We start from the raw sequence: 249,057 nt of genomic DNA on the forward strand, positions 1-249,057 counted from the left end.
TCATTAGCTATGGTCTAAACTTGCCAGGCTACCTCTCACCCTAACTAAAGCAAGCAGTACTGGGGAAGCTATGAGCACCCTTATATTTCAATACATATGCTCCTCAAATTCCCACTTTTTATGGTCTATAATACGGGTCACCTCTCACCTTTCCTGCTGCTCCAGTTAAAACAATCTAAGATTGCCAAGATAGTCACTTATACTCTCCTATTCAGGCAATATCCTGATGAACCCATTCTACAATCTCTCCAAGCCTCCACATCCTTTCTATAGTGTGGAAATCAGAACTATAACCAATAACTTAATGGTGACTGAACTAAAGTTTTATGTAACTGCAACGTGACTTCTCAACTTTTATATTCAACTCTGTGGGCAAGCCTGAAGTTTGTCTTCCTTATTGCATTGCCACTCTCAGGAAGCTGTGGATTTTCACATGAAGCAAAATTCTACTCTGAAGAGAGTTTGGAATCCTCAGCTGCAGGGGCTTGAGAAAGCTCAATCATTTGTTCACATGAAGTATATTTCTGGAGCAATAGGTGGTGCTCTGGAAGGTCAACCATGATCTCAATGAATGAAGAAGGCTAGGATGGTAGGATTGTCTCCTCCACCTAATTCATGTTCTTGTAACAGCAACACCTCTTTCTCTCTGCAAGAAATCTTCCTCTAGTCATATTCTCAACCTTCCATTTGTTTTGATGCATTCCATTTGTTGGCGTGTGGCCGTGGTTAAGGCATCGGTCTAGTGATCTGAAGGTCGTTAGTTCGAGCCTCAGCTGAGGCAGCATGTTGTGTCTTTGAGCAAGGCACTAAACCACACATTGCTCTGCGACGACATCGGTGCTAAGCTGTATTGGCCCTAGTGTTCTTCCCTTGGACAACATCGGTAGCGTGGAGAGGGGAGACTTGCAGCGTGGGCAACTGCCGGACTTCCATACAACCTTCCAAGGCGCAAATCCATGGTCTCACGAGACTAACGGATGCCTATATATTTGACACCACTTTGATCAACAACTCTGTAGTATGTGGACTGTAAGGATTTAAGTGTAAGAAATGAGAGGATAGATAGGGTAAATGGGAACCAGCTTTTTCCACTGAGGTTGGATGAAACTAGAACTAGTGGTCAATTGTTAAAGGTGAAAGTTGAAATGTTTAAGGTGAACACGGGGGTTAACTTCACTCGGAAGTTGGTGAGAGTGTGGAAAGAGCAGCCAGTGGAACGGTGGATGTGGGTTTGATTTCAAAGTTTGGAGAAGTTCATGGATGGGATGGTTGCTGTCACTGAAATCTGCAAAATGTAATTACCTTTTAAGCAATGTACTTTGGAACCGACCTAATGAACTGCAGATTTCATGATCTTATGAATGACAACACTAAATGGCAACTCCTTTGTTTGCATCTTTGGAAACAACTCTATTTCTATCTTGGATATCTCTTGTTTTCCTTTTACAAGGTTCTTTTGAAGACCCTGACCTGGAGTTACACTCTGACTTCAGTTCTTTGTGGGAATGGGACCCGCTCTCGGCCTCACGACCGGCTGCTTTTTTGATATCCCGAGGACGTAGCCTGGAAGACGAGTGCACCTTCACGGTTCCGGAATTTTGTGGGTCCGGAGACACGCTGATTCTAGGCTGGTGCCCCTGACTGAAGCATTGCGGGAGAACACGGATCATCGAGAGCAGCAGGTTAAATGCTGGGGGTTGTGTGTCCAGAGAGCTGTGCCTTCCTGGTGTCAATTCTCTGGGTGCAGAGCTCAGAAAAAGTGACGCAGTGGACTTTTAACATTGTAAATCAGCGAGTTGTTTGTTATGTCTCCCATCTCGCTGTGAAACAGGGATGCCTCTTTTTCCCATCTTAGGGAGCAAGAGAGAGAGCCTGTTGTATGTCAAGTTACAGGGTGAACGAGTAGTTTTAGGGGTACTGCAAGTTTTTGTCTTTATTGTTGCTTGCTGCATGCTTGAGTGCTTGGTGGATGGTACTGATGCTTTTTGCTGGGGGATGGTGTCGTGGCCTTGCTGAAGTTTGGGCATGGAAGGGGGGAGTTGGGGTGCTTTGGGGTTCTGATATTTTAACTCATTCATTCTTTAGGGCAGGCGTCCCCAACCTAGTTTGCACCGCGGACTGGTTTAATATAGACAATATTCTTGCAGACCGGCCGACGGACAGGGGTGTGGGGGTGCAGTGTTCAAGTTCAACAGTGGGCGTGACAAGGAGTGAGGAAAGGTGCAGCTGACTCATATTGTTTCATATCGCCAAATCATATTGTTTCCTCGCGGCCTGGTAGCACATGCTTTGCGACCCGGTACCGGTGGTTGGGGACCACTGCTTCAGGGCACTTTTCTGTTTTCGTAGATGTTTGCAAAGAAAAAGAATTTCAGGATGTATATTGCATACATTTCTCTGACATTAAATGCACCTATTGAAACTTATTCAATATAACTCTCAAGCAAGCAGGTATGGCACCTTTAAGTGGATGAGCATTCATTGACATGGCTGGAAGTGAAACAGGAAGGAGGCACTCCAAGCCACTCTGAAACGCAGAGGGGTGAGGCCCCCTCTACCCAGCACCTTATTAGCAATTGTGCAGACACTGGAGAACGAAACTGAGGACCTGAGGGCAAAATTGCTGATTTGGAGGGAAATGAGAAATTGTTGTGTGCTGTGTATTACTAAGACGTGGCTTATTCCCAGCACATCAGATCTGACGATCAAACCCTAAGGCTTCTTGATACACAGGATGGACCGAACTGCTGTTTCGGAAAAGGCAAGGTGACGGCATATGTTTCACGATAAACTTTCTGTGGTGCTCTGAATGTGGTGGCTTTGTCATACTAGTGTTCCCCTGACCTGGAACACTTAATGATCAAGTGCCGGCCTCTACGTACCAAGAGAATTCTCCACCGTAATCCTGACTGCAGTTCACATCCCACCATCCAACTACTGTAATCAGACACTTGAGATACTCCATGCTGCTATCACCAAACAAGAAACAGTCACCTCGAATCAGAGTCGAGGACTTCAACTAGACCTGTTCGAAGAAATCTCTGCCCAATTACCTTCAATGTATAACCTGAAGCACCAGACTTATGCCCAATGTTCCATTCTCAGACCACATTTTGGGAAATCTGATCACGTGGCTGCCCTTCTCCTACCTGCACACAGGCACAGACTAAAGAGCAAGGCTCCAGAGATGAGGACAATAAAGATATGGTTGCAGGAGGCAGGGGAGCAGCTATGGGATTGCTTTGAGTCAGTGGAGTGGGCCATGTTCAAGGACTCATCAATGGATCTGAATGATTACACCACGGTTGTCAGAGATTTATTAAAGAAGTTGTAAGTGAGTGCATCTTCACAAAATCATTGAGTTTTCCCCAACCAGAAACCCTGGATGAACCAGGAGATCCGCAAACTGCTGAGGGCCAAATCAGAGGCATTCAGGTCTAGGGACCAAGTACGATACCAAAGATCTAGGTACAATCAAATTTAATATCACCAGCATATGTCGTGAAACTTGTTAACTTAACGGCAGCAGTACAATGCAATACATGAAAAACATAGAAAAAAATAAATGAATTACAGTAAGTGTATATACGTATATTAAATAGTTAAAGTCTCGGTCTAAGATTTTGGCACAGTTTCAGAAGCCTAGGATCACAAGTAACTGGAGACGGGCGAATCAAGGGTCAGTGTCGCCACAGGAGAACCGTGTGTCGTTGGGAGAGTCGGAATATCTGCTGTATGCCTGGGGACCCAGGATCCTTGCAATCTCCAGGCACAGAGCTCGAAAAAAGCGACATAACAGACTTTTAACATCATAAACCACCGAGTTTATCATGTCTCCCCGCTCGCTGGAAAATGGAATGGAGTCACCTCTTTCTCCCTTAGAGAGAGAGCCTGCAGCATGTCGAATTATCAGGTGAACAATGTAGTCTTTGGGGTAACTGCAAGTCTGTGGCTTTGCTCACGCTTGAGTGCTGGTAGCGAGTGCGCTTTATTTTTGCCACTGGGGAGAGGGGATTGTTGCTCACTGCCACTTACACGCGGGAGGGAGGGGAGCTGGGGGGGACTTTGAGGTTCTAACGTTTAATTGTCGTTCATTCTTTGGGGCACTCCTCTGTTTTCGTAGATGGTTGTGAAGAAAAAACATTTCAGGATGTATATTGTATACATTTCTCTGACATTAAATGAACCTTTGAATCTTTGAAATTAAAAATAGTGCAAAAACAGAAATAATCAAAAGTAAGGTATTGTTCAAGGGTTCAATGTCCATTTAGAAATCGGATGGCAGAGGGAAGAAGCTGTTCCTGAATCACTGAGAGTGTGCCTTCAGGCTTCTGTACCTCCTTCCCAATGGTAACAATGAGAAGAGGGCATGTCCTGGGTGATGGGAGTCCTTAATAATGGACACCAACTTTCTGAGGCACTGCTCCTTGGAAGATAACTTGGATACTACGGAGGCTTGTACCCATGATGGAGCTGACTAATTTTACAACTTTCTTTTGATTCTGTGCAGTAGCCCCCCACCTTCCATACCAGACAGTGATGCAGCCTGTCAGCATGCTCTCCACAGTACATCTGTAGAAGTTTTCAAGTGTTTTGTGTGACAAACCAAATCTCAAACTCCAAATGAAATATAGTCACTGTCTTGCCACCTTAGTAGCTGCATCGATATGTTGGGACCAGATTAGATCCTCAGAGATATTGACATCCAGGAACTTGAAATTGCTCACTCTCTCCACTTCTAATCCCTTTACGATTGGTTCGTGTTCCCTCGTCTTACCCTTTCTGATGACCACAATCAGCTGTTTGGTGTTACTGATGTTGAGTATAACATTGTTGCTATGATACCACTCAACTAGCTGGTATATCTCACTCCTGTACACCCGCTTGTCTCCATCTGAGATTCTGCCGACAATGGATGTGCATTAACAAATTTATAGATGGTATTTGAGCTGTGCCTAGCCACAGTCAGGGGTATAGAGAGAGTAGAGCAGTGGGCTAAGCACACACCCCGAGGTACATCAGTGTTGGTCATCAGCGAGGAGGAGATATTATCACCAATCCGCACAGATTATGGTCTACTGGTTATGAAGTAGAGGATCCAATTGCAAAGGGAGGTACAGAGGCCCAGATTCTGTAGCTTTTTTTTTTATCAGGACTGTAGAAATGATGGTGTTAAACACTGAGCTATAGCCAATGAACAGCATCCTGACATAGGTGTTTGTATTGTTCAGGTGATCTAAGGCCGCGTGAAGAACTATTGAGATTGCATCTGCCATAGGCCTATTGTGGCAATAGGCAGGTTGCAGTGGATCCAGGTCCTTGCTGAGGCAGGAGTTGCTTTCTAGCCATAACCAACCTCTCAAAGCATTTTATCACTCTGGATGAGAGTGCTACTGGATGATAGTCATTAAGGCAGCTCATACTACTCTTCTTGGGCACTGGTATAACTGTTGCCCTTTTGAAGCAGGTGAGATCTTCTGACAGTAGCAGTGAGAGATTGAAAATGTTATTAAATACACCTGCCAGTTGGTAGGCACAAGTTTTCAGAGCTTTACCAGGTACTCCATCGGGGCCTGCTACCTTGCGAGGGTTCACACCCCTGAAAGAGAGCGTGATGAATCCTCTGAGACAGACAGAGATCACAGGGCCACAGGGTGCAGCACAGATCCTCACCATTGCAGTTATAGTCTCCCTTTCAAAGTGGGTTTAAAAGGTGCTAGCTCAAACAATAAGAAGTGGACAAATTACACACAGAACATTAAACATCAAACCGTAGAGTTCCCAAAAGTGAGTCCACGGCTGCAGCAGGGCTTGGATGCTGTCATCTCACCAGGGATCCACTTCCAGATGAGCTCAACGCCCTCTGTGCTCACTTTGACTGACAAACCATGGAGGAACCTTCACAAACTGCCACAGCCCCTACAGACCCTGTGATTTCAGTCTCTGAGGCTGACATGAGAGTATCCTTCATGGGGGTGAACCTACGGAAAGCATCCAGCTCAGCTGGGGTACCTGGCCGAGTACAAAAGAACGGTGCTGAACAACTGGCTGGAGTCTTCCCTGATATCATTAATCTCTTGCTTTGGCATTCCGTGGTATCCACCTGATTCAAGCAGGCCTCAGTCATATCGGTACCTAAGAAGATTGCGGTAACTTGGTTCAATAACTATCATCCAGTAGCAATTACATCCACTCTGATGAAGTATTTTGAAAGTTTGGTGATGAAACTCATCAACTCCTGTCTGAGAGATGACTTGTATCCACTCCAGTTTCCTTTCTGGTTCAACAGTTGATATTTCAACCATCTTGCAGACAGCTTGCAAACTACTGAATACTCTTCTTCATCTAAATATACTACTTCTTCTGAACTGCAATTGAATGCAGCCTGTACCTTCCCTGTTATGAATGTATTTTTGGGCTGACTGAATGTTCTGGTGCTTCTGTGATCTCCTGGGAGATTTGGCGCAGAGTGCAGCTATGGCTATTGTTGTGGATATTTGCTGCATCAATTCCTAATGGCAGAAAACAAACTTGTGGGTGGCTCCATTACTCTGTCACGGAAAAAATGTTGAATAAGTTTAAAATCAATGAGGATGAGAGTGGAAAACAAACGAGTGCTCAGTGCCACCAGCTTACCTCTCTCAGCTGCCTGCAGAAAGTGCAGGAGTCTCGGGTCCCATGCTGGTAGGTTCAATCGCCTTAGCAGCTCATGGCTGTGGACTCACTTTTGGGCCCTCTGCAGTCCGAAGTTTAATGTTCTGTGTGTTATTTCTTTGCATGAGTTGTTCTTTTTGTTGCATGTTTGATTGTCTTATTTCGTGGGTTTTTTCTTTAAATGGGTTCTATGGTGTTCCTTTGTTCTGTGGCTGCCTCTAAGAAGACGAATCTCAAGGTTGTATATGGTATACAACCAATGCTCTTGAATGGAAAATCCTGCATAAAATAGTGGATATGGCCCAGTCCATCATGGGTAAAGCACTCCCCACCATTGAGCACATGGACACTGAGTGCTGTCACAAGAAAGCAGCATTCACTATCAAGGACCTCCACAATCCAAGCCATGTTCTCTTCTTGTTGCTACCATGAGAGAGAAGTTAGTCAGGTCTCGCAGTACCAGGCTCAAGAACAGTTATTACTCCTCAACCATCAGGCTCTTAAACTACTGGGAATAATGTCATTGATCTTCATTTGCCTCATCACTGAACATTCCCCACAACCAATGGATTAATTTTCCAGCACTTTTCATTTCATGTTCTCTATATTCATTGCTTATTTATTATTCCTTTTATTTTCTCTTTTGGTGTTTGCATATATCGTTGTCTTTTGCACATTGGTTGTCAGTCCTGTAGGCGCTGTCTTTCATTGATTCTATTATGGTGTTTGGATTCACTGAGTATGCTCTCAAGAAAATGAATCTTAGGGTTGTAGATGGTGACATACCTGTACTTTGAATTTGAAACAACCTCCATCAGAACAGCATACAAAGATTCTTGGATCTCAAATATTGATTTCTTTCCAGGAAGCTGCCTGACCTGCTGAGTGTTTTCAGCATTAACCTGGGGCTTGAAGCTCAGCAATTAACCACCATGACTATCTCTGCCCATTGTAGAGTGTCAGGAGATCCTTCTGGCCCGAGTGGAAACAGTTAATTTCTACTGTTCTCTTTTCCTTCTGCTGAGACCTCCAATATAGCTGGCTCTCTCACAGTTTTTTTTCTTTAATCGTCTCCAACTCAGAATTGCATCCAAAAAGTTCGTAAAGTTTCTGAAACCCCTGAAACTTATAATGTGCTTCTGTGCAGTGTTGATTTAGTTAGTGGTATTCATCCAGTAAAGTAAGTACCTGCTGCAGTACTTGTGCCGGGGTTCCCAACCTGCGACTCATGGACCCCTTGCTTAATGGTATTGGACCATGGCATAACTAAGATTGGGAATCCCTGCACTAGTGATACCTTACAATTATGTGCATAGTTGGTGAGGGGACAAATGCTACGGTCTCTTCAGAGAGTGGCAGAGAGCACACTTCTTAAATTCTTTAACACATACCACCAAATGCAGAACCTCAAGAAATAGGTCTGGAATCCTTTGCTACTCCAGGTTCTTCACTGTTGGGTAGTTGGTCTGTCAGGGACAGCAGTAGCTCCTGACATCTAGGTTTCTGAAGTAGCAAGGAAACCAATGCTGTCGTACGTAAGTCAACTCTGTGTAAACCACAGAAAATTTTAGATGCAGAAAAGCAGATAGGAAACAAGGTCTTACTTAAGAAATTATCTACAGAAATAGGGTACGTAATTTGCTGGTACTTTCCGGTGTATGTCAATGCTTCCAATAAAACCAGCTTCAGTAGTTAGCGTTCATCTCTGTATCTGCTTTTAATTTCCAGGAGTTGCAATGACAGTTCATGATCAACAGACCATGAACTTTGAGATTTGTTACAGTCTGTGAAAAGTCACGGTCAACAGCTCATGACATTTCATGAGTTATGTCAAGGGATAGACAGGCAAAGGTTTTGAAGAGCTTTAGAACTTCTCATTATAAAGACAGATGGAAGACGATGATCGCCCACGTCATATGACATGGCATGTAATGGTGATGATGATGATAGAAGATATGAAGTGACTTTGGTTTTTGAAGCAATTCAGTTTCCCCAGAAAAAGTTAGCATTCCAAATTAAAATCAACAATTTCTAAGAGAGTAATAGTTTTATTGTGGAATATGGCGCCAAAGGTTAGGGTACAGAACTACAGTGGCAGATAATTTCAGATTTTGATGTTTTGAAGATGTGTACTAAGAGGAAGCTCTTTAGTGGCATCAGGAAGGGCAGTGAGGATGTGAATGACAAGTGACAGAAGCATGGAAAACCTATAGCACAATACAGGCCCGTTGGCCCACAAAGCTGTGCCAAACATGTCCTTATCTTAGTAATTACCTAGGGTTACCCATAGCCCTCTATTTTTCTAAGCTCCATGTACCTATCCAGGAGTCTCTTAAAAGACCCTATCGTATCCACCTCCACCACTGTCACTGGCAGCCCATTCCACCAACTCACCACTCTCTGCATAAAAAAAACTTACCCCTGACATCCCCTCTGTACCTACTTCCAAGCACCTTAAAACTGTGCCCTCTCGTGCTAGCCATTTCAGCCCTGGGAAAAAGCCTCTGACTATCCATACCATCAATGCCTCTTAGCATCTTATACACCTCTATCACCTCTCATCCACCTTCACTGCAAGGAGAAAAGGCTGAGTTCACTCAATCTATTCTCATAAGGCATACTCACCAATCCAGGCAACATCCTTATAAATCTCCTCTGCATCCTTCCTATAATTTCCACATCTTTTCTATAGTGAGGTGACCAGAACTGAGCACAGTACTCCAAGTGGGGTCTGACCAGGGTCCTATATAGCTGCAACATTACCTCTCAGCTCCTAAATTCAATTCCATGATTGATGAAGGCCAATGCACCGTATGTCTTAACCACAGAGTCAACCTGCGTAGCAGGTTTGAGTGTCCTATGGATTCGGTCCCCAAGACCCCTCTGATCCTCCACACTGCCAAGAGTCTTATCATTAATACTATATTCTGCCATCATATTTGACCTACCAAAATGAACCACCTCACACTTATCTGGGTTAAACTCCACCTCCCACTTCTCAGCCCATTTCTGCATCCTATCAATGTCCCACTGTAACCTTTGACAGCCCTCCACACTATCCACAGCACCCCCAACCTTTGTGTCACCAGCAAATTTACTAGCCCATCCCTCCACTTTCTCATCCAGGTCATTTATAAAAATCATGAAGAGAAGGGGTCCCAGAACAGATCCCTGAGGCACACCACTGGTCACCAACCTCCATGCAGAATATGACCCGTCTACAACCACTCTTTTCCTTCTGTGGGCAAGCCACTTCTGGATCCACAAAACAATGTCCCCTTGGATCCCATGCCTCCTTACTTTCTCAATAAGCCTTGCATGGGGTACCTTATCAAATGCCTTGCTGAAATCCATATACACTACATCTACTGCTCTACCTCCATCAATGTGTTCAGTCACATCCTCAAAAAATTCAATCAGTCTTGCAAGGCACAACCGGCCTTTGTCAAAGCCATGCTGACTATTCCTAGTCATATTATGCCTCTCCAAATGTTCATAAATCCTGCCTCTCAGGATCTTTTCCATCAATTTAACAACCACTGAAGTAAGACTCACTGGTTTATAATTTCCTGGGCTATCGCTACTCCCTTTCTTGAATAATGGAACAACATCCGCGACCCTCCAATCCTCCGGAACCTCTCCCGTCTCCATTGATGCAAAGATTATCACCAGAGGCTCAGCAATCTCCTCCCTCACCTCCCACAGTAGCTTGGGGTACATCTCATCCGGACTTGATGCTTTCCAAAAGCTCCAGCACATCCTCTTTAATATCTAAGGAAATAATCTTGGATGGCACCCCCAATCTGTGAATCGGAATCAGGTTTAATGTCATGGATTTTGTTCTTTTCTGGCTTTTGGGTCCCGGAGTCCAGGCCCTCATTTGTCATCATTTGCAAGTTCTAGATTGTTATCAAAGATCAAAGCCTGAAGGTCGATTGGAAGTCCAGATCAAAACCCAAAGGTAGATGGGGAGTCCAGAATTCAAGGCCTTATGGCTGTAGCCCAAGTGTGCGGGTCTCTGAGTCAGCTGTGGAAGTTGGAGCCCAGTCTTTGCAAATCTGTGAGTCCGCTGCAAGCTGCAGGCAGAAGACGGCCTGTCCTGTGGTTTAAGGACTCTGTATGTGCTTGGGTGGCTGGGAGGAAGCCAAGAAAGGGGCCTGTTTTGCCGTTGTTGCTCGGTATGTTCCATTTTGTTGTGTTCTGTGTTGTTCTGCCAAGCATGGTGGGTTTGCTATGTTGGCACCAAAATATGTGACGACACTTGTGGGCTGTCCCCAGCACACTCTCGGGTGTGTTGGTTTTTAATACAAATGACACGTTTCGCAGATGTTTCAATGTACATGTGATAAATAGATCAGAATCTGAACATACTTGTGATGATGGAACTATTGAAGTCATATAGGATGACAAAGTGGAATTGGCACATTGAATGTGGATTGGTGAGTTTATATGGAGGAGGGAATTCAGATAGTGTAACAGAGCAATGCAGTCACACAAGAATAAATTTGTTCAGCATAGAGGGTAAAGAATGAAAAGAAACCGTTCAAAGGAACTCAATAGGAGAGTTAGAGTAAGAGGTCAGATAGGAAATAAATGTGGCCTTGTTAATATTATTTACGTCAATTAAAAACATGCACTTAATTAACTAGTTGCTTGTTTTATTAATATATTCAAAATTATAATATTTAGAATAAAATTTTATAACTGTTTCCCTTAGATTAATTAACATATTTAAATGCATATCAATATGTACAAACTATTGCCCCACACAGGATAAACTATACAATTCATATTCAAAACATACTTTATCCCAAAAATCAGAATCTAAAACTGTTACAAAACATGCACAATTATTTCCAGTATCAATATAAAATATAGTCGAGTTTATTAAAGTGCTCTAAAATGTAATGTTTTAATGTTCCAACACTTAAGTATTGCATCCTTGTACAATATTGTGAAGGGCACACCTGCATTGATAGTATCCAGTTAGTTTAACAAAATCATGCATTTGTAACTTTAAAACTGTCATGAATGATAATTGACTCTATAGAACAAAGTGCTTATATGATCAGAGAGTAGGAACAAAACAAATCCATTAATACCGATAAACCTTTATGAGAGTCAATTTCATCATTATGACAGAGAATAATAAGTATTAATTTTAACAATGTTTACATTTTAAAATAATACAAGAAAATAATGTTGATTTAAAGTGTAGGTAATTAAAAATATTCAAGTACGTTTAATTTGATGAATACCCGCAAGAGATTTTTATTGCAGCAAAATATCATGTCTGTGAGTCACTTGATGTATAGTGGAGAATATCAGTGAAGTTCTCAATGGCAGACTGATGGAGTTATGGTATTTCTGAATCACTACCAGTCCGTTTGAGTGATGGTCTTTCAATTTTTATCTTTGGGGGGAAAGAAAAGAATATATTCATTAGCAATGGTTTATATTGTCATTCGGATGCCTAAACACGATGGAAAATTTAAGAACTGATTTCCAGGTTTGAAATAAGGATCTACATTAAGTGCGATCATTGGTCAGGGAAAAATATGAAAAATATCTTTCCTTCATTACAAGAAATTTCACCTTTTTGCTGAGAATGGGATAATGCATCATTCCAAACCATTTTGAGATGGCAACTTCGTGTGTAGTTTTGTCATATTTTTAAAAATGTTAAATGAATCCGTAACAATCAGCCAATATGGGGAATGTAAATGGTGTAATATAACCAGAGATACAGAAATTATCTGACATTTTTAGATTTAATTAGACCACAATATGATGCCTAATTTTTGATATCTTGTGGGACATTAAGTTGATAATCCCCCTCATTGGAAATGAAATAATGTGAGGAACTGTAATCAGGAAGCTGAAATTACCTTGGATATTATGAATGTAAATTAAAAAAGAATACTCTGGTTAACAAGATACCACAAATTAAAAGAGCATGGTATGAAATTAGAACCTCTAGATCTGGTTTGACACTTCACTTCCCTCACATGTATCCCTGAGGCCTCACTGTTTTGTGGCCTTGCAAACCAATTGAGCTGGGGGCTTGAGATTTGGTTGCTTCAACCAACCCATGAAGCTGAGAGGAAACATGGAATTGAGGCCTATTCAACTGGATTGCATGATCCAGCTCTGAAGACATGCTGCCGAAAAATACTTCCAAAAATAATTAGGAACAGCTATCCCTTGCGTTAAGATGAAGGATGAACTATGAATTGATTTGCTCTCAGATATTTGTACTCAGTGCTGAGTCCAGTGGTGGTGTGGAAGGTCAGATGCACCAACATCTAACCTCTGGTTTGTTACTGACTCCTGTCTCACAATGTCCAGGTGTGGATCTTGGAAATGAGCCCAATCTGTGTAATACACCAGGCAGGAAGTTCTAGATTGAATCATCAGCGGAAGCAGGACAAAAAGGAGATGAAAACCCAACAGAACCCATGTAGGATTAAAAGTGTTAGAACAATAAGCTTTAAACAGAAAAATCGTAACTTGGAGGGCATGGGGATAAGGGGAGCTGTTTTAATGGACTGGATGATATGCTTCTGTGCTGATGGCCTGTGATCATGGAAATGAAAGTCAGAAATGGCATAACTGTCTAATTCATTCCCCCGATGCTATATTTTCAATTTAACAGAGCGTGTGGGGGGGGGGGGGGAAGAATAGATTCAAGAGATAAACAGAAAACTGAGCAAGTTAAATTTAATTCCTGTTATACATGCTGAACCACCTTTGTACTGCAACTTGTTTGTTTCACTGGTATTCAGTTGTTAAGAAGCTGAAATTTCTCTCACGTAATTTGTATATTGCATAGATTAGCTGAGCATACCTTGGTTACAATATCATTTACAAAAGAAAATAAAGTAATTTTCAAATGTTTAAGAAAACTATTAAGATTACAGGCAGGTTTTATATCCAGCAAAGGTCTTCACCATATATTTTCATGTGGTGGGGGAGTGAGATAGGGTTGGGAAGGGGTGGGTTTTTGATATCAGAGTGCTAGCCAGGCCCTGTGGCTGTACAGATAACACACAATAATCCCTGTTTGTCTGCACAAGGTAAGTGTAGACCCCTAACTGGTAGCAGTTAATCATAAAGATGGAAGAAAAAATTGTGTTCTTTTCAAATGCACTTCCAATTTAACACCCAAATTAACTGAGGACCAAATATTTTAGCCTAACAATGCTCACATATCCCTTTGCCAGGTGGGAGTTGTAGTGGGGCATTTACAATCTTCTTTAACCTGCGTCCATAGGTGCAAATGTCTGGGTGTTGCATGTTTCTAGTTACAGAAGGGTGCTGCCTGGGATCCGACGCTGACACCAACAGGTTATGAGAGCTGGTGCCATAGGGTTGATTGGAATCCTAGTTATAATTACAACATGGGAGTTGGAGAGGGGATGGGGCAAAGAAATTTTCTGTCTGATGCCTTAGATCAGGTAAGGGGTAGGAGGATTGGAACCTGTGCCATAGCCCAGGGAACATGATGACCAGCCAAGGATCATGAAGGGTATGCAAAGGAACAGGTGAGTATCAGACGTAAAGTTGGAGACTGAAGTGTCTGCTGGGTGCCTTGGTAGATCAAATGGCCTCCAAGTGGCATTAGGTGGTGGTGTTGCAGAGAGGTGGATAGAGGGAAGGCAAAGGTGGAGGAGAGAAGATGATGGGATTAGAGAGGGTCAGTAGTATAAATGGGTAAGGGGCTTATCTACCATGGGTTGCATTGGGAAGATGGCCCTTCCTGGGACAAATTAGCTCAAGCTCACCCTTAATATTATTTACTTATTTATTATTATTTGTATTTTTTACATTTTCAGAATTCATTTTTTTGCACAACATTGGTTGGTTGGATTTCTGTTTTTGCGTGTATTGTGTTGTACAGTGAATGCTCACAAGAAAATGAAACTCAGGGTATATATGTATGTGACATATATGTACTTTGTGATAATAAATTAACTTTGAACATTAATACTCACAAATGAATACCTTATAGGAAACAGCACAATTTCATGTGCTACTGAAGCAAAAGTCGTGCAAGGGTGACCCATGCTAACAAGTACCCAATTGAAATTTTGGAATTACACAAATGACCTGTCTTAAATTTCACTTTGGAAAAACACCCTTTATGCTATCCTTCTGTGAGTAACTGAATCTACTTGTTTAAGATGTTCTGGACATGTCTTGTTGAGTGAAAAATAATTAAGAGTTGGAAAAAGAACCAAGTAAGTTGCGAAGTAAGATTGAGATAACAGGAACAAATCATAAAACCTGTTACTTTCTTACATTTCATTTCAACTTGAAAAGGAGTATAAAAGCTTGAACCATAGTGTTGGTAATTTTAAAATTAGAAGTTTACATTAATAACCATAGTTTGTGAGATTAATGCTTTTACTGGAATAACATTGCACAAAACTCAATTAGGAAAATTTCTATTATACTGAATACCCTACTGGTAACTATTATTTATTAATTTGTACCTCTGTAGCTGGATTGACATTATCAAGATGTGGCTTCCAGGTTATCGAAGACAGATTCTTTTCATCCAAAGAAGGCAAGATGTTAGTGTTGTTTAATTTAGAAGAAACTGAAATAATAAATAAATACACTTCATTTAGAGTTCCACAGGTACAATGGTGAAATAACATGAACACATTCTCCAATAGCATACCTAGTTTTTAAAGGTATGGACATAAGCTAAATGTGGTTTAGAGAAATAATCAATTTGCCTTGTGCGTATCTGACTGACATGCCGTTGTTGCTGTAAATGGTTGCATTACTGCTGGTTTGCACACCTCAAAGGCAGAGAAGTTGCTGTAACTCTGCAGAGCAGTTTGGTTGCTGATATCTGCTAAGTTTTTATTTTATCAGTTTGGTTGGTGGATTTTTATCACCTTGCAAAAGAGCAAGGCATCTCCACATATTTCACTCTGGTTTATAGAAATGCTTGATGCTGGAAATATGTTAACTGTTTTTAAGATGAATATTTCTGATTTTCTGCTGAGGTCAAATCTGGCTGGTAGACTTTTTCTCTTCATTAATATCTGATTTGAATCTACTACCCAGTTATAATCAGATATATGTTAAATTTAAACACAATATTCTGCAACTATCTTTGTCTTGACAAGTGGTTGAAATGAACTCCATTTCCTGCAGGCAAGGCTACATCGCAATAAAATCTGTCTGGAAATCGGTGTTCTGCAAAGATCTGTTCAGGGGCCCCTGCTATTTGTGATTCTTATAAGTGACTTGGATGAGGAAGTGGAAGGGTGGGTTGCAGATGACATGAAGGCTGGTGATATTGTGGATAGTGTAGATTCGACAGCATGGCTTATGGGGGTAGTTGAGCAAGCTAGTGTTTTTCTCTTTGGACTGAAGTAGGATGAGAGGTGACTAGACAAAGGTGTATAAAATGATAAGAGGCATAGACTAAGTGGAGAGCCAGAGACTTTTTCCCCAGGCAGAAATGGCTTATACAAAGGGAGTGTAATTTTAAGGTGATTGGAGGAAAATTATAGTGGGGATGTCAGAGGCAAGTTTTTTTTTACACCAAGAGTGGAATGTGCTCTGCAGGGTGCTGTTAGAAGCAGATACATTAGGAACATTTGAGACTCTAAGATGGGTGCATGGATGATAGAAAAATTGATGGCTAAACGGGAGGGAAGGGTGAAATTGATCTTAGAGTAGGTTAAAAGATCAGCACAACATTGTGAGCTGAACGGCCCGTGCTGTGCTGTAATGTTCTGGGTATTAAAATGTAAAAGTATTCAAATGGATGACCATCTCTCCAGTGGCAAATTAAACATGAGGTCACCAAACTTTGATCACAGGCTGGAGATTGAACATTATAAGATTGTGATTAAAATACTTACATGGATTACCTTGCCAAGAGAATATCTGACGGTTCTCATAGCTAATGCTGTAAAATAAAATTGATTTATTAATAGACTGGATGGTTCTGATTGGATCAGAGCTATGGCGTGATTTTTTTTTTTTTTGCACCATTTGCTCCAAGTGGAAAAGCTGCATCTCTACAAAAGGTTTTGATCCACTTTGGGATTAAATAGTTTGAGGACATGGAAATGTAGTTGGGTGAAGATTTGTCAAGATCTCGGGGATAGATTACATGTGGAATTCTTGGCATAGCCGGTCACACCCACTGGAACCATTGAGGAGGATGGACGCTCGAAAGAATGGATTGAATTAAAAGGTGATGTGGAATTCAGGTGCAAACCTGTCATAACTTAGTTTTTTGAATACAGTGTTGACTGATCATTGCTAATTTCTTGATATACTGGTGGTGAACTGCTCTGATGAAAAGCTACAGTACTCCACAAGGTATCCACAGCATTGCTGAGTATGGAGATCCAGCAATGTGTATGGTGTGGTGTTCCCATGCACTTGTTGGAGTTGTCTATGTGGGGGGGAGGAGGTGGTGGTGGTAGTAGAGGTGTGTTGAAGTAAGTATGTGCACTGCATTTTGTTGTGATACACAATGCGACACCTGTGCATTAGTGGTGTTAGATGGTCTACCAGTCGAATAGGCTCTTTTGTACAACTGATTTTTGTGAGTGTTGCTGGAGGCTAACTCAGCCAGGCAAGTAAAGAGTATTCCATATCATTCCTGACCTGTGCCCTTCAAATCTGAAGAGCAGGGATGCGATTTCCTTACTGCATGATGCCCCAGTTCTGACTTACTTTCAAACACCAGAACATCGTTTTACTTATGTTCTGGATGTGTTTTCAGTGCCCATTCTATGAGTGTTCCTCTTTCAAAAAGGGTTCATTATAGTTGTATATGTAGAAAGAGTTGTGTCATCCACAGAGCTGCTGTGCTGGGACCCTGGTGGCCAACACCTGCCATTCCAGCAGCTGTGGCAACACAATGAATGGCGACAGCAGGATGAAACTTGTACAGCGGGGAAGAATGGGCAGCTAAACAGAGGAGGAGACTGAAACTTCTATCACATAACCATAAGATCATAAGACACAGGAGCGGAACCAGGCTAGCCCATTAAATCAGGGCTGATTTATTATCCCCTCTTAATCCCATTCTCTTGCTTTCTCCCCAAAACCTTTGAGGGCCTTTATCAACCTCTGCTTTAAACATACTCACAGACTTGGCCTGTATAGTTGTCTGTGGCAATTAATTCCAGATTCACCACCCCTTGGCTAAAGAAATTCCCCTTCATCTCTATTCTAGAGGAACACCTTAGTATTCTGAGGTTCTGCCCCCTGGTTCTAGACTGCCCCACTACAGGAAACATCCTCTCCATGCACACTTTCTCTAGGCCTTTCAATATTCGATAGGATTGAATGAGATCTCTCTTCCCCCCCCCCCCCCCCCCCACCACCATTCTTCTAAACTCCAGTGAGTACAGGCCCAGAGCCATCTAATGGTCTGATATCCACTCTTGCCTCTCTTTTGTCCTTTATATATTTGGGGGAAACAAGCAGACAGAGCAGGTGCTGCCGATCTGCAGCAATGGCCAGCGTGCTCATTGCCAGCCATTATGGATCCCTGAGCCACATATCATTGTACTGAGCACTGTGCCATTCACCTCGGCCTGCCTGGCACCACTCCTCACAGGCAGGCTCTCTACACCAAGCTGCAGGGACACCAACTCAGGGCAAGGGTTCATGTCAGGTTTCTGGTGCAACAGTGCACAGACACATTATAGGACTTCTTTAAACCATGAGGGGAGACGTAACGATGAGTGTCCAGACTGGAGGGCCAATTGTGCAACAGCAAATCAGCGTTCTGCAGCATTCAGTATAGCAACAAAAAATATGTAGCAGGTCTCATTAATTTCCAGTCAATGATAATCCTCAGAATAATCCTGCTAGGGGACGTGATAATCTTAATGCCTTAATTAAAAAAGAGTTGCTGGTCACTTGCTCTCTTGTTGGAACTGTATATGGCACTTATCAGATGAAGTGGGTATAGAGGAACTGAGAAAAGGGAATGGCATTTTTACAGGTGACAGGGTGGGAACTGACAATTATCAGTCTGTGATTTAAGGTTGTTTAGGTCCTGCTGCAGGTAGGTATGGTCTGATTTATTTACCAATGAGCTGTGAATGGAATTGGACATTGTACAATCATCAGAAAATGCTCAATTCTGATTTTTGAAGGAAGGAGACCTTGAAAGAAACAGTCATGAGTCAACTACAATGATATAGATTTGGTCTAGAATGACATTAAGGTACGGTTGACATTAAGAAATATAATTTTGCTCATTAAGAAAATCACAGCCTATGTAACGGTTACTTTTTTCTCTCATTATCAGCTGCAGTATTTACAAATCTGATAGACTGCCAGAGCAGTTTTATTTTACAGACCACTCTGGCTTGGTGATAAGCATTATGGAAATTAATGCCATAATGAAAAAAGGTATAGATGTTCAACAATCCTTTTTGAGCAATATAAATAATATACCTGTCTGAGTCATTTGAGAATCTTGATCTTCCTGATGAATTGCACTTCCACACACATAAAAATATGGCTAACATCAATAAGAGCAAGAATGCTAAAGCTCCAAATAAAATGCCAAAAAAGGCCCTGAGATTTATTGCTAGGTGTTCACAGTGTTCACCGAAACTGTCATATATTGTGCGTGGAACACATCTGAAAAAGAAAACATAATTGCATTAGGCATTGTCAAGCTAGCAATTCAAAAGTTTAGCAAGTCTATGATGAAGACCTCAGTCAGAGGGCAGGCCCAAAACATCAAATGTTTATTCCCCTCCATAGCTGCTGTCCGATTTGCTGAGCTGCTCCAGCCTTTTTGAATGTGTTAGCAAGTCTATCACAGCCATTCTGTTTTCAGGTTGCTCTTAAGCATTTTTCCGCCAACAGAAGTATATTCTGAAATTTGTACAAAGCATATTCTTACAACAGCAAAGTAGTAAATCAACTTGTTTTGTTCTTTTTTTGAGGATTCAATATTGGCCAAGGTACCAAGTTTATCTCCCCAATCTTTCCTTGAAATGGTGCCTGGGATTGTCATTATTACTGAGAAAGCAGATGGAACCTCAGTTCAATGCTTCAGTCAAAGACAGCTCTTTCACTGGTGCAATTCTGAGCAATAACTGTGTTTTTTGTACTTAGTTTTTTTCAACTTTGATTTGAAAATTAACTTTCTTGCTCAGAGGCAAAACTGTTACCCATCGATCTTCACGCTGGCATTTCGATGTATCTTAAAATTCCGCCTGGAAATAATTCAAGTTAAACCTAATAAAGGAACTAGATACAAAAACACATCATCACAGCTGTGCATGATAAATTATGATTTACACATTCAGCAATTTTTAACCATGGATAGGTAAATAGCAGCTGAGAAATAATAAGAGTAAAAAATTCACCGGAGCCCTAACATGGTAAAGTGGATTCCAGTTAATCGGGGCAACCTCTTATTTGGGACAACCCTTAAAGAACAAGAACTAATTGAGAAAATTATTTTCCATATAATTGGGACAGGAGACTGTTGCCGAACAGGTTCTAACACACATCAGTCGTGTGCACTTGCATGGTTGTTAGACATTGCACCATGCTTAGAGCGACCAGTTTTAAATAGTATCAATTCCGTGTGTTTGTGTTCAAAAAGCCATGACTTTTGTTGCTGAAAGTCGGTGAGAAATAAACAGTGAGACAATACGGAACTGTTTTGCTCACTGCAGTTTCAAACATTCAGGCTTCGAGATGTGAGAAATGGCCAGGAGTGAAAATGAAACGATTTCACTATTTCTACAAGTCAGGAATTAAGAAGAATTTGAGGGTATCAACAATCATCTTGAATGTTACAATGAAAACGAAGATTTGGAGATGCAATCATTGAAAGTATTGTATGAGGGCGGTCCATTACCTAAACTTAGATGCACACTGATTTTGTTCATTTACAATCAATCAAAAGAATACGAATGAATTTCTCTGTCGATAACTATTCTGAACCAATACACAGTTTTATGGTACTGTAGTCGTATTATGATCTTCTAATTTGTTCTGTATTTCATTTAAATACATGATTTCTTACTCAGTCAAATGTTAGTTTGCCTTTTTTAAAATATCTTTTTAACTATTTCATGAAATTTTGGCTAATTGGGACAGCCACTTAATTGGGCCAAAATGTACTCGTCCTGATATTTCTCAATTAACTGGAATTCACTGTAATTGTTGCAGAAAGGTCGGATTAGGGAGGCTGAGGTTAAGCAAGATTGCCAAAGGCTTGGCTGTTTTCACTGAGTGAGAAATCAGTGACCACCCCTACAACTGAGATGCAATTAATAATTCTTCAAGGGATTTGCCAAGCCTCATAATGATGGTTAGGGGGTGGTGAGTGGTCAAAGACCTGGTGTATTGGTGCTATGTTGCATAATGTTGGGAAATTCAGCAGCTGCTCAGTTTTTTTTGTTATTTCTGAAGATATTTAGGAGTTTCTAAATGTTTTCTTTCCCCTCAGTTCCATGTAAATTGAACCGAGGGTTCTGGAAAAGCAAAGAAAAACACAGCAGATCCTTGAAATCATAAATAAAAATAAAATACTCAAAAACACTCTACAGGTTAGTCATCCAGAGACTCAAAGTATGAGCGTGAATCTGAGAGGTTAATGCTGCTTCAAGCTCTTGTTTTTTTTGGGGTACTGTTAGCTCAGTTTACTTAGATGCTTAAAGCTTAAATATTTTTGTTAGCTATTTACAATCTGAGAGGTCTCCTTGGGTTTAATACAATTTCGGTGAAATTTATGATACATGGGGCACTATAAGGAATTTTACTGAGGGAAACATATCTAAAATTTAGCAGATAGAGAGTTTTGTTAGAATTACAAACCTGAGCTCATATCAGTATCTCCTCTAATTATAGGTACTACTTGACCTGTCCATTATTTCCAATAGTCACTGTTTTACGATGGGGCTGCTTTCACAGAACAAACATTAGAATGACCCATATAAGTATGAAAATTAAAATCCAAGGCAGCATTATACAGTGGATTTTTCATTTCACCATCGAGAAGAGATTTTCAAAAGATATATAAACACAAGAACCTCTACAGATAATGGAAATCTAAAGCAACATACACAAAATATAGGCTGCATCTATGGAGAGGACATTTCAGGCCAAGACCTTTCTTCAGGTCTGGAAAGGAAGGGGGAAGAAGTCAGAATAAGAAGGTGGGGTGAGGAAAAAGAGTATAATCTGAAAGGTGATAGGTGAAGCCAGGTGAGGAGAGGTAGGTGGTAAGATATATACAAGTTATCAATGACGTTCGCCTACAGCAGTGACAATTTGCACACAAATAAATCAATTTCCTTGCACTTTGGTGAGAAACTACTCAATGTTTTAAAATATGTCTTCATACTTGCACATAGGTCCAGCTGGCTGATGTTGACACTCTGCCTGATTGAGACAGTAGTCCATGTCACAGGGAGATCGGCAAATGACTCCATGTTGCTCATCCCATTGAAGTATGTAACCAGAAAATATAGTATTATTGCAGCTGAAGTAACTCAGTAGCTGGTTGCGAGTTACTGTAATGAAAAATAAGTTGTTCTATGCTTTAATGCTGTTGTTAATAATGGATTCCATTACCAAGAATGTTTAGGAAGAGCAACATTTCTACTCAGTACTTTGAAGAGTAATTGTGCAAAGGTTGGTTATCTCCCTGCTTTACAGATAAAATCAGAGGATAATAGGTAAGTCTTGATTTTTCAAATTACCATCTATATTACTATTCTGAGTTGTTCTTTTCCTGTCCTTGCACATTTTTCTTAAGAATAACTTCATGCACATATTTAGCTTAGTTAAAACAATTCTAAAGTATGAATCTATATTACATTTTATTTTACTAACAGGGTAAGCAATAACTGATTTCTTTTGCTTTTGAGGATTGGCAATTTAATGTTCCTTTGAGGATAGGCAGACAACAAAGTCCTATATTAATAAAACAGAAAAATCTTCTAAAATCTATTTTCAGGATTTGGACATTGTTGAAATGGCTAACATTAGTTGCCCATCCCTAACTTTCCTTGCGAAGGCGATGGTGAGCTACTGCAGAATTTCTGTTGAAGCTACACCAAATACCCAAGTACCAGGTAGACTGTTCCAGAAATATAGCTCAATTATGATTACAAAATTGCTTTTCTGAGTTTTGTAGATAGCACACACTGTAGTCAATGTATGACAGTGGTGGAGAGAATAAATCTTTAGGTTTGGGGAAAAGGTACCAGTTAAAGGGCTGCTTTGGTTTGGATGGTAGAATGTTTCCTGGAGTTGAAATCAGCCAAAAAGGTGTAGTGAATCTCATCATATTCCTAACTTACACCCTCAAGATGATCTTGGGCAGTCAGAGTTGAGTCACTTGACAAAGAGTAACAAATCTCTCACCATGTTTATGTGGCTGTTCCAGTTTCATTTCTGGTCAGTAGTGACACAAAGTAAGGGGTACAATGGGATATGTGTTTATTGTCTTCTGTTGAAGAATGCCATTGCCTTGTACTTACGTGGGACAAACATTACTTTTCACCTATCTGCCCCTGTCTGAATGTTATCCAGACCTTCTGCAGGAAGACTTGGAGTGCTTCTTTTGCGGAGGAGCAAATATGTCCACTTTTGATCTTATGATGGAAGGAAGGTCATTGATGAAGCAACTGAAAATGGATGGGCCTAGGACAATGCTCATCAGTGCTAACCTAGGGGTGGGATATTTGACCGCTGGCATTCATTATCATACTCCTTTGTGCCACTTACGATCACTATAATATTTAATGCCTGACGTCAGACTGCTTTGATGCTCAGAACTAAGCTACCAAAGACACCCACCTAGAACACATTTTGTGCTTTTGCCAAGTATTGTTCAGAATGGAGGAGCACTGATTCACGGTAGGTGGTTGTTCTTTTCTCAAATTACGAACTTAACTTAAATTCCACGGCTGCTGTAGTGAGATTTAAACACCTCTGGATTATTGGGCTATTTCACCAAATAAGTGCTAAAATCTTCTACTTACGTTTAAATACATCCTGAATGTCACTACTGTTTAAAGGTGCAAAGTCAGTAACAGGAGTTGCAGCACGTTCTGCATTGTTGAAGGCAGTCAGAATTGCAGAGTGCAAGTCTTCATTTAGAAAATCAATTACAGTCCTGTTTCCATTGTAATTGAAGAAACAGTCAGCTGAAGCAACCACATTTCCTTCCCGTTTCCTGTTTGTGTATGGCAGATACATAAGTTAGTCATCTTGTTTATACATTAATTCATCAATTGTATTTACTTATTGACACTAGAATGAACAAAATAAAACTGGTTGTAGTGAGAGGTCTGATGTATCAGTAGAGGAACTCCACACAGTTCTGTACTTGTGCATCATAGTGAGCAACAGTTGAAGAAACACAGTGCAACTCATCAGTAGCTCGATAAGGAAGGACCCTTTCCTTTAGCCTGATCCTACCCAATAACTGGCTAATTTATTTTAGATTGAGTTCCCTTTATATACATTAAAAAAAAATCAAAAAACGCAGGATGGGATATTCATATCCCTCATTCCAACAGGTCCTGAGCACTTGCTCGAGACTGCCTTGATGTTGGGAATGGCACAGGGCTGTCTCGCAGGGGTTTTCAAGTGGGCATCCTCCTCCCTCGATGTTTTATCGATTAGTCCACTAAATCTCTGGAGGGCTCGACGATGACTTCTGGCTTCCTAGAGTCACCCCCACCCACTGTGTCTTCCCACATTCTTGATGCTATCCTGGAGCCCAGGAGAGGTCTTTTCACTTGATCCAAAACTGGTGACTGCTTCTTTGCACTGCCTCTGATGCTTGCCGATCCCTAGCTCCTTCAGCAATTTGATGGTGGATGTGGCTATAAATCGCCTACAACCCACTTTCACAGGACAAACTTTGATTTTCCAGCCTCATCCCCGAGCGTCAGCTGCTAGATCAGCATAATGTAGCCTTTTGCGCTCATATGCTTCAGCCACTGAATCCTCCCACAGGACTGTGAATTCCACGATGTAGACGATGATGAATTGGACCAGGGAACAAAGTCTGGCCTAAGGTTTGTGGTAGCAATTTCCAGTGGGAAGATGAGTTGTTTATTGACATCCACTAGCATTTTCCAGTCACAGGCCATGTTCATCTGTCCTATTTCTGGCTTAGGAGGGAGATTAGTTATCTTTTCTCTCCCTACCAGATGAATGCTGCTGGTGTCAGAGCATTAGTCGTTCCAGGAGACAAGAAGTTGGTTGCTATCCTCTTGGTCTCGATTGCTGCTGTCAGACTCTTCAAGACCTGGTTGTGACACCATGTGTATCTGCCTTGTGTGAGGTTGGTTTTGCAGCTTGCCAAGATACGCCTGAGGGTTGCCGGAATTGGGCACAGGGAACAAGTTGGGTCTTCACCGAACCAGTGGCTGAGGTTTTTTTTTTGTGAGGGAAGCACATCATATGTAGCTCTGATGAGAAAGCTAAATCTGTTTGCAGCCATTTGATAAGGACTGTGCAGCATTACTGATGGTCTTGTCACAAGAGTCTTTGAGTGTTATCTGTAGGTGCACCTTAGAACACTTGAATTCCTCTGTAAGGCCAGTGAAAGGTAGTTCAAGGACTGCTTTTTACCATGGAGACTGATGTTACTGATACACCTTGGGACACCAAGCCACTTCGTTTCGAATGACGTGATGGTTCACTCAAGTTTCTTCACGGTTGTTAGTGGGACCTCATAGACAGCGAGTGGCCACATCATCAGGGGTAGGAGTCCAAACTGTAAGCACCAGAGCTTCGGTTTTCCAGGCAGCATGGTTTTGTCAATGTTATCCAGGCTGTTGGCGATGTGTTGTTTTAGTTACTGCACCTGCTCTTTGTCCGTGAGGCTGGTGTTATACTATCTACCTAGGCTTTTGACAGGCTGTTCAGATACCATTGGAATTGGGTCATCACCGATGAAGAACTTTGTGTCTTTCAGCACTTGCTTGACTATGGAGATGCTTCGTGACTTGCTTATAGAGGAACTTTCATTGAAAAGGAGATATTAGATGTCTTAGCAGACCTAACAGTAGATCATCCACATAAGGGCTAATCAGATGGGGATCTCAGTCCTGGGAGGAGATTGCAGGGGGTTTGAAGGGGATTATTAAATCTTTGCTGACCATGGGAGAGGTGTCAGATAACTGAAGGATGGCAGGTATGGCGTCTTTACTCAGGAAGGAGAGAGAGAGCCAGGATTAGTTGGGTAATTACAGCGCTGGGAGCCTAGTATCAGTAGAAGGGAAATTACCGGAAAAACTTCTTAGGAACAAAATTAAACTACTTTTGGACAAGGAAGGGTAATCAAAAATAGTCAGTATGTCTTTCTTAGCAGGAAGATCCCGTTAGAGCTGAACTTTACAGTCTGATAACAAAACGTATACATAAAGTCAATATGGATTTCAGTGGAGCCTTGGACGAAGTTTCACATGGAAAGCTGCTCCAAAATACAAGAGCACAGAGGATCCAAGAAAAGCTGATAAATTGGATCCTAAACTGATTTGGCATGGGGTGATGGTAGAGATTTGTTTTCTTCTGACTGAAAGCTTGTCTCATCTGGTGTACCTCAGTGTTTGTTATATACCTTAATGATTTGATTATGAGTGCATGAGATATAATAGGAAGTTTGCAGAATGCATGAAAATTGGTAGTGATACAACAAAGGGCAGATACTGGAAAAAGAAGCCAATAATAAACTGCTGGAAGAACTCAGCAGATGAGCTAGTAAGCCAGAAGTGAGGTGCAGAATGTGGAGGCTAGTGGGATGGTAGGTAAGGACAAGGGGAACTCTATCCTTGTTATGGCAACAGGAAGATGGAATAAGGATGGATGATAGGGATTGCGGGAGATATGGTAGAGGAAGGTAAAATCCTATTCTTTAACATCTCAGATGCTCTGGAATGGAAAGCCTCATTTGGAATATAGATGCAATGAAGATGGAGGAACTGAGAAAAAGGAATAACATATTTGCAAGTGACAAGGTGGGAAGAGATATAGTCAAGATGTGAGGGTCAGCAGGTTTATAAAAGATATCAGTAGACAGTCTGTCCCCAACAATGGAGACAAAGAAATCGAGTAATAGGAGAGAGGTGTCGGAGAAGGACCAAGTAAATTTGAGGGCAAGGTAGAAATTGGAGACCAGGTTAATGAAATTGATCAGCTCAGCATGGGTGCAGGAAGCAGCACCAATGCAGTGTAGTGCAGAAAGAGTTGGGGAACATGGACTATTTCATATAGCCAAGAAAAAGGCAGGCATAGCTGGGACACATGCAGGTGTCCATGGCTTCAACTTGATTGGGGAGGGTATAAGAAGTATGCCAGATATATATAGATGGCCAAGGAATGGACAGAATAGGGATGGTAAGATAGGTCAAAATCAGGCTATAAAGAGGTACACTTGATGGGATAATGACAGGCAGAAACAATGTGTCCCCCAGGGCAGTCCTGCTTACGGATCTTGGGAATGTGATAGAAGCAGGCAGTGTAAGCTTGAGGAACTATCAAATTGGAGGAATTCTGGAGGATAGATCACTTAATGCAATGAGATCTTGTAATGGTCCATGAGATGATGGTGTTTGTTCCTGGGATCATGGCCTGAGGAGGTGTTTGAGTGTTACAGCCTGGATTTTGCGAGGTTGAGCTTAGTGCACCAAACCACAATGGCACTACCTTAATCTGTGGGTTGCCTGACAGCGTTGAAATTGGTGCAAAGTGGGTGGAGTGCTGAGTATTGAGAGGAGATGATTCTGGAATGGGAAAGGGGGATGGAGAATGCAAGGAATGTAGGAAACCTTTCTGTATTAAACTAAAGGGCATAGGTTCAGTGTGAATTGGAAAGTGGTGGAGACAGGATATAGGGAAGAATATTTCACCTAGAGGTGGCTGGAGTTTGGAACCCCAGTCTGAGTAGGTGGCGGGATAGACACACTTAAAACATTCTGGTTGAATGCTTGAATTGCCAAGTCATAGAAGGCTGCAGTGCTGGCAAATGGGATGAGAATTAATTTGCCTCTATTCGTCCATGCTTTTTCATATATTCCCAATAGTTTTCTTTTTCAATGGTAGTAGTTGTCACCTTGATCGAGGCTCTTCATAACTTTTAACAATTAGAAGTACTTAGGTGAATTTTCCAAATAAACTTAATTGGAAGCAATAGCCCAATAATTTATTGCCCATTGATAGCTATTACAGCCACAATATCATCAGCATAATGATTTGATTGGACAGATCTGGACACATTGAACTTTCATGCAGAAAACCCATCTTTAGTGGAGCCCACAGCATATTTACAGAAGTGGTTGTCTCCAATGAAAAGAACACTACGCAGTAACAAATCCACGGGAACAGAAAACATTAAAATAAACTTGTGTGTAATACTGGCCAATCATTCATTATGTGAATGATGAAGTTGAACTCTAACCCATAAATGTAGGGTAATAATAAATAAATTTAACTTTAATCCTTTCAAAATAAACACAAAAATAGAGATCTGTACCTACCAGTAACGAGGTTCTGAAATATTATTAAATTGCTGCACTTCCTTTTCAAGTACCTAAAACATTTAAAAGATTTTTTATTTTTATTTATTTTCATGGATAGACATATTATTAAACATGCTGAAGTAGAAATGTATTTGACTGTGTAAACAAACTGTGTCCTGCACAGACACTTGGCAGAGTATCTGGAGCAGTTATGCAGATTGCCACAATGGGCAATGGGCAGTCTAACACAATGGGCTGAGCACAGATGTCGCAAACACTTAGTGCTCTGTAAGTGTCATGAGTTATCATCAATGTTTTCAGAAGCAGAGTGAGTTCTGAGCTACAGCCTCCTCTGTGGTTCGAGCTGTTGAAGTGGTAGATTCCACTGGGAATTGCTACCTCAAATGGTGCTTCGGGGAAGTACTGCACTTTACTGGTGGGTATGGATATGAACCTCTGAGTTAAAGATTTTGAAGATTAGCTTTATTTGTCACATATACATTGAAACATAGAGTGAGATACAGTCTGAGGATGTCCTGGCGGCAACCTGCTGGTCTCACCACACCAACACAGCATGCTTACCACTTACTAACCCTAACTGTAGGTCTTTGAAACGTGAGAGGGAACTGGAGCATCTGGAGGAAACCCACATAGTCATGGGAAGAACATATTAACTCATTATAGATGGTGGCAGAAATTGAACCAGGATCCCTGATGCAGTGAAAAAAAATTACCCTAACCTTCAAGACTTCCTTACGAGTTCTTTTGGGATATTGAAATGCCGGACAACAGGAGTAAGGATGCTGGAGGTTATGGTCTCCAGCAGTAAAGATGAATAATTAACAATTTTCATGCAAAATGTAACAAATCTCTTGTCAGGAAACAAGTCAAGCTGTGGCTCAGAAAGGGATGGGTTCTTTAACTTGTGCAGGTTGAGATCTTCACCCTCCTGTAAAGAACTCAGTTAAGATTCCTTCAGTTTTGTATTCATGGTGCAGCTTTGCAGCATGCTAATATTTGTGTGCTTTACACTAACTGATGCTAGTCAAACACACTGAAAAGATTCTTGACAAATATTGGTATCTGCATAGAGCACTTTGAAGTAATTTACTGAAGAATTATGCATGTAGAGAACTGCCTACCACTTCCAGCAAAATTTTAACGACATTGTGCACAAAAGCTTGCACTACGTAAAATAGTTTTCTTTGCTTACTGCAATATCTTTGTACATTTGTTTTGGAACTATATGGACATAATCTGCTTCTTGGTCCATTATTTTATTACAAGGGAATAGAAATGGTACATCTTGACCCTCGGCTTGAAGAGTGGTCCTGCGATTTTGAGGCTTGAATCAAGTTTATTTTCATGTCCACATGTACAGTAAGGTACAGGTACAATGAAAACCTTGGCTTGGACAATCCATAAATTACAGATACAAGGTAATGAAGTGAGGGGAACATACTAATATGTCAGGGTATGTAGAGATAAGGAAAGAGCTGGTCATGGTCTTGGTCTCTACAAGATTGTTAGGGTAGATGAGTCCTCAGGTGCTGATGGGATACACATCAACTTATTGAGAAAGACAATGATATTGCTGGAAACTTGACCAAGATCTGTGTGTCTTCTCTAGCGACAGGTGAGGTCCTGGAGTACTGGTGAATTACTGATGTTGTTCCTTTTTTGTCCCCCCAAGGATGAAAATGGGGACAATTGAAATTAGAACTGGAACTAGTTTATTGCTGTTATGCACACTGTTCGTACAGATTGATTCATTGAATTGAAGTCTTAGAGACAGAATTTAGATTTAAAAAGGTAGAATAATTATAACAGAAGTGTAGAGAGCAGCCTGCAATGCGTTGCAACACTCTGCCACACACCATCTTGGGTAGACTTGATATCATAGACCAGTGAGTCTCGCATCAGAGGCTATTGGAGAGGATTTTTAGGGATGTGTTTTACAAATATTTAGAATAGCATGGCCTAATTATGGACAGCCAGCATGGCTTTGTGCAGGGCAGATCATTCCTTATTAACTTGATTAGGCATTTCGAGGAGGTGACAAAGGTGATTGATGTAAGTAGAGCAGTAGATTTTGTGTAGAAGGATTTTAGTAAGGCATTTGACAAGATCCCTCATCCAGAAGATTAAGATGTATTGGATCTATGATATCTTGCCACTTGGATATCATAGACTAAAAAATGATATATTTTGAATGAAAAAGTGGATGGTTTGGTTATCCAGTTTTTAGGTGATACACAGATTGCTGACATTGTGGGTAGTGTAGGATATAGTGAGCCAAAAATAGGTTGCAAAAGTGTGGAAAGATAGCAACTGTAGTTGAACCCAGACAAATGAGGGGGTTGCACTATAAAGGAAAAGAACACAGCCTCAAAAACACTGATGTACCAAGGGAATCATAAACACCAGAGATTTGCTGTATGTGTTACAAGGTACAGAGAGAACTTGGGAACTCTGTACATGGCTGCACAGGGAGGGAAAGGCGGCTTATGGCATGCTTGCATTTATTAGCTGAAGCATGAGTCAGAAAACTATGTTGCAGCTTTATAGAGCTCTGGTTAATCTGCATCTGGAATATTGCATTTATTTCTGGTTGGTGCCTGGAATGGGCTGCCGGGATGATGGCAGAGGCAGATACTGTATGCATGTGAGTATCCAGAGGGATATGGACCATGTTCTGGCAGAAGGGTTAGTTTAATCAGATAGCATTAGCTTAATAAATTTGGCACATGATTTGTGGGCCTTAGGGCTTGTTCCTGTGTTATTCTGCTCAGCATAAACATAGAATAGTACAGCACAGTACAGGCCCTTTGGCGCACAATGTTGTGCCGACCCTCAAACCCTGCCTCCCATATAACCCCCCACCTTAAATTCCTCCATATACCTGTCCAGCAGTCTCCTAAATTTCACTAGTGTATCTGCCTCCACCACTGACTCGGGCAGTGCATTCCTCTCTGAGTAAAAACCCTTCTTCTAATATCCCCCTTGAACTTCCCACCCCTTACCTTAAAGCCATGTCCTCTTGTATTGAGCAGTGGTGCCCTGGGGAAGCGGCGCTGGATATCCACTCTACCTATTCCTCTTATTATCTTGTACACCTCTATCATGTCTCCTTTCATCCTCCTCCTCTCCAAAGAGTAAAGCCCTAGCTCCCTGAATCTCTGATCATAATGCATACTCTCTAAACCAGGCAGCATCCTGGTAAATCTCCTCTGTACCCTTTCCAATGCTTCCACATCCTTCCTATAGTGAGGCGACCAGAACTGGACACAGTACTCCAAGTGTGGCCTAACCAGAGTTTCATAGAGCTGCATCATTACATCGCGACTCTTAAACTCTATCCCTTGACTTATGAAAGCTAACACCCCATAAGCTTTCTTAACTACCCTATCCACCTGTGAGGCAACTTTCAGGAATCTGTGGACATGTACCCCCAGATCCCTCTGCTCCTCCACACTACCAAGTATCCTGCCGTTTACTTTGTACTCTGCCTTGGAGTTTGTCCTTCCAAAGTGTACCACCTCACACTTCTCCAGGTTGAACTTCATCTGCCACTTCTCAGCCCACCTCTGCATCCTATCAATGTCTCTCTGCAATCTTTGACAATCCTCTACACTATCCACAACACCACCAACCTTTGTGTCATCTGCAAACTTGCCAGCCTACCCTTCTACCCCGACATCCAGGTCATTAATAAAAATCATGAAAAGTAGAGGTCCCAGAACCAATCCTTGTGGGATACCACTAGTCACAACCCTCCAATCCGAATGTACTCCCTCCACCACGATCCTCTGCCTTCTGCAGGCAAGCCAATTCTGAATCCCCCTGGCCAAACTTCCCTGGATCCCATGCCTTCTGGCTTTCTGAATAAGCCTACCGTGTGGAACCTTGTCAAATGCCTTACTAAAATCCATATAGATCACATCCACTGCACTACCCTCATCTATATGCCTGGTCACCTCCTCAAAGAACTCTATCAGGCTTGTTAGACACGATCTGCCCTTCACAAAGCCATGCTGACTGTCCCTGATCAGACCATGATTCTCTAAATTCCCATAGATCCTATCTCTAAGAATCTTTTCCAACAGCTTTCCCACCACAGACGTAATGCTCACTGGTCTATAATTACCCAGGCTATCCCTACTACCTTTTTTGAACAAGGGGACAACATTCGCCTCCCTCCAATCCTCCGGTACCATTCCGGTGGACAACACAGACATTATGCTACAACTACATGTATAGCATTTTCTAATGTTTAAGAGGGAAGGTGCCGAAAAAACTACAGAAAAGAACTTGTATGATTACATCTTTAACACTTTTTTATCTTCTATTTTATGGATATTATTCTCAATCTGATTTTGAGACACTTTTCTTTTAGTTTTGATATCTATCTAGAATACTAACTCACTCTTAACATCTTATTCAGTTTTAAAAAATGATAATGAATCAATCATTAATATGTTTAGGGTTATATAGAAGTGATAACTGCAATCTCCCTCAATAGTTCTGACCTGATTCACTTTGAAAATAAAACTTTAATGTTTCTAAGTGTCTAATGGGTTGGGCTACAAGTTTTTCAAACTTTGCTTTGTGTGATACCCAAGTAGTGTGAGACTATTTCTCATTCTTGATTTGGGATAATCTAACATTAGATGCTTGTGACAAAATCTGTGCTATATTTCTGCTTCACATTGACAAATACCATAGTCAATATTTGTAAACACCTACAAGAAATTATCATTCTTAGATCATTTACACTCATGCAGATATTCAAATGCCACTGTCAACAAATAAATGTTCAATGAAAAATGAGAAAATAAAATGATCATACCTTTTGTCTGATGCTCTCAGCCAAATTTGGGTTAATTTCTGAAATTTCGTTAACATTTGTTAAAGTCAATGTGATATTGACTACTCTCTTGGGAAGATCTGGAAGTAAAAACATCGAAACATATTTTCTCACAACTAACATTTAATAGTGCTGTTATACTGTATACCTAATTCCAAAAATATGAAATTATGTCTTGATGTCTGGCTGACCTTTTCCATTTATCATTTATTGAATGTGTAAACTAGCCCTGGGAAGGGGAAGTTCCTTCATTGTTCTTATGACAGAATAATCTATCATAAAACTGTTTAATTAAATGTCCCTCTTCAACAGAGTTCTAATAGCAGCTAAGGCTGGGACTCTTTGTAACAAAATTATTGATTCCCACTATTCCCTTGAACATAAAATGTTATATTTTCATCAAATTAGAAGTTCATAGCTTCAAAATTTACATTGTAAAATAAATCATATTTATTAGTACAATACACACAAAATGCTGGAGGAACTCAGCAAGCCAGGCAGCATCTAAGGAAGAGTAAACAGTCGATGTTTTGGGCCGAGACCATTGACCAGGACATTTTCCATTGATGCTGCCTGGCCTGCTGAGTTCCTCCAGTATTTTGTGTGTATTGCTTTGATTTCCAGCTTCTGCAGATTTTCTCTCATTTATATTGATCTGTATTCTGATATAGACTGAAATTATTTTCTGGCTCTTATGTTCTAACGGTAACTGTGATCAAATTTTGGTCATGGAATTGCAACAACTCTGACTCAGATTAATCTGCAATGGGCAGAGGAACCGCTTTGCTAATTATATATCAAGTTTACATGATAGATTTTCATTAACTCAGATTAACTTTTTATAGATTTAACACTGAATTTTGTGAGACACCATGCAAGTCCAAACAAACACAATAAATATAGAAATGTGTTCAAACCAACACAAACATATAAAATACATTCTTTGGTACTGCTCAGTAAGTTCATCCAGAAGCATACATGTTCCAGCATAATTTGCTCTTGATGGAATATTCTTGCGTCTGAGTTTTCTACAATGTAATGTGAAGTCATAGAGATCTTGAGGATCTGGAAGCTTCCTTTTAAGTTTACTGTATTTTTGTTTTAACTTTTAAACTTCATTGTCATCTATGATTTCAATGTGTCAAATTGAACATTGATTGTTTGTGGTTTTTGTATTGCTATATTTATGCTCTATTCTTGGTTGGTGCAGCTGTAACAAAGCCCAATTTCCCTTGAGATCAATAAAGTATATCTATCTAAATATCTGACTTGTACAACATTGAAATAGTCCTATTTGCATTAAATAAATTTACACAAACAAATAGTAACACACCTGGTGACTGTTCTGCAGTGAGTACCAAAGATACAAGTGTACACCGCTCTCCTGTATACGGACTTGGGCACCGGCAGACAGGTGTGCAGTTTAGAGAAGGATTGAGAGAGCAGGTTCCAAAATTCCTGCAGAATGTGGGAGAGCACTGGAAAGAGTCACATGGTCCGGGCAATGGTGTGCAGGTTGTTCCATTTCCTGGAGAAAAAGAACATTTTAAAGGAAAATTTTATGTTCTAAACTTTTGCAGCTATTGCAAACTTTTAAAAGATTAGAGAGCTTTAAGTTATTTTCACAAGCAAAAACCATCGCTGTTTAATGTTATAGTGGCTTTCTGTTGAATAGAAAATATATCAGTAAGAAACAGCGTACAAATGAGGAAGATAACAAGGCTTGCACTGAAATTAATGGGTGTTTTTTAAAAAAAATTCAGAATCCCTTCTCAAAATATCTGCAAGATATTATTAATACCTACACCAAGCATGTTAAGTTAGCTTTATTATCCCTGGAAGTAATTACAGTATCCTCCACTTTGCTCTGGTAATGCATCTTAAATCAACAACGGGAATGAGAATGCTTTTAACTAACATGTCAGGTAATCAGTGTGAGGGATAATCTAAAGTCCCAAGCAGGGATTTATTTCTCTTTTCTCTGGTTAAGATAATGCTGTTTTGGGATCCTGCTTACAATGAAAATTGTAGGACAGCAGGGAAAAAAGATTAGAGTGAAGTTAGTTGCATGCATTCTTTAAATTATTATTTATTATGAAGGTTGGCAGATAATTTTACATATTTTAAACATTTAAAACCAAGGTATGTTATAATTCATTCTTTTAATCCAGAAATATGTAAAAGCTACAATTGCCTTGATAAGTGACAAAATGGTATCTGAGTTTTGCTGTTTTTCGGTCATTTTAAAGCCCTGCTGTTATTCCAGGTCTAGCACTCAACTCCAGGAACATGTTGACAATGAGACTGATCTCCCCAGATCCCAAGAAGTTCAGGATAATGGGAAGATTGACCAACATACATTTCCCTTCAGGAAAATTCAGAATTCTTTTTCAAAATTATCAACATAAACCTTTGTTAATTAGCTGGGTTTTACTTGTGTGACAAAACTCTTGAAAGGGTATTGTAGATACCCTATATCTTATGGTCCAGATACTAGGGTCAGACTCCATAATTCAGATCAGAGTGTAGTCAATGAGTGGCCAATAAGTTCAGATCTTCTGCAATCCTAGTAAATGCTAGTGTTTGTGTTAAGAAATCACTTGGAACAGCTAGTAAATCACTGCAAAATAATTGCTAAATTTTGAAACACGGTTGTATATTTTGGATCAGCTAACATTTAGACATGGATTAAAATAAACACAGAAACTAAAATGAAGAAACATTTCTAAAAATAATTAATCACAATCTTACCTGTAAATCGTTCATTACAAATGCATTTGAATTTTCCTCCTGTGTCTTTGCAGACAGCATTAGGTGAACATGTTGAACATTCAGTAATGTCACTGCAATATGTCCCATTGCCTAGAAGTGTTTAAAACATTGATTTCATTATTGTAAAGTATGGAGCAATCATAAACGTTTATCACTTTATGGTCTTTGATTTTTCAGAAAGTAGTTTCATCTTACGATCGTCATGATGCCATCCTTCATGCATCCTATCAAGTCAACAACCTCAAGGAGAATTAAGTAGTCTTTTGTTACTTACTAAGTCAATGCAAGCATAAAATATTTCAGTTGAGTAGTCCACCAGTTTTTTTGTACATCTTTGCAGCTATGCATCTGCAAATTTTAGAGGGTTTGACCCTGAAATCATTGACTTGCTGAAAACCCAAAGATTCAATGTGAAAAGTAGAAAATTGCCAATCATATGGTTTCTCAGAATACCAGATTGTTCTGCTCTTCAGGAAATTAATTTATGTTTATCTATGTGATTAAGCATATTCAGCTTTCATTTTAATGAGCAGTTTCAGATCTATATTAGGTCACTTCCAGTGCAGTCAGAAACTAGTAAGTATAAAAACACATTAGCTGGCAGAAGGCCGAGGTTTATGTTAGAAGCTAAAGAAGTTTCATCTAAAGCCACCCTGTTGTTTCCCCAGTAGGAACATTGCTTGTAAGTTCAAGTTATATTATTTAGAAGTTTATCTAAGGTATCAATAAGATTTTGCTGAAATAGAATGTAATTTTTGAGTTTTTGAAATGCTAGTGGTTTATACAAACTATTTTCCTATACTATTACTTGTCAGAATCTTGTAATATGTACCTGCAGGAAACATAACTAAGTTCTTACTTACCTGTGAATATTAACTTGTGTGAATAGAACACGATAATTGCAATGTATTTTGTTATTTTTCATTTTTTTTTCACTATGTCATGCAATTGAGTCTGCAATAAATCCAAGGAACTAGGGCACGACATCCTGACTGTCATATCATTTTTGAATGGAGTTGGGTTGACTGAAATATTTGATGTTACAATACCTCAGCAAGGGCAGCACACATATGAATGGCAATTTTCTACTTTTAGTACATCTTTTTGCCCTGCTGGTATTTTGAATGTCTCTGTATCTTCATGTGCTATTGCTAAATTTGTAAATACACTTCATTCAACTTGATCTGCGATTTCTGAGCTGCTGGAATACTGCATTTCAAATCAACATAAGAAAACAGAACACAAAAATGTGGTGTTAATAGAGGCTTTTTGGGTGTGTGGCAGCAATTTTTGAAAGCTTGCAAAACAAAAAGATGATTAGCAAATTTATATATCATTGAGCCTTTGGTGGGGGGCTGAAAAGGGGTTAAAATAATTAACTAATCAATTGGAAACACTTGGATCACAATATGAGTTTAAGAATGAATGGACATATAGGCAAATGGCAAACATAGACAATCTTTTGATAGAGATGTAATAAAGGGAGAAATTTATAAAATTATACTAGAACTATGTGTTTAATTGATTTATGTTTACGGAATGATACTACTAGAGAAACAAGTTTATTATATATCATTTAGATCACACCTACCTGAAAATCTATCATTGCAAGTACAATTATAACTTCTCACAGTATTAATACATGTTGCATTTGGAGAACATGGGTTTTCGTCTTTGCACTCGTCTATGTCTGTTGGGATATATATATATTCACAATTTAGCTTGAATAAGATCTGTACAATTTATGCTTCCAGAATGGCATTACAACATTTGTTCATTTTTTTAAAAGCGGTAAAATTAAAAATATGTTACCCAAACACTGTATTCCATCGCCACTCAATCCAGCAGGACATGATCCACACCCAGACGAGGAGCAGTTTACTCCAGTGAAGCAGGTGAGGGCCTGACAAGTATCAACTGAAGATCGGCAGCTCAAACCAGTGAATCTATCTTTACATATGCATGCAGTTAACTATAAAAGAAAAATTTCAAGTGTTTTATATATTATTCCCAATAAGTTTTTACAGGTTACACAAAGTGGAGGATTCTGAGAAGGTACAACATGCAGAATTAATAATGTGTAATTCACGCTGAGTTTCATTTTGGTACTGGCAATGAAATGGAAACGTGTTCAGATGGACCAGGTGGTCCATAAGACAGTAAAATTCAAAGCCAGGATGCCAGAAGTGATGGGATTCATATGACTGTTTTCCTTAGTATTTATGTATGTCAGGTAGATTTAAGAGGACACACAAGAATTGTGCAACCTTGGGCTGATTGTGGTGGCTATGCTAACAGGAACTCTAACCCATCTGTATCACTCTGGTACTACATTAGGTAATCTTGCTGTGACTGGTTTTTGAAACATGGAAATATGTCAGTGTTTCTCCTTGGTACTACTTTATCAGAGTATCTCCAAAGAATCTCAGTGAGCTCAAATAATAAGCTTGGGAATCATTTTTAATTTACTTCCAGCTGTTGCTGTAACTGCCTCTATTAAGAGTTATACCTTTTGGCCAAACAATTTTTCTTATTTCTTCTTGACGTACAGCATGGAAGGGCCAGAAAGGCCTCTTTGAGTCATGCCGCCAAGCAATACCCCGATGTGTGGCTAGGTATAGCTTAAATACCATCTACAAATTTCCTGAGATTGTTGGTAGAATCTCAGGTGGTGACGAGAGGGCGTACAGGAGTGAGATATGCCAACTAGTGGAATGGTGCCGCAGCAACAACCTGGCACTCAACGTCATTAAGATGAAAGAGCTGATTGTGGACTTCCGTAAGGGTAAGACGAAGAAGCACATACCAGTCCTCATAGAGGGATCAGAAGTGGATAGAGTGAGCAGCTTCAAGTTCCTGGGTGTCAAGATCTCTGAGGATCTAACATATCAATGTAGTCATAAAGAAGGCAAGACAGCGGCTATACTTCATTAGGAGTTTGAAGAGATCACTGCATCACTGTCTGGTATGGAGAGGCTACTGCACAGGACTGAAAGAAGCTGCAGAAGGTTGTAAATCTAGTCAGCTCCATCTTGGGTACTAGTCTACAAAGTACCCAGGACATCTTTAGGGAGTGGTGTCTCAGAAAGGCAGCGTCCATTATTAAGGACCTCCAGCACCCAGGGCATGCCTTTTTCTCATTGTTACCATCAGGTAGGAAATACAGAAGTATGAAGGCACTCACTCAGTGATTCAGGAACAGCTTCTTCCCCTCTGCCACCTGATTCCTAAATGGACATTGAAGGTTTGGACACTATCTAATTTTTTTTAAGTATACAGAATATCCGTTTTTGCACATCTTAAAAAATCTGTTCTTATTCCACATTTTCATATGATGTAATTTGACCTTTCTGAATCCTTCTTAATAACTTAAAAGTTATGAATAGAGGAGCAGAGTTGACAACATTACTGAACGTGTTCAATTTAAGATAATGGTCTAGCCTTGTTTTGTTCCGTTTGCTTTTTTTTGGGTTTAGTATTTATTTATTTGTTTTTGGGGGGTTTTTCTTTGTATTTTTTTTCTTTTATTTCTTTTTTCTCTATGATTAATTATATCAAGAGTTTGGAAGTCTATTATACATGTATTATTTGAAATCTTTTTTGCACATGCTTATCAACAATAAGATTATTCCAATCTCTCTCTATCATCATTGTTATTCTGTTCATAATTTTGGAAAATTAATAAAAAGATTTAAAAAGAAAAAATCTATTCACACACGTAATTGATTTACTTCATTTATTATGTATTATTTTATTTATTTATATTTTTCTCTTTGCTAGATCATATATTGCATCGAACTGCAGCTGCTAAGTTAACAAATTTCACGACACATGCCGGTGATAATAAACCTGATTCTGATTCATCCTAGCCTAATCAAGGGACAATTTACAATGGCCGATTAACCTGCCAATCGGTACATCTTTGGACCAGGCAGTGGCGGGAATTGAACCTGGGCCGCTGGGACCGTAAAGCGTTGTGCTAACCACTATTTTACCATGCTGCCTTTCAACCTCAACCTCTCTGCTAAAGAAAACCTAATTTATTTTTCTCTTTACTGGTTCTGACAAAAAGTCCTAGATCTACAAGATTCTCTGTTTAAATGTCCCCTGATGCTGCCTGATCTGCTGAGTGTTTCCAGTATTCCTTGTTATTTTTTAATGTTAAGGTAAATAGCATGGGAGCAAGCTGAGTGGACTGGTAGAACCTCCCAGCTTTGCCACCAAAGGCCAGAACTGTGGTTACGTTAATGCCTAGAAGCTGCCCATGGCCATTTCTTGTGTACCCTCTGTCTATAGAACAGTAGAATAATGTGTAATTAAGCAAATGTTTTAAACCAGGCAAGTCTAAGTTTGACTAGTACCACCTTCAGAATCCTCCACTTTGTTTAATTGTATTCTTAAAGCTTAAATATTTCGGTTGACAATAGGTGGTTTCATTATTTGAGTCTATCATTGGTAATCCAAAGATAGCAGTAATTGGATGAGGTTGTAAGTCTAGATTTAGGACCGTTGAAATAATATCAAAAATATCTTTCCAATATTTCTCCAACAAGGGACATGACCAAAACATGTGAGTTAAAGAAGCAATCTCAGACTGGCATCTGTCAGATGGATGATTGCATTTCTTACTTTAATAGCTAGAAGGTCCATCTTGTTGAATTGGAAAGAGATCAACCCTCCTACAGTATTTCATTGGTTTTCACAAACTATGGTGTGTCTGAATTTGGAGAAAATTAGAAGTGCAGTTTATGACCCTTCTATTAAGTTTGAAAAAATTTGGAGGCCATTTATTCAGCATTTTCATTTGATGTAATCTGATCATTTCCAAACTGATTTTATTTCTCTGTACTGTTGTTGGAGGGGAATGGAGGCGTCGACGCTGAGGTTTTCTTCTTTTCCATTTTTAAGTTGTTAGTTTTGCCCAAGTCTTTTAGTTTAGTTTAGTCGTTTTTTTTTTCTTTTGGGATGGGTTTTTTTGCAATTACTCTTTTTTTTTAAATGTAACAATACATCTCATATTATCTGTATTATTGCTATGTTTTGTTTCTATATTTTGAAATTAATAAAAAGATTGAAAAAGAAAGACAATAGGTGGTTTCAAATCTCAAGTGACATAATTCCTACGTGTGTGCAAATAATTAAATCAGAGTAGTTAAATTTTAAAAGCAAAATATTCATTTACAGAGTTCAAATATAGGGGAACTCAAACTAGATTGGAACACCAGATACAACATTTTTGCTAAAGATAATATAACTTGTGAGAAAAATTTAATATGATGGTTCTTTGTGCAGATAATCAGTAAGTTATAATATCTCTATAACTTTAAGGAATTGAAGGTGATCTGGTATATTTAAGATGCATGGAATTGTTAGAGCTAATTCTCCTATATATTGACATTTGAGAGGTGCCTGCTCCAAATCTCACATTCAGGATATATTTTCCTCCAGAGTTTCAGTGAAATTCACTTTCTACTGTTCAATAAGGACAACACAGAAATGGTTATGCAAGAATCTATCCTTGTAATGTGCACACTCACATAGACAGAAGAACCAGTGATTCGTGTGGTGCTATTGAAATTGCATTCTCCATTCTCACCACAGTCACATAGCACTAGCTGTGGTCTTAAGACCGAGGTTAGGTTATTAGAGTCAACTGCTTCAACATCTACTGTTAATCCATTTTTGTTTGTCGGAAGCCAAATCAAAGTTCCATTTCCTGTTGAATTAAACAAAAATGTTAAAAGAAGTACCACAAGAGCTGGAACAATGTTGTTACGTTTGATACCGTTTAATTTAATGTTTTGTTCTTTTAATTTTAGCAAATAAAATTGAAAGAAATTTTTTGAGGATCATGTGTCCTCACTGAAATGGAAGGACCCAGGATCTCAGGATATCATGCATACATGTTATAAATGAAACCATCAATATAATATTCGGCAACTCCATTTTGTAGAATGTAAAGTATTATAGTTTTTGCAAAGTTTTTTTTAAAACAGTGGGTGTGTCTAATCTGGTAGCCAGTTATTACTTAAAGCGTAATACATTTTAATCAGGATAAATTTCTTCTTTTTATTACCTACCACTGGTAAGGTCTTTCTTTCAGAATATTAGATTTTGGCAAGAACTGAACTAAATTTCTCAGGTGTTTTCTCCCAATAATGTTCACTATTCTTGCTGAGAAATAGTTCCTCTTGCACAGCATGATTTATTTATTTATTGTGATACAGCGTGGAATAACCCCTTTGAGCTGCATTGCCCAGCAAGCCCCTGATGTAATCCTAGCCTAATCACAGAACAATTAATCTATTAACCGTACGCCCTTGGACATGGGAGAAACTGAAACCCATGGGGAGACCGTATAAACTCCTTACGGCGGGAAATGAACCTGGGTATAAACAATGCTGCATGCTACTTTACTTGATGCAGACTTATGAGAAGACTTTTTCTGTAAACATATGTTTACTGGGGGGTTATTAAGATTATTTATTCCTTTATTGACTTAAAAATATGACAAGGAAGTTGCATTTGATTCATTTGTCCAAAGCAAAATTAAAGCTAAATAATAAAGTTTGTTTTGATAAATGTGTTTTGCAATGAACATCGTAAATGATAAAACATTACCTGTTATATTTAGATCCTTGGATATGTAAGGAGTAAATACAACATTTCCACTTTGTTGTGTTACTGTGTAGTAACTAATCACTTGTTTAAACAGTTTTGTAGAAATCACACTATTTCCTTCAATGGTAGGTGGAAATGAATCTATAATCGGGTGAAAATAAGGAATAAATGATTAAATAATAACAGCAATGTACATTTCATTTATCATGATTAAATAATAATGGTATCAGGCATGAGTATGCCATAACTCAAACTTTCTCAGACAAATTACATACTTTCAAGACACAAAATTGATCTACCCAAATCACTACATTTATAAACAATTATCAGGTGTTACATGACTGGCCAGTTTCCTTTCTGCCTTACGTAGAAAAATACAAACTTACACTAGATGATAGCTTTTAATAATCATTTTAATTGCTTACTTAGTATTTTCATATCTTCATTCAATTGTGTGATTGTGTTTGCTGTAGACAACCCAATTTCTATATTTCCTGTACTGAGCACATCATAAATGCATTGAGTGTTGTTGTTGCATGCAGCGGCACGCTCGTTGTACAATATCATGTTCTTTTGCTGGAACTCATCCAGGAATACAGGTGTAAACATATTGTTTGCAGCTCTTGCTATAACACTTTGAATTGTGAAAATAGATTGGTCACTGGGCACTTCCCCTATTGGTAAAGATATTGAGAGGTAAATAAACAGGATGATGGATACTCAACATGCACAAAACAGCTTGCGTTCTTTTGGTATAGATAAAGTTTTAATTTTCCAATGCAAATGATTAGCTCATGGTAGTTTATTTTACAACTCACATGTTAATCCATATCTGAAAAGTGTAGATTCTGAGCTGTTGGCTGGAACAATGGACCCATTGGGCATTGTGAAATCATCATTTTGATTATCATTCCACAATCCTAGAAGCAATCAACAATGACAAAAAAAATTGTAACAGGTTTGCATTTTAACAATTTTTTACGGAATAAAACATGGCAAATTTGAAAGGCTGCTTCAGTTTTTTCAACAATTATCTGGACATCTACTTTTTGAATTACAAAATCAGTAATACATTTAAATAACTGGATTTACATATATGGTGATGTGAAAAAAAAAGCAGATAAACTTAGAAATCAGCCAAGTTTTAGATCTAAGTTTGAAACTGTTATAGAATAAAAAGGAATATGGCTAGACATATTATGTTACAAACAGTATTCTAAAAAATCTTTATGTATGTCTTACAGCATTACCACCATAATCATTTTTAGATTGAGTTAACAAATAGTAACATAAAGATAATTTTCAGATGGAAGTGTATAGTGTTAAATTGATAGGAAGTCACATGACAGGTAATTTATTTATGTGAAATATATGTGCTAACCTGAAGAGTACCAGGCTTAGCGTTGACTTCCTAAGGATGGCAGAGTACCACAGCTAATAGAATTGCTGCCTCATGCTGGCAGCACTTTGCTGTCTGTGTGAAGTTCTCCCATGAGTGTCCCAGGGTGTTCTCCCACATCACATAGACCTGCAGGCTGCTAGGTAATTGGCCATTTTAAATTTCCCTGACAATTTAGATGAGTAGTAGAATCTAAAGAGTAAATTGGGATTACAGTAAATGGATGTGTGCTGGTTGTCATAAACTTGCTGGCCAAAGGATTGGGTTCCATATGATATGAACTGGAATTGGAAACATGAGAAAATCTGTAGATGCTGGAAATCTAAGCAACACACACAAAATTCTGGAGGAACTCAGTAGGCCAGGCAGCATCTATGGAAAAGAGTGAACAGTCGATGTTTTGGGCAGAGACATCTCAGCCCGATGGTGGTCCAGATATCAACCAGTACGTTCAAAGAATCCCTTTAGCAAGGCATTTGACAAGGTCCCACATGGGAGGATGGTCAAGGTACAGTTGCTCGGCTTTCAAGATGAGGTAGTAAATTGGATTAGACATTGGTTTTGTGGGAGAAGCCAGAGAGTGGTAGTAGATGGTTTCCTCTCTGACTGGAGGCCTCGTGGTGTGCTGCAGGGATTGGTGCTGGGTCCATTGTTGTTTGTCATCTATATAATGATCTGGATGATAATGTGGTTAACTGGATCAGAATCAGATTTAATATCACTAGCATATGACATGAAATTTATGGTCGTCATAAACCAATGTAAGGGGGTTTCGTCTCTTATGTTACTGTGTCGGCTAATTAAAATGACTTCTTTGTTATGTTAAACGCTGAGAAAATCCTTCCCGCTGGCAGTTTGTTGAATCACATTACTGATAAGACGATGTTATGAACCAATTGGGATAGTTGTTATGTTTTTGGTGTATTTGAAGATACTGTATGTGTGGGGTTTTGGGGGAGAAGGCGGGAGAGAGGGACAGAGGATGAACCAGGTGCTGTGAGTCTGCTAACGGGGTCAGACCCCGAGGAGGACATTCGGCGAGGAGACGGAGACGGACTCGTGTGGAGCGTCTGGTTGGCCACCGTTGTTGGTCCCAGGTGGCCGGTCGAGGTGGTCCGAGGGGTTGCAGGGTGAAGAAGAAGGTCCTGAGCTCCAACGGTTTTGTGCACGAAGAGATTGAACTTTGATAAGTGTGGCGCCTTTTATTTTCCTTTTATATTTTATTCTCTATTAATTATATAGTTCCAGTAATATCTATAAACTGTGAATCATTTAATCGTATCTGGTGTATTGTCTGTTATTTGGTGGGGTGGGGTACAACACACAGCATCCACACAAACTAATTACCCAGTTTGGCAGGGCCGAGGGCTGTTTCCCTAGACGACAGCGAGCCGAGCGACCCTGAGGGTGGCCAGGGGGGCTACACCAATATATTGAGTTCAGGAGATGGGATTTTTTTTTGAAGTTGTATAAGACGATGGTGAGGCCTGACTTGGAGTATTGTGTGCAGTTTTGGTCACCCTAGAGGAAAGGTATAAGCAAGGTTGAAAGAGTGCAGAGAAAATTTACAAGGACATTGCTGTGTCTGGAGGAAGGATCTGAGTTACAAGGAACGATTGAATAGGTTAGGACTATATTCTTTAGAATGTAGTAGATTGAGAGGAGATTTGATAGAAGTGTACAAAATTATGACGAGTATAGATAGGGTAAATGTGAGCAGGCTTTTACTACTGAGGTTGGGAGGGACTATAACCATAGGTCAAGGGTTAAGGATGAAAGGTGATTAGTTTAAGGGGAACATGAGGGGATACTTCTTTTCTCAGAGGGTCATAAGAGTATGGAATGAGCTGCCAGCACAAGTGGTGCATGCAAGCTCAATTTCAAAGTTTATTAGAAGATTGGATAGGTGCATGGATAGTAGCAGTACAGAGGGCTATGGTCCCAGTACAGGTCGATGGGAGTAGGTAGTTTAAATGGTTTCAGCATGGACTAGATGGGCCAAACAGCTTGTATGTGTGCTGAACTTCTCTATGACTCCAAAACTCCTTCATTTCATCTTAACCTTATGCCTTCCTGTTTTTGATAGCAGGCAAAAGATTTTGATCATCTACCTCATCTATGCCTCTCATAATCTTACATATTATGTCACTATTTGACCTTCCTTGCTCCTGAGAAACAAGGCCAGCATATCTTTCCTCCCCTCGTAATTGAACTCCTCCAATCTGTGTAACTGTGTAAAATGCTGGTGAATCTTGTCTCTTGTCTCTTTAGCACAATCACATCTTTAATTTGCATTTTTAATATTCCTAAATTTCTTAAGAGTAGCTTTCAGCACACAAACTTTCTAGAAAGCAAGATCTACAATGAAGCAATGCATCAATAACAGTGCCAAGTTGGCCAAAGTTAAATATGTCATGTTACCCAAATATGTCATCAGTCAAAATTGACTTACCAAGAAGACCTTGTGTTTTGTTCATATATTTTTTTGGTAAACTGGGTACGATACTTAACATTTCAAATCTTGCTGTTACTTTTAATGAAATGCCATTCTCAAATAAAGCAAGCATTGATGACTTTCCTTCCTTCTCCAGATAAAAATTATCTTCATAATACACTTCCTTATTATCTGTAAGGATAAATAGCAGACCTGAATGTAAAATACTCAGGCTAGAAATGACAACCAGCAATACTAGACACATTATTTTGTCTGGTATTTGGTAAAGTTTACTGCCCAGTCTGAATTAGGAATAAAATTGAATGACATTTTAAATTGGTCCTCCATTATTATTAACAATAGCAGTTTGTAAACAATGCTGTGGTATTTTGTACTGAGTTTGCAACTACTTAATCTCATACATTGGAGTTTCAAGCTAAATGATGCAACTTGCAAAAATTACCAGAAGAATGAAAGCAAAAGTATCACCTTTATTTCTGTCTGGAATTGTTAGTGATACACCAAGTTATATGCCACATTCTGGTCAAGGAATGGAAAACGCAGCTCTCCACTGTTGAACCCATCAAAGTCGATTGAGTCAGTGAAGGACTTCCTACTTACCTGGCACATGGGAGCTTTCGTGTTCTGCTGGTCCAGAGGAGATATGCATAGAGGGGAATGGGAAAGTGGGATAAGGGGCAACAGAGTGGGAGTGGGATGAATATGGACTTGTGGGGGAGGTGGCAAGTGAGAAGGCCAAGTGGAAGCGGTGGGGGGGGGGGGGAATGTTGAATCTGACTCACAGAAGTCTTCTCCAGAAATGATAACTCAACTCCAAAAGACAATTGCACAAGTTATAAGACTATAAGATGTAGTAGCAGAATTAAGCCATCGTGTGCATTGTGGCTTATTTATTTTTCTTTCAAACCCATTCTCCCACCTTCACCCCATAAGCTTTAACTCCCTTACCAGTCAGGACTTTCTCATCTCTTCCTTAAATGGAACCAATGACTTGGCTTCTATAGCTCTCTGTGGCACCAAATTCCCATTTCTCCCCTCTCTGCCTTCTGCCAGTCAGCCAATCTTTTATTAATGCTACCCACCTTGCCTCTAACACCTTGGGTTCTTGTTTAGCAGCCTTGTATGCAGCACTTTTCTAAGGATATTCTGTAAATGCAAGTAAATAATGTCCACTGATTCTAATTTGTCTAACCTGCTCGTTACCTCCTCAATGAAATCTAACAGCTTTGTCAGGCACGATCTCCTCTTAAGGAAACCGTATTAACCTTCCAAGTACTCTAATAGCATTAATGGTAATTTTATTTTCTGTTTTAAGCATTATTCAACTCTATATGGCAGAGCAATAGATAGGTGAAGTGAACTATGTAAATATTCATATATCTGTGGTCCCGTACTGATCAGGTCCCATGGGTGCCAAACTAGTGTTTCATCTTCCATCATCTGAGTTTATATGTCCAGCCCAAATAATGGGAATGGATACTGGATGATGACTCCATTAATACTTTTGTTTATGCCAAAAAATCGGGAAAACGAAACACCATTGTTCTTACGTCTAGACTGTAGCACATCAGGAGGTTACATTGTAAGAGATGGAGGTTGGTGGGAGAGTAAACCTTGCTCAAGTTTAATTATATTTTATTGTTTACTTTGCAAAAGATAGAAGCTTTCAACAGAGATTTTTTGTGTGTGGTTAAACTACACGTTTTTGAAAAAATAAAAAAAGAATAAATTTATCTCACCTTCCGCAGGAGTGAATTGCACATTCGTGTCATTTAGTTGCACATCAATTGTATCATTGCCTTTCAAAGTCATCTGGACCTGCCGAAAAATCATCATGAATAGAACAGGAGATACTAAATTTGACAGAAAAGTTTAGGTGCATAATGCCTTACCCAAGAAGCTGAGGGTGTATTATCATTAATTAGATCTGGAGCTATACTTATACAAAAGATGTACTCACTGTAATTGTTTTGGTTGATCTATGCCGAGCTGCAAAGGCTGCAAAGTTTGTGGCGTTAGCTTCACCAGTTTGGACTGTGCGTGCATGAAGTTGAAACATGGTTGTACCACTGGATTCATTAATATTAAGTAGCACAAAATCTCCAAGACCATTGAAAGTGAAGGGATGTCCATCTAAAGTGAAGAAGTGGGGATCTCCATTCCCTAACCCTACCAAAGTTACAAACAAACAAAATTAATGTGTGAAGATTTAATAATAACTTAAAATAAAACTTCTATTATCTACATTTTTCAGCTAATAGCCTAAAAAATGCATTTTGTAATTTAAGCCGTCAAATTGAATATTCCAGTTCTAAATTTTATATCTGTTAAACAGAATTGTTTTAAAAGTTCTGCCTTGAGGGTAGAGCATAAATTTTCTGAAAGAAACAACACCTACAACACGAATGCTGGAGGAACTCTGCAGATCAGGCAGCATCTATGCAAATTAATAAAAAGTCAATGTTTCAGGCTGAAACCCTTCTTCAGGACTGAGAGATCTTGTCCTGACATAATGACATAAGACCACAAGACAGAGGAGCAGAATTAGGCCATTCAGCTCGAGTCTGCTCCGCCATTCCATCACGGCTGATCCCAGATCCCACTCAACCCCATACACCTGCCTTCTCGCTATATCCTTTGACACCCTGTCATCACGAAACTATCAACTTCCGCTTTAAATACATCCATGGACTTAGCCTTCACCGCAGTTTGTGGCAGAGCATTCCACAGATTCACTCTAGTCCTGGATACATCCACCAAAGGAAATACCCTCTCCACATCCACCCTATCTAGCCCTTTCAACATTTGGTAGTTTTCAATAAGATCCCACTGCATTCTTCCAAATTCCAGTGAGTGCAGGCCCAAAGCTGCCAAACGCTCCTCATAAGTTAACCCCTTCATTCCTGGAATCATTCTCATGAACGTCCTCTGGACTTTCTCCACTGGTAACACATCCTTTCTGAGATATGGGGCACAAAACTGTTGACAATACTCCAAGTGTGACCTGACTAGTGTCTTATAAAGCCTCAGCATTATCTCCTTGCTTTTATATTCTATTTGCCTTGAAATAAATGCCAACAATGCATTTGCCATCTTTACCACAGACTGAATCTGTAAGTTAACAATCTGGAAGTCTTGCACGAGAACTCCTAAGTCCCTCTGCACCTCTGATGTCTGAATTTTCTCCCCATTTAAATAATAGTCTACACTATTGTTCCTTTTACCAACATGTATTATCATACATTTCCCAAAACTGTAATCCATCTGCCACTTTTTTGCCTATTCTTCTAATTTGTCTAAGTCCGGCTGCAATCACATCGCTTCCTCAGCACTACCTACCCCTCCCCCTATCTTTGTATCATCCACAAACTTTCTCACAAACCATCAATTCCATTATCCAAATCATTAGCAAACAATGTGAAAAGTAGCAGTCCCATTACTGACCCCCTGAGGAACACCAATAGTCACTGACAGCCAAACAGAAAAGGCCCCTTTTATTCCCACTTGCTGCCTCTTACCAATCAGCCATTCCTTTATCCATGGAGTACCTTTCATGTAATGCCATGGGGTTTTATCTTGTTAAGCAGCCTCGTGCATGCCATCTTATCAAATGCCTTCTGGAAATCCAAGTAAATGACGTCCACCCAGCTTGTTACTACCTGGGAGAACTCTTACAGATTTGTTAGGCAAGATTCTCCTTTACTGACTTTGACTTATTTTACCATTAGTCTCCAAGTACCCTGAAACTTCATGCTAAATAATAGACTCCAACACTTACCCAACTACTGAGGTAAGGCTAACTAGCCTATAATTTCCTTTCTTTTGCCTTTCTCCCTGCTTAAAGAATGGAGAGACATTTGAAATTTTCCAGTCCTCTAGTACTATGCCAGAATCAAGTGATTCTTGGAAGATCATGACCAATGCATCCATTATCTCTTTAGCAACCTCTCTCAGGACTCTGGGATGTAGTCCATCTGGTCCAGGTGACATGAGTTTGCCTAGCACTTTTCCCTTTGTAATAGCAATGGCACTCACTCCTGGTCTTAGACACACACAGACCTTTGCCACACTGCTAGTGTCTTCCACAGTGAAGATTGATGAAAAGTACTCATTGAGTTTATCTGCCATTTCTTTGTCCCCTTTACTACCTCACCAGCATCATTTTGCAGTGGTCCAATATCAACTCTCACCTCCCTTTTACTCTTTATGTTACTGAAAAAAAATTTTAGTATCCTGCTTTATATTATTGGCTAGTTTGCCCTCATATTTCATCTCTTCCCTTCTCACAGGTTTTCAGTGGCCTTTTGTTGGATTTTTAAAGCTTCCCAATCATCCAACTTTTCACTCACTTTTGCTACCTTATATGCCCTTCCCTTAGCTTTTATGTAGTCCTTAACTTCCCTTGTCAGCCACGGTTGCCTACCCCTGTCATTTGAGAACTTCTTGCTCTGTGGGACATATGTATCCTGCACCTTGTTAACTATTCCCAGAACTTCAGCCATCTCTGCTCTGCCGTCATCCCTGCCAGTATCCTCCTCCAATCCACCTGGGCAAGCTCCTCTCTCATGCCTCTGGAACTCCCTTTATTCCATTGCAATACTTATACACTTAACTTATGCTTCTCCCTCTGAAATTGCAGTATGAATTCAATCATATTATGATCATTGCTTCGAAGGGTTCCTTTAAAAATTAAGCCCCCCAATAAGATTAGGGTTATTATACAACACCCAATCTAAGATAGATTTTCCTCTAGTAAGCCAAGCACAAACTGCTCTAAAAAGCCATCTCATAGGTATTCAACAAATTCCTTCTCTTGTGATCCGACACCAACCTGATTTTCCCAATCCCCTTGCATATTGAAGTCCCCCATTACAATTGTGATATTACCCTTATTACATGCCTTTTCCATCTGTCTTTGCAATCTCAACTCCACATTTTGACTACTATTTGAAGGCCTATATATGATTCCCATTATGTTTTTTTTCCACCCTTGCAGTTTATTAACTCCACCCACATAGATTCATCATTCTCTGACCCTATGTCACCTTTTTCTGAAGATGTACTTCCATCTCTTACCAACAGAGACAAACCAACAGAGCCTAGGCCTTCCTGCCTGTCTTTCCAATGTGAAGTATATCCTTTGATGTTAAGCTTCCAACTATGCCCTTCTTTCAGCCATGACTCCACCCAACCAATCACACCAACCAATCTCTAATTGCGCCACGAGTTCGTCCACCTTATTCCGAATGCTACGTGCATTTAAATTCGACACCTTCAGTCCTGCATTCTTTGCCCTTTGGAATTTTTCCTCTGTGGTACAATTTAACTCTTTACTCCGTTTGCGTTTGTATCCAATCAATGGCTCTGTCCCTCCTTACATTCAAGTTACACCCATCATCTATTTGTAAACCTGCTGGCTCATCCTCAGCTCTATCATCCTGGATCCCATCCCCCTGCCATATTAGTTTAAACAACTCCCAACAGCTCTAGTAAACCTGCCCAGAAGAATATTGGTCCACCTTGGATTCAAGTGCAATCTATCCCTTTTGTACAGATCACACCTGCCCAGAAGAGGTCCCAATTATCCAGAAACCTGAATCCTTGCCCCCACTCTAATACTTCAGTCATGCATTTATCTGTCACCTTATTCTATTCCTATCCTCACGGCTGCGTGGCACGAGCAGCAATCCCAAGATTACTACCCTTGAGGTCCTGCTTCTCAACTTTCTTCTTAACTCCCTGTATTCTGTTTTCAGGACCTCCTCCATTTTTCTACCTTTGTCGTCGGTGCCAATATGTACCGCGACTTCTAGCTGTTCACCCTCCCTTTCCAGGATATTGTGGATGTGTTCAGAAACATCGCAGGTCCTGGCAAATCCAAGGCAAACTTGTTCAGAAACATCTTGTTTCTTTTAATACCAATTGGTCAATCTCCTGTAATATTAAACAGTGAAAATCAGGATTAAATATATTAATGATGCTTTGTGAGATTGAATTAGGGGAAATAAACAGACCAGAGGGGAAACAGCTGGCCATTGGTTTAGCAGAGTCCCTGCTATGGTTTGGGTGGAGCAGAGTTGTCTGGCAGAAACTGTATTTGGAAGAGGAGAAGATGGCGGCGTGATGCAGTGCGCAGCGGCCGCTCCGGTGAATGATATCTGTAATCTGTCAAGTAGGGTGCAGTGCACAATCCTGATTTGATGGAGACAGACATGAGAGTATGGAGGAACATCTGGAGAAACTTCTGAAATGCCTTCTTCGCTGCTGCTGCTACTGTGTGATCCAGAATCTCCGGAGGAGAAGGCCCCGAGTCCTCGGCTTTACTTGTTGCTCGGCGGCCAGGGCCGGGTCGAAGCGCTCGGCAGAGATGGTGCTCGGTGTCGGAGGGCTGGTCAGAGGCTCGAAGTTTTTGGACGGACTCAGAGTCGGCTGTGGTTGGGTGCTTCCAATGCATCGGCAGTTGTCGGCGCCTGGAGGTTTATGGCAGGGAGAGTTTCTCCCTTTTGCCACTTGCTATTGGGACTATCGGGAGTTGATTGGAACTTAGAGACTTTTTTTTTTTTTTACCGTGCCCATGGTCAGCTCTTTATCAAATTATGGTATTGCTTTGCACTGCTGTAACTATATGTTATAATTATGTGGTCTTGTCAGTGTTAGTCTTTGGTTTGTCCTTTTTTTTGTGATATCACTCTGGAGGAACATTGCATCACTTCTTAATACATGCATTTCTAAATGACAATAAACGAGGACTGATTGTCCTCATAATCTAATCTAATCTAATCACAGTTAACTGAGCTGTGCAGGTGAGAATGATTGAAATTCTGATGCTTAGGCAGAAGCATATTTGTGTATGGGGACAGAGTGGGGAGGAAAGAGTGTGTTAGATCCTGCTTGTAGGGATGCATAGCCAATGCATTAATGGAGTCTGACCTGTAGTAAACATTTCACAGGAATGGGACTGTTGCCAATTCTATAACCAATTGTGATTCAAATGTAGGTGCAGCCTGTAATTCTGATAGGCATAATTAATTAAAACTGTTTTTATACAAAGCATTTCTTTTGTTAAGAAATTGTTAGGATTTAACATGTCTTTTGAAATTCTGAACTCGTTGTTCTGTGCTTTTGTAGTGCAAGACTATGCTGGCCTTTGATCTGCACTGATTATGAATGATACAACTAATTTTTGCAACCATTGTAAAATAACATGTTCCCCATATGCAAATTAATTTTCAACATAAACTGAGCCTGATTATAGAAATTCACAAAAAACAGTATATTGGAAAAGATTACTGTATTACAATCAAATTTCAGTACAGAAATTTCAGAGGAGATAGTTAATTTTCCTTTTTAAATAAAGTCAATTACCTTGACCTGGAGGCCTGTATTCCTCACAGGTAATGCTTGGTCTTTTCTCTATATAAAAGTCACAGAACTTTGGATCATCAACCTCTTCACAACACCATTTATATGGATTCAGGTCGGATTCTGTGAAAGAACATTTATGCATGAATGTGATTTAACAGGCATATAAAATTTTTAAGTATTCAGTGACAACTTGAAGTAGAAGCTTACCTTGGTGCTTGCTTGATGAGGATGACTGTGTAATTGGTATCCAGTAGCGTTCTTGCCAACCTTCAATAAAAGCCCCGTTCTTTGTGTAAATACATCTTTGGCTAGCATTAAATATATTTCTATTGGTTCTACGAAGAATCTTGTTTGAAGTATCTGTGGAAATGCAACAAGATTTTGTTATTAATCATATAAATACAACGTAACTGTGAATTTCCTGATAAATCAAAAGTACCACCTTTCAATGTCAGATACAAAAAGTGACCACCAACATTCCTGTCAATAGTCTTGCTTTCTCATAGAGTCATACAGTAGGAAAAAGTCCTTTCAGCCCAACTGGTCTATGCCCAACCAAGATTCCCATCCCATCTAGTCCCATTTACTAGTGTTTAGCCCATAACCTTCTAAATCTTCTAAATCCATTTACCTGTCCAATTATCTTTTTAAAGCTGTTATTAAATGTGCATCAACCACTTTCTCTAGCAGCTTATTTCAAATACATATCACCCTTTCTGAAAAGAAGTTGCCCCTCAAGTTCCCATTAAAACTTTTCCTTCTCAATGTAAGTCTATGGACTCTGGCTCTTGTTTCTCAACCTTAAGGAAAAAAGGCTAAGTACATTTATCCTATATTTTCATGTTTTTATACACCTTTATAAGATCACAACTCAGTCTCCTGTGCTTCAAGGAATGAAGTCCTAGCCTGTCCAACCTCTTCTTATAACTTAGTCCCTCAAGTCTTGACAATATCGTCATATCTTTTTCTAGAATTTTTCAAGCTTATTATGTTCTGTGAAGATAAGATTTAAATTCATATGTGTTTAGGGAAAGTAACTTTAATTGTATCTACATGTACATGTAATATTGTGTTCAGTTATGGTTGACATTAAAGCCTTTCAATTTCTTTATGGTTTCTTAGCATATAAAGTCTAAGAATGTACTTTAAAAACGGAGTGATTTTATCCATTATAAATGTTCATCAGGAACCATATAACCTACTTAACACTGCATTTTATCCAATTTGCTCAGGTCTATTCTGAAACAAATAACTAAATTATTATATTTGACAGTTCCACAGTAGCAAAAGAAATCCCTACCTGATTTAAAGAACTGGAATTGCCTATCACGCTGCCCTTGGGGAAAGGTACATGGACAAGCAGATAAACCTTGATTCCATTGAGATGGACTTGGCTCCAAATAATACCACTGCAAACATCTTGCTCTGTAATTGATCTGTGAATTATTCTGATTCAGTTGATATATCCATAAGCCTTGCAAATCTAAAAGACAACCAGAGAATATTAGTGTTGAAATGTTTGCAAATTTTGAATGTAATGTTAAGACATACTGATTGGCAACGTATGATCACATTTTAAAATTAAATTGTCTCAAACTTAACAACAAATTACAATTAAAAACTTCTAGAAATAAAAATCAAAGATTCAAACTACATTTATTATCAGAGTATGCATGCAGTATACAACCCTGAGATTCGTCTTCCCCACAGACAGCCATGAAACAAAGAAAACCATGGAACTTGTCCAAGAAAAACATCAACTACTCCCCCACGTACAGAAAAAACCTCACGAACGGCAAAAAACACAGAATATAAAGCACAAAATTGAAAGAGTCCAGGCATATTCTGCTTAGCTCAGTGTTCGTTATCTGCAGGCTGTCCCGATTCAAAATTTTCCAAATGAGCAACAAAAAAAAGGAACGACCAGAAACGTGTCATAACTTGAACCACAGAGTCCAATCCACAAACCACATCAATTAAACTTTGCCCAAGACTCAGAACACCAGCACCATCCTCCGACACCATCGAGGGAGAGACAGGGATCATTTGAATGCAGGGACCTTCCTCAGGGAGCAGCAAGCAAGAAGGAGAGAATGACAGTCTCGCACGGAAAACTTTCTCTGGCTGCAGGGAGTGAGAGGCTGGTAGACAGTGCTGAACACTCACTCGCCTCAATGATTTCAATCTCCCTTGGCATTTTATCATCAGTAAAATCAGCGAGAAATGAAGTTGTTCATGGGCCAACGCCTGCCTCCAGGCTTCTTGGCCTCGAGGCTGCACACTTGGCTTGAAACCTCACAGAACAGCCTCAGAGACAACAAAGCACCAAATTGCTCGATCGGCCTGAAACACGCCACCAAAATGTAGATCATATACTCCAAAAGTAGCAGAACCACATTTGAAAGAAAAAGAAAATGTAGAAGTGAAAGAAGTAGATTTGTGAACCATCTGGAGGACAGAGGTGCATTCCTGCCATAAATCTAGAAAAAGTAGAGGGTCTGCACAGCCTTCTGGGACAGGCCAAGTACCAGCTTTATGCAATGAACTTCTCTGGGCTCCATTTGAGCTGCTTACGAAGGGAGTGGAGGAGAATGTAGCAAGGAAAAATTAGGAGCCCACTGTCTGTGCTTTCCGGTTTTCTTCGTTCTGTTGTATACTGGCACGGCTTCCTTCCCTGAGAGATCCAAAAAGGTATTGAACAATGTGCAATCATCAATAGCCACCTGTCCTTCTGACCTTAAGACAGAAAGCAGGTTACCAATGAACTGTCTAGCACGTTGCCCTGAGGAACTTGAGTGATCTCTAGGAATATGAAGAATTGATCTACAATAATTACAAAACCTGTGCGATGTACAGTTTCAACCACAACAATATTTTTATCTTAATGCTCATTGTCTTCAATTTTACAAGAGCTCCTTAATAGCACACCTGATTAAATGTTATTTTAATATCAAGGGCAGCCAATTTCACCTTGCCCTTGGAATTAAGCTCTTTAGTTAATGTTTGGTCCAAAATGGTGATGAGATTGAGAGTCAAAATAGGTTAAAGGGTCGGCACAATATCATGGGATGAAGGGCTGGTACTGCTCTATGCTCTATGTTCAAATAATCCTGGAAAAGAAAAAATTAAGGGATATTGTTGAATAGGTTATTGGTGGGTTGGTGTTGTTAATTAGTAATGCAGTCACACCTTCCATCATGCTGTTGATCATTATGTGTAGACAGACTGGATGGTAAATGTCCTTAATGAATTTGCTTCTTGTGTGAGCAGACGCATCTGGGCGGTAGATGCCAGTATTATTAGCCTGTGGTGCGGCTCTCTCTACAGCACAGGACTTCAGTATCACATTTGGAATCTTATTTGTTTCATTTCCATAGCCTTTGCTATATTCGGCGCTGTTCATGATTTCCAAATGTCAAATGAAGGAACTCAATATGCTGAAGACATTTCTGTAATGGGGGATCACAGGATAAAATCAAGGTGGATCATCTGTTTGCTTTTATCTGAACAAAATTGTGATTGTTTTAACCTTCACTTTTCAACTTGCATTGATGAAAAAGGGGACTGCCATTGAGAATCCGCCTCCTATTAATAAGCCACCGGTAATCATAACTAATCACGGCAATATGGCAGTGTTTTAATCTGATATATCTGTTATTACATCGCTTAGCTGCTTTGATTGTATGCTATTTTTCATTGTTTACCGTAGACCACTTAACTCCAGCAAGTAGTCCCACGTTGCAGCTTTAGTAGATTGGCGTCTAGTCTTTAAGTAATCCTAATGCTTATCCAGGATCTTCTGCAATGTTCATTTTATCAGAGCTCAATATTGTGACATCAGGTATGGGCATGGAAATCTCCTGCTGATTGCGACTTTCCATCTTCCCTCAGAAAATGATTCTGCATGAAATGATTTGAATTGACTGAAGACTGACTTCTACGATGATGGCATCTCAAAAGATAGCACTGGCGATTTGCAATCAGGGTTCAATTCTCTCCGATGCTGGTAAGGAGGTTGTAGATCCTCCCTGAGTATCCTCTGGGTGCTTCATTTTCTCCCACATTCCAAAGACCTACTGGTTAGGGTTAGTAAGTTCTGGGCACACTATGTTGCTGTTGAAAGCAAGGTGACATTTGAGTGCAACTGGGCAAGAGTCATTAAGGCAGCTCACCATGTTCTTCTTGGGCACTGGTATGACTGTTGCCCTTTTGAAGTAGGTGGGAGCCTACTACTGCAGCAGTGAGAGATTGAAGATGTTCTTGAACACTCTCACCAGTTAGTTGGCATAAATTTTCAATGCCCTGCCAGGTACACCATCAGGGCCTGAGATCTTGTGAGGGTTCACCTTTTTGAAAGACGTTCTGGCATTGGCATCTAAGGCAGAGATCACAGGGTCACCAGATGCAGCATGGATCTACACAGGTGTAGTTTTATTCTCCCTTTCAAAGTGTGCATAAAAGGCATTGGACTCATCTGGGAGTGAAGCATCTCAGCATTCGTGATGTTAGGCCTTGCCTTGTAGAGAGTTATGGCCTGCAAACCCTATCACAGCTGAAATTGTGTCCGATTCCATCTCTAACTTCAATCTGAATTATTTTTCACTCTTCAGATAGCCTTCTGTAAGTCCTACCTGGACTTTCTGTATTGTTCTGGATCACCAGTTCCAAGTTACCCTCTTAGTTGCTTAGAAATACATTGCTGTTCATAGTTACTGGATAAAAAAAACTTGAAGCTTCCTAAGTACCAGTACTTTGCATTATGGAATGCAGTTGTGTAAGGTGGGGTTTCACCACAATCTTCCAAAGAACAATTACAAATGGGTGGTAAGCCATTAACCTTGTCAGCTACATCCACTTTTCACGAATATATAAAAGCAAAATTATACGCACTTGCCCAACTCCTGCCTCTGGATGTGCAATGTTTCCTTTTTCAAATATTTGCACAATTTTATTTAGAAACTCATTAATAAGCCTGGTTCAACCAGACGAGTCCAAGTGCAATTATTTACATTTAAATAAGGTCATCTTTGTAGGATACAATGAATGAAAACAAACCTGCATTTGCTCCTTTTCTCTTATCAGGTTTAAATCTTTCAGAGTCTGGAAGGTTCATTTGTTCATCATTTTTAAAGAATCCACTGCCACTATGACAAAAAATTAAAAAAAATGCATAATCTAAAATATCAACTGTTTTCCTTCAATTGTTAAATAATAGCAAATGATTCCATATTAACTAGCTGATTTTTAAGAAAATCTGGGGTGAAATATATTCCATCAACTCTGTGGAGAGGTCTAGGTGAGACTAGGCTCCCTGTTTGCCCATCCTATATTCACAGTGATGTGCTTCACAGCTTAGGTTGGGGTGGCACGATAGCGCAAGCTTCAGTGTTAGCTGTAAGATTGGAGTTCGACTCCGTCCATTTTCTCTGAGGAGTTTGTACGTTCTCCCTGTGACCATGTGGGTTTCCTCCACGTGCTCTGGTTTCCTCCCACATTCCAAAGACATATGGGTTAGGAATAGTGAATTGTGGGTATGCTAAGTTGGTGGTGGAATTGTCCTGACACTTGTAGGCTGCCCAGCACAACTCTCACTGATTTGATTTGACACAAACAATGCATTTGACTGTATGTTTCAATATACACGTGACAAATAAAAACTAATCTTCAATCGTTATTTTGTTCCTGTGAATTCATTTTCAAGCATCTGCAGGGGACCTATGTAGTGACTTATCTGGAGATTATATTAATCAAGTAACTGGCACTTTTACAGGAAGACATGGAATTCAGTCAGTTTTATATTTACCAGTTTACTGGGTTACTCAAAGAATCAGGCACTTGCATCTATTCTAACTCCCTCCATTTTGTTTCAATAAAATGCCTATGATTTGCTGAACGACTCCTCAAAGTTCACGTATGAAGAATTCCTCATGTGAATGCCAGGGTTTGTAAGGTTGCATTCATGGAAAAAGATCAGCTTTGCCTGTTTTTTATGTGAACACCACGTGGTAGCTGAATATTTTGTGACCATTTTGGCAAGTAAATTGCCGATCATTTCATGCATTACCTATTCTAGTGGATTATCTCACATTAGATATCAGAGCTCCAATATGACTAAGTGAGCCTTAGGCAACAAGATGAACAGATCAGCATGAAACAAAACCAGAAGCATTCAGCCTCTATGGAAAGTAAAACAGTTAATATTTCAAATTTGAGGTTTTTAATGTGTCATCAGATGTCACATCCAAAGTCCTGCATTTGTGCATTCTGACTGTAAAACCAGGCAGTCACTATGTACCATTCCCGAGAAAAGTCCGTAAACCGATTTTTCAGAAACACCTCCTATAATTCTTTTATTTTATTGGATGTCTTCCACATTCACCCTCACTCTTATAATTAAACTAATGCTGCATATACTGTATTCAGTTGTTAATGAATACCACAAAGCATTATTACTGGTTTGAAAAATTCTTTAACATTTTGAGAGAGAATTCCTGGTTTCCAGGAGCCAGGTTTTCTGTACCTTGGGGAGGCCCTGTGTTGGTTGCTTGGACCATTCAAATGTCCTGAAAATTTGCAGCATCGCAGTAGTTATCCTCAGGAATAGACATTTTCGTAAAGCCAATAACTTATTCTTATGGCTTGAGGAGGTGAAGGGTGAAGGGGTGTGGTGGATGGGAGGCTGTAGGGTAAAAACAGGAGTCTGGGCAATGGAGGAAATACAATGAACCCAGAATTCTGGCTTATGTCATAGCAATTCTGAGTCTAATTTGTTTAAACTACCCATTGGCCCTTTCAGAATATTGATTTTTCTATTTCATTTTCCTGTGCAACCTATAGGAAAGCAACTTCTTCAGCTTCTTGAAGCAAATCTTTGATAGCGTTGCTAAAGTTAGCCTCTCACTGATGTCAGGTGGCCATGCTGCAAGTTTAATTGTAGTCAAAGGACTGTGGGATTCTGAGAAATTGTTTTCTGGTGCCCGTAGTCCTCTGAGGAATTTTTTTGCCTTTGGAAATGAAATTACTTAGAGTGTGATTTTTCACAATGTACTTGTCTTTTTGATATATTTCTGTTCTTTTCCCTTGCAGTGATGAAGTGGCTGCCGATGGGTTGGGGTAGGAAGTGAGATGCACAAGTTACACTATTGTACCACATCTACAGATTGATATTTCAAATGCTTTGAAAGGATGCAGAATAAAAGATCAGCTCATTTTTGTAGCTCACAATTCTGACACCATGTTTATGTGAAGAAAATTAGATTAAGGAAAAGACCTTGGTCACAAAAATCTCCATCTTTAAGTTGGTTACCAGGTTAATTATATTAATATAGGCAAATTATCTTCTATTTCTAAATAGTTTCAGAAGTGCACGGATTTAATAAAGCTCACCTGTTGTACCCAATAACAACATTTTTGGATGGAAGCTTTGAAACATCCCAGTTCATTGCTCCGAATTTATACAGCATTAAAACAAATGAATAAGTTCCATCTGTGGTTATCACCGCTTGAAAGGTATTTGACTGTAATTAAAAACAAAGATTATTAATGCTTCAGGACAAAGGTTAACTGGCATAGCCAGTTTTTATTGCCTATCAATAATTGTTCTAAGAAGATATCGGGCACAGGGTTCCAGCTATGATGAAGAAGGACTTCAAGTTTAATTAATCATATTGGTTATTGGGGTCTTTTTCTCTAGTCAGGGAAATCTGGAACTTGAGGGTCAGGTTTCAGGTAAGAGTGGAAAAATCTTTATCTGTGATCTGAGGGGTAAGATTTTCCACACAGAGGGTGATCTGGAACAAGTTGCCAGAGGACATGGCAGAGGCGAATACATTTACTATGTTTAAAAGGCAGAGATGCAATACAATTGGACAACGATTACCTGCCCTGTTGGTTGTGGGAATGCTTAGCTTTATCTATTTCAGGTTGATTTTGCTGCCCTGTGTTGCATTTTCAAAAGTTTGGCACCCCTTTTCTCACTTAACCTCACACTATTCCTGGTACATCTTTCTGCACTCCTCATTGAATTGATTTCAATGTAATGATGGAGTGATGGAATGAAGGATATGCCAGGCCATGGGCTTATGGATTATGCTAGTGCACCCTTCTGTTGCTGTACCCTGAATGCCCAATGTACTGAGTCTACTTGTCAGGAATCAGGCTACTCCATAGCTGTTGACCAAGCAGGATCCCGTGAGCCTGAGTACATTTGTGAGATAGCTCTTTCAAATCTGCACCAGTTTCCAGAAATGTGAGGTGGACTTCACAAGATCAACTGGGTTGTGATGTCACTGCCCAGGTTAATGGCAGACAATACCTGCTGTTTATTCTTCACACTGTGCTTCAATAAGATCATTGTGGTTGAACTAGGTGATTGGTCAGGCCACTTCAGAGGACAGCCACAGAGTTCTGGAGCCACATATCACTGACAGCAGATAAGGTTAATGCACTTTCTTCCCTTGAAATACACTCAGTGGCCACATTATTAGATACATCTATTCATTAATGCAAATATCAGCCAATCATGTGGCAGCAACGTAAAAGTATGCAGACACGGTTCAGTTGTTGTTCAGACCAAATATCAGCATGGTGAAGGAATTTGATCTAAGTGACTTTAACTATGGAATAATTGTTGGTGCCAGATGGTGTGTTTTGAGTATCTCAGAAACTGCTGATCTCCTGGAATTTTCCATACACACTAGTGATCGCAGAGAATGGTGTAAATAACAAGCCATCCAGTGAGTGGCTGTTCTGTTGGGGAAAACACCTTCTTAATGAGAGAGGTCAGAGGAGAATGGTCAGACAGTTTCAAGCTGATTGGAGGGCAACAATATATAACCATACATTACAACAGTGGTGCACAGGAGAGCATCCCTGCATGCACAGCGCATCGAACCTTGAAGTGGATGGGCCACAACAGTAGGATACTACACAGGGTTCCCCTCCTGTACCTAATGAAGTGACCACTGAGTATGTTTGTGAAGTAAAATTTTTCACAACAACTTATCAGTACTATGACCAACACTGCTAAAATTTGTTTTATTTTCTGTTGCAGATTATTAACAGAATTTAAATTCTATAGTTGCTGTGGTGATCTTTGAATTTGTGTTTCTGCATTGTTGGCCCAGGCAGTGGTTCAAGTTCAAGTTTAATTGTCATTCAACCGTACACAAATATAGCCCCAAAAGAAACAGTGTTCCTCTCAGGCCAAGGCCCAACCCAGAACAGATTCTATTACCCCATAGAGGCACCCCGCCTTGGCATCTCCTCTTCTGGGCAACTGCAACAACTGACCCCATGGTCTAGGCATAGTCCTTGCCCTAAATGAGGCAACACAGCTCTCCTTGCCATCGGTTTCACAAATGAACCAGCACTTGCAGCATTCTTTGTTACCAATATCCAACAGGGCCTTGTGATCACAATGAAAACATCCTATACAATCACTCACAACTGTTCTGGTCTATGCACCATCCAACAGTACACAAGTCCAGGTGACAACACAGCAACGGTACGCAATATGTCCAACTCTAATACTATCAAGCAACTCACTGATGGGATATTCCTGCAGTACTTGATGTTCTTATTATCTAGCAGAGACTTGTGATCATAAAAAAGATGAATAAAATGAAGAAATACACCTTTGATTGGACCCGGCAAGGCCGCTGCGTCTGTGCGCACCACCATCTTACTAGTAGTTGTTACCAAATGAGTATCCAGGTAATTTAGCAACTCTGCATGATATTTATTGATGAATTAATATAAAAATAATCGAGCATTTACACTAATTTTGAGAAAAAATACGCAAGAGTAATACCTCGTCTACTGGAGAAGAAGGATCTGCAGTTACATTAACCCAGGTAATCTTCAAGGTCCATTTTGCCTTATAGGTAATTGTAAAGTTCTTTTCTATCATTTTCTCTACTGTCTGTACCAAGTTAGAAGGACTCAAACCAAATGTTTCATATTCCTATAAAATAAATGTAACAAAATCCATATCAGTGATTAAGAAATATACATCACCCGGTGTTAATTGGTTGTTATAGGAACATCAGAATCCAGATGACTGAAGGAAACCACTGACAAATCCAAAAGATCTTACTCTTTAAATGCTTACTCCACTTCCTTTAATTGCTTTCCACATTATTAGCTCATTGATAGCCTCATTCAGTATGCTCTGTATAAAGTAGTAAAATTTAAGTCACCTTTTGAAAATCATGGACATTCACAGAACAGAAGGTGGGCATTTTGCCCATCAAGTCCATGCAGTTGAAATATGTGCTTTAAAAAGTTACTTAATCTTCCAGAGTCTCCATTTGTAGCCTTTAGTTTCCTGCTCTTCAATTGCTCAAGGTATCTTTCAAATTTAATGAGGGTTTCTCCCTTTATCATTCTTTTATGTAGTGAATTCCAGACCCCTGTTATTCTTTGGCCATACGCCTATTTTCCTCAATTCTTTTCTCACACTTATACCAATGAACTTACTTTCTTCCCCATTGACTGAATGCTGTGCTGTGTAAAATAGGTCCTTCAAGCTTGTTTTGTCTAGATCTTCTATATATCTGAATAAAATCATGTCTCAGGCTTTCTTGTTCCCTTAGAAAACATCCTTGTCCTTGTCTCATCGTTGCTATAACTCTGGCAATATCCTCCTAACTCTCCCCTGCATCCTCTCTAGTTCTATTTAATTTTCCTGTACTGTATTAGCAAGAACTGTGGCTGTGGATATACAGTTCAAACAGACCCATTCTGCTCTCATGTTTTATGCTTCTGCCATTGAAGGCAAGTAGCATCCAAATGATTTCATTTTTTAAAACTATTTTGAATCCTTCAATTCCTCTACACTTCTTAATACATTGCTGCTTCTCATATATTCCCTGAACTTGTCTGCTTTGCCCAAATGCATTGACCAACATTCCCCAGATCAAAGTCTATTTTCAACTTTTGGTCCACTCCAGTCCATGATATCTTCCTACAGGTTATGCCTTTCTTCCTCACTCATACCCTTTCGTTCAGCAGAATTCTCAGTTGTAGATCCTATAATTAGTTGAAGTTATTTCAATATATCACAAACAACGACTGACTTACCTCTGAGCCTATGGAATCCCATTGTACACAGAGCACATGACAAAACTTATGTTGATTATTGTCTTTTCCCTTCTCGCACACAGCCAATGTTTATATGATTTCCTTTGTATGCCATGAGCTTTTACTTTACTAGACTTTATCAAGAATTTTGCTAAAAATCCATTAAATATCCACTGATCCGTACCACCTCCTCTATCAATTTCTCAAAAACAATGCAAGCAATGCTTGACTAACTGGTACTTCTCAAAATGTTGATGGGACAGTAATGATCCCATCACTAATGACTTGGCTGTTTATTTGCTTTATCCTTTACCCTCTTTTAATGGAGGTGCATTTAAGAGGTCTACACCCTCCAGCCACATTCCTATATCAGAAATATAATACCCAGTGCAACCAGAAACAAATTAGAACCGATATTTCAAATCCTTCTTCAATCTCAATGCATATGCCAATTCCTTCTATTTTTCTTCCAACTTCACATATAGTGCATTTTTAGGAGGTACTATTTCCTTTATTATTTCCATTCTTTTCATGTATAAAAAAAAACTTTGGATTTTACCTGCCACTGTCTTTTTAGTCGCTCAACAAAATGATTTTCTTAATCTCACCCCTGCACTTTCTTTAAGATCTCAGCAACTGCATTAAGACTGCCCCATCATACCCATGCATTCCTTTCCAACTATGGGAGTCTGTGTTTGGAAGGTCCTCTTCAATTTAAGTTTGAGTTTGCGCTATCTGGTTTTGTGATAATCTTAAACCTTTCATTAGGGGTCATATCCTGAAAACACATTTTCTACTCAAGGACAAAATACTCTGCATTCACTTGTTTATAGGGAATTATGCCTTAAATTGCTATCAAGGTAATGCATACTAAATGCTGGAGGAACTCAGCAGGTCAGGCAGCATCTATGCAGAAGGATAAACATTTGACATTTTGTGCCGAGACCCTTCATTAGGACTGGAAATGAAGGGGGAAGAAGCCAGATTAAGGTGATTGAGGCAGCCAGGTGAGGGGGAAGGTAGGTGGGTGGGGGAGGAGGGATGGAGTGAGATGCTGGGAGGTGTTAGGTGGAAAATCTAGAGGGCTGAAGAAGAAAGAATCGGATAGGAGAGGAGAGCGGCCCATCGAGTCTGCTCCACCATTTCATTATGGCTGATCCAATTTGTCTCTCAGCCCCAATCTTCTGCTTTCTCCCCTGATCCCTTCATGCCCTGTCCAATCAAGAATATATCAACCTCTGCCTTGAATATACGTTTGTACAAAACACAGCTGCCTGCAACAAAGGATCCTACAGATTCACCACTCTCTAGCTAAAGAATTTCTTCCTCATCTCCATTCTAAAAGGATACCCACTATGCTGAGGCTGTGTCCTCTGGTCTTAGACGCTCCCACCATAAAAAAAAGCATCCTCTCCACATCTATTCTATCAAAGCCCTTCAGCATTCAAAAGGTTCCCATGAGGTCACCCCTCATTCTTCTGAATTCCAGTGAATACTGGCCCCGAGCCATCAAGTGCATGTTGCTCCTCCAAACTGAGAATGGCTTCATGATGGCAATAGATGAGGCCATGGATCAACAAATCAGAATGGTAATGGGGAGTGGATCTAAAATGCTTGGCCACAAGAAAACCTACCCTGTTGCAGATGGAGTAAAAATACTGAACAAAGTGGTCCTCCAATCTACGTTAGGTCTCACCGATGTAGAGGAGGTTGCACTGGGGACACTGGATTCAGTAGGCGACCCTGACAGACTTGCAGGTGAAGTGTTGCCTCACTTGGAAGGACTATTTGGGACCCTGAATAGTGAGTGCTGAGGGAGGAGGTGAAAGAGCAGCTGTGCACTTGTGTTGCTTGCAGGGATAGGCACCAGGAGGGAGAGTAGTGGGGAAGGTTGAGTGGATAAGAAAATCATGGAGAGACCGATCCCTGTGGAAAGAGGAGAGTGGGGGAGATAAAGATGTGTTTTGGGGTAGCACCCTATTGAAGATGGTGGAAATTGCGGGAAATGATGTAGAGACTCGAAGGGTGGTAGGTAAGGTCAAGGGGAACTCTACCTCTGTTATTGCAATGGGAAGATGGGGTGAGGGCAGATGCCCAGGACATGGAGGAGGTGTGGGTGAGGGCAATGGTAGAGGAAGGGACACTGAAGAAGCAGGATATCTGAAATGCTTAGAATGGAAATCTTCATCCTGAGAACAGATGTGGTGGAGGCAAAGGAGCTGAGAAGTGGGAATGGCATTTTTACAAGTGAATGGCAGGAAGAGGTAGGTTTAAAAAAGATATCATCAGACAGTCGGTCTCCAGAGATGGAGGCGAAGAGATGGAGAAAGGGGAGGGAGGCGTTGGAAATGGACTGAGTGAATTCAAGGGCAGGGTGGATGTTGGAGGCAAAGTTGATGAAATTTGACGAGCTCGGCAAGAACGCAGAAAGCACAAGCGCAGTCGCCAATGTCATGGTGAAAGCGTTGTGGAGTGTTACCACTGAAGGCTTGGAGCACGGACAGTTCCATGCAGTGAACAGAAAGGCAGGCATACTGCAGCATGTGGGTGCCCATGATTACACCTTGGGTTTGCAGAATGTGGGAGGAGCCGAAAGAGAAATTATCGAGTGTGAAGACCAGTTCCACCAGACAGAGGAGGGTGGTGGTGGAGAGGAAATGGTCCAGTCTGTTATCAGCTTATTTTCTCCCTTTCCTGATGGCTGTTGAAGTGTTAGAATTTAAAAGCTGGAATAAATAATTAAACTCAATAAACATACAATAACAATTAACATGAACCAGGAAGTACATCGTCTGCTGAAGGCTAGACCTGTGGCACTCAAGTCTAGTGACCCAGGCCTGTACCATCAAACCTGGTATGATTTGCAGAGGGCTATTTCAGGGGCAAAGAGACAATTTCAAACAAGATTGGAGGTGACATCAGATGTATGACAACTCTGGCAGGGTCTGCAAGACATTACTTCCTACAAAGTGAAACCCAATGGTCTGTATGGCAGCGATGCTTCACTACCAGATGAACTCAACACCTTCTATGCACACTTTGAAAGGGAGAACACAACTACAGCTGTGAAGATCCCTGGTGCACCTGATGACCCTGTGATCTCCATCTCAGTGGCCGATGTTAGGCTGTCTTTAAAGAGAGTGAACCCTCACAAGGCGGAAGGTCCCGATGGAGTACCTGGTAAGGCTCTGAAAACCTGTGCCAACCAACTAGTGGGAGTACTCAAGGACATTTTCAACCTCTCACTGCTATGGGTGGAACTTCCCACTTGCTTTAAAAAGGTGACAATTATACCAGTGCCTAAGAAGAATAATGTGGGCTGTCTTAATGACTATCGCCTGGTAGCACTCACATCTACAGTGATGAAATGCTTTGAGAGGTTAGTCATGACTAGACTGAACTCCTGCCTGAGCAAGGACCTGGATCCATTGTAATTTGCCTATCGCCACAATAGGTCAACAGCAGACGCAATCTCAATGGCTCTCCACATGGCTTTAGACCACCTGGACAACACAAATACCTATGTCAGGATGCTGTTCATCGACTATAGCTCAGCATTTAATACCATCATTCCCACAATTCTGATTGAGAAGTTACAGTACTTCTGTTTTTGCATCATTTTTAAAATCTATTCAATATATGTAATTGATTTACTTGTTTATTTATTATTATTATTTTTATTTTATTTATTATTTTTTTCTCTGCTAGATTATGTATGCATTGAACTGCTGCTGCTAAGTTAACAAATTTCACATCACATGCCAGTGATAATAAACCTGATTCTGATTTTTGTTTTGTGAGCAAATGTAATCAATGTAAAAATCTTACTTTTTAAAAATACATCTGGGATGTGACAAAGTGCTTTGCAGGCAAAACACTTTTGGAAATGTATTTACAATTGTTACCTGTTAAAAAAAACTTAAGAAAATTCAAATATGTTCCAAAATTTCCTTTTAACACAAATGCAAAATTACTTTGTTATTCACAAATGATCCACGCTCTCTCTAATGCTAACTTTGTTGCATGGACCTTGTTTCACTGGCATGCTAGTTATCATACCCAGACCCATTTTATATCCCAGTATATATTCCATCCCCCACAACTATTCTTCAATACCTTGTTTATTTCAATGGAAATTTTTAGCAACATTTAATAGCAAATCCACCTGATAGAAAACTTCTCCATGTGAGAGGTATGCATTGATCCAAAACACAGCAATCATCGGTGGTTGGGAATTGCTTTGAAATCCATTTTGAAACGGGTTTGGATAATCGTACTTTGCAGAGTTTGGTAATGGAAAAACTATCAGCCCATTCTCTGTAAACTGTCAACAAAAAAGATAATCGGTGAGTTAACCAGGTAATTTAAGTATATTGGAAAAGAACAAGTTGACAATGATACATTTCAAAATTGAGCAAATCTAATTTGGAACGGTACAACTCATGTTAATAATTTGATAGAAGATAATAACAGTGATTTGTTATCTGAAAGAATGCATAAAAATGAAGTAAACAGCACTATCAGGCATGTAAGGACCAGAGGACAAATGTTCTATCTATCTATCTGTTTATTGATTAATTGATTGGATTGATTGAGATATGACATGGAATAGGCCCTTCGAGCTGCGCTGCCCAGCAACCCCGGATTTAACCTGAGCTTAATCACGGGACAATTTGGAATGACTAATTAATCTACCAATTGGTGTGTCTTTGGTCTGTGAGAGGAAAACGGACCACCTGGAGGATACCCATGTGGTCACGGGGAGAACGTACAAGCTCCTTACAGACAGCAGTGGGAATTGAACCCGGGTCACTGGTACTATAAAGTGCTGTGCTAACCACGACACTACCATGCTGCATCTCTCACAGTCCACTAGACTCAGATTTGGTGCAATTGGTCACTTGCTAGATTGAAAAGTTGAAGGAAGTGGGGAAATGCCACTAATAGATCAGTCATGATCATATTCAATGGTCAGGAAGGCCACTCCTATTTTCTTGTATCCTCATGTTCAAAATGTTGTTTTGGCACAAGCCCAGCTACAGAAAAGGCAATCTATCTGGTGACAGGCTTGTAGTACAGAATGCCAGGTACAGAATCCTTGTGTTAAAGATGAGTTCCCTTCTGCTGTACTGGAAATCAGAACTTCAGAGTTTTGGACAGCTGTTCCTGCCACTTTTCTCTTATCCTGGGCTTGCTGGAGCTTCATCTTCCTGGACACGCCCAGGAATTCTACAGTCATATTCCAAATACTCAGAACAGGAAGACTGAGATACATAAGAAAAGTTCATCACTTTAGTTAGGGAGTTACTGGTGAATTTGTTTATGTGTCTACCTAATTGTGTGCAATTGCTCATTGGTAATAACTCTGCCAGACTGCGGCATTGTACCGCAGAGTAATCACCTTATTACCAATTGTTTCTTGTGATCAGTCTATGAATAGACTGAAATTACTTACATAAATTGAAGGCAACAGAGTTTTCCCAAAAGCGAAGAACAACTTAGGCTCAAAAGTGGGACTGACGAAATTATTTATTTTTGTAGCTCTTTCAGCAGATGAACTATCCTTCAGCCTTTTATCACCGACTTGATCTCCGTATGGAAAAAGAATCACATCTAAAGAAAAAAAATCCAAATATTCAACAAAAAAATTTTTTTGATTACTAAAGAAGAGAAACAAATTTTCAGAAACTTATTTTTTGAATTTTGACCTGGCAGATGTTAACTCTCCCTTCCTAACTATCAGTGAGAGTTTGATACACCTGGTTGTTTGGTGCACTCATTTCTGTAAGTGACTTAAAAGAAAAAGATGAGTGTGACATGTGGATTTGATACATGCAACCGGGATCAAGATAATCATTAGAGGAGCATCGAGGATGTGGCAGTGTACTCAAGAAGGAAATCAGGAAGGCGAAAATGAGGCATAAGATAACTTCAGCAGAGAATCATTGAAAGAGAATTTTTGTGTGTTAAAGAGTAAAAAGTAACCCGAGAGAGAATAGGGCCCCTCAGAGACCAAAGTGGGCATCTTTGGGTGGAACCACAGGAGGTGTATGAAATCATTTATGAGTATTTCTCCTCTGTTGTTACCATAGAGAAGAACATCAGAATCAGGTTTAATATCATTGGCATATGTCGTGAAACCTGTTAACTTTGCGGCAGCAGTACAATGAATTACATGATAAATATAGAAAAAAACACTAAATTACAGTAAGTATATGTATGTATACTAAAAAGATAAATTAAGGTAACTAGTGAAAAAACAGAAATTGAAGTCAATTTCTGCTGAAGGGTCTTGGTCAGAAACATCTACTGTTTACTCTTTTCCACAGATGCTGCCTGTCCTGCTGAGTTCCTCCAACATTTTGTGTGTGTTGCTCAGATTTCCAGCATCTGCAGATTTTCTCTTTTTTTTAAAAAATAAGTAGTGAGATCTCATGAAGCTCGAAGATCTCAGAACTTAAGATATTTAATGGAGATGTCTTGAGGATAGTCCATATTACAGTGGAGGTGATACTGGATGCATTTAAACATATGAAAGTAGATAAACTTTCAGAGTCTGAAAAGGTATATGTAAACACACTGTGGGAAGCTGCAGAAGAAATCAATTGTGATTGAGGGTGCATGCCTGCAGCAGAAGGATGCTATGGAAAGTTATATTGCATGAGATCGAGGTAGAGCTATTTTATTGTGTGTATAATTTGCTTGATTGCAGGAAACTGAAGGTGATGGTCTTAAAACAGGAGACCCATGACTAGTGGTGTTCCAATGGGTCATTGCTCTGCCCATGGCTGTTTGTCATCTATGTTGATGATTTGGATGAGGATGGTTAGTAAGTTTGCAGATGATATTAAAATGGTACAAGGAGCTTAGAAAAATAGAGAGCTATGGGTAACCATATGTAATCTCTAAAGTAAGTACATGTTCGGCACAGCATTGTGGACCAAAGGGCCTGTATTGTGCTATAGGTTTTCTGTGTTTCTATGTTTCTAATAGGCTGTGTAATTGAAAGTAAAGATGGTCATCAGGATTTATAAAGCAATCTAGATCAGCAGGGTAAGTGGGCTGAGAGGAAAAACAAATAGAGCTTAAATTAGATTAATTTGTAGCAATTTGGGAGGATAAATGAGGTTTGGACTTTCATAGTGAATGGTAGAACCCCGGGGAGTGTTGTAAAATAAAGGAGGAACAAGCACATGGTTCCCTGAAAGTGGCATCACAGGTTCATGGGACAATGAATAAAGCTTTTAGCATGTTAGCCTTCATCAGTCAGGGCATCAAGTATTCAAGTTAAGATTTTAAAGTGTTGTTAAGATATTAATGAGATCACACTAAGGATACTGTGTTCAGTTCTGGTCACCATGATATAGGAAAGATGTCATTAATCTGTAAGGACTGTAGAAGTGATTTATGTGTATATTCCAGTGCTTGAGGGATTGAGGTATGGAGAGAGAATAAGCAGGCCAGGACATACTCAACGGGGCATTGGAGAATGAGGGGTGACCTTATAGAGGTGTATAAGCCACAAGAGGCAAAGCTAGGGTGAATATACACAGTTTTTATCCCCCAGGGTTGGGGAATGAAGAACTGGAGGGCATACATTGCAGGTGAAAGGGGAGAGATTTACTAGGAATTTGAGGAGCAACTTTTTCCACCTAGAATGGTCAGTACATGGAATGAGCAGCAGGGGGAAGTTGCCGCAGCTAGTACATTAACAACATTTAAAAGGTGCTTGGATAGGAAGTTTATGGATGGGAAAGGAAGAGGGATTATGAGCTGAATATGGCAAATGAAACTCGCTTATATGGGAATCTAGGTTGGCATGAATCAGTTGGGCTGAAGGGCCTACTGTGGAGCTGTATGGAACAATGACTTCATAGAAACAATTCTCTCAAAAAGGCTATTCATTCCAATATGGTTGTTGCTTCTGGGAAAGACATATCCAATTACCCTCATCTCTCTGCTCAAAATGAGAAAAGTACAGTTTACTTCTTCATCTATTTAATCCTTTGAAAGTTATTAGTGCATTTGCTTCCATCATCATTTAACATCATGCATTATAGATTACAACAAATCAGTTTTAAAATATTATTTCATTGCTCCTTGCTATTCAACCCAGTTCTTGCTTCAAAACTATTTGATCTATTCCATAGTAGTATCACATTTTTACATCAAACTTAATTACATATCATTTGAGATAATTAATGTACTTACGTCCATCTGATTGTATTGGTTGGGCTGTTGTTGACATTGTAGTTGTAGTGGTTGTAGTAGTGGTTGTTGGTTTTGAAGTCGTTTTAGTGGTGCTTGTCGATTTTGAAGTAGTTGTACTGGAGCTTGTCAGTTTTGAGGCGGTTGTACCAACACTTGTTGGTTCTGAGGCAAATGCAGTGGTGCCTGTTGGTTCTGAAGTAGTTGTAGTGGCGCCTGTTGGTTCTGAAGTAACTGTAGTGGTGATTGTCGGTTTTGAAGCTGTTGTCATGGTGCCTGTCTTTTCTGAAGTAGTTGCAGTGGTGCCTGTCAGCTCTGAGGTAGTTGCAGTTATGTTTGTTGGTTCGGAGGAAATTGCAGAATTGGCTGCTGGTTCTGAAGGAGTTGTAGTGGTGCCTGTTGGTTCTGAAGTAGTTGTAGTGGTGCCTGTTGGTTCTGAAGTAGTTGTAGTGGTGTCTGTTGGTTTTAAAGTAGCTGTAGTGGTATCTGTTGGTTTTGAAGTAGCTGTAGTGGCGATTGTCAGTTTTGAAGCTGTTGTCGTGGTGCCTGTCTTTTCTGAAGTAGTTGCAGTGGTGCCTGTCAGCTCTGAGGTAGTTGCAGTTATGTTTGTTGGTTCGGAGGAAATTGCAGAATTGGCTGCTGGTTCTGAAGGAGTTGTACTGGTGCCTGTTGGTTCTGAAGTAGTTGTAGTGGTGCCTGTTGGTTCTGAAGTAGTTGTAGTGGTGCCTGTTGGTTCTGAAGTAGTTGTAGTGGTGTCTGTTGGTTTTAAAGTAGCTGTAGTGGTATCTGTTGGTTTTGAAGTAGCTGTAGTGGCGATTGTCAGTTTTGAAGCTGTTGTCGTGGTGCCTATCTTTTCTGAAGTAGTTGCAGTGGTGCCTGTCAGCTCTGAGGTAGTTGCAGTTATGTTTGTTGGTTCGGAGGAAATTGCAGAATTGGCTGCTGGTTCTGAAGGAGTTGTACTGGTGCCTGTTGGTTCTGAAGTAGTTGTAGTGGTGCCTGTTGGTTCTGAAGTAGTTGTAGTGGTGCCTGTTGGTTCTGAAGTAGTTGTACTGGTGCCTGTTGGTTCTGAAGTAGTTGTAGTGGTGCCTGTTGGTTCTGAAGTAGTTGTAGTGGTATCTGTTGGTTTTAAAGTAGCTGTAGTGGTATCTGTTGGTTCTGAAGTAGTTGTAGTGGTGCCTGTTGGTTCTGAAGTAGTTGTAGTGGTGCCTGTTGGTTCTGAAGTAGTTGTAGTGGTATCTGTTGGTTTTAAAGTAGCTGTAGTGGTATCTGTTGGTTCTGAAGTAGTTGTAGTGGTGCCTGTTGGTTCTGAAGTAGTTGTAGTGGTGCCTGTTGGTTCTGAAGTAGTTGTACTGGTGCCTGTTGGTTCTGAAGTAGTTGCAGTGGTGCCTGTCAGCTCTGAAGTAATTGCAGTTATGTTTGTTAGCTCTGAGGCAATTGTAGAATCACTTATTGGAACTGAGGTAACCGTAGATGTTGTTGATATACTTCCATTTGCAGGACTGGATGTCTGATTCAGTGTTGCACTTGAAGGACTTGCTGTTGCACTGGTGTTGGAGGGAAGCTCTGTGAATGCAATCAATTATATAATGACTAAAACAACAGTGTCCAGACAAATTTCAACATGTAAGGTGATGCAAAGGGAGTTAATATCTCAGTGAAGGAAATACATTCGGAGGAAGTTTTGAAGTAGGTGGATGTAGCAAGGAAGTAGAATGGAAGATACAAGCTTTCTGTTTTCATCCAACTAAGAGACTTGCTCTAATTTAGGAGTACTTTCTCATGTTCTGGTGCCACCTCCCAACACCATTCCATGACCCTTGGAAATGAATAGTAGTTATCCCATTTATTCATTCATTTTGTGGATCAGTCTATCACTGGGAAGGCAAGGATTCATTGCCCATCCCTAATTATCCTTGAGAAGCTGACGGTAAACCATCTAGTTAACCCATGGCCTTCTGGAGCAGTGATATATTTCCAACAGAAGGTGGCAGGTGAAGCAAAAGGTCATTTGGTCTCCCAAGACCGCTCTACTATTTAATAAGACCATGAGTGGTCTGAATGTATTGTTACATACCTCTGTTTAACAAGAATCTGTCTAACTTTTCCTTTAAAATAGTTAAAAAGAATCTCTGCTTCCAATTCCCTTTGAAGAAGAGAGTTTCAAACACTCACAGAATTCTGAGAAGAAAAATCACCTCATTTGTATTTTTTAAATGGGTGCTCTTTGATTCTTCCATAGATGAAAACATCCTCCCTATATCAACCCTGTCAACATCCCTCAGGATCTTATATATTTTAATCAATACATCTTCATCCTTTGTCTACTATAGCCAGACATATTTGAATCCAATATACTGACTTGCCCTGGAGCCCATGGGTGTCAAAGGACTTACATGTAAATCACATCTACTGCCCTGCCCTCATCAATACACTCAGCTACCTCTTCAAAAATTCTATCAGATTGGTCATTCAAGATTTGCCCTGACAAAGCCAAAAGCAACTAAATAATCATTAATCTAGTCCTCAGAATTCCTTTTCCCTAAAACATCCCCACTGTTGATATTAGGCTCACAAGTCTACAATTACCAGAATTTTTCCTGCTGCCCTTTTTGAAAATGGGGACCATTTTGCCATCCTCCTGTACTGACTACCAAATATTAAAGAATCTCTGCAGAAGCTACAGTAATCTTTTTCCATCTTGCTCTTGAGATTTATCCACTTTTAAGTTTGCCATGGCATCAAGTAATTCTTTTTCATTTATGGCAATTTGCACTAGAATTCTATTTTCCCTTCCACACCTACAAAATATGTTTCTTTTGTATACCACTGAAAAGTACACATTTAAGACTTTACCAGTACCATGGCAAGTTCCACACACAGATTTTCACAGTCGTTCCTAATGGGATCTACTCTTTTCCAGACTATTTACCCCCCTTAATACAAGTTAAATAATCTTTGGAATTATCTTAATCCTGTGAGATTTTCTTGACTCCTCTTTGCCTTACTAATTTCCTTTCTAAGTGCCTCCCTACACATTTTATAACCTTGATGGCTTTACCCCTTCTTTATTTCTCTAAGCCTGCCATATGCTTCATATTTTCCACTTTATCAAGTCCTCAATATGCCTCAAAATTTAGTGTTGCATTTACTTGTCACCATTGTCTTTCAGTCCTACAGAAAGATGACTATTTCTTCTTCGAGTGCTTCCCACTGTGGAAATGGAAACTTAAATTCTTACAGTCTAGCTTTACCATATCCTGTCTTATTTTAATGAAATTAACTTTTTCCCAATTTAAAACTTGTATTCCTTCTTGTATAACTTACCCAGCCCTGAAGATAAGTTTGCATAATGGTCCTTCCCCACTGGTCTAGCTACCTACTCTGGCAAAGCACTCTCCTGGACAGTCCTGAAAAATTACACCCCCTCTGACTTTAAGGCAGTTGCAGTTAATATTCTGGAAATTAAAATCCCCAGGTCCACTCAGGAAAGAAAGAAGGAAAGCGAGAGGAGACATGAATTAACCTTGGCAGAGAAGGTAAATGAGCACCCTAGAAGATTCTATAAGAGTCTGGCAATCCAGACATTTTGACAATGAGTGAGGCACGTCAATCAGGAAATAGCTAGTTTAAAGAACAAGGTGCTGGGTACACTTTCTTCTATTGGACAAACTGAAGGAGGAATTCAGTCTAAGAGGAATGAACTTACACAATAGGAAAGAACTTGTCTAGATGGCTCCTCCAACAGAATTGGCAAACACTTTATTTCCCTTCAGTTCATTCTAACGTGGTCATTATGGTTATCAGTGCACAAACCTCAACCCTGGAAGCTTCAAATGAAGCCAAGTAGTATTACCTCCTCCATACGCTAAATAATTTTTCCCTAAATCATAGTGTAAATTTTGTCCATTGAGATGCACAGTGAAGTTGACCTTTACCACGACAACTTCCAAGAAAATACAGGAACTAGTGCCAGCATAATATAGGCTATCTTCTAGCTCACTAAAACCTTGGAACATTCTACACAATTTCTGCAGGCCACAGAAATCTGTCTTGATTTTACAATTGCTCCACAAAGGCATGCAGCCTATGAAGAAAAACCAATGAATCTACAACAGAACTATTCTCAGAAAAGACCAACATCAAACCTGGCAGAGTCATTGTCCTAGCACTTTCCTTAATCTCTCAAATTATAAAGTTTCACCTCACTTCTAGCAGAGTGGAGCGAGCCTTCATAACTCATGGGAAGCTGGTCAATGCATGATGACTACATCTCAGAATCAAGATAATTCAAACTTCAGCAGCTGACCTGCAGTTTGTGAACAATGTTTATGTTTGTGCGTGCTCAAAGGCAGAACTGCAAGACATTGTCAACTCACTCACTGGATCATACAAGAGGAACAAGAGGATGGGCTTTATTATCCACGTCCTCCACCAACCTGTCACTTCTGCATCACACTGTCCTCAGCTATAAAGGTTCAAATTGATAACCTGGAAATCATTCCCCAATCTGCGTGAGCCTTATCTTGGTGATATCATATATCAATAATGGAATTATTACTGCCTTTCATTAACTGAAGGAAAGTTTGAAAATTAAGACTTCAGATTTGGCATAAAGCTCGCAGTTTACGAGGCAGCAGAGATATTGTCTCTTTTTAGTGCTTTTGAGGCTGGATTACTTACAGTAGTTTTCTCAAGACATTGGAAAAATCAGATCAATCCTTCAGTCACAAAATGATAAGCAAATACTCTCACAAGCCAATATCACCAGTACTGAGAGCTCAGAGTAGAGATCTGTTGCCAGGGTCTGTTCTCATGCACACAATTGATATGGTCAGCTAAACACTAATAGCTAGGACCAACCATGCCTGTATTGAACCCTTTGCAAATCTCAGTAAGTTCCTTTTAACAAGCCATGTTGTTCACATGATCGACATGAGGCAACCAAAACCTGCCATGGTAAGAGATGATCAAGCAGAGGAAAAGGTTCCAGGTTGTGCTGAAAGTTTCTCCCATAGCTAGAAAACTCAAGCTCACTAGGACAGCTGCAAATCCTTATCCCATGAACACTCAAAGCGGAGAAGCAACATTCTGATAATATTGAGAACCGTAGGATTTTACAAAAGAACGCAGCCCCTCACAAACTACCCAACCACCCACCCTACCAGCTATTTTCTGCCCCAGCGATGGAACATCTGCGTCCCGACACCTGCAATCTCAGAACATATTGGGGCATGGCATAGAATCAAGGAGTCATAGAGCAATAGATCATGGATACAAGCCATTCAGCTCAACAACCATGATGCCCATATAGCTAGTCCCATGTTCCAGTGTTTGGCCCATACTCCTCCAGGATACTCTGCTCCATGCGCTTATCCAAGTGTTTCTTAAATGATATTATTGACGCTATCTGGCAGCTAAATCCATATATCACCACATTCTGTGTGAAAAAGTTGCCCTTCACATCCCTTTTCATTCCTGCCACTCTCACCTAGCTTTGGACTCTCATGCTCTCAGAAAGGACTGTTGCAATCACTTCAATCATCTTCAATACTAAGGGTTAGACAAAACAGATGGTCCAGCCAAAACTATCAATCTCACTGCCTCTCTCATTTGATTATCAAATTATTAAAAATTTCTGGCAAAAAGTGACTGACAAGCTAAACTTACTCAGCAAAGACAGCTTTTCAATGCGAGTTTTCTATTACTCACTGCTACAAACCTGTGCAATTGTGTCCTGAATATCCAGTCAGGCATGTGCAGTTGTAAGAGCCCATGGTATTGACACAGTAGGAATTGTTTTTCCAAGAACAAATGTTACTATCAAGACATTCATTCACATCTGAAAGAATAAACCACAAACAACACAGTGCAATTTATTCCAAAATAACGATAGAACATCTATGTTTACAATTGTCACTAAATTTACCGTGCTATCCAGTTGTCTCAGCTCAAGATTAAGTTTGCAAGTGTGTACATTTTAAAGATTTGCATGTGATAAATGGGCACACTTCCTGCAATATTGTGCAGTGAATTAAATCCAAAGAGGGGTGTATTCTAGTCCTACACCTTGCATGTTGAATTCTTAATTATACCACCTACAACTGAGCTTCACATCATCAGGAGAACATCAGAGACTGAGAATCAGTCGGTGATTACAAACGAAAAAGCTGAAAACAAAGGACCAAGTACTGCCAAAACCAGTTTAGGATTTCACTGGGAGTTATTTGCATAGATCTTGTTCATTTTGTCATCACCAAAATAACAAAGACTGGGCAGAAATAGTTTATAAAACAGTACCCACAATTTTAAGATATTACATGTAAATTGTATTTACTTGATATTGTATTTGCAAATTATTCACTCAACAAATTACTTTTCTGATGAAATTACTGTTATCCAACTTCTGTTTACAGAGTTGAAGCTAAATATAGAAAATAACAAATGCTAACAAATTATTCAGAGTCTAAAGACAAATGTGAACAACTGTTTTAATAAACCTAATTCTTCTCCAGGGACTATTCAATATTTCAGTATATTACTCACCTGTGCAAGTGGGTCCTTCATATCCACTCAGACATGTGCAGTTGAAAGAGCCGTCAGTATTGACACAATAGGAATTACTTTTCATGGAGCAGATGTTATCATCAAGACATTCATCAATATCTGAAAAAAAACAATTCAGAACCAAGATATTGCATTAGGGAAGACGCATATGTACAACTGTCCTCCTTAGCACAAATGTATCTGTTACTCTTGACCTTGGATGAAATTTGGTGGCAATAACATTTGAAAGATTTACACAAGGGAAATGGGCACAAGTCTTACACTAACTGCCATCAATTAAATTTAATGACACTTATCCTAACATTAAGGCTTCTATTATAAAAATCAATTATAACATCTGTAACATAGCTCAGATCTTTAGGTCATTTGCAAAGTGAGTTGGCCAGTGAATAGACTGAATAATGTTGCAAACATCACTTATGAAGGTTAAAGTCATCACCAACTTTTGTAGAGGGCAAAACAAGTTAAAAAACAGTTAATTTATGCTTACCAGAGCATGTAAAACCATTTCCAGTATATCCAGCTATGCACTGACAGTGATATGATCCTTCCAAATTTGCACAAAGTCCTTGACTTTTGGAACAGTTATTTGCTCCTGCATTCAGGCATTCATTAATATCTGTAGAACAAATTTACTGAATTAAACTATATGCATCACCAAGACCTTATTATGTAGAATTTTAACTTATGGCACTGTGTTACAGCAATGCAGTCTAACATTTTTATAAATCAAAGTAAACTGTATTAAAGAATGTTTTTATGTGCAACTACGTAATCACAAAATTGGACTGGAATCTTCAGGCCAAGGTTAAGAGTGCTACTCCCATCTTCAGCTGCACATCTAATGATGCCCATCGCACTGCACTGCCCTGCAAACACGATGCTGATCAATAGGAGAGGGATGTATTGGGGTGTATTGGTTTTTGGATTGTAAGTCAGGTGGGCACGGGGAAGATTAGGAACAGCTTCCAAGGAGCTATATTTAGAGGAGTTGCATATCATAAGTAGTCAACTTGGTGGGATCTGTAGGGGGATGGTTCAGGGCTGAAAACAGACAATAGATATCGGAGATGAGTTCTTATAATAATAGTGGAAAATGGCACAACAAAATCCTGACAGTCTGCAGATAACAGTCTACAAATTTCCTCAGAGACCCAAGAGACTGCAGATGCTGGAATCTGGAGCAACATACAAAAAGCTGGACTGCAGCAGATCAGGAAGCATGTATAGACAATAGGAAGTAATCAATTGTAGCCCCCTGGTAAGCCTCAGGCTCGCTCAACTCGCTTTTGTCTGGGGGAAGCACCCAATTGGTTTGTTTCTTCTCTTATCAATAATATAACCCAAACAAGCAGAAAGAGAGAGAGAACTCCTTACATCGCAGTTAACATAACAAAGAAGCCATTTTGATTAGCCTACGCAGTAACATAAAATAAGAAATCCCTTACACAATCAATGCCTCGTGAGGTGATCCTTCATCTGAAACCTTCTAACCTGAAACATCAACTGTCCATTACAAATCTCCTTCACAGATAGGACAAAGGTGCAGTGAGTAGAGCAGGGGCCACATAGCTTCAGTGAACTGGTTTTGAACCTGTGTACTCCAGTTTCCTCAAAAATCCCAAAGGCATTCAAGTTGGGAAGGGGAGGGTAGAATCGAGTGAGAAAGGAATGTGGATAGAATAAAATGAGTTACGGTAGTATTGGCATAGAAATGGGCATTTTAATGATGTTAATAGACTTGGTGGGCCAAAGGACTGGTCTCTTTGCTATATGTTCTCTTTGACACGCAAAACCTTACTCTGCAGTTCATGTTACGAGGTGAGCAATTGATGTGAATCATGTAGGAACTCATAAAGTGACTTTGGAGCAGACATGATGTACGGAATGGCCTATTTCTGCTCCTATGTCATATGATCTTAATCAGCTAAGGACTATTTGTTTTTAGATTATCCCTTTATTACTGACTTGATGATAAGCACAATGTAGAATGTGCACAGAAAAGTTTGTTCTGTTTTCTCCACTGATGTGCAATATTTAATTTCATCATTCTCAAACACCAGGACTGTAATCTACATTGGTATGTTCTCAGAGTGAAATGATGTAACTTTAGATATTTAAAACATTATGAATTTCCCAAATACAATAAATGGCTGAATGAATTTAACAAGTCTTTAAGCCAATGGTTGTTGTAAACTGGGAATCATTTCCAGCGGCACAGATCCTTTCACACTGACGAAGCAAACTTGAATCCTAACCTGGTGATCATCAATTTTTTTTTTGTCCGCTGCCTGAGCAGAAAGCAGTTGGCAATTCACAAGTACCTTTGCATGTTTCATTTATATTCTGGAATCCACTTCTGCATTCACAAGTAAAAGATCCTTCAGTATTAACACATTCTTGGCCGTTCCCTGGACAAGATGCCATGTCTTGGCATTCATCAATATCTGAAATTATAATAAAATAAAATAATTGAGCAAAGCGTTTATTTTTTAAATCCTTAATAATTGGAAATGAACAAAAAGTGTTTCAAAATAGTGTGCTATTAACCAATTGTTATTTTTTCTGCCTCAGTTACAATAAAAGAGTGAAAGTAACTGACTAATAACGTTCCATTTTATAATGTCTACAACATTGCTTTTTGCTAGCATTGATATGTTTTATATGGACAATCAAAAATAGAGAGAAAATTAATTCTTGCTGTGGAAGAAAAATATAATCTGCTAATATTTGTTGAGCACACAATATTTGAAGGCATATGTTCCAGTGTTGTTCTTTGGAGAAAATTGAATTATTAGTTCTAAAGTTTAAAGCATGCTAGAAATTAACAGACTTTTTGATGCCTACCTTCACAAGTACTGTTTACTCTCCTGTATCCTGCAGAGCAAATGCAAATATAGCTTCCAAAGCTGTTTTCACAGCGCTCTCCTGCAGAACAGTTATCTGTTTGGTTTGTACACTCATCAATATCTGTAACAAAGATGATGCCATGAGACGATTCTATTTACTAAAACATTTATGTTTTTATATTCATTTTGATTTCATAACTGATTCATTTTAGTGAGACTCTAGGCTAGATGATTCTGATACTTGTCACATTTTAAAATTTAGGAGAGGTGCTATGCAGCTCTGAACTTACAGCCAGGTCTGAATTTACTAGTGCTTTCATTTATAAAAGAAGGTAGGTCTCGTTAATCCCGACAGTTAATGCCAAGCCACATCAGGTATCCTTGAATTCCAATGATGCCACTGGTCTGTATCAGCACTTGAAACTTCTGCCTTTCTGCCTGCCCTGTGTTCCTCCAGTTTATTTCTGACAGAGTTGAACAAGACAGTGTGTTCAAACACAGCTTTCCCTTCTCTGAAAGCTGGCAAAACTGACTCTGAACCAAAGCCAAGTACAAGAGCAATGGTGCTTCACCAAATGAACAGTGACAGGCAGCACCCAAGAAAAAGTATTTGTTTCACAAATTACTTCATTTTAAATGGTTTGAACTAATTTTTAGCGTTGATGTGTTTTCCAGCTTTTGAAGTATAATGATAAAATATATAATGTTAAATTTTCTTATCCTTCAATGTACATATTTGGAACATTGCTGAGCACTTGTGATTGATAAAGATGTTCACAAATATTCATTGGCCCCAGTTATGCCGACTGCGTCGACAGCCCTCAAACCTGGCGCCGAGGATCACCAGCTAAAAGAAACCTACACAGTGAGTGCCACTGTTCGTAAGATGTCAGAGCCCTTGTCATATTGGGCCACACAACAGGTGCATGGAGTTGGACCCCTGGCTGGTCAAAGATGGTCAGAAACCACACTGAAACATGGAGAAAGTCCGTGAAATTTTGGGGAAATAAAAAATTTACTCCGAAATCATGCAAGTATTTAATTCAGAATGTACTTTATAATATTATTAGCCTTCTTACGAAAATATATATATAAGGTAACCAATATATAGCTGAGGGTCACATACCTTCGCAGAATGTTCCATTTCCTTTCAATCCCGACATGCAGGAGCACTCGAATGAACCTGGTGTATTCTGGCATTTGGCATTATTGTCACAGTTATCCAGAAATCTGGTACATTCATTAATATCAGTGCAGTTAGGACCTTCATATCCACTATTACAGTTGCAAACATATGAGCCTTCTGTATTGTTGCACTTGGAATTCAAAGCACAATTGTTCTGACCTTGTGCACATTCATCAATATCTATATTTATATGAAATAAAGACAAAAACATTAAATTTTGTGAAACAAAGTCGTAGGATGCATTATTTAGTAGTCTCAAGATCACTTGGTAAATATTAATCTGCTTTTTTTTTGTTCTATGTACCGTAAGTTGTATTACTATTTTCCCCTGAATGACAAAGGTACCATGACAACAAAGAGAAAGGCAACAATTGGTGTGAAATGAATCAGGGTGGATCTGAAACTAGGATCGTCTAAGACAAGAGTCAATTTAAGAAATGACTCAGACATGTTGATGAAGTATCTGAAAAACATGTAGAGAGTGGAAACACATTTCAAAGAGACAATGAAAGATTTGATAATGAATAAGAGCGCAGGGAGATGACTAGGAGGAACTTGTGATGACAAGAAGGGAATATGACAAGTATGGGAAAATTTTGAAGGCAAAACCAAAAAGAAAATATAGGGAGAAACAAAGATTGGACAGCAAATGTTTGTAAACAGGAAAAAGAAGAAACCTGAGAGATTTGGAAATGATGGAGATGTGAAGAGGAAAATAGAAGAGTGGGATCTGAAGGTATTTAGGAATTCAGAACCATTGGGCTTGTATAAGAGCTAAGTGAACATATATCAAGGAAAGCATTGAGCACTGATTAAGTTGGGAATTCCTGCCACATGGAGGCCAATTGTAACCTTATCCAACCAAAAGAGATCAGGAGAGCAGACAGTTAAAAATTTGGTCATTGAAGGTATTGATGACAAAGCAAGTATGTCTTGGCATTCACCAACAGCTTTCAATGACGTGGTGATGAACCAGTATCTTGAACTGCTGTATTTTTGTGTAAAGTGACCTAACTACTGTTAATTGGCTGGCTTCAATTTTTATGAAATGTTCTTTTGGGCTCAAGAAAAAAATCTAGGCCTCCTCTACCCCGAAAATCTTCCAACTTTCCATCACATGAGACATTTAGAAATCCTCATCCAGGAACACTGGAGCTGGAATCTACATGGCTAATAATTAACACTGCTTCCCAACCCACCCCCCCCACATTATCCCAACAATGAAAATATATGTTACAAAATTTATCATCTGCCATTAAAGATTGCAACACCCACCTTTGCCATGACATTTCACATGTTCTCTGCTAACTTTATTCACTATGGAAACAAAAATTTTCCTTACTACATGCAAAGCAGACCATGTAAGAAATGTAGATCAAGCCAAAGGAACGCCTGAAGGAGAGAGGTGACTGCATACAACGGCCAGACATGAAGATACATGATTTACTGTATCATGTTGACAGTACGTAACTTTGCAACTGTCAGTTATAGTTTATTTTTCACATTTTACACCCCACTGAAGTAAACATTGATTCCTATTACATCAGAATTATTTGCTGTTTCATCTTTTTCAAATTTAATGTAAGCAAGTTGTGATTCCATCACTTTTAACAAAAAGAAAAAGTGAATAACAATGTTTCAAAACTATTTTTTCCAGTGGAATACACTTGTGTACTCACCTGTGCAGTTGGGCCCTCCATATCCCGTTCTGCACGTACAGTTGAAAGAGCCCTTGGTATTAGTGCAGATGAAATTATTCCCTGAACAGTCAGTACTTTCAATGCATTCATCCACATCTGAAAGAATAAGTAATTTAACATCATGATTGTAGTCTGCTTAATTATAAATACGTTTGCCTGGATTTTGCAATCCTCAACAAAGGAATGAATCTCACCACTTTGATACAATTATTAATAAGTTTTCTGTGTATTTTACAGTGTAGACTGCTCTATTAGTGAGTGAAAGCAGTGAGTAGGAAAAAAATCCAGTCAATTAAGTACATGTTTTAAACATTCTAAACAAACAAGTCCAACTTTGAATGTATAACTTAAGACAAGTCTTGCAGAGGAACAGAATTAGAAATAAGAAAAGGAGGATGGGATGAAAATATAATGAAATTAAAGTGAAAGATTATTTCTTAAGTGTAGTAAATCTTAAGCAACGTAATAAAAGGCATCCTTGAAAGAAAATCTAAAGAAATGAACTTCAGAATAGAAACACAAGGTAGCAACATGGTCGTTTGAACCAGCTCTGGTATCCAACTTGGCCTTGGATATTCTCATGCCTCAACTCCACTTTCTTCTTTATCCTGATATCCATTGAATGTCAACTATTTGTTAAAGTCAGCTTTGACTATGATTAATGATTGATCAAGGGACTTCAGACTCCTAGGATGTAAATTTTCACCATTCCGAGGGAAGAAAATACTTCTAGTCTACTTGCAGCACACAAGCTGCTGGAGGCATTCAGCTAGTCAGGCAGCATCTATGGAGGGGCATAAATAATCAACGTTTCGGGCCAAGACCCTTATGAGACTGCAAAGGAAGGAGGCAGAAGCTAGAATAAGAAGATGGGTGTGGGGGGGAGTGGTCAGAGTATAAACTGACAGGTATAGGCAAGACCAGGTGAGGTTGGGGTATAGCCTGGAGGCCAGTGACCAGTAGTGTTCCATGGGGATCTATTTTGAGATCCCAGCTCTTTATGATTTTATTAAATGCTCTGGATGAGGAAGTGGAAGGATGGGCTAGTAGGTTTACAGATGACACAAAGGTTGGTGGGGCTGTGGGAAGTGTGGAAGATAGTCATAGGTTACACTAGGACATTGACAGGATGCACAGCTGGGCAGATGGAGTTCAAGCCAGAGAACTGTGAAGTCATTCATTTTAGAAGGTTGATTTTGAAGGCAGAATACAGGGTTAATGGCAGTATTCTTGGCTACATGGAGGAACCGAGGGATTTCTTCGGGTCTAGTAAGGTCAAGGAGAATCCTATCCCAGGTACGACAGTGGAAATGCAGGTAAGGGCAGCAGAGGTAAAACCCCTATTTTTTGGGAAAAAATAAGAGGACATCTCAGATGTTCTGGAATGGAAAGCCTAAGAAAAGATGTAGCAGAGACAGATAAACTGAGAGAAAGGAATAACATTTTAACATGTGACAGAGTGGGAAGTATAGTCAAAATAACTGAGAGTCAGGCAAAGTGATTAATCTGTGCCTTTCTCATTGAAGGCTTCTATTTTCTTCAGAATTAATTACAAAAATTTGTTCACCACCATCATTAAACTAACCAGGCCCCAATGAATTAGCATAAACCCTTCCATTTATAAAGCAATGCTACATCAATTGCCCTTTAGTTTTCTGGCACCACTCCTGTAAGTAGGAAGGGCTGAAAATTTGTAAAAAGATACCGAATTTTCACTACCTCTTCTTTTAACAACATGGGATATATTTCAGTTGGTCGGGATGAATTAGAAATTTCTTAGATGTTTTTGGCCTTAAAATCTTTCCTATTCATAACATGAGAAATAAAAGGTTTGTGATATCTACTGACTATAAAAAATCACAATACAGATAACTTTTTAGGAACTCTGTACATTAGAATGACTACTGGACTAAATAGGAATTAAAATGAACAATCTAGGAATGCTTTATAATCTGGGATTAAAGTGTATAGTTGAGAAGATGCAGAAAGATTTTTGGTTTCTTAATGAAGTATGGAGCAGATGAACCGTTGACTTGGTGCCACATAAGAAATGAATTCGTGGAGAGGACTAACTCCATATCTAAAAAGAAACCAATTCCAAAATTATGACTTACAAGGATTTAAATAAATTATCTGATGTAATGAACGTAGCCAGTTAAAGGAAGCCACTTTTAATTGTTTCTTTAAAAACAGTGATCAGCTCATAGTTTACTTTAACTTTGGACAGGAAGTAACAATACTATAACACTGTCTCCATGAAACCAATAGAATTCAGGGTCTCAACCATTAGAATACATTGTTCTATTTAAACAGGAATGCATTGCATGCTGCAGGTGAAATGAGAGTAACTAGCTCTGAGTGTTATGAAGAACTGCAGTTGTAGAAGATTTCATATGCATTTACCTTAATATTCACATTTTTACGATTAGTCTTCATTATTTACATATTAAATGGCAATATAAAGAAAAATACCATACCAACACAGAACTCGTATGGCTTTCCATTGTATCCAGATTGGCACACACATGTAAAGTTTCCCATTGCATTAATGCAGTCTGCATTCTTGGGACATGTAGATGGACGACTACATTCATCGATGTCTGAAAGAAGAGTTAAATTAGTGAAATTTTCAGTTTGCCTACATACCCCCGTCCCTTCCCAATATTGCCTATTAGAAGTAATAAAATGCATAATAGTCTGTGATATTTTTACATGCTGGATTTGAACATAGTGTACTGTATGCCCTAATTTATAAATAGGCATACTGTGGAAGAGAGGGATGTTGTAGACATGGAAGTTTGATTTTTCTAATGTAGCTGAAGACTCTGGTGAAAGAGTTCCTATGATCATTAACTGCAATAAAGTCCTGGTTTCAAACAAAATTGTTTTGAGATTTTGTTATAAAGTACAAACTCAGATAGATTTTACAGCGTTTACGACGGGCAAAGAGATCCTAAGATGCAAACTACACACATCAAAGTTGCTGGTGAATGCAGCAGGCCAAGCAGCATCTCTAGGAAGAGGTACAGTCGACGTTTCAGGCCGAGACCCTTCGTCAGGACTAACTGAAGGAACAGCTAGTAAGAGATTTAAAAGTGGGAGGGGGAGGGGGAGATCCAAAATGATAGGAGAAGACAGGAGGGGGAGGGATGGAGCCAAGAGCTGGACAGGTGCAAAATGTGGTTGAAAAGTTGAAGAGCCGAAGAAATTACAGATGGGGAGCAGTGAAAGATGGTTTCACTGAACTCCTGTCAAAGAAAAGATTTAAACTTCTTCAGTGTAGGCATCACTGGAAGAGGCTTCGCAGTAGTGAATTTAAAAACGCAAACACGATGAATTCTGCAGATGCTGGAAATTCAAGGAACACACATTAAAGTTGCTGGTGAACCTCTACGAAGAGGTACAGTCGACGTTTCAGGCCGAGAAACTCACTGCTTTTGATTATTCATTGAAAACCCTCATAGAGTGTGTTTATTGCATTACAATTTTTAGGATTATTAAAAACAAATTGAATTACCTTCATGATTCAATTAAATCACAAAGCAAATGTATTAAAACAGCGATCAAAATTATTTGCTGCAACAATGACAATATGACCAATTCCAAAAATGAGCACCTCAAGGGGTTTGAACAATGAAGTATGTTTTTCCTTGTTCCTTTCATCCATAAAGGATAATTTTTCTTCAGATAATAAGCTCTGGTAACTTACCATCACACATGGAACTGTTTGTTGTATTTACTGCATAACCTTCTTCACAGCTGCAGTTATAACTTCCAAACGTATTTGTGCAGATCTGCTCACAAGTGTCTGTATTTTCCTGGCACTCATCCAAATCTACAAATGCAAGCAACAAGACCCGGATCAGTGTATGAATAGTTGCTCTATAACGATGAGCAATTCCTTCTGGAGGCATCTGTGCCTGCAACGTGTCAATGCACACAGAATCCTGAGAGCATGCAGTTGCAAAAGCAGTCTATACAATGCACACCTGGATGTAATTCATTTCAAAAGAAACCTTCACAACACCAGAGCTGCTTCATCCTCGGTTAAATCCAATGGAGTCCAATAGCAGGAAGCATCTCGGGATGGTCTTTTTTAAAAACTACATGCTTTCCATCTAAGATGGCACCTTTAAGAGCTCTTGCTCTTGCTACTACTTCACACTGAACATAATTACAATCCTGCCTTATTATTTCACCCTCATCTCACTACCAACTTCTCTCTTACCCTTCTGCCAATCTTACTATCTCTCCCTGTTCTTCCTATTCACTCTGTTATCTGCCAATTCTTCTCTCACAAACTTCCAGCTAAGCTCTCTCTCTCTCGAACACCTGGCCAAACTCTCCCCAACCATAAACATACACTCATAGGTACCTAATAAAGTGGTCACTGAGTGTATGTCTGTGATCTGTAACCCATTCACTTCAATGTTTAATGTACTGTGTGTTCAGAGCTGCTCCTCTGCACACCACTGTTGTAATGCATAGTTATTTAACTCACTGTTACCTTTCTGTCAGCTTGAACCATTCTCATCTGACCTCTCTCATCAACAAGGCATTTTCACCCACAGAACTGCTGTTCACTAGATGTTTTTGCTTTTTGCATCATTCCCTATCAACTTTAGAGACAGCTGTGCATGAAAATTCTAGGAGATTAGCAGTTTCTTAGATACTCAAACCACCCCGTCTGACACAAACAACCATTCTATGGTCAAAGTCACTTAGATCGCATTTCTTCCCCATTCCGATGTTTGACCTGAACTTCCTGACCACGTGCGCATGCTTTTATGCATTGAGATGCTGCTAAGTGATTGGCTGATTAGACATTTGCATTAATGAGCTTGTGTGTAGATGTAACTAATAAAGTGGCCAATAAGTGTATGATTCCATTTCTCCCTGGCCTGTCTAACTTACCAAGTCTCCCCTCCATTCCATAAAATCAACTTTATATTCCCAGTCTCTCATACCTTGCCCAAAGTCTTTCGCTTTCCTGATCTCCACAAACAACACTGACCTCATCCTCTAACTGGATTTTCACCCTGACTCCACAGTGATGATTCACTGATCAGTATCAATATACATCTGCATTTGTTAAATCCACATTAGTAAATTGTGTCATTAGAAAGATCTGTCTTGGGGTTTAATAACTTCATAGAAGTAGACCACAAAAGCCATTTAACTGGCTCCAACATTCAGTAATATCAAACCTATTGACCACTGTTTCAATTACACTCAGTAACCCAGCAATCACAGTGAAATTTCGGAGAAAAACACACCATAGCTTGTGCTCCAGGCTTCAGGGTTTTCCTTTGTTTAAAAGTAGACAGATTTGGTTGGATTTTGTATGGAAGATTAAAAAGATAAGCACCAGCTAGGGTTTTTTTTTTGACATGCTGTATTCATAGCCAACAACTTGAAGATCAATTTATCTCCATTCTCTACTTTTGTTAATATCAACTATTTATCCCTCTGAACTCATACATTAATGTGATGTCATGAGTTTTATCTGAAGCAACTCAGTGGATACCTTTTGAAAATGTACATGGATCACATCAACCATTTTACTCTTCTCTATACTGGAAGCTACATTCTTAAGAAATCCAATCGAATTTTTCAATCATGATTCTTGCTGTAATACTCATTGACTTTTATGTAACCTGATTATGATTTTCTAACTTAAGAGTATTTATTACTATTTCAATATTGTCTTGCTGTTTATGTGGTTCCTGTAGAAGGATTATTATCTGAAGGATCGATGCCTCAAAAAGGTGGCGTCCATCATTAAGGAAGCCTATCACCCAGGTTGTGCCTTGTTCTCATTGCTACCATCACAAAGGAGGCACAGAGCACCAAGGCACACACTCAACGATTCAGGAACAGCTTCTTCCCATCTGCCATCCGATTTCTGAATGGACGTTAAACACTACCTCACTACCTTTCTTTTAATTTCCATTTTCTGTGCTACTTTTTTAATTTAACAATTTAATATATATATACACTAACTATAAATCACGCTTTTTTTTTACCCCAATTGCATTGTACTGCTGCCGCAAAGTCAACAAATTTCACGACATATGCTGGTAATATTAAACCTGATTCTGATTCTCAAATGTACCTATTTTGTTAGTTCCTGTTGCATGCTTATTATAAACAGACAATAAGAGGCATTTTAATTACCATAACATTTTTCTCCATCTCCTTGTAAATTGTCTGGACATGGGCCACAAGTATGACCCTCCAGTGGTGCAGGTTGGTCTTTGCAGGTATCATTGACAAAACATGGATTGTCTTCACAAGCATCGAAATCCTCAGTGCAGTAATCACCAGTATATGCAGGAGTACAATTACATGCCGCAACCTAAATGATGAACAGAGATGTTGATGATTGATAAATGATCTCGGTTGCTTTTATTGTCCAATTATTGTGTCACTTTCCCCTGTCTGGCCCACAAGCAAGCATTGCCATAATGAATTTCTCACTCCAAGACAGAATTGTCTGATCAATAGACCATAAGACATAAGAGCAGAATTAGGCCACTTGGCCTTTTGAGTCTGCTCCACCATTCCACCATGGCTGATTTATCATCCCTCTCAACCCCATTCTCCTGCCTTCTCCCCATAACCTTTCATACCCTTGCTAATCAAGCACCTGTCAACCTCCACTTTAAATATACCCAATGACTTGGCCTCCACAGCCGTTACTGGCAATGAATTTCACAGATTCACCACCCTCTAGCTAATGAAGTTCCTCCTCATCTCTCTTCTAAAGGAACGTCCTCCTATTCTGAGTCTGTACCGTCAGGTCCTAGACTCCCCTGTATCGGAAACATCCTTTCCACATTCACATGAAAAGTGACCACAGTTGATCATCTTTTACTTTAGAGCTTCTAAAGAGAGAATGCATTCTTACTGATAGCTATGTTATAGAACATAGAAATCTACAGTATGCTACAGGCCCTTCGGTCCACAATGTTGTGTCGACCACATAACCTACTCTAGAAACAGCCTAGAATTTCACTATCGCATAGCCCTCTATTTTCCTAAGCTCCATGTACTTATCAAAGAGTCTCTTAAAAGACCCTATTGTATCCATCTCTACCACTGTTACTGGCAGTGCATTCTATGCACCCATTACTCACTGTGTAAAAAACTTACCTCTGACATCTCCCTTGTACCTACTTCCAAGCACTTTAAAACTGTGCCACCTCGTGTTAGCTATTTCAGTCCTGGAGCAAAGCCTCTGGCTATCCACATGATCAATGCCTCTCTATCAGGTCACCTCTCATCCTCCGTTGCTCCAAGAAGAAAAAAACAAGTTCACTCAACCTATTCTCATAAGGCAAGCTCTCCAATCCAGGTAACATCCTTGTAGATCTCCTCTGCACTCTCTCTATAATATCCACATCCTTCCTGTAGTGAGGTGACAAGAACTGAACATAGCACTCCAAGTGGGGTCTAACTAAGGTCCTATATACCTATAACATTACCTCACCTCCTTATGAATTATAACTTTGACTTAACTTACCACAAACATGGTATTGTTGTTTTGCATGCTTATAATGGATCTGGTGTAATCACATGTTGAATTGATGCTACAGTTGCATATTGTCAGTGTCAATCCGAGCTCAGACGTAGCCTTCGAGTCATTGGCTTGTATTATGGCAAACACTGGAGAGGAGCTTGTTGGATGCCAAGAAAAGTTCCCACTTTCTGTAGGTATAAAAGAAGAATCCATGTGGTTTCTAAAATGCTGCACATTCGTATTCCAATATGTTAAGTAAAATTATAAGCTGCCATTTAACTCAAAAATAAATATGATCGGAGGGGGCGTCACGTGATGACGTGGGATTGAGACGTGTAAATCCAGCTCTCCCGTAAAAAATTAGCAAAGTACCGTTTAAACAAAACAAAGTTAATAAATACTTTCCGAAAACTATTTATAACTTTGCAAGACTACTTTACGATATGCCTCCTAAATTGCAACAGAAGAAGTCTGTTGTTGCGAAGCCACCGCGAGATGGGAAGAAAAAAGGGCCTACTGCAGCGATGGAGCCTCGGACTCAGGTTAGATCTCTTTTGGAGGAGATGCGTTCTATCTCCACGGTAGAACAGGGAGCAATGGCGGCGGTAGCGGTCTCTCGAAAGAAGGTGCCGGAAATGCGCATGCGCAAAGAAGAACGCATGCACAAATCGATACAACTCAAACTACAAGAACCGACAGCCACTGCAACTGAAAGTGACTCAGAGTCAGAATCAGATACCGCAGAGAATACAGATGAAGAAGAGGAGGAAGAACTGGAAGAGATTGGAACTAAAGGAGATGATGGAGACATAAGAGAGGCTTTATTGCAATTAATGGCTGAAGTAAGAAAAGTAAGAGCAGAGCTTAGAGACATGAAGATGTGCTATAATAAAGCTATGAAAAGACAGGATAAAATGGATAAGAAGCTTCAGGAGATGGAAAGAAAAATGGAGCATATTAATGATAGAGTGGAAAAAAACAGAAAATGATCTGCTTGTCTGGAACACGGAAAGAAATCGACTCTTGGAGAAAGTGGACATGTTGGAAAATTTTAGTAGACTTAATAATATTAAAATTGTTGGCCTTAAAGAAGGTATGGAGGGAGGAAATCCAATAAAATTTTTTCAAAGATGGATCCCAGAAGTTTTGCAAATGAAAGAGGAGGACCGATTAATTGAAATTGAGCGGTCACATAGAGCTCTAAGACCAAAACCATAAGATGACCAATATCCACGAGCAATTTTAATAAAATTCTTAAGATTTCAAGACAAGGAAAGGATTCTACAGGCGGCTGCCCAAGCTGCCAAGAATAGAAAAGGGTCATTGATGATTCAAGGGAACAAAATTTTTTTCTACCCTGACATAAGTTATGAACTTTTGAAGAGAAGGAAGAAATTTAACCCAGTGAAAAAAATCCTATGGGATTACGGTTATCATTTTATATTGCGTTACCCTGCAACCTTGAAGATTTCTTTGACTGGTGGAGAAAAAAGATTTTTTGATGAGTACTGGAAAGCAGAGCAGTTTGTGCAAGATTCTCTGAATATTCACCAGGTACAAGAACAAAACCAGGGAAGCGAGATGGATTGAAGAAGAAGACTGGGTCAAAGAATGGACTTGTTGGATTTTTGAAGGCGGATGAATATATAAATACATTACTAATTATATGAGGGAGGGGAAGTAAGGTTAAAATTTGAGGAATACTAGTTGGGAATAGTAACATTAATTTTTTTTTATATATATATATAATTTTTTTTGTTGCGGGGGAGCTGGAAGAAGCACTGATCAATTGCTATACTAATCATGTGTGCAAGCGTGGCTCTAGCCACGACCCGCAAAATGGAGGGGGGTAGTGTTGTGTATCCTTTCATTCACAACATTAGTGGGGGGGGGTATTTTGTTTTTTCTTTTTTTTATATCTCATCTATCTTTTTTTTCTTTTTGCCTGGATGATTGGGAGGGGAAAGCATAGCAACATGGTGAAGTTCAAAGAGGTTCCCCAAGGAACTATGAGAGTTGAGGAGCTAAGTAATGTTTTAGATTGGAGTAACTTTGTTAAAAATAATGACTAATTTATTGAATTTTTTTGAGTTTTAATGTTAATGGGCTTAATGGACCAGTGAAAAGAAAAATCTTAACACATATTAAGAAAATGAAGATAGATTCAGCCTTTTTACAGGAAACGCATCTAACAGAAACAGAACATCAGAAATTAAAGAGAGATTGGAGCCAAAACTTAAATGGAATAAGTATCAGAAAGAATTTATAAAAATTGCATTGGCAGTAGCTAAGAAGACTATAGTTGTTACTTGGAAATCTGATTCGTAGTTAAGTATGAATCGTTGGAACAATGAAATGGCTAGTTCTATTCCATTCGAAAAAATTACTTATAATTTAAGAGATAAATATGGAACATTTTTGAATATCTGGCGCCCTTATTTACAAAAGATAGGATGGCATATTTAATTGCTCCGATAAAGATCTTGGTCCCTTGGGGAAACTAACGAATAAGTATATTAAATTTATTTTGAATCCCATGGAGCATGTGGAAACCTTCCAATACCCAGGCGGTTCCTTTTTTTTTCTTTCTTTTCTTTTTAGGTAGGACTATATATGGGGGGGGGGTAGATTTTATTTTCTATGTATTCATTTTGAAAATTTAATAAAAATTATATTAAAAAAATAAATAAAATAAATACGATCCATACAATATAAACTACCAGACAGATTAGCTGCAATTATCAAGCCTTTATAAAGTTCCCTCAGGAAGTAGTATCATTGTTTGTATCAAAGGCTCACTTTGGCTCCCATCATCAAAAATACCTCCACTTCTCTCCAAAACTGCCTTATTCTGTAACTTAGAACATGCTCGATTCCTTATTTAAGTTAATTCTGATGAAAGCTCAGAGACTTGAAAGGCTTTCTCTATTTCTTTCCATTTCTTCAGCATTTTCTCTTTATAAACAAGGCCTATGTTTCACCTTTGCGCCAATGGAATGGTTCAATTCTGGACCAATCATAACATAAAAAAGTAGGGAGATCGTTAGGTACCTGGAAAAAATTTATTCAAGTTAATATGTTGAGGGGCAGATAACAATGAGGAAGCTAGGAGGCTGCAGAAGGACTTGTACAGATTGGGAGAATAGGCATCAAAGTGGCAGATGGAATACAATGTCGCAATGTGCCTGGTCATGCACTTTTTTTGAAGGAATAAAGGTGTACTCTATTAAATTGGGAGAGAATTCAGAAATCCAGAGGTGCAAAGAGACTTGGCAGTCCTAGTGCATGATTCCCTTAAGATTAACTTGCAGGTTGACTTGGGTTAGAAAGGATGGCAAATGCAATGTTAGCATTCATTATGAAAGGACTAGAACATAAAAGCAAGGATGTAATGCTGAGACTTTATGAGGCTGTGTACTCATACCATATTTGGAATATTGTGAGCAATTTTTGGGCATTATCTCTAAGAAAGGATATTCTGGCATTGGAGAGGATCCAAAGGAGGCTTAATAAAATGACTACAGGATGAAAGAGTTAATGTATGGGGAGCACTTGATAACACTGGGCCTGTCCTCATTGGAGTTTAGAAGGATGATGGGAAGGATCACATTGAAAACTACCAGATATTCAAAGGCCTAGAAAGAATGGATGAGTAGAGAATGTTTCTATTAGTGGGAGGGTCAAGGACCAGAGGGTGTAGCCTCAGACTAGAAGGACATCCCTTTAGAATGGAGATGAGGAGGAATTTCTTTAAGCACAGGGTGGTAAATTTGTGGAATTCATTGCTACAGAAAACTGTTAAGCAAAATCATTGGGTATATTTAAAGCCGAAATTGGCAGTTTCTTCATTAGTAAGATTGCCAAAAGTTACAGGGCGAAGGCAGGAAATTGAGCTTGAGACAGAATAATACATTAGCCATGATTGAATGCACTTGTATATCAGTACTTCCAGTAGATCTGGAATAAAGGGATCAGTAGTGGAGGACCAATTGTGCCAGTGTTGTCCCTGCGGTAAGGATATCAAAATCTTGTGGACTAGTGGGGTGGTGAGTGGATGCAGGGGTTTTTGGAATGGGATGGCAACTAGAGTGTGGATCCGAGATTGCCAGCTCAAAAGAGGGGGAAGCATTAGGAAAACAACAAATTCAAACAAGCCTAGGCAGGAAAGGTGAGAAGGTGAGGAAGGAAGGATGGCCCAGGCTGGTAATGCCAATGAGGATGGATCACAACAGAGCCGCAAATCAAAGATAGGTAAGATGCGAAACAATCTCCAAATGGTCATTATTGTATTTGTTTTGGAAAAATAATGTACTTCCAGAGATGTAATACAAAAAAAACTGCACAGTGCAATTTCAGATCAATATAATCATCAGCCAGTCTCTCTTTACCTTAAACATGTGTGAAATTTAACTTTTCTCTATCTATGTCATTCTGATGTTGTTTCTTGGATCTATGTCCCCCAAACGGTGTACTGTACCATAAATATTGAGGCAATGCTGCTTCCCGGCAGCAACAGGACAGTAAGACAAGCAAACAGCTATGACATTGGAAATGTTGGAGTAGATTTGGAATCATGTAATCAGTGTTCACATATGATACAGAAAGAAACCTATTTACGGTGTGAAAACTGAGGACCTCATATCAGATGCAGATTCAGATTCATTTATTTATCACATGCACATTGAAACACACAGTGAAATGCATAATTTGTGTTAACAACCAAACTAAGGATGTACTGCAGACAGCCCATAAGTGTCGTCCCAAATTCTCGTACCACCATTGCACGCCCACGCTATTCAGCAGAGCAACACAAGCAACAACAACAATACAACAAGAGCAACAAAACAACGACAGCAAAGCAAGCCCTTTTCCTCCTCCCCATCACCCACAGACAGGCCTTCAACCCTGTGAGAGGCTGTCCAGGCCTCCAGCATCCAGTGGACTTGCAGACATTGGACCTCCAACTTCTCTAGTGGACTTGCAACTTGCAGACCCAGGATTTCTGCCCTCAGGCCTTGACTTGTTGACTTTGGTCTTCAAACTTCAGTATTGACCCCGGGACTTCCTGATGACAGGACCACAAAGTCATGACCTCCTAAGTCCAGAATTATCAACTCACTTGCCTAGGGGGTCACTGGCACTTGTACTTCTTGCCTGCATGGCCCTCCAATACTGGGACCCACCAACCTGGGAGGAATCGTCAGTCTGGGGAGACACCAGGCCTCGTCCACATTGGTCTTTGTCCATAGCGCTTGCTGGGATGACCTCCATCCACAGGGATCGCTGGCTTTTAACCACAGAGTGAGGAGCGGAGGCCTAAACTCTAACTCACCCAAAGCCCTGTCCCTAAACCCTAAACTGACCTCAAACACTCCTCTCTGTGCCCAAGATCATCTCTACAAATCTAGAAACAATGTATTTACATTACAAGTCTGACAGTGAGAATCAAATAGCATTTCCTAAAGAATTAATAGATATTATACAGAAATGTACCGTAGTTCCAAACATTCATATTAGGATGAAACACACAAATTTTTAGAGGAACTCAGCAGGTCAGGCAGCATCTATGGAGGGAATAAAAACCATGTGATATAAGGAGGAGAATTAGGCCATTCATCCAAGTGAGTCTGTTTTGCCATTCCATCATGGCTGATTTATTATCCCTCTCAACTCTATTCTTCTGCCTTCCCTGTAACCTTTGAAACGCTGACTACTCAAGAATTTATTAGCCTCTGCTTAAGATATACCCATTGACTTGGCCTTCACAGCCATCTGTGGCAATGAGTTCCACAGATTCACCATCCTCTTGCTCATGAAATTTCTCCTCATCTTTGTTCTAATTGGACATCCTTTTATTCCGAGGTTGTGCCCTCTGGTCCTGGACTCACCCACCATTGGAAAGAGCTCTCCACACCTACTCTGTCTCGGCCTTTCAATAGGTTTGAATGAGATCCACCCCTCCAAATCTTCCAAACTCAAGTGAGTACACGCTCAGAGTTATCAAACTCTCCTCATACATTAACAAATTCATTCCCAGAATCATTCTTGAGCACCTCCTCTGAACCTTCTTCAATGCCAGTACATCGTTTCTCAGATAAAGGGCTCAAAATCACTCACAATGCTCCACGTGCAATCTGACCAATGCCGTTTAAATCCTCAGCATTACATCCTTGCTCTTTTATTCTAGTCTTCTCAAATTAAATACTAACATTACATTTGCTTTCCTTACCACCGACTCAAACTACAAGTTAGCCTTTAGGGAATCCTGCACAACGACACCCAAGTCTCTTTACACTCTGATATTTGATTTTTCTCCCCTTTTAAAATATAGTCTACCTCTTTAGTCCTTCAACCAAAGTGCATGACCATACACTTCCCTACATAGAAACATAGAAAATAGGTGCAGGAGTAGGCATTCGGCCCTTCGAGCCTGCACCGCCATTCAGTATGATCATGGCTGATCATCCAACTCAGAACCCTGTACCTGCCTTCTCTCCATACCTACCCCCGATCCCTTTGGCACAAGGGCCATATCTAACTCCCTCTTAAATATAGCCAATGAACTGGCCTCAATTGTTTCCTGTGGCAGAAAATTCCACAGATTCACCACTCTCTGTGTGAAGAAGTTTTTCCTCATCTTGGTCCTAAAAGGCTTCCCCTTTATCCTCACACTGTGACCCCTACAAACTCTTCCATCTGCCACTTCCTTGCTCATTCTCCCAATCTGTTCAAGTCCTTCCGCAGACACTCTGCTTCCTCAACACTACCTGTCCCTCCACCTATTTTTGTATCATCTGCAAACTTGCCACAAAGCCATAATTCCATTATCCAAATCACTGACATGTAATGTGAAAAGAAATGGTCCCAACACTGACCCCTGCGGAATACCACTAGTCACTGGCAGTCAACCATTCTTTGCCTCCTGCCAGTCAGCCAATCTGCTATCTATGCTGTTATCTTTCTTGTACTGCCATGGGCTCATACCTTGTAAAACAGCTTCATGCCTGGCACATTGTCAAATGCCATTTGAAAATCCAAGCAAGCAACATTTATTGACTCTTTGTCTATCCTGCCTGTTATTTCCTCAAAGAATACCAACAGTTATAGACCATAAGATCATAAGAAATAGGAGCTGAAGTAGGCCATTTGGCCCATCGAGTCTGCTCTGCCATTCAATCATGGGCTGATCCAATTCTTCCAGTCATCCCCACTCCTCTGCTTTCACCCCATACCCTTTGATGCCCTGACTAATCAAGAACCTATCTATCTCTGCCTTAAATATACCCAATGACTTGGCCTCCACAGCCACTCATGGCAACAAATTCCACAGATTTACCACCCTCTGATTAATTTAATTTCTCCGCATCTCAGTTCTAAAAGGACGTCCTTCAATCCTGAAGTCGTGCTGTCTTGTCCTAGAATCCCCTACCATGGGAAATAACTTTGCCATAATCTAATCTGTTCAGGCCTTTTAGCATTTGGAATGTTTCTATGAGATTCCCCCCTCATTCTCCTGAACTCCAGGGAATACAGCCCAAGAGCTGCCAGACGTTTCTCATATGGTAACCCTTTCATTCCTGGAATCATTCGCATGAATCTTCTCAGAACCCTCTCCAATGTCAGTATATCCTTTCTAAAATAAGGAGCCCAAAACTGCACACAATAGTCCAAGGGTGGTCTCATGAGTGCCTTATAGAGCCTCAATATCACATCCCTTCTCTTATATTCTATACCTCTAGAAATGATTGGCAACATTGCATTCACCTCCTTCACAACCGACTCAACCTGGAGATTAACCTTTAGGGTATCTTGCACAAGGACTTGCAAGTCCCTTTGCATCTCTGCATTTTGAATTCTCTCTCCATCTAAATAATAGTCTGCCCGTTTTTTTCTTCCACCAAAGTGCATGACCATACACTTTCCAGCATTGCATTTCATTTGTCACTTCTTTACCCATTCCTCTAAGCTATCTAAATCTCTCTGCAGGCTCTGTTTCCTCAACACTACCCGCTCCTCCACCTATCTTTGTATCATCAGCCAATTGAGCCACAAATCCATGAATACCGTAGTCCAAATCATTGACATGCATCATAAAAAGTAGCGGTCCCAACACCTACCCCCGTGGAGCTCCACTGGTAACCAGCAGCCAGTCAGAATAGGATCCCTTTATTCCCACTCTCTGTTTTCTGCCAAACAGCCAATGCTCCATCCACGCTCGTAACTTCTCTGTAATTCCATGGTTCTTATCTTGCTAAGCAGCCTCAAGTGCTGCACCTTGTCAAAAGCCTTCTGAAAATCCAAGTACACCACGTCTACTGCATCTCCTTTGTCTACCCTGCTTGTAATTTCCTCAAAGAATTGCAGTAGGTTTGTCAGGCAGGATTTTCCTTTCAGGAAACCATGTTGGCTTTGGCCTACCTTGTCACTTGCCTCCAGGTACTCCATAATCTCATCCCAAACAATCGATTCCAACAACTTCCTTCAGAACCCAAGGGTGCTTTCCATCAGGCCCAGGAGATTTATCATTAAGCTTCCTGAGCACCTTCTCAGTTGTAATTTTCACTGCACAAACTTCACTTCCCTGACACTCTTGAATGTCCGGTATACTGCAGATGTCTTCCATGGTGAAGCCTGATGCAAAATACGCATTCAGTTCCTCTGCCATCTCTTTATCTCTCATTACAATATCTCCAGCATCATTTTGTACTGATTCTATATCTACCCTCGACTCTCTTTTACCCTGGATATACTTAAAAAAGCTTTTAGTATCTTTTTGATATAAGTCGCCAGCTTCCTCTCATAATTCATCTTTTCCTTCTGAATAACTTCCTTAGTTTCCTTCTGCAAGTTTTTAAAAGCTCCCTAATCCTCTATCTTCCCACTAGCTCTGTCTTCCTTGTATGCCCTCTCTTTTGCTTTTACTTTGGCTCTGACTTCACTTGTCAGCCATGGTAATGTCCTTCTTCCCTTTGAAAATTTCTTCTTATTTGGAATATATCTGTCTTTCACTTCCCTCATTTTTCTCAGAAACTCCAGCTATTGTTGCAATGCTGCCTTTCCTGCAAATGTCCCTTTCCAGTCAACTTCGGCCAGTTCCCCTCTCATGCCATTGTAAATTCCTTCATTCCACTGAAATACCGACACACAGAAGGAGGAAGCTGTATTCTGGGGAGAATACACTCATGGGAAAATGCTCAGGATTCTATCAGGGAAAATGCTCAGGATTCTATCAGGGAAAATTTTATCATTCCATCAAAATTTCATCACTTTGATGAGGTTTTTTAAAAGTTAATTTGAATAGTTTCTGTAATCATATGTAAATATGATCAAAACACTTGTATTAGTCCCTTCCGTTAGGCACAAATCTTCCTCAAGTGTCTCTTTTGGTGCTAACTGTGGATATTCAGAAACCTATCATCAAAACATCATACCTCAATCTAATAAGAGACTGGAGCTGTAAACAGACATAGTTGGAACTAAGAGCAGCCAAACATTACCTGTCATTGTGATATCTGATGAATTAGTCAACACCGAAAAGATTACGTTGTCATCATTGGCATCAACAGCAGTAAAAAGAACAAATACTGGTTCACCAAGCCGAGTTTGAATAGATGACTCTCCGGTGATGTTCGGTGGGAAATTATCTGTCAAAATGACATAAATGTTATTCAAGCCTTTCCGCCTTATATTACCTTCAATGTGCAAACAACTTTACACAAAATTATTATGTATTTTGTTTCAGTCAGAAGAAATTCAAGCACATTAAGAAAGGAATACTTCCTTGTCTTAAATCCACAATTGTCAGGTGACATGTAAAGGATTCAGAGCAGATTTATAGGCAGCTGTGAGGGAACAATTTCCTAACGTACAATATGCAAGAGCCATAAGTATCGCAAGCCTCAGACCTCAGGTGAGATGACACAGAGAAAGAGCTTGTTGTTTTAACCACCATGGCACTGCATTTTGCAGTAAATTAGCATTCACGTAGCACAGGATTTGTGCATCTCCTGTGACTGAAGGGATACTGTGAAGTTGGTGGTAGTCATCCATCATCACTCCTCAAAAATAATCAACATGTTCAGTAATATTGAAGATAGTGGGAGCATTCATGCCAGGCTTGCCTGGTCATAGGGCAATACAGCAAGGATACAGGCCCTTTGGCCCAACAAGACCAGCCAACTACTATGCCCCAAGCTTGTGTCAATGTCTTGCATTGGGCTCATATCGCAACAAGCCCCTTTTCTCCACGTACCTATCCAAGTGCTTCCTAAATGACTCTATTGTACCTTCCTCAACCACTTTCTCTGGTAGCTCATCCTATATATTCACCACACTCTGCATGATAAAGTTGTCCTTCTGGTCCCTTGTAAATCTTTCCATTCCCAGCCTAAAACTATGGCCTCTAGTTTTAAACTCTTATGTCCCTGGGGAAAAGACTGTTACCATCCACCTTATCTATGTCTCTCACAATTTAAACATATATGGTCACCTTTCATTCCTTAAAAACCTAGCCTGGCTAACTTCCTTTAACTCAGGCCTTCTAGTCCTGCAACATCATTGTAAATCTTCACTGCACTCGTTCTAGTTTAACCACAACTTTTCTATAATAGAACAATGAAAACTGTGCATAGTACTTCACATATGGCCCTACCAATGACGAACACAACTGCAACATAATATCACAACTCCTATAGTCAGTGCCTTATACTTCTTAACCACTTCCCTAACTGATGCTCCCTGCTGTCTAGGGTAGCCTTCTTCACTATAATAACAATCCATTTTGAGTCATCCACAGATTTACTGTCCTGGCCTTGTACATTCACAACCAAATCATTTATAAAAGTAACAAATAACAAGGGTCCCAACACTGACCCCTGCAGCATATCGTTAGTCACTGGCCTCCATTCTGAGAAAAAACCTCCCTCTGCTCTCTATCTTAAAGTCGATTTTGAATTCACCTAATTAGTTCTGCTGGATTCCATGGGATCTGCTCTTCCAGACCAGCCTACCATTTGGGACCTTATCAAAATCCTTGCTGATGTTCAAATTGGCAATATCCACTGCCCTACTCTCATCTACCTTTTTGATTACCCCTTCAAAAGGTCTCTCACAGATTTGTCAAATCTGACTTTCCATGCACAGAGCCAAGTTGAACTCTTCCTAATCATATATTGTCTATCCAAATATGGGTAGATCCTGTCCCTCAGCATCCATTCTAGTAATTTTCCTACCACTGACATCAGTTATCTCATTCTTTGGCATTTCCTTGCTATCCTTCTTAAACAACAGAACAATATTAGTCATTTCCAGTGTTCTAGAAATTCACCAGTGGCTAACAATGAAGCAAATATCTCCACAGGGGCCTCCATAGTTTCTTCTCTAGCCTCGCACAAAGTCTTAGGCCCTGGGGATTAACCCATCTCATGCATTACGGGCAAATTTCCCAAAGGCTGGTGAGGAAGAGACAGCAATAGCAATTTAATTTAGATTGGAGAAGCCATGAGCCCACAGCAAACACATTCCCTCACATTCTAAGCACTTGAAGGGCTTTATGTGCAAGTGTAGGCTTCAGCATCACACCAGTGATGTTGATTGCATACTACTGCATTCCATGGCTTCTCAATCTAAAGTAGGTTTTCTGCTTGCAGGACTGCTACACAATTTATCTATTCAGGGAGCTGTCAAATGTTTTAAGTGAGCTCATTTTAATAAAATAAAACTAATGTTACTATAAATAATAGATTTTTCAGTCCTAGAACATTTAGTGTTTTTAAAGTTCAGAATAACATCAGCAAAAATAAAATTACAATATCATATTTTACTGAATAGATCATATCCTATTCTGTTGCTTCCTATCACATAAATTGATTGGATTAAAAGTTGCCATCATAATAACAAGTTGATAACATTTTTCATTATTTATGTATCAAAATGCAACATCTCTGGGCAAGAGGAGATTGTAGTCTCGATGTGTCACACAGATTTTATCCTTGCAAAAACATAGCTAATGAAAATATCAAATAGCATGGTTTCGGTATATGTAACATGGATACAAAATAATCTCACCACAATCAGCTAAATTTTGTAATTAAAAATAGGTTACCCGCACTCTGATCTGATCTCAACAGAAAACTCTCGACTAAAATCCATCCCCAGTAATGACTTTGTGAGTAGCCCCGTGCCAGTGATAACAATAGCATAGCAAACATGCAAATAATACATACTCATTGTACTATTCTGTGCTGCAAATGATGTCACACTTCGTAATGTTGAAGCTCCAAAGGCAAAATCATCTGTACTCAAGATATCAAAAATGCAGTCATCATTTCCTTTACAAGTTTCATTAGCTTTGTCAATTTTCTCTTTGTCTGTGGTTTGCAAAAGCTCATCATAAAACTTAGGTACAAAACTGTTGTTGTTGTAAGTATACCAACTCTCTCCTTCAGTTGTGTTGTACGTAAATACACTGTTATTCTCTGTTGTTTTCCCTAGAAAACATATACACAAGTAAATGTAATTAGAATTATGTTATAATTACTCCATAATTAAATACCAGGCAAACAATTTAATTAACTACCAACAATATATAAAATACATGAAAACTATGGCTTACACGTGAGGCCAAAGTCAAAGAAAATCTGAGTGTCATTGGGCAAATTAGTTCCATCAAACTCAAGATATTGTCCATCAGCAGCTTTGAAGTCATCAGTTTTATCATCATTCCAGACTCCTAGATGCAAAAATGGGAAAGGATGTTATTGCAGTTTTTGTTCAGGTATAAGTGTCTCATTTTGCTATTCCACATCGCCATGCAAATTAAGAAGACATAAACGTACAGGAAAAGATCCTTGAGATTTATTTTTAATGTACATTTATAATGATGCATCTCAGCAAAAAAATCATCCAAGCTCAGAAACAAAATATATTTATGTAGCATATTTTATGAAGTAATTCCAAAGGATTTTATAACCAGTTAATTATTTACCAGTAATTACTTTTCTAATGCAAGAAGTATGTCAGTTTTCACACACAAAGTCAGATCATTTTATTTCGTGATATTCACTGAGGGATAAATAATGGAGATGAGCTCAGCAGAAACTCTCCTTCACTTGATTTCTTCCTTTAAGACACTTCATAAAACATGCAAATAAAATTTGATCTGACAGCAAATTGGTCAACATGGTAATTTGGTGCAGAAGTGTTGTTTTGTGCCTTCAACACTTCTGGTGCTTCATGTTAACTTCAGATTGGAAATACTTACATTTAATGCAAATTTTACTTATATGATACAGCAGACTAAAATAATTTACATTTAGATATTAACTTTTAATAAAGCAGTTAGTTTAAAAGTAAGGTAGATTTAAAGTAAGTGAAATCTTGGCTAGTTAAAATGTAAAACAGATTTGAATTGGCATGCACTAAGCTAATACGGGAATTGGTGCAAGACAGAGATTCCCAGCAATTAATCCTGCATTAAGCATTTGTATATTATGAAACAAGGTTACGGAGCTGGAAAATAGACATTGTGGTGCGTTAGCTAAGGGTAGAGCTTCCTGGACACTACTTTTATCTAATAGACTCCTTAATATTTGATAGTAGACTGGATTTTGGCATTGGCCAGGGATAGAAGGATCTGCAAAGGATAGGTCAGTGATGATGCACGATCCTCAGAAGGAGGATATTGTTGTCTGCAGGGAATTCAGGAGGATAGACAACCCAATGAGTTATATGCAGTTCATATGAAGATGCAGAAAGGGGAGAGAAAAAGGAAGGAGGCCATAGTGGGTATAATACTGTCTGGGACATAGATACTTCCAGCTACAAGCAAAGTGTTGGAATTCTGACTGAAAACTAAAAAGAGAGAAATATTCAGCGGTATAGCCAGTATCTGTGGTGAGAAATATTGAGGAAGATTTTCAGACCGATAATCTTTCATTACTGGGTAAAGTTAGAAATGAAACAAGTTTAAAGTTACACAGATAATAAATGAGGAGCAAGGAGAACACAAGAGCTTATCTACGATGAGGTGATGACAAGCAGAATGATACAATTGGTGGAGAATCCTAGTGAGCCAGGATAACCTGGCCTTATGGATTTACATGCATGTGTCATAAAAACGACCATGAAGGTAAACGGTTTTTGCACAGTTTCTTCCTGTGTATTTTTATTAAAAATAATGTTTATTTTTGAAATTTAAAAAAGCAGACTGTAAAACAATGTTAGCTTCAGAGGCTGGAAAGAGGTCATTGCTCTTCTATTACTGACAGACAAGGGACTTGCCCTTTAACAAGATCAGAAATGATTGCGAGGTGAATTAAAACAATTTTGTGACTTCACGGTCGTTGTACAATAGGTACATTCCTGAAGATGGTGGTATCACTCACCCAAGAGCCCTTCTGTTTTGTTTTTAAAAGAATTATCTAATGCAGTAGTGAAGGACAAAGCTCCCATTTTTCCTGAAACTGTAATCGATGTTCCACCCTCAAAACTGGCCTGTGTCTCATTGTTGTCTGTGATCTGTACAGTCACTTGATTTATGTAGGTGGAATTTTCTGTGAGAAAAAACAGATATTTTATCTTAAGCTATGTTGACCTACTCAAGAGATGTTAATTGAATTCATACGACAAAAGGGCTTCTTCAGAAAAATATGTTTGTTTCAAATCCCACTTAGAATTAAAACATATAAAAGAGTATTAATAAATAATTTTAAAACTATGTACAATACATTAAGATTAAACTCAGCGCAGGTCTTCAGGAACCACACAGGTTTTAACCTCACCATAGCACAGTTGCTGGAGATCAGATAAGTCAGTAAGGCAAGGACACTTCCAGTGTGTGTGTCAACCAACAGGCACGGTCAGATCCTCTGACATGAATATCTCTGACTACTGCCTCCTGCTGACTGATTATCGCCTATAGCAAGACCAAAAGCTGGCAAGGATAAATAGACAGGGAACTGAAAACCAGAAAGTGGCGTGGAATTTAAAAAGAATCAGAATCAGGTTTAATATTACTGGCATATACTGTGAAATTTGTTGACTCTGTGGCAGCAGCACAATACAATACATAGTAAGAGAGAGAAAGAAGTGTTCATGGGTTAAATGTCCATTCTGAAATTGGATGGTAGATGGGAAGAAGCTGTTCCTGAACCACTGAGTGTGTGCCTTTACACTTCTGTACCTCCTTCCTAATGGTAGCAAAGAGAACAAGGCATGACTTGGGTGATGGGGGTCCCTAATATGGGCACCTCCTTTTTGAGGTACCACTCCTTGAAGATGTCCTGGATACAACAAAGGCTAGAGTTCATGATGGAGATGACTAAGTTTACAACTCTCTGCAGCTTCTGTCCTGTGCAGTAACCCCTCTTAGAAACTTTCAAGTGTCTTTTAAGAGACTCCTAGATAGGTACATGGAGCTTAGAAAAATAGAGGACTATGGGTAACCCTAGGTAATTTCTAAAGTCAGTACATGTTTGGCACAGCATTGTGGGCCGAAGAGCCTGTACTGTGCTGTAGATTTTCTATGTTTCTATGTTTTTGGAGACAGACTGAATCTTCTCAAACACCTAATGACATACAGTACAGCTGCTGTCATGCCTTCTCTGTAGCTGCATCAATATTTTGGGTCCAGGTTAGATCCACAGAGATATTGACATCCAGGAACTTAAAATTGTTCACTCTTTCCACTTCTGATCCCTCTATGAGGACTGGTGTTTTTTCCCTCATCTTACCCTTTCCTAAGTAAATAATCAGGTCTTTGGTCTTACTGATATTGAGTGCAAGGTTATTGTTATGGCACCATGCCAATAATTGCTATATCGCACTCCTGACTGCCTTCTCATCACCATCTTAAATTCTGTCAACGATGGTTGTATCATCGGCAAATTTATAAATGGCATTTGAGCTGTGTGTAGCCACACCATCATGGGTGTAGAGAGTGTAGAGCACTGGGCTAAGCACAATTCCCTTAGGAGTACCAGTGTTGATTGCCAGCAAGGTGGAGATGCTGTTTTTGATCTGCAGATTGTGGTCTTCCGGTTAGGAAGCTGAGGATTCAGTATTACAGGGAGGTACAGAAGCCCAGGTTCTGGAGCATTTTGATCAGAACTGTAGGAATAATCATGTTAAACGCTGAGCTATAGTCAGTAAACAGCACCCTGACACAGGTATTTGCATTGTTGAGGTGATCTAAGGCTACTTGAAGAACCAGTGAGATCATGCCAATTGTACGATAGGCAGATTGCAGTGGGTCCAGGTCCTTGCTGAGACAGGAGTTAATAATAGCTATAACCAACATCTCAAAGCACTTCTTCACTGTAGATGTAAGTGCTACTGGATGAAAGTCATTAAGGCAACTCCCCTTGCTCTTCTTGGGCACAGTTATAATTGTTGCCTCTTTGAAGCAGGTGGGAATTTCGACTGTAGCAGTGAGAGATTGAAAATGTCTTTATAAACCCCCGCCCAGTTGTTAGGCACAGGTTTTCTGAGCTCTGCCGGGTACTCCATCAGGGCCTGTTGCCTTGCGAAGGTTTATTCTCTTGAAAGACAGTCTGGCGGCAGCCTCTGAGATAGAGGTCACAGGGTCACTGGGCACTGCAGGAATTCCCACAGGTGCAGTTTTATTCTGCCTTTCAAAGCAAGCATAAAAGGCAGTGAGCTTGTCTGGCAGTGAAGCATCACTGCCATTCATGATGTTAGGTTTGCTTTGTAGGAAATGATTCCAATTCTGATAAAATGCATGGTAGAGGAGCAGAGGTCCTCAGGTCAATGTCACAGCCAGACACTCTGATCTACTGTCAGTCTATTGATTGGTGAACATCTGATGGAAGCAGCTTAAGTCTGCCTCCAGCATCAGGGTTAATTGCATGAGAGGTAGGGTCATCGTATATGGCAAAGGATTGGGATATATCTTTGTCTCCTTCTGTGTAAGATCTGATAACCTCAAGGCATCAACTTCCAAGAAGCAAGGGTTGGCATGTAGCACTGGGTGGGTGAAACAGTAACTGGGAATATGGCAACAGCACTTCTCTCAATTACAAGAATGAACCTCTATTTGATATAATTTATTTGGTACTAGAAGATCATTAAAACTTTAAATGAGGTCCAAACATGAAAGGTTTGGCCAAGATCTTTCCAAGCTGCTGCTTAGACCAGTTGCATATCTAGTGCCAAACTAGATCTCTGCCATATATGTTCTGCTAGATATTGCTTCACAGTTTTCATCTCATCACAACAGCTTACATTGACTTTATCATATAATGGGAATTAATGAAGGCAAATATTATTCACTCTAACCTGTAACATTTACAATATTTCCATCAATCAGGAGAATTATTTCATCGTCATTAATAAGATTCCACTGAACCTGTAAAAAGAGAATAATTTCAGTGCCTCTATTTAAACCAATGACAGGTTCAAAATATTTGCAAACACAATTGTATTCAGTCTATCAATTCCTTTAAAAATTCTGCTATTTAGGGCCCCTTTCTGTTATACTTGCTGGGCTTTAAAGAAATATAGAAAAAAAACTTCCTCTACTGCAGTTGACACATGCCCACTGACCTGAAATAAGCCTGAGCTACCTATTACAAGCCTGATGCATTTCAATGTTTTAGTATGTTCCTATACAACAAGCAAGTTAGAGATAGTAGAAAGTCACTTAAGTATTGCAGCATATTCACTATTCAACAGCATAATGTCAAATATTTTACAGAATTTAGGGATCATTGTTATTTTTTAAAATAGAATATATTGAAGACACTGGAGAGATGAAATAAAAATTATCTACTGAAAACTCTGAGCAGATCAGGTAGCAACTGTGGAGGAAGAAAATCCAATTAATGTACAATGGTTTCAATGACTTTTTCCAGGTTAAAAATTTCTACTGCATTTGAAATGAAGAATAAAATTCAAAATTAGTAAAGACAGATAATAAGATATTTAATGTATCTTTTATTTACTTATATCATCTGAAGCACTTCACAAAAAATTATTATTTTTGGAAATATAATCACTCATGCATGCAAAACTAGCAGTAGGATTTTTCATTGTAATTTCCCACAAACAGCAACTAAATAAATGACAAATTAATCTGCCTTTAGTGCTGTTAGTTGTCACAGTACCACATGAATTTGTTAGGATATCTTTATTCACTTGAACGGCAGTTATCTAAGCTTCACTCACAACATCTGGAGGAACTCAGCAGGTTGGGCAGCACCCGTGGGAAAGATCGGTCGACGTTTCGGGCCAGAACCCTTCGTCAGGACTGTAGAGGGAAGGGACAGAGGCCCTATAAAGACAGTGGGGGGAGGGTGGGAAGGAGAAGGCTGGTAGGTTCCAGGTGAAGAACCAGTAAGGGGAAAGATAAAGTGGTGGGGGAAGGGAGGCAGGGAGGTGATAGGCAGGAAAGGTGAAGGAAAAATAGGGGAAAACACAATGGGTAGTAGAAGGAGGCAGAACCAAGAGGAAGGAGGTAGGCAGCTGGGGGAGGGGGCAGAGAGACATAGGGATAGAGGAAGGGAGGGGGAGGGAATTACCGGAAGTTGGAGAATTCTATGTACATACCAAGAGGCTGGAGACTACCTAGACGTTTTATGAGGTGTTGCTCCTCCAACCTGAGATTAGCCTCATCATGGCAGTAGAGGAGGCCATGTATGGACATATCTGAATGGGCGTGGGAAGCAGAGTTGAAGTGGGTGGCTACTGGGAGATCCTGTCTGTTTTGGCGGACGGAGCGGAGGTGCTCGACGAAGCGGTCCCCCAATCTGCATCGGGTTTCACCGATGTAGAGGAGGCCGCACCGGGAGCACCGGATGCAATAGATGACCCCAACAGACTCAGAAGTGAAGTGTTGCCTCACTTGGAAGTACTGTTTGGGGCCCTGAACGGTGGCAAGAGAGGAGGTGTAGGGACAGGTGTAGCACTTGCGCTTACAGGGATAAGTGCCAGGTGGGAGATCCGTGGGGAGGGACGTGTGGACCAGGGAGTCGCGGAGGGACCAATCCCTGCGGAAGGCGGAGAGGGGTGGAGAGGGAAAGATGTGCTTAGTGGTGGGGTCCTGTTGAAGGTGGCGGAAGTTGCGGAGGATAATGTGTTGGATCCGGAGGCTAGTGGGGCAGTAGGTGAGTATCTAAGCTTACTGATAGATATTGCCTGTCTAATCTAACAGTATTATTCCACAATTGCACTTCTAGATATTAGTCCAGAACAGGAGTTGAAATCCTGGACACGAGGAAATCTACAGATGCTGGAAATTCAAGCAACACACATCAAAGTTGTTGGTGAACGCAGCAGGCCAGGTAGCATCTCTAGGGAGAGGTACAGTTGATGTCTCGGCCCGAAACGTCGACTGTACCTCTTCCTAGAGATGCTGCCTGGCCTGCTGCGTTGAAATCCTGGACTGGGGCTTTAACGTATGATCTTCCACCTGTTGAAGAATGAGTGGGTGTAGCATTTAAAGAGATTAGACACTTCATCATTAAAATGCAAATGATTGTGGATCCCTTATAAATAATATTGATTACCTTTGTTCCACTGGGTCCTTCTGCTGCCAATGCTATGAAGTTTGTTGCTTCTGATGTTCTGTTTTCTCCTGCTCTGATGGTTCGACCCTGTAATCTGAATACTACTGTATCATTTTCATCTCTCGAATTTAATAAGATGAATTCGCCCAGACCATTAAATGTGTATTTTACTCCATCCAGGGACACCACATGAGGATCTCCAAAAAAGAAACCTGGTAGATTTAAACAAAACAAGTACTTTTAACTAAGAAGGAAGCCACTTGAGGAAGTGCAACTCTTACTTTTGGTTTGGAATGGCAGTGATAAACAATTGAAGTAGAGGGAGTCTTATCTTTTGCTCACTTCACACTGATTTTATTCATGTTGGCTTTGGAGATCCATGCCTGCGGCACTCAGTCAAGAGCAAGTAACTTGAATTAAAATACAATAGATTGATCTTGATCAACTTTAAGCAGGTTTTCAAGTCACTTGATTCCATTTTACTTTGGGTTTATGTGGACAAAACAGCACAGTTTTTTCCTACCATCTGCGGTTTTTTAAAACATAATTTTACTACACTGATCTTTATTTATGTAAGTTGGAAATAATAGTTGCAGTTTAAAAATTGTATTTAAATATTCTCTATCATTGAAGAAAGTGAAGTTGAGGATTTTGATAACTATATCATAGGATGTAATTATCATCACCCTGAAGCGGATAATTGAAAAATGACGATGACCTTCTTCATCTGTATATATGGTTGTTTAACTCACAATGATATCACTCATAATGATATCTCTCAGCCATCCGGAATCTATGCAGATATTTTTCTTTCTTGTTCAGTGGGGGAGTGGGGGCAGGTTATCTGTTATATAAATGTGCCAGTTGCATGAGCATTACTCAAAAATAATTACTGTACATCACACACTATATTTCTGGAATAAATCTTTAAATAAATTGCTGAATTTATGTGTTGCTGAAATATGACACCTCCTTATTCTTTTAAGGAATGTGAACAATTCACACTGCAATTCTATACTTCAAAGCTAAACATTGTTAATGTAAAGTACCACAGAACTAAATCAAATGAATGGTAGTATTTGTCACCATATCAAGTACCAAAACATCAAAGAGGATGTTGCTGCTAATCAATTTACAACTGCACAGCCCTTATATATAAATGTAAAAAAACCAAAAACGTCTGTTCACACATATTTTTCTGAAATAAAGTTCACTGTTTGAGATTATTTTCATAAAGCAAATAAATAATATCTAGACTCTGGATAGACTTTTTGCCTGGATTCAGCTAACACTTAAAATTAAATCATAATTTAATTTTAAATCATAATCTAATCTAATCTAATAACTCTCATTGTCAAATGGACAGTGGAATTTATTCACTGTTCTGGATATTCATCAGTTCTCCAGCACTTTACTGACTAAAAGTCAATGGCTGAGAAAATTTAGAATTACTAGAAATTTTTTAACAGTTCCATGAGAATTTTGGATGCAGAGATATCAGAAAAACAAGATTTTATAGTGGTAGCCAAGATCAGAATTCACTTAAGGGTGCTGTTGTGACATACAAGTGTGTATCTTTATTTGAAATCATGTTAGACCTGTGCTGGCCCCTATAAAAATAATTTTGAGGGAAAACAAATGATCAAAGTAAGCCACCGATAGTCTGCACATCAATTTATGCTGAGACTCCAGTACTTACAGGTTCAGAGAAGCAATTTTTTCTTTCTCAGTAGCAGGCCCTAGGTCACAGATCCAACATCATGTCAACCTTGGCATTAATTCCAAAATCCCCGTTGATTTCAATAGTGACTCAATGTTTGAAGTTTAGGAATGAAAGAGTGTGTCAGTTTAACTCATCTAATGTTCATCTCTTTGTTTATATGTCTTAATAAACTTAATTATTTTAAATGAAATAAAATCATTGATTTTTAAAAATCAGTACACTGTCCATGGCCTTGTCAACACAGAGGTCAACTCTGAATTTCAGGATGCAGTGAGCCAGCATAGTGAACTCCCTATATCAAGGTGTGTAGGGATGACAGACCTGGTTCCGTGTACCCAATTTTCTTGTGGCAGTAAATAGTTAAACTATTGATAACAAAGTTGGCAAAGTTAGTAAGATGAAAAAACAGCTTACTACTTTTTATCAAAAGTAAATGGTACACAATATACCTATACACTTTATATGAAATACATTACCTATCCTCGGGGGAATGTATCCAAAGCAAAAATCTAGTGGTCTCCTCGAATAGTAAAGCGAACAGAAATAAGAATTGCCAGAGTCTCTGCAGCAGTTGTTGTATGGATCAACTTCATTCTCTGAATAATTTGACAGTGAAAAATTATTAGTGATTAAAAGTGATCATATGAAAACATGCTTTGCACTGCTTGGAGTAACGCTGGTGAAATACATTTCCTGCTTTAGTAAATATTATTAAAATAAATTACTTATTCAAAGGAACAGGATACTAAAGAAAAGTTCTAGTTATTTGCACATAAATGGAACAGCTCCTTGCTCTCAAAAATAATTTATCCATGACATTAGCAAGGCTGCATTTGGAAAATTATGTTCAGTTTTGGTTACCCTTCTAAAAAAAAGATGCATTCAGCTGGAAAGTGTGCGAGGAGATTTGAGAGGATGCTGATGGGATGAGGTTGTGGAAAAGATTGAGTATATGGGATATTTTTCATTGGAGCACAGCAGAATGGGGAGTGACCTTATGGAGGTGTACAGAATCATGACAGGTGAAGGTAGGGTCAATGCACACAGTCTTTATCCCATGATTGGGGAATCAAGAACTTGAGGGGAGAAATTTAAAATGAATCTGAGGAGAAATCTTTCACCCAGTACGTAGCGACTATATGGAATGAGCCAACAGTGGAAGTGGTTGAGGCAGGCACATTAACAACATTTAAAAGGCAGTTAGATAGTAAATGGATAGGAAGGCTTAGAGGGATATGGACCAAATGTGGGAAACTTGGTCAGTATAGACCATTTTGGCCAAAGGGACTGTTTCTGTGCTGTATGACAATTTGACTGAAACTGTTACCAAATTTTATAGTGGGGTATTCAGTATCTAGTTACACAATCCCTTGGAGTATTATTGTACCAGAAGTCTTGGTAGATATTGGCACTAATGACATAGGGAGACAAGGTGAGGAGGTCCTGAAGGGAGATTTTAGGGAACAAGGTAGAAAGCTTAGAAACATGACTTCCGGGGTAGTAATCTCTGGATTGCTGCTGGTGCCACGTACACAGTGAGGGTAAGAATAGGAAAATACGAGAAAATCTGCAGATGCTGAAAACTCAAGCAACACACACAAAATGCTGGTGGAACGCAGCAGGCAAGGCAGCATCTATAGGAAGACGTACAGTTGACGTACTTCTTCCTATAGATGCTGCCTGGCCTGCTGCGTTCCACCAGCATTTTGTGTGTGCTGAGGATAAGAATAGGATGATTTGGTGGGTGACAACATGGCTGAGGAACTGACGCAGGGGCAGGGGTTCAGATTTGTGGATCATTGGGATCTCTTTAGGGGAAAATACGACCTGTACAAAAGGGATGGTTTACACCTGAACACAAGGGGATCCAATATCTCTCCGGGCAGGTTGGCTTGAGTTGTTCAGGTGAGTTTAAACTAATTTGGTAGGAGAATGGGAATTGGAATGATAGTGCTGAGGATGAGGTAGTTGGTTTAGAAGCAGAGGCAAGGTGTATTGAGATTTCTAGCAAGGAGAGGCTGATGATAGGGCAAAATTGCGGTCAACAGGATGAGTTGCAATGTAAAAGGTGGACAATATCGAGAAAGGTGAGTAATGGACTGAAGGTGTTATATTTGAATGCCGTGCAGTATACCGAATAAGGTCGATGAGCTTGTAGCACAGTTACAGATTGGCAAGTATGATGCAGCCATCACTGATTGCTGGCTGAAAGAAAATTATAGCTTGGGGCTTAATGTTTAAGGATACACATTGTATTGAAAGGATAGGCAGGAAGGCAGAGGGGGTGGCGTGGCTCCACTGGTAAAAAATGAAATTAAATCATTAGAAGGAGGTCACATAGGGTAGGAATATGTTGAATCATTGTGAATAGATCTAAGGAACTGCAAGGGTAAAAAGACACTAATGGGAGTTATATACACACCCTCAAAAAGTAGTACAGACGTGATATACAAGTTACAATGGGAGATAAAAAATGCATGCCAAAAGGAAATGTTACAATAGTCACACGGGATTTGTTTCATGGATAGATTGGGAAAATAGGATTGGTGCGGGGTTCCAAGAAGGGAACTTCTACAATGCCTATGAGATGGCTTTTAGGAGCAGCTCGTGGTTGGGCCCACAAGGGGATCAGATACTCTGGATTGGGTGTTGTGTAATGAACCGGAAATGACTACAGAGCTTAAGGTAAAAGAATCCTTGGGGCAAGTGATCATAATATGATTGAATTCAACCTGATATTTGAGAAGGAGAAGCTAAAGTCAGACATATCAGTATTACAGTGGAGTAAAGAGAACTACAGAGGCACGAGAGAGGTGTTGGCTAGAATTGATTGGAAAAGGACACTGGCAGGGATGATGGCAGAGCAGTAATGGCTGGAATTTCTGGAAGCAATTCAAAATGCACAGGATAGATACATCCCAAAGAGGAAGAAGTATTCTAAAGGCAAAATGACACAACCATGGCTAACAAGGAAAGTCAAAGCCAACATAAAAGCCAAAGAGAGGGCATATAATACAGCAAATATTATGGGAAGTTAGTGGATCAGGAAGCTTTTCAAAGTACCAATGGAAGGCAACTAAAACAAGTCCTTAAGCAGATAAAGATGCAAGCTAGCCAATAATATTAAAGAAGATACTAAAAGTTTCTTCATATACATAAAATGTTAAAGAGAGGTGAGAGTGATATCAGACTGCTAGAAAGCAATGCTGGAGAGGTAGTAATGGGGGACAGTGAAACAGCAGATGAACTGAATAAGTATTTTGTATCAGTTTTCACTGTGGAAGACACCAGCAGTATGGTGGAAGTTCCAGATGTCAGGGATCATGAAGTGTGTGATGTTACCATAACTAGAGAGAAGTTTCTTAGGAAAAGGAAAGGTCTGAAAGTAGATAAATTACCCGGACCAAATGGTGTACACCCCAGGGTTTTGAAATAAGTGGTTGAAGAGATTGCATAGGCATTAGTTATGATCTTTCAAGAAACACTAGATTCTGAATGGTTCCAGAAGACTGAAAAATTGCAAATGTCAGTCTACTCTTCAAGGGAGAGAGGAAGAAGAAAGGAGACCAACTAGGCCAGTTAGTCTGACCTCAGTGGTTGGGAAGATGTTGGAGTCGATTGTTAAGGATGCTGTTTCGGGTTACTTGAAGGCACATGATAAAGTAGGCTGTAGTCAGCATGGTATCTTCAAGGGAAAAATCTTGCCTGAAAAATATGTTGGAAATTTTTGAAGAAATAACAAGCAGGAGAGACAAAGGAGAATCAGTTGATGTTGTGTACTTGTATTTTCAGAAGGCATTTGACAAGGTGCTGCACAAGAGGCTGCTGAACAAGCTATGAGCCAATAGTATAACAGGAAAGATTCTAGCATGGATAAAACAGTGGCTGATTGGCAGGAGGCAAAGAGTGGGAAAAAAGGGAGTTTTTTCTGTTTTGTTGCCGGTTTCTAGTGGTGTTCCACAGGGGTCTGTGTTGAGACCAACTCTTTTTACATTATATATCAATGATTTTGATAATGGAATTGATGGCTTTGTTGTAAAGTTTGCAGACGATATGAAGATAGGTGGAGAGGCAGGTAGTTTTGTATAAAATCAATTGTGATTCAATTTTGTAAAACAATAAAACATGAAAACTTCCAAGGAGGAGTAAATACTTTCTATAAGCGCTGTATGAAATTATGATCACTACTCCCAAAATACTCCCTCATCAAAATCAAAATTGATCACCTGACCAGGTTCCTTTCTCAGTGCAAGGTCTTATGGTCTCTTACCTAATTGGACTATCAGCATATTATTTCAAGAAATCCTCCTGGATGCACTTAACAAATTCTGGCCATCTAAGGCACTTGCGCTAAGAGAGAACGATTGCATCTTTCCATAATCTGCTTGCATATGCATTTTTCTAGATACTGCTGGCCATTGAGAGTCCCATCATATTGATCTCACTTTTTCTCTTCCTGTGTTTTGACCATATGGCCTCACCAGATGAGCCTGTCAAGATGACTTTCTCAAGACTAGTTGCCGTTCTCCGTGCTCAGCAATGCAACTACCACACTTCTTTAACATCCGTCCCTAACACAATCTGAAACTTCTAAATCTGGGAAAGTTATACTGACAGACCTGTCTCTCTCAATCAAATTTCTGCAAAGCATAATTTCATGTACTAATTCAGGCTCTAAGCTCATCAACCTCCTTGCATTAAATTAAATACTCCTCAGACCTTCAGTCCCACATGTTCATTAATCTATCCCAGCCTGTGCTTTCTTTTAGACTTACTTGAGCCACCAAGGACCCAATAGTTTAAATCTGCCCAAGTGTCATTGGCACCCTCCTTGCAAGAATCAGGAGATGTAGAGTCAGTATGGATAGAACTGAGAAATTGTAAGGGCAAAAAGACCTTGATGGGAGTTATCTACAGGCCCCCAAACAGTAGCCTGGATATAGGGTGCAAGTTAAATCAAGAGTTAAAATTGGCATGTTGCAAAGGTAATTCTATAGTTGTTATGGAGGAAGGAGGATAGTTATAAAGGAGGATAGTTAAAGCTTCTTTCGGTATGTGAAGAGGAAAAAAATTAGTTAAGACCAAAGTTGGGCTCTTGAAGACAGAAACGAGTGGAATTATTATGAGGAACAAGGAAATGGCAGACAAGCTGAACAGGTACTTTGGATCTGTCTTCTCTAGGGAAGACACAAACTATCTCCCAGATGTAATAGTGGCCAGAGGACCTAGGGTAACAGAGGAACTGAAGGAAATTCGCATCAGGCACAAAATGGTGTTGGGTAAACTGATGGGACTGAAGGTTGATAAATCCCCAGGGCCTGATGGTCTGCATCCCAGGGTACTTAAGGAGGTGGCACTAGAAATCGTGGACACATTGGTAATCATTTTCCAATGTTCTATAGATTCAGGATCAGTTCCTACGGATTGGAGGGTAGCTAATGTTATCCCACTTTTTAAGAAAGGAGGGAGAGAGAAAACAGGTGACTATAGACCAGTTAGTCTGACATCAGTGGTGGGGAAGATGTTGGAATCAATTATAAAAGATGTAATAGCGTCATATTTGGATAGCAGTGGCAGGATAGGTCAGAGTCAGCATGGATTTATGAAGGGGAAATCATGCTTGACTAATTTTCTGGAATTTTTTGAGGATGTGACTATGAAAATGGACATGGGAAAGCCAGTGGATGTAGTGTACTTGGACTTTCAGAAAGCCTTTGATAAGATCCCACAAAAGAGGTTAGTGTGCAAAATTAGAGCAAATGGTATTGGAGGTAGGGCACTGACATGGATAGAAAATTGGTTGGCAGACAGGATACAAAGACTAGGGATTAATGGGTCCTTTTCAGAATGGCAGGCAGTGACTAGAGGGGTACTGCAAGGCTCGGTGCTGGGACCGCAGCTATTTATAATATACATTAATGATTTAGATGAAGGGATTAAAAGTAACATTAGCAAATTTGCAGATGACACAAAGGTGGGTGGCAGTGTGAAATGTGAGGAGGATGTTATGAGAATGCAGGGTGACTTGGACAGGTTGGGTGAGTGGGCAGATGCAGTTTAATGTGGATAAATGTAAGGTTATCCACTTTTGTGGCAAGAACAGCAAGGCGGATTACTATCTGAATGGTGTCAAATTAGAAAAAGGGGAAGTACACGAGATCTAAATGTCCTTGTTCATCAGTCACTGAAAGCAAGCATGCAGGTACAGCAGGCAGTGAAGAAAGCTAATGGCATGCTGGCCTTCATAACAAGGGGAATTGAGTATAGGAGCAAAGAGGTCCTTCTGCAGTTGTACAGGGCCCTGGTGAGACCACACCTGGAGTATTGTGTGCAGTTTTGGTCTCCAAATTTGAGGAAGGGCATTCTTGCTATGGAGGGAGTGCAGTGTAAGTTCACGAGGTTAATTCCCGGGACGGAGGGACTGTCATATGTTGAAAGATTGGAGCAACTGAGGTTGTATATACTGGAATTTAGAAGGATGAGAGGGGATCTGATTGAAACATATAAGATTATTAGGAGATTGGACAATCTAGAGGCAGGAAACGTGTTCCCGATGTTGGGGGAGTCCAGAACCAGAGGCCACAGTTTAAGAATAAGGGGTAGACAATTTAGAACGGAGTTAAAGAAAAACTTTTTCACACAGAGGGCTGTGGTTCTGTGGAATGCTCTGCCTCAGAAGGCAGTGGAGGCCAATTCTCTGGATTCTTTCAAAAAAGAGTTAGATAGAGCTCATAAAGATAGCGGAGTGAAGAAATATGGGTAGGAGGCAGGAAAAGGGTACTGATTGTGGATGATCGGCCATGATCACAGTAAATGGTGCTGGCTTGAAGGGCTGAATGGCCTACTCATGCACGTATTGTCTATTGTCTATTGATAAGTGAAATCAATATGACGGCAAGGATATTAGATGTAGAGTAACTCGCCCTTCTTGTACAGGTCCTATCTTCCCAGAAGGTGAACCCAAAAGATCCAGGTATCTGAAGCTCTTCCTCCTGCACCATTTCTTTAGCCATGCAATCAACTGCATTATCTACAATCTGACTGACTAAGGACTTTCTGTTGAGCCAAGACAGCTTCTCTCTAAGTTCAATTCAGACTTCTTCCCCATTTCAACAAATTTTCAGTGAAGACTGGTGACAAGGGACTATATCAGCTTAGAGCACATGACCTTATAAGGAATAAACCAGACACAGAAGGCCCAGTCACTCATCTTGGATGTGATTCTTATGTATTATACATGTGGCTGCTTGGCTTATATAGAAACAACAGATGAAACCAGGATGACATGCATCCAGATCAGAGATGCAGCAATTTCATGGGAACTGAAGTGAAGATCAATTAAGGTTTAAAGGCTCTATAAAATTGCAGGGAAATAAAAACATTAGCTGTGTATGCTACTTTATTACAGTGTATAACATTTCTTGTACAAACGCATATTGCATGATTTCTGTAATTTCTTGTGACAACCTATGTTACTATTAGAAGTATTTTGCCTTATATTAGCAGGAGAGTTGTCTAACTTCAATAAACTTTGAATAGGAATTCTAAGGTTGTCTATTCTGGCTTTATTCTACTCAGACAGGTTCCAAACACAGATGACAGAGTATATTGGGGAGTATGCTACAACTTTTATTAATTAAAATAAAACACTTCCAGTGTGCTCCTCAAATTGGCATCTGAGTTTGTGTGCTGCTCCAGCTGGATCAGCAGTGCTAGAGTCGGAATTAATTCCGGTAGCTTAAAATATTTTCCTACATTTTTTTCAGATCTGAGACATTCCTTCTTGAAAATACATGGCTATGTGAATATGGAACAAGTTTAAATGAATCTTCATCAAAATCATATTAATTACTATTTAAATAGTGTAAAATAGTAGATTAAAATTATATGTGCAGAACTTGATATAGATTTATCATTTATTTTAATGATATAAACATAATTAATCTTTTATTTATTCAAAGTTAAACAATTAAAGAATTGTATTTTACGCAACAGTCTGATTCATAACGTAATTTCTAAGGAAATAATTGCACACTATTATTAGCTGATGGGCTTCCTTGGTCTTTTTAATAATATTTTAAAATATTATTTAAGTAACTTCTATTTTTTCTTACCACTATAGCTTCTTTGCACTCTTGGTAAAAAAACATTGTAATAATAATTTCGTTGCTGAAGATAATATGAGTATCCCCTCCAGATCCAAGCCCAAAAGTTGAAGCCAGTCCAAGGTGCTGGAAGAAATCGTTCTTTTTCACCATAGATCAGACCACCATTAAATGAATAATAACATCTCACTCCTGAGCCCAGCCTGTTAGGGAATCGGCTTTGGAATGTCCAAAATGTATCTGAAAAAAGAAGTTATTTTGCCACATTTAATTTGCTCAAACTGCTCACTTGTCTTGCATTACAACCTACATTAATTCACCTCCAAAATAAGTGCTGCAAGTAACTGACTCTCATTTTAGATAGTTCATCAAATCATCCTTAACTTATTTACAATAGACAATGATCCTTCAAAGTTTCTTTTCAAAATTTTCATCATTTTATTAATTCCATGAATTCAAGGTTAGGGTCATTTTATTAATTCCATGAATTCGATTGACTTATTATCCAATTGAAATTGACCCTAACCTGATTGGTTTGCTAGTGTTTTTCAGTAGTATTTTTAAAAGTCGATCTCATTGTTGAAAATTTTAGGCCAGATGGGATAAAGGTTTTAATAAATCAGTCATTTGATTTCAGCTGCTGCTGTGAGATTCTGATCTTTCAAGATATCCTGTTAACCATAGGTACTCCAGTATATCCTTAGGTGTCGTTCATTGTAAACACTAATTTCACTATATGTTTCAGTAGAAATGTGATATATAAATGAATTTGAATCTCTATCAATAGTCTTTATAGATTTCTTGAATACCATCCTGCATTTCCACATCATATACTCCACGATGATCTGTTGGGTCATTGGTCCCTTAGGGCCATTTCACCATAGTTGTCAGAACCTTCTATTGCCTATTGCCAGACAAGGATCCTGTCTGCATCCTTCCATATCACAATTTTCACTCTTATGAAAATGCTTAAAACTTCTTTCAACCAACTTTTGAAACTTTACTCAATACCTATATTTACCTGTTTCTTTGCATTTTATATTACCATGAGATTTTTAAAGAAATGATTGCAATAAACTCCTACATTTCTATTTTCCCAATTTTATAGAACGAATACTTAGACATTCCTGCTGACACATGATGTAAGTTATTTCTCTCATTAACACAGGAAGATATTTGACTGTTTCAGGTATGTTTTGCTCAACAGATTTAGAAAGGCCCATTCAGCTTGTAAATTATTCCATTTATTTGTTTCTCATCCATAAAAAAACTTAACCAACAAAAATCCACTCATTTCAGTTTTTTTAAAAAATCAGCTTGACCCCCTTCACCGTTTCCCATCCCCTTACCCTCTCATGTTATCTCCTTGCCTGCCCAGCACCTTCCTTTGGTTCTCCTCATCCCACCCCCCACCTTTTTTTCTTTCCTCCATGGCCATCTGTCTCTTTCACCATTCAACTTCCCAGCTCTTTGCTTCATCCTTCCCGCTCCAAGTTTTACCTATTGTCTGGTGTTTCTCTTTCCCCTCTCCCCACCTTTCAAATCTACTTCTCAGCTTTCTTTTCTCCAGTTCTGCCAAAGGGTTGTGGCTCGAAACGTTGACTGTCCTTTTTTCCATAGATGCTGCCTGGCTTGTTGAGTTCCTCCAGCAGTTTGTGTGTTTTGCCCAGCATCTAGTCTTTTTGGTTGAGAGTTCAAAATTTTTATCTAAACCTCCTTGCCATCCAGGAGAAATAGCGCTTTGGCTCATGGTAGGGTCACTTATGCCAGACAGGTCAAAGGGAAGAAGCCAGACTAAAAGAGGTCCAGGTTTGAGAGTTCAGTTCGGGGCTAACAACTCTGACTGGTCAAACAAAACTACTATAGAAACAGCAACGAAGACTCCTTCTAGATCTGTGTGTGGTGGTATTCCTGACACTCTACCTGAGACTTGCACAGTTTTCAGGGACAGAGATGGTAGACCTTCATTTCTGCCCTGAACAGCAGTGGCATAATGGGCTGTAATTTCAACCACTACTTCCATAAAAATAAGTGAATGAGAGATAGGGTCATTAATTTCTGCTGGGATTACATGCAATTGAAACAAAATCAGATTGCATATTTGGGAATGTGTAATGCTAATTGACATGCAGTTAAAAGCTGTTTTTCATTTTAAATCTGGTCGGAGGATCGAAGTTTTTGGATGGATGGACTCAGTGTCGGCTGTGGTTGGGTGCTTCCAATGCTTCGGCAAGTTGTCGGTGCCTGGAGGTTTATGGCAGAGAGAGTTTCTCCCTTTTGCCGCCTGCTATCTGGGACTCGGGAGTCGATCATGACTTGAGACTTTTTTTTAACGTGCCTATTGAAGCACCTTCAATTACTCCAGAAGACTGAGGTTTGGTAAAATACTGAAAGGCTTTTATTCGCTGTACAATATGACCTCCACAGTGAGTGTCTGCCCCCGGACTGAGGGGGAGGGGTAAGGCGAACACCTTTATACAGGACACTGTGGGAGGAGCCACAGGGGCAGTCAGCAGAGGTGTGTGTGTCCAGACAGGTAACCGAGTTACAACATATATACATGGTTTACCACACCTATGGTCTGTTCTTTATCAAATTATGGTATTGCTTTGCGCTGCTGTAACTATTTGTTATAATTATGTGGTTCTGTCAGAGTTAGTTTTTGGTTTGTCCTGTTTTTCTGTGATATCACTCTGGAGGAACATTGTATCATTTCTTAATGCATGTATGCATTTCTAAATGACAATAAAAGAGGACTGCGTGTTCTCATAATCTAAATCCCTCAATTAACATCCTTTCCATTATACTTCTTACAGCAGAGAAGATTAAAAAAGTCTCTGATCAGAGGACACAAACTTAGAGTAAATGGCAAAAGGCAAAGTAGTGGTATGCAGGAGAAGAATTTTGAATATGTGACTTGAAAGTGGTGGAAATGGGATCAAACCTAATTTGAAGCGGGACAATGTGCACAGGTGTGGAAGAGTAGAGTAGAGGAGTGTATTTGATGGATTGCCCTTGTTATGTTTGTTCTTTGCAAAGACAAACAGCACGGGTAAAAACACTAGAACTATTTTATTTACCAACTTACAGTAACATCTTTAGCTCCAGCTGTAGCATGTGTGACAATCTCACCTGCATCATTCCCAGTTCTGGGTAAACCACCCACATTGCCCACTGGGAAATTATATTGTTCTGCATTTGGTGTGTTTGTGTTGGCCTGATGTCTATTGAACCCTAGTCATACTAGTTTTTGAACAGTTGTACAGAAATATAAATGCTTAGACTGAAAGCTGTAATTTGAAAGCATGTAGAACATAGTCTTTCCACTCAAGGTTCTGAGCCTGAAGGCACAAGCGATATATTATAATAAATATTGAAACATCTGGAAGTAGCACAGGCAATACACATTGCATGTGCAATAAACACCATTTCTGCATGTTTCTTCTGTTCAGAGTTTCTTGCATTATTTTTGATCACATGAACACGAAATAAGGAAACTAATCATTACCTTGAGTTCCTTTAACTTCAAATCCATAATACTTTATGATTTGTCCCCATATAAAGGAATTATCAAAAATAGCCTGCCAAATTGAGCAGGGGCAAGGCGAAGTGTAGAAGCTCCAATATGGGAAAGGTTCACTTAAATACCAATCAACACATTTTTGTCTTGGGTTTCTTGTATGTATGTTATTGCTTTCCAAACGGTAAGCCCACTGTCCATTTTTACCTATGAAGAGGAAGATTGCACAGATTAAAAGAGGAAAACTATACAAAATTAAATTATAGCCATATAACAGCAGAGTAGAAGCTGTCCTTGAAACTAAAAGGATGTGTTTTCAAGATTTTCTGTTTTCTGCCCAATGACAGAGAGAAAAAGAGAGATTTTTTGGAGTGGGTACCTTCCACTCTATCACTAAAATTGACTTGGGCCATGTTTGACTTTTCTTTCCCTTTCTGGATTGCTTTGTTTCCATCTCAGGCGATAAACTATTGATTGACAAATACTATAAATCTACTAACTCCAAAAGCTTCACTAATTACAGGCTGCCCCCAATTTACAAGCTCTCAACTTATAGATAACCCATTCATATATGCAGGAGAGCACACATCATCTCTGTATTTCATGGCTGCATTTCTACAAGTACCTGGGGGTGCACCTGGATGACAGATGAGTAGTGCACCAACATAGAGGCTGTGTACAAGAAGGGCCAGAATCACCCCTATTTCCTGAGGAGACTGAGGTCCTTTGGAGTATTCACCCCTCTCTTTCAGATGTTCTACCAGTCTCCTGAACCTTCTATGCAGTGGTATGCTGGGGCAATGGCATCAAAACATGTGAAGCCAACACACTCAATAAGCTGATTAGAAAGGCTGGCTCTGTTATAGGAGACAAACTGGACACACTGGAGACCGTGGTAGAACAAAGGACCCTACGGAAAATCCTGGCAATTCTGGACAATGTTTCTCACCCTCTGCATGCCATCTTGGCTGAACAGGGCAGCACTTTTAGTCATAGACTAAGACAACTGTGCTGCTCCAAAGAGCACTATATGAGGTTATTCTTACCCTCAGCCATTAGGCTCTATAGTTAATCAACCTATAGGCGGGGAAGTGATGTCCGCCCTCCTGTTAGACTGTTTGTGGTAACTTATTTTTTTATTTTTACTTACTTCCCTTCTAATATTTGTATATTTTATATCTGTGCACTTATAATGCTACAGTGACACTTTGGGATCAATAAAGTATCTATCTGTTTATCTATCTCTATCTATCAATCCTCACTGTTTTGGTTATGAGCAGCTCATAGGAATTGAGCACTGTGAGAGGATCTCTACACTTTTTCCCATCCTGTCTCTTATAAAGATGCCATCACTTTCTCCCAGATTCCCCGTGTTTGTCACATCTGCTCACAGACTGAGGCCTTCCATTCCAAAATATGTGTAATGCCATCTTTTTCATAGGATATAGTTCATCCCTTCTATGAGACCATCAGACACAGGAGCAGAGTTAGGCCATTTGGCCTATAGAGTCTGCTCCACCAGTCCATCAAGCCTGATTTATTATCCCTCTCAACCCCATTCTCCAGTCTTTTTCTCGTAGTCTTTGATGCCCTTAATAATCAAGAACCTATCGACCTCCACTTTAAATATACAAAATGACTTGGCTTCTAAAGCCATCTGTGGCAATGAATTTCATAGATGCATCACCCTTTGGCTAAATAAATTCTTCCTCATCTCTGTTCTAAATAGATGTCCTTCTATTCTGAGGCTGTTCCCTCTGGTCCTAGACTCTCTGTGTCTAATATGTCTACTGTGGTTGAAACAGCTTTTTTTCATAATTCCTTCATATCTTGTACTCCTGCTCTCATCCCTTCTGCACCCCACCAAACAGAACAGTGATAGGAGTCTCCCAGTCCTCACCCTTCACTATAATAGCTTGTACATCCAGCATATCACCCTTCATCACTTCCACCAGCAGCAGGATCCTACCACCAGCCATTTCTTCCCAACTCCACTCTTTTCTGCCTTGCTCTGTGACTACCTAAACTGCTCACCCCCCGACCCACTCTCCCTGACCCTTTCCCCCTGCAACTGTAATATATTCAACACATATTCCTTGATATTCTCCCTCACCACTGTCTCTATGCTCATCCTCTCCTCCTTCCCGATTCCACCTTCACTTGTTTTGTTTGTTCCCATCTATCACCCATTGACCTGTCTCTTAACTCCATCCTTCCCTTCCCCACCTTGCTCCATCTGACCACAATCCTTCACCACTCCGCAGTCCATCTATCACCCACCAACCTCTATCTCCCAGTTCCACCCTTCCCTTCTCTGCCTTGCTCAATCTGAACATTATCCTTCATCATTCCAATCCATCTATCACCACCAACCTCTGTCTCCCAATTCCCCCTTCCCTTCTCTACCTTGCTCAATCTGAACATTATCCTTCATCATTCCAATCCATCTATCACCACCAACCTCTGTCTCCCAATTCCCCCTTCCCTTCTCTACCTTGCTCAATCTGACCATCATCCTTCACCATTCCACAGTCCATCTATCACCCATTAGCTCACCACTCCCCTCCCCTCTATCTTTCCTCTCCACTCTCAGTTCTGATGAAGGTTCGAGACCTGAATCTTTGATAATTCTTTTACACAGAATTCTTTTATCTATCATTTTCCATCAATATTTTAAAGGTAATAGAATTATGGTTGTTCCCCAACTGCTCTCCCACTTACTTGCCCAGCCTCATTTCCCAAGAGTTCACGTGCTATTATCCCCTCTCTACCAGGGTCATCTACAGAATGCAGGACAGAACTTTCCTGGGCACACTTAATAAGTTCTGCCCCACTCCCTTAGTCCCAGTGAATTTTGCATCATCATCATCATCATATGCCATGTTGAATAATGTGGGCTACCATGGTCTCAATCTATGGCCATGATTGTCCTTGGCAAATTTCTGTCCAGAACTAGTTTGCTATTACCTTTTTCTGGGCAGTGTCTTTACAAGATGGGTGACCTCAGCCATTGTCACTACTCTTCTGGGATTGTCTGCCTGGCATCAGTGGTCGCATAACCAGGACTTGTAATATTCACCAGCTACTCATACAACCTGCTCCCATAGCTTCACATGACCCTGATCGGGAAGCTAAGCAGGTGCTATACCTTGACCAAGGGTGACCTGCAGGCTAGCAAAGGGAAAGAGAGTCTTACGCCTTCTTTGATAGCTACATATCTTCACCTCATATCTCAATAGTCAGTATTAGGGTAGTTAAAATCAGCTTTTGTCACAGCCATATTATTGCCTAAGTTGTCTGTCATCTCTTAGCATATTCATATATCTGATCAAAAACATTCTCTCATTTCTGAGGTGAAAGTTACAATTTTCAAGCAAAATTGTAATTCACAAAAGCTAATGTCTATGAAATAATTAAGTGTAGGGAAGAATTTCAATGCTTTATCTGTTACAATGATACAAGAGTGTATTATTACTGAGTAACACTCTAATCATTGATTAGGGAGTAATAATGCCAGTGTTCATCATAGATATAAGAGAAGAAACCCCAAGATTGTATTGTTGAAAGAACATATTCAGTTACGATCAAATTATCATTGCAAGCATTAGCAGCTAAAACAAATTGCTGAACATAATTTCATTAGCATATTTTACAAATCTATATGACATTATTCAAGAGAACAGCCTCTACGGATGACAGACCCTTTAAAACAGCGGTCCCCAACCACTGGGCCGCAGACTGGTACTGGGCCGCAAAGCATGCGCTACCGGGCCGCGAGGAAATGATATGAGTCAGCTGCACCTTTCCTCATTCCCTGTCACACCCTCTTTTGAGCTTGAACGCACGCGAGGTCATTACCCACGCGTCATCCATGTCAGCGTGGGAAGGAGATCAACTCCTCGAGCTTGCAAATGACGGTGGGCTGAAAAGTATGTTTGACATAACATCTCTACTGGCACTCTGGATCAAAGTCAAGGGTAAATATCCTGAGATAGCCACGAAAGCACTGAAAACGTTGCTTCCATTTCCAACATATCTCTGCAATGAATGCAACGAAAACTAAATTGCGGAATAGACTGGACATAAGGAACCCCCTTCGAGTATCGCTGTCTCCCATCACCCCTCGATGGCTCCATCTTGTTGCTGGGAAACAAGTGTTCAGCCCAGGGCTCCCACTGATTCAGCGATACTGGTGTGTTGCAATGATTTTATATATTCATACGGGGAAAATATGTGCTGTGTGTTTAATATCCAAACGTTACTTAAAATGTTTTGATGCTATTGACTTATAAGTGAGTTATATAACCATATAACAATCACAGCACAGAAACAGGCCATCTCGGTCCTTCCAGTCCGTGCCGAATGCTACTCTCACTTAGTCCCACCGACCTGCACTCAGCCCATAACCCTCCATTCCTTTCCTGTCCATATACCTATCCAATTTGTCTTTAAATGATAATATCGAACCTGCCTCTACCACTTCTACTGGAAGTTCGTTTAACACTTACTTCAAGCTCCCCTGCCCTCCCCTGATAATTGACTTATCACTATATTCATGTGAGGAAAATATGTGCTGTGTGTTTAATATTAAATTCGTTAGATAAAACCTTTTAGAAACGAAATTGAGTGTATTAGCCACTTATCACCTATATTTTAGTCATGATTAACACCGCCCCCCCCCCCCCCCCGGATTGGCACGTACACACATGTGCAGGTGACGCATGTGCACAGGTGCCCGCGCAAGGCTTCATGGTCATTGTAGTCTTTCTCGAGGTAAACAACGTATTTGACTGCTACTCTTGTCCGTTGGCAACCCTACCCCCCTCCCCCACCCCGGGTTCGGCCGGTCCGCAATGCAAAAAAGGTTGGGGACCCCTGCTTTAGAAGAGTGATGTATCCATGGACCCAGTTGCATTTATTTTTACCATTAACATGTCTCACCTGTTTTATGTCCAGGATATTTATCAGGACGGTAGATTTTTTCAGGTGGTACAAAAAATCTGGTCTGAGGGTCATTAAAGGAGAAGGATGTAGATTCACTATAAATAGAAGCAAGCAAAATAGTATCAATTTATTATACAATGAACGTGAGCCAAGCAGAAAAGGATTGACGAAAGTTCAATTGAATGAATATTCCGGATAAATAATTCATTTTGGTAAAGGGCCTAAATGCCAAGAAATAGTAGTCACAAGTTAGATTTTTATTTCAATTGTTCTCTGTCACCTCAAATGATACAAATACAACAATGGCCAGGATTTTGGAGTCACTATAAACTTTGATGAAAACAGCATCAACTTGCAGAAGTTGCTGGGGGATTTCTTCTGTGAAATGCCCTTCATTATCATTGCAATTGTAAATTTGACATCCTCTGAAATTGTCAAGACTACCCCATTCTCAAGATCACAAAATAATCAAATGATAGGTTACGCTATATCCCCAGATAATCTGATCTCCTACAAATATTTTGGAATATTCCACGAAAAGTTTAAAACATGTAACCAATTTGAAAAATCTAAATTCACATGCCATTTATTAAATGTTAATGTATGTTATAATATAATTAAACACTTCATAAATAAGCAATTTAAATTCTCTTCTCTTGGTCTCTGACAACCATTCTCTTCTATTAAAATCAAAGGGGAAACGCCTGGCAAATCTTCTGATCTGAATTCAGGCTTTAACTAGATTGGCAGAGGGATAGATCATGAGCAATGGAGAGGCTGGCAGAAGTTGGGAGATCATTCTGTAAGCAGCAAGGGAATATTTAATATTCAGGATAGTGGGGAACACGAGGCGAGAGGAAAGAATGCTGTTTTAAATTGCATTGATTTCAATGCAAGAGGCTTAACAGGTAAGGTGGCAGAACACATGGTGTGGATTATTTCTAGGATATTATTGTTGTAACCAAAACATAGCTGAGAGAAGGACACGATTGGCAGTATAATGTTCCAGGATACAGATACTACCAGTGTGACAGAGGTATGGGCACAGGAAGAGGGGAGTTACCTCTTTAACAGAGTGGACATAACAACAGTGCTTTGAGAGGATACTCCTGGACGATCATCCAGTGAGGCCAAATGTGTAAAACATAGAAACAAGAAGGAGTCAGTTGTTATTTCTAAGTATTACCCATTTAACCTCACAGGATAAAGTATAAAAAGTGCCTTGATAATCAATAGGAATTAGAGGAGCAGATGTGTAGAGAGACAGCAGATAGTTGTAAGAATGTTGGGGGCAAATTAATGGAAGATTTTAACTTCCCTAATATTGATTGGGCTTCCTTTAGTGCAAAGGGCTTGGATGGGATGGTACTTATTAAATGCATCCAAGAAGTTCCCTTAATCTATAAACAGAGTGGCCTAAGGGAGAGGGTGTAACAGTTGAGCTCGTCTTAGGGAATGAGGTAGACCAGACGACTGAGTTGTTAGCCAGGGAGCACTTCGGGTCCAATGACCATAAACCATTTTAGTTCGAAAATATTTATGCTGAAAGATAGTGTGGGTCCACAGGTTAAGGTCTTAAACTGAAGCAGAACCAGTCTTAGAGGAATGACACTGGATCTTGCAGAGGTTGATTGAGTGAGGCTTTTTTTTTGGTAAGGGGATGAGGGGATGAGTATGAGATTTTTAAAAAGTGTGATCTGAAGAGTCCAGGAACAGCATGTTGCTGTTAAAGTGCAGGGCAAGGCTGACAAGTTCAGGAGACCAGAGCTGATGGAAGATATGGAAGCTCTGGTCAGGAAAAGGAAGGAGGCAATTAAGAACTAGTGAAATCCCTCGATGATCATACGTGTAGGGATACATTTCAGAGGGAAGTCAGCAAAACAAGGGTATGAGATGAACCTGATAATCAAGGTTAAGAAAAATTCCAAGAGATTCTATAGTTAGATAAAGAGTGAAAGTGTGGCTAGGGTAAGAATAGATCCTCTTAAAGTTCAGCAGGACCATCAATGAGTGGAGCTACAGAAGATGGGTGAGATTTTGAATGAATATTTCTCATTACTATTCATCAGATAAATAATGGATGCTATAGAAATGAGGAAAGTAAGTGATGTTGTCTTGGATTGCATTCAAATTACCAGGGAGGCGTTACTGGCAGCTTTAAAATGCATTAAGATGGATAAATAACCTGACCGGGTGCATCCTTGAACCTTGTGGGGAGTTAGGGGAGATATTGCTGAAATCCTTACATAGATATTTGCTTCGTCTTTAACTACAGATGAAGTTCCAGAACTTCACCAGTGGCTCAATTTAGTACAGTTATTTAAGAAAGACAGAAAAATTAAGCCAGGGAACTGCAGGCCAGTGATTCCGACCTCAGTGGTGAGTATTTACTGGAGGAGCTTCTGAGGGACAGGAAGAATCAACATTTATCAACATGGTCTAATTAGGGATAAGCAGCATTGAGTTGTGCATGGGAAATTGTGATGGACCAATTTGAAGGGATAGTTTTTGAGGGGATAATCCAGATGAGAGAACAGGGTATGGCAGTGGACGTTGTGTAAATGGACTTTAGCAAGGGCTTTGACAATGGTAAAATAATCTGGACTGTGAGATTGTATGTGATACTGGAAGACATGGCAAATTGGATTCATAATTAGCTCAATGATAGGAAGTAGAGGGTGATGGTAGATGGCTGCTTTTCAGTCTAGAGACTTGTGACTATTAGATAGATAGATACTTTATTGATCCCAAAGGAAATTACAGCGTCACAGAAGCATTACAAGTGCACAGATATACAAATGCTGGAAGAGAAGTAAGAAAGAATTTAAAAAAGTTACCTCAAACAGTCTAACAGGAGGGGTACATCACTATAGGTTGACTCACCATAGAGCCTAATGGCCGAGGGCCAGAATGACCTCAGATAGCACTGTTTGGAGCCGCACAGTTGTCTTAGTCTAGCACTAAATTACTGTTACTAATGGTGTGCTGCCATCTTTGTTATTTTCATAAATGATGTGGATGTACACACACTGTACAGTGCATGGTTACTTAGTCTGTGGACAATACTAAAATAGATGATTTTGTTGACAGTTAAGGTCACAAAATTTACAGAGGGATCTTGATCAATTAGATAGGTAGACCGAAGATTAGTTTCAATTTGGATAAGTATGAACTATTGCATTTTGGCAAGTCAAATCAGGGATGGACTTATACAATGAATGGTAGGGTCCTGTGGAGTGTTATGAAATAGAGGGACTGAAGAGTACATGAACTTAGGTCACTGAAAGCAGTATTATAGGTCAACACTGTGGTGAAGAAGGAACTTGGCATAATGTCCTTCATCAATCAGAGCACTGAGTAGAGGAGTTGGAATGTTACGTTGCAGTTGTATGGAATTTTGGTGAGACCAGACTTGGGATATTGTAAACAGGTTTTGTTCTCCTGCTATAGGAAAAAGTGCAGAGAAGAGTCATGAAGGTGTTGGCAGGACTTGAGGAGAGTTTGATCTGGCTCGGGCTTCATTCTTTAGAATATGAGATTGACGGGTGACCTTAGCAAGGTATAGAAAGCCAGGGTGAATCCACACCCTGCGTGAGCAGTGAAGCCAGGGTGAATTCACACAGTCTTCCTCCCAGGGAAGGGGAACTAAAAGCTAGAGCGCAAAGGCTTAATGTGAGAGGCGAAAGGTTTAAAAGGGACCTGAGAGCAGCGTCTTCACGCTGAGGGTAGTGCATTTATGGAATCAGCTGCAAGTGGAAGTGGTTGAGACAGTTGCAATATTAATATTTAAGTGATGTTTGGATAGGTACATTGTTAGGAGAAGTTTAGAGATATATGGGCCAAGCTTGGCGACTAGCTTGATGGGTACTATGGTTAACATGGATGTGATGGGCTGAAGGGCCTGATTCCCTTCATCGTGAAGGATCTTTAGGTAATTATTTCATAAGTACAGGGTAATCAACCCAATTTCCCATGCCCTTGTGGTATTCTAGATTCATTTGGACATTATATGGTTCAATACATATTTGAATACGGTTTTCAGTATCTTTTTAAATTGCTTACAGCAGCTTCAAAGTTCCTGTAATCAAACATGTGAAAATCCTGAAGATACCCTCAGATTAGTAAAGAAATATTCTAGTTTATTGATAATGTCACTCTCATTAATATTGAAAATGCATGCCTGTGCTAATTGTATATATCTCAGAATTCTCTATTTTAATATACATTACAGATTGTGTTCTGTATACCTATAATATCCCATGAGAGCATAATTTTGCAGGGAAGGTCTTGCTGAAAATTTCCAGTTCATTCCACCATCTTGGAATTTAATTAAGCAGAAGGAGAAAATACCATCAGTTATTAAGACTGCTTGGTATGTATTGGTCTGAAAAAGAAAAAAGAATCATCTTTATTATTCCATTAATGCATAATTAAGGTGCTGATGAGCTAGTTCACTAGTAGATTCCTGCTGCCCAGAAACACTCTGCATGGTGCCTGCACACCTCCACTTGTGTGGAATCGGATACTGAGCAGATATCCTCAGCACACTCAGCTCCAGCAGCATTGGCTAAACAAAGCTGGTCTGCAGACAGTATCGTGTGGAGGCCCCCCACCCTCCATATATGACCTGATAAGCTTTGGCAGCTGACATGGTCAAAATGGTGAGGGAGGCGGTGAGAAGATTTGGCAAGTGTGAAAATTGTTATTGATTTTAAGAGTTTTTAAATATCTCTGAGATATCTAAACAAAACTATCGGAAGTGAATAACTATTAGTATTTCGTGACAAAAAGTTGATTGCTTGTATTATTTAAAACACATGGAAATATTAGAATTCAGGAGACCTAGAACCAATGTTAACAGTTTTAAAAATAAGCTTTGGCCATCTAGAACTGGGATGAGGAGAACTTCTTCATCCAGAGAACAGTGAAACTTTGAAATTTTCTACCAAAACGGGCTGCAGAGGTTGGGCTGTTGAACAGAAGTTAATGAATTTTAGGATATTAAGGAATATGACTTTACTGAGAAAATCGCACTAAAGTGAACTATGATCTTTTTGATTGGCTGAGGGGGGTGTGGGTTGAATGGCTACTCCTGCTGCCATTCCTTATAGAACGTGGAACAGTACAGCACAGGAACACAGCATTCGGCAAACAAGGTTGTGCTGAACCAATTAAATTTGTAAGGAAAAGATCAACTAAACTAATCACTTCTGCATACACAATGTCCATATCTTTCATTTTTCCTCATATGTTCCTGTCTAAACATCTCTTAAAAGTGCCTAACATATCTGCCTTTACCACCACCCGGGGCGGTGAATTCCAGGTACCCACCATTCTTTATATAAAAACATTGCCTCTTTGATTTGCCCTTTCTCGCTTTAAATGCATGCCCTTTATGTTCTTGTGTATGCTCAGTGGTGATGTGCAGGTCTCCCTCCCTTCTGGCATATCTGAGCTCACTGAAACAATTTTTAAATATAGCCAGAAATGGGAATGAAATTGGTGAGTACATACCCCTTGAAGGTCCACATTTCTGTATCCAGTGAAAGGAAGGATATTTTCCCAGGTGATCCTGAGTGCCCACTTAGGCTGAAAATTGATACCAAGTTCTGACCCATACGACGCATTGATTTGATCTCCAAGGTCTTTCTGGAAATTCTGACTATGATTATCTTGCCTTTCTTGAAAATCAAATGACTGAAATGTTGTTAAAAATTTTGTTAGTTTACCTCTACATTATACATAATGTAATGAAATATTTTATGAAACATGTAAACTGTCAACTCTGTTTAATTTATTGTGATCAACAATTCATATATGGCATGAGAGAAATAATGTACAACAGCCTAATGCTTCATATAGCATTAAGTGCGCAGTGAAATAACATAAGCATGCTGAACGGTGCTTCTGAAATTTGCTTCTATTTAAATCAGTGGAACAGAATTTTAGAAGTTCAACATACATACGTCACTGTCTGGCTTGTTTAGCTAGTTCGTTCCAATCATCAGGTGACATTTTCTGAAGGAATAAGTTTAGCAAGCTGCACTACTATTCTAGTAGAAAAAAATTGCTTTCAGGATGGTATGGGGAAAACAAATCCACCAAAAGAAGAAATAATTTGTTTATATCATGACCGTCATAGAATTTCACAAAGAAAACCCTTATATTTTTCCACAAAATATCCTCTCCATTTCAGAATGGGAACAAACCATTCAACCCAGCCTGTCCATGCCAATCAGGGGATGCCATCTGTATTAACCCAATCTCCCAGCCCTTGCCCTTAGCCTTCTACCTCTATGTGGTTCAAGTGCTCACCCAGACATCTCTTAAATCAGTGGACCCCAGCCTCCGGGCCGCAGACCGGCATATTGCCACGAAGCATGCAGCAGTGCAACAGAGGCAATTGCTTCTGATCTGGGCCGACATTTATGTGCCGGGCGGCACCTAATCAATTAGCTTGTTTATTTCGGCTTTTTTCTTAAAGATGTGCTGGGTGCGTTCCGGCCACCGTTGCACCGCTGCATGCTTCACGGCAATGTATCGGTCTGCGGCCCGGAGATTGGGGATCACTGATGTACCTTCTTAACCTCCTCCACTCCAGGGAAACTAGACCTACTTTCTGAAGTCTCTCCTCAACACCAAGACATGCCTTGCTTATCCCAATTTTGGGATTCTATTCCCCCTTTATATGCATGTGTCTGTTGAGATCCTCCTTCTCCACAAGACATATTCAAGTCTGCTTCCAAACACCCTCCACTTCAGATCATGTGCCCATCCAACCCCTTCCATCCTAAACGTACCTCAATAATGCCAATATTATTGCTGATCTGTGCCAATGGCAGCCCTTCAGCCCAGCCTCGTTAGTCAAAAACTGTGTTACACAAAGGACTACAAAACTATACAATGTCTGTTTTCCTTTTACAATCAAAGCTATTGATTGAAGCAGAACTTTGATGCAATGGCAGAAAGAGTCTATTTTGCCAAACCCTTTAGAATGTAGTGTTACTTCTAGGCAAAAGTGTTTTTTGTAATAGTTTCTTCCATACATATATATATATATATATTCTAAGGGGAGCTACAGCAAGTTTTAAAGCATAGCAGACTCATTCACATATACTCAAATAGTTATAGAAACAATTTCCACTGAAAGGTGAAGTTTGTTCTTCCATACCTGGTAGTATATATTTCCAATTCCTCTTGTCATGTCTGCATCATCCCAGAAAACAGCAATCATTGATGGTACTCTATAGTAAAATCTTGAGAATGCCCGGAATGGAGCTGAGTAGATATACTGTACATAAAGGTTTCTTTGAAATGTAATCAGCCCATTATCTGAAAACTATACAAAGGCAATTTGTTACACCATTTTGCTTCAGATGTAAATAAACAAAAATCATTGCTCATGATATTTTGAGATATACTTCCTAAAGAACCATCAGAATTACTATTGCTATGAATAAAGACAGGAATAGCTTACATTGCTCTAGGTGGTTAAAACCCCTCAAATAATTTTGTTACTACACAGCCATTATTGTCCTTTTCTTGCCAGCACAAGAAAGGACACTCATCCAGTCTTTTCTATGGATGAAACCAGTAAAATCACTAAAGGCCAAGTGTAGTTTTGACTTCATGTTCCACTTGAGCAGTGGCTGCAAATTTACCTCGAGGTCAATCCATACAGGGCCAGAAAGGCATCTGGTTAATTACTTATTGTCCACAACTGGAATCTAACCACCATCATTTTGTTCCTCCCTAGCAATTGCTGTCTTGCTGGGAATTCACACAGCAGAAGCTAACATTAGAGTCTCTACTGATGGAGCTAGTGAACTCAATGCGTATCATCTTACTTTGCAAAATATTGCAATTAATTAAGGGAATGTTACAGCAAATAAACCAGTTGCAATCCACTACTTTGTTTTTCTTCCTGTCATTTCACTTTGCTGTATTTTTCTAGATATCCGGCAGCAAACATTATTTCAGATGAGATAAATTTTGGGAGATTTAAAAGAGATGCTGGAAGTAAAATGCAGTGTTTATTACAACAGATAGGGAGTGATGTAACTAAAGGACAGTTTTTAAAAATAATTGCCTGAATCTCCAAGATGCAAATGGAGAAAATTAATTTTATTTATCATCCTTTTAATCTGGAAAAAGCTGGAAACATTTTATATAAGCTATAAGTCATGAAATAGATTGAAAATTGACAAGGGGACAATTGCATGGATAGACAGAAAGAGAAACATAGAAGTTGAGTAAGATATTGGGTAACTCTTTCACATTGCCTGTGGGCGCAGGAAAGGTTGAATGTATCGATTTCAAATGCCATTAGATCATATTTAGAACAGGGAAATCTCTGTTACCTAAGGCTAAGGTTAATGTTCGGATCAGTGCATGGTCTAGTTGCCATATTTTGTGCCAATCATATATGCTCTATCTTTGTGTGGTTTATATAAATCAACCTCGATAATAAATGGATCACTGGGCAAGCATAAGATAGAGGTCCATGAGAACAGGAGAGACTGCTCTGCCATCTGCCGCCTCTTCTACTGACCTCATTTCTTCAAAGGGAAAGAGTTATGTTGTAAAATTAAGATTTAATCATGCTTTGGAATAATATTTGTTTTTTAATTGTGATTCACTGAGTACGTTGGCTGAGCTGATATATAACTAGGCCGCCAAATGACAGTACAGTTTGCATTGCAAAAGTAACTGTTTAAAATCAAAATCTCAAGCATACGTATAATCTGTAGTAAAAGGTGTCATCGAATGGAAAGCCAGTTGGGATGTCGATGGTTGGAGAATTTAAGTCCAGTGCCACTCTACTGATTCTTCTATCTCCGTATTGTGGTCCATATTTAAACAGTCGTTTCTCTGTTTGAAAGAAATTAGATAACTGTGCCATTTAAATTCAACTACAAATATGTTCAGAAACAATACATGGTAAATGCTGAAAATCTTAAATTAACATAGAAAACTGAGAAACAACTCAGCAGGTCAGGCAACCTCTCCGAAGATCGTAATTGACTCATTGAGTATTCCATCATGTTTTTGCATTCACCATTACATAATTGTTATAAAATTGCATCGAACAATAAACCTTTACTTAATGTTAATATTTTTAATTGCTGACACAATTAATTATGAATTGCTGAATAAAGGGAAGTGGTCTCCTGTTGAACCGTACTTGAATGGAACTTCATGGAAAACATGACTTTTGTAATGATTGTTAAATGATCTTTTCTTGGTTACTTTATTACAAAACTAGCATACAATTTGGATCATTTGTATAGCATATATAAATGAATGCATAATGCACTGTGGCACTGCAGATATGCTTTTGTCACACAACTCCAGGAACTTAGGGTAAGTTCTGACTCTCTGTTCTGTCTGCATTATTTTGTTTACTTGTTCTCCTATTCCCGTTTAACTTAGGGTACATTTTGGGACAACCACTTCAAAACTTTATAATTTGAATAATCAAAACCAAAATGTTGGAAAGCTTTGCATGCAGATATTTCTTCAGTATATAGAAATTACTCTTTACAGAAAATACCTGCTATCAAGAACTTAAACACTGAAAACATTGCTTTCCAATAGTTATGTTAATTTTCCAATGAAACTGTACCTCTGCAGGTGATTCCATCACCTTCATACCCTTCTTTACAGGAGCACATGAAAGATCCGATTGTATTTGTACAGGTTCCACCACGCCGGTCACAATTGTCAGTTTTAAGGGAACACTCATCCACATCTGAATTGGAAAATAATGCTTTGAATAATTTAAAATGTTAAGATAAAATACTTTGATTTATGTTTAATATATGAATCAATAGAAGGTCAGAAAAAGTAATGATCAAAATATTTATGTCCCATATCCCAAACACAAGAGATTCTACAGATGCTGGAAATTCAGAGTACCACACACAAAATGGTAGATAAGCTCAGCAGGTCAGGCAGCATCTATGGAGAGGAATAAACCATAGATGTTTTTGGCCAGGATCTTCCATCAGGACTGGAACGGAAGGGTGAAGAAGCCAGAGTAAGAAGGTGGGGAGAGGGGATGGAGTACAAGCTGGAAAGTGATAAGTGAATCCAGGTGAGAAAGAAGATAGGTGTATGGGGGGAGCAGCATGAATTGAGAAGTTGGGAGGTGATAGGTGGAAAAGATAAAGGGCCGAAGAAGGAGGAATCTGATAGCAAAGGAGAGTGGACCATGGAAGATAGAGCCGGAGAAGGGGTACCAGAGAGAGGTGATAGGCAGGTGAAGAGAAAAACAATAAGAGGGGAGCCAGACTGAGAATGGGAGAAGAGAGTAGGGGGAAGGGGGTGAAACTATTCGAAGTTAGAGCGATCGATGTTCATGCTACAACAGAAGTTCGAGAAATCACATCCATTCCCAAAAAGGATAGATAAGGGATGTTAATTTACTGATTTCAGAGCAATGCCAAAACAGTCAGACATGTTCACATTTATGATAGGCTGCTTTTAGAATAGAAACATAATAACTAACTACTTTCCATCGTATCAGAGATTCAGAGCTCTTCATGCTGTACGTTATTGTTTTTGACAAGAAAATGTACCCAACAGATGCGTGAAAGAGAAATACATGAAGATTTCACTCCCTAGAGCATACAGCCATAAAGGATGGAACGCACACACTAGCCCATGTCCATGTCAATGGTCAAGTGTCCATCTCTACTAATCCCATTTCCCAACATGCAACCCATGGCCTTTACTGTGCTCATCTAAAACCTGCACTAAGCCATCAGGAAGTACACTTCTGATTTCAGTCACCCTCTGAGTGAAAATAAAACCTTCTTGAAGTTTCCTTGAAATTTCCTACTTCTAACTTTTACCTTTGCCATTTACTTATAAACTTCAAGCGGAAAGGTTTCTCCCTACCTACACTAACCAAGTTCTCATAATTTTGTTCATCTGAATTAGAAACCTTCAGCCTACTCGTCTGAGAATTAAATATGGTAATATTTCTAACTGGGCTCTGCCTTCAGCTCAATGATGTGATCAGACTCGGAAATGTACATTCAAAGCTCAGATGATTGAACTTGGATTACATTTTCTCTAATATGATGATTGCAATTGATATTGAAGATACAATCCTATTTCTCCTCGCCTCCACTTCAAATATGTCAGATTAAGACTGAACCTTACAATCTGGATGAGGAAGTCATGGGTGAATTATCCGCCTGTCTCCAACAGGAAAACAAACCTTCTCTGCAGATTCCTCCCATTATGTCAGAATCAACCCACTGAATCCTGAATGTAAGTAAAATTAAGCCTTTCTGAAGTCTGAGATCCTTCACTAAAATAAATTACTAGATGGTGGAGAGAGAATTTACTTTCTTCTCTAAGTAGAGCGGCTTGAGGTGATGATGAAACTATTTTAAACATTGACCAGTTTTGTCCTCTGTAGAGTTTTGATCATGCTTTGAAGTGCTGATTGGCTGAGGCTAAGTCATCTGCCAAATAAACTTTCTTTGAGGCACCGGTAGCCACCCCTGTTACATAAATGACCTAATCTATTGTATGAAGGTGAAGTTTTCAGTATAGCACTTACACCAATGAAGTGAAATCCTTAACATTTTAGGCCAATGTATTAGAAATTGAATTGCTTAATCCTACAGTAATTTTGATTTGTGTTATTTTATGTTTAATACTGATTAGGACGAGTAATTATAGCTTAATAATGTGCAGAAACAGTTGTATATCATCTGGCTTCGCAGTGCCAGAGACATGGGTTCAATCCTAACCTCGGGTACAGGCTGTGTGGAGCATGCATGCTTTCTCTGTGACCACATGGGCTTTCTCCAACATCGTAATGACATGCAGGTCAGTAGATTAAATGGTCACTATAAACTACCCCTAGTGTGTGGCTGAGTCAAGGGATTGTTGATGAGAATGTGGAAGAATAAAAATGGGATTAATGCAGGTTTAGAGTAATTGAGTGTTTGGAGGTTGTGCAGAAACTCCTGTTTCCAGGCTGTTAAATCTTTCTTGTTCAATGATGCCATGTTTTACAATAAATAACAATGTACTTATTAAAATTAGCATTTCTAATATTGTTGCCTGCATGGATTTCTGTTTAAGTAATTGTAAATACAATGTTAATTAAGTAAAATATTTCTTCTACTATACCTGTACTGCAATCTCGACCTTTCCAATTCTTAGTGCAGATGCATGTATAGTTGTTAATGCGGTTCTGGCAGAAGCCAGTATTTTGGCATGGCTCGCTAGCACAGTTGTCAATTACTGTTTTGAAACAAAAACAAAGTATTAAATAGACAATAGCATAGAAAATGATTTGCTACAATAATCAAGACATTTTTTTCAGAAATAGTGTTACTTAGCACATGAAAGGTTGAAGTATTCTCTTAACTTTCCTTTTAATTTCTCTTGAACCATGTTAACATTTATTCTATACCTTCCATTACCTTGCACTATTATCTGCTCTATTAGTGCTTATGTAAGGTTTTATATTAAGTAATTAATTAACACTTGTTAGCTGACCTGCTGAGAACTTTCAGTATTTTATGTTTTAATTTTAGATTGTCATTATACTAATTTAGATTGTAGGCCTGTTCCTTAGGAGTTTGCCAAGATTGGGCATCACATCTAAAACTTCTACAGATGTGTGGTGGAGAGTATATTGACTGCTGCATCACAACCCGGTATGCAAACACTAATGCCTTTCAACAGAAAATCCTACAAAAAGTAGAGGATACTGCCCAGTCCATCACTGGTAAAGCCCTCCCCACCACTGAGCACATCTACATGGAGCTCTGTCATAGGAAAGCAGCATTCAATATCAGGGGCCCCCACCACCCAGGCCATCAGGAAGAAGGTATAGGCACCTCAGTTCACACAGCACCAGGTTCAGAAAGAGTTATTACCCTTCAAACATCAGGCTCTTGCACCAAAGAGGATAACTTCATCCAACTTCACTTGTCCCATCACTGAAATGATACCACAACCTATGGACTCACTTTCAAAGACTCTTCATCTCATGTTCTCGATATTTATTGTTTATTTATTTATTATTAATATTTCTACGTTTTTGTAGTTGCACAGTTGGTTGTCCTTTGCACACTGGTTTAATGCCCAAGTTGGTGCAGTTGTTCATTGATTCTATTATTGCTATTATTCTTTTATAGATTTATTGAGTATGCCCATGAGAAATGAATCTCAGGGTTGTATATGTACTTCAATAATAAATTTACTTTGAACTATCCACTCTATTTTAGTTTTATGTGAGGAAAAATTTCATTTAGTCAGATCTCTTCCAGTCCTCGTCTGGAGATCAGCATTACTTACAATAGTAATCTACAAACAAGCTTAAGGAAGACCAGCCAGCTGCTGTAGGTCTACAGACATCTTCTGCTGGCAAAAAATGAAGCATTTTCATTTGCCTTCTTTCCCCATTCCCTCCGTCCTTAGCAGCAACAAACAGGGCTTGATTAGGCCAAGTGGAGTTGGGAGCACTAAGATTCATGATGTCATTGAGGTAATCAGGAGACCACTGTTCCCACATATGTTTGCACACACTTGTCAGGAGCAGAACCATATCTACGGACTGCCTGTATTGTGACCGATGGCAGGGGTCCTGTTAGCTAGAATGGAGGAACATCCAAAGGAAGGTGACATTCTGGGACCTTATACGAAACTACGAAAATAGAATGGAAATTTAGGATATGGAGTTTGGAACAGGAGTCAAGGTTTCCCTGAGAATCAATGTTCTTAACCAGCGGTCCCCAACCACCGGGCCGCAAAGCATGTGCTACCGGGCCACGAGGAAACGATATGATTTGGCGATATGAGTCAGCTGCACCTTTCCTCACTCCCTGTCATGCACTGTTGAGCTTGAACGCACGCGAGGTCATTACCCGCGCGTCATCCATGTCAGCACGGGAAGGAGATCAACTCCTCAAGCTTGCAAATGACGGCAGGCTGAAAAGTATGTTTGACATAACATCTCTACTGGCATTCTGGATCAAAGTCAAGTCTAAATATCCTGAGATAGCCACGAAAGCACTGAAAACATTGCTTCCATTTTCAACATATCTCTGCAATGAATGCAGCGAAAACTAAATTACGGAATAGACTGGACATAAGGAACCCCCTTCGAGTATCGCTGTCTCCCATCACCCCTCAATGGGACCATCTTGTTGTAGGGAAACAAGCCCAGGGCTCCCATTCACCGATATTGGTGTGTTGCGATGATTTTGTGTGTTCATACGGGGAAAATATGTGCTGTGTGTTTAATATCCAAACGTTACTTAAAATGTTATGATGCTGTTGACTTACTTATATAACCATATAACAATTACAGCATGGAAACAGGCCATCTTGGCCCTTCTAGTTTGTGCCAAACACTATTATCACCTAGTCCCACTGACCTGCACTCAGCCCATAACCCTCCATTCCTTTCCTGTCCATATACCTATCCAATTTTTCTTTAAATGATAATGTCAAACCTGCCTCTACCACTTTTACTGGAAGTTCATTCAATACTTACTTCAAGCTCCCCTGTCCTCCCCTGATAATTGACTTATCACTATATTCATGCGAGGAAAATATGTGTTGTGTGTTTAATATTAAATTCGTTAGATAAACGCTTTTAGAAACGAAATTGAGTGTATTAGCCACTAATCACCTATATTCCAGCTGTGATTAACACCACCCCCACCCCCAAACAGAATGACCAAAAACAATTTGCAGAAAAAAATTGGCAGGTACACGCATGCGCAGGTGACGCATGTGCACTGGTGCCTGCGCAAGGCTTCATGGTCATTGTAGTCTTTCTCGAGGTAAACAACGTATTTGACTGCTACTCTTGTCCGTTGGCAAACCTACCCCCCCCCCCCCCCCGCCCCATCAGTTCGGCCGGTCCGCAAGAATATTGTCAATGTTAAACCAGTCCACAGTGCAAAAAAGGTTGGGGACCCCTGCTCTTAACTACATATCAGTCACCACTTTTTCCATAAAATGAGCTGTGGAGGTAGAGAAGCTGAGTCTTCTATTTCAAGTTGAGACCAGGAAGCAGTTCACATTGGAAAAAAGTTGTAAGTGGTGCGATCTCAAGTAGAATGAAGAATGTTGCACATATTCTATCAAAAGTTAGGTTTAAATTTGGGTGTTCCCATTGCAGTACTTTATTACTTATAACAGGGGTCCCCAACCTTTTTTGCACTGCAGACCGGTTTAATATTGACAATATTCTTGCGGACCAGCCGACCCGCCGGGAGGGGGGAGGGGGGGGCGGGGTAGGATTGCCAACGGACAAGAGTAGCAGTCAAATACGTTGTGTTTACCCAAGAAAGACTACAATGACCATGAAGCCTGGCACGGGCACCAGTGCGCTTGCGTCACCTGCGCATGTGTGTACTTGCCGATTTTTTTTCTGAAAATCGTTTTTGGTCATTCTGTTCGGGGGGTGGGGTGCTAATCACGACCGGAATATAGATGTTAAGTGGCTAATACACCCAATCTCGTTTCTAAAAGCGTTTATCTAATGAATTTAATATTAAACACACAGCGCATATTTTCCTCTCATGAATATAGTGATAAGTCAATTATCAGGGGAGGACAGGGGAGCTTGAAGTAAGTGTTGAACGAACTTCCAGTAGAAGTGGCAGAATCAGGTTTGACATTATCATTTAAGGAAAAATTAGACAGGTATATAGACAGGAAATGAATGGAGGGTTATGGGCTGAGTGCAGGTCGGTGGGACTAGGTGAGAGTAGCATTCGGCACGAACTAGAAGAGCCGAGATGGCCTGTTTCCGTGCTGTAATTGTTATATGGTTATATAAGTAAGTCAATAGCATCATAATATTTTAAGTAACGTTTGGATATTAAACACACAGCACATATTTTCCCCATATGAACATATAAAATCATTGCAACACACCAATATCGCTGAATCAGTGGGAGCCCTGGGCTTGTTTCCCTGCAATGAGACGGTCCCATCGAGGGGTGATGGGAGACAGCGATACTCGAAGGGAGTTCCTTATGTCCAGTCTATTCCGCAATTTAGCTTTTGTTGCATTCATTGCAGAGATATGTTGGAAATGGAAGCACAGTGCTTTCGTGGCTACCTCAGGATATTTAGCCTTGACTTTGATCCAGAATGCCGACAGAGATGTTATGTCAAACATACTTTTCAGCCCGCCGTCATTGGCAAGCTCGAGGAATTGATCTCTTTCCCGCGCTGACATGGATGATGCTCTGGTAATGACCTCGCGTGCGTTCAAGCTCAACAGTGCGTGATAGGGAGTGAGGAAAGGTGCAGCTGACTCATATCACCAAATCATATCGTTTCCTCGCAGCCCGGTAGCACATGCTTTGCGGCCCGGTACCGGTGTGCAGCCCGGTGCTTGGGGACCGCTGACTTATAAGATGAAAATAGAGGCAAAATAGATATTACAGGCCAAATTAAGAATAAGTTTTTATTAAACTATTAATCAAATTTATGAGTATTATCGTTTGCTGAGGGGCAGACAACAAACAGATTGTTTAGTTAATTCTGCTTAAAATTAACAAAACTCACATCTTTGACAAAATTGCCCAGTATATCCAGGTGAACAGGCGCAGTAGAAGTTATTTATCTGATCCAGACAGGTGGCTCCATTCATACATGGTTGGCTATGACATTCATCAATATCTGAAAAGTGAAGAAAATTCTTAAGAATATTCAGAACTCTTTGTTGGAACATAAAACGTAAAAAGCCTCCATCAAACAACAGATAGCAAAACGTGTGATTCTAAATTACTCAGATCTCTGCATTGATTTAACTTCATACCTGTATCAGATACAGATAATTTTATTTAATGATAGTTCATCATTATTAAGTACAGTCGACCTTCACTAATCCGATTACAGCTTTCCCCCACCATCTGAAGGTAGAGCGTTCCTATGAAATGGTTCGTAAGCCGAAATGTCGTAAAGCAAAGAAGCAATTACCATTTATTTATATGGGAAAATTTTGTGAGCGTTCGCAGACCCAAAAATAACCTACCAAATCATGTCAAATAACACATAAAACCTAAAATAACAGTAACATATATAAAAGCAGGAATGATGTGATAAATACACAGCCTATATAAAGTAGAAATACTTCTCTACAACGATTGCCTGCACCGATCTCTGTAGCGAAAATCTCACGCAAGCGCTGTTGGCATAAACGCGCTCTCCAGTAACCTTTAAACTATGAAGCTGCCAAATCTACCAAATAACACGTTAAAATACACAGCCTATATAAAGTAGAAATAATGTATGTACAGTGTAGTATCACTTACCGGAATTGGGACAGCGCCAAGCACACTGATGATGGTGTGTTAGACTGAGTCGTCGCAGGTTGGGGTGGTGCAGTGGTCCCCACCCTCCGAGCCACCAACCCGATACATTGCCGCGAAGCACGCAGGGGTAGCCAGGAGGCACACAGCACATCGTTAAGAAAAATGCCGAAATAAACATGCTAATTAATTAGGTGCTGCCCGGCACATAAATGTCGGCGCAGATCAGAGGCGATTGCCGATTGCATCACCTCTGATCTGGGCCGACAATTACGAGCTAGGCGGCACCTAATTAATTACCATGTTTATTTCGGCTTTTTTCTTAAAGATGTGCTGTGTGCCTCCCGGCTACTGCTGCATTCTTCGCGAATCGGTACAGTATCTGTCCGGGGCCCGGGTGTTGGGCTGGTGGGACACAGGGGTGTCATCTCATCGTCAATCAGGGCAGGCAGCTCATCTTCTCCTATGACTGCCCGCCTCGATGTCGAAGGTTGAGGTTCGTCGTCTGCTGTGGCTGATGTAGAAGTCTTGCTTGACTGCTGAGCCTCGCGCATTTTTCTATCGTACAGTTGTTCGTAAGCACTCAAACGATCCTGCAAATATCCCCTAAACCTACGTACCTTTTCAAAATTAAAGTCCTACTTTATCATTGCAGCGAAAATCTCACGCAGTTGCTTCACTTTCTGCATTCGGTTTCGATTGTTATCCTTTCCTCTTCCAATTGCATCAGCTCTTCATCTATCAATTCTTGGTCATGGGATGCCAAAACCTCTTCAACATCATCTCCGTCAACTTCCACAAGCCAAACTCACTTTGTCCTTGCTTCGTTCACCACGATCCAAACGCTTAATTATGTCTAGTTTTACGCTAAGTGTAACACCTTTACTCTTTCAGGCTTTTCCGACACCTTAGAGCTCATCTTGCCAATGGCTGCTCAATGCAGCATGTTAAAGCAATGCCGTTCCGAATCCGAGACAGAGCGGCTGCTCGGGGCGTGCGCTGCCTTTTATCGCGTGCTGATTTTTTATTGCGCGCTGCCTTTCTTCATAACAGTGAAAACACCTTCTGAAAGCGAAAACAGGGTACTAATGTAGATCTTTCGTAACAGTGAGGTTTCGTAAACCGAACGTTCGAAAGGTGGGGGACACCTGTACCTGTAATCGGGTTCCTTCGATAATCCAGCACTGATTATGCTTAATGTGATCCTTCTGTAATTCGACATTTTCACTAATCCGGCACTCCTCAGGTCCCAGTGGTGCCAGATTAGTGAGGGTTGACCTGTACTTAGCAGATACAGGTTTGAAGACTGATTATGGATATAATGCGAGAGTGCTCAGTACTATAGGTTTCTCAGGGACTCTAATAAATATTACAGGTACAGATCATAATTTAAGAATGTGGTGCCTACCAGTTTCACAGGTCTGTCCTGTAAAGCCTCTATAACACTGGCATTTGTAACTTCCCGGTATATTTAAACATGTTCCATTCACACATGGATAAGACGAACATTCATCTATGTCTGGAAAATAACAATCAGAATTAGTATCCATTTAGTGAATTCACTACTATTCAAAGATCTGCATATAATTTAAAATAGAATAAAAAACACGGGGCCTGCATAGATTGCAAATAGAAAGCAACTTTTTAAATGTGAACATCATTTTATGCCTGAAATTAAGACTGATATAAAAACATCATCAAACTTCCTTTTAATATTTCATATTGATTGAATGGGTATTTATTTTTTTACATTGTAAGTAAAATATAAAACTGACAGGCTACCATTTTCTGGCTTTAGATATTCTTATGAGAGACATGAAGCAATCAGCATAAAAAGGGGGTGATTTAAGGAGAAAGTAGAACAAATTAACAACATTTTTGGCAAAATGTCAGCAATTACATTTAATAGTGGAAATAGTCTTTAGTTTTGGAAGTCATCCACATTCTTTACATGAAACTAACCCATAAAATAACTATTAACCCATCAAACAATTATTAATTATATTTCACTGGATAAATATTGGTTGTAAGACTGATAGGGAAGCTATCATCTTATACTAAGTTATACTGTGATTCCTTGTACAGGTAAGTACATGGTGTATCACAGTTCCAAAGACTCAGGTTCAATCCTTGAATGCTCCTAGTTGGAAATTACAGATTTTCTCCATAATTGTGTGGCTTTCTGCTGGTGCTCTTGTTGCCTTCTACATTCCTAAGAAATATTATAGCTTAATTAGCTGTTGTAAATATTCCCTGTCCCAAGTAAACAGAAAAGAGATCAAACACATATTTATAGGGAAGTGAGAAAGAATAGTTTGCAGGTATCCAGGAGACAAACTGAATAGGAATGATGGGATTGAGTCCTTGAGTGCTTGCATAGAGCACATGGGTTGAATGGCTTCATTAACTTTAAGTGTTTATAAATATAGTAGAATAAAAGCCCTGCCTTTTACAGTTTCAAGATTTCCCAGGACTTTTATAAGTGGAATTTATCTTTTGTTAATATTTCAAAATGATCTTTTAAATTCTTATCACCGACTTTAGGTTCTTAAGTACTGAACAATAGTCTATTTTTCTTATTTTTATCAAATATTCTTAATCTTACCTTCTGAGCATAATCGACCAGTAAAACCATTTACACAAGTGCAGTTAAAGGAGCCTGGTGTGTTTGTGCATTGACCTTTCCTACTGCATGGATTGGATAAGCATTCGTTGATATCTAGAAGAAATACCTCAAATTACATCAGTGTGATGAAAGATGTTAATATTGAATGTAAAAGTTGTTTATCTTCAAATGATTTCCCTTCTTCCTTTATACATAAGCTTCAGATATTTTCAGCACTCATTCTAGCATGATGCCCATTTGACCATTCAAGTGTGCTGCTTGACAGTATGGGCACATTACTTGACCTCTGAAGGAAGTTTTGCCCACTTGCTAAATGAAATCATTGTAATTCTTCAAACTGTTCAGCTAAAAATAACTTGTATATTTTGTGCAATGCTTAATCAATTTAAATACCACACCTGATTACACAGGGAGTTTTGTTAGTTCAAGGGTTCCTAACCTGGTATCCATGGACCCCTCAGTGAGTAGTAGATATCCATGGCATTAAAATGATTGGGAATCCCTGTGTTAATGGGTGAAAGGATATGGATTGGAGGTTTTGCTTGATTAGCTTACGTTTTTTTTTACTTTTCTTTCAAACACAAAACTTTAGATGAAGGTGGGAAGCAAATATTTGGGGAAGTATATGATGGGAGAGGACTCCATTACTGTGTCAACCAATTTTTTCCCCAAAGCTCAGCTTATCTTTGTTAAATGTTTACTAGTAAAACCACATTATGATTCCGTACATAACTCCTTCAGCACATTATTTATAAAACCTTACCAGGCAATATTTACAATATATATTCAATGAAGTTTATACACACCAATGCAATTCTTCTCGTTCTCGTTATCTAGCTTGAAACCAGGATTACACGCACATTTATACCGTCCAGGAATATTTTGGCAAATATGTTCACAATCATTTAATTCAGGATTAGCACATTCATCAATGTCTGCACACAAAGGAAAATACATAGTCTCAGCTGACAACTTCCATTGATTTTTAAGATTCTTGTATTCAAATATATATAGTATATTTGTGAATAATATGCCTTTTTCAATTCATAACATACAAATTCAATATGTAATGTTTAAAACAAAGTCAGATAGCATTTTCAATGTATGGATTATATTAAATAAAAGGGTAAGAGAAAAACCTGAACATTCACACACAGCATTGTATATTTAGATTGCTAGATCAAGTTATATGTTTTTGTTCCTGATCCACCATGTATGAATTTTACTGTTTCATTGTTTAAATTTTGAAGTGACATTTTCTAAGGCTTTTATAACAGTTTAAAATTTCTGCTGCACCTGGAACAAAGAAAAATGGAGGACTATGTAGAAGGGAAGGTGTTGTGACATGTACAAAGTCACCAAAGAGACACTGAAGCTGGTAGATGTAGAAATGTTTTATTCAACAAAAACGAGCAACAGGCATCATATTGAAACACTCTTGGAGGAACAGGCTTCCCGTCCCAATATTACATGACATTTTTATATGCTCAAGGTTGGTTCTTTAGCAGGACAATTCTATAGTTACAATGTATTTACAATGCTTCCTTTGAATTACGTATAGTCTTCATACACCTCCTTCTTCACACTGCCACTCCAGACACCCAAAATGAATGCTGATCTCCAGTGACTCTAAACCACATTCATACATATGCAGGCAGCTGAGGTGTAATTGTTCTGAGTTGCATTTTCAATTCAATCTGCAATCCACATTCAAATCGGAAGACTGGTTGCTGGTGAAATTAATACTTGCTATATACCCCAACTCCAGAATACACCCTAACAGAAGGGTTAGATTGATCTTTGAATATGTTAAAAGGTTGGTCCAATATTGTGGGCCGAAGGGCCAGTATAGTGCCATAATGTTCTATGTTCTAATTTTTCAAGTATGTCCAAAAATTATTGTACTTCCGATTGGTTCATTCATTACGTGAACAATCATGGTCTTTCCATGGCCCTGATGGTTCTTGGCAAATTTTTCTACAGAAGTGGTTTGCCATTGCCTTTTTCTGGGCAATAGACAATAGACAATAAGTGCAGGAGTAGGCCATTTGGCCCTTCGAGCTAGCACCGCCATTCACTGTGATCATGGCTGATCATCCACAATCAGTACCCTGATCCTGCCTTCTCCCCATATCCCTTGACTCTGCTATCTTTAAGAGCACTATCTAACCCTTTCTTGAAAGAATCCAGAGAATTGGCTTCCACTGCCTTCTGAGGCAGAGCATTCCACAGATCCACAACCCGCTGTGTGGAAAAAGTTTTTCCTCAACTCCATTCTAAATGCTCTACCTCCTATTCTTAAACTGTGGCCTCTGGTTCTAGACTCCCCCAACATCGGTAAATGTTTCCTGCCTCTAGCATGTCCAATCTCTTACTAACTCTTCCTTCAGTTAGTCCTGACAAAAGGTCTCGGCCTGAAGGGTCGACTGTACCTCTTCCTAGAGATGCTGCCTGGCCTGCTGCATTCACCAGCAACTTTGATGTGTGTTGCTTGAATTTCCAGCATCTGCAGAATTCCTGTTGTTTGCCTTAATAATCTTATATGTTTCAATCAGATCCCCTCTCATTCTTCTAGTGTATACAAGCCCAGTCACTCCAATCTTTCAACATATGACATTCCCACCACCCCTGGAATTAACCCAGTGAACCTACGCTGCACTCCCTCCATAGCAAGAATGCCCTTCCTCAAATTTAGAGACCAAAACTGCACACAATACTCCAGATGGGGTCTCACCAGGGTCTTGTACAACTGCAGAAGAACCTCTTTGCTCCTATACTCAATTCCCCTTGTTATGAAGGCCAACATGGCATTAGCTTTCTTCACTGCCTGCTGTACCTGTATGCTTACTTTCAGTGACTGATGAACAAGGACACCAAGATCTCGTTGTACTTCCCCTTTTCCTAACTTGACACCATTCAGATAGCAATCTGCCTTCCTGTTCTTGCCACCAAAGTGGATAACTCACATTTATCCACATTAAACTGCATCTGCCCACTCACTCAACCTGTCCACTTTGCATTCTCATAACATCCTCCTCACATTTCACACTGTCACCCAGCTTTGAGTCATCTGCAAATTTGCTAATGTTACTTTTCATCCCTTCATCTAATTCACTAATGTATATTGTAAACAGCTGCTGCCCCAGCACCGAGCCTTGCAGTACCCCACTAGTCACTGCCTGCCATTCTGAAAAGGACCTGTTAATCCCTACTCTTTGTTTCTCTGTCTGCCAACCAATTTTCTGTCCATGTCAGTACCCTACCCCCAATACCATGTGCTCTAATTTTGCCCACTAACCTCCTATGTGGGACCTTATCAAAGGCTTTCTGAAAGTCCAGGTACACTACATCCACTGGCTTTCCCATGTCCATTTTCATAGTTACATCCTCAAAAAATTCCAGAAGATTAGTCAAGCATGATTTCCCCTTCGTAACTCCATGCTGACTCGGACCTATCCTGCTACTGCTATCCAAATATGCCACTATTTCATCTTTTATAATTGATTCCAGCATCTTTCCCATCACTGATGTCAGACCAACTGGTCTATAATTACCTGTAACACACATAAAAGTTGCTGGTGAACACAGCAGGCCAGGCAGCATCTCTAGGAAGAGGTACAGTCGACGTTTCGGGCCAAGACCCTTCGTCAGGATCTCGGCCTGAAACATCGACTGTACCTCTTCCTAGAGATGCTGCCCGGCCTGCTGCGTTCACTAGCAACTTTTATATGTGTTGCTTGAAGTTCCAGCATCTGCAGATTTCCTTGTGTTTGCGGCTATAATTATCCGTTTTCTCTCTCCCTCCTTTCTTAAAAAGTGGGATAACATTAGCTACCCTCCAATCCGCAGGAACTGATCCTGAATCTATAGAACATTGGAAAATGATTACCAATGCATCCACAATTTCTAGAGCCACCTCTTTAAGTACCCTGGGATGCAGACCATCAGGCCCTGGGGATTTATCAGCCTTCAGTCCCATCAGTTTACCCAACACCAATTTCTGCCTAGTGCGAATTTCCTTCAGTTCCTCTGTTACCCTAGGTCCTCTGGCCACTATTACATCTGGGAGATTGTTTATGTCTTCCCTAGTGAAGACAGATCCAAAGTACCTGTACAGCACGTCAGCCATTTCCTTGTTCCCCATAATAATTTCACCCGTTTCTGTCTTCAAGGGCTCAACTTTGGTCTTAACTAATTTTTTCCTCTTCACATACCTAAAGAAGCTTTTACTATCCTCCTTTATATTCTTGGCTAGCTTACCTTCGTACCTCATCTTTTCCCCCGATATTGCCTTTTTAGTTATCTTCTGTTGCTCCTTAAAAGTCTCCCAGTCCTCTGGCTTCCTGCTTCTCCTTGCTATGTTATACTTCCTCTCTTTTATTTTTATACTCTCCTTGGCTTCCCTTATCATCCATGGCCACCCTTACTGCCTTTAGAATCTTTCTTCCTCTTTGGAATGAACTGATCCTGCACTTTCTGTATTATCTGGCACCCTCTGGTGCCGGGATTCAGGATGTCACAGACCGATTGCAGGGAATCCTCAAGAGTGAAGGTGAACACCCGGAAGTGGTGGTGCATGTCGGCACAAATGCCGTGGGGAAGAAGAGGAAAGACATTCTACAGCGTGACTTCAGAGAACTTGGAAGGCGGCTGAAAAGCAGGACTTCCAGGGTGGTTATCTCCGGTTTGCTTCTAGTTCCTCTTGCTGGAGTGGGCAAGAACAGGGAGATAATAGATCTGAATGTGTGGCTGAGGAACTGGTGCAGGAAGCAAGGATTTACATTCTTGGACTATTGGGGTATGTTTCGGGGTAAGGATGAATTGTACAAAAGGGACGGGTTGCACCTTAATAAGCGGGGCACCAGCATTCTGGCAGGCAGGTTTGCCTCTGCCACATGGGTGTGTTTAAACTAAGTAGTGGGGGGGAGGGGACGAACTGGAAATATAAGGATGGAGATAAAGGGAAAGTGAGAATAAGAAAAGTTAAGAAAGACAGCAGAATCAACAGAGCAGAAAGCTCAAGAAGGGATCATACAGTATGGCCAAGTGAAATAGGAATTGATATGGGAGGTGAGGGGAGTAATGAATTAAAAGTATTGTATATGAATGCACGGAGTATAAGAAATAAAGTGGAAGAGCTTGAGGCACAGTTGGAAATTGGTAAGTATGATGTTGTGGGAATAACAGAGACATGGCTTCAAGTGGACAGGGCCTGGGAAATGAATATTCAAATATTCCTTCCTATCGAAAGGACAGACTGATGGGCAGAGGGGGTGGGGTGGCTCTGTTGGTGAAGAATGATATTCAGTCCCTTGCGAGGGGGGACATAGGATCAGGAGGCGTAGAGTCGGTATGGATAGAACTGAGAAATTCTGAGAGTAGAAAGACCCTAATGGGAGTTACCTACAGGCCCCCAAACAGTAGTCTGGCTGTAGGGTGTAAATTGAATCAAGAGTTAAAATTGGCATGTTCCAAAGGTAATGCTACAGTTGTTATGGAGGATTTCAACATGCAGGTAGACTGGAGGAATCAGGTTGGTACTGGACCCCAAGAAAGGGAGTTTGTGGAGTCCCTCCGAAATGGATTCTTAGAACAGCTTGTACTGGAGCCTACCAGAGAAAACATAATTCTAGATTTAGTGTTGTGCAATGAACCGGATTTGATCAGGGACCTCGAGGTAAAGGAGCCATTAGGAGGTAGTGACCATAATATGATAAGTTTTAATCTACAATTTGAGAGGGAGAAGGGAAACTCGGAAGTGTCAGTATTACAGTTGAACAAAGGGAACTATGGTGCTATGAGGGAGGAGCTGGCCAAAGTTCAATGGGACAATACCCTAGCAGGGATGACAGTGGAACAGCAATGGCAAGTGTTTCTGGGAATAATGTGGAAGGTGCAGGATCAGTTCATTCCAAAGAGGAAGAAAGATCCTAAGGGGAGTAAGGGGAGGCCGTGGCTGACAAGGGAAATGATGGACAGTATAAAAATAAAAGAGAAAAAGTATAACATAGCAAAGACGAGTGGGAAGCCGGAGGATTGGGAAACTTTTAAAGAGCAACAGAAGGTAACTAAAAAGGCAATATGTAGAGAAAAAATGAGGCACCAAGGTAAACTAGCCAAGAATATAAAGGAGGATAGTAAAAGCTTCTTTAGGTATGTGAAAAGGGAAAAAATAGTTAAGACCAAAATTGGGCCCGTGAAGACAGAAGCGGGTGAATTTATTATGGAGAACAAGGAAATGGCAGACGAGTTGAACAGGTGCTTTGGATTTGTTTTCACTAGGGAAGACACAAACAATATCCCAGATATAATAGTGGCCAAAGGACCTAGGGTAATGGATGAACGGAAGGAAATTTACATTAGGCAGGAAATGGTGTTGGATAGACTGTTGGGTCTGAAGGCTGATAAGTCCCCGGGACCTGATGGTCTGCATCCCAGCATACTTAAGGAGGTGGCTTTAGAAATCGTGGACGCATTGGTAATGTTCTATAGATTCAGGATCAGTTCCTGTGGATTGGAGGGTGGCTAATGTTGTCCCTCTCTTCAAAAAGGGAGGAAGACAGAAAACAGGAAATTACAGACCAGTTAGCCTGACGTCAGTGGTGGGAAAGATGCTGGAGTCATTATAAAAGATGAAATTATGACACATCTGGATAGCAGAAACAGGATCTGTCCGAGTCAGCATGGATTTACGAAGGGGAAATCGTGCATGACTAATCTTCTGGAATTTTTTGAGGATGTAACTATGAAAATGGACAAGGGAGAGCCAGTGGATGTAATGTACCTGGACTTTCAGAAAGCTTTTGATAAAGTCCCACATAGGAGATTAGTGGGCAAAATTAGGGCACATGGTATTGGGGGCAGAGTACTGACATGGATTGAAAATTGGCTGGCTGACAGAAAACAAAGAGTAGCGGTTAATGGGTCCCATTCTGAATGGCAGGCGGTGACCAGTGGGGTACTGCAGGGTTCAGTGCTCGGACTGCAGCTGCTTACAACATATATTAATGATTTAGATGAGGGAATTAAAAGTAACATTAGCAAATTTGCCGATGACACAAAGCTGGGTGGCAGTGTGAAATGTGAGTAGGATGTTATGAGAATGTAGGGTGACTTGGACAGGCTGGGTGAGTGGGCAAGTGCATGGCAGATGCAGTTTAATGTGGATAAATGTGAGGTTATCCACTTTGGTGGTAAGAACGGGAAGGCAGATTATTATCTAAATGGAGTCAAGTTAGGAAAAGGGGAAGTACAACGAGATCTAGGTGTTCTTGTACATCAGTCACTGAAAGCAAGCATGCAAGTACAGCAGGCTGTGAAGAAAGTTAATGGCATGCTGGCCTTCATAACAAGGGGAATTGAGTACAAGAGCAAAGAGGTCCTTCTGTAGCTGTACAGGGCCCTGGTGAGACCACACCCGGGGTACTGTCTGCAGTTTTGGTCTCCAAATTTGAGGAAGGACATTCTTGCTATTGAGGGAGTGCAGCGTAGGTTCACAAGCTTAATTCCCGGGATGGCGGGACTGTCATATGTCGAAAGACTGGAGCGACTGGGCTTGTATACTCTGGAATTTAGAAGGCTGAGCGGGGATCTTATTGAAACATATAAGATTATTAAGGGATTGGACACGCTGGAGGCAGGAAGCATGTTCCCGCTGATGGGTGAGTCTAGAACCAGAGGCCATAGTTTAAGAATAAGGGGTAGGCCATTTAGAACGGAGTTGAGGGAAAACTTTTTCACCTAGAGAGTGGTGGATGTATGGAATGCTCTGCCCCAGAAGGCTGTGGAGGCCAAGTCTCTGGATGCTTTCAAGAAAGAGATAGATGGGGCTCTTAAAGATAGCGGAATCAAAGGTTATGGGGATAAGGCAGGAACTGGATACTGATTGCGAATGATCAGTCATGATCACAGTGAATGGCTGTGCTGGCTAGAAGGGCCGAATGGCCTACTCCTGCACCTATTGTCTATTGTCTATTATTCCCAGAAATACTTGCCATTGTTGTTCCACTGTCATCCCTGCTAGGGTATCTTTCGAGTCAACTTTGGCCAGCTCCTCCCTCATGGGTCCATAGTCCCTTTTGTTCAACTGTAATACTGACACTTTCGATTTTCCCTTCTCCCTCTCAAATTGTAGAGTAAAACTTATCATATTATGGTCACTACCTCCTAATGGCTCCTTTACCTCGAGTTCCCTCACCAAATCTGGCTCATTACACAACACTAAATCCAGAATTGCCTTCTCCCTGATAGGCTCTAATACAAGCTGCTCTAAGAATCCATCTCTGAGGCTCTCCACAAACTCCCTTTCTTGGGGTCCAGTACCAACCTGATTTTCCCAGTCTACCTGCATGTTGAAATTCCCCATAACAACCATAGTAATACCTTTGCGCCATGCCAATTTTAACTCTTGATTTAACTTGCATCTTATATCCAGGCTACTGTTTGGGGGCCTGTAGATCAATCCCATTAGGGTGTTTTTGCCCTTACAGTTTCTCAGTTCTATCCATACTGACTCTACATCTCTTGATTCTATGACCCCCCTTGCAAGTGACTGAATTTCATTCCTCACCAACAGAGCCACCCCACCCCCTCTGCCAACCTGTCTGTCCTTTCAATAGGACGTATATCCCTGAATATTCATTTCCCAGCCCTGGTTCTCTTGCAGCCATGTCTCTGTTATTCCCACAACATCATACTTGCCAATTTCCAACTGAGCCTCAAGCTCATCCACTTTACTTCTTATACTCCATGCATTCATATATAATATTTTTAATCCATCTGAAGTAATAATTTTACTCCCCTCATCTTTCACATCGATTCCTATTGCACTTGGCCATACTCTCCAATCCCTTCCTGAGTTTTCTGCCCCGTTAATTCTGTTGTCTTTCTTTACTTTTCTTATTCTCTTATTCCCTTTAACTCCATTCTAATATTTCCAGTTCATCCCCTCCCCTCCACTACTTAGTTTAAACACACCCGTGTAGCAGTGGCAAACCTGCCTGCCAGAATGCTGGTCCCCCGTCTGTTAAGATGCAACCAGTGCCTTTTGTACAATTCATCCTTACCCCAAAACAGATCCCAGTGGTCCAAGAGTCTAAATCCCTGCCTCCTGCACCAGCTCCTCAGCCACACATTCAGATCTCCTATCTCCCTGTTCCTGCCCTCACCAGCACAAGGAATTGGAAGCAAACCGGAGATAACCACCCTGGAGGTCCTGCTTTTCAGCCTTCTTCCGAGTTCTCTGAAGTTACGCTGCAGAATTTCTTTCCTCTTCTTCCCGACGTCATTTGTGCCGACATGCACCACCACTTCCGGCTGTTCACCTTCACCCTTGAGGATGCCCTGCAATCGGTCTGTGACATCCTGGATCCTGGCACCAGGGAGGCAAAACACCATCCTTAAATCCCACCTGTTGCCTCAGAAACCCCTTTCTGTACCTCTCACTATGGAGTCCCCTACTACCACGGCTCTGCCTGACTTCTGTCTCCTCTGCTTTGTTTCAGTGCCAATTTTTGACTCACAGACCTGTCCGCCTCTCAGACTGGCAATGTCTTCTGTCCCGACAGCTTCCAAGAGGGTGAAACTGTTTTCAAGAGGTGCATTCCCTGGGGTCCCCTGTACCCCAAGCATCCATCCCTTCCTCATTGTTGCCTCCCCCCTTCTCTCTTCCAGTATCTTCGGTGTAATGATCTCGCTGTAGGTCCTGTCCAGAGGATTCTCGGTTTCCCGGATGAACCTGAGGTCGTCCAGTTGCTTCTCCAATGCCTCAACACGGTCCTTCAGGAGCTGAACCTGGACACACTTTCCACATTTGTAGTAGCCAGAGGCACCATCAACGTCCCTGACCTCCCACATCATGCAAGCATCACATTGAATCAATTGACCTGTCATTTCTTCACCACTTCTCACCATCTCCAATTGTGGCGTAGTCTCCTCATTCAGCCACCTCGCCGAAGACTCTTGAGGCAAAGACTCGCACTTTTCTCACAAGGCACTTCCCTCGACAAGGCTGCTCCCCTAGAGCAAACCTTGATTACATTGGCTGATATTCTGACTAATTCATTTCACTTGTCGCACCTCGGCCGACCTCGAACGTTTGTGTTGCTGGACGGTCCCAACCGGTTTTAAATCAACAGCTCTTTGTCAGCCAATCCCCTCACTCACTCCTTCACTTGTTGCACCTCGGCTAACCTTGATCATTTGTCTTTACAAGACATGTGACGGCAGCTCCTTTCAGTACTCTTCAGAAACTGCCCGGCGTCAATGGTTGCATAACCAGGACTTGTGCACCAGCTGCTCATACCACCATCCACCACCTGCTCCCATGGCTTCAATGACCCTGATCTAGGGACCAAGCAGGTGCTACACCTTGCCTAAGGATGACCCACAGGCTAGTGGAAGAAAGAAACGCCTTTGGTAGAGACATATCTTCAGCCAACCACTTCCTATAAACTGTTTAAATAGTCAAACACAACTAATATGTGTTAATTTAGATTTCATAATAGATTGGGATGTTTGTCTTAGATACAAAGCTTGAGATGAAGATAAAATCACCAGGTCATGAAATGTAAATAAGGTGGTTCTAGAATATATTGACAATTATTCTCTAAAGCAAACTATGATCAATATACAGTGGAGAAAGCTGGAAGGGAATGCATTATTCTTGAAATTTATTTTTCAATTTGATTTCAAAATCATTAATTGCATTTCATAAATTACATACAATCATATGAAGTTGGAGTATGATGGGACAATATGGCCCCTCAGCCTGGTTTTGCTGTTTATTGGTTTATTATTTATGGTCAACTTTAGAATCAGAATCAGGTTTGTTATCACTCTCACTGATAGACTGCAGAACATGAAATATGTTGTGAAGCTTGGATTTACTGTAGGTCTCTTTCTTGCTGGTTTTCACTAACTTTTGACTTCTCTATGTGAATCTTGTGAAAATTCATTGAAGCAGTCTGCACAGTTTTCTAAAATAGAGAATTCCAAAGTTTCACAATTCTGTAAGCTGCTTCTTCTATGCATTTAATGCAAAGTTGAGACTCACCACTGCAATTTTTTTTGTCTCCTTGATTTAACAGATAACCAGGCCAGCACAAACATTCATAACTACCAAGAGTGTTTTTGCATACTTGTCCACATTTGTTTGATGAGTCACATTCATTGATATCTGCAAAAACAGATGGAAAAAGGAATACTAGCTGAGATCAGCTGAACAATATGGAACAAATTGGCAGCCTTAAATCAAAATCAGAGGCTGTTAAATAATTCACAAAGCAGATGTCACAAATACATTGTTATTCAAACTTGTCAAGTAAAAGAATTTATCATCTTTAAATGTAAGATTAATTTGAATAACGTCACACCTCTGCAGACTGTATTTGATTCACCCATTTCAAATCCTCGATTACACTGGCATGCAGGCTCATTGAAGTATTCAAAGAAACATTCTGCATTTGTGCAGGCTAGGACACAAGTGTCGATAGCTGTATGACAGAAAGAGATAAACTGATTAAAGAAATTCACAGCTGTGGGGCAAACAAGAGCAAGGCATTTCATTCAATCATATTGAAACACGTTCACAGTTATATGCAGTCTACAAAGCAGGAATAAAATACACAAAATATATTACATTTAAATTGTTATGTAAAAAGGCAAAATAAAGATTAGAATATAAGCCTGCGATTAGACAGACATTTAATAGAATCAAAAGCTAATTAAAATCTGAGATAATATTTATTTCTTAAGGGATTCAGAGATCATGTTTGAATAATTAAATTATCTGGATCAGAGATTCTATTTACCAATTGTATTTATCATTTATATAGCTATTGAAACAACTCAAATTAGTCTATATTTGAATTTTTAGACAATAAGATCAGAATTAGGCCATTCAGCCCATCAAGTCTATTATTATCCCTCTCAACCTCATTCTCTTGCCTTTTCCTTGTAACCATTGATATCCTAACTAATCAAGAACTTACCAGCCTCCATATTAAATATAGTCAATGACTTGGCCTCCACAGCCATCTGCGGCGATGAATTCCACAGATTAACTGCCCTCTGGCAAAAGAAGTTCCTCCTCAACTCTGTTCTAAATGAACGTCCATCTATTCTGACACTGTTCCCCCGGTCCTAGACTCCCCTATGATAGGAAACATCCTCTCCACCCCTAGGTCTTTCAATATTCAATAAACCCCAATGAGATCCCACTTCATTCTTCTAAACTGCAGTGAGTACAGGCCCAGAGCCCTCAAACACTACTCATACATCAACACTTTCATTCCCAGAATCATTCTGATGAACCTCCTCTGAACCCTCCCCAATGCCTGTATATCTTTTGTTTAATAAGGGGCTCAAAACTGCTCACAATACTGCATGTGCAATTTCAGCAATGCCTTATAAAGTCTCAGCATCATACCCTTGTTTTTATATTCTTGTGCTCTCAAAATGAATGCTAATACCGCATTCGCCTTCCTTACCATCAACTCAACCCGCAAGTTAGCCTTTAGGAATTCCTGCAAAAGGACTCACAAGTCCATTTCCACCTCTGATTTTTGAATTTTCTTCCCGTTTATAAAATAGTCTATGCCTTTATTATATCCACCAAAGTACATGACCATACACTTCCTGATACTATATTCCATCTGCCACTTTTTCTTCTCCCCGTTCTCTGAATCTGTCTAAGTACTTCTGCAGACTCCCTGCTTCCTCAATGTTACCCGCATTGCCACAAATTTGGCCACAAAGCCATCAATTTTGTCATCCACATCATGGACATACATGAAAAGAAGCACTCCCAACACCGACCACTGCAGAACACCATTAGTCACTGGAAGACAATCAGAAAAGGCTCTCTTTATTCTCACTCTTTGTGTCATGCCAATTAACCAATCTTCCATCCAATCGTTCCTATAATACCATAGGCTCTTATCCTGTTAGGCAGCCTCTTGTGTGGCACCTTGTCAAAGACCTGAAAATCCAAGTGAACAACATCCACTGACACTCCTTTATCTATTCTGCTTTTCATTTCCTCAAACAATTCCAATAGATTTGTCAAGGAAGATTGAACATTACGGAAACCATACTGACTTTGGCTTATTTTATCATTGGCCTCCAAGTACCCCAAAATCTCATCTTTAGTAATAGACTTCAAAATATTTCCAACCACTGAAGTCAGGCTAACTGGCCTAACATTTCCTTTTTTCTGCCTCCCTTAATTCTTAAAGAGTGGAGTAACATGTGTAATTTTCTAGTCCTTCAGATCCACCCCAGAATCTAGTTATTGTTCAAAGATCATTACTAATTCCTCTAAAATCCATGGGTTAAAGAACTTTGTGATTTATTCAGCAATGGCAAACATGAACACCCTTTCAGAGTACAGTTCAAAGTGTAGTCATCTGTAGTTGAAAGAGCCCTCAGTATTGACACAACAGGAATTGTTTCTTCAAGAACACATTTTAGTATAAGGATATTCATCCACATCCAAAGGGATGGTCCAGAAATAATGTATTGCTATTTATTCCAGGAAGGTAATGGAAGATGCATGTTTAAAATTTGCACTATACATTCAGTGGACATTTTATTGGGTACATCTGTACACCTGCTCGTTAAAGCAAATATGTAATCTGCCAATCATGTAGCAGCAACTCAATACATAGAAGCATGCAGACATGGTCAAGCGGTTCACTTGTTGTTCAGATCAAACATCAGAATGAGGACGTAGTGTGACTTAAGTGACTTTGGAATGATTATTGGTGCCAGACTGGGTAGTTTGAGTATCTCAGAAACTACCGAACTCCTGGGATTGTCACGCACAACAGTCTCTGGAGTTTACAAAGTATGGTGTGAAAAGTCAAAAACATCCAGTTAGCAGCAGTTCAGTATATGAAAATGCCTTGTAATGCAAGAGGTCAGAGGAGAATGGCAGGAATGGTTCGAGCTAGCAGGAAGGTGACAGTAATTCAAATAACCACATGTTACAACAGTGGTGTGCAGAAGAGCATCTCTGAATGCACAGCACGTCAGACATTGAAAAGGAAGGGCTATAGGAGCAGATCCATACCATCATGCAGTTTCCTAACTAAAGAAGCTTCCATGACGTAACACGTGGCAAAGCCAATAGACACTTTCAGGGGTGTTAATAATCTTTCTTAAAATTCTCCTGATTGCACTGTTCTACATCTAAAGAATTGTTCAATAATTCATAGTATGAAATTACAAAGTTATCTAGGGTTTGGTCACTTTGGGGTAAATTGGCAGAAGCAATAATCATCCTTCTTCTATTGCATCTCACATCCTGGAAAGACTAAACAGGAGGTAGAGGTTCATTTTTCTGTGTCATTTTGTGCTTGTGGCACAGATTGTTCACGAAGCAGTGAGGCTGAAGTACTTGGTACTGATACTAAAATGTAAAACAACATCACTGAATGTAAAAGGCAAAACATGTTTTTAGATCCAATAACCCCATTGTGCTACAACAAAGCAGTAAGATTGTTGCAATGAAATTTACTCTGAACTTTGAAATTTATTTTGAACTTTGAATCAAAATTAGGAGAACTAAAACTATTGATTAAACAGGAAGCTGTGTGGGTAGCATTTTGAGCTCTGAATATGTTGAGTTAAATTACTGTCAGATATCACCTTGGCATTAGATTATTTTACTTGGTTAAGCATTCAAAAGTTACAATGTTTTTCTACAGAGTATAATGGAATGGCCTTCAAGTAATCATCTAGAAATTGTGCAAGCATATTTGCATTTCAAATTTGAACTCTACATAAATAACTAGCTCCACTAACCATTTCCAAGCATGTAACTTTTCTCTACTCAAACATTTACACTATTTAATATTCAATGAAAATATGAATTTGGATGGTTTTATTTTATTGTAAATTTTGAATATTGTAGAACTGGAGAAAAGTTCAAGAAGTTAGTTTGATGAGATAAATTCTTACTATTTGTAGAAATGCCCTTTGGAGGACATGGTTGCAATGAATGGTACCAGTCGCTGTTGATGCTGACACAGAAGGGTTCAAGTTTGTTCATTGCTCTGGGGACATGCTTGCTGTGGTTTCAGAAGTTACAGAAGCTGGAACCTATGTGGTAACAGGTGCCATAGGACCGCTGCTACTTCACATCTAAAGATGCCTCCATGATATGACAAATGAGCAGAATTACATTATTTTCTAAAATTCTCCTGAATGCACTATTCTACATGAATGGAAGCTGTCAATAATTCACAGTATAGAACTGCAAAATGATCTGGCATTTGGCTACTTTTAAGAAGTGATCAGGCATCAGGTATTGCTTGTCACTTGTATTGATAATTATTTATCTTTGGAAAGACAAGACAATGATGTTGCATTATGTTTGCCTCTTGTTTTCCAGCTTGCAGCCAAAGATGTCATGAAAGAAGGGGTCAAGATCTAAGATTAAATATGCCAAAACAACTTCTATGTGATGAAAGGCAAGATAACATTTCTAGATCTAATAATCCTCTTTAGTCAGCCATAAAGAAGATAAATTGCTTTAGCAGCAGTCATACAGAGGAGAACTAAATGTCACAAATGATTAAACAATAGGTTTAGCAACAGCATTTCAAGTTTTGACTAATGTGATATTGATGAACAAGTAAATTTTGGCATGGAATTATTTCTCTAGGTTATGCACTTGCTATTTTACAGTCTATAATATAGACTGTAGAAGCTTCCTATTTTCAAATGGTACTGAACATATTTCAACCCAGATATGTAAACAGATTTTCAATTCTACATGCATTTGGCACATGACTTGCGGGGCCATTTCTCTTGATTATGCACTCATATGACACCCTGCCATTCTACAGTCTATAATGTAGCAGTCTTTGAGAGATTGTATTAATGTTGATCCTGCATATTTCAATCAGCATTTGCAATTTCACTTTGAATTCTGGGTGCATTAGATTGGTGACTTCACAGGAGAATTCTGAGCATTAAATTGCTTTCCGAATTTGATCTTTTAGGTACCTAATTTCAAATGCCATAATGAATTTGATTGGTTTTATTTTATTGCAGATTTTGAACATTGTGAGTTGCAGAAGCTTACAGAAAGCCAGGTGAGCAAGACACATTTATATTATTTGTTCATTTCTTGCTTGTTTTTGGACTACAATGTTGCAATTAATGATATCTGCCATTGTCAATATCGACTCAGATGGAGAAGAGGTCAAAGTTTTACTTTGCTCTGTGAATGTGATAGTCAGAAGTATGCAGAGAAAAATCCGTTAACCACATGGCAGCTTTTGAACTAATTTTATAATATGTCCTAAGAAGTCTAAGATAACCTTATTTATTTGATTTAATTAACTATTATCATCAGGTAATCACCAGTGTGGTAACAGGTGCAATTGAACTACTGATATATCAGCTTCCATGTCACAGCAAGTGATAAAGGCAATGGACATCCCTTCAGAGAAGTTAATCAACTTCTGAAAACTTCTCATAACTGCACAGTGCTATATTAATAGAAAGGTTCGATATGTGATGGTACTAAACAGTAAAGTGATCTGGGATATGGCTAAATTAGAAAAAATTGGGAGGGTCAGTGATCAGGCATCACCTAATGCTTAGGATGTGTTGCCAATTAATATATCTTTGGAAAGACTATGCAGGCTTCCACTATCTAGAAGATGTTGAGTGAAAGAAATGACAGCTGAGGTGCTGGGATCTGAGATTACAGAGGCACAGTTCAAGCGTGGAATACTTTTCTTTTGGTTAAGCACTCAAATGTTACCATGATATTACACAGTACATAACTGAATACACTTCAAGTGACTGTTTTGAAATTGTGAATACATATTTGAACATACATTTACAAATTTGACTTGAATCATTGCATGCTTTAGATTGCTGACATGACTTGCCATCACACAGCATTAAATTATGTTTAATTTTTTTTGAGTTTGATTTTAGCACTTTTAAATGTAAATTGGTAAAAAAAAAGTTGGCTGGATTTTCAGTTTTGAATATTTTGATAGCTGTTGTTTTGGTGAAAACTAATGGCAGACTGTTTGATATGTCAATTGCTTTTATTTTAGAAATTTTTTCTTGCTATTTTGGGAGGAATGTTGCAATGGATGATGTGTCACAGTTGATGTAGACACAGTTGTAGAAGGTCTCAAGGTTGTACTTTGCCCTGTGGATGTGCTTTCTAATGTAGTTTCAGAAGTGGTTAAAGCTGGGAAAATGAGAAAAATATCAGTTACACAAATAGCAGAAAACATAGTTCTAATCAAATAAATTGTATAAGATGTCGTCAGAAGCCTGACATTGTTAATTTCCTTCATATCCTTCCAGGAAACTATGGTTACCATAAGCCCTGTTTATATAATGCCATCAAGGTACTGCTATGTCCCAACTATTGATTCTTCTGTGATACAGGAATTGATCAGGGCAATGGGCATAATTTCATAGTTAAATAATTTCAGAGGATTTTATTAATGTATTTCTTAAGCTTCCTTGTATGTCCCAAATGAATATTTGATCATTGGTGTTCAACTGTAAATTGAATTTGCCTTGGGCTCAGTTGGAGAAAATGAACAGGCAAAATAATCAGATATAGCCCATTTTTTGTCTCTTCTCTTCATATATCATCGGAAAGTCTCAGAATCGGATATCCTTGCTGTGTTATCTTTCCTGTCAGCTGGCAGCTGCGTGTTGCAAACAAATCTGCAACTTGAATACTGTAATCTCAGATAAGAGATGAAAACATAATATCTATGTCTGTGAAAGGCAAGGCAGGTTCTGCATTCACTCTTTAAGAAAGGAGAAAAGCAGCAGGAAGGAAATTATAGACCAGTTAGCATGACCTCAGTGGTTGGGAAGAGATGGGAGTCAATTGTTAAGGATGAGGTTATGGACGACTTGGTGACACAGGACAAGATAGGATAAAGTCAGCATGGTTTCTTTAAGGGAAAATCCTGCCTGACAAACCTGTTGAAATTCTTTGAAGAGATTTCAAGTAGGATAGATAAAGGAGATGTAGTGGATGTTGTATATTTGGACTTTCAGAAGGTCTTTGACAAGGTGCCACACATGAGTTTGCTTACCAAGCTAAGAACCAATGGTATTACAAGAATGTTACTGGCATGGTTAGAGAATTTGCTGATTGGTAGGACAAAGCGAGTGGGAATAAAAGAATCCTGTTCTGGTTGGTTGCCAGTGACTAGTGGTGTTCCACAATGGTGGGTGTTGGGACCACTTCTTTTTATGTTGTATATTAATGATTTAGATAATGGAATAGATGGATTTGTTACCAAGTTTGCAGATAATGCAAAGATTGGTGGAGGGGCAGGTAATGTTGATGAAGCAGGTGGAATGCAGAAAGACTTGGACAGATTAGGAGAATGAGCAAGAAAGTGGCAAATAAAGTACAATGTTGAAAAATACATGGTCATGTACTTTAGTTGTAGAAATAAATGTGCAAATTGTTTTTAGAATGAGGAGAAAATCCAAAAATCTAAGATGTGAAGGAACTTGAGAGTCCTTGTGCAGAACACCCTAAAGGTTAACTTATAGGTAGAGTCAGTGGTGAGGAGGGCAAATGCAATGTCAGCATTAATTTTGAGAGGTCTAGGATGCAAGAGCAAGGATGTGATGCTGAGGCTTTATAAGGCACTGCTGAGCCTCACCTTGAGTATTGTGAACAGTTTTATCCTCCTTATATAAAAGGAGAAGTGCTGGCATTGGAGAAAGTTCAGAGGAGGTTCAGAAGGATGATTCTGGGAATGAAAGGCTTATCCTACCAAAAACATTTGATGGCTCTGGTCCTGTACTTGCTGGAATTTAGAATGATGAAGGGGAATCTCATTGAAACCCTTTGAAAGTTGAAATGCCTAGACAGACAGGATGTGGAAAGAATATTTCCCATGCTGGGGAGTGTAGGACAAGCACAGTCTCAGGATGGGGGGGGGGCGCCCATTTAAAACAAAGATGCAGAGAAATTTCTTTAGCTGGATGGTATTTAATTTGGTAATTTGTTACCACAGGCAGCCCTGGAAGCCAGGTTGTTGGGTGTATTTAAGGCAGATATTGGTAGGTTCTTGACTGGCCGTGGCATCAAAGGTTAAGGGGAGAAACCAGGAAAGGGGGCTGAGGAGGGGAAAAGAAGATCAGCCATGATTAAATGGTGAAGCAGACTCAATAGGTCAATGGTTTAATTCTGTTCCTATGCCTTATAGTTTTGTTTGCCATGAACTTTAGGCAAAATCTTTCTCTTCTCTAGTCCTGCAAAAGTGACCATTTAGTGGACTTCAACAAACTAATTAGAAATTGTCAGAATATATTCCAATCCATATTGGCTATCTGAGTTGACTCTGTATGCATCAGATTCCTGATATAACTAGCTATTTCACAGAAAGAAATGGTGTTGCATTAATTGTTTTGATTTAATTCTAGCACTGTTAAATATCCATTGACATGAATAATTAGTCTGGATTTTAATCAGTGAGTATATTGATAGCTGCTGTGTTGGTCAAAACTAGAGGAAGACGGTTTGACATGCTAATTGTTTTTATATCAGGGGATAAACTAAAACAGATAAATCAGACGTTACCTTACTTATGATGATAACTTACTTATGTTGCTAACCATCAGTAGGAAAACAATTCATATATTTCCACCCTTTCACTGCCAGTTGCTAAACCCTTCCGACCTAGCACAGAATCCTTGCCATGAGCACTATTATCTGCTTCAAACTTAAGCATACACGAGTCAACAGACATCCTTATAATTAGAATGATTAAAACTTGAATTGTTTAGAATGGTTTAAAGCTAGCCAATCAAAAATTAATTCAAATCAGGGTCATTAAAAAAAAACCTTATAGGTAAAATTGAGAAAGAATGCAGCGCCTAGATTTGCAATTTGTTTTTGATATTTTCCTGGATTCAGGCGTGTAACGAATAACATCAATTTAGGTGGCAACAGGTTTATTGATTTCCCAACCCATTTGGAACCCCCAGATCTAAACTGTTGCTTGTCAGTCAATTACGGAATAAGGAGCACAGATCCAGTTTATGGTCTGGTGCCATTTAAAGGGCCACTCAGCTTGTAATGGGACACCTTATGATACAAGGGGCTACGCATTTTTGTGGCGCATGTGGGAGATAGGGATGCAGGAAGCCTTGCAACAGACATTTGTATAAGCTCCCGAGAATTTCCTGTCTGTATGAAAGGGTGCTTCAACATAGAAAGTGTATTTCTATTGCCATGACAGTCACCCTAACAATCCCTCACAATGAATCCATCTTACAAATGTTCAATTAAGTTTATTATCTTCTTCATATTATAATAAAGTGAGGCAACGGTTGGCAGAAATTGAGCAGGGATCAATTGAGGAGCAAAACAAAACACCTCAAGGGAAATTAAGTAGGTAAGTGCAGGCTTTGCCAACATTGCTGACAATTTTAAGTTTTAACATGTAAAGCAAAATTATATTTACTTCATATTGTACTTGCAAATTATTCACACAACAAATTACTTTTCTGATGAAATTACTGTTATCCAACTTCTGCTTAGAGTTGAAACAAATTGTAGAAAATGAAAAAGCTATCAAATTATTCAGAGTCTAAAAGACAAATGTGAACTGTTTTAAAAAACCTAATTCTTCTCCAGGGACTATTCAATATTTCATTATATTACTCACCTGTGCAAGTGGGTCCTTCATATCCGCTCAGACATGTGCAGTTGAAAGAGCCCTCGGTATTGACACAATAAGAATTGTTTTTCATGGAACAGGGGTTACTATCAAGACACTCATCAATGTCTGAAAAAAACAATCCGGAACCAAGATATTGCATTAGGGAAGAGGCTTTTTAACAACTGTCCACCTTATTACAAATGTATCTGTTACTCTTTATTATCAAAGAACCTGTGTGTCAACACACACAACCCTGAGATTAATTTTCTTGCAGGCATTAACAGTGAATCCAAGAAACACAATATAACCAATGATAGACCACATCCAACAGGACGGACAAGCAAGCAACGTGCAAAAGCCAATAAGGTCTGTGCAAGTACAAATGAAAAAAAAATATTTAAGGAATAAATATTGAGAACAGGAGATGAAGAGTCTATCAAAGTGAGTTCATAGGTTGTGGGAGCACTTCAATGATGGGGCAAGTGAAGTTATCCCCCTTGATTCAAGAACCAGATAGTTGAGGGGTAATAACTGTTCTTGAACCTGGTGGTGAGGGTTGTGAGACTTCTGTACCTTCTTCTTGATGGCAGTAGCGAGAAGGGAGCATGGCCTGGATACTGACAGTCCTTGATGATGGTGCTGCTTTCCTGTGAGAGTGCTCTGTGTAGATGTGGTCAATGGTGGGGAGGGCTTTGACCACAACTTTCCAAACCAGCTGAAACTATCAATATCATTGTCTCTCCCTTTTGGTTATAATTTTTTTAAAAATCTGGCAGAGAGTGACTAATAAGTATTTACTCAGCAAAGACAGCTTTTCAATGCGAATTTTCTATTACTCACTGCTACAAACCTGTGCAATTGTGTCCTGTATATCCAGTCAGGCATGTGCAGTTGTAATAGCCCTTCGTATTGACACAGTAGGAATTGTTTTTCCAAGAACAAATGTTACTATCAAGACATTCATTCACATCTGAAAGAATAAACACAAACAATACATTGCTATTTATTCCAAAATAACGATAGAACATCTATGTTTACAATTGTCGCTAAATTTACTGTGGTATCCAGTTGTCTCAGCTCAAGATTAAATATGCAAGTGTGTACATTTCAAAGATTTGCATGTGATAAATGGGTACGCTTCCTGCAATATTGTGCAGCGAATTAAATCCAAAGAGTGTGTAATCTAGTCCTGCACCTTGCATGTTGAATTCTTAATTATACCACCTACAACTGAGCTTCGCATCATCAGGAGAACATCAGAGACTGAGAATCAGTCAGTGATTACAAACGATGAAGCTGAAAACAAAGAACCAAGTACTGCCAAAACCAGTTTAGGATTTCATTGGGAGTTATTTGCATCATTCTTGTTGGTTTTGTCATTGCCAAAACAGCATAGACTGGGCAGAAATAGTGTGAATATGTTCTTGGTATATATCTGTCTTATTAACTTACCAAAGAGCAACACAAACTAAAACAGATAAATCAGATGTTACCTTACTTATGATGATAACTTACTTATGTTGCTAACCATCATCAGGAAAACAATTCATATATTTCCACCCTTTCACTGCCAGTTGCTAAACCCTTCTGAGTTAGCACAGAATCCTTGCCATTAGCACTATTATCTGCTTCAAACTTAAGCACACACGAATCAACAGACATCCTTATAATTAGAATGATTAAAACTTGAATTGTTTAGAATGGTTTAAAGCTAGCCAATCAAAAATTAATTCAAATCAGGGTCATTAAAAAAAACCTTATAGATAAAATTGAAAAAGAATGCACAGCCTTGATTTGCAATTTGTTTTTGATATTTTCCTGGATTCAGGCATGTAACAAATAACATCAATTTAGGTTGGCAACAGGTGTATTGATTTCCCAACCCATTTGGAACCCCCAGATCTAAACTGTTGCTTGTCAGTTAATTACGGAATAAGGAGCACAGCTCCATTTTATGGTCTGGTGCCATTTAAAGGGCCACTCAGCTTGTAATGGGACACCTTATGATACAAGGGGCTACGCATTTTTGTGGTGCATGTAGGAGATAGGGATGCAGGAAGCCTTGCAACAGACATTTGTATAAGCTCCCGAGAATTTCCTGTCTGTATGAAAGGGTGCTTCAACATAGAAAGTGTATTTCTATTGCCATGACAGTCACCCTAACAATCCCTCACAATGAATCCATCCTACAAATGTTCAATTAAGTTTATTATCTTCTTCATATTATAATAAAGTGAGGCAACGGTTGGCAGAAATTGAGCAGGGATCAATTGAGGAGCAAAACAAAACACCTCAAGGGAAATTAAGTAGGTAAGTGCAGGCTTTGCCAACATTGCTGACAATTTTAAGTTTTAACATGTAAAGCAAAATTATATTTACTTCATATTGTACTTGCAAATTATTCACACAACAAATTACTTTTCTGATGAAATTACTGTTATCCAACTTCTGCTTAGAGTTGAAACAAATTGTAGAAAATGAAAAAGCTATCAAATTATTCAGAGTCTAAAAGACAAATGTAAACTGTTTTAAAAAACCTAATTCTTCTCCAGGGACTATTCAATATTTCATTATATTACTCACCTGTGCAAGTGGGTCCTTCATATCCGCTCAGACATGTGCAGTTGAAAGAGCCCTCGGTATTGACACAATAAGAATTGTTTTTCATGGAACAGGGGTTACTATCAAGACACTCATCAATGTCTGAAAAAAACAATCCGGAACCAAGATATTGCATTAGGGAAGAGGCTTTTTAACAACTGTCCACCTTATTACAAATGTATCTGTTATTCTTTATTATCAAAGAACCTGTGTGTCAACACACACAACCCTGAGATTAATTTTCTTGCAGGCATTAACAGTGAATCCAAGAAACACAATATAACCAATGATAGACCACATCCAACAGGACGGACAAGCAAGCAACGTGCAAAAACCAATAAGGTCTGTGCAAGTACAAACGAAAAAAAAATATTTAAGGAATAAATATTGAGAACAGGAGATGAAGAGTCTATCAAAGTGAGTTCATAGGTTGTGGGAGCACTTCAATGATGGGGCAAGTGAAGTTATCCCCCTTGATTCAAGAACCAGATAGTTGAGGGGTAATAACTGTTCTTGAACCTGGTGGTGAGGGTTGTGAGACTTCTGTACCTTCTTCTTGATGGCAGTAGCGAGAAGGGAGCATGGCCTGGATACTGACAGTCCTTGATGATGGTGCTGCTTTCCTGTGAGAGTGCTCTGTGTAGATGTGGTCAATGGTGGGGAGGGCTTTGACCACAACTTTCCAAACCAGCTGCAACTATCAATATCATTGTCTCTCCCTTTTGGTTATAATTTTTTTAAAAATCTGGCAGAGAGTGACTAATAAGTATTTACTCAGCAAAGACAGCTTTTCAATGCGAATTTTCTATTACTCACTGCTACAAACCTGTGCAATTGTGTCCTGTATATCCAGTCAGGCATGTGCAGTTGTAATAGCCCTTCGTATTGACACAGTAGGAATTGTTTTTCCAAGAACAAATGTTACTATCAAGACATTCATTCACATCTGAAAGAATAAACACAAACAATACATTGCTATTTATTCCAAAATAACGATAGAACATCTATGTTTACAATTGTCGCTAAATTTACTGTGGTATCCAGTTGTCTCAGCTCAAGATTAAATATGCAAGTGTGTACATTTCAAAGATTTGCATGTGATAAATGGGTACGCTTCCTGCAATATTGTGCAGCGAATTAAATCCAAAGAGTGTGTAATCTAGTCCTGCACCTTGCATATTGAATTCCTAATTATACCACCTACAACTGAGCTTCGCATCATCAGGAGAACATCAGAGACTGAGAATCAGTCAGTGATTACAAACGATGAAGCTGAAAACAAAGGACCAAGTACTGCCAAAACCAGTTTAGGATTTCATTGGGAGTTATTTGCATCGTTCTTGTTGGTTTTGTCATTGCCAAAACAGCATAGACTGGGCAGAAATAGTGTAAATATGTTCTTGGTATATATCTGTCTTATTAACTTACCAAAGAGCAACACAAACTAAAACAGATAAATCAGATGTTACCTTACTTATGATGATAACTTACTTATGTTGCTAACCATCATCAGGAAAACAATTCATATATTTCCACCCTTTCACTGCCAGTTGCTAAACCCTTCCGAGCTAGCACAGAATCCTTGCCATTAGCACTATTATCTGCTTCAAATTTAAGCACACACGAATCAACAGGCATCCTTATAATTAGAACGATTAAAACTTGAATTGTTTAGAATGATTTAAAGCCAGCCAATCAAAAATTAATTCAAATCATGGTCATTAAAAAAAACCTTATAGATTAAATTGAAAAAGAATGCAGCGCCTAGATTTGCAATTTGTTTTTGATATTTTCCTGGTTTCAGGCGTGTAACAAATAACATCAATTTAGGTTGGCAACAGGTGTATTGATTTCCCAACCCATTTGGAACCCCCAGATCTAAACTGTTGCTTGTCAGTCAATTACGGAATAAGGAGCACAGCTCCATTTTATGGTCTGGTGCCATTTAAAGGGCCACTCAGCTTGTAATGGGACACCTTATGATACAAGGGGCTACTGCATTTTTGTGGCACATGTGGGAGATAGGGATGCAGGATGCCTTGCAACTATATTTGTATATGGTCCCTATAAACTCTTGTCTGTATGAAAGGGTGCTTCAGCATAGAAAGTGTATTTCTATTGCCATGACAGTCACCCTTACAATCCCTCACAATTAATCCATCCTACAAATGTTCAATAAGTTTATTATCTTCTTCATATAATAAAGTGAGGCAACTGCAGAAATTGAGCAGGGATCAACTGAAAAGGAAAACAAAACACCTCGAGAGAAATTAAGTAGGTAAATGGAGGCTTTGCCAACATTGCCAACAATTTTAAGTTTTAACATGTAAAGCAAAATTATATTTACTTTATACTGTATTTGCAAATTTTTCACACAAATTACTTTTCTGATGAAATTACTGTTATCCAACTTCTGCTTAGAGTTGAAACAAATTGTAGAAAATGAAAAAGCTATCAAATTATTCAGAGTCTAAAAGACAAATGTGAACAACTGGTTTAAAAAACCTAATTCTTCTCCAGGGACTATTCAATATTTCATTATATTACTCCCCTGTGCAATTGGGTCCTTCATATCCGCTCAGACATGTGCAGTTGAAAGAGCCCTCGGTATTGACACAATAAGAATTGTTTTTCATGGAACAGGGGTTACTATCAAGACACTCATCAATGTCTGAAAAAAACAATCCGGAACCAAGATATTGCATTAGGGAAGAGGCTTTTTAACAACTGTCCACCTTATTACAAATGTATCTGTTACTCTTTGTTATGAAAGTACTTGTGTGCTGACACATACAGCCCTGAGATTAATTTTCTTGCATTAATTAACTGTAAATCCAAGAAACACAATATAACCAATGATAGACCACATCCAACAGGTTGGACAAGCAAGCAACGTGCAAAAACCAATAAGGTCTGTGCAAGTACAAACGAAAAAAAAATAATTAAGGAATAAATATTGAGAACAGGAGATGAAGAGTCTATCAAAGTGAGTTCATAGGTTGTGGGAGCACTTCAATGATGGGGCAAGTGCAGTTATCCCCCTTGATTTAAGAACCTGATGGTTGAGGGGTAATAACTGTTCTTGAACCTGGTGGTGAGGGTTGTGAGACTTCTGTACCTTCTTCTTGATGGCAGCAGCGAGAAGGGAGCATGGCCTGAATGCTGACAGTCCTTGATGATGGTGCTGCTTTCCTGTGAGAGTGCTCTGTGTAGATGTGGTCAATGGTGGGGAGGGCTTTGACCACAACTTTCCAAACCAGCTACAACTATCAATATCACTGTCTCTCCCTTTTGGTTATAATTTTTTTTAAATCTGGCAGAAAGTGACTAACAAGTATTTACTCAGCAAAGACAGCTTTTCAATGCGAGTTTTTCCTATTACACACTGCTACAAACCTGTGCAATTGTGTCCTGCATATCCAGTCAGGCATGTGCAGTTGTAATAGCCCTTTGTATTGACACAGTAGGAATTGTTTTTCCAAGAACAAATGTTACTATCAAGACATTCATTCACATCTGAAAGAATAAACCACAAACAATACATTGCTATTTATTCCAAAATAACGATACAACATCTATGTTTACAATTGTCACTAAATTTACTGTGGTATCCAGCTGCCTCAGCTCAAGATTAAATATGCAAGTGTGTACATTTTAAAGATTTGCATGTGATAAGTGGGCACACTTCCTGCAATATTGGGCAGTGAATTAAATCTAAAGAGTGTGTATTCTAGTTCTGCACCTTGCATGTTGAATTCTTAATTACACCACCTACAACTGAGCTTCGCATCATCAGCAGAACATCAGAGACTGAGAATCAGTCAGTGATTACAAACAAAAGAGCTGAAAACAGAAGACTAAGTACTGCGAAAACCAGTTTAGGATCTCACTGGGAATTATTTGCATAGTTCTTGATCGTTTTGTCATCACCAAAACAACAAAGACTGGGCAGAAATAGTTTATAAAACAGTGCCCACAATTTTAAGAAATTACATGTAAATTGTATTTACTTGATATTGTAGTTGCAAATTATTCACTCAACAAATTACTTTTCTGATGAAATTACTGTTGTCCAATTTCTATTTACAGAGTTGAAGCTAAATATAGAAAATAACAAATACTATCAAATTATTCAGAGTCTAAAGACAAATGTGAACAACTGTTTTAATAAACCTAATTCTTCTCCAGGGACTATTCAATATTTCAGTATATTACTCACCCGTGCAAGTTGGTCCTTCATATCCACTCAGACATGTGCAGTTGAAAGAGCCATCAGTATTGACACAATAAGAATTGCTTTTCATGGAACAGATGTTACCATCAAGACATTCATCAATATCTGAAAAAAAAACAATTCAGAACCAAGATATTGCATTAGGGAAGACGCATATGTACAACTGTCCTCCTTAGTACAAATGTATCTGTTACTCTTGACCTTGGATGAAATTTGGTGGCAATAACATTTGAAAGATTTACACAAGGGAAATGGGCACAAGTCTTACACTAACTGCCATCAATTAAATTTAATGACACTTATCCTAACATTAAGGCTTCTATTATAAAAATCAATTATAACATCTGTAACATAGCTCAGATCTTTAGGTCATTTGCAAAGTGAGTTGGCCAGTGAATAGACTGAATAATGTTGCAAACATCACTTATGAAGGTTAAGGTCATCACTAATAGCAGCCTATGGATTCAGAGTTCAACATTCAAACTTCAGAGTAAACTTATTATCAAAGTACATATGTGTCACTATATACAACCCTGAGATTAATTCTCTTCTGGGCATTAACAGCAAATCCAAGAAACAGACCAGAACCAATGATAGACCGCATCCAACAGGACGGATAAACAAGCAATGTGCAAAAGAGAACTGTCTATGCAAATACAAAAGATAAAATAATTAAAAATAAATAAGGAATACATATTGAGAACAGGAGATGAAGAGTCCTTCTAAGTGAGTTCATAGGTTGCGGGAACACTACAATGATGGGGCAAGTGAAGTTGAGTGAAGTTATTCCCTTTGGTTCAAGAGCCCAATGGATGAAGGGTAATAACTGTTCCTGAACTGGTGATGTGGGTTGTGAGGCTCCTGTACCTTCTTTCTGATGGCAGCAGCAAGAAGAGAGTTTGGCATGGATGGTGGGGTTTCTTGATGCCAGATGCTGCTTTCTTGCGACAGCGCTCTCTGTAGATGTGGTCGATGGTAGGGAGGGCTTTACTTGTGAGGGAACTGGCCATATCTACAACTTTTAGTAGGATTTTGTTATTTATTTGCATATACTTGTGCAGTTGCAGTTGGGTTTGCCTTCATTACACCAGCAAGGTCTATGCCAATATAGTTTGAATATATTAATGGCAAACATCTGCTTTATTGAGAGTAATATTCCAAATGCTGGAGCAACTCAGCAGGTCCGGCTGCATCAGTGGAAAGCAATAAACATTTGGCGTTTTGGGTCAAATCCTTTCATCTACTTTATTAACTTTTGTAGAGGTCAAAACAAATAAAAAAACAGATAATTTATGCTTACCAGAGCATGTAAAACCATTTCCAGTATATCCAGCAATGCACTGACAGTGATATGATCCTTCCAAATTTGTACAAAGTCCTTGACTTTTGGAACAGTTATTTGCTGCTGCATTCAGGCATTCATTAATATCTGTAGAACAAATTTTCTGAATTAAACTATATGCATCACCAAGACCTTATTATGTAGAATTTTAACTTACGGCACTGTGTTACAGCAATGCAGTCTAACATTTTTATAAATCAAAGTAAACTGTATTAAAGAATGTTTTTATGTGCAACTACGTAATCACGAAACTGAACTGGAATCTTCAGGCCAAGGTTAAGAGTGCTACTCCCATCTTCAGCTGCACATCTAATGATGCCCATCGCACTGCACTGCCCTGCAAACACGATGCTGATCAATAGGAGAGGGATGTATTGGGGTGTATTGGTTTTTGGATTGTAAGTCAGGTGGGCACGGGGAAGATTAGGAACAGCTTCCAAGGAGCTTTATTTAGAGGAGTTGCATATCTTAAGTAGTCAACTTGGTGAGATCTGTGGGGGGAGGGTTCAGGGCCGAAAACAGACAATAGATATCAGAGATGAGTACGTATAATAATGGTGGAAAATGGCACAACAAAATGCAAATCCTGACAGTCTGCAGATAACAGTCTACAAATCTCCTTGGAGACCCAAGAGACTGCAGATGCTGGAATCTGGAGCAACATACAAAAAGCTGGACTGCCGCAGATCAGGAAGCATGTATAGACAATAGGAAGTAATCAATTGTAGCCCCCTGGAAAGCCTCAGGCTCACTCAACTTGCTTTCGTCTAGGGGAAGCAGCCTTCAGCCCCGCTAAACTGGGTAATCAAGTTTGTGTGGATGCTGTGTGACGTACCCCACCCTGCCAAATAACAGACAATACACCACATGCGACTAAATGATTACACTTTATAGATCTTACTGGAACTATGTAATTAATAGAGATAAAATATACAAGGAAAGTAAAAGGCGCCAAACTTATCAAAGTTCAACCACTTCGTGCACAACAGTTGGAGTTCAGTAACGGGGTCCTTTTTCCACCATTTGATCCCCTCCGACCACCTCGACCCGCCGCCTGGGACCATGGTGGTCAACTAGATGCTCCACATGAGTCTGTCTTCGTCTCCTATCCTCGCCGAAGACCCTGGGCCTCGGACTCCCACTCGGGGTCCATCCCGTCGGCCAGCTTACAGCATTGCATCTCCTCTCTCTGTCCCCCTCACGCCTTCTGCCCCAAAGCCCGCGCCACACAATAGCTTACAGACACACAAGAAAGAATAACATCTATCCCAATTGGTTCGTTTCCTCTCTTATCAATAATGTAACCCAAACAAGCACAAAGAGAGAGAGAACTTCTTACATCGCAGTTAACATAACAAAGAAGCCATTTTGATTAGCCTACGCAGTAACATAAAACAAGAAACCCCTTACACAATCAATGCCTCGAGTGATGATCCTTCATCTGGAACCTTCCAACCTGAAGCATCAACTGTCCATTACAAATCTCCTTCACAGATAGGACAAAGGTACAGTGAGTAGAGCAGGGGCCACACAGCTTCAGTGAACTGGTTTTGAACCTGTGTACTCCAGTTTCCTCAAAAATCCCAAAGGCATTCAAGTTGGGAAGGGGAGGGTAGAATCGAGTGAGAAAGGAATATGGATAGAATAAAATGAGTTACGGTAGTATTGGCATAGAAATGGGCATTTTAATGATCTTAATAGACTTGGTGGGCCAAAGGACTGGTCTCTTTGCTGTATGTTCTCTTTGACATGCAAAACCTTACTCTGCGAGGTCGTGTTACGAGGTGAGCAATTGATGTGAATCATGTAGGAACTCATAAAGTGACTTTGGAGCAGACTTGATGTACGGAATGGCCTATTTCTGCTCCTATATCATATGATCTTATTCAGCTGAGGACTATTTGTTTTTAGATTATCCCTTTATTACTGACTTGATGATAAGCACAATGTAGAATGTACACAGAAAAGTTTCTGCAACACACATAAAAGTTTCTTCTGTTTTCTCCACTGACGTGCAATATTTAATTTCATCATTCTCAAACACCAGGACTGTAATCTACATTGATATGTTCTCAGAGTGAAATGATGTAACTTTAGATATTTAAAACATTATGAATTTCCCAAGTACAATAAATGGCTGAATGAATTTAACAAGTCTTTAAGCCAATGGTTGTTGTAAACTGGGAATCATTTCCATTGGCACAGATCCTTTCACACCGACAAAGCAAACTTGAATCCTAACCTGGTGATCACCAATTTTTTTTTTGTCCACTGCCTGAGCAGAAAGCAGTTGGCAATTCACAAGTACCTTTGCATGTTTCATTTATATTCTGGAATCCACTTCTGCATTCACAAGTAAAAGATCCTTCAGTATTAACACATTCTTGGCCGTTCTCTGGACAAGATGCCATGTCTTGGCATTCATCAATATCTGAAATTATAATAAAATAAAATAATTGAGCAAAGCATTTATTTTTTAAATCCTTAATAATTGGAAATGAACAAAAAGTGTTTCAAAATAGTGTACTATTAACCAATTGTTAATTTTTCTGCCTCAGTTACAATAAAAGAGTGAAAGTAACTGACTAATAACATTCCATTTTATAATGTCTACAACATTGCTTTTTGCTAGCATTGATATGTTTTAAGTGGACAATCAAAAATAGAGATAAAATTAATTCTTGCTGTGGAAGAAAAATATAATCTGCTAATATATGTTAAGCACACAATATTTGAAGGCATATGTCTCAGTGTTGTTAATTGGAGAAAATTGAATTACTAGTTCTAAAGTTTAAAGGATGCTAGAAATTAACAGACTTTTTGATGCCTACCTTCACAAGTACTGTTTACTCTCCTGTATCCTGCAGAGCAAATGCAAATATAGCTTCCAAAGCTGTTTTCACAGCGCTCGCCTGCAGAACAGTTAACTGTTTGGTTTGTACACTCATCAATATCTGTAACAAAGATGATGCTATGAGACGATTCAATTTACTAAAACATTTATGTTTTTATATTCATTTTGATTTCATAACTGATTCATTTTAGTGAGACTCTGGGCTAGATGATTCTGATACTTGTCACATTTTAAAATTTAGGAGAGGTGCTATGCCGCTCTGAACTTACAGCCAGGTCTGAATTTACTTGTGCTTTCATTTATAAAAGAAGGTGATGAACTGAGAGCTTGGATACACACATGGAATTATGATGTAGTGGCTATTACAGAGACTTGGCTGGCACCAGGGCAGGAATGGATTCTCAATGTTCCTGGATTTCAGTGCTTTTAAAGGGATAGAGAGGGCGGAAAAAGGGGAGGAGGGGTAGCATTACTGGTCAGGGATACTATTACAGCTACAGAAAGGGTGGGTAATGTAGCAGGATCCTCTTTTGAGTCAGTATGGGTGGAAGTCAGGATCAGGAAGGGAGCAGTTACTCTGTTGGGGGTATTCTATAGGCTCCCTGGTAGCAGCAGATATTCAGAGGAGCAGATTGGAAGGCAGATTTTGGAAAGGTGCAAAAATAACAGGGTTGTTCTCATGGGTGACTTTAACTTCCTTAATATTGATTGGCGCCTGATTAGTTCCAAGGGCTTAGATGGGGCAGAGTTTGTTAAGTGTGTCCAGGACAGATTCCTGTCACAGTGTGTGGACAAGCCGACTAGGAGGAATGTCATACTAGATATAGTACTAGGCAATGAACCGGGTTAGGTCACAGATCTCTCAGTGGGTGAGCATCTGGGGGACAGTGACCACCGCTCCCTGGCCTTTGGCATTATCATGGAAAAGGATAAAATCAGAGAGGCCAGGAAAATTTTTAATTGGGGAAGGGCAAATTATGAGGCTATAAGGCTAGAACTTGCGGGTGTGAATTGGGATAATGTTTTTTTGCAGGGAAATGTACTATGGACATGTGGTCGATGTTTAGAGATCTCTTGCAGGAGGTTAGGGATGAATTTGTCCCGGTGAGGAAGATAAAGAATGGTAGGGTGAAGGAACTATGGGTGACAAGTGAGGTGGAAAATCTAGTCAGGTGGAAGAAGGCAGCATACATGAGGCTTAGGAAGCAAGGATCAGATGGGTCTATTGAGGAATATAGGGAAGCAAGAAAGGACCTTAAGAAGGGGCTGAGAAGAGCAAGAAGGGGGCATGGGAAGGCCTTGGCGAGTAGGGTAAAGGAAAACCCCAAGACATTCTTCAATTATGTGAAGAAAAAAAGGATGACAGGAGTGAAGGTAGGATAGATTAGAGATAAAGGTGGGAAGATGTGCCTGCAGGCTGTGGAAGTGAGCGAGGTCCTCAATGAATACTTCTCTTCGGTATTCACCAATGAGAGGGAACTTGATGACGATGAGGACAATATGAGTGAGGTTGATGTTTTGGAGCATATTGATATTAAGGGAGAGGAGGTATTGGAGTTGTTAAGATACATTAGGATGGGTAAGTCCCCGGGGCCTGATGGAATATTCCCCAAGCTGCTCCACGAGGCGAGGGAAGAGATTGCTGAGCCTCTGGCTAGGATTTTTATGTCCTCGTGTTCCACGGGAATGGTACCGGAGGATTAGAGTGAGGCGAAAGTTGTCCCCTTGTTCAAAAAAGGTAGTAGGGATAGTCTGGGTAATTATAGACCAGTGAGCCTTATGTCTGTGGTGGGAAAGCTGTTGGAAAAGATTCTTAGAGATAGGATCTATGGGCATTTAGAGAATCATGGTCTGATCAAGGACAGTCAGCATGGCCTCGTGAAGGGCAGATCGTGTCTAACAAGCCTGATAGAGTTCTTTGAGGAGGTGACCAGGCAAAGAGTTGAGGATAATGCAGTGGATGTGATCTATATGGATTTTAGTAAGGCATTTGACATGGTTCCACATGGCAGGCCTATTCAGAAAGTCAGAAGGCATGGGATCCAGGAAGTTTGGCCAGGTGGATTCAGAATTGCCTTGCCTGCAGAAGGCAGAGGATCATGGTGGAGGGAGTACATTCAGTTTGGAGGATTGTGACTAGTGGTGTCCCACAAGGATCTGTTCTGGGACCTCTACTTTTCATGATTTTTATTTTCGACCTGGATGTGGGGGTAGAAAGGTGGGTTGGCAAGTTTGCAGACGACACAAAGGTTGGTGGTGTTAAAGATAGTGTAGAGGATTGTCAAAGATTGCAGAGAGATATTGATAGGATGCAGAAGTGGGCTGAGAAGTGGCAGATGGAGTTCAACCCGGAGAAATGTGAGGTGGTACACTTTGGAAGGACAAACTCCAAGGCAGAGTACAAAGTAAATGGCAGGATACTTGGTAGTGTGGAGCAGCAGAGGGATCTAGGGGTGCATGTCCACAGATCCCTGAAAGTTGCCTCACAGGTGGAAAGGGTAGTTAAGAAAGCTTATGGGGTGTTAGCTTTCATAAGTCGAGTGATAGAGTTTAAGAGTCGTGATGTAATGATGCAGCTCTATAAAACTCTAGTTAGGCCACACTTGGATTACTGTGTCCAGTTCTGGTCACCTCACTATAAGAAGGATGTGGAAGCATTGGAAAGGGTACAGAGGAGATTTACCAGGATGCTGCCTGGATTAGAGAGTATGCATTATGATCAGAGATTAAGGGAGCTAGGGCTTTACTCTTTGGAGAGGAGCAGGATGAGAGGAGACATGATAGAGGTGTACAAGATAATAAGAGGAATAGATAGAGTGGACAGCCAGCGCCTCTTCCCCAGGGCACCACTGCTCAATACAAGAGGACATGGCTTTCAGGTAAGGGGTGGGAAGTTCAAGGGGGATATTAGAGGAAGGTTTTTTACTCAGAGAGTGGTTGGTGCGTGGAATGCACTGCCTGAGTCAGTGGTGGAGGCAAATACACTAGTGAAGTTTAAGAGACTACTAGACAGGTATATGGAGGAACTTAAGGTGGGGGCTTATATGGGAGGCAGGGTTTGAGGGTCGGCACAACATTATGGGCCAAAGGGCCTGTACTGTGCTATACTTTTCTATGTCTATGTAAGGTAGGTCTCGTTGATCCCGACTGTTAATGCCAAGCCACATCAGGGATCCTTGAATTCCAATGATGCCCCTGGTTTCTATCAGCACTTGAAACTTCTGCCTTTCTGCCTGCCCTGTGTTCCTCCAGTTGATTTCTGACAGAGTTGAACAAGACTGTGTTAAAACACAGCTTTCCCTTCTCTGAATGCTGGCAAAACTGACTCTGAACCAAAGTCAGGTACAAGAGCAATGGTGCTTCACCAAATGAACAGTGACAGATAGCACCCAAGAAAAAGTATTTGTTTCACAAATTACTTCATTTTAAATGGTTTGAACTAATTTTTAGCGTTGATGTGTTTTCCAGCTTTTGAAGTATAATGATAAAATATATAATGTTAAATTTTCTTATCCTTCAATGTACATAGTTGGAACATTGCTGAGCACTTGTGATTGCTAAAGATGTTCACAAATATTCATTGGCCCCAGTTATGCCGACTGCGTCGACAGCCCTCAAACCTGGGGCCGAGGATCACCAGCTAAAAGAAACCTACACAGTGAGTGCCACTGTTCCTAAGATGTCAGAGCCCTTGTCATATTGGGCCACACAATAGGTGCATGGAGTTGGACCCCTGGCTGGTCAAAGATGGCCAGAAACCACACTGAAACATGGAGAAAGTTCGTGAAATTTTGGGGAAATAAAGAATTTACTCCGAAATCATGCAAGTATTTAATTCAGAATGTACTTTATATATTATCAGCCTTCTTACAAACATATATAAAGTAACCAACATATAGCTAAGGATCACATACCTTCGCAGAATGTTCCATTTCCTTTCAATCCCGACATGCAGGAGCACTCGAATGAACCTGGTGTATTCTGGCATTTGGCATTATTGTCACAGTTATCCAGAAATCTGGTACATTCATTAATATCAGTGCAGTTAGGACCTTCATATCCACTATTACAGTTGCAAACATATGAGCCTTCTGTATTGTTGCACTTGGAATTCAAAACGCAATTGTTCTGACCTTGTGCACATTCATCAATATCTATTTTTATTTGAAATAAAGACAAAAACATTAAATTTTGTGAAACAAAGTCGTAGGATGCATCATTTAGTAGTCTCAAGATCACTTGGTTAAATTTTTATCTGCTTTTTTTGTTCTATGTACTGTAAGTTGTATTACTATTTTCCCCTGAATGACAAAGGTACCATGAAAACCAAGAGAAAGGCAACAATTGGTGTGAAGTGAATCAGGGTGGATCTGAAATTAGAATAGTCTAAGACAATCTTTCAAATTGTAAAGTTTCACCTCACTTCTAGCAGAGTGGAGTGAGCCTTCATAACTCATGGGAAACTGTTCAATACATGATGACTACAACCCAGAATCAAGATAATTCAAACTTCAGCAGCTGACCTGCAGTTTGTGAACAATGCTTATGTTTGTGCGTGCTCGAAGGCAGAATTGCAAGACATTGTCAACTCACTCACTGAATCGTACAAGCGGATGGGCTTTATTATCAACATCCTCCACCAACCTGTCACTTCTGCATCACACCGTCCTCAGCTATAAAGGTTCAGATTGATAACCTGGAAATCATTCCCCAATCTGCACGAGCCTTATCTTGGTGATAGCATACATCAATAGTGAAATTACTACTGCCTTTCATTAGCCTTTGATTAAGTGAAGGAAAGTTTGAAAATTAAGACTTCAGATTTGGCATAAAGCTCGCGGTTTACCAGGCAGCAGAGATATTGTCTCTTTTTAGTGCTTTTGAGGCCTGGATTACTTACAGTACTTTTCTCAAGACATTGGAAAAATCAGATAAATCCTCCAGTCACAAAATGATAAGTAAATACTCTCACAAGCCAATATCACCAGTACTGAGAGCTCAGAGTAGAGATCTGTTACCAGGGTCTGTTCTCATGCAAACAATTGATATGGTCAGTTAAACACTAATAGCTAGGACCAGCCATGCCTGTATTGAACCCCTTACAAATCTCAGTAAGTTCCTTTTAACAAGCCATGTTGTTCACATGGTCAACATGAGATAACCAAATTCTGCCATGGTAAGAGATCATCAAGCAGAGGAAAAGGTTCCAGTTTGTGCTGAAAGTTCCCCCCATAGCTAGAAAACTCAAGCTCACTAGGACAGCTGCAAATCCTTATCCCATGAACACTCAAAGCAGAGAAGCAACATTCTGATAATATTGAGAACCGTAGGATTTTACAAGAGAACACAACCCCTCACAAACTACCCAACCACTCACCCTACCAGCTATTTCCTGCCCCAGCGATGAAACATCTGCATCCCTACACCTGCAATCTCAGAACATATGGGAGCATGGCATAGAATCAAGGAATCATAGAGCAATAGATCATCGATACAAGATATTCAGCTCAACAACCATGATGCCCATATAACTAGTCCCATGTTCCAGTGTTTGGCCCATACTCCTCCAGGCTACTCTGCTCCATGTGCTTATCCAAGTGTTTCTTAAATGATATTATTGACACTATCTGGCAGCTAAATCCATATATCACCACATTCTGTGTGAAAAAGTTGCCCTGCACATCCCTTTTCATTCTTGCCACTCTCACCATAAATCTATGCTCCTTAGTTTTGGACTCTCATGCTCTCAGAAAGGACTGTTGCAATAACTCAATCATCTTCAATACTAAGGGTTGGACAAAACAGACGGTCCAGCCAAAACTATCAATCTCACTGCCTCTCTCATTTAATTATCAAATTATTGAAAATTTCTGGCAAAAAGTGACTGACAAGCTAAACTTACTCAGCAAAGACAGCTTTTCAATGCAAGTTTTTCTATTACATACTGCTACAAACCTGTGCAATTGTGTCCTGCATATCCAGTCAGGCATGTGCAGTTGTAATAGCCCTTGGTATTGACACAGTAGGAATTGTTTTTCCAAGAACAAATGTTACTATCAAGACATTCATTCACATCTGAAAGAATAAACCACAAACAACACATTGCTATTTATTCCAAAATAACGATACAACCTCTATGTTTACAATTGTCGCTAAATTTACCGTGGTATCCAGTTGTCTCAGCTCAAGATTAAATTTGCAAGTGTGTACATTTTAAAGATTTGCATGTGATAAATGGGCACACTTCCTGCAATATTGTGCAGTGAATTAAGTCCAAAGAGTGTGTAATCTAGTCCTGCACCTTGCATGTTGAATCCTTAATTATACCACCTACGACTCAGCTTCACATCATCAGGAGAACATCAGAGACTGAGAATCAGTCGGTGATTACAAACGATAAAGCTGAAAACAAAGGACCAAGTACTGACAAAACCAGTTTAGGATTTCACTGGGAGTTATTTGCATAGTTCTTGTTGGTTTTGTCATTGCCAAAACAACATAGACTGGGCAGAAATAGTGTGTATATATTCTTGATATATATATCTATCTTATTCAATTACCAAAGAGCAACACAAACTAAAACAGATAAATCAGATGTTACCTTACTTATGATGATAACTTACTTATGTTGCTAACCATCATCAGGAAAACAATTCATGTATTTCCACCCTTTCACTGACAGTTGCTAAACCCCTCCAAGCTAGCACAGAATCCTTGCCATTAGCACTATTATCTGCTTCAAACTTAAGCATACACGAGTCAACAGACATCCTTATAATTAGAATGATTAAAACTTGAATTGTTTAGAATGGTTTAAAGTTAGCCAATCAAAAATTAATTCAAATCAGGGTCATTAAAAAAAAACCTTATAGGTAAAATTGAGAAAGGATGCACAGCCTAGATTTGCAATTTGTTTTTGATATTTTCCTGGCTTCAGGAGTGTAACGAACAACATCAGTTTAAGTTGGCAACAGGTTTATTGATTTCTCAACCCATTTGGAACCCCCAGATCTAAACTGTTGCTTGTCGGTCCATTATGGAATAAGGAGCACAGCTCCAGTTTATGGTCTGGTACCATTTAAAGGGCCACTCAGCTTGTAATCGGACACCTTATGATGCAAGGGGTTACTGCATTTTTGTGGCGCATGTGGGAGATAGGGATGCAGGATGCCTTGCAATATATATTTGTAGATGCTCCCTATAAATTCCTGTCTGTACGAAAGGGTGCTTCAACATAGAAAGTGTATTTCTATTGCCATGACAGTCACCCTTACAATTCCTCACAATTAATACATCCTACAAATGTTCAATAAGTTTATTATCTTCTTCATATTATAATAAAGTGTGGCAACAGCAGAAATTGAGCAGGGATCAACTGAAGAGGAAAACAAATCACCTCAAGGGAAATTAAGTAAGTAGGTAAATGCAGGCTTTGCCAACATTGCTGACAATTTTAAGTTTTAACATGTAAAGCAAAATTATATTTACTTCATATTGTACTTGCAAATTATTCACACAACAAATTACTTTTCTGATGAAATTACTGTTATCCAACTTCTGCTTAGAGTTGAAACAAATTGTAGAAAATGAAAAAGCTATCAAATTATTCAGAGTCTAAAAGACAAATGTGAACTGTTTTAAAAAACCTAATTCTTCTCCAGGGACTATTCAATATTTCATTATATTACTCACCTGTGCAAGTGGGTCCTTCATATCCACTCAGACATGTGCAGTTGAAAGAGCCCTCGGTATTGACACAATAAGAATTGTTTTTCATGGAACAGGTGTTACTATCAAGACACTCATCAATGTCTGAAAAAAACAATCCGGAACCAAGATATTGCATTAGGGAAGAGGCTTTTTAACAACTGTCCACCTTATTACAAATGTATCTGTTACTCTTTAGTATCAAAGTACTTGTGTGCTGACACATACAGCCCTGAGATTAATTTTCTTGCAGTCATTAACAGTAAATCCAAGAAACACAATCTAACCAATGATAGATCACATCCAACAGGACGGACAAGCAAGCAACGTGCAAAAGCCAAAAAGGTCTGTGCAAGTACAAATGAAAAAAAAATAATTAAGGAATAAATATTGAGAACAGGAGATGAAGAGTCTATCAAAGTGAGTTCATAGGTTGTGGGAGCACTTCAATGATGGGGCAAGTGAAGTTATCCCCCTTGCTTTAAGAACCTGATAGTTGAGGGGTAATAACTGTTCTTGAACCTGGTGGTGAGGGTTGTGAGGCTTCTGTACCTTCTTCTTGATGGCAGCAGCGAGAAGGGAGCATGGCCTGGATGCTGACAGTCCTTGATGATGGTGCTGCATTTCTGAGTGAGTGCTCCGTGTAGATGTGGTCAATGGTCGGGAGGGCTTTGACCACAACTTTCCAAACCAGCTGCAACTATCAATATCACTGTCTCTCCCTTTTGGTTATAATCTTTTTAAAAATCTGGCAGAAAGTGACTAATAAGTATTTACTCAGCAAAGACAGCTTTTCAATGCGAATTTTCTATTACTCACTGCTACAAACCTGTGCAATTGTGTCCTGCATATCCAGTCAGGCATGTGCAGTTGTAAGAGCCCTTGGTATTGACACAGTAGGAATTGTTTTTCCAAGAACAGATGTTACTATCAAGACATTCATTCACATCTGAAAGAATAAACACAGACAATACATTGCTATTTATTCCAAAATAACGATAGAACATCTATGTTTACAATTGTCGCTAAATTTACCGTGGTATCCAGTTGTCTCAGCTCAAGATTAAATATGCAAGTGTGTACATTTCAAAGATTTGCATGTGATAAATGGGTACGCTTCCTGCAATATTGTGCAGTGAATTAAATCCAAAGAGTGTGTAATCTAGTCCTGCACCTTGCATGTTGAATTCTTAATTACACCACCTACAACTGAGCTTCGCATCATCAGCAGAACATCGGAGACTGAGAATCAGTCAGTGATTACAAACATTAAAGCTGAAAACGAAGGACCAAGTACTGCCAAAACCAGTTTAGGATTTCATTGGGAGTTATTTGCATCGTTCTTGTTGGTTTTGTCATTGCCAAAACAGCATAGACTGGGCAGAAATAGTGTAAATATGTTCTTGGTATATATCTGTCTTATTAACTTACCAAAGAGCAACACAAACTAAAACAGATAAATCAGATGTTACCTTACTTATGATGATAACTTACTTATGTTGCTAACCATCATCAGGAAAACAATTCATATATTTCCACCCTTTCACTGCCAGTTGCTAAACCCTTCCGAGCTAGCACAGAATCCTTGCCATTAGGACTATTATCTGCTTCAAACTTAAGCACACACGAATCAACAGGCATCCTTATAATTAGAATGATTAAAACTTGAATTGTTTAGAATGATTTAAAGCTAGCCAATCAAAAATTAATTCAAATGATGGTCATTAAAAAAAACCTTATAGATAAAATTGAAAAAGAATGCAGCGCCTAGATTTGCAATTTGTTTTTGATATTTTCCTGGTTTCAGGCGTGTAACAAATAACATCAATTTAGGTTGGCAACAGGTGTATTGATTTCCCAACCCATTTGGAACCCCCAGATCTAAACTGTTGCTTGTCAGTCAATTACGGAATAAGGAGCACAGCTCCATTTTATGGTCTGGTGCCATTTAAAGGGCCACTCAGCTTGTAATGGGACACCTTATGATACAAGGGGCTACTGCATTTTTGTGGCACATGTGGGAGATAGGGATGCAGGATGCCTTGCAACTATATTTGTATATGGTCCCTATAAACTCTTGTCTGTATGAAAGGGTGCTTCAGCATAGAAAGTGTATTTCTATTGCCATGACAGTCACCCTTACAATCCCTCACAATTAATCCATCCTACAAATGTTCAATAAGTTTATTATCTTCTTCATATAATAAAGTGAGGCAACTGCAGAAATTGAGCAGGGATCAACTGAAAAGGAAAACAAAACACCTCGAGAGAAATTAAGTAGGTAAATGGAGGCTTTGCCAACATTGCCAACAATTTTAAGTTTTAACATGTAAAGCAAAATTATATTTACTTTATACTGTATTTGCAAATTTTTCACACAAATTACTTTTCTGATGAAATTACTGTTATCCAACTTCTGCTTAGAGTTGAAACAAATTGTAGAAAATGAAAAAGCTATCAAATTATTCAGAGTCTAAAAGACAAATGTGAACAACTGGTTTAAAAAACCTAATTCTTCTCCAGGGACTATTCAATATTTCATTATATTACTCCCCTGTGCAATTGGGTCCTTCATATCCGCTCAGACATGTGCAGTTGAAAGAGCCCTCGGTATTGACACAATAAGAATTGTTTTTCATGGAACAGGGGTTACTATCAAGACACTCATCAATGTCTGAAAAAAACAATCCGGAACCAAGATATTGCATTAGGGAAGAGGCTTTTTAACAACTGTCCACCTTATTACAAATGTATCTGTTACTCTTTGTTATGAAAGTACTTGTGTGCTGACACATACAGCCCTGAGATTAATTTTCTTGCATTAATTAACTGTAAATCCAAGAAACACAATATAACCAATGATAGACCACATCCAACAGGTTGGACAAGCAAGCAACGTGCAAAAACCAATAAGGTCTGTGCAAGTACAAACGAAAAAAAAATAATTAAGGAATAAATATTGAGAACAGGAGATGAAGAGTCTATCAAAGTGAGTTCATAGGTTGTGGGAGCACTTCAATGATGGGGCAAGTGCAGTTATCCCCCTTGATTTAAGAACCTGATGGTTGAGGGGTAATAACTGTTCTTGAACCTGGTGGTGAGGGTTGTGAGACTTCTGTACCTTCTTCTTGATGGCAGCAGCGAGAAGGGAGCATGGCCTGAATGCTGACAGTCCTTGATGATGGTGCTGCTTTCCTGTGAGAGTGCTCTGTGTAGATGTGGTCAATGGTGGGGAGGGCTTTGACCACAACTTTCCAAACCAGCTACAACTATCAATATCACTGTCTCTCCCTTTTGGTTATAATTTTTTTTAAATCTGGCAGAAAGTGACTAACAAGTATTTACTCAGCAAAGACAGCTTTTCAATGCGAGTTTTTCCTATTACACACTGCTACAAACCTGTGCAATTGTGTCCTGCATATCCAGTCAGGCATGTGCAGTTGTAATAGCCCTTTGTATTGACACAGTAGGAATTGTTTTTCCAAGAACAAATGTTACTATCAAGACATTCATTCACATCTGAAAGAATAAACCACAAACAATACATTGCTATTTATTCCAAAATAACGATACAACATCTATGTTTACAATTGTCACTAAATTTACTGTGGTATCCAGCTGCCTCAGCTCAAGATTAAATATGCAAGTGTGTACATTTTAAAGATTTGCATGTGATAAGTGGGCACACTTCCTGCAATATTGGGCAGTGAATTAAATCTAAGGAGTGTGTATTCTAGTTCTGCACCTTGCATGTTGAATTCTTAATTACACCACCTACAACTGAGCTTCGCATCATCAGCAGAACATCAGAGACTGAGAATCAGTCAGTGATTACAAACAAAAGAGCTGAAAACAGAAGACTAAGTACTGCGAAAACCAGTTTAGGATCTCACTGGGAATTATTTGCATAGTTCTTGATCGTTTTGTCATCACCAAAACAACAAAGACTGGGCAGAAATAGTTTATAAAACAGTGCCCACAATTTTAAGAAATTACATGTAAATTGTATTTACTTGATATTGTAGTTGCAAATTATTCACTCAACAAATTACTTTTCTGATGAAATTACTGTTGTCCAATTTCTATTTACAGAGTTGAAGCTAAATATAGAAAATAACAAATACTATCAAATTATTCAGAGTCTAAAGACAAATGTGAACAACTGTTTTAATAAACCTAATTCTTCTCCAGGGACTATTCAATATTTCGGTATATTACTCACCCGTGCAAGTTGGTCCTTCATATCCACTCAGACATGTGCAGTTGAAAGAGCCATCAGTATTGACACAATAAGAATTGCTTTTCATGGAACAGATGTTACCATCAAGACATTCATCAATATCTGAAAAAAAAACAATTCAGAACCAAGATATTGCATTATGGAAGACGCATATGTACAACTGTCCTCCTTAGTACAAATGTATCTGTTACTCTTGACCTTGGATGAAATTTGGTGGCAATAACATTTGAAAGATTTACACAAGGGAAATGGGCACAAGTCTTACACTAACTGCCATCAATTAAATTTAATGACACTTATCCTAACATTAAGGCTTCTATTATAAAAATCAATTATAACATCTGTAACATAGCTCAGATCTTTAGGTCATTTGCAAAGTGAGTTGGCCAGTGAATAGACTGAATAATGTTGCAAACATCACTTATGAAGGTTAAGGTCATCACTAATAGCAGCCTATGGATTCAGAGTTCAACATTCAAACTTCAGAGTAAACTTATTATCAAAGTACATATGTGTCACTATATACAACCCTGAGATTAATTCTCTTCTGGGCATTAACAGCAAATCCAAGAAACAGACCAGAACCAATGATAGACCGCATCCAACAGGACGGATAAACAAGCGATGTGCAAAAGAGAACTGTCTATGCAAATACAAAAGATAAAATAATTAAAAATAAATAAGGAATACATATTGAGAACAGGAGATGAAGAGTCCTTCTAAGTGAGTTCATAGGTTGCGGGAACACTACAATGATGGGGCAAGTGAAGTTGAGTGAAGTTATTCCCTTTGGTTCAAGAGCCCAATGGATGAAGGGTAATAACTGTTCCTGAACTGGTGATGTGGGTTGTGAGGCTCCTGTACCTTCTTTCTGATGGCAGCAGCAAGAAGAGAGTTTGGCATGGATGGTGGGGTTTCTTGATGCCGGATGCTGCTTTCTTGCGACAGCGCTCTCTGTAGATGTGGTCGATGGTAGGGAGGGCTTTACTTGTGAGGGAACTGGCCATATCTACAACTTTTAGTAGGATTTTGTTATTTATTTGCATATACTTGTGCAGTTGCAGTTGGGTTTGCCTTCATTACACCAGCAAGGTCTATGCCAATATAGTTTGAATATATTAATGGCAAACATCTGCTTTATTGAGAGTAATATTCCAAATGCTGGAGCAACTCAGCAGGTCCGGCTGCATCAGTGGAAAGCAATAAACATTTGGCATTTTGGGTCAAATCCTTTCATCTACTTTATTAACTTTTGTAGAGGTCAAAACAAATAAAAAAACAGATAATTTATGCTTACCAGAGCATGTAAAACCATTTCCAGTATATCCAGCAATGCACTGACAGTGATATGATCCTTCCAAATTTGCACAAAGTCCTTGACTTTTGGAACAGTTATTTGCTCCTGCATTCAGGCATTCATTAATATCTGTAGAACAAATTTACTGAATTAAACTATATGCATCACCAAGACCTTATTATGTAGAATTTTAACTTATGGCACTGTGTTACAGCAATGCAGTCTAACATTTTTATAAGTCAAAGTAAACTGTATTAAAGAATGTTTTTATGTGCAACTATGTAATCACAAAATTGGACTGGAATCTTCAGGCCAAGGTTAAGAGTGCTACTCCCATCTTCAGCTGCACATCTAATGATGCCCATCGCACTGCACTGCCCTGCAAACACGATGCTGATCAATAGGAGAGGGATGTATTGGGGTGTATTGGTTTTTGGATTGTAAGTCAGGTGGGCACGGGGAAGATTAGGAACAGCTTCCAAGGAGCTATATTTAGAGGAGTTGCATATCATAAGTAGTCAACTTGGTGAGATCTGTAGGGGGATGGTTCAGGGCTGAAAACAGACAATAGATATCGGAGATGAGTTCTTATAATAATAGTGGAAAATGGCACAACAAAATCCTGACAGTCTGCAGATAACAGTCTACAAATTTCCTCAGAGACCCAAGAGACTGCAGATGCTGGAATCTGGAGCAACGTACAAAAAGCTGGACTGCAGCAGATCAGGAAGCATGTATAAACAATAGGAAGTAATCAATTGTAGCCCCCTGGTAAGCCTCAGGCTCGCTCAACTCGCTTTTGTCTGGGGGAAGCACCCAATTGGTTTGTTTCTTCTCTTATCAATAATATAACCCAAACAAGCAGAAAGAGAGAGAGAACTCCTTACATCGCAGTTAACATAACAAAGAAGCCATTTTGATTAGCCTACGCAGTAACATAAAATAAGAAATCCCTTACTCAATCAATGCCTCGTGAGGTGATCCTTCATCTGAAACCTTCTAACCTGAAACATCAACTGTCCATTACAAATCTCCTTCACAGATAGGACAAAGGTGCAGTGAGTAGAGCAGGGGCCACATAGCTTCAGTGAACTGGTTTTGAACCTGTGTACTCCAGTTTCCTCAAAAATCCCAAAGGCATTCAAGTTGGGAAGGGGAGGGTAGAATCGAGTGAGAAAGGAATGTGGATAGAATAAAATGAGTTACGGTAGTATTGGCATAGAAATGGGCATTTTAATGATGTTAATAGACTTGGTGGGCCAAAGGACTGGTCTCTTTGCTGTATGTTCTCTTTGACACGCAAAACCTTACTCTGCAGTTCATGTTACGAGGTGAGCAATTGATGTGAATCATGTAGGAACTCATAAAGTGACTTTGGAGCAGACATGATGTACGGAATGGCCTATTTCTGCTCCTATGTCATATGATCTTAATCAGCTAAGGACTATTTGTTTTTAGATTATCCCTTTATTACTGACTTGATGATAAGCACAATGTAGAATGTGCACAGAAAAGTTTGTTCTGTTTTCTCCACTGATGTGCAATATTTAATTTCATCATTCTCAAACACCAGGACTGTAATCTACATTGGTATGTTCTCAGAGTGAAATGATGTAACTTTAGATATTTAAAACATTATGAATTTCCCAAATACAATAAATGGCTGAATGAATTTAACAAGTCTTTAAGCCAATGGTTGTTGTAAACTGAGAATCATTTCCAGCGGCACAGATCCTTTCACACTGACGAAGCAAACTTGAATCCTAACCTGGTGATCATCAATTTTTTTTTTGTCCACTGCCTGAGCAGAAAGCAGTTGGCAATTCACAAGTACCTTTGCATGTTTCATTTATATTCTGGAATCCACTTCTGCATTCACAAGTAAAAGATCCTTCAGTATTAACACATTCTTGGCCGTTCCCTGGACAAGATGCCATGTCTTGGCATTCATCAATATCTGAAATTATAATAAAATAAAATAATTGAGCAAAGCGTTTATTTTTTAAATCCTTAATAATTGGAAATGAACAAAAAGTGTTTCAAAATAGTGTGCTATTAACCAATTGTTATTTTTTCTGCCTCAGTTACAATAAAAGAGTGAAAGTAACTGACTAATAACGTTCCATTTTATAATGTCTACAACATTGCTTTTTGCTAGCATTGATATGTTTTATATGGACAATCAAAAATAGAGAGAAAATTAATTCTTGCTGTGGAAGAAAAATATAATCTGCTAATATTTGTTGAGCACACAATATTTGAAGGCATATGTTCCAGTGTTGTTCTTTGGAGAAAATTGAATTATTAGTTCTAAAGTTTAAAGCATGCTAGAAATTAACAGACTTTTTGATGCCTACCTTCACAAGTACTGTTTACTCTCCTGTATCCTGCAGAGCAAATGCAAATATAGCTTCCAAAGCTGTTTTCACAGCGCTCTCCTGCAGAACAGTTATCTGTTTGGTTTGTACACTCATCAATATCTGTAACAAAGATGATGCCATGAGACGATTCTATTTACTAAAACATTTATGTTTTTATATTCATTTTGATTTCATAACTGATTCATTTTAGTGAGACTCTAGGCTAGATGATTCTGATACTTGTCACATTTTAAAATTTAGGAGAGGTGCTATGCAGCTCTGAACTTACAGCCAGGTCTGAATTTACTAGTGCTTTCATTTATAAAAGAAGGTAGGTCTCGTTAATCCCGACAGTTAATGCCAAGCCACATCAGGTATCCTTGAATTCCAATGATGCCACTGGTCTGTATCAGCACTTGAAACTTCTGCCTTTCTGCCTGCCCTGTGTTCCTCCAGTTTATTTCTGACAGAGTTGAACAAGACAGTGTGTTCAAACACAGCTTTCCCTTCTCTGAAAGCTGGCAAAACTGACTCTGAACCAAAGCCAAGTACAAGAGCAATGGTGCTTCACCAAATGAACAGTGACAGGCAGCACCCAAGAAAAAGTATTTGTTTCACAAATTACCTCATTTTAAATGGTTTGAACTAATTTTTAGCGTTGATGTGTTTTCCAGCTTTTGAAGTATAATGATAAAATATATAATGTTAAATTTTCTTATCCTTCAATGTACATATTTGGAACATTGCTGAGCACTTGTGATTGATAAAGATGTTCACAAATATTCATTGGCCCCAGTTATGCCGACTGCGTCGACAGCCCTCAAACCTGGGGCCGAGGATCACCAGCTAAAAGAAACCTACACAGTGAGTGCCACTGTTCCTAAGATGTCAGAGCCCTTGTCATATTGGGCCACACAACAGGTGCATGGAGTTGGACCCCTGGCTGGTCAAAGATGGTCAGAAACCACACTGAAACATGGAGAAAGTCCGTGAAATTTTAGGGAAATAAAAAATTTACTCCGAAATCATGCAAGTATTTAATTCAGAATGTACTTTATAATATTATTAGCCTTCTTACGAAAATATATATATAAGGTAACCAATATATAGCTGAGGGTCACATACCTTCGCAGAATGTTCCATTTCCTTTCAATCCCGACATGCAGGAGCACTCGAATGAACCTGGTGTATTCTGGCATTTGGCATTATTGTCACAGTTATCCAGAAATCTGGTACATTCATTAATATCAGTGCAGTTAGGACCTTCATATCCACTATTACAGTTGCAAACATATGAGCCTTCTGTATTGTTGCACTTGGAATTCAAAGCACAATTGTTCTGACCTTGTGCACATTCATCAATATCTATATTTATATGAAATAAAGACAAAAACATTAAATTTTGTGAAACAAAGTCGTAGGATGCATTATTTAGTAGTCTCAAGATCACTTGGTAAATATTAATCTGCTTTTTTTTTGTTCTATGTACCGTAAGTTGTATTACTATTTTCCCCTGAATGACAAAGGTACCATGACAACAAAGAGAAAGGCAACAATTGGTGTGAAATGAATCAGGGTGGATCTGAAACTAGGATCGTCTAAGACAAGAGTCAATTTAAGAAATGACTCAGACATGTTGATGAAGTATCTGAAAAACATGTAGAGAGTGGAAACACATTTCAAAGAGACAATGAAAGATTTGATAATGAATAAGAGCGCAGGGAGATGACTAGGAGGAACTTGTGATGACAAGAAGGGAATATGACAAGTATGGGAAAATTTTGAAGGCAAAACCAAAAAGAAAATATAGGGAGAAACAAAGATTGGACAGCAAATGTTTGTAAACAGGAAAAAGAAGAAACCTGAGAGATTTGGAAATGATGGAGATGTGAAGAGGAAAATAGAAGAGTGGGATCTGAAGGTATTTAGGAATTCAGAACCATTGGGCTTGTATAAGAGCTAAGTGAACATATATCAAGGAAAGCATTGAGCACTGATTAAGTTGGGAATTCCTGCCACATGGAGGCCAATTGTAACCTTATCCAACCAAAAGAGATCAGGAGAGCAGACAGTTAAAAATTTGGTCATTGAAGGTATTGATGACAAAGCAAGTATGTCTTGGCATTCACCAACAGCTTTCAATGACGTGGTGATGAACCAGTATCTTGAACTGCTGTATTTTTGTGTAAAGTGACCTAACTACTGTTAATTGGCTGGCTTCAATTTTTATGAAATGTTCTTTTGGGCTCAAGAAAAAAATCTAGGCCTCCTCTACCCCGAAAATCTTCCAACTTTCCATCACATGAGACATTTAGAAATCCTCATCCAGGAACACTGGAGCTGGAATCTACATGGCTAATAATTAACACTGCTTCCCAACCCCCCCCCCCCCCACATTATCCCAACAATGAAAATATATGTTACAAAATTTATCATCTGCCATTAAAGATTGCAACACCCACCTTTGCCATGATATTTCACATGTTCTCTGCTAACTTTATTCACTATGGAAACAAAAATTTTCCTTACTACATGCAAAGCAGACCATGTAAGAAATGTAGATCAAGCCAAAGGAACGCCTGAAGGAGAGAGGTGACTGCATACAATGGCCAGACATGAAGATACATGATTTACTGTATCATGTTGACAGTACGTAACTTTGCAACTGTCAGTTATAGTTTATTTTTCACATTTTACACCCCACTGAAGTAAACATTGATTCCTATTACATCAGAATTATTTGCTGTTTCATCTTTTTCAAATTTAATGTAAGCAAGTTGTGATTCCATCACTTTTAACAAAAAGAAAAAGTGAATAACAATGTTTCAAAACTATTTTTTCCAGTGGAATACACTTGTGTACTCACCTGTGCAGTTGGGCCCTCCATATCCCGTTCTGCACGTACAGTTGAAAGAGCCCTTGGTATTAGTGCAGATGAAATTATTCCCTGAACAGTCAGTACTTTCAATGCATTCATCCACATCTGAAAGAATAAGTAATTTAACATCATGATTGTAGTCTGCTTAATTATAAATACGTTTGCCTGGATTTTGCAATCCTCAACAAAGGAATGAATCTCACCACTTTGATACAATTATTAATAAGTTTTCTGTGTATTTTACAGTGTAGACTGCTCTATTAGTGAGTGAAAGCAGTGAGTAGGAAAAAAATCCAGTCAATTAAGTACATGTTTTAAACATTCTAAACAAACAAGTCCAACTTTGAATGTATAACTTAAGACAAGTCTTGCAGAGGAACAGAATTAGAAATAAGAAAAGGAGGATGGGATGAAAATATAATGAAATTAAAGTGAAAGATTATTTCTTAAGTGTAGTAAATCTTAAGCAACGTAATAAAAGGCATCCTTGAAAGAAAATCTAAAGAAATGAACTTCAGAATAGAAACACAAGGTAGCAACATGGTCGTTTGAACCAGCTCTGGTATCCAACTTGGCCTTGGATATTCTCATGCCTCAACTCCACTTTCTTCTTTATCCTGATATCCATTGAATGTCAACTATTTGTTAAAGTCAGCTTTGACTATGATTAATGATTGATCAAGGGACTTCAGACTCCTAGGATGTAAATTTTCACCATTCCGAGGGAAGAAAATACTTCTAGTCTACTTGCAGCACACAAGCTGCTGGAGGCATTCAGCTAGTCAGGCAGCATCTATGGAGGGGCATAAATAATCAACGTTTCGGGCCAAGACCCTTATGAGACTGCAAAGGAAGGAGGCAGAAGCTAGAATAAGAAGATGGGTGTGGGGGGGAGTGGTCAGAGTATAAACTGACAGGTATAGGCAAGACCAGGTGAGGTTGGGGTATAGCCTGGAGGCCAGTGACCAGTAGTGTTCCATGGGGATCTATTTTGAGATCCCAGCTCTTTATGATTTTATTAAATGCTCTGGATGAGGAAGTGGAAGGATGGGCTAGTAGGTTTACAGATGACACAAAGGTTGGTGGGGCTGTGGGAAGTGTGGAAGATAGTCATAGGTTACACTAGGACATTGACAGGATGCACAGCTGGGCAGATGGAGTTCAAGCCAGAGAACTGTGAAGTCATTCATTTTAGAAGGTTGATTTTGAAGGCAGAATACAGGGTTAATGGCAGTATTCTTGGCTACATGGAGGAACCGAGGGATTTCTTCGGGTCTAGTAAGGTCAAGGAGAATCCTATCCCAGGTACGACAGTGGAAATGCAGGTAAGGGCAGCAGAGGTAAAACCCCTATTTTTTGGGAAAAAATAAGAGGACATCTCAGATGTTCTGGAATGGAAAGCCTAAGAAAAGATGTAGCAGAGACAGATAAACTGAGAGAAAGGAATAACATTTTAACATGTGACAGAGTGGGAAGTATAGTCAAAATAACTGAGAGTCAGGCAAAGTGATTAATCTGTGCCTTTCTCATTGAAGGCTTCTATTTTCTTCAGAATTAATTACAAAAATTTGTTCACCACCATCATTAAACTAACCAGGCCCCAATGAATTAGCATAAACCCTTCCATTTATAAAGCAACGCTACATCAATTGCCCTTTAGTTTTCTGGCACCACTCCTGTAAGTAGGAAGGGCTGAAAATTTGTAAAAAGATACCGAATTTTCACTACCTCTTCTTTTAACAACATGGGATATATTTCAGTTGGTCGGGATGAATTAGAAATTTCTTAGATGTTTTTGGCCTTAAAATCTTTCCTATTCATAACATGAGAAATAAAAGGTTTGTGATATCTACTGACTATAAAAAATCACAATACAGATAACTTTTTAGGAACTCTGTACATTAGAATGACTACTGGACTAAATAGGAATTAAAATGAACAATCTAGGAATGCTTTATAATCTGGGATTAAAGTGTATAGTTGAGAAGATGCAGAAAGATTTTTGGTTTCTTAATGAAGTATGGAGCAGATGAACCGTTGACTTGGTGCCACATAAGAAATGAATTCGTGGAGAGGACTAACTCCATATCTAAAAAGAAACCAATTCCAAAATTATGACTTACAAGGATTTAAATAAATTATCTGATGTAATGAACGTAGCCAGTTAAAGGAAGCCACTTTTAATTGTTTCTTTAAAAACAGTGATCAGCTCATAGTTTACTTTAACTTTGGACAGGAAGTAACAATACTATAACACTGTCTCCATGAAACCAATAGAATTCAGGGTCTCAACCATTAGAATACATTGTTCTATTTAAACAGGAATGCATTGCATGCTGCAGGTGAAATGAGAATAACTAGCTCTGAGTGTTATGAAGAACTGCAGTTGTAGAAGATTTCATATGCACTTACCTTAATATTCACATTTTTACGATTAGTCTTCATTATTTACATATTAAATGGCAATATAAAGAAAAATACCATACCAACACAGAACTCGTATGGCTTTCCATTGTATCCAGATTGGCACACACATGTAAAGTTTCCCATTGCATTAATGCAGTCTGCATTCTCGGGACATGTAGATGGACGACTACATTCATCGATGTCTGAAAGAAGAGTTAAATTAGTGAAATTTTCAGTTTGCCTACATACCCCCGTCCCTTCCCAATATTGCCTATTAGAAGTAATAAAATGCATAATAGTCTGTGATATTTTTACATGCTGGATTTGAACATAGTGTACTGTATGCCCTAATTTATAAATAGGCATACTGTGGAAGAGAGGGATGTTGTAGACATGGAAGTTTGATTTTTCTAATGTAGCTGAAGACTCTGGTGAAAGAGTTCCTATGATCATTAACTGCAATAAAGTCCTGGTTTCAAACAAAATTGTTTTGAGATTTTGTTATAAAGTACAAACTCAGATAGATTCTACAGCGTTTACGACGGGCAAAGAGATCCTAAGATGCAAACTACACACATCAAAGTTGCTGGTGAATGCAGCAGGCCAAGCAGCATCTCTAGGAAGAGGTACAGTCGACGTTTCAGGCCGAGACCCTTCGTCAGGACTAACTGAAGGAACAGCTAGTAAGAGATTTAAAAGTGGGAGGGGGAGGGGGAGATCCAAAATGATAGGAGAAGACAGGAGGGGGAGGGATGGAGCCAAGAGCTGGACAGGTGCAAAATGTGGTTGAAAAGTTGAAGAGCCGAAGAAATTACAGATGGGGAGCAGTGAAAGATGGTTTCACTGAACTCCCGTCAAAGAAAAGATTTAAACTTCTTCAGTGTAGGCATCACTGGAAGAGGCTTCGCAGTAGTGAATTTAAAAACGCAAACACGATGAATTCTGCAGATGCTGGAAATTCAAGGAACACACATTAAAGTTGCTGGTGAACCTCTACGAAGAGGTACAGTCGACGTTTCAGGCCGAGAAACTCACTGCTTTTGATTATTCATTGAAAACCCTCATAGAGTGTGTTTATTGCATTACAATTTTTAGGATTATTAAAAACAAATTGAATTACCTTCATGATTCAATTAAATCACAAAGCAAATGTATTAAAACAGCGATCAAAATTATTTGCTGCAACAATGACAATATGACCAATTCCAAAAATGAGCACCTCAAGGGGTTTGAACAATGAAGTATGTTTTTCCTTGTTCCTTTCATCCATAAAGGATAATTTTTCTTCAGATAATAAGCTCTGGTAACTTACCATCACACATGGAACTGTTTGTTGTATTTACTGCATAACCTTCTTCACAGCTGCAGTTATAACTTCCAAACGTATTTGTGCAGATCTGCTCACAAGTGTCTGTATTTTCCTGGCACTCATCCAAATCTACAAATGCAAGCAACAAGACCTGGATCAGTGTATGAATAGTTGCTCTATAACGATGAGCAATTCCTTCTGGAGGCATCTGTGCCTGCAACGTGTCAATGCACACAGAATCCTGAGAGCATGCAGTTGCAAAAGCAGTCTATACAATGCACACCTGGATGTAATTCATTTCAAAAGAAACCTTCACAACACCAGAGCTGCTTCATCCTCGGTTAAATCCAATGGAGTCCAATAGCAGGAAGCATCTCGGGATGGTCTTTTTTAAAAACTACATGCTTTCCATCTAAGATGGCACCTTTAAGAGCTCTTGCTCTTGCTACTACTTCACACTGAACATAATTACAATCCTGCCTTATTATTTCACCCTCATCTCACTACCAACTTCTCTCTTACCCTTCTGCCAATCTTACTATCTCTCCCTGTTCTTCCTATTCACTCTGTTATCTGCCAATTCTTCTCTCACAAACTTCCAGCTAAGCTCTCTCTCTCTCGAACACCTGGCCAAACTCTCCCCAACCATAAACATACACTCATAGGTACCTAATAAAGTGGTCACTGAGTGTATGTCTGTGATCTGTAACCCATTCACTTCAATGTTTAATGTACTGTGTGTTCAGAGCTGCTCCTCTGCACACCACTGTTGTAATGCATAGTTATTTAACTCACTGTTACCTACCTTTCTGTCAGCTTGAACCATTCTCATCTGACCTCTCTCATCAACAAGGCATTTTCACCCACAGAACTGCTGTTCACTAGATGTTTTTGCTTTTTGCATCATTCCCTATCAACTTTAGAGACAGCTGTGCATGAAAATTCTAGGAGATTAGCAGTTTCTTAGATACTCAAACCACCCCGTCTGACACAAACAACCATTCTATGGTCAAAGTCACTTAGATCGCATTTCTTCCCCATTCCGATGTTTGACCTGAACTTCCTGACCACGTGCGCATGCTTTTATGCATTGAGATGCTGCTAAGTGATTGGCTGATTAGACATTTGCATTAATGAGCTTGTGTGTAGATGTAACTAATAAAGTGGCCAATAAGTGTATGATTCCATTTCTCCCTGGCCTGTCTAACTTACCAAGTCTCCCCTCCATTCCATAAAATCAACTTTATATTCCCAGTCTCTCATACCTTGCCCAAAGTCTTTCGCTTTCCTGATCTCCACAAACAACACTGACCTCATCCTCTAACTGGATTTTCACCCTGACTCCACAGTGATGATTCACTGATCAGTATCAATATACATCTGCATTTGTTAAATCCACATTAGTAAATTGTGTCATTAGAAAGATCTGTCTTGGGGTTTAATAACTTCATAGAAGTAGACCACAAAAGCCATTTAACTGGCTCCAACATTCAGTAATATCAAACCTATTGACCACTGTTTCAATTACACTCAGTAACCCAGCAATCACAGTGAAATTTCGGAGAAAAACACACCATAGCTTGTGCTCCAGGCTTCAGGGTTTTCCTTTGTTTAAAAGTAGACAGATTTGGTTGGATTTTGTATGGAAGATTAAAAAGATAAGCACCAGCTAGGGTTTTTTTTTTGACATGCTGTATTCATAGCCAACAACTTGAAGATCAATTTATCTCCATTCTCTACTTTTGTTAATATCAACTATTTATCCCTCTGAACTCATACATTAATGTGATGTCATGAGTTTTATCTGAAGCAACTCAGTGGATACCTTTTGAAAATGTACATGGATCACATCAACCATTTTACTCTTCTCTATACTGGAAGCTACATTCTTAAGAAATCCAATCGAATTTTTCAATCATGATTCTTGCTGTAATACTCATTGACTTTTATGTAACCTGATTATGATTTTCTAACTTAAGAGTATTTATTACTATTTCAATATTGTCTTGCTGTTTATGTGGTTCCTGTAGAAGGATTATTATCTGAAGGATCGATGCCTCAAAAAGGTGGCGTCCATCATTAAGGAAGCCTATCACCCAGGTTGTGCCTTGTTCTCATTGCTACCATCACAAAGGAGGCACAGAGCACCAAGGCACACACTCAACGATTCAGGAACAGCTTCTTCCCATCTGCCATCCGATTTCTGAATGGACGTTAAACACTACCTCACTACCTTTCTTTTAATTTCCATTTTCTGTGCTACTTTTTTAATTTAACAATTTAATATATATATACACTAACTATAAATCACGCTTTTTTTTTACCCCAATTGCATTGTACTGCTGCCGCAAAGTCAACAAATTTCACGACATATGCTGGTAATATTAAACCTGATTCTGATTCTCAAATGTACCTATTTTGTTAGTTCCTGTTGCATGCTTATTATAAACAGACAATAAGAGGCATTTTAATTACCATAACATTTTTCTCCATCTCCTTGTAAATTGTCTGGACATGGGCCACAAGTATGACCCTCCAGTGGTGCAGGTTGGTCTTTGCAGGTATCATTGACAAAACATGGATTGTCTTCACAAGCATCGAAATCCTCAGTGCAGTAATCACCAGTATATGCAGGAGTACAATTACATGCCGCAACCTAAATGATGAACAGAGATGTTGATGATTGATAAATGATCTCGGTTGCTTTTATTGTCCAATTATTGTGTCACTTTCCCCTGTCTGGCCCACAAGCAAGCATTGCCATAATGAATTTCTCACTCCAAGACAGAATTGTCTGATCAATAGACCATAAGACATAAGAGCAGAATTAGGCCACTTGGCCTATTGAGTCTGCTCCACCATTCCACCATGGCTGATTTATCATCCCTCTCAACCCCATTCTCCTGCCTTCTCCCCATAACCTTTCATACCCTTGCTAATCAAGCACCTGTCAACCTCCACTTTAAATATACCCAATGACTTGGCCTCCACAGCCGTTACTGGCAATGAATTTCACAGATTCACCACCCTCTAGCTAATGAAGTTCCTCCTCATCTCTCTTCTAAAGGAACGTCCTCCTATTCTGAGTCTGTACCGTCAGGTCCTAGACTCCCCTGTATCGGAAACATCCTTTCCACATTCACATGAAAAGTGACCACAGTTGATCATCTTTTACTTTAGAGCTTCTAAAGAGAGAATGCATTCTTACTGATAGCTATGTTATAGAACATAGAAATCTACAGTACGCTACAGGCCCTTCGGTCCACAATGTTGTGTCGACCACATAACCTACTCTAGAAACAGCCTAGAATTTCACTATCGCATAGCCCTCTATTTTCCTAAGCTCCATGTACTTATCAAAGAGTCTCTTAAAAGACCCTATTGTATCCATCTCTACCACTGTTACTGGCAGTGCATTCTATGCACCCATTACTCACTGTGTAAAAAACTTACCTCTGACATCTCCCTTGTACCTACTTCCAAGCACTTTAAAACTGTGCCACCTCGTGTTAGCTATTTCAGTCCTGGAGCAAAGCCTCTGGCTATCCACATGATCAATGCCTCTCTATCAGGTCACCTCTCATCCTCCGTTGCTCCAAGAAGAAAAAAACAAGTTCACTCAACCTATTCTCATAAGGCAAGCTCTCCAATCCAGGTAACATCCTTGTAGATCTCCTCTGCACTCTCTCTATAATATCCACATCCTTCCTGTAGTGAGGTGACAAGAACTGAACATAGCACTCCAAGTGGGGTCTAACTAAGGTCCTATATACCTATAACATTACCTCACCTCCTTATGAATTATAACTTTGACTTAACTTACCACAAACATGGTATTGTTGTTTTGCATGCTTATAATGGATCTGGTGTAATCACATGTTGAATTGATGCTACAGTTGCATATTGTCAGTGTCAATCCGAGCTCAGACGTAGCCTTCGAGTCATTGGCTTGTATTATGGCAAACACTGGAGAGGAGCTTGTTGGATGCCAAGAAAAGTTCCCACTTTCTGTAGGTATAAAAGAAGAATCCATGTGGTTTCTAAAATGCTGCACATTCGTATTCCAATATGTTAAGTAAAATTATAAGCTGCCATTTAACTCAAAAATAAATATGATCGGAGGGGGCGTCACGTGATGACGTGGGATTGAGACGTGTAAATCCAGCTCTCCCGTAAAAAATTAGCAAAGTACCGTTTAAACAAAACAAAGTTAATAAATACTTTCCGAAAACTATTTATAACTTTGCAAGACTACTTTACGATATACCTCCTAAATTGCAACAGAAGAAGTCTGTTGTTGCGAAGCCACCGCGAGATGGGAAGAAAAAAGGGCCTACTGCAGCGATGGAGCCTCGGACTCAGGTTAGATCTCTTTTGGAGGAGATGCGTTCTATCTCCACGGTAGAACAGGGAGCAATGGCGGCGGTAGCGGTCTCTCGAAAGAAGGTGCCGGAAATGCGCATGCGCAAAGAAGAACGCATGCGCAAATCGATACAACTCAAACTACAAGAACCGACAGCCACTGCAACTGAAAGTGACTCAGAGTCAGAATCAGATACCGCAGAGAATACAGATGAAGAAGAGGAGGAAGAACTGGAAGAGATTGGAACTAAAGGAGATGATGGAGACATAAGAGAGGCTTTATTGCAATTAATGGCTGAAGTAAGAAAAGTAAGAGCAGAGCTTAGAGACATGAAGATGTGCTATAATAAAGCTATGAAAAGACAGGATAAAATGGATAAGAAGCTTCAGGAGATGGAAAGAAAAATGGAGCATATTAATGATAGAGTGGAAAAAAACAGAAAATGATCTGCTTGTCTGGAACACGGAAAGAAATCGACTCTTGGAGAAAGTGGACATGTTGGAAAATTTTAGTAGACTTAATAATATTAAAATTGTTGGCCTTAAAGAAGGTATGGAGGGAGGAAATCCAATAAAATTCTTTCAAAGATGGATCCCAGAAGTTTTGCAAATGAAAGAGGAGGACCGATTAATTGAAATTGAGCGGTCACATAGAGCTCTAAGACCAAAACCATAAGATGACCAATATCCACGAGCAACTTTAATAAAATTCTTAAGATTTCAAGACAAGGAAAGGATTCTACAGGCAGCTGCGCAAGCTGCCAAGAATAGAAAAGGGTCATTGATGATTCAAGGGAACAAAATTTTTTTCTACCCTGACATAAGTTATGAACTTTTGAAGAGAAGGAAGAAATTTAACCCAGTGAAAAAAATCCTATGGGATTACGGTTATCATTTTATATTGCGTTACCCTGCAACCTTGAAGATTTCTTTGACTGGTGGAGAAAAAAGATTTTTTGATGAGTACTGGAAAGCAGAGCAGTTTGTGCAAGACTCTCTGAATATTCACCAGGTACAAGAACAAAACCAGGGAAGCGAGATGGATTGAAGAAGAAGACTGGGTCAAAGAATGGACTTGTTGGATTTTTGAAGGCGGATGAATATATAAATATATTACAAATTATATGAGGGAGGGGAAGTAAGGTTAAAATTTGAGGAATACTAGTTGGGAATAGTAACATTAATTTTTTTTTATATATATATATAATTTTTTTTGTTGCGGGGGAGCTGGAAGAAGCACTGATCAATTGCTATGCTAATCATGTGTGCAAGCGTGGCTCTAGCCACGACCCGCAAAATGGAGGGGGGTAGTGTTGTGTATCCTTTCATTCACAACATTAGTGGGGGGGGGTATTTTGTTTTTTCTTTTTTTTATATCTCATCTATCTTTTTTTTCTTTTTGCCTGGATGATTGGGAGGGGAAAGCATAGCAACATGGTGAAGTTCAAAGAGGTTCCCCAAGGAACTATGAGAGTTGAGGAGCTAAGTAATGTTTTAGATTGGAGTAACTTTGTTAAAAATAATGACTAATTTATTGAATTTTTTTGAGTTTTAATGTTAATGGGCTTAATGGACCAGTGAAAAGAAAAATCTTAACACATATTAAGAAAATGAAGATAGATTCAGCCTTTTTACAGGAAACGCATCTAACAGAAACAGAACATCAGAAATTAAAGAGAGATTGGAGCCAAAACTTAAATGGAATAAGTATCAGAAAGAATTTATAAAAATTGCATTGGCAGTAGCTAAGAAGACTATAGTTGTTACTTGGAAATCTGATTCGTAGTTAAGTATGAATCGTTGGAACAATGAAATGGCTAGTTCTATTCCATTCGAAAAAATTACTTATAATTTAAGAGATAAATATGGAACATTTTTGAATATCTGGCGCCCTTATTTACAAAAGATAGGATGGCATATTTAATTGCTCCGATAAAGATCTTGGTCCCTTGGGGAAACTAACGAATAAGTATATTAAATTTATTTTGAATCCCATGGAGCATGTGGAAACCTTCCAATACCCAGGCGGTTCCTTTTTTTTTCTTTCTTTTCTTTTTAGGTAGGACTATATATGGGGGGGGGGTAGATTTTATTTTCTATGTATTCATTTTGAAAATTTAATAAAAATTATATTAAAAAAATAAATAAAATAAATACGATCCATACAATATAAACTACCAGACAGATTAGCTGCAATTATCAAGCCTTTATAAAGTTCCCTCAGGAAGTAGTATCATTGTTTGTATCAAAGGCTCACTTTGGCTCCCATCATCAAAAATACCTCCACTTCTCTCCAAAACTGCCTTATTCTGTAACTTAGAACATGCTCGATTCCTTATTTAAGTTAATTCTGATGAAAGCTCAGAGACTTGAAAGGCTTTCTCTATTTCTTTCCATTTCTTCAGCATTTTCTCTTTATAAACAAGGCCTATGTTTCACCTTTGCGCCAATGGAATGGTTCAATTCTGGACCAATCATAACATAAAAAAGTAGGGAGATCGTTAGGTACCTGGAAAAAATTTATTCAAGTTAATATGTTGAGGGGCAGATAACAATGAGGAAGCTAGGAGGCTGCAGAAGGACTTGTACAGATTGGGAGAATAGGCATCAAAGTGGCAGATGGAATACAATGTCGCAATGTGCCTGGTCATGCACTTTTTTTGAAGGAATAAAGGTGTACTCTATTAAATTGGGAGAGAATTCAGAAATCCAGAGGTGCAAAGAGACTTGGCAGTCCTAGTGCATGATTCCCTTAAGATTAACTTGCAGGTTGACTTGGGTTAGAAAGGATGGCAAATGCAATGTTAGCATTCATTATGAAAGGACTAGAACATAAAAGCAAGGATGTAATGCTGAGACTTTATGAGGCTGTGTACTCATACCATATTTGGAATATTGTGAGCAATTTTTGGGCATTATCTCTAAGAAAGGATATTCTGGCATTGGAGAGGATCCAAAGGAGGCTTAATAAAATGACTACAGGATGAAAGAGTTAATGTATGGGGAGCACTTGATAACACTGGGCCTGTCCTCATTGGAGTTTAGAAGGATGATGGGAAGGATCACATTGAAAACTACCAGATATTCAAAGGCCTAGAAAGAATGGATGAGTAGAGAATGTTTCTATTAGTGGGAGGGTCAAGGACCAGAGGGTGTAGCCTCAGACTAGAAGGACATCCCTTTAGAATGGAGATGAGGAGGAATTTCTTTAAGCACAGGGTGGTAAATTTGTGGAATTCATTGCTACAGAAAACTGTTAAGCAAAATCATTGGGTATATTTAAAGCCGAAATTGGCAGTTTCTTCATTAGTAAGATTGCCAAAAGTTACAGGGCGAAGGCAGGAAATTGAGCTTGAGACAGAATAATACATTAGCCATGATTGAATGCACTTGTATATCAGTACTTCCAGTAGATCTGGAATAAAGGGATCAGTAGTGGAGGACCAATTGTGCCAGTGTTGTCCCTGCGGTAAGGATATCAAAATCTTGTGGACTAGTGGGGTGGTGAGTGGATGCAGGGGTTTTTGGAATGGGATGGCAACTAGAGTGTGGATCCGAGATTGCCAGCTCAAAAGAGGGGGAAGCATTAGGAAAACAACAAATTCAAACAAGCCTAGGCAGGAAAGGTGAGAAGGTGAGGAAGGAAGGATGGCCCAGGCTGGTAATGCCAATGAGGATGGATCACAACAGAGCCGCAAATCAAAGATAGGTAAGATGCGAAACAATCTCCAAATGGTCATTATTGTATTTGTTTTGGAAAAATAATGTACTTCCAGAGATGTAATACAAAAAAAACTGCACAGTGCAATTTCAGATCAATATAATCATCAGCCAGTCTCTCTTTACCTTAAACATGTGTGAAATTTAACTTTTCTCTATCTATGTCATTCTGATGTTGTTTCTTGGATCTATGTCCCCCAAACGGTGTACTGTACCATAAATATTGAGGCAATGCTGCTTCCCGGCAGCAACAGGACAGTAAGACAAGCAAACAGCTATGACATTGGAAATGTTGGAGTAGATTTGGAATCATGTAATCAGTGTTCACATATGATACAGAAAGAAACCTATTTACGGTGTGAAAACTGAGGACCTCATATCAGATGCAGATTCAGATTCATTTATTTATCACATGCACATTGAAACACACAGTGAAATGCATAATTTGTGTTAACAACCAAACTAAGGATGTACTGCAGACAGCCCATAAGTGTCGTCCCAAATTCTCGTACCACCATTGCACGCCCACGCTATTCAGCAGAGCAACACAAGCAACAACAACAATACAACAAGAGCAACAAAACAACGACAGCAAAGCAAGCCCTTTTCCTCCTCCCCATCACCCACAGACAGGCCTTCAACCCTGTGAGAGGCTGTCCAGGCCTCCAGCATCCAGTGGACTTGCAGACATTGGACCTCCAACTTCTCTAGTGGACTTGCAACTTGCAGACCCAGGATTTCTGCCCTCAGGCCTTGACTTGTTGACTTTGGTCTTCAAACTTCAGTATTGACCCCGGGACTTCCTGATGACAGGACCACAAAGTCATGACCTCCTAAGTCCAGAATTATCAACTCACTTGCCTAGGGGGTCACTGGCACTTGTACTTCTTGCCTGCATGGCCCTCCAATACTGGGACCCACCAACCTGGGAGGAATCGTCAGTCTGGGGAGACACCAGGCCTCGTCCACATTGGTCTTTGTCCATAGCGCTTGCTGGGATGACCTCCATCCACAGGGATCGCTGGCTTTTAACCACAGAGTGAGGAGCGGAGGCCTAAACTCTAACTCACCCAAAGCCCTGTCCCTAAACCCTAAACTGACCTCAAACACTCCTCTCTGTGCCCAAGATCATCTCTACAAATCTAGAAACAATGTATTTACATTACAAGTCTGACAGTGAGAATCAAATAGCATTTCCTAAAGAATTAATAGATATTATACAGAAATGTACCGTAGTTCCAAACATTCATATTAGGATGAAACACACAAATTTTTAGAGGAACTCAGCAGGTCAGGCAGCATCTATGGAGGGAATAAAAACCATGTGATATAAGGAGGAGAATTAGGCCATTCATCCAAGTGAGTCTGTTTTGCCATTCCATCATGGCTGATTTATTATCCCTCTCAACTCTATTCTTCTGCCTTCCCTGTAACCTTTGAAACGCTGACTACTCAAGAATTTATTAGCCTCTGCTTAAGATATACCCATTGACTTGGCCTTCACAGCCATCTGTGGCAATGAGTTCCACAGATTCACCATCCTCTTGCTCATGAAATTTCTCCTCATCTTTGTTCTAATTGGACATCCTTTTATTCCGAGGTTGTGCCCTCTGGTCCTGGACTCACCCACCATTGGAAAGAGCTCTCCACACCTACTCTGTCTCGGCCTTTCAATAGGTTTGAATGAGATCCACCCCTCCAAATCTTCCAAACTCAAGTGAGTACACGCTCAGAGTTATCAAACTCTCCTCATACATTAACAAATTCATTCCCAGAATCATTCTTGAGCACCTCCTCTGAACCTTCTTCAATGCCAGTACATCGTTTCTCAGATAAAGGGCTCAAAATCACTCACAATGCTCCACGTGCAATCTGACCAATGCCGTTTAAATCCTCAGCATTACATCCTTGCTCTTTTATTCTAGTCCTCTCAAATTAAATACTAACATTACATTTGCTTTCCTTACCACCGACTCAAACTACAAGTTAGCCTTTAGGGAATCCTGCACAACGACACCCAAGTCTCTTTACACTCTGATATTTGATTTTTCTCCCCTTTTAAAATATAGTCTACCTCTTTAGTCCTTCAACCAAAGTGCATGACCATACACTTCCCTACATAGAAACATAGAAAATAGGTGCAGGAGTAGGCATTCGGCCCTTCGAGCCTGCACCGCCATTCAGTATGATCATGGCTGATCATCCAACTCAGAACCCTGTACCTGCCTTCTCTCCATACCTACCCCCGATCCCTTTGGCACAAGGGCCATATCTAACTCCCTCTTAAATATAGCCAATGAACTGGCCTCAATTGTTTCCTGTGGCAGAAAATTCCACAGATTCACCACTCTCTGTGTGAAGAAGTTTTTCCTCATCTCGGTCCTAAAAGGCTTCCCCTTTATCCTCACACTGTGACCCCTACAAACTCTTCCATCTGCCACTTCCTTGCTCATTCTCCCAATCTGTTCAAGTCCTTCCGCAGACACTCTGCTTCCTCAACACTACCTGTCCCTCCACCTATTTTTGTATCATCTGCAAACTTGCCACAAAGCCATAATTCCATTATCCAAATCACTGACATGTAATGTGAAAAGAAATGGTCCCAACACTGACCCCTGCGGAATACCACTAGTCACTGGCAGTCAACCATTCTTTGCCTCCTGCCAGTCAGCCAATCTGCTATCTATGCTGTTATCTTTCTTGTACTGCCATGGGCTCATACCTTGTAAAACAGCTTCATGCCTGGCACATTGTCAAATGCCATTTGAAAATCCAAGCAAGCAACATTTATTGACTCTTTGTCTATCCTGCCTGTTATTTCCTCAAAGAATACCAACAGTTATAGACCATAAGATCATAAGAAATAGGAGCTGAAGTAGGCCATTTGGCCCATCGAGTCTGCTCTGCCATTCAATCATGGGCTGATCCAATTCTTCCAGTCATCCCCACTCCTCTGCTTTCACCCCATACCCTTTGATGCCCTGACTAATCAAGAACCTATCTATCTCTGCCTTAAATATACCCAATGACTTGGCCTCCACAGCCACTCATGGCAACAAATTCCACAGATTTACCACCCTCTGATTAATTTAATTTCTCCGCATCTCAGTTCTAAAAGGACGTCCTTCAATCCTGAAGTCGTGCTGTCTTGTCCTAGAATCCCCTACCATGGGAAATAACTTTGCCATAATCTAATCTGTTCAGGCCTTTTAGCATTTGGAATGTTTCTATGAGATTCCCCCCTCATTCTCCTGAACTCCAGGGAATACAGCCCAAGAGCTGCCAGACGTTTCTCATATGGTAACCCTTTCATTCCTGGAATCATTCGCATGAATCTTCTCAGAACCCTCTCCAATGTCAGTATATCCTTTCTAAAATAAGGAGCCCAAAACTGCACACAATAGTCCAAGGGTGGTCTCATGAGTGCCTTATAGAGCCTCAATATCACATCCCTTCTCTTATATTCTATACCTCTAGAAATGATTGGCAACATTGCATTCACCTCCTTCACAACCGACTCAACCTGGAGATTAACCTTTAGGGTATCTTGCACAAGGACTTGCAAGTCCCTTTGCATCTCTGCATTTTGAATTCTCTCTCCATCTAAATAATAGTCTGCCCGTTTTTTTCTTCCACCAAAGTGCATGACCATACACTTTCCAGCATTGCATTTCATTTGTCACTTCTTTACCCATTCCTCTAAGCTATCTAAATCTCTCTGCAGGCTCTGTTTCCTCAACACTACCCGCTCCTCCACCTATCTTTGTATCATCAGCCAATTGAGCCACAAATCCATGAATACCGTAGTCCAAATCATTGACATGCATCATAAAAAGTAGCGGTCCCAACACCTACCCCCGTGGAGCTCCACTGGTAACCAGCAGCCAGTCAGAATAGGATCCCTTTATTCCCACTCTCTGTTTTCTGCCAAACAGCCAATGCTCCATCCACGCTCGTAACTTCTCTGTAATTCCATGGTTCTTATCTTGCTAAGCAGCCTCAAGTGCTGCACCTTGTCAAAAGCCTTCTGAAAATCCAAGTACACCACGTCTACTGCATCTCCTTTGTCTACCCTGCTTGTAATTTCCTCAAAGAATTGCAGTAGGTTTGTCAGGCAGGATTTTCCTTTCAGGAAACCATGTTGGCTTTGGCCTACCTTGTCACTTGCCTCCAGGTACTCCATAATCTCATCCCAAACAATCGATTCCAACAACTTCCTTCAGAACCCAAGGGTGCTTTCCATCAGGCCCAGGAGATTTATCATTAAGCTTCCTGAGCACCTTCTCAGTTGTAATTTTCACTGCACAAACTTCACTTCCCTGACACTCTTGAATGTCCGGTATACTGCAGATGTCTTCCATGGTGAAGCCTGATGCAAAATACGCATTCAGTTCCTCTGCCATCTCTTTATCTCTCATTACAATATCTCCAGCATCATTTTGTACTGATTCTATATCTACCCTCGACTCTCTTTTACCCTGGATATACTTAAAAAAGCTTTTAGTATCTTTTTGATATAAGTCGCCAGCTTCCTCTCATAATTCATCTTTTCCTTCTGAATAACTTCCTTAGTTTCCTTCTGCAAGTTTTTAAAAGCTCCCTAATCCTCTATCTTCCCACTAGCTCTGTCTTCCTTGTATGCCCTCTCTTTTGCTTTTACTTTGGCTCTGACTTCACTTGTCAGCCATGGTAATGTCCTTCTTCCCTTTGAAAATTTCTTCTTATTTGGAATATATCTGTCTTTCACTTCCCTCATTTTTCTCAGAAACTCCAGCTATTGTTGCAATGCTGCCTTTCCTGCAAATGTCCCTTTCCAGTCAACTTCGGCCAGTTCCCCTCTCATGCCATTGTAAATTCCTTCATTCCACTGAAATACCGACACACAGAAGGAGGAAGCTGTATTCTGGGGAGAATACACTCATGGGAAAATGCTCAGGATTCTATCAGGGAAAATGCTCAGGATTCTATCAGGGAAAATTTTATCATTCCATCAAAATTTCATCACTTTGATGAGGTTTTTTAAAAGTTAATTTGAATAATTTCTGTAATCATATGTAAATATGATCAAAACACTTGTATTAGTCCCTTCCGTTAGGCACAAATCTTCCTCAAGTGTCTCTTTTGGTGCTAACTGTGGATATTCAGAAACCTATCATCAAAACATCATACCTCAATCTAATAAGAGACTGGAGCTGTAAACAGACATAGTTGGAACTAAGAGCAGCCAAACATTACCTGTCATTGTGATATCTGATGAATTAGTCAACACCGAAAAGATTACGTTGTCATCATTGGCATCAACAGCAGTAAAAAGAACAAATACTGGTTCACCAAGCCGAGTTTGAATAGATGACTCTCCGGTGATGTTCGGTGGGAAATTATCTGTCAAAATGACATAAATGTTATTCAAGCCTTTCCGCCTTATATTACCTTCAATGTGCAAACAACTTTACACAAAATTATTATGTATTTTGTTTCAGTCAGAAGAAATTCAAGCACATTAAGAAAGGAATACTTCCTTGTCTTAAATCCACAATTGTCAGGTGACATGTAAAGGATTCAGAGCAGATTTATAGGCAGCTGTGAGGGAACAATTTCCTAACGTACAATATGCAAGAGCCATAAGTATCGCAAGCCTCAGACCTCAGGTGAAATGACACAGAGAAAGAGCTTGTTGTTTTAACCACCATGGCACTGCATTTTGCAGTAAATTAGCATTCACGTAGCACAGGATTTGTGCATCTCCTGTGACTGAAGGGATACTGTGAAGTTGGTGGTAGTCATCCATCATCACTCCTCAAAAATAATCAACATGTTCAGTAATATTGAAGATAGTGGGAGCATTCATGCCAGGCTTGCCTGGTCATAGGGCAATACAGCAAGGATACAGGCCCTTTGGCCCAACAAGACCAGCCAACTACTATGCCCCAAGCTTGTGTCAATGTCTTGCATTGGGCTCATATCGCAACAAGCCCCTTTTCTCCACGTACCTATCCAAGTGCTTCCTAAATGACTCTATTGTACCTTCCTCAACCACTTTCTCTGGTAGCTCATCCTATATATTCACCACACTCTGCATGATAAAGTTGTCCTTCTGGTCCCTTGTAAATCTTTCCATTCCCAGCCTAAAACTATGGCCTCTAGTTTTAAACTCTTATGTCCCTGGGGAAAAGACTGTTACCATCCACCTTATCTATGTCTCTCACAATTTAAACATATATGGTCACCTTTCATTCCTTAAAAACCTAGCCTGGCTAACTTCCTTTAACTCAGGCCTTCTAGTCCTGCAACATCATTGTAAATCTTCACTGCACTCGTTCTAGTTTAACCACAACTTTTCTATAATAGAACAATGAAAACTGTGCATAGTACTTCACATATGGCCCTACCAATGACGAACACAACTGCAACATAATATCACAACTCCTATAGTCAGTGCCTTATACTTCTTAACCACTTCCCTAACTGATGCTCCCTGCTGTCTAGGGTAGCCTTCTTCACTATAATAACAATCCATTTTGAGTCATCCACAGATTTACTGTCCTGGCCTTGTACATTCACAACCAAATCATTTATAAAAGTAACAAATAACAAGGGTCCCAACACTGACCCCTGCAGCATATCGTTAGTCACTGGCCTCCATTCTGAGAAAAAACCTCCCTCTGCTCTCTATCTTAAAGTCGATTTTGAATTCACCTAATTAGTTCTGCTGGATTCCATGGGATCTGCTCTTCCAGACCAGCCTACCATTTGGGACCTTATCAAAATCCTTGCTGATGTTCAAATTGGCAATATCCACTGCCCTACTCTCATCTACCTTTTTGATTACCCCTTCAAAAGGTCTCTCACAGATTTGTCAAATCTGACTTTCCATGCACAGAGCCAAGTTGAACTCTTCCTAATCATATATTGTCTATCCAAATATGGGTAGATCCTGTCCCTCAGCATCCATTCTAGTAATTTTCCTACCACTGACATCAGTTATCTCATTCTTTGGCATTTCCTTGCTATCCTTCTTAAACAACAGAACAATATTAGTCATTTCCAGTGTTCTAGAAATTCACCAGTGGCTAACAATGAAGCAAATATCTCCACAGGGGCCTCCATAGTTTCTTCTCTAGCCTCGCACAAAGTCTTAGGCCCTGGGGATTAACCCATCTCATGCATTACGGGCAAATTTCCCAAAGGCTGGTGAGGAAGAGACAGCAATAGCAATTTAATTTAGATTGGAGAAGCCATGAGCCCACAGCAAACACATTCCCTCACATTCTAAGCACTTGAAGGGCTTTATGTGCAAGTGTAGGCTTCAGCATCACACCAGTGATGTTGATTGCATACTACTGCATTCCATGGCTTCTCAATCTAAAGTAGGTTTTCTGCTTGCAGGACTGCTACACAATTTATCTATTCAGGGAGCTGTCAAATGTTTTAAGTGAGCTCATTTTAATAAAATAAAACTAATGTTACTATAAATAATAGATTTTTCAGTCCTAGAACATTTAGTGTTTTTAAAGTTCAGAATAACATCAGCAAAAATAAAATTACAATATCATATTTTACTGAATAGATCATATCCTATTCTGTTGCTTCCTATCACATAAATTGATTGGATTAAAAGTTGCCATCATAATAACAAGTTGATAACATTTTTCATTATTTATGTATCAAAATGCAACATCTCTGGGCAAGAGGAGATTGTAGTCTCGATGTGTCACACAGATTTTATCCTTGCAAAAACATAGCTAATGAAAATATCAAATAGCATGGTTTCGGTATATGTAACATGGATACAAAATAATCTCACCACAATCAGCTAAATTTTGTAATTAAAAATAGGTTACCCGCACTCTGATCTGATCTCAACAGAAAACTCTCGACTAAAATCCATCCCCAGTAATGACTTTGTGAGTAGCCCCGTGCCAGTGATAACAATAGCATAGCAAACATGCAAATAATACATACTCATTGTACTATTCTGTGCTGCAAATGATGTCACACTTCGTAATGTTGAAGCTCCAAAGGCAAAATCATCTGTACTCAAGATATCAAAAATGCAGTCATCATTTCCTTTACAAGTTTCATTAGCTTTGTCAATTTTCTCTTTGTCTGTGGTTTGCAAAAGCTCATCATAAAACTTAGGTACAAAACTGTTGTTGTTGTAAGTATACCAACTCTCTCCTTCAGTTGTGTTGTACGTAAATACACTGTTATTCTCTGTTGTTTTCCCTAGAAAACATATACACAAGTAAATGTAATTAGAATTATGTTATAATTACTCCATAATTAAATACCAGGCAAACAATTTAATTAACTACCAACAATATATAAAATACATGAAAACTATGGCTTACACGTGAGGCCAAAGTCAAAGAAAATCTGAGTGTCATTGGGCAAATTAGTTCCATCAAACTCAAGATATTGTCCATCAGCAGCTTTGAAGTCATCAGTTTTATCATCATTCCAGACTCCTAGATGCAAAAATGGGAAAGGATGTTATTGCAGTTTTTGTTCAGGTATAAGTGTCTCATTTTGCTATTCCACATCGCCATGCAAATTAAGAAGACATAAACGTACAGGAAAAGATCCTTGAGATTTATTTTTAATGTACATTTATAATGATGCATCTCAGCAAAAAAATCATCCAAGCTCAGAAACAAAATATATTTATGTAGCATATTTTATGAAGTAATTCCAAAGGATTTTATAACCAGTTAATTATTTACCAGTAATTACTTTTCTAATGCAAGAAGTATGTCAGTTTTCACACACAAAGTCAGATCATTTTATTTCGTGATATTCACTGAGGGATAAATAATGGAGATGAGCTCAGCAGAAACTCTCCTTCACTTGATTTCTTCCTTTAAGACACTTCATAAAACATGCAAATAAAATTTGATCTGACAGCAAATTGGTCAACATGGTAATTTGGTGCAGAAGTGTTGTTTTGTGCCTTCAACACTTCTGGTGCTTCATGTTAACTTCAGATTGGAAATACTTACATTTAATGCAAATTTTACTTATATGATACAGCAGACTAAAATAATTTACATTTAGATATTAACTTTTAATAAAGCAGTTAGTTTAAAAGTAAGGTAGATTTAAAGTAAGTGAAATCTTGGCTAGTTAAAATGTAAAACAGATTTGAATTGGCATGCACTAAGCTAATACGGGAATTGGTGCAAGACAGAGATTCCCAGCAATTAATCCTGCATTAAGCATTTGTATATTATGAAACAAGGTTACGGAGCTGGAAAATAGACATTGTGGTGCGTTAGCTAAGGGTAGAGCTTCCTGGACACTACTTTTATCTAATAGACTCCTTAATATTTGATAGTAGACTGGATTTTGGCATTGGCCAGGGATAGAAGGATCTGCAAAGGATAGGTCAGTGATGATGCACGATCCTCAGAAGGAGGATATTGTTGTCTGCAGGGAATTCAGGAGGATAGACAACCCAATGAGTTATATGCAGTTCATATGAAGATGCAGAAAGGGGAGAGAAAAAGGAAGGAGGCCATAGTGGGTATAATACTGTCTGGGACATAGATACTTCCAGCTACAAGCAAAGTGTTGGAATTCTGACTGAAAACTAAAAAGAGAGAAATATTCAGCGGTATAGCCAGTATCTGTGGTGAGAAATATTGAGGAAGATTTTCAGACCGATAATCTTTCATTACTGGGTAAAGTTAGAAATGAAACAAGTTTAAAGTTACACAGATAATAAATGAGGAGCAAGGAGAACACAAGAGCTTATCTACGATGAGGTGATGACAAGCAGAATGATACAATTGGTGGAGAATCCTAGTGAGCCAGGATAACCTGGCCTTATGGATTTACATGCATGTGTCATAAAAACGACCATGAAGGTAAACGGTTTTTGCACAGTTTCTTCCTGTGTATTTTTATTAAAAATAATGTTTATTTTTGAAATTTAAAAAAGCAGACTGTAAAACAATGTTAGCTTCAGAGGCTGGAAAGAGGTCATTGCTCTTCTATTACTGACAGACAAGGGACTTGCCCTTTAACAAGATCAGAAATGATTGCGAGGTGAATTAAAACAATTTTGTGACTTCACGGTCGTTGTACAATAGGTACATTCCTGAAGATGGTGGTATCACTCACCCAAGAGCCCTTCTGTTTTGTTTTTAAAAGAATTATCTAATGCAGTAGTGAAGGACAAAGCTCCCATTTTTCCTGAAACTGTAATCGATGTTCCACCCTCAAAACTGGCCTGTGTCTCATTGTTGTCTGTGATCTGTACAGTCACTTGATTTATGTAGGTGGAATTTTCTGTGAGAAAAAACAGATATTTTATCTTAAGCTATGTTGACCTACTCAAGAGATGTTAATTGAATTCATACGACAAAAGGGCTTCTTCAGAAAAATATGTTTGTTTCAAATTCCACTTAGAATTAAAACATATAAAAGAGTATTAATAAATAATTTTAAAACTATGTACAATACATTAAGATTAAACTCAGCGCAGGTCTTCAGGAACCACACAGGTTTTAACCCCACCATAGCACAGTTGCTGGAGATCAGATAAGTCAGTAAGGCAAGGACACTTCCAGTGTGTGTGTCAACCAACAGGCACGGTCAGATCCTCTGACATGAATATCTCTGACTACTGTCTCCTGCTGACTGATTATCGCCTATAGCAAGACCAAAAGCTGGCAAGGATAAATAGACAGGGAACTGAAAACCAGAAAGTGGCGTGGAATTTAAAAAGAATCAGAATCAGGTTTAATATTACTGGCATATACTGTGAAATTTGTTGACTCTGTGGCAGCAGCACAATACAATACATAGTAAGAGAGAGAAAGAAGTGTTCATGGGTTAAATGTCCATTCTGAAATTGGATGGTAGATGGGAAGAAGCTGTTCCTGAACCACTGAGTGTGTGCCTTTACACTTCTGTACCTCCTTCCTAATGGTAGCAAAGAGAACAAGGCATGACTTGGGTGATGGGGGTCCCTAATATGGGCACCTCCTTTTTGAGGTACCACTCCTTGAAGATGTCCTGGATACAACAAAGGCTAGAGTTCATGATGGAGATGACTAAGTTTACAACTCTCTGCAGCTTCTGTCCTGTGCAGTAACCCCTCTTAGAAACTTTCAAGTGTCTTTTAAGAGACTCCTAGATAGGTACATGGAGCTTAGAAAAATAGAGGACTATGGGTAACCCTAGGTAATTTCTAAAGTCAGTACATGTTTGGCACAGCATTGTGGGCCGAAGAGCCTGTACTGTGCTGTAGATTTTCTATGTTTCTATGTTTTTGGAGACAGACTGAATCTTCTCAAACACCTAATGACATACAGTACAGCTGCTGTCATGCCTTCTCTGTAGTTGCATCAATATTTTGGGTCCAGGTTAGATCCACAGAGATATTGACATCCAGGAACTTAAAATTGTTCACTCTTTCCACTTCTGATCCCTCTATGAGGACTGGTGTTTTTTCCCTCATCTGACCCTTTCCTAAGTAAACAATCAGGTCTTTGGTCTTACTGATATTGAGTGCAAGGTTATTGTTATGGCACCATGCCAATAATTGCTATATCGCACTCCTGACTGCCTTCTCATCACCATCTTAAATTCTGTCAACGATGGTTGTATCATCGGCAAATTTATAAATGGCATTTGAGCTGTGTGTAGCCACACCATCATGGGTGTAGAGAGTGTAGAGCACTGGGCTAAGCACAATTCCCTTAGGAGTACCAGTGTTGATTGCCAGCAAGGTGGAGATGCTGTTTTTGATCTGCAGATTGTGGTCTTCCGGTTAGGAAGCTGAGGATTCAGTATTACAGGGAGGTACAGAAGCCCAGGTTCTGGAGCATTTTGATCAGAACTGTAGGAATAATCGTGTTAAACGCTGAGCTATAGTCAGTAAACAGCACCCTGACACAGGTATTTGCATTGTTGAGGTGATCTAAGGCTACTTGAAGAACCAGTGAGATCATGTCAATTGTACGATAGGCAGATTGCAGTGGGTCCAGGTCCTTGCTGAGACAGGAGTTAATAATAGCTATAACCAACATCTCAAAGCACTTCTTCACTGTAGATGTAAGTGCTACTGGATGAAAGTCATTAAGGCAACTCCCCTTGCTCTTCTTGGGCACAGTTATAATTGTTGCCTCTTTGAAGCAGGTGGGAATTTCGACTGTAGCAGTGAGAGATTGAAAATGTCTTTATAAACCCCCGCCCAGTTGTTAGGCACAGGTTTTCTGAGCTCTGCCGGGTACTCCATCAGGGCCTGTTGCCTTGCGAAGGTTTATTCTCTTGAAAGACAGTCTGGCGGCAGCCTCTGAGATAGAGGTCACAGGGTCACTGGGCACTGCAGGAATTCCCACAGGTGCAGTTTTATTCTGCCTTTCAAAGCAAGCATAAAAGGCAGTGAGCTTGTCTGGCAGTGAAGCATCACTGCCATTCATGATGTTAGGTTTGCTTTGTAGGAAATGATTCCAATTCTGATAAAATGCATGGCAGAGGAGCAGAGGTCCTCAGGTCAATGTCACAGCCAGACACTCTGATCTACTGTCAGTCTATTGATTGGTGAACATCTGATGGAAGCAGCTTAAGTCTGCCTCCAGCATCAGGGTTAATTGCATGAGAGGTAGGGTCATCGTATATGGCAAAGGATTGGGATATATCTTTGTCTCCTTCTGTGTAAGATCTGATAACCTCAAGGCATCAACTTCCAAGAAGCAAGGGTTGGCATGTAGCACTGGGTGGGTGAAACAGTAACTGGGAATATGGCAACAGCACTTCTCTCAATTACAAGAATGAACCTCTATTTGATATAATTTATTTGGTACTAGAAGATCATTAAAACTTTAAATGAGGTCCAAACATGAAAGGTTTGGCCAAGATCTTTCCAAGCTGCTGCTTAGACCAGTTGCATATCTAGTGCCAAACTAGATCTCTGCCATATATGTTCTGCTAGATATTACTTCACAGTTTTCATCTCATCACAACAGCTTACATTGACTTTATCATATAATGGGAATTAATGAAGGCAAATATTATTCACTCTAACCTGTAACATTTACAATATTTCCATCAATCAGGAGAATTATTTCATCGTCATTAATAAGATTCCACTGAACCTGTAAAAAGAGAATAATTTCAGTGCCTCTATTTAAACCAATGACAGGTTCAAAATATTTGCAAACACAATTGTATTCAGTCTATCAATTCCTTTAAAAATTCTGCTATTTAGGGCCCCTTTCTGTTATACTTGCTGGGCTTTAAAGAAATATAGAAAAAAAACTTCCTCTACTGCAGTTGACACATGCCCACTGACCTGAAATAAGCCTGAGCTACCTATTACAAGCCTGATGCATTTCAATGTTTTAGTATGTTCCTATACAACAAGCAAGTTAGAGATAGTAGAAAGTCACTTAAGTATTGCAGCATATTCACTATTCAACAGCATAATGTCAAATATTTTACAGAATTTAGGGATCATTGTTATTTTTTAAAATAGAATATATTGAAGGCACTGGAGAGATGAAATAAAAATTATCTACTGAAAACTCTGAGCAGATCAGGTAGCAACTGTGGAGGAAGAAAATCCAATTAATGTACAATGGTTTCAATGACTTTTTCCAGGTTAAAAATTTCTACTGCATTTGAAATGAAGAATAAAATTCAAAATTAGTAAAGACAGATAATAAGATATTTAATGTATCTTTTATTTACTTATATCATCTGAAGCACTTCACAAAAAATTATTATTTTTGGAAATATAATCACTCATGCATGCAAAACTAGCAGTAGGATTTTTCATTGTAATTTCCCACAAACAGCAACTAAATAAATGACAAATTAATCTGCCTTTAGTGCTGTTAGTTGTCACAGTACCACATGAATTTGTTAGGATATCTTTATTCACTTGAACGGCAGTTATCTAAGCTTCACTCACAACATCTGGAGGAACTCAGCAGGTTGGGCAGCACCCGTGGGAAAGATCGGTCGACGTTTCGGGCCAGAACCCTTCGTCAGGACTGTAGAGGGAAGGGACAGAGGCCCTATAAAGACAGTGGGGGGAGGGTGGGAAGGAGAAGGCTGGTAGGTTCCAGGTGAAGAACCAGTAAGGGGAAAGATAAAGTGGTGGGGGAAGGGAGGCAGGGAGGTGATAGGCGGGAAAGGTGAAGGAAAAATAGGGGAAAACACAATGGGTAGTAGAAGGAGGCAGAACCAAGAGGAAGGAGGTAGGCAGCTGGGGGAGGGGGCAGAGAGACATAGGGATAGAGGAAGGGAGGGGGAGGGAATTACCGGAAGTTGGAGAATTCTATGTTCATACTAAGAGGCTGGAGACTACCTAGACGTTTTATGAGGTGTTGCTCCTCCAACCTGAGATTAGCCTCATCATGGCAGTAGAGGAGGCCATGTATGGACATATCTGAATGGGCGTGGGAAGCAGAGTTGAAGTGGGTGGCTACTGGGAGATCCTGTCTGTTTCGGCGGACGGAGCGGAGGTGCTCGATGAAGCGGTCCCCCAATCTGCATCGGGTTTCACCGATGTAGAGGAGGCCGCACCGGGAGCACCGGATGCAATAGATGACCCCAACAGACTCAGAAGTGAAGTGTTGCCTCACTTGGAAGTACTGTTTGGGGCCCTGAACGGTGGCAAGAGAGGAGGTGTAGGGACAGGTGTAGCACTTGCGCTTACAGGGATAAGTGCCAGGTGGGAGATCCGTGGGGAGGGACGTGTGGACCAGGGAGTCGCGGAGGGACCAATCCCTGCGGAAGGCGGAGAGGGGTGGAGAGGGAAAGATGTGCTTAGTGGTGGGGTCCTGTTGAAGGTGGCGGAAGTTGCGGAGGATAATGTATTGGATCCGGAGGCTAGTGGGGCGGTAGGTGAGTATCTAAGCTTACTGATAGATATTGCCTGTCTAATCTAACAGTATTATTCCACAATTGCACTTCTAGATATTAGTCCAGAACAGGAGTTGAAATCCTGGACACGAGGAAATCTACAGATGCTGGAAATTCAAGCAACACACATCAAAGTTGTTGGTGAACGCAGCAGGCCAGGTAGCATCTCTAGGGAGAGGTACAGTTGATGTCTCGGCCCGAAACGTCGACTGTACCTCTTCCTAGAGATGCTGCCTGGCCTGCTGCGTTGAAATCCTGGACTGGGGCTTTAACGTATGATCTTCCACCTGTTGAAGAATGAGTGGGTGTAGCACTTAAAGAGATTAGACACTTCATCATTAAAATGCAAATGATTGTGGATCCCTTATAAATAATATTGATTACCTTTGTTCCACTGGGTCCTTCTGCTGCCAATGCTATGAAGTTTGTTGCTTCTGATGTTCTGTTTTCTCCTGCTCTGATGGTTCGACCCTGTAATCTGAATACTACTGTATCATTTTCATCTCTCGAATTTAATAAGATGAATTCGCCCAGACCATTAAATGTGTATTTTACTCCATCCAGGGACACCACATGAGGATCTCCAAAAAAGAAACCTGGTAGATTTAAACAAAACAAGTACTTTTAACTAAGAAGGAAGCCACTTGAGGAAGTGCAACTCTTACTTTTGGTTTGGAATGGCAGTGATAAACAATTGAAGTAGAGGGAGTCTTATCTTTTGCTCACTTCACACTGATTTTATTCATGTTGGCTTTGGAGATCCATGCCTGCGGCACTCAGTCAAGAGCAAGTAACTTGAATTAAAATACAATAGATTGATCTTGATCAACTTTAAGCAGGTTTTCAAGTCACTTGATTCCATTTTACTTTGGGTTTATGTGGACAAAACAGCACAGTTTTTTCCTACCATCTGCGGTTTTTTAAAACATAATTTTACTACACTGATCTTTATTTATGTAAGTTGGAAATAATAGTTGCAGTTTAAAAATTGTATTTAAATATTCTCTATCATTGAAGAAAGTGAAGTTGAGGATTTTGATAACTATATCATAGGATGTAATTATCATCACCCTGAAGCGGATAATTGAAAAATGACGATGACCTTCTTCATCTGTATATATGGTTGTTTAACTCACAATGATATCACTCATAATGATATCTCTCAGCCATCCGGAATCTATGCAGATATTTTTCTTTCTTGTTCAGTGGGGGAGTGGGGGCAGGTTATCTGTTATATAAATGTGCCAGTTGCATGAGCATTACTCAAAAATAATTACTGTACATCACACACTATATTTCTGGAATAAATCTTTAAATAAATTGCTGAATTTATGTGTTGCTGAAATATGACACCTCCTTATTCTTTTAAGGAATGTGAACAATTCACACTGCGATTCTATACTTCAAAGCTAAACATTGTTAATGTAAAGTACCACAGAACTAAATCAAATGAATGGTAGTATTTGTCACCGTATCAAGTACCAAAACATCAAAGAGGATGTTGCTGCTAATCAATTTACAACTGCACAGCCCTTATATATAAATGTAAAAAAACCAAAAACGTCTGTTCACACATATTTTTCTGAAATAAAGTTCACTGTTTGAGATTATTTTCATAAAGCAAATAAATAATATCTAGACTCTGGATAGACTTTTTGCCTGGATTCAGCTAACACTTAAAATTAAATCATAATTTAATTTTAAATCATAATCTAATCTAATCTAATAACTCTCATTGTCAAATGGACAGTGGAATTTATTCACTGTTCTGGATATTCATCAGTTCTCCAGCACTTTACTGACTAAAAGTCAATGGCTGAGAAAATTTAGAATTACTAGAAATTTTTTAACAGTTCCATGAGAATTTTGGATGCAGAGATATCAGAAAAACAAGATTTTATAGTGGTAGCCAAGATCAGAATTCACTTAAGGGTGCTGTTGTGACATACAAGTGTGTATCTTTATTTGAAATCATGTTAGACCTGTGCTGGCCCCTATAAAAATAATTTTGAGGGAAAACAAATGATCAAAGTAAGCCACCGATAGTCTGCACATCAATTTATGCTGAGACTCCAGTACTTACAGGTTCAGAGAAGCAATTTTTTCTTTCTCAGTAGCAGGCCCTAGGTCACAGATCCAACATCATGTCAACCTTGGCATTAATTCCAAAATCCCCGTTGATTTCAATAGTGACTCAATGTTTGAAGTTTAGGAATGAAAGAGTGTGTCAGTTTAACTCATCTAATGTTCATCTCTTTGTTTATATGTCTTAATAAACTTAATTATTTTAAATGAAATAAAATCATTGATTTTTAAAAATCAGTACACTGTCCATGGCCTTGTCAACACAGAGGTCAACTCTGAATTTCAGGATGCAGTGAGCCAGCATAGTGAACTCCCTATATCAAGGTGTGTAGGGATGACAGACCTGGTTCCGTGTACCCAATTTTCTTGTGGCAGTAAATAGTTAAACTATTGATAACAAAGTTGGCAAAGTTAGTAAGATGAAAAAACAGCTTACTACTTTTTATCAAAAGTAAATGGTACACAATATACCTATACACTTTATATGAAATACATTACCTATCCTCGGGGGAATGTATCCAAAGCAAAAATCTAGTGGTCTCCTCGAATAGTAAAGCGAACAGAAATAAGAATTGCCAGAGTCTCTGCAGCAGTTGTTGTATGGATCAACTTCATTCTCTGAATAATTTGACAGTGAAAAATTATTAGTGATTAAAAGTGATCATATGAAAACATGCTTTGCACTGCTTGGAGTAACGCTGGTGAAATACATTTCCTGCTTTAGTAAATATTATTAAAATAAATTACTTATTCAAAGGAACGGGATACTAAAGAAAAGTTCTAGTTATTTGCACATAAATGGAACAGCTCCTTGCTCTCAAAAATAATTTATCCATGACATTAGCAAGGCTGCATTTGGAAAATTATGTTCAGTTTTGGTTACCCTTCTAAAAAAAAGATGCATTCAGCTGGAAAGTGTGCGAGGAGATTTGAGAGGATGCTGATGGGATGAGGTTGTGGAAAAGATTGAGTATATGGGATATTTTTCATTGGAGCACAGCAGAATGAGGAGTGACCTTATGGAGGTGTACAGAATCATGACAGGTGTAGGTAGGGTCAATGCACACAGTCTTTATCCCATGATTGGGGAATCAAGAACTTGAGGGGAGAAATTTAAAATGAATCTGAGGGGAAATCTTTCACCCAGTACGTAGCGACTATATGGAATGAGCCAACAGTGGAAGTGGTTGAGGCAGGCACATTAACAACATTTAAAAGGCAGTTAGATAGTAAATGGATAGGAAGGTTTAGAGGGATATGGACCAAATGTGGGAAACTTGGTCAGTATAGACCATTTTGGCCAAAGGGACTGTTTCTGTGCTGTATGACAATTTGACTGAAACTGTTACCAAATTTTATAGTGGGATATTCAGTATCTAGTTACACAATCCCTTGGAGTATTATTGTACCAGAAGTCTTGGTAGATATTGGCACTAATGACATAGGGAGACAAGGTGAGGAGGTCCTGAAGGGAGATTTTAGGGAACAAGGTAGAAAGCTTAGAAACATAACTTCCAGGGTAGTAATCTCTGGATTGCTGCTGGTGCCACGTACACAGTGAGGGTAAGAATAGGAAACACGAGAAAATCTGCAGATGCTGAAAACTCAAGCAACACACACAAAATGCTGGTGGAACGCAGCAGGCAAGGCAGCATCTATAGGAAGAAGTACAGTTGACGTACTTCTTCCTATAGATGCTGCCTGGCCTGCTGCGTTCCACCAGCATTTTGTGTGTGCTGAGGATAAGAATAGGATGATTTGATGGGTGACAACATGGCTGAGGAACTGACGCAGGGGCAGGGGTTCAGATTTGTGGATCATTGGGATCTCTTTAGGGGGAAATACGACCTGTACAAAAGGGATGGTTTACACCTGAACACAAGGGGATCCAATATCTCTCCGGGCAGGTTGGCTTGAGTTGTTCAGGTGAGTTTAAACTAATTTGGTAGGAGAATGGGAATTGGAATGATAGTGCTGAGGATGAGGTAGTTGGTTTAGAAGCAGAGGCAAGGTGTATTGAGATTTCTAGCAAGGAGAGGCTGATGATAGGGCAAAATTGCGGTCAACAGGATGAGTTGCAATGTAAAAGGTGGACAATATCGAGAAAGGTGAGTAATGGACTGAAGGTGTTATATTTGAATGCCGTGCAGTATACCGAATAAGGTCGATGAGCTTGTAGCACAGTTACAGATTGGCAAGTATGATGCAGCCATCACTGATTGCTGACTGAAAGAAAATTATAGCTTGGGGCTTAATGTTTAAGGATACACATTGTATTGAAAGGATAGGCAGGAAGGCAGAGTGGGTGGCGTGGCTCCACTGGTAAAAAATGAAATTAAATCATTAGAAGGAGGTCACATAGGGTAGGAATATGTTGAATCATTGTGAATAGATCTAAGGAACTGCAAGGGTAAAAAGACACTAATGGGAGTTATATACACACCCTCAAAAAGTAGTACAGACGTGATATACAAGTTACAATGGGAGATAAAAAATGCATGCCAAAAGGAAATGTTACAATAGTCACACGGGATTTGTTTCATGGATAGATTGGGAAAATAGGATTGGTGCGGGGTTCCAAGAAGGGAATTTCTACAATGCCTATGAGATGGCTTTTAGGAGCAGCTCGTGGTTGGGCCCACAAGGGGATCAGATACTCTGGATTGGGTGTTGTGTAATGAACCGGAAATGACTACAGAGATTAAGGTAAAAGAATCCTTGGGGCAAGTGATCATAATATGATTGAATTCAACCTGATATTTGAGAAGGAGAAGCTAAAGTCAGACATATCAGTATTACAGTGGAGTAAAGAGAATTACAGAGGCACGAGAGAGGTGTTGGCTAGAATTGATTGGAAAAGGACACTGGCAGGGATGATGGCAGAGCAGTAATGGCTGGAATTTCTGGAAGCAATTCAAAATGCACAGGATAGATACATCCCAAAGAGGAAGAAGTATTCTAAAGGCAAAATGACACAACCATGGCTAACAAGGAAAGTCAAAGCCAACATAAAAGCCAAAAAGAGGGCATATAATACAGCAAATATTATGGGAAGTTAGTGGATCAGGAAGCTTTTCAAAGTACCAATGGAAGGCAACTAAAACAAGTCCTTAAGCAGATAAAGATGCAAGCTAGCCAATAATATTAAAGAAGATACTAAAAGTTTCTTCATATACATAAAATGTTAAAGAGAGGTGAGAGTGATATCAGACTGCTAGAAAGCAATGCTGGAGAGGTAGTAATGGGGGACAGTGAAACAGCAGATGAACTGAATAAGTATTTTGTATCAGTTTTCACTGTGGAAGACACCAGCAGTATGGTGGAAGTTCCAGATGTCAGGGATCATGAAGTGTGTGATGTTACCATAACTAGAGAGAAGTTTCTTAGGAAAAGGAAAGGTCTGAAAGTAGATAAATTACCCGGACCAAATGGTGTACACCCCAGGGTTTTGAAATAAGTGGTTGAAGAGATTGCATAGGCATTAGTTATGATCTTTCAAGAAACACTAGATTCTGAATGGTTCCAGAAGACTGAAAAATTGCAAATGTCAGTCTACTCTTCAAGGGAGAGAGGAAGAAGAAAGGAGACCAACTAGGCCAGTTAGTCTGACCTCAGTGGTTGGGAAGATGTTGGAGTCGATTGTTAAGGATGCTGTTTCGGGTTACTTGAAGGCACATGATAAAGTAGGCTGTAGTCAGCATGGTATCTTCAAGGGAAAAATCTTGCCTGAAAAATATGTTGGAAATTTTTGAAGAAATAACAAGCAGGAGAGACAAAGGAGAATCAGTTGATGTTGTGTACTTGTATTTTCAGAAGGCATTTGACAAGGTGCTGCACAAGAGGCTGCTGAACAAGCTACGAGCCAATAGTATAACAGGAACGATTCTAGCATGGATAAAACAGTGGCTGATTGGCAGGAGGCAAAGAGTGGGAAAAAAGGGAGTTTTTTCTGTTTTGTTGCCGGTTTCTAGTGGTGTTCCACAGGGGTCTGTGTTGAGACCAACTCTTTTTACATTATATATCAATGATTTTGATAATGGAATTGATGGCTTTGTTGTAAAGTTTGCAGACGATATGAAGATAGGTGGAGGGGCAGGTAGTTTTGTATAAAATCAATTGTGATTCAATTTTGTAAAACAATAAAACATGAAAACTTCCAAGGAGGAGTAAATACTTTCTATAAGCGCTGTATGAAATTATGATCACTACTCCCAAAATACTCCCTCATCAAAATCAAAATTGATCACCTGACCAGGTTCCTTTCTCAGTGCAAGGTCTTATGGTCTCTTACCTAATTGGACTATCAGCATATTATTTCAAGAAATCCTCCTGGATGCACTTAACAAATTCTGGCCATCTAAGGCACTTGCGCTAAGAGAGAACGATTGCATCTTTCCATAATCTGCTTGCATATGCATTTTTCTAGATACTGCTGGCCATTGAGAGTCCCATCATATTGATCTCACTTTTTCTCTTCCTGTGTTTTGACCATATGGCCTCACCAGATGAGCCTGTCAAGATGACTTTCTCAAGACTAGTTGCCGTTCTCCGTGCTCAGCAATGCAACTACCACACTTCTTTAATATCCGTCCCTAACACAATCTGAAACTTCTAAATCTGGGAAAGTTATACTGACAGACCTGTCTCTCTCAATCAAATTTCTGCAAAGCATAATTTCATGTACTAATTCAGGCTCTAAGCTCATCAACCTCCTTGCATTAAATTAAATACTCCTCAGACCTTCAGTCCCACATGTTCATTAATCTATCCCAGCCTGTGCTTTCTTTTAGACTTACTTGAGCCACCAAGGACCCAATAGTTTAAATCTGCCCAAGTGTCATTGGCACCCTCCTTGCAAGAATCAGGAGATGTAGAGTCAGTATGGATAGAACTGAGAAATTGTAAGGGCAAAAAGACCTTGATGGGAGTTATCTACAGGCCCCCAAACAGTAGCCTGGATATAGGGTGCAAGTTAAATCAAGAGTTAAAATTGGCATGTTGCAAAGGTAATTCTATAGTTGTTATGGAGGAAGGAGGATAGTTATAAAGGAGGATAGTTAAAGCTTCTTTCGGTATGTGAAGAGGAAAAAAATTAGTTAAGACCAAAGTTGGGCTCTTGAAGACAGAAACGAGTGGAATTATTATGAGGAACAAGGAAATGGCAGACAAGCTGAACAGGTACTTTGGATCTGTCTTCTCTAGGGAAGACACAAACTATCTCCCAGATGTAATAGTGGCCAGAGGACCTAGGGTAACAGAGGAACTGAAGGAAATTCGCATCAGGCACAAAATGGTGTTGGGTAAACTGATGGGACTGAAGGTTGATAAATCCCCAGGGCCTGATGGTCTGCATCCCAGGGTACTTAAGGAGGTGGCACTAGAAATCGTGGACACATTGGTAATCATTTTCCAATGTTCTATAGATTCAGGATCAGTTCCTACGGATTGGAGGGTAGCTAATGTTATCCCACTTTTTAAGAAAGGAGGGAGAGAGAAAACAGGTGACTATAGACCAGTTAGTCTGACATCAGTGGTGGGGAAGATGTTGGAATCAATTATAAAAGATGTAATAGCGTCATATTTGGATAGCAGTGGCAGGATAGGTCAGAGTCAGCATGGATTTATGAAGGGGAAATCATGCTTGACTAATTTTCTGGAATTTTTTGAGGATGTGACTATGAAAATGGACATGGGAAAGCCAGTGGATGTAGTGTACCTGGACTTTCAGAAAGCCTTTGATAAGATCCCACAAAAGAGGTTAGTGTGCAAAATTAGAGCAAATGGTATTGGAGGTAGGGCACTGACATGGATAGAAAATTGGTTGGCAGACAGGATACAAAGACTAGGGATTAATGGGTCCTTTTCAGAATGGCAGGCAGTGACTAGAGGGGTACTGCAAGGCTCGGTGCTGGGACCGCAGCTATTTATAATATACATTAATGATTTAGATGAAGGGATTAAAAGTAACATTAGCAAATTTGCAGATGACACAAAGGTGGGTGGCAGTGTGAAATGTGAGGAGGATGTTATGAGAATGCAGGGTGACTTGGACAGGTTGGGTGAGTGGGCAGATGCAGTTTAATGTGGATAAATGTAAGGTTATCCACTTTTGTGGCAAGAACAGCAAGGCGGATTACTATCTGAATGGTGTCAAATTAGAAAAAGGGGAAGTACACGAGATCTAGATGTCCTTGTTCATCAGTCACTGAAAGCAAGCATGCAGGTACAGCAGGCAGTGAAGAAAGCTAATGGCATGCTGGCCTTCATAACAAGGGGAATTGAGTATAGGAGCAAAGAGGTCCTTCTGCAGTTGTACAGGGCCCTGGTGAGACCACACCTGGAGTATTGTGTGCAGTTTTGGTCTCCAAATTTGAGGAAGGGCATTCTTGCTATGGAGGGAGTGCAGTGTAAGTTCACGAGGTTAATTCCCGGGATGGAGGGACTGTCATATGTTGAAAGATTGGAGCAACTGAGGTTGTATATACTGGAATTTAGAAGGATGAGAGGGGATCTGATTGAAACATATAAGATTATTAGGAGATTGGACAATCTAGAGGCAGGAAACGTGTTCCCGATGTTGGGGGAGTCCAGAACCAGAGGCCACAGTTTAAGAATAAGGGGTAGACAATTTAGAACGGAGTTAAAGAAAAACTTTTTCACACAGAGGGCTGTGGTTCTGTGGAATGCTCTGCCTCAGAAGGCAGTGGAGGCCAATTCTCTGGATTCTTTCAAAAAAGAGTTAGATAGAGCTCATAAAGATAGCGGAGTGAAGAAATATGGGTAGGAGGCAGGAAAAGGGTACTGATTGTGGATGATCGGCCATGATCACAGTAAATGGTGCTGGCTTGAAGGGCTGAATGGCCTACTCATGCACGTATTGTCTATTGTCTATTGATAAGTGAAATCAATATGACGGCAAGGATATTAGATGTAGAGTAACTCGCCCTTCTTGTACAGGTCCTATCTTCCCAGAAGGTGAACCCAAAAGATCCAGGTATCTGAAGCTCTTCCTCCTGCACCATTTCTTTAGCCATGCAATCAACTGCATTATCTACAATCTGACTGACTAAGGACTTTCTGTTGAGCCAAGACAGCTTCTCTCTAAGTTCAATTCAGACTTCTTCCCCATTTCAACAAATTTTCAGTGAAGACTGGTGACAAGGGACTATATCAGCTTAGAGCACATGACCTTATAAGGAATAAACCAGACACAGAAGGCCCAGTCACTCATCTTGGGTGTGATTCTTATGTATTATACATGTGGCTGCTTGGCTTATATAGAAACAACAGATGAAACCAGGATGACATGCATCCAGATCAGAGATGCAGCAATTTCATGGGAACTGAAGTGAAGATCAATTAAGGTTTAAAGGCTCTATAAAATTGCAGGGAAATAAAAACATTAGCTGTGTATGCTACTTTATTACAGTGTATAACATTTCTTGTACAAACGCATATTGCATGATTTCTGTAATTTCTTGTGACAACCTATGTTACTATTAGAAGTATTTTGCCTTATATTAGCAGGAGAGTTGTCTAACTTCAATAAACTTTGAATAGGAATTCTAAGGTTGTCTATTCTGGCTTTATTCTACTCAGACAGGTTCCAAACACAGATGACAGAGTATATTGGGGAGTATGCTACAACTTTTATTAATTAAAATAAAACACTTCCAGTGTGCTCCTCAAATTGGCATCTGAGTTTGTGTGCTGCTCCAGCTGGATCAGCAGTGCTAGAGTCGGAATTAATTCCGGTAGCTTAAAATATTTTCCTACATTTTTTTCAGATCTGAGACATTCCTTCTTGAAAATACATGGCTATGTGAATATGGAACGTTTAAATGAATCTTCATCAAAATCATATTAATTACTATTTAAATAGTGTAAAATAGTAGATTAAAATTATATGTGCAGAACTTGATATAGATTTATCATTTATTTTAATGATATAAACATAATTAATCTTTTATTTATTCAAAGTTAAACAATTAAAGAATTGTATTTTACGCAACAGTCTGATTCATAACGTAATTTCTAAGGAAATAATTGCACATTATTATTAGCTGATGGGCTTCCTTGGTCTTTTTAATAATATTTTAAAATATTATTTAAGTAACTTCTATTTTTTCTTACCACTATAGCTTCTTTGCACTCTTGGTAAAAAAACATTGTAATAATAATTTCGTTGCTGAAGATAATATGAGTATCCCCTCCAGATCCAAGCCCAAAAGTTGAAGCCAGTCCAAGGTGCTGGAAGAAATCGTTCTTTTTCACCATAGATCAGACCACCATTAAATGAATAATAACATCTCACTCCTGAGCCCAGCCTGTTAGGGAATCGGCTTTGGAATGTCCAAAATGTATCTGAAAAAAGAAGTTATTTTGCCACATTTAATTTGCTCAAACTGCTCACTTGTCTTGCATTACAACCTACATTAATTCACCTCCAAAATAAGTGCTGCAAGTAACTGACTCTCATTTTAGATAGTTCATCAAATCATCCTTAACTTATTTACAATAGACAATGATCCTTCAAAGTTTCTTTTCAAAATTTTCATCATTTTATTAATTCCATGAATTCAAGGTTAGGGTCATTTTATTAATTCCATGAATTCGATTGACTTATTATCCAATTGAAATTGACCCTAACCTGATTGGTTTGCTAGTGTTTTTCAGTAGTATTTTTAAAAGTCGATCTCATTGTTGAAAATTTTAGGTCAGATGGGATAAAGGTTTTAATAAATCAGTCATTTGATTTCAGCTGCTGCTGTGAGATTCTGATCTTTCAAGATATCCTGTTAACCATAGGTACTCCAGTATATCCTTAGGTGTCGTTCATTGTAAACACTAATTTCACTATATGTTTCAGTAGAAATGTGATATATAAATGAATTTGAATCTCTATCAATAGTCTTTATAGATTTCTTGAATACCATCCTGCATTTCCACATCATATACTCCATGATGATCTGTTGGGTCATTGGTCCCTTAGGGCCATTTCACCATAGTTGTCAGAACCTTCTATTGCCTATTGCCAGACAAGGATCCTGTCTGCATCCTTCCATATCACAATTTTCACTCTTATGAAAATGCTTAAAACTTCTTTCAACCAACTTTTGAAACTTTACTCAATACCTATATTTACCTGTTTCTTTGCATTTTATATTACCATGAGATTTTTAAAGAAATGATTGCAATAAACTCCTACATTTCTATTTTCCCAATTTTATAGAACAAATACTTAGACATTCCTGCTGACACATGATGTAAGTTATTTCTCTCATTAACACAGGAAGATATTTGACTGTTTCAGGTATGTTTTGCTCAACAGATTTAGAAAGGCCCATTCAGCTTGTAAATTATTCCATTTATTTGTTTCTCATCCATAAAAAAACTTAACCAACAAAAATCCACTCATTTCAGTTTTTTAAAAAATCAGCTTGACCCCCTTCACCGTTTCCCATCCCCTTTCCCTCTCATGTTATCTCCTTGCCTGCCCAGCACCTTCCTTTGGTTCTCCTCATCCCACCCCCCACCTTTTTTTCTTTCCTCCATGGCCATCTGTCTCTTTCACCATTCAACTTCCCAGCTCTTTGCTTCATCCTTCCCGCTCCAAGTTTTACCTATTGTCTGGTGTTTCTCTTTCCCCTCTCCCCACCTTTCAAATCTACTCCTCAGCTTTCTTTTCTCCAGTTCTGCCAAAGGGTTGTGGCTCGAAACGTTGACTGTCCTTTTTTCCATAGATGCTGCCTGGCTTGTTGAGTTCCTCCAGCAGTTTGTGTGTTTTGCCCAGCATCTAGTCTTTTTGGTTGAGAGTTCAAAATTTTTATCTAAACCTCCTTGCCATCCAGGAGAAATAGCGCTTTGGCTCATGGTAGGGTCACTTATGCCAGACAGGTCAAAGGGAAGAAGCCAGACTAAAAGAGGTCCAGGTTTGAGAGTTCAGTTCGGGGCTAACAACTCTGACTGGTCAAACAAAACTACTATAGAAACAGCAAAGAAGACTCCTTCTAGATCTGTGTGTGGTGGTATTCCTGACACTCTACCTGAGACTTGCACAGTTTTCAGGGACAGAGATGGTAGACCTTCATTTCTGCCCTGAACAGCAGTGGCATAATGGGCTGTAATTTCAACCACTACTTCCATAAAAATAAGTGAATGAGAGATAGGGTCATTAATTTCTGCTGGGATTACATGCAATTGAAACAAAATCAGATTGCATATTTGGGAATGTGTAATGCTAATTGACATGCAGTTAAAAGCTGTTTTTCATTTTAAATCTGGTTGGAGGATCGAAGTTTTTGGATGGATGGACTCAGTGTCGGCTGTGGTTGGGTGCTTCCAATGCTTTGGCAAGTTGTCGGTGCCTGGAGGTTTATGGCAGAGAGAGTTTCTCCCTTTTGCCGCCTGCTATCTGGGACTCGGGAGTCGATCAGGACTTGAGACTTTTTTTTAACGTGCCTATTGAAGCACCTTCAATTACTCCAGAAGACTGAGGTTTGGTAAAATACTGAAAGGCTTTTATTCGCTGTACAATATGACCTCCACAGTGAGTGTCTGCCCCCGGACTGAGGGGGAGGGGTAAGGCGAACACCTTTATACAGGACACTGTGGGAGGAGCCACAGGGGCAGTCAGCAGAGGTGTGTGTGTCCAGACAGGTAACCGAGTTACAACATATATACATGGTTTACCACACCTATGGTCTGTTCTTTATCAAATTATGGTATTGCTTTGCGCTGCTGTAACTATTTGTTATAATTATGTGGTTCTGTCAGAGTTAGTTTTTGGTTTGTCCTGTTTTTCTGTGATATCACTCTGGAGGAACATTGTATCATTTCTTAATGCATGTATGCATTTCTAAATGACAATAAAAGAGGACTGCGTGTTCTCATAATCTAAATCCCTCAATTAACATCCTTTCCATTATACTTCTTACAGCAGAGAAGATTAAAAAAGTCTCTGATCAGAGGACACAAACTTAGAGTAAATGGCAAAAGGCAAAGTAGTGGTATGCAGGAGAAGAATTTTGAATATGTGACTTGAAAGTGGTGGAAATGGGTTCAAACCTAATTTGAAGCGGGACAATGTGCACAGGTGTGGAAGAGTAGAGTAGAGGAGTGTATTTGATGGATTGCCCTTGTTATGTTTGTTCTTTGCAAAGACAAACAGCACGGGTAAAAACACTAGAACTATTTTATTTACCAACTTACAGTAACATCTTTAGCTCCAGCTGTAGCATGTGTGACAATCTCACCTGCATCATTCCCAGTTCTGGGTAAACCACCCACATTGCCCACTGGGAAATTATATTGTTCTGCATTTGGTGTGTTTGTGTTGGCCTGATGTCTATTGAACCCTAGTCATACTAGTTTTTGAACAGTTGTACAGAAATATAAATGCTTAGACTGAAAGCTGTAATTTGAAAGCATGTAGAACATAGTCTTTCCACTCAAGGTTCTGAGCCTGAAGGCACAAGCGATATATTATAATAAATATTGAAACATCTGGAAGTAGCACAGGCAATACACATTGCATGTGCAATAAACACCATTTCTGCATGTTTCTTCTGTTCAGAGTTTCTTGCATTATTTTTGATCACATGAACACGAAATAAGGAAACTAATCATTACCTTGAGTTCCTTTAACTTCAAATCCATAATACTTTATGATTTGTCCCCATATAAAGGAATTATCAAAAATAGCCTGCCAAATTGAGCAGGGGCAAGGCGAAGTGTAGAAGCTCCAATATGGGAAAGGTTCACTTAAATACCAATCAACACATTTTTGTCTTGGGTTTCTTGTATGTATGTTATTGCTTTCCAAACGGTAAGCCCACTGTCCATTTTTACCTATGAAGAGGAAGATTGCACAGATTAAAAGAGGAAAACTATACAAAATTAAATTATAGCCATATAACAGCAGAGTAGAAGCTGTCCTTGAAACTAAAAGGATGTGTTTTCAAGATTTTCTGTTTTCTGCCCAGTGACAGAGAGAAAAAGAGAGATTTTTTGGAGTGGGTACCTTCCACTCTATCACTAAAATTGACTTGGGCCATGTTTGACTTTTCTTTCCCTTTCTGGATTGCTTTGTTTCCATCTCAGGCGATAAACTATTGATTGACAAATACTATAAATCTACTAACTCCAAAAGCTTCACTAATTACAAGCTGCCCCCAATTTACAAGCTCTCAACTTATAGATAACCCATTCATATATGCAGGAGAGCACACATCATCTCTGTATTTCATGGCTGCATTTCTACAAGTACCTGGGGGTGCACCTGGATGACAGATGAGTAGTGCACCAACATAGAGGCTGTGTACAAGAAGGGCCAGAATCACCCCTATTTCCTGAGGAGACTGAGGTCCTTTGGAGTATTCACCCCTCTCTTTCAGATGTTCTACCAGTCTCCTGAACCTTCTATGCAGTGGTATGCTGGGGCAATGGCATCAAAACATGTGAAGCCAACACACTCAATAAGCTGATTAGAAAGGCTGGCTCTGTTATAGGAGACAAACTGGACACACTGGAGACCGTGGTAGAACAAAGGACCCTACGGAAAATCCTGGCAATTCTGGACAATGTTTCTCACCCTCTGCATGCCATCTTGGCTGAACAGGGCAGCACTTTTAGTCATAGACTAAGACAACTGTGCTGCTCCAAAGAGCACTATATGAGGTTATTCTTACCCTCAGCCATTAGGCTCTATAGTTAATCAACCTATAGGCGGGGAAGTGATGTCCGCCCTCCTGTTAGACTGTTTGTGGTAACTTATTTTTTTATTTTTACTTACTTCCCTTCTAATATTTGTATATTTTATATCTGTGCACTTATAATGCTACAGTGACACTTTGGGATCAATAAAGTATCTATCTGTTTATCTATCTCTATCTATCAATCCTCACTGTTTTGGTTATGAGCAGCTCATAGGAATTGAGCACTGTGAGAGGATCTCTACACTTTTTCCCATCCTGTCTCTTATAAAGATGCCATCACTTTCTCCCAGATTCCCCGTGTTTGTCACATCTGCTCACAGACTGAGGCCTTCCATTCCAAAATATGTGTAATGCCATCTTTTTCATAGGATATAGTTCATCCCTTCTATGAGACCATCAGACACAGGAGCAGAGTTAGGCCATTTGGCCTATAGAGTCTGCTCCACCAGTCCATCAAGCCTGATTTATTATCCCTCTCAACCCCATTCTCCAGTCTTTTTCTCGTAGTCTTTGATGCCCTTAATAATCAAGAACCTATCGACCTCCACTTTAAATATACAAAATGACTTGGCTTCTAAAGCCATCTGTGGCAATGAATTTCATAGATGCATCACCCTTTGGCTAAATAAATTCTTCCTCATCTCTGTTCTAAATAGATGTCCTTCTATTCTGAGGCTGTTCCCTCTGGTCCTAGACTCTCTGTGTCTAATATGTCTACTGTGGTTGAAACAGCTTTTTTTCATAATTCCTTCATATCTTGTACTCCTGCTCTCATCCCTTCTGCACCCCACCAAACAGAACAGTGATAGGAGTCTCCCAGTCCTCACCCTTCACTATAATAGCTTGTACATCCAGCATATCACCCTTCATCACTTCCACCAGCAGCAGGATCCTACCACCAGCCATTTCTTCCCAACTCCACTCTTTTCTGCCTTGCTCTGTGACTACCTAAACTGCTCACCCCCCGACCCACTCTCCCTGACCCTTTCCCCCTGCAACTGTAATATATTCAACACATATTCCTTGATATTCTCCCTCACCACTGTCTCTATGCTCATCCTCTCCTCCTTCCCGATTCCACCTTCACTTGTTTTGTTTGTTCCCATCTATCACCCATTGACCTGTCTCTTAACTCCATCCTTCCCTTCCCCACCTTGCTCCATCTGACCACAATCCTTCACCACTCCGCAGTCCATCTATCACCCACCAACCTCTATCTCCCAGTTCCACCCTTCCCTTCTCTGCCTTGCTCAATCTGAACATTATCCTTCATCATTCCAATCCATCTATCACCACCAACCTCTGTCTCCCAATTCCCCCTTCCCTTCTCTACCTTGCTCAATCTGAACATTATCCTTCATCATTCCAATCCATCTATCACCACCAACCTCTGTCTCCCAATTCCCCCTTCCCTTCTCTACCTTGCTCAATCTGACCATCATCCTTCACCATTCCACAGTCCATCTATCACCCATTAGCTCACCACTCCCCTCCCCTCTATCTTTCCTCTCCACTCTCAGTTCTGATGAAGGTTCGAGACCTGAATCTTTGATAATTCTTTTACACAGAATTCTTTTATCTATCATTTTCCATCAATATTTTAAAGGTAATAGAATTATGGTTGTTCCCCAACTGCTCTCCCACTTACTTGCCCAGCCTCATTTCCCAAGAGTTCACGTGCTATTATCCCCTCTCTACCAGGGTCATCTACAGAATGCAGGACAGAACTTTCCTGGGCACACTTAATAAGTTCTGCCCCACTCCCTTAGTCCCAGTGAATTTTGCATCATCATCATCATCATATGCCATGTTGAATAATGTGGGCTACCATGGTCTCAATCTATGGCCATGATTGTCCTTGGCAAATTTCTGTCCAGAACTAGTTTGCTATTACCTTTTTCTGGGCAGTGTCTTTACAAGATGGGTGACCTCAGCCATTGTCACTACTCTTCTGGGATTGTCTGCCTGGCATCAGTGGTCGCATAACCAGGACTTGTAATATTCACCAGCTACTCATACAACCTGCTCCCATAGCTTCACATGACCCTGATCGGGAAGCTAAGCAGGTGCTATACCTTGACCAAGGGTGACCTGCAGGCTAGCAAAGGGAAAGAGAGCCTTACGCCTTCTTTGATAGCTACATATCTTCACCTCATATCTCAATAGTCAGTATTAGGGTAGTTAAAATCAGCTTTTGTCACAGCCATATTATTGCCTAAGTTGTCTGTCATCTCTTAGCATATTCATATATCTGATCAAAAACATTCTCTCATTTCTGAGGTGAAAGTTACAATTTTCAAGCAAAATTGTAATTCACAAAAGCTAATGTCTATGAAATAATTAAGTGTAGGGAAGAATTTCAATGCTTTATCTGTTACAATGATACAAGAGTGTATTATTACTGAGTAACACTCTAATCATTGATTAGGGAGTAATAATGCCAGTGTTCATCATAGATATAAGAGAAGAAACCCCAAGATTGTATTGTTGAAAGAACATATTCAGTTACGATCAAATTATCATTGCAAGCATTAGCAGCTAAAACAAATTGCTGAACATAATTTCATTAGCATATTTTACAAATCTATATGACATTATTCAAGAGAACAGCCTCTACGGATGACAGACCCTTTAAAACAGCGGTCCCCAACCACCGGGCCGCAGACTGGTACTGGGCCGCAAAGCATGCGCTACCGGGCCGCGAGGAAATGATATGAGTCAGCTGCACCTTTCCTCATTCCCTGTCACACCCTCTTTTGAGCTTGAACGCACGCGAGGTCATTACCCACGCGTCATCCATGTCAGCGTGGGAAGGAGATCAACTCCTCGAGCTTGCAAATGACGGTGGGCTGAAAAGTATGTTTGACATAACATCTCTACTGGCACTCTGGATCAAAGTCAAGGGTAAATATCCTGAGATAGCCACGAAAGCACTGAAAACGTTGCTTCCATTTCCAACATATCTCTGCAATGAATGCAACGAAAACTAAATTGCGGAATAGACTGGACATAAGGAACCCCCTTCGAGTATCGCTGTCTCCCATCACCCCTCGATGGCTCCATCTTGTTGCAGGGAAACAAGTGTTCAGCCCAGGGCTCCCACTGATTCAGCGATACTGGTGTGTTGCAATGATTTTATATATTCATACGGGGAAAATATGTGCTGTGTGTTTAATATCCAAACGTTACTTAAAATGTTTTGATGCTATTGACTTATAAGTGAGTTATATAACCATATAACAATCACAGCACAGAAACAGGCCATCTCGGTCCTTCCAGTCCGTGCCGAATGCTACTCTCACTTAGTCCCACCGACCTGCACTCAGCCCATAACCCTCCATTCCTTTCCTGTCCATATACCTATCCAATTTGTCTTTAAATGATAATATCGAACCTGCCTCTACCACTTCTACTGGAAGTTCGTTTAACACTTACTTCAAGCTCCCCTGCCCTCCCCTGATAATTGACTTATCACTATATTCATGTGAGGAAAATATGTGCTGTGTGTTTAATATTAAATTCGTTAGATAAAACCTTTTAGAAACGAAATTGAGTGTATTAGCCACTTATCACCTATATTTTAGTCATGATTAACACCGCCCCCCCCCCCCCCCCCGGATTGGCACGTACACACATGTGCAGGTGACGCATGTGCACAGGTGCCCGCGCAAGGCTTCATGGTCATTGTAGTCTTTCTCGAGGTAAACAACGTATTTGACTGCTACTCTTGTCCGTTGGCAACCCTACCCCCCTCCCCCACCCCGGGTTCGGCCGGTCCGCAATGCAAAAAAGGTTGGGGACCCCTGCTTTAGAAGAGTGATGTATCCATGGACCCAGTTGCATTTATTTTTACCATTAACATGTCTCACCTGTTTTATGTCCAGGATATTTATCAGGACGGTAGATTTTTTCAGGTGGTACAAAAAATCTGGTCTGAGGGTCATTAAAGGAGAAGGATGTAGATTCACTATAAATAGAAGCAAGCAAAATAGTATCAATTTATTATACAATGAACGTGAGCCAAGCAGAAAAGGATTGACGAAAGTTCAATTGAATGAATATTCCGGATAAATAATTCATTTTGGTAAAGGGCCTAAATGCCAAGAAATAGTAGTCACAAGTTAGATTTTTATTTCAATTGTTCTCTGTCACCTCAAATGATACAAATACAACAATGGCCAGGATTTTGGAGTCACTATAAACTTTGATGAAAACAGCATCAACTTGCAGAAGTTGCTGGGGGATTTCTTCTGTGAAATGCCCTTCATTATCATTGCAATTGTAAATTTGACATCCTCTGAAATTGTCAAGACTACCCCATTCTCAAGATCACAAAATAATCAAATGATAGGTTACGCTATATCCCCAGATAATCTGATCTCCTACAAATATTTTGGAATATTCCACGAAAAGTTTAAAACATGTAACCAATTTGAAAAATCTAAATTCACATGCCATTTATTAAATGTTAATGTATGTTATAATATAATTAAACACTTCATAAATAAGCAATTTAAATTCTCTTCTCTTGGTCTCTGACAACCATTCTCTTCTATTAAAATCAAAGGGGAAACGCCTGGCAAATCTTCTGATCTGAATTCAGGCTTTAACTAGATTGGCAGAGGGATAGATCATGAGCAATGGAGAGGCTGGCAGAAGTTGGGAGATCATTCTGTAAGCAGCAAGGGAATATTTAATATTCAGGATAGTGGGGAACACGAGGCGAGAGGAAAGAATGCTGTTTTAAATTGCATTGATTTCAATGCAAGAGGCTTAACAGGTAAGGTGGCAGAACACATGGTGTGGATTATTTCTAGGATATTATTGTTGTAACCAAAACATAGCTGAGAGAAGGACACGATTGGCAGTATAATGTTCCAGGATACAGATACTACCAGTGTGACAGAGGTATGGGCACAGGAAGAGGGGAGTTACCTCTTTAACAGAGTGGACATAACAACAGTGCTTTGAGAGGATACTCCTGGACGATCATCCAGTGAGGCCAAATGTGTAAAACATAGAAACAAGAAGGAGTCAGTTGTTATTTCTAAGTATTACCCATTTAACCTCACAGGATAAAGTATAAAAAGTGCCTTGATAATCAATAGGAATTAGAGGAGCAGATGTGTAGAGAGACAGCAGATAGTTGTAAGAATGTTGGGGGCAAATTAATGGAAGATTTTAACTTCCCTAATATTGATTGGGCTTCCTTTAGTGCAAAGGGCTTGGATGGGATGGTACTTATTAAATGCATCCAAGAAGTTCCCTTAATCTATAAACAGAGTGGCCTAAGGGAGAGGGTGTAACAGTTGAGCTCGTCTTAGGGAATGAGGTAGACCAGACGACTGAGTTGTTAGCCAGGGAGCACTTCGGGTCCAATGACCATAAACCATTTTAGTTCGAAAATATTTATGCTGAAAGATAGTGTGGGTCCACAGGTTAAGGTCTTAAACTGAAGCAGAACCAGTCTTAGAGGAATGACACTGGATCTTGCAGAGGTTGATTGAGTGAGGCTTTTTTTTTGGTAAGGGGATGAGGGGATGAGTATGAGATTTTTAAAAAGTGTGATCTGAAGAGTCCAGGAACAGCATGTTGCTGTTAAAGTGCAGGGCAAGGCTGACAAGTTCAGGAGACCAGAGCTGATGGAAGATATGGAAGCTCTGGTCAGGAAAAGGAAGGAGGCAATTAAGAACTAGTGAAATCCCTCGATGATCATACGTGTAGGGATACATTTCAGAGGGAAGTCAGCAAAACAAGGGTATGAGATGAACCTGATAATCAAGGTTAAGAAAAATTCCAAGAGATTCTATAGTTAGATAAAGAGTGAAAGTGTGGCTAGGGTAAGAATAGATCCTCTTAAAGTTCAGCAGGACCATCAATGAGTGGAGCTACAGAAGATGGGTGAGATTTTGAATGAATATTTCTCATTACTATTCATCAGATAAATAATGGATGCTATAGAAATGAGGAAAGTAAGTGATGTTGTCTTGGATTGCATTCAAATTACCAGGGAGGCGTTACTGGCAGCTTTAAAATGCATTAAGATGGATAAATAACCTGACCGGGTGCATCCTTGAACCTTGTGGGGAGTTAGGGGAGATATTGCTGAAATCCTTACATAGATATTTGCTTCGTCTTTAACTACAGATGAAGTTCCAGAACTTCACCAGTGGCTCAATTTAGTACAGTTATTTAAGAAAGACAGAAAAATTAAGCCAGGGAACTGCAGGCCAGTGATTCCGACCTCAGTGGTGAGTATTTACTGGAGGAGCTTCTGAGGGACAGGAAGAATCAACATTTATCAACATGGTCTAATTAGGGATAAGCAGCATTGAGTTGTGCATGGGAAATTGTGATGGACCAATTTGAAGGGATAGTTTTTGAGGGGATAATCCAGATGAGAGAACAGGGTATGGCAGTGGACGTTGTGTAAATGGACTTTAGCAAGGGCTTTGACAATGGTAAAATAATCTGGACTGTGAGATTGTATGTGATACTGGAAGACATGGCAAATTGGATTCATAATTAGCTCAATGATAGGAAGTAGAGGGTGATGGTAGATGGCTGCTTTTCAGTCTAGAGACTTGTGACTATTAGATAGATAGATACTTTATTGATCCCAAAGGAAATTACAGCGTCACAGAAGCATTACAAGTGCACAGATATACAAATGCTGGAAGAGAAGTAAGAAAGAATTTAAAAAAGTTACCTCAAACAGTCTAACAGTAGGGGTACATCACTATAGGTTGACTCACCATAGAGCCTAATGGCCGAGGGCCAGAATGACCTCAGATAGCACTGTTTGGAGCCGCACAGTTGTCTTAGTCTAGCACTAAATTACTGTTACTAATGGTGTGCTGCCATCTTTGTTATTTTCATAAATGATGT

At 39.6% G+C, this 249,057-nt stretch overlaps 1 protein-coding gene across 1 annotated transcript; it reads right to left on the bottom strand.

The window, feature by feature from the left end:
* Window positions 1-11,372: 11,372 nt before the first annotated feature.
* LOC140197010 (uncharacterized) lies at window positions 11,373-238,716 on the bottom strand. Its single transcript, XM_072256942.1, has 92 exons — window positions 238,695-238,716; window positions 237,587-237,817; window positions 229,952-230,071; window positions 227,753-227,964; window positions 225,525-225,594; window positions 222,614-222,781; window positions 220,843-220,959; window positions 220,454-220,717; window positions 217,727-217,873; window positions 208,233-208,417; window positions 206,885-207,065; window positions 204,413-204,538; window positions 203,181-203,303; window positions 200,683-200,799; window positions 198,942-199,181; window positions 197,814-197,936; window positions 197,291-197,413; window positions 195,457-195,585; window positions 194,142-194,261; window positions 193,319-193,438; window positions 188,168-188,287; window positions 186,127-186,366; window positions 182,190-182,312; window positions 181,667-181,789; window positions 179,317-179,445; window positions 178,002-178,121; window positions 177,179-177,298; window positions 174,609-174,728; window positions 173,765-173,884; window positions 172,032-172,151; window positions 171,188-171,307; window positions 161,873-161,992; window positions 161,554-161,676; window positions 151,307-151,435; window positions 150,480-150,593; window positions 149,283-149,393; window positions 147,129-147,242; window positions 142,719-142,832; window positions 140,191-140,316; window positions 139,303-139,436; window positions 137,737-137,904; window positions 136,080-136,262; window positions 134,813-134,949; window positions 130,563-130,660; window positions 125,610-125,828; window positions 122,111-122,341; window positions 114,473-114,592; window positions 112,274-112,485; window positions 110,046-110,115; window positions 107,135-107,302; window positions 105,364-105,480; window positions 104,975-105,238; window positions 102,248-102,394; window positions 92,754-92,938; window positions 91,406-91,586; window positions 88,938-89,063; window positions 87,706-87,828; window positions 85,208-85,324; window positions 83,469-83,708; window positions 82,341-82,463; window positions 81,818-81,940; window positions 79,984-80,112; window positions 79,473-79,592; window positions 78,649-78,768; window positions 72,933-74,492; window positions 70,177-70,334; window positions 68,887-69,045; window positions 63,451-63,603; window positions 61,026-61,156; window positions 58,695-58,783; window positions 54,940-55,122; window positions 53,847-53,999; window positions 53,640-53,759; window positions 48,235-48,443; window positions 48,014-48,092; window positions 46,272-46,445; window positions 43,239-43,340; window positions 42,846-43,094; window positions 42,421-42,561; window positions 41,337-41,515; window positions 37,612-37,771; window positions 37,391-37,489; window positions 35,779-35,889; window positions 34,361-34,555; window positions 33,010-33,107; window positions 28,179-28,231; window positions 23,670-23,863; window positions 22,025-22,193; window positions 19,108-19,296; window positions 16,542-16,588; window positions 15,150-15,256; window positions 11,373-12,067 (listed from the first exon to the last, which is right to left on the bottom strand). Exons 1-92 carry the CDS (start codon window positions 238,714-238,716, stop codon window positions 12,011-12,013), a joined length of 14,517 nt encoding a protein of 4,838 aa, XP_072113043.1. The 3' UTR covers window positions 11,373-12,010.
* Window positions 238,717-249,057: the final 10,341 nt, after the last annotated feature.

The sequence above is a fragment of the Mobula birostris genome, chromosome 4, assembly GCF_030028105.1.
Source record: "Mobula birostris isolate sMobBir1 chromosome 4, sMobBir1.hap1, whole genome shotgun sequence".
NCBI classification, from domain to species: domain Eukaryota; kingdom Metazoa; phylum Chordata; class Chondrichthyes; order Myliobatiformes; family Myliobatidae; genus Mobula; species Mobula birostris.

What these genes read in the sequence shown, in the direction of transcription:
- LOC140197010 (XM_072256942.1), bottom strand. Translation starts at nt 238,716, where the DNA reads ATGTGTCAGCAGGAATGTCTAA. An exon ending in TGGGCAATTTTGTCAAAGAT is followed by an intron (nt 142,833 to 147,128) that starts GTGAGTTTTGTT and finishes GTTTCAAAACAG; the next exon opens with TAATTGACAACTGTGCTAGC. An exon ending in TGAAGATATGAAAATACTAA is followed by an intron (nt 42,562 to 42,845) that starts GTAAGCAATTAA and finishes ACCCGATTATAG; the next exon opens with ATTCATTTCCACCTACCATT.